Here is a 248,531-nt window from a genome sequence, read left to right as displayed (position 1 = left end):
GCCATAATCCAAGTAAGAGGTGATGGTGGCTGGGATCAGAGTGACTGTGGGGGAGGTGTCGCAGTGGGGCTAAGCCTGGACCTGTTTTGAAGGTAGAATTGATGAGGGTTTGCTGATGGACTGAATGTGAGAAAGAAGAGAGGGGAGTCAAGGATGACTCCAAAAATTTTGGTTTGAGCAAGTGGAAGGTGGAGTAGCCATTTCCTGAGATAGAGAAGGCTGTAGGAGAAGCACATTTAGGCGTGAATGTCAGAAGTGTGGTTTTCAACAGTTTAAAGAAAAAGGATTTCAGGATAAAGTGACCGAATATATATAAAGGAGTTAGAACAGTACCTGACACTTCATGCACATTCATACAAGGTCGATTTTATCCTCATTTTTAAAATGAGAAGGTTGAAGCTCCAACGGTCAAGGGAACTCATCTGTCGTCACACTGCTGGTTTGATAGAAAAGTCAGGATTCAAACCTGGGTCTCTTTGGCTCTAAACTTGGGCTCGCTTCTCTTTTTAAACTTCCTCAGCCTTTTATGATCTCTTGTCCTTATGGTGACACATCGATACTGTCAAAATTTTCTTCCTCATGTTTAACAGCAGTCTGTCCTATTGCAGTTAGAGCCCAATTCTTTGTTTGGGACTCTTGGGTTCTGTCAGGTGAGGAGAGCAAGATCTTGCTTTGGGAGGTGGTCAAGCTGTTGGCAGTCATGAGCTATTTGCCTCTTCAAGTATTATTGGTAGAGCCATGAAATTTAAATTCCCTTTTTCTAGGTCCTAGTCACAAGAAAGGTCACTCAAAACTTCGCTGACATCAGGTAATTCCTAAAACATGCTTTTAAAAATACAGATAGGTAGTAAGTAGGTAGGGACACATAGATATTTAGATATATATTTAAAAAATTCTAAAAATATTTTAATGTTTCATAATCCCACATTTTAAATATATGTAATGAGAACTGAAAATTTTCCACCACGTCACCCATCTAATCTCATCTCCCAAGGATAACCCAATTAACAATTAACCTTACTTAACCTTCCCAAAGGTCACATACTCATACCCATCTCTGTATTTATTATTTTTAAAAAATGGAATTATGCTATCCCAGTGCTGTCCAATAGCATTTTCTGCAATGCTGGCAATGTTCTAGTTTCTGTACCTGCATGTCACCAGCCACACATGTGGCTAGTGTGACTAAGGACTGAATTTTTAAATTAATTAAATAGCTACATGTAGTTAGTAGCTCCCATAATGGATAGTACATTTTGTTTTTTGTTTTTAACTTAATGGAGTATCATGGACTTTTTTGGCATAACTTTATAAATTTTGAAATCATCTCACAGAAGAGTTGCAGTGACATATAGAAAAGTTTTTCCCCTGAGCCATTTGGGAGTAAGTCGGGACCTGAAACATCATCACACCCAAATAATTTCGTGCTTATTTCCTTCAAAGAAGGACATTCTCTTACAAGCCACAATGCACCCATCAAAATCAGGAAATTGACACATTACAACCATCTAATCGTCAGAGCCCATTCACAGTTTGCCAGTTGTTCCAGTGATGCCCTTTGTAGCAAAGGATCCAGTTCCTAATCGTACATTGCACTTAGCTGTCGTGCCTCTTTGGTTTCCTTCTGCCTGATACAGTTCTCAGCCTTTTTTTTCACATTGATGACCTTGACACTTTTGGAGATTGTAGACCAGTTATTTTGTACAATGTCCTTCAGTTCGGGTTTGTTTGATGTTTTCTCATGATGAGATTTAGGTTATGCATCTTTGGCAGGAAATCACAGAAGGGATGCCGTGTTCTTCTCATTGGATGCTATCAGGTTTATAAGATTTCAATTTGTCTCGTTACTGGTGATAACTTTGATTATTGGATTAAAGTGGTGTCTCCATTGTAAGGTTACTCTTGTTACTTTTCCCTTTTTATTTTAAAAATGATGTATGTATGCACATATATATGTATATATGTTGTGAAAAAACACGTAACATAAAATTTACCATCTTAACCATTTTAGGTGTAGAATTCAGTAGTGCTAAGTATATTTACATTGTTGTGAAACAGATCTTCAGAACTTTATCATCCTGCAAAATTTGAATCTCAGTATCAATTAAACAACGCCACCTTTCTCCTTCCTACCAGCCCCTGATAACCACTATTCTACTTTGTCTTTATGAATTGACTATTTTAAATACCTCATAAGTAGAATCATACATTATTTGGTCTTTTTGTGACTGGCTTATTTCACTTAGCACAATATCCTTAAGCTTCCTCCATGTTGTAGCATGTGGCAGGATTTCCTTCGTTTTTAAGGCTGAATAATATCCCATTGCATGTATATACCACATTTTGTTTATCCGTTCATCTGTTGATAGAAAATTGTGTTGTTTCCACCTGTTGGCTTTGTGACTAGTGCTTCTTTGAAATGGATGTGCAAATATCTTTGAGACCCTGCTTTCATTTTTTTTTTTGGTATATACCCAGAAGATGGGGTTGCTGGATCATATGGTTTGGTTTGAGAAACTTGTCATCTTGTTTTTCATGGCAGTTACAATCCCACCAACAGTGCACAAGGGGTCCAATTTCTCCACATCCTGTCAACACTTATTCTGTTTTTTGTTAGTAGCCATTCTAATGAGTATGAGGTGGTATCTCATTGTGGTTTTGATTTGCATTTCCCTAGTTATTAGTGAGGTTGAGCATCTTTTCATATGCTTGCTGGCCTTTTGTATATCATCTTTGGAAAAATGTCTATTCAAGTCCTTTGTCCAGTTTTAAATCAGGGGTTTTGTTAGTTTTTTTAAAATAATATTCTAGATGTCAACCCCTTAACAGATATGATTTGCAAATATTTTCTCCCATTCCATAGGTTGGAGTGCATTGTTTGCATTGTTGGTTGTGTCTTATTCCCTTTTAGTAAGTACTTTGTGTGGAGGTACTTTGAATATCCACTTATCATACTTTACATTTATTATTTATTCATCATTTATATCAGCATTGGACTCATGGCTTCCTATTTTATTCAGTGTGTTATCTGTTTTTATCATTCTATATTTTGACACACAAATTATCAGATTTGGTCAGTGGAAGCTACTTCCAGGTGACTTGTTGTCCTTTTGACAAGTTCCTGTCATTCTCTAAGCACTGCTTTCTGCCACGATATTCCAGGGTCATGTTGTAGTTTCCTGGCCGCGACCCTCGCATTAGCCATTTCTCCAAGGACCCTGGTTCCTTTTAGTAGAGAATGGTATTTAGAAGCTTCTGGCCTCGGCTCTGCTGCTGATGAAATTTGTGGCTTTGAAAGGCCCAGCATCAGATCTGGATAGGCATGCCTCATTCAACCTGCCAGAATGAACCCCATTTACAGATGAGGAGACTGAGGCCCAGATGGACTCATTTGGCGAATGTTCCTCAGTTAGCAAGAGCTTAGACGAGTGCTGAGGCCTCTGATTACCTGCCCAGTGCTCTTTCCCTAGCAATACACATCGCTAGCTATGAGGTGTGATCCCCCCAGTGGGGCCTGGCCCCTTTCTGGACCTCACTTTCCTCTTCTATCCACTGAGGATTAGCTTTCCTTGGGGGTCCAGGACAGTCTTTCTGAGAGCTAACCTCATAGCTCTGAGCCTTACACCTTCTGGACACCTTTGTGGGTGAATCCATCTTAAATTGCAGATCTTCAGCTTTTATCTCCAGCTCTGGAGCATTTGGGGCTTGCAGACAGGTCTCAGCCTGGGTTTTGTCCACGTACACCTGGTCCTCTCCTTCCAGGCCAGGGATCTAAAGCCTGTGTGCCTCCCTGAGTCCATCTCAGTCAGATAACCAGTCTCATAGGGGCATCAGTAGGACAGATGGGGTGCAGGCTTGATCCAGGGTTGGGAAGGGCCTCCTCTACCTTCCCTCACTGGCTCCCAGTCTACCCAGGTTATACCAACAGCACCCGGGGCACCACTAGAAACGCTATCTCCCCACATTTGGAGGAATCTCTTGAGGCTCACCTCATAAGTTTGGGGAAACCCCTCTGGTATTCCATTAGGTTTTCTGTACCTGACGGAGGGCGGAGGGGGCGGGTGCCGCATCTGACCTGTACTCTCTGGCCTGGTCAGCTGTGAAATCCACTTCCAGCCTGGAAAGCCCTGACTATGGTGTCGGTAGCAGCCGTGCCAAACAAGTCAGTCTGAAAAGCTGAGCTTTGGTCTCCTTTGTATTCAAGACATTTCCTAAGCACCGGCTCCGTCGGGCATTCTGCTGCATCCTGTGGTACACAGGTGATTTAAGCCTGAGCTCAGTCCAGCAGACTTTCAAGGAACAATGATGGCTCAAGGGGGTTCCGTATCAAAGGCACAAGTAGGGGCTGCAACAGGAAAAGCGTGACTTCTGACATTTGGTTCTGGCATTTTAATTCTCAGGTGTCACGTTCTCAAAGACAAGACTATATAAATTAGTATTTGAGTTGGGCAATTTGAGTTGCTAAGTGAAGAATGTAGGAAGGACACTATAGGCAGAAGGAACAGCGTGAACAAAGTTGGAATCACGATAGTACGGAGATGTCGTAAGGTACCTCAGGGCCCAGAAATGAAGGGTACGAAAATGGTGCTTATAGTGTGCTAACTTTACAAGCTTTGAAGACTTCATGTAGGTTTTAGAAATAACATTTATTTTTTTGAAAGTTAACATGTGCATATAGTAAGAAAGTGAAAACACAAGACAAAGTCATAATCACAAGCAGTTTGGTTTGATGTGTCCTTCTAGGTCCTGTGTGTATCTACACAACTAAGCTTCCATTTTTATGTAATTAAGATTGTATAGTTATGTATCAAGCTTTTCTACACGTATGAATATTTACTATTTCAAAATCCCAAAACTATATGAGTATTTTGATAACCAAGAACACACTACACCAACTCAATCTGGAAGAAAAAAAATGTAATCTTGCCTTTCTTGGCGACAAAAATTTCATAAAGGATAAAAACGGCAACAGGCCTCTATGATAAAGGTATTGGCAGAGTTACAATTAAAATACTGCATTCCCTTCATGTTCAATTAAAAATGAGACATAAAGCAACAGAGTACACAAAGTATTCTAAGAGAATTCATTATGATCTACACTTTTAAAATATTAACGAGGCAAATTTCCACGGAAATACTTGTGTATTTCGATAGTAAAGCCAACAGACGCTCACACATCGGTGGTTATCATCACAATGTAAATACGAACACACCTGCATACATCCCTCCCTCTATCCTTCCTTCTGCCCCTCTGCCGCCAAACTCAAGAACAAGTCTCATGAACAAGTCGGGACATCCATTTGTCAGAGATGGTTTAACAATTCCATGTCCAAGCTGCCTCTTTTCTAGCAATTGTAACAAAAAGATATTTACAAATTGGTTAATTCACTAGCTCTACTTTTTATCATAGTCACCTCAGGACATCTAAAAAGCTCAGCTATTGCAAAATAAAGAATGAACCTTGTCCACAACACAGGTACTTTACAAAAATGCACATGGATCTATGATTCTAACCTAAAACTGTCTTCTAGATGTGGGGATCCTAGTCAAGAGCCCTTCCCGTCACCCTTCCCCTTCTCCCTCCTCCACCACGTCAATGACTAAGCACAGACCTACATCTAGTAGCTCCAAGAGGGGGATTAATAACAAAGACTCCCAGAAGACAGTCCTTCCTACAAACTAACAAAAGGGCATTTGTAAAGGGATTATTTTACTACCTCTACTTTTGATATACTTTGGGCATTAGGACTTGTTTATCCTTGAATACATAGCACTATTAACTAAAATGCACATTTATAACAATGGTTAGACAATCTGAACTTGTCTGAAAACTCCTGGGCACAGAACCTGTCTCTGTACTTCCTTTCCTCCCCCCACCCTGTGAACAGTCAGCATCCGCTCCAAGACATCAACACTGCATTCACCAAATACAATCACTCCTAGGAGAAAAAAAAAAAACCCAAAACCTTAAAGGGCATTAACTCTTTTAACATGTTCATTTTTAAACATCTAGAGAAGACTAGATGTTTCAAATAAGGATTTAAGTTTGGCCACTATACACCTAGTAGCATTGAATGAACTGCACACAAAGTCTATAATCTGAAAGAGTCTTCTAAATAGCAAGGAACATTCTGGCCTAGAGCCCTTCCCCTTCTCATCTGTCAACCCAGTGGGAAAGTATAAGCATCTGTAATGCTTAGAGGGGATTTTTAAAATGCCCACTTCCTCACATTTTCAGAATAGTCTTTCCTAGGAATTTTAATACAAACTGTATACAATGTGTTTGTTTATTAACTCTACTTCTGTCATACACTGGCAACCTCTTTAACACCTGGAAAGACTAGATGTTCAAATTAGGACGTTCGTCCTTTATATACACTATATACACAGCTAACTAAAACAAAATGAACAGACATACGGGGACAGTGGTTAATCTTGCCAAACTATAAACATACGGGTATAAAGCGCTTTGCACTTTCTCCTCCTTCCTCCCTGAACCTACACAAATATAGTAACATGTACTGCTCAGAGGTGGTTTGATCATTTTGATCATCCCATTTCCAAAACACAGTATTTCAGATGAATTTTAACAAAAGGATATCTACAAAATGTGTTATTTTACTAACTCTACTTTTAACATACTTTGTGCACTTCTAAACATCTAGAAATACTAGATGTTTCAAATAAGGACTTAAGTTTGTCCACTATATACAGAGTAGTGTTGAATAAACTACACACATGTAACAATGGTTACATCTGAAAGTGTCTTCTACACAAGAACATTCTTGTCTAGAACCCTCCACTTCTCCCAATTCCTCCTGTCTACCATCAATCCAGTGGGTTGAGTATAGGCACATGTATCACTTAGATGTGATTTCACAATTTCATTTTTAAAAGTCCTTTTCTGAAGACGGTCTTTCAGTGATTTTTAACACAAAGTGTACAAAATGTGTTAGTTTACTAACTCTACTTTTGTCATACATTGGCAACCTCTTAATATCTAGAGATTAGATATTATAAAATTAGGACCCATTTGTCCAGTATATACACAATATATAAAGTTAAATGAAATGCATGTAACAGGGCAATAGATAAGCTAAAAATTTCTAGTACACACTAGCAAAACGCATTTTGTAATTTCTTCCTTCCCACCTCCATCAACCCAATGAACAAGTACATCAAAGTACACACTGTTCAGAGAGATGGTTTAACAATTCCATTTCCAGAGACAGTATTTCCCGAGACAGTTTTTAAAAGTTATTTACAAGAAGCGTTATTCTACTACTCCTAACTTTTAAATACATCAAGCACTTCTAAATATCTACAAAGATATTTAATATACAAACTTACTTGGCCACTATGTACACAGCACTGTTAAAATTGCACACATGTAACAATGGTTAGTCTGAGGTATCTTCTAAATATGACCGTGTTGGCCAGAACCATTCCCCCTCTCACTCCCTTCTCTCCACCACCAATCCAGTGGACAAGTACAGAGGTGGTCGAACAAATTCACATCCAAAAGTCATTTACACAAGACAAGCTTTCTATGAATTGCAACACAAAGTGTACAAAATGTGCTAATTTAACTAACTACTTTGTCATACACTGGCAACCTCTTTTAACATCTAGAGACTAGATGTTGCAAAATTAGGACTTACTTGTCCATTATATACACTATATATACAGCAAAACAAAATGCACATAATATACAAAAATGGTTTTGTCTGAAAATGTCTGAGTATGAACACACACTGGCATATTACCTTTTGCAATTTCCCTCCCACCTCCTCCAAACCACTGAACAAGTATGTAATATATTGCTCAGAGGTGGTTTTAACAATTCCATTCCCAAGACAGTATTTCCTATGAATTTTAGCAAAAAGATATTTACAAAGTGTTATTTTACTACCTCTACATTTAACATACGTCGGGCACTTCTAAACATCTAGATGGACTAGATGTTTCAAATAAGGACTTACTTTGTCCACTATATACACAGCAGATTTGAATAAACTGCACACATGTAACAGTTTGAATTTGAAAGTGTCTTCGAAATAGGAACATTCTAGTCCAAGATCAACCCTTCCCTTCTCCCCCTCCCCCTCCTCTACTAACCAAGTGGGCTATAATGCTCAAATTTTAAAGACAGTCTTTCTAGGGATTTTTAACACAAAATGTACAAAATCTATTAGTTTACTAACTCTACTTTTGTCATACACTGGCAACCTCTTTAACATCTAGAAAGACTAGATGTTGTAAATTAGGACTTATTTGTCCATTATATACACTATATACACAGCAAAGTAAAACAAAATGCATGAACATAAGGGACAATGGTTTACCTTACCTCACTAGACACACACTGGCTTAGAGCTCTTTGCACTGCTTTCTCCCTCCTCCCTCGAACCAGTGCACAAATTCAGTGTGTACTGTTCAAAAGGGGTGGTTTGGCCGTTCCCGAAAATAACAATATTTCACATGAATTTTAAGTTTACTACATCTACTTTTATCAGGCACTTCAGAACATCTAGAAAGACAGATATTTCAAAACAGTACTTAGCGTTTTCAACTATTATACAGTAGTGAGGAATGAAATACATACACAAACAATAATTATCCTCTGAAAATGTCTTCTAAATAAGACCAGTTGGCCTAGAACCTTCGTGTCTTCTTCCTCAAGGTCTTCTCCATGTCCTCTACCCCACTGAACAAACGTGAACGTGTGTTGCTCCTGATGTCGCTTCTAGGGGTAGTCTAACAATTCCATTTCAAAGTCATTTCCAGAAGACATTTCTTCGATTAAAAAAAAAAAAAAGAAAAGAAACAAATGTGCATTTGCAAGACGTGTGGTTTTCTAACTCTTCTTTATCATACGTCGGCAACCTCTTTACATCTAAAGGCCTAGATGTAGCAGTTTTCTTTTGAAAGGTTGGGGGGTCAAGTTGAGAGCAGCTTTTTCATATTATATACACAGGCCTTCTATATACGGCCAGTAAATCTTGCCGAAGGGTGGTGGGCACTTCCTGTTGGCCAACTGTGGTCTATTGTTGTGCCTCTTCTTTCTTGCGTAATCAGGGTCCAGTAGAACGAAGACCAACCGCCCGATGGCCCACGAACCCCTCCACCGCCGTCGGCTGGGTTCTTTCCGCTCACCTTCCGGGCCCTTAGGGCCTTTGTCCTCCGCTGTCTGTGCGAGGGGAGATCGCGTCCAACTGGGTCAGAGGAGTCCCCCAGGTCCTGCATCTGCGCGGCTCCAGGCCTAAGGGGGGGCCAGCTCGCGACCACGCAGACCCGCCTCTCGGACCCCCGAAGGTCCTAACGGCCCTCTGCGGCATTCGCGTGGCCGCCATGCTTTCCGCCCCTCCACGCCCTGCGCTCCAACGCCCGGCGTCGTCCGCCGCGTGGCGGGGCTTCGCCTAGGCCCCGCAGGGTTGGGCCAGGAGACCGGGCGGTCGCGGGGATGTGCGATCCGAGAAGCCGCCGCCATCCGGTCGCGGAGATGGAGGTGGGGGTAGGGCGAGAGGTTCGCTGCTGCTTCAAGGCCTGGGCCCAGCCAGTGGGCAACCGCGGGGAGGGGTCTGGGTCTCTGCAGGACAGAGCCTGCGGCCTGTCCCTGGGCCCCCCCAGCTCACCTCCCAGCCCGAGGCCGGAGGGCCTGGAGGGGCCCAGAATAGAAAGCCGTGCTCCGCTTCTCACCACGTTCTCTGCCGGAACTGACTTGGCATTTCTCGACGCGGGCGAGAGACGAGGGGCACCGGAAGTGCTCTGCACCGGGACCCGCGAGCCAAGGTTCCGGGACTGAAACGTTCCGGCAGGGGGAGGGGCAAGGGAGGTGTCACGTGGGGTCAGGACGCCTTCCTGTCACGTCGTTCGCGACGGTGAGTGTTACCCAGAGCATGCGTATTTCTCGGTCCCTTCACTCCTACTGTTGGACAAGTAGGCTCTTTTTCATTCACTCATTCACCACCTGTTTATTAAGCACCTACTCTGTGCCACATAAGCACTGGGAAATGCAGTAGTGAAGGAAAAAAACTGCACGAAAATTTCTGCCCTCCTGAAATTAGCATTCTAGTAGTGAAAATATTCAATCCTTAAAATGCGTAAAGGGGCAGATAGCGAAAGTGCTATGGGAAAATAAAAAGGAGAGAAGCGGAATAGGAAGTGTGAGTGTGGAATGTTTTAGATGGGGGTCATGACACTTTTGAGCAGATACCTGAAGGAGGTGAGCAAATGAGCCAGACATGGTGATGTTGGGCCGAGGAGCCCTCCTGGGAGAGGGGAACAGCCAGTACACAAGCCGTAAAGCTGAACCATGTGGGCCTGGTCTGTTCCAGGAACAGCAAAGAGGCTGGAGCAGAGTGAACAGGCAAGATTGTAGCGGTTAGACCAGGCCATGTAGTGTGAAGAATGGAATAAGGAAATTGGCGTTTTTTCTGAGTGAAATGGGAGCCATTAAAGTACTTTGAACTATGGCATGGAGAACAGCTGAAGTGTGGCCAGAAGTGGAAGCAGAGAGACCTAACAGTAGGCTATTGCCTTCAGGTGAAATAGGAGATAGGATTGTACCAGGATGATGGCAGCAAAGGTGGCAAAACGTGGTTGATTTCAAGATAAGTATGAGTCTGCAGGATTTGCTGATAGACCAGACATGAAGTGTGAAAGAGAGGAATTGAGGATGACTCCAAGGCTTTTGGCCTGAGCAAATGAAGGAGGGAATTGCCATTAACTAAGATGGGGGAGGCCATGGGATGAGCAAGTTTGGGGAAAGGTCAGGAATTCCATTTTGGACATGATCAATTTGAGATGCCTGCTTGACATTCAAGTGGAGATGTCAAGTAGACAGTTGGATTGAGGAGTGGCATTCCGGGGAGAGTCTGAGCTGGACATATACATTTGGGAGTCATCAACACATGGATGTCTTTAAAGCTATGAAGCTGCGTGAGAGAACCAAGGAAGTAGATATATACAGAGGGTGCCAAAAAAATGTACACACATTTTAAGAAAGGAAAACTGTATTAAAATTGTAATACTCAATATATACCGATACCAAAAGATGAATACAAGTCACATTTGACATCTGCAATTACAAGAGGTGCTCAAAGTGGTTACCATCAGCATCCAGACACTTCTGATTACGGCGAACTACTGCTTGAGCAACATTGACCAAAGTGTCCACTTGTGTACATCCCTGGTATATATATCTGGGGCACACATAGAGGTCAGGGTGATGAGAAGGAACAAGCAAAGGAGACTGAGGAATGACAGAGTGGTAGGAGAACAACCACAAGAGTGTGGTGTCCTGGAAGTAAATGAAGAAAGAGTTTCAAAGGAGAGTTATCAATAGTGTCAAACATTGCTGATAGGTCACGTAAGATATGGTTGAGAATTGTTATACTTCTAGCTTTTGTAATTAATGCTATGATGAAGTTTCTTGTGACTTTTCAAACTTTGTGGAGGCTTCTGGTTTCCTTTGGATACCATTCTAGAAATGGAAAGAAAGATCAAAGCATTGGTCCTGGTTTAAGACTCTTGATGCGGATTCAGATAGATTCCCAGAAGGAAAATCTTACAATTAGAAAGAACCCTGTACTGAAAGGCAAAAAGGAGGAATGGTGAGAAGGCCAGGGGATCTGGACACTGAGGCTCTAGTCCACGATGAGATGACAAAGTCCTAAGCTGCAGGAGTGGCTCTAGGAGTAGAAAACAGGTGAGGTGGGGATTTCTAGTTTTGCAAAGAAGAAGCCACTGTGCTGAATACCTGGAGAGAAGAGGGAGGAGGTATAGGAGAAGCCACGGATCACACAAAGTTTCAAACACTAGGGCTACCTGGTTGGTGAGTGGTTGATACATTTACCAAGATAAGGAGAAGAAGTCTCAGTGTAGAGTTCCTGGTCCCCTTTCTGCACACCCTACCTCCTAAGCAGCCAAAGGGTTGGTATCCCTGGAACCTAAGATGACAATCAATGATGACAAACATGTCTACATCTTGCTTTCTACTTGTTATCTCAACTTGAATGTTCCAACAGTATCTTAAACTCCTCTTGTGCAAAACAGAACTCTTGATATCTCCCCAGAGCCTGTTTTTCCCCAACTCAGTAAATGGTAGTATCATTCACCCAGTGCCCAAATTAAAATCTAGGCATTCCTTGATTCCACGCTTCCTCTCACTCCCCATCCCTCAATCATCACAATTCTATCTTACTCCTCAGTATGTCTAAAATTCAGCCAGTTTCCTATGCTGTCCAATATAGTAGCTATTGGCTACAAGAAGCCATTTAAATTTTAATTAATTAAAATAACATAAAACTAACAATTTAATTCTTCATCTGCACTAGCTACATTCCAAGTACTCAAGAGCCACAGGTGCAAGCGGCTGCCATATGAACACAGATACAGCACATTTCCATCATCCCAGAAAATCACAGGACAGTGCTGATCTATAACCTAGTACAAACCTGCAACATCTCTAGTCTGGATGATACTAATAGCCTCTTAATTGTTGTTCTGTTTGCTACTATTCTTCCCTTCTATCCATTCTCCTTCCAGAAGCCAGAGTTTTTAATCAGAAATCAGATCTCGTTACTCTCCTGTTTAAGCCCTCAGTGGCTTTTTATCACACTTTGAACAAAATCCAAACTTCTTACCATGGCCTACTGCCGTCTGTCATTACATCCCAGCCACACTGGCCACCCTGCTATTCTTTCCACTCTCCAAGCTCTTTCAACCTCAGGACCTTCACACATGCTTCCTCTGCCTGAAGGCTCTTTACCGGGTTCCTGACAAAGCTAAATTTCTTCTCACCTTAGGTCTCCATTCCAACATTATATCTTTAGAGGGCCTTTCCTGACCTTCCGGTCTCAAGGAGGTTTCTTCCATTTATCATCACATCACCCTACTAATTTCCTTCCTTCATCATAATATTTCATTATGGTATTAACAATGAAAATTTCTGTGTACTTATGTGCAAGGTACTGCTTTATATGCTTTATCTTATTTATGAATAGTTTATTTTCTTCTTGTTTTCCACGATGTCCCTGGCACCAAGTACTGTGCCTGGGACACAGTAGACGTTAATAATTGTTAAACAAATGAACGAATTTATTGAGCACTTAATATGGGCCAGGCACTGCAGTAAGCATTTTATATAGATTGTCTCATTTAACTTGCACAGCGATTCTGTGATGCAGGTACTATTACAATCTTCCTTTTATAGATAAGAGGCTATGTAACTTGTCTAGTTCACAAGAAGAACTAGGAGTGTAATCCAGGTCATCTGACTCCGGAGCTCCCTGGGAAGATACTATAGAGGGTTTAGAGGCTTGAGCACACACCAGCCTGGAGCCACCCACAGCTCAGACTAGAAGCAGGGAACTAAAAGACTGCCTTCTTGAAAAGCTTTCCATTTCAGATCAGACCAGAGATTCCGGGGTGTCACTGCTCAACTGGGAGGCAGCCCTGGCTTAAGTCTCAGAATTGTGCAGAGTGGGACGAGCTAAATGCTCTTGTTCAATTCTGAGCATCTTCAGTGAGGCTGGGGGACTGGCCTGGAGACCCCAGACAAGATGTTGAGTCAAAGGTGCACCCAGTCTGACCACTGATGCCATCGTGACTTTCTGCCTGTCTCATATCAAGGATGAGACAGAAAAAAAAAAAAAAAAGTTAAAAAAAGTAAAAATAACGAGACTTCCTGGCACTTCTCCTTGGGAAACATCACATGTCAGGCCTGTGACACGGAAAGGTGTTTGTTAGGCCAGAGGCTCCAAGCTCATTAGCGGGAATGACGCTGAGCTGCAAGCCACCCACACAGCTTGCTTGGGAAACAAACACAGTGCAGCATCCATCCCTCCTAGGCCTGGGCACAGACCCACCGTTACAGACATCAGCAGGCATCTGCAAGAAGGCAGATCTGGTTGGCAGCAGGGCCCTGAAAGTGGATTGTGTGTGGGTGTGTCCCGGAGAGGCTGCTCGTCATCCTCATCCTTATCATCATTGCTTGAATTTGGGACTCGGTTCGGCCCTAGTACAGAGTTTCTCAAACGTGAATTGTTCCCAATTCAGCTTAACAACTTCCTCCATATCTACTAGCAGGTTTTACTTAATGCGTGTCTGTGAATGGACTCACTTAGCATGACCAGTAACAGTGTCCTCAGCAGTATTGATGAAGTCACCAATTTGACATGCTGGTTATATGTTTTCCTACTGTCTACTAAAGTACGACTCTTAAAAAAAAAAAAAAGTTCCTCTGAGTTCTACTTGAAATCATCTTGGTACAACCAAGATGCAAAACAATTGGTGTCGAAGGGACACAAGAGACGGCCTGAACGAGTCCCAATGGCCAAAGCTGGAACACTTTGAGCAACAGTATAGATAACATGTTATTAGATTATGACCCGAAGTGTAAACTAAATATCCACAAATCCACACTAATATAAATAAAGCATTGAATGAATAAATAAATGGGGGCTAAGAGACTAATCTTCCTTATGGAAGAATTCCAAATAATTTATCCCCTCCAAGACGAAGAGCTTAATTCCCCCTTTGAGTGTGGGCTGCACTTAGTGACTTGCTTCCAAATAGTAGAAAGGGAGGAAAACTACGTAACTTCACAGGGGAGAGACCTGGGAAACACTTCCTTGGCCAGGTACTCAAGGAAATCAAGTCATGTTGATAGCATGTATCTCTGATCTGATGTCATGAGCAGGGCACTTACTTCTGTGGTTTCCTTCACCAAAACCCAGAACCCCAGTCTAACCATGAAAAAACAGTAGAGAAACTCAAATGGAGGGACATTCTCTAAAATACCTGACTAGTGTTCCTCAGAACTGTCAAGGGCCTGAAAAACAAGGAAAGTCTGAGAAGGTGTCCTAGGCCAGAGGAGACTAAAGAGGCAAATGACTAAATATGATGTAACATCTTGGATGGATTGCTGGAACAGAAAAGTGGAAAGACTAGGGAAATCAAAATAAAGTGTAGAGTTTAGTTAATAGGAATGTACCCAGGTTGGTTTCTTAGTTGTAACAAATGCACCATAACCATGTAAGATGTGAACTGTAAGGGAAACTGGGGGCGGGGGTATATGGTAACTCTCTGTGCTCCAGGAAATCGCTGTAGTCTTTAAATCAAAGGTTGATATTTATGAAATAAAGATTGACATTTTAAGTGGTTTCTTTTTTAAAAAAAAAAAAATTTTAATTGGGGAATATTGAGGAACAGTGTGTTTCTCCAGGGCCCATCAGCTCCAAGTCGTTGTCCTTCAGTCTAGTTGTGGAGGGCGCAGCTCAGCTCCAAGTCCAGTCGCCGTTTTCAATGTTAGTTGCAGGGGGCGCAGCCCACCATCCCATGTGGGAATTGAACCGGCAGCCGTGTTGTTGAGAGCTCGTGTGCTAACTAACTGAGCCATCCAGTGACATTTTTTTTTTTTTTAAAGAGAGGGGGTTGTATCCTAGTGGTTTGGAGCATGAATTTTGAAGTTATATAGATCTGTGTATTTGTTTCCTATGGCTGTGAAACAAATGACCACAAACCTGGTAGCTTAAAGCAACAGAAATTTATTTTTTTATTGTCCTGGAGGCCAGAAGTTCAACATTAGTCTTATTGGGCTGAAATTGAGGTGTTGACAGGGCCATGCTCCCTCCAGAGGCTCTAAGGAAGGATCTGTCCTTGTGTCTTCCAACTTGTGGTGACTGCTGCCATTCCTTGGCTTGTGGCAAATCACTCCAATCGCTGCCTCTGTGGTCATATTGCCTCCTCCTATCCTCTGTGTGTCTGTCTAACATCCCTCTGTCTGTCTTATAAGGATATTTGTGATGGCCACTTGGATAATCCTGGATGATCTCTTCATTTCAACACCCTTAAGTTAATCACATCAGCAAAGGCCCTTTTCCCAAATAAGGTAACATCTACAGGTTCCAGGGATTAGGTCTCTGTATCTTTGAGTGGCCATTATACAGCCTACCATAGCCTGGCTGTGTGAAATTTAGGACGTTGGTAGTATCAAGAAGCCTCCTCTAAAATTGAAAATAACAAAAACTATATAACTATTTTAAAAAACGTTCATCTGGGTTTCACCTGAAATAATTTGGGTGTGACCGGTGGGACCCAAGCCACACTTTGAAAAACAATTGGTGCAAGAGACTAGTCTTAGAAGTCAGACAATCCTAAATTCCAAATCAGGCTTCACCTCATACAAGCTTGTGACCTTGGGTAAGTCAACATACTCCCTTGAAGGCCATTCTCTTCCGTACAGGAGAGATGCTAAGCGCTGCCTCAAAGGAATGCTTTCAGAACTCATAGACGATGTAGCAGATGTTCACTTCCTTCCCCCTCTACTTTATGGAGTATGCTACAGCTATTTTCAATGTGCAATAACATGTTTGATCCCCCTAAAATTTCACCATGAGATAAAGCCAATTTTTCCTTCCCATTATACACGTTGAGAAACTGAGAGATGATGTTAATTGACTTAGACAGTGTCTCCCAACTAGAAGACTAGACACAGGGAGTGTCTGGCAACACAATGGGCAGGAGCTGAGAGGCAAAGCCCCCTTTAGATGGGGCAGGTTTGGCAATCTGGCTGCTGGACTCATTTTCATGACTTTCATCACCTTTCTGGCCTCGGTAGGCATTTGAGTTTATTACCCATGATATGTTTCTAATTCTGGGCTCACATTGCTGGAATTGCATCACAGATCTTTGGACTTGAAGCCATGCTCATGAGGTTCCCCAGTGACAGCTTTCAGTGGCCTCTTGGCCCTGGCTTCTCTGATCTCACTGGCTTCCCCTTCTCCAAACCCTGTGCGACAGACTCGTGGTTTGTCCTCTGTAGTTTGCCAGGTTCCTGGTTTGACAGTTCCTGATTCTGAGTCCTTGAAGCAGAGACTCTAACAGGACCCTCACACTGCAGAGTCTACTATAGACTGGGTGTCCTGAAGCAGACCAGAGAGGCCTGCTGAAGGGGGTTCATGGTCTGCCTGCTGAGGTCACAAGGAGCGGGCCAGAGGGTATGTTGAGGGCCCACGTGCCAACGTGGAGTTAGGCTGCTTGGGTTCCCATCCTCGCTCCCCCACCTCACAGCGTCCTGACCCTGGGCAAGTGCACCGAACGCTTTCGTGCTTCTGTTTGCTTGTATGTAAAAGGAAGATAATTATAGAACCTCAAAGGAAAATTGTGAGCTTCAAGTGAATGACTGTACATAAGGCATTTATTACAGCGCGTGGTACAAGGTGAGTGCTAGTTCTAGTCATTAGTACGCCCAGGGACCCCTAACCATAGTATTGCATGGGCTGTTCTTTCTTCTTGATACGCCCCGTCTGCCGAGAGAAATGTGATTCCTCCCGAGGCGAAGAGCACTGGATCCGGAGGTTCCGAGTCTCTCGGTGTCTTGCCGAGTGGCCTGACGCAAGTTATTCCCAGTGTCCCAATCATCCCTGTCTGTACCAGGGGTACCAAAGTGCTGAGCCCGCAGCGGGGACTCTGCTGCCGTGCAGAGCGCAGCCTGCCCAACCCATCCGCTCTTCCACGGCTAGAGGCGCAGGGGGGGGGGGAAGGAAGCGGCGGGGCCAGGCGGCAACTGCCCAGGCGACGCCCAGAGGCTGCGGGGGGGGCGGAGGGGCGGGGCTGGCCCTCCATGAGGCCCCACCCCCCGCCAAGGCTCCGCCCAGAACGAGACCGGGGGCCTCAGTCTGGGGATTGCGGGGCAACAGTGGTGCTCTTACTGATTCCCTAGCGCCTGACAGGCTGCGTCTGCCGGACCGACTGTGTCTGACTGGCCACACACGCCAGCACCACCTGATAATCCGTGTCTCCCTGGCTGTGTCTGACTGGACACAGATTCCATGGGTGCCTGACGGACCAAGACCAGTGACCTGTCAGCCTGATCACAGCTGGCTGGCTGGCTGCCCGTCCCTGGCTGATGACATCTGGGCCTGACAAGGCGCGTCTGACCGGGTGGATCTAACTGCCTCTGACTGACCAGACTCCATCTGGCTCGACAGGATGTGTCTGACCGGCCGACGTTCTCTGACCATTTTAATGACTGATTCCTCTGCACCATGGGTTGGACCTCGTCTCTGCTGAATGGGCGAAGCGGCCTGAGACTGACTGGCCCGCCGTTTCGGGCCAGACTGGGGCCTGAGCGCATCTGTCTGCGTCCCCGGGCTGGCTGGCTGACTCAATCCGGCGGGCGTCCCAACACTTGCCGACCATCCTGGTTGAGGTGGCCGCACTACAGCCTCTACCTGGTGGGGTCCACCGGCCTGGGCGTCTGCAAGGTGGATCAGCCTGCCTGACGTGTGGACCGACCACATCCGCCAGATTGTATGACTGAGTCTGCATGGCTGGCCGATTCTGAGTGACCCTCTGAGTCCTGCTATCTCAGGGACTGGGGTTCTGAATGACTGAGTCAGCCCACTGGCCCTTCCTGACCAGCTCTGTCTGACAGCTTGACCAGCAGCATCTGTGTCTGACTAGGCCTGTCTGACTGCTGTGATGGCCGCCCACCGCTGCATTTAATAACTGGTGATTGAATCAGATTGCCTGCCTGAAGTGCAGCTGGTCAACTGAATCTGAAATTCTCTCTCTGACTTATGGCCTCTGTCCCTCCAGCTACCCAACAAATGGCTTGTCTAGAGGTCTGGAGCCTGGGCATCGTCAGCTACAAGTCTGGACCTTGGGGGGACCAAAGCAAGGACACTTGTGGGTGAGGCAGGCAGCAGCAGCAGGACTCGAGGCCAGCTGGGGAACAGCGGGAAGAAGCCGTGGGGGTCCTCAGGGCTCCTGAGCGCAAGGATCCAAGTCTGTAACAGTTAGCATCTTGACGCGTTGGGCTGGTGTGTGGGTGCCTGAGGACAAGAATGCGTGACACTGAAAACTTCGTTCCTTCGTGCTTGTGAAAAACCTCCATCAGTGCCTTGCTGCTCTGCAGAAGGGGCAACCCCCAGACCTTGCACCTCCTCCTGAATTTAAATCTTTCTCATAGTTTATGTGTGTGCATGTGTGGACCGGCCACATCAACCACATTGAATGACTTACCTTCAGGAAAGAGAGGCTGTGTCTGAGAATAAGGGGAAGGAAATATACGTACTGATTAGGGGGAGTTTAAAAAAAAGAAAGCATGTCAATTGAATGGGTGAGCTATGAACTATAGCTATTACTATTAATAATAATAAATGAGAGCATTGGAGTAACTTATCTTGATCGAGCTCTAGCATTTGCGGATGCCATCTCTCCATCAATAACAGAGGCCTGGCTGCCTCATTGATTTCATTATAAGCCAAGGGAGGAATGGGAGGAAATAAACAGCTTCACTCCCAAGGGCTCTGTCTTAGTCAGCTTGGGCTGCTATAACAAAATACCATAGACTAGGGGACTGAAACAGACATTTATTTCCCAAAGTTCTAGAGGCTAGGAAGTCCAAGACCAAGATACAAGCCAATTTGGTTTCTGGTGAGGCCCTCCTGGCCTATGGAGAGTTGCCTTCTCACTGTATCCTCACATAGTGGAGAGAGAGAGCTCTGGTCTCTTTTTCTTATAAGGAAACTAATCCCATCATGGGGGCCTCATCCTCATAACCTCCCAAAGGCCCCACCTCTAAAAACCATCACATTGAAGGGGGAGCGGTTAGCAATTCAGCATATAAATTTTTTTTAGGGGGGGGGAACATAAGCATTCAGTCTATATAGCAGGCTCTTACAACATGAAGTTGAATCTCAGACAATGAGCAGTGGGGCTTCTCTAGGGCAGGACCTCATTTATTCATTTATCCAGTAAGTATTTATTGAGTACTATGTGCCAGGCACTGTGCTATGATCTCACCCTGCCCTCGTGGAGCTTAGATTTATGAGCTCCAGGGACGCTTTCCTGTGCCCCTTCAACGTGGGTCCTGTCCCAGCCAGGTGCTGAGTCCCTACTGCTTTCTTTTTGGTTGAACTGCACAGCTGAAGGTGGGAGAACTAGTACAGTGCCGTGGTTCTCAAAGAGTGATCGCCTGGGAACTTGTTAGAGATACAAATTCTTGGGCCCCACTATAGATGAAATGAAGCAGAAGCTTTTATGGTGGAGCACAGTCATCTGTGTTTGAACAAGCCCCCCGGGGGCTGTGGATGTGTACTAAAGTTTAAGAACCACTAATCGAATGATTGAGTGTGTTGGCTCTGGTTCTAGACTGTCCATATTAGAATCTCCGCTCTACTATAGAAGAGCTGTGTGACTCTGAGCAAGTCAATGAATCTTTCTGTGCTTCAGTTTTCTCATTCGCGTAGTCAGTATAATTATGATTGCTTTAAACTACTGTCGTGATTATTAAGTCATATAAAGACATTAGCACATAATTTCAATTCTGAGAATGTATTCTGTGGACTTACTTATTCCAGCATGTGCTGAATGCTGTATGCTTAGGATATTCACGGATGCACTGTTTAAAATAGAAAAGAAACACCCTAGATATCTACTCATAAGGAACTTATTTAATACGTCATGGTCCTGCCGTGCAAAGAATGAAAAGATCTCCAGAATTTCCAAGTCTACTATGCTCCCATTTGTGTAAAGAAAAAGAATCTATATAGAATCTTTATATATACATAGGTTGTCTCCAAAAGAATACTCATGAAACTGGTAACAGTGGGAGAAGAAATGGGTGGCTGAACATAGAGGAAGGAGGAAAACTTATTTTTACCATACTTATAGATTTTCACGAGTTGTAGTATATATGTGCATTTCTTATTCACAAAAATGAAGTTTAAAAGAAAGGGAGAGTCCGTAGCTTAGTGCCTACTGGTGGCAGTGTGGTGATGGCCATTCCACAGCTCTAAGCAGGTGATTCATTGTAGAAATGCGGCCCAGAGATATCTGGCATATGGCCACAGCCCCTGGTCTCTCTCTTTATCCTATAGGGTCCCTGTTGCCCTGTGAGAGAATCCTTGCGTTTTAGAGCTTGAAAGTGGCTTTGAGATTCTCTGATGTAACCCTTTAATTTTAAAGATGAAGAAACCAATCCCAGAGATAGGCCATAACCAGCCCAAGGTTATCCAGAGGTTTGGGGCTGAATCTAAGGCCTCTTTTATAACATCCTAAGACTAAGCTTTCTAAACTTCTGCTTTCACTCCATCACTGCTCTGCTCAGAAACTGTAATGACTGCTCCACCTGACTGTTAAGAGCAGTCATAGTTTACCAACCAAACTGTCCAGCCTTGTTTTCCACCTTCTCCTATGTGAATTCTCTACCCTGGCCAGATAGGTCTCTTCATTGACCCCAAATGTTCCCGCTTTCCAGACGCCACAACTTGTCAGTGCTGGGCTCTCTGCCTGAAATGCCTTTCTCCTTCCTGTTCATTTGTGGAGATTCTACCTAAACGTGGAGGGAGATCACACTTAAATTGTACTTCCTCCAGGAAGTCTTCCCTGATTACTCAAGCTCACTGAGCTCTTTTTCCTCTGAACTAATTTAAAAAGTTCTTGTAAAACTTTTGCTCCTGAAGAGGGGGAATAGGATGATTCTATGCTCGTTGAGCAATGGGAAATGGACTAAGATAGAGCCAGTTTCTCATCCGGACTCTCCATTTCTGGAGAAAATTGGGCAAATGACCATGGCCTTCTTTATTGTCTCAGGGAAGCCCTGGGTGAGGATGCCCCTGAGCTTGCATGGAGCCAGGAGCCTGTCTGCAGAAACTGCTGGGCCTGTTCCTCCTCTGATGTTTACTTGGCCTGGAGGCCCAGTGTGATGAAACCTGGCCCTGTTGCCGAGCACCTTGGGAGGCTTCCCTCCAGGGTCCCTCTGTGCTCAGACAGTGGCCCTTTGTGCAGCGGAGGAACAGGACTGAAAGTGGAGCCGCTGGAAACCCTTCCCTCCCCTCTGCCTCCAGCCACCTCCACCAGCAGCCATGGACCATCTTCTGCCTGGGTGGTCTCTGTTCTAAGTCTATGGCTGGAGGCTGGCGGCTGCAGGAATGAGGGAAGGTCTCCAGGCAGCCAGCTGGGCTGGGAGGGTGAGAAGGGGTCCTGCCAAGATGGCCTGCTGAAGCAGAGGCGGCTTCTAATGGAGGCTGCTTCTAATGGAGCTCTCTGAGGAGGTGACTGGTCCCCCTACAGGCCAGATTGACACTGTCACTGTCCCACGACCACCAAATATGCTCCTCGGATGTAGAGCTGTGCCTTCTGATGTGGTTTGTTCCTTCTGCCTCTCTTTCACTGGGGCCTACACTTACTCCGGGTAGGAGAGTATTGGGAATTCTTTTCTTTTTTTTTCTTTTTATTGAGAGCCCACTGGCTCATGTGGGAATCGAACCGGCAGCCTTCGGAGTTAGGAGCACGGAGCTCTAACCGCCTGTGCCACCGGGCGGCCTGGGAATTCTTAGATGTAATCCCAAGCCCAGTGGGGTAGGAATCAGAGGTAGGGACTAGTGACGAATGGAGGGAAGGTAGTGTGGTATAGGTGAAAGGGCATTCACTGATCTGGGGGGCAGGAGACCTAGGCCTCCAGTCCCTGCTGAGCCATGGACTTGCTGGGTGATATTAGCGAGTTGCTTCCATTTTCTGTGCCTCTGTTTTCCTAGCTGCGTCTCTCACTTTCCCAGCTGCAAATTTATGGAGGCAGAATAGATGAATGTGAAGGATTTTTGCATTTCAGATTTTTCTTAATTTTGCGAAAGGGAAGAGCTAGGGGTGGGCTGAAGGTACATAACTGACAGGATTCTCTGTTGATTCACAAGCCTCTAGGTGGTCGCTAGGTGGTCTCTTCTTTGCCTCCAGGATCCCCTTCCACTTCGGTTTCTCCTCCTCTCCTTTCCATCCCACTTTGAAGACTTCTTGCGAGAAGATCTAGATGTTTCATTTGGGTTGTCTTATCCTATATTTTGCCCCCCAGGGGAGGGACTGTGCACAGAGCAGGAAGGGGGTCAGGAAATGAAAGAGGAAAATTAAGAAGTGGGTGGGATGGAGGGAAGTGTTGAAAGCGAACTCAGGGAGAGCTAAGAGGGAAGAAAAGGGAAGGGAGAGATGGTGAAAGAGGGGGAGCAGTGGGAGAGGAGGAAAAAGTGAGGGTAAAATGAGATGAGGAAAGAAGAAGGTATGAATGAGAGAGGAAAACAGGAAGGGAGGCTGTGGGAGGTGACCACAGCCTGGGCAAACACACACAGGTGGGGACATCTCAGGGTGTTCTAGGCCAGTGAACAGTTCAGTTTGGCTGGCGGTAGGAGACAAAATTAGAACTGGATTTTGGAAGGTCTCGAATGCCCGGATGACAAATTCGGATTTTATATCTACTGCTTGCTGCTGCTTAAATCCCCTGTGATAAACTGGGTGAGACCCAGAGGAGCTTTTTCATTCCTCCATTCTTTCAGCAAGGGAAATGTCTTATCCAACTCCGTATCCCCAGAGCAGAACACAACGTCCGCACGTAAGAAGCAGTCAGGAAATGCCTGTTAAAATCGAGCACTAGAAAAAAAAAAAAGCAGAGCACATGGAGAAGGCAGGAGCTGAGACAATGGCACAGAGGAGATAAGAAGAACTGTAGTATAAGCTAGAAAGTGCGAGGCACCCTAAGAGGAGTCCCCATCAGAGTTACCGGAGATCAGAGGAAAACGAGGCAACGCTCCCTGCTCCCTAGTGTATGAAAGTCCCCGAGAAGATTAGTAATGGGGTCATCTTAGGTCACATACCCAACATTGAATTAATAATCCATGTGGCCAGGAAGATAGATCCCATTGGTGGATACAGGGTTCTGTGTATGAGTGAAGAGCAAAGCATTCTCCAAAGAGAAGGGGAAGGGGGAAGATTATTCCCAGAGAAGGGAAATTAGGACCAGGTGTGGCTGTCACAGTCCACCAGAGTGGGAAAAGGTAAGGCATGTACAGGGAGCCGTGAGTGGGTAGCGCTCCATACAAGTTTGGTAGGAGTTGGAAATAGAGATGCACTCCACAGATCTTAAATACCAAACTAAGGACTTTGGATGTGTCTCTTGAGCTGGACAGGGTGCTTGTTGGAGCTGAGCTGTGGGAGAATGAATCAGGCCACTGAGGTATTGAATGGACTGGAGGCCAGATTATTCCAGCATGTTTTCTGATAAAAGCCATGTGCAAGATTCTTCCCCCACATCAGTGTACTTTACATTGTAACTTGGTTTGTTTTTTGTTCTGCCTTTTCTAGGTCACACCTCTACCAAAAGGAGTTCCCATTCCCTCTCTCAGGGCTCCAAGCACTTCCCCTAAGAAGTGGGTGCTCCAGTGATTTACACGGGCAGTTGAACACTTGTAAAGTGTTCGATCTTTAAAACTTGTTGGACAGTTTCTAGCCAAACTTCTGGATAGTGGCAGTATTGGCAGCTCCCCGACATAACAAAGGGAGAAGCAGCTCCAGGGGATTTAGGCTTTTGCTTTTGAGCAGGGGGTGGCCCAAGCCTGTAGCCCAGTGCCAACTCTCTCCTTGTTCCAGATATCTCCACAAAGGAGACCCATCGCATGGCCTAGTCGGGAGCGTAAAACTATGGAGTCAGACATTCCTGGCCTCGGTTCTCAGCTGTGCTACCTCCAAGCTCTGGTGTTTTGAGTAAGTTATGTAAGTTATCCGAGCCCTTATTTCTTTGTCTGGAAATAGGGTCGTAATATCAACCACATAGAGTTGTTGTGAGGGTTGAATAAGCTAAAGCTAAAAAAGCACTTGGCACTGTGCCACATAAGCCGCAGGCACTGGGCAAATGTGAATTCCTATTCATTTTTTAGTAACAGAGCTGTGTACTGTTAGAGCTGGAGGGGTCTTAGAAATTACTGATCCAATCCTCTCATTCTACAGGGATGAGAGGACTCCCAGTATCTAATCTCTAAGTCTTTCCTGTTGCAATATCTGTTGATTCTGTCCTCACGAGAAGCAGAGAGCTAATGTCTCCCCTCTGCTTATACCTACACAAACCCTATATGAGTTCTAAACCCATCCATAAAAGGATATTTTGACTCCTACATTCTCCCCCTGAAAAGCTTTGCCCATCATTTATTCTTTGCTCTGCCAAAGGTGTACCATACTCAAAAGTGATCAGAAATATGTGGGAGGATTATAGGCAAATCCTAAATAAAGTCAGCAATCCTGGAATATCTGAAGGAAGCTGATAGTAATTATTCTTGGATAAGCTAAGGAATAAATAAAATTATGCATATTTCTTTTTACTCCGCTTAATTTTTTTAGTAATACCCATTGTTATTTTTACTGTGGCAAAATATACATAGCATAAAATTTACTATTGTAACCACTTTAAGTGTATAATTCAGTAGCATTAAGTATATTCACAATGTTGTATAACCATCACCAGTTTTTGCAGAACTTTTTCATCACCCCAAACAGAAATTCTGTACCCAATAAAAAATAACTACTTCCTTCCCAGCTCCTGGTAACCTCTTCTACTTTTTGTCTCTATTAATTTGCCTATTCTAGAGACATCATACAAATGGAATTGTATAATATTTGCCCTTTTGTATCTGGCTTCTTTCACTTAGCGTTACGTTTTCAAGATTCATCATGTTTTAGCGTATATCAGAATTTCTTTCCTTCTCATGGCTAAATGGTATTCCATTGTACGTATATACTACATGTTGTTTATCCATTCATCTATTATTGATGAACACTTGGGTTGTTTTTACTTTTTGCTTATTGTGAATAAAACTGCTAAGAACATTAGAGTAGAACAGTATTTTATCCATTCAATGTCTAATGCCCCCACCCAAGACAACAGGTCCTGATCTCTGGAATCTATTAATTTGTATGGCAAAGATTTTCCAGGTGTGATTAACGATTTTGAGACAGAGAGATTATCCTGGATTATAAGGGTGGGCCCTAAATGGAATCACTGTAAGAGCGAGACCAAGGGAGGTTTTACTATCACAGAAGGCAAGGCAGTGTGACTAGTGAGGCAGAGATTAGAGTGATGCAGCCACAAGCCGAGGAATGCCATCAGCCACTGGACTGATTCTCCCCTTCAGCCTGTGGGGGAGCACAGCCCAGTGGTGCTGATTTAGGATTTCAGGCCTGTAGAAATGCGAGAGAATAAACGTGTATTGTTGTAAGGCACCAAGTTTGTGGTAAATTTCTTACAATGGCCACAGTTCTCTCTAAAAGGTACAGCAAGTTACAGTTCCACCATCAGGGTATGAGACAGTCCAGTTTTCTACATTTTCACCAATACTTGGTATTGTAAGACATTTTCTTTGTCAGACGGAATTGACATTTCACTACAGTTTTAATTTGTGTTTCCCTGATGACTGGAGAGGTGGAGCACTTTCATACGTTTATTGGCCATTCACATTTCTTCTGTGGATTTCTTGTTCATATTCTTTGTTTTTCCAATATAGATTGTTATGAATTCTTTATATATTTTGGATTCTCACACTTTGTCAGCTAAAAACATTGCAGAGGTTTCTCCCAGTGAGTGGTTTCTCTTTTCCCTTCTTTTTTTTTTCTTTTCCCTTTCTTCATGGCATCTTTTGACACATGGAAGTTCTGCGTTTAATGTAATTGACTATATCAGTGCTTTTCATTTTTTTATTTCTATGATGATTAATTTTCGTGCATCAATTTGACTGGGCCATGGATTGCTCAGAGAGTTGGTTAAACATTATTTTAGGTGTGTCTGTGTGAATGTTCTTATATGATATTAACATTTGAATGGGTAAACTAAGTAAATCAAACCCTATGTGAGTAGCCTCATCCGATCCTTTGAAGGCCTGAGTGGAACAAAAAGGTGGAGTAAGGGAGAATTTGCTCTCTGCCTGTCTTCCAGCTACACAGTATGTCTTCTGCCTTCTGACTCAAACTAGACCTTACAGCATCGACTCTCTTGAGTCCCCAGCTTGCTGACTGCAGACCTTAGAACTTCTTAGCCTCCATAACCACTTGAGCCAATTCCTTATAATAAACCTTCTTATTTATATAGATGCAGATATCCTATTGGTTCTGTGTTGCTGGAGAACTCAGAATAATACCATTTGTGATTTGTGTGTCTTGTTACGGAATTCTTCCCTACCCTCAGGTCCGAAAGCTGATTTTCAGTTACTTCTAAAGATATTAAAAGTTTCGCTTTTTGAATTTAGGTTTTTAATCCAACTGAAGGTTATTTGTGTGTGTGTGCTATGAGGTAGGAATCTAATTTTATTTTTTTCCAAATGAATAACCAATTGTTCAGTATCATTTTAAAAGTAATCCATCTGTATTAGCCTCCTAGGGCTGTCATAACAAATTACCACAAACCGGGTACTTAAAACAACAGAAATTTATTCTCTCACAGTTCAGGAGTCCAGACGTCCAAAATCAAGGTATTGGCAGAATTGGTTCCTTCTGGAGACACTGAGTGAGAAACGTCCCATGCGTCCCTCCTAGCTTCTGGTGGTTGCCAGTAATCCGTGGAGTTCCTTGGCTTGTACACACATCACTTAGTCTCTGCCTTGATTTTCATATCACTTTCTTCTTTGTGTACGAGGTCTGACAATTAAGTTCGCAAACTCATCCTAGGAAAAGTGCTACACACCTCATTGCTGAATATCACTATGGTCACCTTCCAAGTGCTCCCCTTGGGAAGCTATGCACTGATGCCTGCTCCTAGTTCACCCTTCAAAGCATTTTGGAACTCTTTTTCTGGAATGGCCACCAGAGCTGTCATCGGATTACCCTTGTCATCAAAATGTCTTCCTTTCAATATTTCCTTTAACTTTGGGTAAAAAAAGAAGTCATTGGGGGCCAGATCAGGTCAGTAGGGAAGGTGTTCCAATACAGTTATTAATATTTGTTTACGGGCTAAAAACTCTCTCACAGACAGTGCCATGTGAGCTGGAGTATTGTCATGATGCAAGAGCCATGAATTGGGGGCCGGCCCGGTGGCTCAGACGGTTAGAGCTCCATGCTCCTAACTCCGAAGGCTGCCGGTTCGATTCCCACATGGGCCAGTGGGCTCTCAACCACAAGGTTGCCAGTTCAATTGGTGGGCTCCGCCCTGCAACTAAGATTGAACACGGCACCGTGAGCTGAGCTGTCTCCTGGATGCCTCAGTTGATTGGAGCACAGGCTCTCAACTACAAGGTTGCCGGTTTGACTCCCATTCAAGGGATAGTGGGCGGTGCCTCCCTGCATCTAGTAACAGAAACTGGACCTGGAGCTGAGCTGCGCCCTCCACAACTAAGATTGAAAGGACAAGTTGACTTGGAAAAAAGGCCTGGAAGTGCACACTGTTCCCCAATAAAGTCCTGTTCCCCTTCCCCAATAAAAAATCTTAAAAAAAAAAAGTCAGATATTTAGGAAAGAGTAGCAATAAATGAGTCATTATATTTTTTTTTTAAAAAAAAGAGCCATGAATTGTTGGCGAAAAGTTCAGGTCATCTAACTTTTTCATGCAGCCTTTTCAGCTCTTCCAAATAGTAAACTTGTTTGTTTGTTTGTCCAGTTGGTACAAATTCATAATGACTAATCCCTCTGATATCAAAAAAAGGTTAGCAACATTGTTGCAGCAAGTTCACAAACTTAATTGTCAGACCTCGTAGGTGGACATGAATTTTGGGGTGGACACTATTCAACCCACTACACCATCCTTTACTACCCTTTTGCAAATGTCATTTCTGTCATATATCAAATTTCCCTATATGTGTGGGCAGAGTGATGATTTTATAATGCAAATCACTGAGGTAGGTACTACTAAAAGTTATGCTAAATTGAGCCATGATAATAACCCCCACCTCTCAGTGGCTTACAACAACGAAGGTTTCTCCCTTATATTACACATCAATAGCTGTGGGACAGCTATGGATTGGCTAGAGCTCTGCCCTCTGTATCTTTTCACTCCAAGGTCCAGGCTGAAGGCATAATCCCTATCTAGGACATGCCATTCCAGTGGCACAGATAAAAAGAGGATGATTTTAGATTGAAACATGCAGTGGCACCTCAAGTGTCTGCTTAGAACTGGCATACATCTCCAGCCCAAATTTCATTGGCCAAAGTTCTGTGGTTAAACCCGACACTGGGCTGGGGAAGTACACTCCTTCCTCTGGAGGGTATTCAAGTCAGGTTATTCAAGTCACATGCCAACTGGCTAGACTCTATCAGCTTACTGGGAAGGGGAAGAGCAAAGGATGGGGAATAGTAATATCCATCACAGGAGTTAAATCACTTGCCCAAGGTCAAACAGCTGGGAAAGGACAGAGCCAGGATTCAAATTCCGTCAGTCTTTCTCCAAAGCCATAGTGCACTTCATGGCTTTCTATTGCCTGCTCCCTGGAGTCCAAATATATTTCAGCTTTAGTATTTCTGCATGACCATTCCGGAAGCCTGGAGTGCCCCTCTTCTGCGGCTGTACACTCAGCTCACTCTTTAAGCCTCCACTCTGATTCAATTCCTTGGTGAACTTCTCGGAATGAATCCCCATGGGCCCCCCTCATGGCATAAGTATATATTATTTCGTACTCACTGTTTTATTCCCTCTGAAGGGTGCGGACACACTCTTATGTGTCATGTGTCCCCTCTGCCTCCAAAGCCTTGCACAGTGTTCCCTCCATGTTTGCAGAACTTGGGGATGAGATCAGTAGGGGGGCACGAGGTGCGATTTGGCCTACTTTTCTACCCCTCTAAACCTCAGCGCCCAGTGCTCAGGTGACTGCAGGTCAGCTCCGTGTGACTCACTGTGTACGCCTTCAGCACCTTCACCTCAAGGCCTTGGGCTGGGGAACATGTGCTGGCAGTGATGGTGGCAGGGGGAGGGAATTACCGGTTTTCTTTCAGAAATCCTTTCCTTATCCTCTCCCAGGAAAAGTGAAAGTCCTTCTCTTAAGTGGCCTGGGCATCTGACCAAGGAGGACTGGGGAGGCCCAGGATGGTGCAGGCGAAGGAGGAGAGCCCTGGTGGGTCACAGAAGAGCAGCAAGAAACTGGAAACAGCGCTGAACTGCTCACGGGAAGACTTCACTAACTTGTCCAAGTGATTTGATTTAACCTCTCCGAGCTTCAGTTTCCCTAGCTGTAAATTGGAGACCATACTGATATTGCCCTCTTCCCTAAGTTGTTGCAGAAATACATAGTAAATTGCTGGAAGCCTTTGGGGAAGCAGCCTTGAAAGCATACAGACATGTGTTGGAATCCCCCCCCCCACACCCCCGCCTCACTCACCCATAAGCAACGTGTCTGTGGGAGAATTGTACTCTCCATGAGCCATAGTGTCCTCATCTAGAAAATGGGAATAAAAATTATAGCTACCTCCCAGGGTGAGAAAATTATGTAAGTAATGTGCTTAGCACATAGTGCTCAATAATATTGGCTATTTTCATATGAGATGATGATACTTATTATTTAAAGAAAGGACAACGCCAGGTGTCATTTGTGAATATTAAAAGGAGAAGGAAGGGGTCTCACTTTTCCTAGAACTGGTTGCTTCCTTTAGCCAACGTTGGGTGTGTCTCAAAGGAATGAGGAAGCAGGTCATGAAGGACAGGACACAGAACAGTTTGTCTTCACAGATCTTGGGGGAGGGGTAGAGAGGCTAGCTGACCCTCCCAAAAGAGCAGAGGTCCTTGGTCCCCACTCCCACCACTACAGTGCAATCTATTAACTCCTTCTTGTTCCCTCCTTCCAGTCTAGTCACCAAGTCCAGGGAAGGCTTCCTTTGTAATAATAATAATAGTAATGAGACCAGTGATATTGTTATTTTGAAGCTGATAAAGTCTGTCTAATACATTATCCCAGTTATCCTTCATCTCTCTCCCACAAACAGAATCCAGTGTTCAAAGAGACTTGGAGATTATTCTGTATTTCACAGATGGGGAAACTGAAATCCGGAGAAGAGAAGGGATTTGGGTGAATGACAGAAGGAGGACTAGAACTTGTAGCAGTGCTCTTGTCACCACACTTCTTGGCTTTCATTCTCACTGCCACCTGTCCTATTCTCTTGTCTGCAGGACCACTACGGTGGTTCCTAACTGGTCCACCTCGCCTCTGTCTTCCACATCAGTTTGTTCTATGCACAAAGCCAGATCGTTATCTGCAAGCATGGTCTTGACCTTGTGTTTCCTCTCCTAATAGAACTTGCTCATTCTTTCAACTTGAAAGGTCATGTGGTTCCTGATTCAGGCCCCAAAATGAAAACCAATCTTTCTTTAAATACATTTATTGTCAGGGAGCTCAACTCCCAAGGTGGTCCATTCCATTTTTTCCCCTTGAAACAATGATTTATTAATTCTGACAATTTTTCATGAATTGCCATGGTGATTGTCATAGCATAGGTTGGCTGTGTGGTTTTTCTGCTCCATGAGATATAGGCTGATAAAGGGATGGCCCGGTGGGTCACCTGGGGGTTGGGCTCAGCTGGGGATGTCCGTTGGGGTATCTTGGTTCTTCTCTATGAGATGTTTTCAGGTGGCTAGCTTGATTTCCTCAGAGCTCAGGGGACTCAAGGCAGCATTCTGGTCTGTGGCAGAGGGGGTAGCAGCTTGGGAGGCCCAAAGACGTGCAGGAAAGGAGTTAACTGACTGCCTTTGATGCGGGAACTGGAGGGATGGAAGCCACTGTCCACCCTGCTGGTCCATTCCATTCTTGAATAGCTTTGGCTGTTAGAAAGTTCTTTATTTGTAAGCTGAAATTGTCCTGGACATCCACCCACTGGAACTGAATGGAATTCTTTCATATCCATTTGTCAGCACATTTGTAGTCAATGTTTAATATGGGCCAGGTCCTGGGTGGACTAGTTGATGAGGGAAACAGAAAGAGGAAGTAGACATGGAGCCTTCCCTCAGGGTGCTTGGCTTGGGGCAGGGGGTTCACAGAATTTTTGTCTTGTTTATTAGGCCTAAATAATAAGAAACAAAACAAATCCCCTTTCTGTATGATAGCTCTTGAGAAATTTGGAGACACCTCCTATATCCCCTTTGTCCATTTCCTTTTCCAGGCTGTTTATATCATTCACCACACAACATGGCAGCCAGGTGCTCCGCATTCTGGTCTCCTCCTCTAGATTTGCTCCAGTGTGATGATGGCCCCTCAGAATGTGGGGCCCAGAGCTGACCCCTGTGGTCCAGCTGTGATGGGCCCCGGGCAGCACAGAACTTCTTGCAGAGACTAACTATAGAGCTCTCACCCCTGGTTTCTGTTGATACAGCATATCATGGTTCACTTTTTCCTCTCTTCCTTTTTTTTTTTTCCTCTTTCCCTCCCTCCCGCCCTTCCTTTTTCTTTTTCTCTTTTTTTTTCTTTTTTTTTTTTAGCCACATTGCATGGTTGAGCTCGAGGTGAACTCCAACCTTTAAGTCATTTTCACTGAAACTGCTCTTCATCTACATTCTTTCTATCCTGTATTTGGGGGACTTGATATTTTGGAACTGTGCTGTCCAATATGGCAGCCACTCGCCCCATGTGGCAATTTACATTTACAGTCCTTACAAATGAAATGAAATGAAAATTTTAGTTTCTCACTTGTATTAGCCACATTTCAAGTGCTCAACAGCCAAAGGCGGCCACTGGCTGCTATAATAGACAATGCAGATTCAGGACTTTTCCAGCATCACAGAAAGTTCTGTGAGCCTGCTCTGGTTTGGACTGAAGGGCAGGGTTTACATTTATTCTGTGTGGCACTTCATTTTAGTTCCAGCTCAGCCCCAAAGTTGCTGAGATCTTTTGGAAATGAATTTTGGTTTCCAGAGTGTTTGCTGTCCTTCCCAAATTCATGACAGCTATAGATTTGATTAGCGTTTCATGCCTTCCTCTGTTTTCATCTAAAACCACTGATAAAAATGCCCCGCAGAGCAGAGAGGGCTGCAACGGAACCCTGCACGTGGCCCTCCAGCCTCATGTGGCAGTCATGCTGTCGTTTAACCCATTAAGGCTGCATACCAGGCCCTGTGTGCTGGGCACCGGGTACACACACACAGGGAGACAGAAGATGGCAAGGAAAGAGTCCTGCTGTGGTGGATGCTCTAGTCATTCAAACGTCTGCCTTGAGTTCAGGGCTGCTTCTGTCCTGCCTGCGGTAGTTAAATGTACAGGCGTGGGAATCAGCTTCCTGGCTTTGGATCCTGGCTCTGCCACTCTACCAGCTATGTAACACCTTTGTGTTTCAGTTTCCTAGTGTATAAAGTGGGGACAAGTATAACCTCTTTCCCACAGTGTTATTATGGGAGTAAATGAGTTAGTGCAAGTAAAGCTCTTACAGTAGTGCCTGGTATATAGTAAGTGCTCCACACCGGTTAGTTATCATTAGTTCTTATTCATTATACTATCCCTCCCTGGACAAGCCATGCTCAGTCCTGCTTTGGGGCTTCAGCTCCCTCAGTTCTGCCGTTTCCTAGTTTGTGGAAGCTCTTGGAGGCCAAACTAGGCCTCTCCTCCTAGATTTCTTATGTTCTCAGATGCTTACTTGGCACTTAGTATCCTCACTGGAGGGGGGAGCACGGTGAACTATAAATACTGTCGGACTTTACCTTGGCTCTGCGCTGCCTGGTAGAGAGACCTAAGACAAGCTTCTCATCAGGAAAGTGGGGATGATCCAGCTGCTACATAGGACAGTGTTCAGGGCTAAGTGGGACAAAGTGGGTGAAAGCTCTAGCACTTAGTAGGCCTTTTCTTATTTCCTGACTCCCAGTAAAACCCTTGAAAGTGCATGACACATACTTCTTCCCCTACCTCTCTGAGCTTTGTTCAGTGACTAACAAAGGAGGCTATGCTCATTATTCCCTGCGCTTCTAAAGGGCCCTGCACTGCCCAGGAGCCCTGGGACAGGAATTCCCTCAGTTTCTTCATCTCTGGAATGGGGACACCTAACCGGTACCCCACCTTTCCCTGATGCTATCTCGGGCTTGCTGGACTTGGGTTAGTTCCTCTCTCCCTGAAGAAGCCTCTATAAGGGCCGTGGTGGTTATGACACAAATTTAGTAAAGCTTTTTCTTTACTTTGGGTGTGCCTGCGCCTCTGGAGGGTGAGTGTCAGGACCCAGGAGCCTGGGGCCAGCCCTTGGAGAGTCCCAGAATCCAGAGGCATTACCACCTGAGAGGGGCTAGAATGCGTGGCGCGATCTTCCGTGAGCTCCCGCGGCGGGAACAATGGGAGGGCGGCGGGGAAGCTGGTGGGCGTCGGCCAGGTCCCGGCTGGAGGTGGAGGAGGCCGGCGAGCTGAGCGCCTGCCCGTGGGGTTAGCCCGGGGCACCGGGCCGAGAGCCGAGGCGTCGTAGCCAGGGAAAACCGAGGTCGGAGCTGGCGGGGACCCGGGAGGAGGCGGGGCGGGGCCCTAGCCCACCCGGCTGGGAGCCCGAGGTTGAGGAGGCCCGCGGTGGGGTGTCTTTTCCCTCGCCCCTGGCCTCTGAGCTGCGTGCGGCTCAGGTAGGCGCCAGGCGCGGGGCCCACGTGGGGGAGCGGGCGGCGGGCCTCGAGCGCCAGGCGGGCTCCCGGGGCTCAGCCCCCTCCCCTCCCCTCCCCTCCCCTCCTCCCTCCCCGCGGCGACGCGGCTCCTCCCGACGCGCGGCTCCGGCGGCTCCGGCGCTCCCCCGGCTCTTCGCGGCTCACCGCGGCTGCCTAGGCGGCCGGGATCGCCTCCGCCTCCTCCTCGGGGGAGCCGGCCGGGGCGGGGCGGAGGGGGGAGGCCGAGCGTGGGGGGCGGGCGGGGAGGGGGCTTTGCGCGGTGGGAGGGAGAGTGGGAGCAGGCGAGCGAGCGGGGCATTTCTGCGCAGCTCCAGCGCGCCACGGAACCCGCCGGGGCGGCCGCCGGACACACCGACTGGGGACAGACAGCGCCCGGAAGCCGCGTCCGCCGCCAGGTTAGCTGCCCTCGCTGCCCCCGCCCCCCTCCTCCGGGCCCCGAGGAGCCCGCGGCGTCCAGCCCGTGTGTGTGTGGGGGGGGGTGGGGGGGTATCACCGAGGGCTCCGGGCTCGGTCCCCGGTCCTTGAGCACTGACAGGCCCACGGGCAGGCTCCCGGGGGCCAGACACCATTGGGGCGGGGGAGGGGGGAGGGGGAGGGGGGACCGGGGGTGTTGCGGGGGGCGCCGGAGCCAGGAATCCTGGCCTGGGTTCGTTTGACTTCACACCAGCGTGGCTATGTGTGGTGGAGTCCACGTCGCCGGGTGTGTGCTGGGTGTGAGCGCGCGTGTGCCCGTGAATCTGTGCAAGTGGATGTTCGGTGTGCGCGCGCGTGCGTGTGTGCATCTGTGAGGGTGTGTGCCCTGCATATCTCCGTGCGACAAGGCTGGGCGGTGTGTGTGTCTGCGTGTGTCTATCCGTGAATGTGTCTATGAGAGGGTGTGTCCGAATGTGTAGCTGAGTGTGTGTACATCTGGATGAGGGTGTGTGCCAGTGGCTTAGCTGTGGCTGGAGCCTGTGGCAGTGTGTGTGTGTGTGTGTGTGTGTGTGTGTGTGTCGCTGTGTGAGCGCCAGTGTGACTCTCCGTGAGTGCGCGTGCGAGGGCGGGTGTGCACCCGCGTAGCCCCCGTGTGCGTGTGCGCGGCTTTGTCTCCGCACTGCCAGGAGGATGGGGTGAGGGCAGCGGCCGAGGCGCTGCGGTCGCCGAGAGCCGGGCACCTGGCTGGGGCAGAGTGTGGGGGCGGTGGCGCGAGAGTCCCCGCGCGGCGGAGACGCCCTGCTGGCAGGTGGGCGGCCACACCCCGGGGGCCTGAGGGAGCGGGGCTGACAGCGGAGCCGAGTACCCGGCAGAGCTGGAGCGGAGGGCGTGTCCTGCCTGAAGCCCGGGTGTGAGTGGGGGGTGTGGATGTGGGTGTGGGGTGTTGCTGGCCTCAGCGGCAGCAGTCCCCAGGCTCTTGACCCAATCGGTTCAGGGATCCATTTCCTGTCGCGTCGCTGGGACCGTCCTCCAGAGCCAGACCGGGCCTGGACAGGTTAGCCGCACTCCCACCCTCACCCCTGCACTGAGCGTAGACTCACCTCTTAGGTGTTTTGAAAGGGGGCGGGAGAACCACTCTCTCAAAGGTCCAGCCCCACACCCAAGGAATCCCTCCATCAGGAGACCTCTACTTTGAGAGAGGTGTCTGGGTGTGTCTGTACCCCTTTCCCCATTTGATGATGCAGGGCATGCATTCCCAGATCTGTAGTCTATGTTCATGTGTGTGTTCTGTGTATTTCTTGTGCATTTGGGTGCATAGGTATGTCTTATCAGTGAACAGTGAATAATGTATGTCTTGATGTATACGTGTTTTTATAAGTTCTGGCATGTTTGTTTTTATTTACATACAGCTGATTGTGTATCAGTAAGACTGTATGTAGGTTTGCAAGAGAAGTGGCACTTTGGTGCCAACTGGAATAGGACAGAAAAATTTTGTACATGGGCACTGTATTTTAGAAAAACTGGGTGAAAAGGTAGTTTGGAAATTTGGTGCCTGGCTTTGTGGGTTTCAGATGCTGGTGCTGAAATGTTGGTAGATTATGGTAAGACTGGCTACAACAATAGAGACAAACTGAGACTCTGATAGGAGGAATGAGTTGTTCTGGAAGAAGTATATTCAAGTCAAGAATTCTTCCTCCACTTCCAGTTCTTTTTCTCTATAACCTCCCCTCCCCCTCTGCTGCCGGGCTTGCCAGGATAAAGTACACAGGATTTGGAGTGTAAAGGGAGAGAGCGGGGAGTGTGAAAGGATGGGTGACAGGATTGGAGGCCAACAGCAGATTTCTGCAATTCTTAAAATGTTTCACTGCCCAAGGCAGCAGAGCTGGGAAAAGCTGAGCTTGCGGTCCCCTTTCCTGAATGTCTCTCCCATGACAGAAAAGGCTCTGGCCTGGAGCTCAGGAGTCTCCTTTTGTCTTTGGTGAAACCCTTGATTTGTTTACCTGTTTACTGAATACATTTTTATTGAACTTCCCTTATGTCAGAGTGTAAACCCCCTAAGCCTCAGTTTCCCTAGCTGAGCAGCTAGTAGGCTGGATTCTGGGACTTTGAGGCCCCTTCTCTTTTTCAGAGCGCTCGAGTTTGTCTCATTGTTACCTAGAGTTAGGAATCTACCTTTCCAGCCCCCAAAGATCCTGCGCATCGTCCCCACTCACCATTCCGCCTAGCCCCCTAGTAGTCTAGAGCAGTGGTTCTCAAAGTGTGGTCACTCCACCAGCAGCAGCAGGGTCACCTGGGATCTTGTTAGAAATGCAAATTCTTGAGCCTCACACCAGACCTACTGAATCAATAGCTTTGGGGGTGGAGCCCAGCAGTCTATGTTTTACCAAACACAAGTGATTCTGAGGTACTCTAGAGCTCAAGAAAAGTGTAGCCAGGGAGCCAGAACCTTGCATAGGTTCTGGAACACCTGGAAAGCCTCTCCTGCTCCTTCCCAGACACATGCCTGAAGTAGCAGCCCTAGCCTGGCAGGTAACGATTCTGGTTTCCAGTCCCAGGTCTTCCTTGGACAAATCACTCCTTCACTGCATAGTGCAGTGACTCATTGACAGTGTCAACTCGGGGCGAGGTTCTGAACAAAGGGGCTTCTGCTCTGCTTAGTTTCTCCACTCCTTCCCTTGACCTGTGGGATGGAACCCCTGCCCACGTCTCTGGAAACCAGCCACTCTGGCCTTCTCTTAGTTTGCCCAGGCAACAGAAACTCCTTTGCCTCTGGAAATTTGCACATGCTGTTCCCTCTGTCTGGCATACTCTTCCCCTGCTTCTTATCTTGATTAACTCACACTCTTCAGCTTTCAGCTCAAGAGTTACTTCGTCAGGAGGACCTTCACCAACTCCCTAGGCTAAGTCAGTTTTTTTCTGTGAACCATTCTTAGAGCTCCCTCAGAACTTGCATAGTACTTGTGAGAGTTTGTAATTATACATGAACTTGATAGTTGTTTGTCTGTCTCCCCTTACTGGATTGCAAATGCCATCTGGGCAGGAACTTGCTTATCAGTCTCCCTGGTGCCTCCACTCAGTGCCCGGCTTGTGATTGGTGTTCAATAAATTTCTTGAGTGGATAACTATAAAATGGGAGATGGTACTAAATAATACCCAAAGTTTCCTCTCCTGACACTGTAACGTCTAAGCAAGCCTTAGACATTTTTGGAAGTAGATTTGTCTTTTTACTGCTGTATCTCATGGCCATACATTTGAGCCCCCCACTGTGCCCAGGCCCATGCTGGGCTCTGCTGTAGGGGAGGCAGGAGAAAGCTCTTCAGGAGACACAGCCTAGATTGTCTTCTGTGTCCTCCTGCGTTAGGATCCTGCACGAATGAGAAGAGGAAGAGCGGTGAATAAGGAATCTAAACGTCAGAGTCCACGCCTTGTTTCTGATTGTGGGCACATCACTTTCCCTTTCTTGCTTGTTTCCTCCTTTGTAAAATGAGGGTATTGGGATGGACTGGATAGCACTGGCTCCACAGTCCTTTGGGCTTTACCCCATATGAGTCAGGTGGGCTCGGGCAAGTGACTTTATCTCTTCACTTCCTCGCCTGTAAAACAGGACCAATCTGTTTCCCAGGGCTGTTTTGAGAATGAAATGAGGTACGATACATGGAATGCTTTGCACCGTGCTGAGCACATAGTAAACACTTGATAAATGTTAGCGACTATTACTGTCATGCTTCTCCACAGTTCAATTGAACATTCTTGAATGCCTTTTGCCAATCCTAAGCCTACAGAAATAGAAATGAATACAACAGTGTTCACCCGCTGGGCATGGGGGCAGACATGTAAAGATGTACAATGTATGAGAAGGTGCCAGGGTACGGCTGTTCCCGGAGGAAGATTCTCCACGGAGGAGAGAGACAGTGCTTGGGCTGGATTTTGTCTTCCAGGTAGTTGGAGCAGCAGGTGCAAAGGCACTGTGGGTTGTTAGGGGAACTCCAAAGAGTTCCATGCGGTTGGAGCAGAAGGTCGTGAGTGGTAGGGGTGGGTAGAGGTGAGTGCCTGAGAGGAAGGTTAGGGTCATGTCTGTCACAGGATGAAAATCTTGACTGAGACCTACAGGTTGTGGGGAGCAAGGGAAGGGGAGGAAGGTAGCCTGGAAGGATGAGATTTGCATTTCGAAACCGCAGCTCTCCAGGTGGTGTTAGAGGACGGCCTGGATGGAGGGTGAGGGCCAGGAGACTGGGCTCCTGCTTGTTTGCATTGATGAAGAGGCCCAGTGCGGGCAGATGGAACCGAGAACATGGAAGCACAGTTGATGGATTCAGGCCAGCCTGGGCCAGGGAGATGAAGGAGGGATGAGAATGACTTTTCACAGCCCCCTTACCCCCCATTAACCTCCAGGGCTAATGAGTGGGAATCTGAAAATTGGAATTTGAATCCGAGGTCTGCTACTAATGGACTCATAGTGTATTAATTTCCTAGGGCTGCTTAACGAAGTACCGCAATCTAGGTGGCTTAAAAATGTAGAAATGTATTCTCTCACAATTCTGGAGCTAGAAGTTGGAAATCAAGGTGTCGGCAAGGTTGGCTCCTTCTGGGGGCGGGGGGGGGGCGTCTGTTGCACCCCCCTCTCTCCTTGTCCTGCAGTTGCACCTGCCTGTTATCGCATGGCTTCGTCCCCTTTCTCCCTGTGTGTCTATGTCGTCTCCTCTTCTTATAAGGACACCAGTCATATTGGATTTAGGACCCACCCTAATCCAGTATGACCTCATTTTATTTTAACTAATTATATCTGCAATGACTCTATTTCCAAATAAGGTCACATTTTGAGGTTCTGGGTAGGCGTGAATTTGGGGGGAGGGCACTATTCAACCCGGTACATCCAGGAAGATGAAAAGAGCTCAGGTCTTAGAGCCCCACAAGCCCAGGTTCCTATCCAGGCTTCGCAATGGGACAGCCATGAGGCTTCGAGTAAACCAGTTATTTCTTTCTTAGCCTCAGTTTCCTCTTCTATGAAACGAGGACAGTAGCACCTGTCATTGATGCCATTTTGTGGTGATGACCCTCATTCGGGATAACAGAGAGGGGCAAACTCAGTCAGGTGGCACGTAGTAGGCACACAATACTGATGACTTCCGCTTCGGCTCCCCCTTCTCTGCACTTAGCTGGGACAAGCTACTTCGCTCTTGCTTCACTTTCCTCATCTGCCAACGATGAATTTCCATCATCCAGCTCTACCTCTCTCACCAGATTGAATCCCAGGGGATAATGAGAAAGCTCATTGTACAGTGCTTAAGAGTTTGTTGTTGAAATGTTTAATTATAATCGTCGGCATCACAGTAACCCTTGGCTGTTGCCACATCTCCTGCCTTCTCAGCAGAGCCCAGCCCAGCCCTCTCCTTTACTGAGTGAGTCCCTTTCGCCCCTTTGTGCTGGGAGGGATCCTACGAAATGTCACCGCTGTGAGAGCTGGGAGAACCTTCCACATGGTCCTTGCCCTCATTGGCCAGAGGAGGGAAATGCGCTCTGAGAGGAGTGACACCCCTAAGGTCACACAGTTGGTCAGTGGCAATGGGACAGCTTGTCTGTGGCTCCTGTTTACAGTCCGAACAGTGCTTTTCCCCCAGTTTCAACTTGAGCCCCAGAAGCAGGAGCTTGGGGCCCGCAGAGGCCCAGAGTGAGCTCTGCCCAGGGCTTGGAGCTGGAAGCCAGTGGGGGAGAGTCCTGCTGAGTCCGGATCAGAATCCCAAGCAGGGGGGTCCCTGAGTCCTGCGTGAGCAGGCACTGCCTTTGCAGGCTGCGTGGGCAGGTCGTTTGGTTCTCAGCCGGGCTCTGGCCCTCTCTGTCTGCTGCAGCCGGCGGAGGCCACCACGGGCCGGCAGTGTAGCGTGGAGGTGCCGTAACCCAAGGCTTCAGTGTCCCTATTGCCAGCCAAGGCAGTGCTCTCAGCAGGCTGTTCCCTCTAAGTCTTGCCTTGGTGGGCCTAGGGAAGGTTCTAGAAGGGCAGTTTCCCGTCTTGGCAGTTTCCTTAAAGTCATCTTCTTTTCTCCCAAGCTAGGGGAGCCAGGCCCTTCCTCACGCCTTGATTTTCTTTTACCTTCCCTACTCCTCAGTTTTCTCTCACTTCCTTCTCTTGCCTTCCCCTCCTCTCTCTTCTGTCCAGATTGAAGCTCTAAAGATAAAGCCTCCAGACCCAGTTGAGGTGGGTGGTTTCGGGGTTGCTTCGGGCCACCTAAGAATGAGAAAGCCTAGTCAGAGGCTCACTCCAGTGACCGATAAATAACCGCTTACGTTTATTGGCTTATCATGTGCCAGGCCCTGTGCTAAACTCTTTTCATGCCTCTGTCTTTTAATCCTTGCGCCTACCCAGCGAGGCACAGGGTCCACCCCCATTTTGTTAAAGGAGGCTAAGTAACTCACCCAGGCCTACTCAGTCCTCAGCCAGCAAGCAGCACAGCCGGGACTGACGTCTACATCCATCTGAGGTTGGCAGGCGCTTTTGAGTCTTTCCTGCACTGCCCTGGATAGAGCCTATGAGAATGTTGAGGGGTTTCACAGAAGGATATGCATGTGTTCAGATTCGGAGAACAGATTCTTGGCTCAGAGAGCAGGCTCTGCAATCCAGGTTTCCTGTCTTCCAGGCTGCGCTGTTACCCCCTCGGAGACTGGCCTTCCTTCAGTGTCAGCCCCAGGGCAGGTGAAGGCTCTGAGCCCAGCAGGGTCCAGGCAGCTATCCACTTGTGGGAGGAACGCTGCCTCAGGGGCAGGTGACAGGACAGGTCTGATGGAACTTTGGCTTTTTCCCAAAATATTGTTTTGTCACTGGCCACCTTAGTTTTTCATAGATTATCTCGAGTCTTCCAGGGAAATAAGCTTATCATCTGCAGAGAGTGATAGTTTGGTCTCTTCAGAAGGGTGCTTGGGAGTTTGGGGGCTTGGAGATCCTCTCTGTCAGGCTTCATGATGGGTGGAGGGGAAGGGAGGGAGGCAGAGGCTGGAGCCAGGAGACCCTGGTTCAGGAGTACGCTTATGCTAGAAAGAAAAAAGGAAGGAAGCCGGAGCTGGCCGAGCGCCAGGGTAAGGCTGGAGAGAGGAAAGGAGCCTTGAGGCTGGATTGATTAGAAACCTCCTCTCACCCCATGTTCAGCCTCGGAATCCAGACTCCCTCCCAGGCAGGGCTGCCGATCTCAGAATGTCGCTTCAGAAATTGGGCAGCTGCGGGAGGCTTGCTGGCCCTCCCTCGAGTCCCACCATGGCCATGACCAGGGTCACCTTGAGCATGTGGCCTTGATTAATGAGCAGTGGCTTTAACACTTCTAGCTACAGAGCCCTCTCTTCATACACAAGGAAGCAGAAATTCAGTACATGAAACTGCTCAAAGGAGAGTTCTCAACACTCCCCCCACCTCTGAGGGTTCCCTAAGGCAAGGCTTCTCAAACTTTGCTCTCCCCAGAGCCGAAGAGAGGAGCTTGCTAAGAAAACACTCTACCAGGACTCACCCCAGAGAGTCAAACTCAGCTGCTCCCTGGCAGCAGGTGGGATCCATGGTAGGCGCTGGAATCAGCCCGTTTGAACAAGTTCAGAGTCAAGGTGACTGGGAGACAGAGGGTTCTCAGATTGCCCTTGAAGAATGCTGGTCTCGAATGTTCATGAACTTCTGAAACAGCACACACACCTTTGAGTGTGCACTTTGATCTCGGGAGAGGATCCACAGGTACCCTCTGAGTCTCTGAGTCACTACTAAAAGTTGGGTGGTTTTATAGAGTGGGAGCCTAATGCCTGGAGAAGGGTCACCCAGGAGGCACTGGTAGAGTCGGGGGTGGAAGGCAGATCTTTCCTACCTCGCAGCACATTGCTGGTTTTAAGTGAAGGTGCTGCGGGGCTTCAGGTCCGTCCCTCCCCCCATCTGGTTTTCAGTTTTACCAGCTGTAAAACGGGGTTGGACAGTATAAGCCCGCGATCCCTCGGAGCTTCGATCTGTGGTTCTGGAAGCCAGGCTCCTGTTGCCCAATTCATGTTCTTTGCCCTTTTTCTTGCTGTCTCCCCAGCTTCACGCCCCTCTGGTGAGACCCCCCCCCTTTTAGTGTCTCCCATCTTCAGAGATTTCATACAGAGCCTGGATCCTAGCTCCTTGAGTCCCTCTTGTCAGACCACAGGCCCAGGTGTGCAGCCCTTTCTCTCTTTCTGAGCCCACTCACCGTAAACAACCAGGTGCCTGTGAGTCTGGGGATGCTGAAGGTGGCCTCTTCAGGGCCGCCCCTGGGGCCAGTGCCAAGGGAAGGGCCTCGGAGAATGTGTTTCCTGAGGTTCCTAGGACACGCCCAGTGCTTACCTGTGTCTTTGCCCCAGGTTCCTGGGTTCCTCCCTGCCAGGAATGCTACCCTCCTTCCCCAGTCACTGTTGAAATCCTGTAAGCCTTTTCAAGGCTCAGCTCAGATGCCAACCTCTGTCCCACAAAACCGTGTGAGCCCTCCCATTCCTACCCCTACAATGAGAATTTGTCTCTTCCTCCTCTGCGTTCCCTGAGCACCTTATCTATTCTCTGGGGACAAGTTCTGCTTGGTCTTCGCTTTATCTGGGATGTCGCTTGTCTCTCTTGCTAGATTGTGAGCCCCAGGATGAATGTCTCATGGATCATTCTTTGCTCCCCAGCATGTAACACAGAGCTTGGCACAGAGCAGTTTCTTAATGGAAGATTGTTAAATTCTATTTGCAGAATCTGTCTCTGGCCCTGGGCTGGGCTGGTTTCTTTGGAGCCCCTGTGGCCCCATCACTGGCAGGCCACAACTTCTCACAGATCCCCTTCTTTATTTATGGATCGGAGGAGGCCAAGTTGGGCAGTGGGTAAGAACTTAAATTCCAGTCTTGACTCTGCCGTTTCCTGGCTGTGTGACCTTGGGCAAATCACTGCACCTCTCTAAGCCTCAATTGCCTCAGCTTAAAACCAAGGGGTAGGGATGACACGTCTGTTGTGGGCTTGGAAGAATTCACTGAAATGATATGTGTAAAATGCTGAGATCTGGGCATCATACAGAACAAATGGTCAGTAAACAATTATAATTCATTACTTTTCAGTTAACGGTTATTCTCGTTGGTGTTTCAGCAGACACCTGTTGTGTTTTGAGCATTGTGCTGGGGGGTGAGCGTGAGAGAAAAAAATCATTGTAGGAGTTCCTCGGTTTTCAGGGCCTTAAGGTCAAGTAGGGGCTGTAAGACTCTACTATGAGGAATCGTGTCTGGTAGGGATGTGGCTGAGTGACAGGAGGCAGGGAGACAGGTGTTCGCTGTGGAGGTAAAGGAGGCGACTTCTAGCCTGGAGACGGGAAGTGTTGCAGGGAGGATGCAGGGACAAGCAGGGCGGAGCAGAGATGGCCCCAGAATCTTCACACAGAAGGGGTTTGGGGTCAGCCCCCCAGGTGGAGGGGGAGCTTCAAGCCTTGTTTTGCTAAGAAGAATTTGGGGGGGTTGATGGTTCCTGATGCCACTATTGAAAAGGAGACACAAGACTAGAAAGGTAGGGCAGAAAAGTTAGGACTTTGTGGCGGAGGTGAGCAGGCAGGGCCTTGGTCCCTCTGCCCAGGCCTGAGCTGAGAAAGGTCAGGGGTGGGCTGTAGCCCCAGGCCTCTGCCACCCGCCATGGAGACTGTTTCATAGTAATAGGGCCACTTGTTTACCTGCCCAAGTTTGCGATCTGAACTCTGGTCTGTGTGAAGTAGAAGTGCAAATTGATCCCAGAAATGTCAGAATCTGTAAATATCAGAGGTGGCCGGCAGGAGAAGCCATCTCCTGATCCACCCTCCTCACCCCTTTATTACCCATCTGGGAAGCAGAGGCCCGGAAGTGGGAGACCCTGCCCAGAAACACTGAGTAAACGGGCTGCAGTGAGATCAGCGCCAGCCCCAGGTGAGCTGTGGCCCTAGGCCTGTGTTAGGGGTTAAGGAAGAGGTTGAGGAGGGGGATCCCAAGGAGGGATGTAAATGACAAGCAGATGTCAGATTGGGAGCAATCTGTTGCCAAGGTGTGGATGTGTGATCCCAGGTGTGTGGGATGCGAGGGGGCTGAAGCTGTCATCCTTCCGGGCTTTCCTTCCCAGAAAGGAAGAAGGGCCACATCGGTGGGAGCCAGGGGAATACTGGGAGGTGGGGGAGTTCAGGGGGTGGCCTGAGACGAGGAGGCCGTTGCCAAGCAACCAGAGACACAACCGTATTACAACAGCACAGAGCATCCAGCATCTTGTGAGCCACAGTGGTAGCACCCTCATTTTATGGGGGAAGAAATGAGGGCTCCAAGGGTCACAGCTAGGAAGAGCAGACCCAGGGAGGGGGGCACTTTAAAGCCACGTTCCTGGCATGTCCTGGGTGGCTGCCATCTCAGTCCTCAGTCAGGCCTGGTTTCAGTGAGGACCTGGGTCAGAGGAGTCAGGAAGGTCCCCATCTCAGGGCAAGCCACCTTTTGCCGTCTTGCACTTCTTCTCCATCAGTCTGCACACCTCTCTGGCCTGTTTTATTCTAGTTCACCTGCCCCTTGTTCATTAATAAAAAATATTCATTGAGCACCTACTATGTGCCGGGTCACTGCCTCTGACCTTATGGAACTTACGCCTTAGCATGAGGGCTGTCCCACATTCGGATGATATGCTGGGAAGGAGGAGGGGAAGGGACTCCCCTTCCTAGGATTCCCCTTGCCTATGATCACTAACTCCCCCTTCCTCCCTTCACACGTTCTATCTGTCTCTTTCCTTCTGCTTCTTTCTAACGCCCTGTACCCCCAGATGGGACTTTTTGCTGGAACTGCCTCCTGCAGAAATAGAAATCGAAGTTAATTGTTAAACCTAATGGCTGGTGAGAGTCTCCCCGCCCTGCTGGGCTGAGTGCTAGCTGTGCTCACTAGGAGAGGGGCGGAGCCACCCAGGTTTTTCTGGCCTGTGCCTGCCACCTTTTCCCTGCACTGGAATCTGTCTCCAGAATGTGCTCCTCCCCTCCTTCTAGCGGGAGGGCTGTCTTTTTGGACCCTTTCCCTGGACTCCAGCTGAGGTGACCCTGGGAGGTGAGTAGTGGCTCTGGCCCTAGTCCAGCGGCCTCTGGGTGAGTGCTCTTGGGAGAGGTGCAGGGAGGGCATGGTGCCCAGCCCCAGGACCCACCCAGAAGGCAGGCAGCCAGTGGACCTTGCTGGCTTTGCCTCCTGCAGGGAAGGGCTGGGGGGTGGTAGGGACGGTGCTACAGTGGCCTAAGGCCTGTACACAGGACCGTCACCCAGTGGCAGGGTGGCAGGCCATGCCATACCTTTCTCCTGCTCTCCTTCTGTTTTAGCCTCTTCACTGGGTGTCTTGTTCTAGGCCATTCTCTGCCACTAGCCTGGGGAAAGAGGGGCCCCTGAGAATAGTGGCCAAGGCTTATTTCTTTAGAAGGCAGAGTTTTAGGTGGGGCCCCTATCAAGCTTTAGGGACAGAGCTCAGGCCTCCTAGTCAGCCAGGCCCAGGGTCAGAGCTGGGTGATCTTGGGCAGGTGGCCCACCTCTCTGAGCCACTGTGCCGGCTTCTGAACAATGGGTCCTCTGATCCCTTTGTTACCATCCTATGAATATAATAGGCCCCAGATGTAGATATTAATATTAGGCTCAGTGTTTGAGTTTTCAGGCTGTAGATAGGTATAGAGGTTAATGTTCGGCTCAGCAGAGGTGTGTTGAGTGAGTAGGTAGCATTCTATTCAGATTTGACTTCACTTTGGGAGGCCTAGCTCTGACTTCGGGCTTTGGAGGCCACCGTCCCATCCTCTAGACTTGATGTCTAGAGCTGTGCTGCCCCCTACAGCAGCCACCAGCCACATGTGGCCATTGAGCACTTGAAATGTGGCGAGTGCCACTGAGGAACTGAATTTTTAATCTTACTTGATTTGATTAATTTAAAATTTAAAAAGAATACTCCATTCACTTATCAAAAAACCACGTACGTTTGGGAACTTAGGTTCATGAATATACTTTTTCAATCGTAAAGACCAAGAGAATCTAAATATCCAATGAAAATGTAGTGTCAGAATTGAGATGGGCTCCAAATGTAAGATACACACTGGATTTAGAAGACTGGGCATGAATAAAAGAATGTAAAATACCTCAATAGTATTTTTATATCAGTTTCATATTGAAATGGATATATTGGGTTAAATAAATACACTATTAAAATTAATTTTATCCATTCCTTTGTATTCTTTAAAATGTGGCTATTGGAAAATTTTAAATTACATATGTAGTTTGCATTTTTGTGTTTCCATAGGACAGCACTGTTCTAGCCAGAGTTGAGTTAGACACATTAGAATAATAATACAAGACTATAACGACTAGTCATTTGGGGAGGCGAAGCTCAGATACTTCCCACTCACTGCCCCACTAGATCTGGGCCATGCCCCATGGTGGAATGTTACCCTGGAAACCCCATAGCTTCAAGGATAAGTTGACAACTTCTGAGGTCAGATGAACAGCCTGTGTTTGGGTGGCCACGCTACTCACTTGCTGTGTGTGTGACCTTGGGCAAGTCTCTTCACTCTGCTGAGCCTTCGTCTGTCATCTGTAAACCTAGGCTAACAGTGGAATTCACCTAGTTGACTGAGGAGATGTATGAGATCTAGTCCAAGTGCATGTGTCTGGCCCGGGTGACCAGGGTATTAGGTATGAGCAAACAGGTGTCCGTTACTCAGGTGGTAGCTGTGGTTCCTACTACTGCTAGTTGTGGGGTAGTCGCGACTGCTGTTGCATCCATCACCTTGGATTGTCTGGCTCCATTTGTCCAAAAGTGACCTGGACCAGAGGGAAAGCAGAAGTTAAAGAGCTTGAAGGTGGATTTGGGATGGGGACTCAGGGATGCTTTGTTCGTTACCTCAGGGGATTTCTAGCCCTTGAGGTAGCTCCTTGGATCTTCCCGTTCTGTAGGTGGTCAGGCAAAGATATGTACCCATTTTATGGACGAGGAAGCCAAGGCCTGTTGTGGGGAAGTAACCTGGCTGTGCAGCCAGAACCTGAATGTAGGAGTTCCCAACCCCACTGTAGTAATATTGGAGCCAGAGTTAAGAGGCCACGTTTTGGGGTTGTAGGAGTAGGGCCTGACCAGGAGTTGGGAGCTTGTGAGAAATGGTTATTATTAGTCACCTATAACTGGAAGGGATCTCAACACCATTCAATACAACTGTCTCATTCTTGAGTAGAAGAAACAGAATTCTCTGTGTGTGTGTGTGTGGTGTGTGTGGTGTGTGTGGTGTGTGTGTGTGTGTGTGTGTGTCTTGCCTAGGATCACACAGCAAGTTGGTGGCCAAGCTGGAACTGTTTCTGTTTGTTTAGATCCAACCTTCAGCTCAGCCCTGGCAGGACGGATGGCCTGCTTGTCAGCCCCCTCCTCTCCTGCCTAGTCCCGAGGGAGGGCTTCTGAGAAAGAGGCTTTTGTTTCACCAGCTCCTTCTGGTTTCCTCTCAAGGTAGCTCCCCCCCGCCCCCAAAACTGCCCAGATTTGTATTTGTTCCTGTTCCAGGTTTAAACCTGCAATCTGGTTTCCACATACATCTGCTTTCTGGACGCACATGGCGGAGACCTTGGATTTTTTCATCAAGGAGGTCTGGGTTCAGATCCCTCTTCTACCCTTAATTCTCTGTGGTCTTGGTCAAGTCACTTGTCATTTTTCAGTCTTAACTTTTCATCTGAAAAGCAGGAACCGAAATGCTGTGCATATAACTTAGTGGTTAAGAACCTGGGCTCTGGGTCTCACCCCTGCACTGCTCCACTGTGTTAGTCTTCAGGGCATCATTTCACCTCTCTGGGTGTCAGTTCCCACATCTGTATTGGACTCTGTTACCTCCTGGGTTGTTGTGAGCAGGCGCTGTGCTGAGCTCTCCACATGCATCATCTCATTTAATCCTCCCCTAAGCCCCGGAAGCAGACACTATTACTCTTGTTTTCCAAATGAGACTAGTGCTCAGAGAAGTGAAGTGACTTGCCCCAGGCCACACAGCTAGAGTGGTGGAGCCATAATTCAAACCAGGTCTGTGTGACTAGAGAGCCCAAGCTTAGAACCACTGTTCTGCACTGACTCCGAGGCATGCTCCCTACCTGGCCTCCCAAAGTTCATCCAGCTTCTAGGAAGCACTGGATGGGGAAGCAGGTTGCTGGGTGACTGATGTTATAGCTGGAGTGGCCGTGTCCTGAGGCCCATGGGGCTCGGGCACACACCTTCCGCTTCTTCCGCTGTTCTAACCTCAGACCGAGTTACCTTCCTGTTCGTAGGTGGTAACACCTTGGCCCTCTTGGAGATTTGCTGTTCTGAGTGTGTGAGTCCAGGGGGCCTGAGGTTTCTCCCTGCAACAATCCTGCCCCATTGTGTATCAGGCCGGGCCTGCAGTTGGGGCTTAAAGAGGATTGAAAAGGGGCAGACTCTTAATGCTAAAAAGACCTTAGGGACCAATGCGTCCAACCATATTTATTTTACAGATGGAGAAACTGAGGCAGGGATAAGCCAATGTGAGAGAGCAATGGGTGTGTTTTTCCTGGGTTTGGAGACCATGGGACTGACATGGAAAGAAGCGCCTGAGGGGTAGGCAGGTCTCTGCTCTCCGTTGTCCCCCAGATCCAGTCCACCACCACGGTCTGTGGATACCACTGCTTAAATATCCTTGACTCCAACTACTTTTTCTAGCTCTACTGCGACCACCCAGTCTGAGCCCTTGTTACGTGCCCCCAGACAACTACAACAGCGCCCTAACTCATACACCTAACGCTCTTCTTGCCCGTGTCCAGGCCGTTCTGTACCCTATGAATCAGTGATTGCCCGCTGCTCTTAGAATCAGGACTGAGCTCTTTACCTTGGCCTCCCAGGCCCTTCACGGCCTGGGCCTGGCCCGTGCTGGCTGCTCCAGCTTCAGATTTGTTCCTTTCCCTTTTGCTCTCTGCATAGTCACACGGGCCCGTTCTGTTTAACAGGTTCAGCAACTTCCCTGAGGTTCCTCAGAGAGTCAAATGCCAGCCTCTCAGTTTCCAGCTGCATGCTGGGCCCATGAACTCAGATCAGAGGAGCTAACCCGCTTCCTCCTTCTAGGTGCCTGACTGACGGCCTTACCCCGAGGGAGCTGGTGTGGACGCAGGACGGGTGAGTGTTAACACTGGCACAGCCTAACTTGTCTCCTTCTGCTCAGGTTGGACAAATTGATCTTCCAGGCCCTCAGGCTCCCTGTTTTGATATATTTTACAGCTGGGGACACCTGAGGGTTTGTCTAGGCCACAGATTTCTGGTAGGTTTGAAAAGGGGGCTGGGAGAGGCAGTGCTGCTGGTCCTCTCTGGTTTGGGCTTATTTTGAGGTAGGGACTGAAACACATATTCATTAAACAACTCTGTGTTAGACAACGTGCTTGGCCTATATTGCTTATCCGGGTCAGCATGGCTAGTGACGGCTGGCCTTAGACCTGGAAGCCGGAGTAGCTGACCCCGGAGCCCTTGTTTTCTCTCGCTTAGCCACTCCTAGGTTGTAGACTGCATTCAGGAGAGGCAGTTTCATTCTGGTTCTGCCACTGATGACTAAGTGAGCTTAGTTAGGCAGCACCGTCCTTTCTGGTGGCCTTAGGGTCATATATACACTGTCAGGGCAGGAGTCGGGGAAGGTGGAGTCAGAGTAAATGAGTTGTTTTCAAACTTTCTCGCAGGGAAATTCAAATGAACCCAAAAGAATCTCAACGTATGAAACATCTAAAGGGGTTGCCAACGGCCGTGGCTGCAGTTAGGGTAGGGCTGGGGGAGTCTAACTGGCCCCCATCCAATGACAGGGAACCATCTTGGCTGTGGGCAGGACATTTACAAACCACTGGCCCGGGGCATGTCAAAGCACCCTTCTAACTAGGGACTGGCAGGTGATGACGTAGAGAGGGAACCGAGGCAATGAAGTTCCACTGGTGGGGAAATTTCGAAGTAATATGCAAATGTCATTGTGGTCTTATTAATAAGGCACAGCTGCTATGGCTGTGATGTTGTCATGCTAGAATCCTCTGGTTTTTATTTTCAATTAGATGTGAGGCACCTCTGTACCCCAGGGGAACTCATCAGTGTGTGCGTGTGTGTGTGTGTGTGTGTGTATGTGTGTGTTTGTGTGTGTGTGTGTCTAAGGAGCAGGGGCTGTGGGGGGTGTGGGGGCAGAGCCAGGCTGGGGCAGGTAGAAGAAATGCCAAACAGAGCTGAGAGCATGTTGCTCCTAGGTTTGGTGGGGGTAGGGGGTGGCTTTAGCTCCAGTTAAAAGGAACGATTTGGCTCCTTCCTGCCAGCACCTGGGCCCCATGGAGATCTCTGGGCAGGAAGCACTGGGAACAAGGACTCCTCTGTCCACAGCCACAGCACAGCCAGGACAGAAGAGGTGGATTCGCAGTTCCCAGGAAGGGGCCTGCTGGTCTTTTCCTGACATTTGGGCAAATGGACTGGGAGAAGCGGAACTAAGTGGATGTGTGCATGGAGTGGGGGAGCGTGGGTAGGGGAGGCAGAGCTTGTTCCGACATTTATTATTGCACAAGTTCCTTGAGCTTCCAGAAGCCCTCCAAGGAGCCAGGCAACTCAGTAGGGGTCAGAGTCATGAAAGGTGAGACTCTGGACGTTAACCACCATCGGTTTATTGGAGGAGATAGGAAATGGGAGAGACGATAGATTTTCCCAGGCCGCCTGGTGCAGTGGAAGTCGTTTGGACGGCAAGTCCAGAACTCCGCATTCGTGTCCTTGCTCTGACACTGACTCGCTCTGTGGCTTTGGCCTCATCGCTTCCCCTTTCTGGACCTCAGTTTCCTTTTCTGCAGAATGGGGATGGACACATCAACCCTAGTTACTTCTTAATGCTCTTCTGAGCATCGGTTAGAATAGGGTATTTCAAGTCTTTGGGGGCCACAGAATCCCAACAGGAAGCATTTGTAACAGAATTGCTCTCGTTGAATTGGGAGTAGTTTATTCAGGATCTTGCTGCCTCCTTCCTGCCCTTTGTTCTGTGGATGTTTTTGGAGATGCCTCCGCAGATTCCCAGGGCTCTGGAAGCAGTATCTGAAGACTACTGGGTTGGGTGATTCTTGAGAACATGCTTTGTCCCTTACAAGCCAGGTGACAGGGATTTTGTTGAAATGTACAGGAGCAGGTTTTAGGCTGGTGCAAAAGTAATTGCAGTTTAAAGGTTAAAAAATAATTGCAAAAACCGCAATTACTTTTGCACCAACCTAATGTAATGCTGGCTTCCGCCTGGCCGTGCCCATGGCCAGCACAGACCTTATCTTGGTGAGGGCCTCTATGATGGGCATGGTTTTTTCAGAAACAAGAGACAGAAAGTCATCTCAAAGTGGCTTAAACCAGAAACGGACTTTAATAGCTACTGGGACAGGTCATGAGATTGAAGGATGAGGAACGAAGTTGACTCTCCATCTGTCTCCCATCACTGCTTGTCTCTCCTCTAGGCCCTTATTAGGAACTGGCTGTCCACTGCCCCAGCTTAGCAACCTAAAAAGAAAGAGGGAACTATTTTTCTGCCAGGATCTATATATCAATCTAAGGGAAGGACTCTGATTGGTTCAATCATTGTTGCTGTGGGGGATAGAGACATTCTGAGTGGCCAGGCCTGGGTCACGTGCTTACCCACGTAGCTAAGAGACAGCCTCTTCTGGATCAGGGCTGTCAGCAGAAGAAGGGGGAGTAAAAGGCTGCTCTGCAGAAAGAACCACAAGAATGCACTAGGATATTAGTAGAGTCTTCGGTTATAGGAGAATGAATGAATAGCTCATAGGCCTGCAAGGGACCATAACGCTCCTTTTCAGTAATAGCAATACAAATACCAACTGTGATAATACCGTATTTTGCCATGTATAATGCGCACCTTTTGGCCCAAATTTGTGAGGCAAAAATAAGGATGTGCATTATACATGGGCAGTACTAATTCCGTATCTATATAAATGTTTTTAATTCTTTTATTGTTTTTATATGTATGGTAGTTTAATAAAAATCTTTTATATACATTGTTTCAATTGATCTTCAAACATTTTTGTGATGTAAGTAGAGTAGGTAATACTATCTTCACACACACACACACACAAAAGAGTACAGTCTCTGAGCAAGAAATGCTTGATTGGACCGGTGGTCCTGTCTTTCTTTCTCCGTTGCTAGGTTTGTGTTCTCTCACAATTTACGTAAACTTATAGGCCTCTTCTTACTAACATGAGACTGACATTTGGGCTTCGTACGAATTAAGTTTAGCTGCATTATGTTGTTTTTGCCTTCTAGAAAACAAGGGTTATGATTACAAATCATAGAATAAGTTTACCTCTCCATAGCTTTCAATACACCAAAATATCTTTTTAAAAATAATTTTTCAATTACAGTTGACATACAATATTATATTAGTTTCAGGTGTACAACACAGTGATTAGATATTTATATAACTCATGAAGTTTAATTCTTTTATTTATGCTTATGAGTTAAAAGTGTAACTCTAGAAATCAATAACGATATCCGTATGCAAAATAATACCCTGGAATATGATAATCGGTTTTGTTGAACTTATAACGAACTTGCAACAAAAGTAATTTTGGCCAGTGATTCAATGAAATGAAATGAAAAGTGACGTATTGTTGTCCACAGAGGAAGTGACTCTGACTTGATAAGACAGGCAATGCCGACTTTATTACCACAGCGTGAACAGCGTGCTATTTCTCTTTGTACAGTTTAGGCGGGAGCTAGCAATCTAGCTGATATTTTTACGCAAACTATTGGAAAATTAAAACAAAAGATTTTTACCCCCGGAAAGTTTGGGCCTAAAATGTGGGTGCGCATTATACATGTATACGTGTATTATACGCGGCAAACTAGAATAATAGGTAATGTTTATTGAATTATTCTCCCCGTGCTGAGCATGTTCTATTGCTTTACATGTATTGATAGTTTATTTAATCCTCATGACAATCCTTTGGGTAGGCACTATTACTATCCCCATTTTATAGATGAAGAAACTGAGGCACAGCTACTGAAGGTCACACATTGAATAAGAGGAGGAGCAGGGGTTCAAGTCCCAGTAGTCTGGCTTCAGAGCCCATGCTCTGATCACTGTGTCTGCTGCCTCTGGTCGGTAGTTCAAGTGGCTGTCCTACATCTGTTTGCATGCTTTTCCATGACACAGAGCTCACTACCTGCAGAGGCAGCCCAGGTCCAGATTACACTGCTCTGTCTATTGGAAAGGGCTTCTTTCCGGGTCTGCCTCCATATAAATGCATCCATTCAGTGTGTACCTGTGTCGTAGGCATTTCAGAAAATGTAAAGAAAAATCATCCATGAACCTGCTATGAACCTCTTAAGGTCACCATAATAAATAAGTCACATTACTGAGCTCTCACTTCGTGCCAGGCTCTGTGCTGAACACTTAATGTGCATGATCTCATTTCACTGCAACAACTCTATGGAATAGGTACTGTTTATTATTGCGGTCATTTTCCAGAAGAAGCTGCAACTCAGAGAGGAGAAGTGACTTACCCATGATCAGATATCTAGAGTTGGTATTTGAGTTCAGGTCTGTCCAGCTCCAGAGACTGTGCTAGAAACCACTGCAGTCCCCTGTGTTCCCCAGAGGGGAAGTAAATGTGTCCAGGTGTGGCTGTGACTCAGTCAACAGTGCAAATCGCCATTGGAGAGAGACAGGAAACGTGCAACTGACATCCAGAGGCGAGAGCTCAGGGAAAGGAGGGTGGGGAGCATGGGGCATAGCAGTTAAAATGTGGGGACATTTGATCTGGGCCTTTTGAAGGGGGCTAGGACTTGGCATTCGATTCAGGAGTGCGCTCCAGGAGGAGGTTGCTGCCTGAGGAAAGGCATGGAAGGGAGAAGCAGAAGCAGTCCGGTTGGGCCAGGACTACAGAGCTGCGTGTGCAGGGAGCATGGCTAGTTGTCTTTCAGCTTCACAGGAGTTCCTTCCTTCCATGCTATTCTCTTCAGAGATATGAAGAGGTTGGATAGTTTCCAGCTGCATGTAGGTGCCTAGTTCCTTCACCTTTTCTCCCCCAATGTGAGGAGGGCAGGCCCCAGCTGGATGGAGGATAAGGGCACCTGGGCACCAACAGGTGTCAGGCCTTCATTCACCTCCTGATGGCGAATGGAGGGAAAAGTGTTCCCCTGTGGTCCGTCGCCCAGGGGTCAACCCTTCCTCCAGACAGCACAGAGCTCAAGGAACCAGGATGGTTTCCAGCAGCCTTGGTGAGTGATAGGATACCCCGTCCCCTACCTGGGAAGCAGGCTGAAGCATATGCCTCTCATCTATGAGGGACTCTCTTCCCTTCCCCCTTTCTCCTTCCCCTTCCACACACAGCTGATCTCATCCACTTTGTTAGAAGATGGATAATGCCCTCAGAGCCTGGGTTCTGTCCTGAAAGTACTCTCAGATTTTCCTTCAAACAACTCAAAGGGATCACTGGGGGAAGAGTAGGATGTTAGTGCTGGGTGCCTCCTTGATTTCAAAGGATGGAAGAATGGCATTCATATTTATTGAACTCGACTCACATTGTCAGAGGCTTTATCAACCCATTTCACAGATGAGGAAGCTGAGGGTCAGAGGAGGAAAATGACCCAGGTGCAATTGTCGCATGAAAGGTGGCTGTATCACTGTCTCTTGCAGGAAGGATGTAAGCATGGGAGACTCAACAGGGAGAACTGTCCCCCCGCCTTGCCCACTGACTCCTCCTTAGAAGTGGCTCTGAAATGCTGACTCTGGCTACCCTGCTTCTTCCCATCCTCGTACCTGTGTGGATACAGATCATTCCCACTGGCTTGCTGCCTGCCTGAGAGTGAGAGGGGCTGTCTCTGGGAGGGGGGGCAGGGGGGAACATTCACAAATGTCACCCAGATAAGACCCAGATGTCCAGCATTCCTTCTGTAACCCTTGTTGTCTTGGTGATTTCTCTTATCCTTCTTGGAGAGATTCCAGCATTGTTGTAGGGGGTAAAGAGGTGGAGAAGGTTAGGGGAGTTCTTTCAGTGAGGGGGTTCTTCATCCCTATGGCCTTTCTCACCTAGCTCACACCTGGACTAGAATCTAAGTTCCTTACATTTTTCCTGCAAAGGTCTTTTCTATTCATCATCTCATCAGATTTTCCCTATAATCCTGAGAGATAAGGCAGGGAGGGTATACTAATCCCCATTTGGTGGGTGGGTTAATTGAGACTCAGACAAGGTAAGTGACTTCTCCAAGGTCATACAGCTGATGAGTGGCAGAGCTAGAAGCCAGAAGCCAGTGTCCGGGAGTCCTGATTTTTCTTCCCACTGCCCAGTGCTGACGGCTATTGGGACAGCCTCTGGGACTCTGTTTTTCAGTCCAGCCCAGTTTGTAGGGACCCTGTTCCCAGTTCAAACTTTCCTGAGCTTCCCAAGGTCTGCAGAATAAAACCTCACTCACAAGTTCTGAATCTAAGCGTGCCCCAGTCCAGCCGCATCCAACTGTTCTTGCCAATCTTGGCGACTAACAGGCTGGCCTTTTTCTTCCTCTAAGGTGGATGGGATTAGCCTCTTGTTGGGGGAGGATCTCTCTGGGATGTTGGAGGCACGTGTTCCAGCCTGCTGCCCCGGAAGCAGACGGGGAAACTGAGGCCAGGGTCGGCACAGTTACTGCATTCATGGCCGCTAGAGAGGCAAGGCCTGGAAAAGGCTGGATTTGTTCTGGGCTGGGCTGATTGGATGGGCCTCTTTCCCAGAAAATCCACAACTTGGTTTCACTAAGTGGAACACATTGTCCACTGAGTGTTTACATTTTGTGCAACTTCTGCCCCAGAGAAATTCTTCCAACGGGCACCCTGGACTTTCCCAGAAAAGTGGCGTCTGGGCCAAACCAAGGAATAGCCATGGGTTCCTGAGGCGCATTGGGGGCTGCAGCTCAGCGCTGGCTAATAACGGTTGGGATTCTGGAATGAGTGGTGATGGTTACACAACTCTGTGAATACAGTGTTGGCATGTTCTTTACCTGCCGACATCCCTGGAGTTGGCAGCAGGGAGCAAAGGCGCTGAGACTGGCCTCCTGGGCTTCGTGTTGGCCTGTGACAACAGTGTTGGCTTCTAGCACTTGTTACTGACCAAGGGTAGTTTCCCCATGTGGTACGTGGGGAAACTAAGACGCAGATGCGGAAAGTACTTGACATCAGTTGCCAGCTGTAGCCAGCCCTGGATGCAGAAGGGGAAGCTAGCAGTGGAGTGGGGGCAGCGTTATAAAACCAGAAGAGCAACCATTGCCTTCTTATGTGTTCCTGAGAAGGTCTCGGGAAAGGTCGGAATGAATGACCTGGGCAGATCCTTTCCCTCCCTGGGCCTCTGTTTCCTGCTCTGGATCCATTCTCTAGGTTCTTTGGATTCCTGGTGTTCTGTCATCAATGAGTTGACACACATGGTTGCCAGTTTTTCTAGTGGCTCAGTTGCCTCGTTTGTCAAACAGGGACAACAAAATCAGTCCTGTCCTCGAGGATTACTGCTGAGGGGTTAATGAAGCAATCCCATCACTTTAGGGCCACGTGAGGCATTGGCAAATGAGTCTCTGCGACAGGTGACATGCTCCCACCCTGGCAGTGGGGTGAAGCGGAAAAGAGCTTGAGCTCCAGACTCAGACAGACTTGGGTCTAGACCCTTGCTCTACCACCTACTGTGTGAACTGGAACGAGATATTGCATTTCTGTGCCTTAGTTTTACTACTTGTAAAATGGAGACAGTAACAGTTCTTACTTCAGAGGTTAATGGAGCCCCAATGAGAATGCAGGCAATATGCCTGTCACCGTGCCTGACACACAGTCTAGTGCTTTCTAACTGCTAGGTGTTACCGTGTTGTTGATTATCCTAATGGTGATGATGACATTTAGAGACTGGGATTCTATGGGGGCCAGCCAGGCTAATGATGGTAACGTTAATTCTTATCAATATTCTCTTCTATCTGTTTGGTACTTTACAAAGTAGCATCACTGTAGGTGGCCTTCAGAGCCCTCCTCAAGGGAGGCAGGAAGGTGTCACCATCTCCATTTTACAAATGTGGTTGTGAGTCTTAAAAGAGGAGAAGTAGCCAGTTCCCGATTTTAGCTTGGGTCTTCACGCTTTGGGAGCTCCACTCCTGGCCACAGAGGCTGCGGGATCAGCCTCTGGGTCAGGCAGCACCGAAGGGAAGTGGGGGATGACGGTGACTCACCCTGATTTTCGCTCTGTAAGTTTTGGAGAGCGAGTGAGGGAGTGACGGAATGAAGGACAGAGTGACTGGCTGGCTCGCAGACCTTGCCGAGTCACAGAAACACACAGGCCTGGAAGCCCATACTCTCAGTATGGTGGGGGCAACCTGGCTCTCGCTTTGGGGTCCAGGATTTCTGAAGCCCTGGGCCAACAGTGTCCCTGCTTGTTGAGGATGGTCCGGCTGGATCCTGAGCCCCAGAAAGCCAGATTCATATCTCCTCTCTCCTGTTTCCTGCTCGTCCACCCCATCCCGGTGTTTGCGCCTGAAGTAGATTCTTCCGCCAGTCGTTCCTCCATGGAGCCTTGATTGAGTAGGCCAAGTTTCCTTGAATTCCTGCCGTACAGCAGGCACTGTCCCACGTGCTAGGACACAGAGGTGAGCACAGCAGGGAAACACATGGTTGGTGTTGAGCTGCAGAACTTTTAGCAGTGTCTGGCAGAGCCCAGGGGGCAGTGAGGATGGTGTCTTAGTTCCTCCCCGGGAGGCATGATTTTGAATTTGGAAAAATGTCCCTGCTGTGGTAGGCAGCATGTGCTAGGGGCCGTGAGCTGGCGGCCCAGGCCTAGACGGTGCTCCCACCTCTGCCACGGCCTTGCTGTGTGACCTCGGGCCTGTCTCTGCTTCTCTCTGGTCGTCCTCTCTCCATCTTCCAAAGGTGGGGATTGCTTACAACATGACAATAGTCCCTGATGTTTGTGAGGCACTTGCCTGGCCCACATGTCCCTTACTCACAGGAGCCCAGGCTGATGCCAAGGTCCCTTCCTGCCTTGCGAGTGGCTTCTGAACTGGGGAAGAGTTGGTAGGAGCATCAGCTCCCCCATAGTCTGTCCTGAGAAGCCTCCTGCTGGCCTGTGGGCCCAGCTTCCTCAGCCGGCACTAGTGCTGAGGGAACAGGTCCCAGTAAGGCAGCTCCTGGCATATAAGCCAGCCCTGCCCGGCAGTGGCCCTGCACACTGGTGGGTGTGCCCTCTGATGCTTTCCTTTCCAGGAGGTGTTGAGAGCAAAACGTCAAGGCCCCCTGAAAATATGGAGTTGACTCAGCCCCTCCACAGGAAGGGTGGTGAAATTGAAGACTGAGAAGGGCAGGTTTTCCCACATCTACACTGAGTGTCACAGAGCTGTCAGCGAGCTACCTGGACACAGAACTCCTGACCCCTTCCTCCGACAGCTGCGTCTGTGCTTAGCTTTCCTGGGCGTTGGTCACTGAGGTGGCAGGGCATGCAAGGGTAGAGCTTGTGTGGGTCCCACAGGAAGAGGGTGGTAGGACTTCATCCCATAGGCTGTGGCGGGGAGGGGAGTGTGTCTGTCGTTTCTGTCGTATTTCCCTGTCTTCTGTCATGTTTCCCAGATAAGTTCCTTGGTCTCTTGCCCTAGTGGCATTGACAGCTGACATGTTGAGTGTCCAGAGGAGGGAGGGAATCAGACGGCAGGCCCTTGTGCCCGATGGGGACAGGAGGCCTGGTGAGTCCTGGCTGTGCCTGATTCCGGGTGAAGGAGTGGTTTAGCTGTGAGCACCCATCCTGGCCCTGGGGCAGTGTCCGTGTGGCCTGGCTGGCAGGCCAAGGACGAGTGTGTCCTCCCTGCCCCCCAGCCCTTGGTGTCTGCAGCCTTCCTATGCCCCTGCATCTCTGGGCTCTGCTACTCACATCCCTGCAGCTCTAGGCTCTGCCACTTGGCCCTGGCACGGGGACTGGTCTGACAGGTTTCACCACACCCATGAGCAGCGAGGAGCTGGGACAGGGCAGGCCTGAGGAGGCAGTGCTGTCCTTGCCGCCCCACCCCCACCCCCCTTTCCCACCTGTCTCAAGAGCAGCTGCATGGGGAGCTGGAAAGCACAAATCGCTGGGACTCCTGTTCCCCGTTCTGCTGCTTCCTCAGCCCTTTCTCTTCCTGGACCTCCATGTCTTCATCTGTACAGGGGGGCTTTGGGATCAGTAATTCCGCCCACGGCCGCATTCTGGGATGCTAGTTAGAACTCTGCCATTTTCTCTCCACTCCCGGGCAAGTTGTAGCACACCGAGTGCCTCAGGTTCTGAATGGGTGAAGTGAGGGCTGTGACCCTTGCTTGCTTCCTGGGGATGGTGATAGGATCAACTAACAACTGAGCAAGTATCCAGTCTCCACTGGAAGTGTTTTCTTTCTAGAGTCTGGCCTGCCCTTATCTGGCCCAAGCAGGAGAGAATATACCTAGAGGTGGGGCTCACTCCAATTTCCCCTTCTCCCCCTTTATTCTGAGCCCATAATTGCCTGGGAACCAAGCCTTCTGATCTTCTCCAGGAAGCGTTAGAGGAGAATGAGCCCCCAGGAGGAAGGCCTCAGCACTTGCTCCTGGCTTTCATATCAAGCCAGGGCCCAGTTCAGGGGAAGGAGGGAAGGCCGCGGGTTCCACCACTGCCACAGCCCCACCGTTGGAGGAGGACCTCAGCTTCCTTATGTAACAGTGAACAGTATACACAGCAAATATCCTCAGAAAATCTAAGTTCTGACAATGTATGTAGATCAGAAAGAGGAAGAGGAGTTAGAGAAAGAGGACATTCCCAGTCTGGGATGGAGGTAGAAAGAGAAGGCAAAAGGGAATGGACATTTATTGAGTACCTACTATGTTATTATACATACACACACACACACACACACACACACACACACACGGTGCCAAAAAAATGTATACATATATATTTTTTTATTAGTTTCAGGTGTACAAAACAATGTAATAGTTAGACATTTACACCCCTCACAAAGTGATAACACCTTGTCCCCCAATCTATTACCCCTCTGACATCGTATACAGCTGTTACAATTCCATTGACTCTATTCCCTGTGCTGGACTCCATAACCCATGACCAAATATACATTAAATGATAGTTGACGTTCAGTGTTATTCAGCTTCAGGTGTACACTGCAGAGGTCAGGCATCTATGCTGTCCATGACGTACACACAGTTTAAGAAAGGAAAACTGTATTAAAATTGTAACACTCAATATATACTGATAACAAAAGATGAATACAAGTCACGTTTGACTTCTGCAATGACAAGAGGTGCTCACAGTGGTTACCATCAGCGTCCAGATACTTCTGATTACAGGGAACTACTGCTTGAGCAACATTGACCAAAGTGTCCACTTGTGTACATGTTTTTGGCACCCCCGGTATATATCCTATATTCTCAAGTCTCCTTTCCAGGTGGCAGCCAGTGTAGTCTTTGTAAAACACAAATCAGACCATGTCACTCCGTGTCTGTCCTCTGCCCTTGGGATAAACTCTAAACTCCTGACCACGGCCTACAGAGCCCTGAATTAGCGGGTCCCTGCCTCTCCCTCTCAGTTATATATTTCCCCATTGGTCATTTACGTCAGCTACAGGATTCTTTGGTTTATTTAACAAATTCTTCCCTACCTCAGAACCTTTACATGTGCTGTTGCTGTTCCCTCTGCCTAGAATTCTCTTTCCCTGGCTCTTTGCAGCCCTGGGTCCTTCTTATCCTTTACAACTCAGCTTAATCGGACACTTCCCTCCCCTGCCCCACTGCACTGCTTTCTGCCTCTGCCTCTGATTCCTCACGCTTATCACAATTTGTAACCACTTGTCTTTTAATTTTAATGTCGCATTCACTCTTGACTCCACATTGCATGGCAGAGTCGGTATTCAGTAAGTATTTGTTGGATGAATGACTGAGTTGTAGGGAAATGAGAGTGCTAGTTGAGGGCCTGGCTTAGGGCATAGCTCTCAGTAGGTGCTCAGTAAATGGCAGCTTTTGGCGAGAACCTACATGGATGGTAAATACCCACCAATTTATTGCGGCTGGAACACTCATGCATGGGGGCAGGAGGTGCAGAGGGCAATTCAAGTTGAAAAGATGAGCAGGTTCCAGTCCCTAACGGTCCCTGGTGCTTGGCCAAGGAGTTTAGACTTTAGAAAGATTTTGCCAGGAGTCACTGCCGGGGCATTAATTGTAACTATGGAGCCCTACTTCTCGGGTCTGGGCTCAGGCACTTGGTGCCCTCGGAGAGGCCATGCTATGTGCTTAGAGGAAGTACAAGGTCGGGGGCAAACTCAGAAAGGCTGGGTCTTCTCCTGATGCACTCTCTGAAGCTGGCTATTCCCAAAGGGCCCAAAGGAGGGGGCGCTGTTGGGAGCTTGCTGTGCTTTCTGATTCCACATTGCCACTGCACTGTTGTGGGGGTGGCAGAGGATTGGGGCCACCTAAGACTCAGATGCTGGGATTTCTATTCTGGCTCCTCCCCTTATCAACCATGTGACTTCTGCCAGGTTCATTCACCTCTCTGATTCCCTTTGTTCATCTGTAAACAGGCTACATTTAGTGCCTGCCTCATAGATAAATGAGGTACTGTAGTGCATGCAAAGGGCTTAGCAGAGCGCCTGGCACGTACTGAACACTCAGTAAAGGTGAGCTGTTATCTTCATTCAACAGTGGGGAATCAGAAAGGGCATTCCAGGCAGAGGGAAGCACAAGTGCAAAGATAAAAGTGCAAAGGGATGACACAGGAGGGTGCCTTGACGTGGTGGGAGTTGGCTGTGCACGTTGGGGAGAGCAAGAGAAGAAAGTGGAGCGGCAGGCGGGCCCAGATCCTGCAGCATGTATGTATTGGGCCAGGAGCTGGAACTTTATGGGGGGGGGGTGCGGGTGGGGGGGCGGGGCTGGGGCGATGAGGGCCACTGCAGGGTATCAGGCTGGGAATGAAGTGATCCAGTTCTGGCAGTGGGAGGATGGGTTGCAGGGCCAATGGGTGGAGGCCCAGAGACCAATGGACAAGCTGTCGGTACAGCCTCAGTGAGAATGATGGGCCTGACCTCAGGCACGAGGAAGTAGAGAAGAGGGAACAGATCAGAAAATGGGCGAAGAGGGAGAATGGACAGAGCGTGGGGCCTGACGGGTGTGGGGGAGTGAAGGAGGAGGGAAAGCAGCCACATCCTGGATGGCTGCTGGGTTTCTGTTATATGTAGGGTGGCTGAGGGATTCTAGAGCTGAAAGCATGGCGAGTGTGTGTGGGTTTTGATGTCAATAGTTTGACTTTTCTGGGAATTGAGAAACTTCCTGAGAGACCTCTCTTTTTGTTCCAACTCTCAGTGTGGAATATCTTTCTAAAATCTGTGATTGACTCCTCCCCTAGTGATGAGAGAGCCCCCCCCCCCTTCCCCGCCCGGGACACTGTGCACACCTCCTCCCTGCCATGCTAGGGACTGGGTGAGGAGGGGGTGGGGGCTTGGCTTGTAGGTGGCCAGAACCCGAGATCTTATTTGGAAGCTGTTTTTGAGTCCATCAGTTTTCTTGAGGTTTTCTTCCTTCTTAAAGTGTGTAGAAAGAGGCAATGCCGGCTAGTGGAATGTGTTGTGTATTCCAAAGCTGGGAGCAGGGCTAGGCCACCTTTTGAAAGCGGTATAAGTAAGCTCCTGCTTGTCCCTTCTCTTCATTTTTCTTTTGGTGAGTGTGGACTGGGAGCTGTTATTCTAGAAAACTCCAGGTCTTAGATTTTATACTTTATAGATGGGGGGAAATGAGGCCCCGAGAGAAAGCAGATGAGACTTGCTTAGATCCAGTTGTGAATTGCTGCCAGAGCTGGGCCGGGGCCGGGCGCCTGCCTTCCAGCTCCAGGCTCTCCTGCTTCTGCACTTGGCACTGCCTCTTAGAGGAACATGGGAGAGACGAACATCTATGTACACAGGCCCCCTGTCCCAACTGAGAGGCACACACCTGGTGACAGCGGACCCCCATAGACTGGGTGGGTCTCAGCTATTGTCCCAAGGCCCCACGCAGAAGCCCATCCACATTCCTTCTCCCGACCTGCAGAGGCGTGGTTGGGGGTTGGGGACTGAACCAGAAGGATTGGGTCAGTTCCCTCCTGATGAGAAGAGGAGAGGAGTGCCCCATCTGGATGGGGTGGAGTACAATCCACATCTCTACTCCAGCTGATTGCTGTGCTGAGAGGCCTTTGTCTGCGTTGCCAGGGGAACCAAAGTTTCTGCCTCCTTCCAAGGCTGTGATTGGCTCCTAGTGGAGCCTGAGCTTTGGTGAATGGAAGGGCCTCATTCCTGCCTACATCTTCCCCAGGTGGAGAGACTAGAGCGAAGCTGTGGTCTGTGTGGAAGCATGTAGGTTTCTGTGCTCCACCCCCTCAGCTCTAGAGGTGATGGGTCCTCTTGTTCATTCACTCAATTCTTTTATCCAGGCCCTTCTTTCTTCTAGGGCCAGAATAGCTAACCTAGGAGTCAGAGGAATTGCAATTGAATCCTGGCATAACCACAGACTCACTCTTGGCCTTGGGTGGGTCCCTTCCCCTCCTTGAGCCTCAGTTTCCCTACCTTTAAAAATAAAGGCATGGGGCTAAACTCTCTGGTCCTTTCAGCTCTGATTTCCCTGACTGTGCAGCCCCTGGCCTCTTTCTTTTGACCTCCCATCCTCCTATCTGATCCACTTGCTGGGCTCTGACCATGTTCTCTGTTGTAGGTGCCCCTGTAAGATACAGGACAGAATGGGGAGTTGCACCAGGTCTTAGCACTGGTTTTTTTTTTTTGTTTTTTTTTGTTTTTTTTTTTGTCCCTAGGAACGGTGTGTTCTCTGAAGCCTCCCCTAGAAGCCCCAAATCCTGCAGCCTCTCTTGTCTCAGCCCTTCCACCTGGACCCAGACTCAGGGTAATAAGCCAAGGACAGAGAATGATGGATGCCCCATCTCTGCTCAGGGTGGGGTTGGGCAGCATGCAGAACAAAATTGGTTGGGCAGGGTGGGGTGGGTGAGTCCTGGAGCTCAGCAGGCCTGGGTTCCTGGCCCGACTCGGCCACATGCTGGCGAGGTGACCTTGGTAATGCTGCTCAACTTCAGTTTCTGCATCTATGACCCAGGAATTCAAATGCCACGTCAGTGTTGTTGCAAAGGTCGAACAAGATGACACGTTTGCCATTCAGGAGGCACCAACTCCACTTCCCCTATCGCTCCCCTAAAAAATGCCTGATTAAGAAGGGTTTGACCTGTGGTGCCATGCGGCAGACTAGAGATACTTCTCATTCTTGGCAGTGCCAAAGAACAGAGAGAGCAAAATGTGGGCTTGGGTGGGTAATGCCTAAGTGGGGGAGGCATGTGTTAGAGTTAATGTTTAAATAACACTTTTAAGATCCTCCAGGGACCTCAAATGAAGATTTTTCAGATGAGCTGAAAATGGGGCAAAGTAATGAGGCTGAGCTCACTGGCAGGAAAGGGGGTGGTTTAATTGGTACTGGCCTTGACTTGGCCCTGCCACACCGATTACCACAGGCTGATGGGAGGGATGGCCCTACATTTGGGCTGTAGACTGAAGCAAGCGATGTCATCTGGTAGGCTGACATCTGGGGGACATCTGGTAGTGACTTGGCCCTGCTTCTTGTTGACTCACTAGATGAAGGGTCAGAGGTGGCTTCTTAGGGCACTGGCCTTCAGAACCTGGTAGAGTTTTTAGCTCTGTGACCCAGCCTCCCTCCACCTCTGGGCTGGCCCAGACGTGGCCACTGCCTGCTATGGGTATGGTGGGAGGCAGGCATGGGACAGTGAAGTCAAACGTGAACGGTTGGGGGACCTTCCCTCCTGTGCTCAGGTTTGTCTGGGGTCTGTGATGAGGAGGATGGAGAGCAGGAGGACGGGGGTATTCAGGAGACGAAAGCAGGCTGGCGGGGGGTGTGGGTGGGGGATGTGACTCTGGGCATGCTTGTGGCTCTGCTTACATCAAAGAGGCACACAATCTGAGGGACATGTGTCAGTGGGGCTGAGGAAGGGCCCAAGAGGTGTGTGTGTGTGTGTATGCATGTGCATGCACGCACGTATGTGTGCATGCCCCCATGGAAACACAGGTGGTAGAACTGGTGAGTGGCCATGGACCAGGAGAGCCTTGTCTTGAAGACACGAGAAAATCCTGACCAAACCCTTCTCTGGGAGGCTGCCTCTGTGTTGCTTAGGCTGGGACGGGACTCGATGGCCCTGGGGGTGATGTGTCATTGTTTCTCCTGGGTGCCTGGTTTGCATTGGAAACTCTGGTCCTAGGGACATTGGTCATGGCGGGGAGATTCCGCGGTTCCTCACGGGGTTGTCTGTGGCCGTCGATCATTACAGCCTTCTTGGTGCCTGGCTTGCCTTGTGAATGCAGTTGGCAGCACAGGGCCAAGAGTTGGGTCACCAGCGCCCCCCAGGTCACACTGACCCTAGGGATCCTCAGGTCCGTCTCTTTCCTTGGTCTTCACGACACAATACCCTTCTTTCCAGCTCTCCCACAATCTCTCTGGCCGGCTCTCATTTGCCGGTTCTCCCTTCTCTCCTTGACTGCTCAGTGTGTGGGTTCCTCAGGGCTCCATTGCAGTTATTGTTGTTTTTTTAATAATACTGTGGGTTTTGTAAATTATGAAAGCAATAACATAGTACAGAGGTTTTGGTAAACAGGAGGAGGAAAAATATGACTTCTGAGAATTGTGGGGGGTTGGCGTGCTTCCTTCCACTTTTGTTCCTTTGCTCTTTTCTCACAAGGCCATAGCCCTCTGCAGTGCATTTTCAGGGCTGTCCTGCGTTTTCCCCTTAACAGTGTTTGTGAAGCTGCCTTCTCTGTCATTACAGAGGATTCTATCAAATACACGATCCCCCACCCCTTTTCCTGTCCATGGACATTCAGGCTGTTTGCAGTGTCTGCAAAGCTGAACATTGCATAACGTGCTTTGTCTGTATTTCAGGTGATGTCTCTCAGGGAGGGGTCCAAGAGGGGAATTCTGGGTCAAAGGCTGCAGGTGCCTTTTCAGTGCTTGGGACATCTTGCCAGACTGCTGTGCCGCTTTAAAGCCCCAGCGTCCAGGGCGAAGGGGCAGGAAATGGTTTGGATTCCTCTCAGGTCCCAACAGCCTGTTCCTCAGACCATCCTCTGTCCAGCCCCCCTTTCGCTCTAAGATGAGGGGGAACAGGGTAGGGCTGTGGAGTGAGGCTGCCCCGGTTCACACTAGGCTCCTCTCTCCACCCGCTGTGTCTGTATTCTCTGTGGTCAAATGGGCATGATGTGAGCGACTGTCCCCCAGGGTGGTCATGAGGCTTTATCATCTATAGAAAGTGTGCAAAAGCACACAACCTGGCACTAGATAGATGCTGAGCCATGATGACACTGGCGAGGCCCAGAGAGAGGAAGCTGCCTAATGGCTCAGGCCGAGCTGAGCCCAGAATCCAGGCTTCCTGCCTTCCGGATGGTCTCCTTCCCTGATGCCAGCCTACCCCTGGGGATGGATGGTTTATGGGGCCTGTTGTCCCTATACTGGAGAATTTGGTAGAGGGCCTGAGTCCCTGGGGTGGAGCTGTAAGGTGAGGCCTCTTCCTTTCCTCCCAGAACCACCCCCTTTTCCTGCCGTGCTGTTTCCCCCAAAGGTATCTCTCTGGGTTAGAGTTTGGGTACCCTAGAGATGCATTTAGGATACATTCTGGCCCTTGAGAGAGTTTCATTCAGGGCTTTAATCCTGGTAGGAAAGGTGGGCTCAAAGATCCCTCCTTCGGTGGCTATAGTAGTTTCCTATTGTTGTTGTAACAAATTACCACACACATACTGGCTTAAAACAACCCAAATTTATTACCTTCTGGAGGTCAGAAGTCTGAAAGTGGGCCTTATGGGGCCAAAACCAAGGAGTTGACAGACCTGTGTTCCTTCTAGAGGCTCCAGGGGAGAATGTGTAACTTGCCCTTTCCAGCTTCTAGAGGCTGCCTACATTACTGTTCGTGGTCCCCTTCCAGCGGTGGCATCACTCCAACCTCTACTTTCATCATCACACTTCCTTCTCTGACTCTTAGTTCCCTGTTTTCCTCTTTCACTTATAGGGACCTTGTGACTGATTACATTGGGCCCACTTGGGTAATCCAGGATAAATTCCCCATCGCAAAATTCTTAACCTAATCACATATGGAAAGTCCCTTGTGTCACGCAAGGTAACATTTCACAGGTTTTAGGGATTAGGACATGGACATTATTGGGGAGGGGGTCTCCACAGTAGCCAGCACCAGGGGTCTTTCTGAATCAGTAGACTCCCAGGTACTGCTGGAATTATACCAGCAGTGGAGGAAGGGCCAGGGGAACCCAGGTCTAGTAAGGGCCATGAGACTGTGCCACCAGATTCTCCACGATGAAGGGCCCTGAGGGGAGGCAGTATACCCTGTGACAGACAGCGTGACAGAGGTGTTCCATGAGACAAATGCCTTCAGGGTTAGGACTGGTAGGAGAGGCACTGCCACAGGAAACCAAGCAGCCCAGCTCATCTACTGCCATCACTGCTGCGTGTATATGTGTTTATGTGTGTGTTCACTCATCTGCGTCTCTGCAGCGACACTCTTGGGAGGGGCCAAGGAGCAACTCTTTAAAAAGGCCTTTTCTGTTCTTATTCTAAGCAAAATAATTACACAAGTGACTAATTTTATCCCTAATCCCATAATTACTTTATTATGTAGCTGGTGAGAGAGCCCCAAGCTGTGCCTATGGCCCCACTTTGGCTGCTGGCCCAGTTGGCCTGCTCTGCCAGCATGGAGCTTTGCTTCTGGCCTTGGCCTGCCACGATAGCAAGGTTGCTGCGGTTCCATTCTGGCTGAGGCCAGCGACACCTGGTATTTGGGGTGTGAAAGACCATCTTCCCTCCCCTCCAAATTTAGGTACAAAACACAGCGGCCTAGAGAGTAAGAGATTGTACTTACGGAATTGAGTGACAGTCAAGAGATCTGGCTTCTAGTTCAACTCTCTCATTAACTTGTTCCTTGAGCAAGTCATTCCTCTCTGGGTTCGATGCTGTCATCTGTAAAATGGGGCCCTTGCCAGCCTTAACACTTGCTGATCCCATGACCGGAAGGGAGAGAACTAAAGCTCTGAGACTGAGGTAACTTCTTGCTACCGGCTGGCAGCATACTCTAATCATAGCATTAAAGATAATAGTGTTAACAATAGACGTCATTTATTGCATGCTTTCTCCATAGCAAGCGTTGTACTACCTCCTGTACATTTTTCTCATTCTATACTCAGATGATTCTCTGCGGCGGACTTCACAGAAGAGGAAGTTGAAGCAGTGATTGTTACAGTGACTTGCCCACCAGGAATGACAGAGCTAGAAAGGAGTAAAGCTGGGATTTGAACCCGGGCCTGTCTGTCCCCAGAGTTCTTGCCTTTCCCATTAGGCCAGCCTCCCACAGTTAGGCTTGTAGGGGTGACAAAGCCTCTTGAAATTTGAATATATGAACTTAAACTTGATACAGCAAACAAGGGTAGTAAACTAAATTGGAAACTCTAGCAGACCAGGGAGTTGGGTGGCCAGGGGTGCTTTCTAGCTTTGCTACTGGCTCGTGGTGTGACCTTATCTCCAGGCCTCAGTGTTCCCGTCTGTATTATGGGAGGTAGGATTAGATGGTCTCCTGAGACCTTCCTGGTGTTGATACTCTGTGGTCATGAATCACCTAGTCCCAAAAGGTGCTGTGTGGTAGGGGTCCCAGCCGCGGGGGAGGCCAGTGGGTAGGTGAGTTGGTAGCCCTGGTTGTTTTTATTAGGTTCACCCCCATAAAAACAGATTGCTTAGACTGCATCCCACTGAGCGTCTGCAGAACAACCTTCCCAGGCCATGGAGTCAAGAACAGAGGGTGGAGGAGGTCATTTCCAGGATGTTCCTGCTGCTCCTGCAAGATTATTGCCCAGCCTAGGCTCTTAGCTCTCTCGGGTTGGGCCTGGGTTCTGTCTTGCTCCACAGACTGCACTGGACTCAGCCAAAGACAAGCAATGTCTGCAGGTCTGTCCGTGGGGGCCTGTGAGGCCTGTGGGGGGGTACCTAGAAGCCTAAGCATAGTGAATAATAAAAGCTACTTTTTCTTTCTGGGCATCACTATATGCAATGCACCTTCCTGGCAATATTGCCTTTAGTTCTCTTCAATTCCCTTGAGGTGGGTACTGTGATCATCCCGCTTTACAGCGGAGGAAACTGATACTCAGAAGGTTAGGTAATTTTCTCCAAATCACACAGCTAATGAGGGATAGAGTGGGATTTGGGATTCTGACTCCAGAGCCCACAGCGTGGCCTCAGGTACTGATATCCATGAGCTGAAGAAACAAGCATGAGGTTGGGAGTCAGCTAGTGTTTGAATCCCTGCTCTCTACTTACCATCTATTTCCTCTGGCAAGTTACTTTATCTCTCTGCATTTTCCTTTCTTTTTCCACAAAATGGGTACATTAATACCAGCCGCTTAGGATTACTTTAAATGCCTTCAGGGCTTTGAGCCTTCTCCGTTTCCCTGAGGATTCCAGGAAGGCGGAGAACAGTGAAGCCAGATTCTCCCACAGGCCTGTGATTAGCAGAACAGCCCAGCAGGGGAGGTAGAATTGAGGGTAGAGGACAGGAAATGCAAATCCCTGCTGAAAATTGCCTCCACTTGTACCTGATGGCTTAGAAAAGAAGTACTGTGTGTCTCCCCTTCAGGTCATTTACTCCATTTCCACCTTACTATGGTCTCACTTTTTCAGTTCTTCCTATTTCTCCAGCTTCATCTCTTAGTCTTTTACTCTTTTTCTGGTTTTCTGACACTTTTGTTTAATTAACTATTTTTTTTATTGTGGTGAAAATACACATAGCAGAAAACTTACCATCCTCACCATTTTTAAGTGTACAGCTCAGTACTGTTCAGTATATTCACATTGTCTTACCATCACCACCTCCATCTCCAGAACTTCTTTGTCGTGCTAAACTGAAAATCTACACCCATTAAACAGTAATTCTCCATTGCTCTCTGCCCCCAGCCCCTGCTTTCCGAACCAAGAATTTGACTAATCTAAGTACCTCATATGAGTGGAATCATAGCTTTGTCTTTCTGTGCTTGGCTTATTTCACTTAGTATAATGTCCTCAAGGTTCGTCCATGTTGGAGCACGTGTCAGAATTTCCTTTCTTTTTGAGGTCGAATAATATTCCCTTGTATGTATAGACCACATTTTGTTTGTCCATTCGTCTGTCACCGGACACTGTGTTGCTTCCACTTCTTGGCTATTGTGAACAATTCTATGAACACAGATGTGCAAATATCCTTTCAAGTCCCTGCTTTCAATTCTTTTGGGTGTATTCCCAGAAGTGGAACTGCTGGGTCATATAGTCAGCACTTTTTTAAGCCACCATTTATTGTGTGCTTACTGTGTTCCAGAAACTGGGTTAAACACTTGCCATATACTGACTCATTCAATATCTTCATCCACTCTATATGGGAGGTAGAATTATCCCCAATTTTGTAGCTGAGGAAATAAAGGCTCCAAGAGGTGGAAGTTACTTGCTCCAAGTTTCCCATCTCGGAAGCGTAGGAGCAGCGATTAGAGCTCTGACCTGCTGCCAGAGCCCTTGCCCATCGTGCTGTACTGTCTCCCAGTGGCTTCTCTTTCTACGTCTGTCAGATTTTCTGCCTCTGTTGTATTGTTTCCCTCTCATTCATGTTGGCATTGCCCTCCTTTCTCCTGCCTTGTGTTTGTTCGCTGTCTCGGAAAACCGTGTTTTCCCTCTCTGGGAACTTTGAGAACCGAGTAAAGGCCCTCTGACTGCTAGAAGTTTTTGTGAGTTGGAAACCTACTGACAGAGGTCTAGAATTTGCTTTCTAATCGGAGTTCTCTGGATCTATAGCTGCCTCTCTTCCAGCAGCTGATGGGATGTCATTCTGTTGTTACGTGGCTGGTGGATCCACAGAGAGCCCACTCAATAGATCAGCTCCCCATCAGAGGGGCCATGTGGGAAGGGAGAGAGCCTAGCCAGCCAGACTGGGATTCTCTTGGCTCTCGGGTTTCCCAGCAGCAACACAGAGGCAGAAAATTTGATAGAAAGATGGAGAAAGAGAGGCTGCTAAGTGGTTTCCAGTACACTTGCCTTTTCCTGACCTTCAAAACTATCAGAACAGAATATCCCTAAGTTTGGGTGGTTTTACTGATTTTCTGAATTCGAGCCGGACTTAAAATTTACATATTCATCAGCCATCTTTCTGTTGTCCTTTTTTCTGTAACCTTTTTTATTATGGAAAATTTCAAGCATGCAGAAAAGTAGAGACTAGTATAATGAACTTCCATGAACCCATTGCTCAGTTTTGAAATTATCAATCTGTCGTCATAGCCCACCTATCCAATAGCATGGAAGTGGAAACATTTTATCGTTGACAGAACTAGCTCAGTGCATCACACATAGTAGTTGCTCAGGAAATAAACACATGCTGGCTAATTACAAATCCTTTCTTTTCTCTGGGTATCAGTTTCCCCATCTGTGTGGTCAGGGGGTAGGATCAGATGATTTCTAAGACATGCAGTGTGGTCCAGTGGTCAGAACATACACTTTGGTGTCAGATGCACTTGTTCAAATCCTTGTGCTGCCATTCATTAGCTAGGTGTCTTTAGGCAAGTTACGTTTCAGTTTTCTCATCTGTAAAATGGGGATACTAACTCCTGCTTCTCGGGGTGATTGTGAGCATTGAATAAAGATAAAGTAGCTTTTTTGTTGCTGGTGCTTTTATTATTGCTGTTTTTAATATTAATATTCTGTTGGGAAGATTCCATGTATTTCAAAAATACAAAAGTAAATTGGAATTGACTACCATTCAAGCTCTAGGATTCAGCTTCTTTTTCTGTCCCAGTCAGCAGATAGTCAGCAGCTCAAGAAAAGGACAGTGCAGCCAAAGCCAGCGCCCCAAATGTAGAGCTGTAAGCAGGCCCAGAGTGGGGCCATGCAGGCTGATTCCGTTTCCACTCTTCCCTTCCCCCCTCCATGTGGGTGCTATAACCCCCATGAGAGGAGCCTACTGGCTGCACCCTCCCTCCAGGAGACAGGCCTCAGCTGGAAGAGCCCAGAGGTGGAGAGAGTGGCACTGTAGGATGTCTTGTTGCTAGGAGACCCCAGGAGGCAGCAAGGACCCACGGCCAGAGCTGGGAGGGAATGATGGGCTAGTGTGGAGATGCAGAGCATGTGGACCCAGATGGGCTTTTGTGGGGTTTTGGGCAGGGGATGGTAGTGTAGCAACTGTGAGCTCCTCTGGGAGGAGGGGCTCTGTAGAATATAGCTCCTATGAACCAGAAGAAGTGAGGCTCTGTAGAATATGGCTCCTGTGAACGTGGGCTCAGGATAACCTGTGAGTTTCTTCCCTTTAACTCCTTATATGCCAAAGTAAGACCTGTGTTCGAATCCTAACTCACTGTGTAAACTTTTGCAAGTGTTGTGCTATTACACTTTCTGGGTCTTAGTTTCCTCATCTGTACAATGGGTGTAAGGAATGCCTGCCTCACAGGCCATTGCAAAGGTTAAGTGAAATGCGTATTTAAAGTTCTCTAGAAAAGGGAAAACAAAGTATAAATATGAAGATTTACTACCACTCTTATCTTTATTGTAATAATTATTTCCCTTACTGTAACATGAGAGGATTGGACTCTCTCCGTCAGGATGAGGCTCATGGACACGGAGCCCTGGAGGTGGGACTTCTACTGTGGAGGCCTGTGTCAGAGGGCTGTGGGCATTGACAATGGGGCCCCCAATTAGTGAAACTGCAGGGGGCAACTGAGAAGGGCAGCAAAGTTCAAAGCCAGAGGGAGACTTGGTAAGAGTGGTGGCTGAGGGGACGAGGTCTCTAATGAGATTCCAGGAAGAGCTTTGAATGATTCAGGCCAGAAGCTGTGAGACGAGGGTAATGGGCCTTTCTTGTTGTTTTTCTTATATAAATAATATATGTACACACACACACACACACACACACACACACACACACACACGCCAGAAAATAAGCAGTGAAACAAAACAAAACCCAAAGAAGCACAAAAGAAATAATTCCACTATCACAGAACAACCACTGGGAACATTTTTGGGGGTATACACATATTTCCTTCCAGATTGTTTTTTTTCTGTGTATGTTCACACATATACCATGTTTCCTCGAAAATAAGACCTAGCTGGACCATCAGCTCTACTGTGTGTTTCGGAGCAAAAAAAATAATATAAAATCGGATCTTATGTTATATAATATATTATAAGACCCGGTCTTATTTTAACATAAGACCGGGTCTTATATTAATTTTTGCTCCAAAAGATGCATTAGAGCTGATGGTCTGGCTAGGTCTTATTTTCGGGGAAACACAGCACATATTTTATAGCATTTTGTACCTGCTTTTTTCACTTAGTTTGTTATGAACATTATTACATAGAAGCATATAAAGCCATGACATTATATTTTAACAGCTGCAGAGTATATCAGGATATGTATGCTTGACTATAATGTGGCCACTATTTTTGGACATTTATATTAGTTCCACTACACTCTGATGTACAAGACAAAACTCTTGTATACCACAGGCAAATGTTCGTATAGCTATCTCTCTGTGTATAACTTACAGCTGTATCTCTGTGTATATCTATTATTCCTGCAGGAAAAATTAGTAGAAGAGGGATTTCTGGGTTAAAAGGAGTGCACACTTTTAAGCCTTATCCTGCACTTTTCCAACGTGCCCTCTAGAAAGATGAGACCAGTTGATCACTGCATTGAGTCCGTCCAAGGCTGTTTGATTTACTGTGTTCTCATTGCCTTGATTACCGGGGTGTGTGGGGGCGGGGTGGGCTAGGAGGCTCACTAACGTGGAGTGGGGGTGGGAGAGAGGTAATAGCCACTGTAAAGGGACTTTTGTAGAGAGGGGCCCCTGGGCCGCCTGGTGGAGGGGCTTACCTGGCAGGGGCTGTGCTAGTCTGGCTTGTATTGGTCAGGGGAGGCTGTGCTGGTTGGCGGGGCTGTTGGTCTGGTAGGCTGCGCTGGCTCAGGCAGGGTGGTCTCGCCATCTCGCCCTTGGTGTGATCCTGGGCCCAGCCTGGTGTGATCAGCATAGTCACCAGTCTAAAGCATTCATTCCTGAAGCCGGCGCAGCCTCCCTGGCCAGCCGACAGACGTGTGCATTCACGTAGCGGGTAGTGATTCATCAGAGCTGGTGGTGGCAGCAGTAGCTCTGACAGACTGGAACAGCTCTCACCCGTCCTGTCACTCAGCCTCTGAAAATAACTCTTGCCTCTTCTGAGTGACCGCACCACCAAGTATCTGGAGGTACAGTCCTTTGGCTGTGGCTAAGTGAGGGAGGGCAAGCGCGCATGCGTGTGTGCGTGTGTGTGCATGTGCGTGTGTCGGGGGGGTGTGGGGGGGACGGGTGGCATCCGGGAGTTTCTCTTTGGGTTGGCTTCTGGATCAGGGATATGGAGTGCGGAAATGAGAGGCAGGCCAGGCTCCTCTTCTTCTGCCCTCTGTCAGCTGGAGACAATCTGTCTACTCTTCGGGAAGTGGCAGAGACAGCTGGTGGGGGCAGGAGTATCTTTCAGGACTATTTGCTCAACTCCCTGCTGAGCAGGGGGAGAGCAGGAAGGGGAGGGAGACTGTAGAAGCAATATGACAGGGTGGGGGCAGGCCCTGGGAGGGGGCATAGCATCGAGCTGACGAACAACTGAATCCTAGGGCAGCCCATTTCAAATCTCATCCTTAGGGATCCTCTAAATTAGATGCAGATACAGTTGGCTTCTTATCATGGGTGGTTAGAAACCATCCAGCGAAGGCGTCTTAACCAAGTGTCCGTGGTCCCAGGGGGTGACATCTGCATGGGCTTCGTGACGTCTCTTGGTGCCTGAAATTATAGTGAGGTCTTGTGGATGTGTATGTATGAATGTGTGCCCACGTGCATTTTTCCAGGGAGAAGCTCGGTGGTTTTCATTGTATTTTCAAAGGAAACAATGACCCATAAAAGGTTAAGAACCATACTAGTCCAACCCCCTCACATTATAGGTGAGGAAATCGAATCCAGAGAGGAAAACGTCTGCCTGAGATCTCCCAGCCAAAATCAAACTCCAGGTGTCTTGACACTATCCGCCCTTGGCTGGTTCCCTGAATCAGGATCCAGCTACTTGCGGGAGGCAGAACTCCAGATACTGTTTCCCATGCCCTCTTGGCTGGCATGGATCTGACTGAAGAGACTTCAGGCTTTCAATGGCAGTGAGCAGCTGAGCACTCACCTGCAGACATTCCTGTTCCCAGGTGGTCTTGGGGCATGTTCCCTCGATGCATGGGACATCTCCTGACTCACTCCCTGAGAGGGCATGTTAGCTCAAGACATTAAATCCACCTCTTGTGCCTTGATATTCAACCCTGGCAGAAATGCCCCCTTGACACAGGAAGTGCCCCTGCCCCTTCTGACACTGGGCCTAGAGAAAAGTAAATGGTGCTATGGGGGAGTGGGCCAAGCAAATTATATGATGGACAAGCAGGAGGTCATAGCTAATGATAAGAGACAGATGCTGGTCCACTGTATGTCGGTGGAATTCAACTTGGTACCCTAGGAGTTTAGATAAAGTGACACATAAGGGTTAAAAATGATAACTAACATTCATTGAGCACTTCCTGTGTGCCAGGCATTCTTCTAAGAAATGTGCATGTATTAACTCCTTTAATCTGTGTAACAACCACATAGGGTTTTCTAAGGAAACTGAGGCACGACGAGATTAAGCACAGCTAGTAAATGGCTGAGCCACGACATGAAGTCCTGGTGACCTTAAACTCTGTACTGGCGATCTCACACGTGGGTGTGCGTCCGAGTCATGAGAAGGCTGACGAAAGCACAAGCGGCTACTTTGAAGCCCCAGTTTCCGATTCAGCGGGTCTGGGGTGGGGCCCGAGGACTTGCACACTAGAGTATCCAGGTGGTGCTGCCGTACCAGGGCGCCCACTTGTGGAACCATGACCCTCTGCTTTCCTGCTTATCGATAGGAAGAGTGGAACAGAGGGAAGAGAGGCGGTGATTGATTTTGCCTGTGTCATTGCAGTGTTCCCCCTGGGTCCAGGCCTCACCCACCCTCCTGTCACCTACTCCTCACTGGGGACAAATTAATCTTCCTACAGCCCAGCTCTGATCATGTCACGCCTCGGCTCAGTGTCTTCTGGATTCTCTTGTGTGTACCGGTGCTGTCCAGTAGAAGTGTCTGTAGGGAAGGAAAAGTTCTATACCCGTACTGTCCATTAACCACGTGTGGCTGCGAATTTTACCTTTTCTCAATTTAAATTAAACTTGAAACAGTCCCGTGCAGCCAGTTGCTAGACAGTGCAGGAAACCCCTTGGTATGCCATCCGAAGCTCTCATGGCACCATATGCCTTTCCAGCCCCAGCCTCAGCCTCATCCCAGGCTCCGGGCCATTCGAGGTATTTCCTGAGTCTTTCCTGCACTTCCCAACCCTTGTTTGATGTTATCTCCTCTGTCTAGACTGTCCTTTGCCCTGTCTTTGATGCTCAACTCTAATGCTACCTCTGCCTTGGAACTTTCTGTGACATCTGCTTCCCTCTAATCTTTTTCTTCTCTGCACTCCCAAAGCGCTTTATCCTTTTCTTACAACCTCTAGTACTTTTTGCCTTCTGTGGCAGTTGGCTGGTGTGGGTGTTATATTTCTTTCCCTAAACAGTGAGCTTTCGGAGACTGTGACTCTTTTCCAGTGAGCCCTTGCTTGGTAGCACAGGTCCTTCCAGGCACACAAAGGAGCTCACTAAATCCCACCAACCTTTGCCCTGGTGCATTGGGGAAACAGAGATGGAGAACATGCCCTTCCTGTTCTCAAGCTGCCACAGGCTCTCGTGAGAGTCGTCCGATTCATGCCCAGAGCACCATCGAAGCCAATGGTTATTTTTGGGCAGAAAGATAAAAGCCACAGAGGGCCCAGTTGGCGAGGCGAGTCCAGCAGGAGCTGCCCGAGCAGAAGGCTGTGTTTACACACATAGGCGGCTTCTCGGCCGAGCCTGGCCTAGTACGAGGAGAGGGGACCGTCCAGATGCTGCTGCTTGGCCCGCCTCATGAAGCTGGGATTTACCCGGTGATGCAGGGGCTGGGTTAGCCGTCTGGTCTCCACAGATGGCTGGATGAGGAGAAGGTGGCAGCTTCTGGAAATGGTGTTTTGGCTAGGCAGCACCAGGGCTGGCAATGCAACTATAAGAAAATGTTTGTGATCTGAACAATGGACAGACAGCAGGTGAAATTTTGCTGCGTCTGGCTTGCAGCGGGTGGGGGTGGGGAGTGGGTTATGAGTTCTTTAGAACAGTCTCTGTGGCCATGAAAAGATGATTGAAAAGAGAAAATAAGCAGTTTTCTGGCTTCAGACTCTAATACTAAGAATATGTCACACCCCAGAAACCTCTAGCATGGATTCATCTCTGGGACAAAAGCATTCAAAAAAAATAAAATTTATTGAAGTTATATAAATGCAGAAAAGTACACGATCATAAGTGTACACATAACTTGTGTAACTACCCCCAGACAAGAACTAAAACACAGCCAGCATCTCCGCAGTAAATTTGTGTTAAGAAAGCAAACGATCCCGGAGTCATGGTGGAAAACCCAGGCTCTGGAGGCAGGCGTGTCTGGGACTGAATCCTGGCCCCCTTCCCCACTAGCAGTGTGTAATTGGACTAGTGACTTAACTGTTCTGGGCTTCAGTTTCCTTCCCTGTAAAATCAAGGTGGAATATGTCATCTCTGCCTTACAGAGCAGTGCGAAATTAAAAAAGCAACAATGTATGCAAATTGCTCGGCACAGCGCCAGCACGTAATGTGGTGGCAAGTGCTCTCTGTGACGATATTGATTACTGCTATCACTGCAGCATCTTGTGACACATGGGACCACAGACGTCCCCACAGAGCTTTTGCTCCATTGTCTCTCACTGCTCCCGGCCGCTGTATGATGCTCTCTAAGGTCTCTTCTGACGGCGTGGAGGCTGGGATTCTATGATGACGCAAATCTCAGCTGACTCTCCGGGCACCGGCTGGGTGGCTGCGTGGACATCTGTATTCAGGGGGAAAGTGGCCAGATCTTTCGTGTTCAGGCCCCACGAGTGTGGCTCCCAGAGCTCCTAGGGGAGGGCTGATTTCCCAGGGGCAGCCAGAGCGTGGGGATCCATTGAGCAGAGTAGCAGAGGGGGAGTCAGAGGCAGCAGAACTGAGCCTTAGGGGTGACCTGGCACCCTGGTGAACTCCTGACTCCGGCTTGCCCCCCTGGCCTCTGGAAAGAGGCTCTCCCAGGCAGAGAAAAGAACATGTGCAAAAGCAGAGAGGCAGAGGCTGTGCCCTTGGAGGCCCCGAGGCTTCCAGTCTGATAGAGCTCCCCACACACAGCCTGCGGTCAGGAGGCTGCAGAGCCAGGTCAGACCGGGCTCTGAACGGTCTGGGGAGTTAGGCCGAGGTGTTTGCTTTATCCCTGAAGGTTCTTCCCCTGAGGAAGCAGAGCAGGACTAGCTCCTGGAGATTTGGGAACTGAGGCTCAGAGAGGTTCATGCCTCGTCCAAGGTCATGCAGCTCCTGTACTGATGGATGAACCTCCCCCATCCTTGCCTGTAGCCCCCTCCCCAGAGGTAACTGTTGCCCTCTGGCTCTCCACCACCACAACACTAGGTGTGGAAAAGTGCTTTGTCCCGTGTGACCCACTGGGCAGCTTGGTCATTCCACGCTACAATATGACCTAATGCAGGAACATATGGTTCCCACGGTCTGGACTGGAAGATCCCTGGGGACTGCAGTGCTCTGGGAAGCTTCCTGGAGGAGACGGAAGGAGGCAGCTAGAGGGGAGAGGTCCCTGCCAGGTGGGTGTTACCACCTGTCCACCATGCCCCCTCCCTCCACCTAGTCATAGCTGCCTTGTAGTGCCTTCCAGAGTCAAGGACTGGTGGGGACAGCCTTGCCTGGCAGAACTTCCCAGGCTTGTGGGTCATGCTGCTCTGGAAAGTTTGGCTCTAGTAGCTTCCTCCGGAGGCTGGCCCAGCTTTGAGCTGCCTGGGGCTGCAGCTCAGCCCACCCAGGCCCTGCAGCCCACTGGGAGCAAAACCAGATGCCCCATGGGTCTCTTGCCCTGGAATACCCTCTTCTCCTGATCTTGCCTTTATCCTAGCTCAGTTTATGCGTTCCCCGCTCCAGGAAGCCTTTTCTGAGCCCTAGGGCCTGGTTAGGACTTCAGAGTATCTAAACCTGTGCTGACCAAAAGAAATATAATGTGAGCTACATACGTGAGCCACATACGTAATTAAGAAATGTTCTCGTAGCCACATTAAAAAAAAGCAAAAAGAAACAGATGAAATTATTCTAATGATTTATTTTAACCCAGTACATCCGAAATGTTATCATTTCAATAAAAAAGTTATTAATGAGATATATAACATTTCTTTAATTGAATCTTCAAAATCTGTGAGAATTTCACACATACGGCACATCTCCCTCTGCAGATGCCATATTTCAAGTGTTCAGTAGCCACCTGTGGCTAGTGGTTACCATCAGGGGCGCCACAGTCCCAGAGGCAGGGAGAAGAGCATAAGGATGGAAGCTCAGGGTTTGGCCTCAGACAGACCTGGCCCTGCCATTTATTAGCTGGGTGAACTTTGGGAATTCATGAACACTTTCGAGTCTCCATTACTTATGCTGTGAAAGCAGTTAATAATTTCGATGCTGGAGAATTCTGTAAGGATTAAGCAAAGGAATGTATGTCTGGTGCCAGACATGGGGTAAGTGCTCAGAAAATGATGGCGATTCCTCTTAACAGTGGTCTCCCATATACTGGTTTATGGGCCATGTTTCCCACTGATTGTGAATTCAAGGGCAGAGGCTAACCAAGTCCTCTCCCCTCCTCCAAGGCCAAGTTCAGTGTGAATGTCAACTGCTTTCTGAATGAAAGATTGAATTCTTGGGCTAGGAGTGCTGTTATCCTCTCTGCCCACCCAGGAATCAAGGGACCCCTGGTAGCTGGGAGTCAGAGACCACTGACTACCTGGGATGAACTTGATAGCGACCACTGACTACATGGGGTAACTTTGGCAAGTGTCTGCTTTGTTTAGGACCTTGGTTTTCTCATTCAAAAGATAAAAGGGGGTGGGAGTGGGAGGGGCGTTGCCTGAAGTGTTTGGTTTAGTCTCTTACGCACTGGTGGCCTTGGGGGGCTGTGGCTCACACTATGTCCTTTGCTTTCCCAGCCAATAGAGTGAATCATTTCCATCCTTTTTCTGGCTTTCCTATATCCTGGGCACTTTTGCACCAAGTTCCCTGCAGTTAAAATGTAAGAGGAGAGAATTTCTCCTACCTCCGAGGCAGACCAGAGAGGGGATGAAGGGTACTGTCCCTTCTCTTCTGCCAGCACTTGCTGACATCCCATCACAGCAACCCAGGAACAGAAGTGGGGCAGGAAGAATTCTTCCCATTTTACAGGTGAGGCTCAGAGAGGTCAAGTAACAGAAACAAGTGCTAGAGCTGGGGCTGGAAGCAGAATTCAGCACTAAGGGAACTGAAGAGCCCCTGTTCGTTGGGAGTACTCCTCCTCCTTCTAGCATTTCTCCATGGTGGCTTTCATGAGATAGAGCTGCGTGCTGGCCCCCTGCCTGTTTCCCTGCCTGGGGAATGAAGGAGGCCAAGTAACTGGGGCAGTGATTTCACCTGATGCCTGTAGGGGCCATGTGTTCTTCAGAGAGTGCCCCCAACCCACCCCCCTACCCCCAAACTAGATATCTCTAGAAAAAATTATTGTAGGGCAGAGTGGAGAATGTCTGGTTCAGAGAGCCAGTGTTACTGTGCAAGTGTAACCTTGGACAAGTCACTCACCACTCTGCGACTCAGTTGCCTATTTATAAATTGAAGGGTGATCGTGCCTCTTATGACATGTGAAGATTGCACGTGCAAGTACTTTGCAAACTGGAAAATGCTAATGGGAAATGTTAGTCAACAATAATAATAACAACGACACAAAAATAACAATAGTAGAAGAAGCCCGATTTTTCTGTGTGGTCCCACTGACCTGAAGTGAATTGAGCCCTTTGGGTATAAATCCAGAATGATGTCTGGGAACGTCCTGCCTTGTCTTTGGAATGTAGCCTGGATTTGTCTGGGAAAGTGAGAGGCTCCATCCAGCTGAGGGCGGTGGGAAAGTGGCTCTGCCCCTGGGGAAGAGGGGGAGGGCTCCTGCCTGGGGGAAGGAAGGGAGGGGAGGAGGGTCCAGGAAAGGAGAGTTGAACTAGGAAGGCTTTGGCCCTGCAGCTCTGTCCTGCCACAGGAGCCCAGGGTTGGGAAAGCCAGAGAGCGGAGGAGGTTGAGAGTCAATTTGGAATACAAATACTTAAAGGCAGGCAGTCAAGAATCTCTCAGCAGATGTGCATATAAAACAGTAAGTTCATCTGGTGTAATACCTGAGTTTTCTGATGCTTTCACTCCTTTATTTGACTAAGTGTATTTGACCTGAACTCAGAGCACCCCCCAGTGGCAAAGTGACTTGCTCAAGGCCATATCCCTGAGGGCCTGGGGAGTTCCTGGGAAAAACTGAACTGGGGAAGCAGGGGACTAGAAAGACCAAAGGCGCCAGAGGAAATCTGTAAGGAAGTCTGCCCAGCAGGACTCTGGTCCTTCTGTGAATTGGCCCTGGGCTGATTTGTCCATCTTCGCCTCTTCTGTCTGGAGGGGCAGCGCGTTCTCTGGGATTAGGAGGACCTGGTTTCCTTCTGCTCTCTGTCCACTCCTGAGCCTAGTGGACAGAGGGACAGGAACGGGACCGGAAACTGTGTCTTGGGAACATCTGATGAAGGAGTTTGTCGTGTTTAACTTGGAAAAGAGAAGGCTTGGTTTGGGGGTGGGGAGAAAGGACACAGTTGCTATCTTGGATTCTCTGAGGCGTGCCAGGGAGAGGGCGTAGGCTCTTTCTGTGGGGCCCAAGGGTTGGTGGTAGGACCTAGGCTGCAAGGTCACCAGGATGGAACAGCCCCTTGGGAGGGAGGAATGGGGAGGAGTAACCTGTCCCTGGAAGGTGGGAGTAGAGATGGATACTGGTGAGTTTGACACAGGGACATAACCCATTGGTGAAGTTGACACTGAGGGGACTGCAGCATGGGGGGACGCATGGCTCTGCTCACATCTGGGCTGCTTCCCAGCTTTGGGCCTCTGTGGTTTCGAGTGCACTGGATTCAGTGGTGCCTAGAACTGTGGCTGGCACATAGAAGGCACTGAGGAATCATTTGAAGAATTGCAAGAATAGATGTGGATGCCAGGGGGTGGGGATGGTTAGGGAATAGGGGTCATGTGGGCTGCAAATGCAGACCCATGGGTAGAAATCTTTGGGAATCTTGTTGTGGATTACCCACCATTTTCTCTGAGGCCTTCCCCACAAACTGGGACTCCTAGAGATAAGTACGTACAACCTTTCTTTCATCGTTTACAAACTGAAGCCCAGAGCAGGAGAGCAACTTGCCCAAAGGTGCTGGCAAGAGCTAGTGGCAGAGCTGGACTGGAACCCAGGCCCTCTGTCTCCCAGAGTCCTTTGCTGCTTGAGGTCCTGCCTATTGAGCCACTAAAATGGAAGTGCAGTGGTTGGGACCAGCCTTTTGAATTAGTGCTGTTAGAGGGGAGATACAGGGCTTTGCTTGGTTTTGACCCATGACCTTGGTGCCCTAGGCCCCTTGGCCCCGACCACCACCTTCCTGGAGCCTGGTGCGGGCCCAGCATGTACTCACGCATATCCAGAAGAGAGACATGTTTGTACACGGGCCCAATCCCCACTGTTATGTGTAGTCACTGTCACCGAAGCACATATGGACAAATGTATACATACACGCACTCAGAGACACACAGGATCCCAGGAGACATTAGCACATACCTCCTCCTGGTGGGGGAGAAGCCCTGAGTCCCAGGGTGACAGCCTCTGCCCGGCTGTGCTGCCTGGGAGGTGAGGGTATCCGGCTCGGTGGGCTGGGAGGCCCCCTGACGCTGAGTCACCTCTTCTGAGTCAGGGATCCTCCCCCCTTCTCTTCCCCTTCCCTCTCCCTGCCGAGCCCCCAGGAGGGGTTGGCTCAGCTGGAGGGCCGAGGCTGGCCTGGGCTGGGGTGGAGGCAGCGGCCGCGGAACAGTTGGTTTTTGATGTATGGTCCGGCGCTGTTCCGGGAACTGCCGCTGTGGCAGCCCGGGGAGGAGGTGGCCTGGGAGCCTGAGCGGTAGAGCAGGGGAGAGGGAGAGGGAGACCGGCAGAGAGGAGGCGGCGGCAGGGGCAGGGCGGCCCGAGGGAGCGGGCAGGCGCGCGGAGGCCTCCCCTGGGCTGGGCGCGGGCTGGGCGGGGGCGGGGGCGGGGGCTGGCCGCGCGTCGGGCGCCAGGCCCGGGGCTGCGGGCACAGCGCCCAGACCCCGGCGCACGCCGAGCCGCCGCCGCCGCTGCTGCAGTCGGCATCCATCAGCGGGCGGGGGTGGCGTGGAACAGGCTGCTCCGCAGAGCCCGGGGCTGCCCGGCGCGCCCGCCCCGCCCCGCGGCCTGCCACCCGCAGGAGCTGAGGGGCCGTCCCTCGCCCAGCCTGCCCGAGATGGGGACCCCCAGGCCCAGGTAGGCAATGGGGGAGATTAGGTGGCACGCGGGGGTTGGTGGGGGGGCTGCAGGCTCCAGCCCCGGACTCCAGCCCCAGCGGAATCCTGGGGGCGAGACCGGGAGGAACTGACTTTGCAGGCTGTTGGACCCCCGGCCAGTATGGGGGTGGTCCTTGCTGGTACCTCCCAACCTCCCCGCTCTGCAGCCTCCCTAAGGCCTGCAGAGAGAGGCAGGAAGGCGGTGGACTGATGGGTGCTTGCTGGAGGGATGAAGGTGGCTGGGTGCTGGGCTCTCCCCGGCTGGTGCACTCGGTTCTCCGAGACCACTTTTGCCGCCTCCGTGGAGGTGGAGGGCTCTCTGGGTCTCTCCAGTCCTGCTCCAGATGCCGCAAGGCAGTTTCCTGGCTTGGCTGGAGGCAAGGGTGCTGGGGAGCTTCTGCCCTCTCCCTCACCCCCTGGTTACAGACCTTTCCCTACTCCGGGCTTGCTTCCCATCCAGCCCCCCTTCCAAGTCTACCAAAGCTGGGGGATGGGCCTTAGCCCCAGGACCTCTGTGGTTCTCGCTTGATGGTGTTTTGGCTGCGTTGCCCCCACGACTGATTAGAGAGAGAGGACTTGCACCTCACAGTTGTGTCTGGCACCTTCACACTTGGGGATCTCGGGCCCAAGAGGTGGGGATTTCTGGGGCCCAAGAGGCTGGGGTCTTGGGGATAACAGGGGACAAGTGACTATATCAACCAGGGTACTGACCGGGTGTTGAGGCCACTGCCAGGCAGAGCTATGGCCCAGGATGGCCCCTGTGGACCTTGAGGGGCTGGACCAAGACTAGGAAGGGAGTTCTGAGGATGCTGGTCTCCCTCGGAGGCTGGCTGTGGTCCTTGATTTCCCTCCGGAGCTCTGAGGATGCATTGGTGGGGGGGTGACACGACAACGTGTACCTGTCGTCACTTCTGGAACTGCACCGTGCCTCCTGTGCTGCCAAAGGTGGGAGCATAAGAGGGCTGGATTTAGGGCCTCTCTGGGGCCGCGTGAGGTCCAGCTGCTCCAGTTCCCCACCAGCCCCCAGCATTAGTTGGGCCAGGTTGAGAGCCGGGGACTAGGGTGGTACCCTCAGCAGCTCCTGGAAGACTCGTGCTGCCTGTCCTGGGCAAGGGTATGGAGAATAGAAGTGGCTGTGTGCCCGCCTGCCCACCCATTCTTCCAAATGGAGCCTGCAGCAGAGGCAGCCTGTGCCAGCCTCCTTTCTGAGCTACCGTGGCCCAGGGAGGCTCTGCCAGCTCTACACAGGGATGGAGCTGGCTTCTGCTGGCCAGCCTGAGGTCATGCCTGCCAGGGGACACCACGTACAGTATTTGTGGTGTGCAGGGTACGGTCCCTTGAGGGGCACCTCAAGGCAGTCCTGGAGGAGATCAGTGCAGGGATTCTTATTGAGACCCTTCCTGGGCCACATGGCAGTTCCCTGGGCCCAGCTCTGTGAGCTTCATGTTGGGTTGTTTCCACGGAATTCACATGAGAACAATGTTTGGTCCTGTAATTCTCACTCGGTAAATGTTGAAAGGTTGAATGAAGTCTAGAGAGGAAATTGACTTACCCAAGGTCACATAGCAACCAAGCGGGAAAGCCAGTACTAGTGTACCATGCCTTCTGTCTCTTGGTTTGGGTTCTTGCAGCCCAAATGCCTGCTTATGTGGCTCTGCAGTTGGCTGTCCCGTACCCAGAACTCTGTGGGCGTTATAGCCTGGAGCCCAAGGCTCGGCTTAGGAGGGGCCTTCCATTGGCCCCCTAACCTTTGCTCCCAGAAGGTGAGGAGGAGACGTCAGGACGCCTCACAGATAATGGACCAGGGTGGAGGCAACAGGCAAATGGTAGCACTAGACCCTCTTGGAAATGTACAGAACCAAGAGGATGCGGCCTGCCTGGGGTTGTTCTGGGCCTAAGCCTCCAGGGGCAGTGGAGAGGGTCTCCTGACTAGACTGGCTGAGGTGAGAACTGTCTCTGTTTTAGCTTCAGCATGGACATTTCTGGGCTTGTGTGTCCCCATTTGCTGAAAGGGGATAATGTTCTCTGTTTGGAGGAATACCGATGATTACACAATCAGAGTCACAATGTTAATTGAGCACTTACTGTATGCCATGCGGTGTGATAGAGAAGTGCTTTGCATCATCTCACAGCAACCCCGTCAGGTAGATGCTATTATTATCCACTTTTTACAGGTGGGAAACTGAGGCTCAGAGAGGTTGTGGCACCTGCCTGAGGTTACACAGCTGGAAACGGTGGGGCTGTCTGAGTCCAGAGCACCTCTGTCTACCATGCCATTGTACGTGGGGCAGTGTCTGGGAGCACTGGGTTGGTGTCCAGCAGAGCCAGATGACTGATATGCCAGGATTGGCCCAGGTGGAGAGGTGTGTTTGTCAGGTCTGTGAGGCCAGGGTGCTTCTGTGGCCTGAGTGCTCCTGATGGGTAGGGGCAGAGAGATACTAGCAGGGAAGCCTGAGAGAGGGGTTGGCCTTGACCTTCTGCTTCCTGGCCAGGTTTCCCTAGAAGTGGGGATGCTGTGGTATCTCTGCTCCCATTGGCTACAGGGAAGACTGGCTGGCCCTGACACTCGCTCCATGCCACATTTGGTAGGGCCCTAATGACCAGAAAACCGAAGGGCGAGCATGCAAGGTACCGGCTAGGACTGTGTAGAGGGGGCCATGCGGGGAGGGGACCTGAGCTTAGGCGGATGGCTTGGAGTGGGAGCCGGCTGGCACCACTGCCTTTGTGGGTGGGAGGCTTGTGAATAAGAATAGTAGCAACCAGCATTTATTGAGCACTTATTATATGCCAGGCACTGTTTTAAAGGCTTACCTGTACAACTCATGCAATCCTCACAAAACCCTGTGAGATAGGAATTATTCACATTTTACAGATTGAAGAAACTGAAGCTTAGTGAGGGGAAGGCAGTTGCTCAGGGTCGCACAGCTAGGTCATGGGGGAGCTGGGATTTAAATCCAGGCCCTGTGGATCGGAGCCATGTCCCTGCAGGGGTGATGGGGAAAGGGAAACCCATGCATATGCTAAAAATGTGTTCCTATCTTGGTGATCAGAGAAGGTTTCTGGGCACCAAAGGCCAAGTGGAATTCTGATAGTTTGGGGGGAAGGGCACCCCACTTCCCCAAGTCAGAGGGGAAGGAAATAGGGATGCCTTTGAAAACAAACAAGTGGTCTGGTATGCATGGAGCGGATGGTGCAGAGGGCTGGGGACGCTGGGAGGTGACTCAGAAAATCAGCTTGTGTTTAGGTCTCTGGCGAAGCTCTCAAATCCTCCAGACCCAGGCTCGAGCTCTGCTCTGTACGCGCCACGTGGCCTTGGGCACATCACTTCACTGGCCTGAGCCTGTTTCCTCCTCTGTAAAACGTGAATAAAGACACCTATCTTCTAGAGACCACGTTTGTTGGTTTTGGGTAGCGGACTGGCGCAGTGCTGGCGCTTCGCGGGGACTCAGTAAACATTACTTCTATCCGCCCTCCATCTCTCTAAAATGTCAGGCCTAGATGTTTGCACTTGACAGGAGCCTGGAGGCTTCGGGAACCTTTGCGGGTGTTTGGTCTGCATGGGTCATGCGCTGGAGCCCGTCAGAACTATTTGGGAAGGTCCCTTTGGCTACAGTAAGAACCATAAGGAGGATGTGGACTGCAGCCTTGCAGGAAAGAACGAGCCCTGTGGACGCTGAAGGAGTTGAAACTACAGTAAGATGTCTGTCCCCTCGGGTGGTGGGTGGCTCAGCAGATTGCGGAAGGAGCAGCTTGGGGTGGTGGTGGAGGGCCACCAGAGTCATGCCTTCAGTTGGAGGCCTTGTGAGTTTAAAATGAAGGACTGTCTTCCTTCTGTCATTCAAAGCATATTGTGCAGCTTATTTGTATATCTGCCTTTTTTTTTTCTTGTCTTTTGAATGATTTTCTTTGGATGAATCCCCATCAGAGCTTCCTCTATAATAGCATCAAATTGGGACTAAGTGCCTGACAATAGCAAGATGATTGAGAACATTTTGGACCATCCAGTGGGTAAAGTAATATGCAGCCGTGAACAGCCACAGAAATACTTACCTTGCAGCATATGGAGCTGTGCTTTTGTGAAGTTGCCTTGCATCCTTTATTCATTTCATTCATGTCCCTGTGACAGAGGTGGGTCAGGGGTTAGATCCTTTCTGTCCATGAAGAGATCCAGGCGAGGCTCTAATTTCCATGAGGACAGGGTTCATATTTTATTCATTGTTCTATCCTCACCATGTAGCTCAGTGATTTGCATATGCTTGTCTGGTGAAATAATTGAGTGAACAAAGCAGAGGGGAAGTGACTTGTCCAAGGTCATGCAAATGGTGAGTCCCAGCACCTGAGTCTCCTCATCCCTACTTGCCAGATTCTTCTCCCTCACCACTCAGCATCCATGAGGGGAGCAGGGTAGAGAGGTTCCCAACAAGGGCTTGGGATACACACAGGCCAGGGCCCAAGTCTAGCTTCTGTTATTACTAACGGTGAGGTGTTGGCAAATCATTTCATCTTTTAAAGGCTTGGTTTCCCCATCTTGAATGTGAACAGCCCAAGTACCTTCTTTTAGGATTGTCATCAAGACTAAAGGATTTAAAGCATGTAGAACTCTTAGCATGGTAATTAGCACATAGTATGGCACCCATGAATATTAGCTGTTCTGATAATGATGATATAATAATGTGGAACAATTTCTGATACAGTTAATGTTAAATGGAAAAAAAAAACCCAGAAAATTATGAGCCTGAGATTAAAGAGGTGTAAAATTAGGTATGACCATAGATAGAGATTGGAAGAGAACAGACAGAAATAGAGTTATAACAGGTACTATGGGAAGTAAGACTGACCAAAATAAATCTTAAAAAAATTATATTTATTTTTTCTTTAGTTTTAATTACAAAAGAAATATGTGAAAAATCGTAGTAATTCAGAAGTGTATTCTCTCCTTGGCTCCCCAACCAAAATCCTCTCTCTAGAAGTAGCCAATGATAACAGTGTGGTGTGTTCCCTTCCAGAATATTTTCTATGCTTACATGAGCATATGCTCCAGAATGGGATCAAAAATTGCATTATTGTTTTACAACGTGCATTTTTTCACTTGATGACATATCGACATCTCTCCATGTCAGTATATGTAAAATCTATCTCAAAAATGTTTGCAATAGGTATGTAATACTTTTATAATTAATGCAATGGGTAAATCCTCATTAATTTGGCCAATCCTCTGTTGATGGACATTCAAAGTAGTTTCCAATTTTACTCTATTCTAAAGAAAGCTGACAGTGAACTCTAAGGGTCTTCAAACAATTAAAGAGAATCAGGTGAGAGAGTCAGAAATAGACCGTGACAGGTGCCCATGAAGGTCTGCTGCTTCTCCCGTCTCCTTTCCCCTCCTCTCCTCCCTGAAGGGACAAGGACACGGATGGTTGACCTGCTGGGAGGGGACCTTGTCCCTGTCACTCTCAAATGATTGGGATGTCTGAGGGAAACCCGTCTTTCACTCACCTAGTACGGAACTACCTGTGAAATTTTCCAATTCTCTTTGAACACTGTAAATGGCTGCCTGCGCCCTGCTACTACTGACACGCTGAGTTTCCCTGGGCAAGTTCTTTACCTTCTCCGGACCTCAGTTTACCCATCTGTCTGGTCGTGACAGCCTTACTGATGAGAGCCATCACTACCACTTGAGTGTCTACCATATAGCAAACACAGTGCCCAAGTGACCTTGGCATGCATTTTCTCAATTCATTCTCAAAGTGCCTTTGAGGTGTAGGGGGTGTTACTCTCATTTTGCAGGCTCAAACTAGCTCTCAAAGAGGTTAAGGAACTCACCCAAAGTCCCCAAGCCAGTGGAGCCAGGATTCAAACTCTGGCCCAAAGCCCGTGTTCATTACTACTGTTCTATGCTCCCCCTCACCAACCGCTGATCAGTGAGGTCCATGAGAAATGATGATTATAAAAGGATCCTTTCAATTGTCAAGTGCCTTGCATGTGGGAGGGGTTGATACTGACTGCTGTTATTATTTCTACATCCAGAGCAACGGTAGCGTTGGTTACGTGCTTGACAGCAAGTTGGAGGTCGTGGGATGTAGCAGGATTGAGGGGGGGAAAGCATGGGACCATGAGCCAGCAGACCTGGGTCCTAGTCCTGGCTATCCCCACCTCACTGGACGTGACCTTGGCCAGCCAAGTCGGCCTGGAGAATAAGCCCACCTATCCCATTTGCCCCTTGTGCAGCTCCAATGAGACGAAGCCTGGAAGAGAGCCAGCTCATAGCCGGCTCTCAGAGGCTGCCCCGTTACACGGCGGTCTCTCTGCCTCTGCAGTGATCAGTGTGGTCCAAGTGGGAGGCATGTCTCCTTTCTGATGCTGTTACTCTGCAGTTCTGGGCATGTCACGTGGTCCCCAGCCCACAACTGCACGTCAGTCTGTGGCTCCATGGTGGCACGTGAAACCTTTGGGCAAGAAGCCAGTGCTGACGGGTGGCAGCCTTTTCATGTTGCTTGGTTTTATTTAATGCGGTGCCCATGGGTATCAGAAGTCTCTGACAAATCGCCACCTTCTCATTGCCGCTTCGGACCTGAGCAGCAGTAAGAACCCCTGCAGGCCCAACTCCCATTTCAACTCCTCTGCATCCATCAGGTATCTCCCGGGCCTGGCTGGGAGGGTGGCACAGGGCCCCAGAGGCAACTCTCTCAGCCTGCCTTCCTCCCTCATCGCAGGCAGTCATTTCATTCACATCCACCTGGAGATTGTCACTCGAGGAAGTGAATGTTCCGTGCTAGGGAAATCCCAATGGGAAGTAACATCCGTCTCCAGAGGGAAGACTCAGTTCTTAACAGGCTCCCTCGCTTTCTCTTTCTGGTTTTTCTTTTAATTCTTTTCTTTTTGTTTTCTGACTCCAAAAGTATACGTGTTAATAGTAGAAATATTGCAAAATACAGAGAACCCACTAAAGAAGAAAAAAAGAGTCCATAATTCTTTCTCTAGGGGAATACTGTTATGAACCTTTCAGCCTTTAGATTTAATACGGAAGAAGAAAATATGTAATATTTCTTGAGCACCAAGTGTGGGTTTTGGCACATACTAAGTGCTTTATAGGCAGGATCCCATTCAGTTTCTCAGTAAACCTGTGAGATAGGTAACATTATCATTATGATTTTACAGATGAAGACAAAGGTACAGAGAGGTTAAGGGACTTCTTCAAGGTCTCCTTGTTTCCCATTTTATTCTTAACCACTAGATTATACCGATTCTTCCCAGGTTTCTCCTTCCCTCTCTAATTCATATTCTATTTAGTGTCAGGAGGTGTATCTGTCAGATTTGGGCAGAAAATAGAATTCCACTCCGATGCTTCAGCTGAGTTAATTAGTAATAAAAGTGGGGGTAAGGTTAAAGGAACCTACAAGGGGTACCCACAAACTAACAGTGACAGAAGCTGTTGCCTCCCTCAGCCTGAAGGAGCAGAGGGAGGTGACAGTGTTCCCAGAATTCATGGTGGCTGGTCCTGTACAAGGAGCTGGCACAGAGGAGCTTAGCCACCACCAGAACCACAGACAGGGAAATTGGGTCAATGTATCCTGACCTCTCTCTCTCCTTCCATCCTCTGACCTCGTGCTAGCGCCTCTCATTGGCCAAACCCAACCAGAAGCCAGCAGGCAAGGGAGCTCAAGGGATGGTCCAAGGGGTCAGCTTCCTGCTTCTTTGAACAAGGCATGGATCTGGGGCTGCAAATGGAGACTCACAGTCCAGGAGGCATGGATAGAGGGGGGTAGGGCAGACTGCCCTCTGACTTCCCCAAAAGAAGGAGTGGTTATCTTGGTAACTGTGACTATGGCAACGTCATTCAGAACAGAGGCGTTGCACTTTCTGCCTCGCATTCTCCTGGTGTCTTGGTGTCTCCCACACCCTATCCATGGCTCCCTCTTTCAGCTGCTTCCTATTGTTAGTTTCTACGTGATTCACAATTCCCCAAAATGCCTGGACAAGTGTTGTCAGTGTCCAACATTTAGAAGAGACAGCCTTATTGTCTAGGGAGTAATTGTTCATGGTCATGGACACATGTGGCTGTGTGTGCCCTCATGTTGCTCCACTGCGACGCATGTGCGTGCAAAGACATTCTCTTGGCACACGAAGTGTGACAATTAAGTTCGTGAACTTGTTGCAATGACGTTGCTAACCTTTTTTGCTATCAGAGGGATTATTATGAATTTGTACCAACCGGACAGTTAACCAAGTTTACTATTTGGAAGTGCTGAAAAGGCTGCGTGAAAAAGTTAGACGACCTGAACTTTTCACCAACAATTCATGGCTCTTGCATCACGAGAATGCACCAGCTCACACAGCACTGTCTGTGAGGGAGTTTTTAGCCAGTAAACAAATAACTATTGGAACACCCTCCCTACTCACCTGATCTGGCCCCTAGTGACGTCTTTCTTTACCCGAAGATAAAGGAAATATTGAAAGGAAGACATTTTGATGATATTCAGAACATCAAGGGTAATGTGACAGCTCTGGTGGCCATTCCAGAAAAAGAGTTCCAAAATTGCTTTAAAGGGTGGACTAGGCACTGGCATCAGTGCATAGCTTCCCAAGGGGAGGACTTCAAAGGTGACTGTAGTGATATTCAGCAATGGGGTATGGAGCACTTTTCTAGGATGAGTTCACGAACTTAATTGTCTGACTGCTTACATGTCATAAACATCTATAATATACCCTCCCTGCATTTACTGTGACTTCAACTTTTGTGTTTCAAAGAGCTTTCCTTCTCGGTAATATCCTTATCTATGTGCCCCTTCTCTGCAGTGGGAGGACAGGGCCTCTCATCCCTGTTTGACAAATGAGGAAACTGATGCTGAGAAAGGGGAAATGACTTGCCCCAAACCCACCAGATAGGAAGTAGCAGAACTGAAACCAACAGTGTTCCTGATCAGAGTTCATCTTCACCCAGTGTATTTGCCTTTCGATCTTGGGAAGTTTTTCCATAGCTAGCCTCACCTCTGGCAGAAATCAGTACAGGAACGACCCCCCTGCGGCTGCTGAAATGCCACATAGTGAGATGGACTTGGGAGTCAGAGAGACTTGGCACAGCCTTATGACCTCAGGCAAACTGTACGCCCCTCTGGGCCTGTGTGTCCTCAGTAAAATGAGGATGATAAGATCAGGAGTTTGGATGGAAACGTCAGGTGCTTAAGGGCTGATAAGTCCGCAGGACAGGCTGGCTGGTGGCCAGATGGCTCGTGAAATGAATGCAGCCCAGGTCTCTAGTCTGTAGTTGAGAGGACTTAAAGGCTGTCAAATTGGTATTCCGTCACCCATCACCCCTATATTTGTCCATTTGTCCATCTGCCCATCCATCTGACACCAGACCCCTGGGTTTAAATTCTGGCACTGCCGTTTCCTGGCTGTATGATCTTTGGGCAAGTTTATTTAACTTCTCAGTGCTTCAGTTTCTTCTTTTGTAAAATGGAGATAATAAGAGTATTATAGGTGATTATGAAGATTAAATGAGTTAATTGATGTAAAGAGCTTAGATCAGTGCCTGGCAAATAGCAAACTCTATAAATGTTAGCTTTGTTATTTATCGAAACTGCGCTAAGCCATGGGGGTAATGGCAAATGAGACAGGTAAAGTTTTGTTTTTGTGGAGTTTATATTCTAGAGGAGGAGTAGAAACCAATCAATCAACCAATCAATCAATCAATCAATCAATCAATCAATATAACTTCCACTTGTGGTTGTTACTATGGAAAAAAAAAGACCAGCATGTTCGCTTAATGGGTATAGAGTTTCTGTTTGGCGTGATGAAAAATTTTGGAACTAGGTAGTGGTAATTGTTGTACAACACTGAGAACGGAGTTAATAACCCTGAGTTATTATTCTTAAAAATGGTTAAAATGGCAAAACCCAAAAAGCCAAACAAAAAAATCGGCATGTTGTAACCAAAGGAACTAGGGGGAGGGACCCACTTTAGACAAAGTGTCAAGGGCGCATGGATTGAGATCGCAAGAGTGACAGCTGCTGTGGCCAAGAGACGGGACAAACCCACTGTCCATACGGAGACAGTACTTAAGGACAAAGCCCCATAGCAGGGGCGAGCTCGGTGTGGTTGAGGAGCAGACGGAAAACCAGTGTGTCAGGTTCACCGTGATGGTGGCAGCGTGGTAATGGCAACGGTGGGATCTGATGCAGGTGCCATATGCAGGGACCTGTAGTGTGATAAGGGGTTTGTGTTTTCTTTTGATGGGAAGTCATTGGAGGTGTTAAAGAGGGCATCCGATTGGAGTTTTGAAAAAGGTCCCTGCGGCCCCTCTGTGGAGAATAAACCCTAGGGCGGACCCAGTGGCCACAGGAGTCCATGGAGGAGGCTGGGACAGCCATGCGGACACGAGTGGAGAGGGGCTTGGACCTGAGCAGTGGCTGTGGGAATAGAGAAAAAAAACAAGTACACGTTACCGGACTCAGGGATGCTGACTCATGCTAACCCAGGCTGGAGGGCCTGATATATAAGCCTGTCATCTCATTTTTAACGAGTGGTATAACAGCAGTCCAAATGGATATTGCCTCAGCTGGGCTAGGATACCCTCTCCTGGCAGGCCACCCAGAGGGAACGACAAAAGTGTGTGAAGGCTGCTTAGTGCCCCTGAAGGACGGGCCAGCAGGTGATTGCAATGGTGAAGAGCATCAGATGCTGACAGCCTGCGGGGCTGGCCCCAGATGGGCCAGGTGAGCATGCTGGACCTCAGCAGGCCCCCTTCCTCCAGACAGGCCTGGCGCGGGCACCGTCAGCACTGCTCTGGCTGACCTCGCTCCCTTTGCTAATCCTGTGCATTCTGGTTTTCATGTGTTAGTGTCATTAGGCCTTGCTGGCCTCTGTCTCTGAAAGCATCTCTTGCTCTGGGCGGGCCCTTCTGACTCCTGGTCCTCAGACCCCTCCCCACTGCGGCTTCCCATTACTGCTTATAATTATAGACCTTCTCGGGGTTGTCTTATTGGGTACCAGCCAGGCTAAGTGCTCTCTCGATGTTGTTTTCCCGAATTTCCATCACCACCCTGAGAGGGAGAGAAGCATATCTCTGTTTTCTAGAACAAGGGTACCTAGACTCAGAGAAGTGGAGTCACTTGCCCAAGCTCACAGAGCAAGCTAGAGATGGATGGAGCCCCGCTTCAGGTCTGCCCCTGCCCTGCTGTCCTGCAAGGGACCCACGAGATGACGAGTCCCTGGCAGTGACCTTGCCCTTTCCATCCTTTCCATCAGACTCATACTTCTGACGCCGGCACCACCCTCAGCTCCTTCCCTTCTCCCCGACTCCATCCTGTCCTTCTTGCCAGGCCGCTTGGAACTCACCTGTATAGGCTTCTTGTTCTGGCTGTCAAGGCCTCCTGTCTGTCCTCCGCACAGCACTACCTGTTCCCATCTCTAGACGTTTGCTCACACGGTGACTCAGCCCAAATGCCCTTCCGGCCATCTGCTGTCTAAATTCTCCCTTTTCTCAAAATCTGACTGCACTTCACCCTCTAAGCCCTGCTTTGAGAACTCCCAGCCATTGTCTCTATCACCAGCTATCCAGAATCTTCTAGGGGCTGAGACAGATACTAGCAAATCTAAGTCACATTGTGCCCAGTGTTTACCCGTTTCCTGGGTGAGCCTCGTTCGCCCCCATGGCAGTGAGCTCTACGGAATCAGCACATGTTTCACCCGGGGTCCCCTATGGTGCCCGGCCAGCCTGGCTGCCCAGCGGGCTCCATCAGTCTGTGCTGGCCTGGGCCTGGGCAGAACTATGCCCACGTGACTGGCTGTAGCAGAAGCCACAGCCTGTGTCTTGGCTCGCTTTTTGCGGCCTAGTGAGAGAACCATGCCGTTACCCCTTGACTTGTGAAATAAAGAAGGCTCTTATCCTAGGTTTAAAAATATAATAATGCTATCTTTCTTTTTAGTTAGTAAGAAAAAAAAAACTTTTTAAAAATCTAATCAGACTTTATCTCTTTCTCATCCTGTTATACCAAGATGTTACATTGGGAAAATTTTATTTTTTAACCTCTAATTTTTGAAAATCAAAAAATCTCCTACTAGAAAAACTGAAAACTATAGTTAAACAGAAAGAAGAAGAAAAAAAATCTGTACTCTCACTATCTGGAAACAACCACAGTTAATACTTTGCTGCATTTTCTGTATCTGTGTATATATATATACATATATATATATATACATATATATATACATATATATATATATATATATATATATATATATATAGTAATCAAAATAAGGCCAATCTGTACAAACTATTGTGCATCATGCTTTTTCATTCTGATATTTTCCATGATTGTTTCCATCACCTTTTTTAACTCTCTTGGGTGAATGAGCCATCATTTATCTAAGCAGCCCCTGGCTATGGCCCTCTATGGTGGCTTATGCCACCTCTTTGGACCTCAGCGCGTCCTCCTTCGAGGAGATTCTGCTGAGGTTTTCTTCAGACAAGTGCAGTGGAAAAAAGAATGGACCCAGAGCTAGGAACTGTGGAGTCAGGAGCCTGGGTGGGGAAGGGAGTGGGCCGGAGCAGCCAGGAAATGACTGCCACTCAAGTCTCTTCTGCTCTCTGGGTCTCACCTGTAAAAGAAGAGGAAATTGAGTTATCTTAAAAGATTCCTCCTAGCTCCTCTCGCCTGTGGGTCTGCCCTCACCAGGCATTCACTGTCGGCAGGCTCTGTGGAGACCCAGGCATCGGAAGACGGGTATTTAAGATTGCTCTCCGGGCTATTTGCTAGAAGATGCAGACCCGGGAAAGGTTCAGAGAGTACTGGCTGAAACCAGACTGAAGCTGAGGGGAGGAGTAGACACACCAGAATCTCTGGGCCTGGGCCCATGAGGATCATGTGGATTTTGCTTCTTACAGCAAAAACATACAGATTAGTCTGTGGATTCTTTTTCTTTCCTTAAGCAAAAGTAAGTAGGCATTTATTTTAAGGGTTCTTCCCTATAGGCCTTATCTAGCATCACAGCTGATGTTCTCCAGTACAGGCTAACAAGAGATCCTGAACCAGGCAGACAAGTCTCAGTTGGACCTTACAAGGCTGGGAGCTCCCCTGGAGCAGCTCTTGTTGCTTTGTGTCCTGACACAGAGTTGGCACTTGGTGTCATGTAAGCGACAGAGAGCCTTTATTTAACTATGGCGTTCAGTTATCCCCGTAAAACCCAGGGTAATGACATGAGTGGTGAGCATTTCAGGGTGGAGATGAGGCAGTGTGGATGAAGGTCTTGCCTTCCTCCTCCTCGTACACGTCAGTAACAACGAACTCTCATGGGTGCTGCGAGCTCCAGCTTATCAAGCGTTCCCCTCATTATCTACTTGCGGGGTTGAAGGATGCCTGTGATCTGTCCAGGGGCCTAGAGTTCTTGTGGGGTACTCACTGCCCCTGACTTTCTGTCTGGTATTGTTTGTTTTGGGCTGGGCTGGTGCCCCCTGAAATGCAGGGAGAGAAACTGAAACACAGAAAGGAAGTGTGGGGCAGTGGTGTGTGCCCCTGGAGTTGGTTGCAGTGTTGATGTTTGGACCAGTGGTCTGTCTGTCTGCCTGTCAGAGGCCTCCCATGGTGGATGGGCTCAGGGAGGGCCTACGAGGCTTAGACTTGATCTTTCTCATTTGTGTTCTAGCACAGAGTCAGCGTTTGCTGTCACATAAGTGACAGATGGATTTGGAGGAAGGCTCTGGACTCAGGGGTGAGGGTTCCTGCCTATTTCTCTATGCCCTGGGTTTCAGTTCCAAACTTTTTTTTTTGAGGATCCACTGGTTGGGGTCAGAATGGGTGCTTTCACCTGCTTGAAAAAAACCCAACTTGTGAGTTAAAAAAGATAAATGTATATTTAAAATTATACAAGTAATTTCAAAGTAAGTATGAAGTAAGAAATGAAGTTTCCTCTCTAATCCTACCCCACGGAGCTCTCTCGTTTTCCTTTGTCCACTTCTGAATTATTAACCTCTCTTCACAGTTTGGTGAGTGTCCTTTGAGATCTTTCACTACGTGTGTACAAACACAGAGATGCATTGTTCAGGTTATTGTGTTGTTTTTTAACAAGTGCCATGGGACCATGCCATTCTCCCTCCTTTCTGTTTTTGCACTTTGCTTATTCCACAGACTAGCTGGGCACTGGTACGTGGATTCTCTGAAATCTCATTTCCTCCTCCGAGGGGAAAGTGCTAAGAATAGCCTGTCCCAGAGATAATTTCTCCAGGTCCCTTGCCTTTTGAATGAGTCCTAGAGAGGTGAAGTGACTGCCTGATTTGTGGCCAACCTGGGGCCAGAGCCCAGTTGTCCTGGCATTTACGTTGTCAGGGCTACGCGTCTGTTAAGAGTGTCTTCCTGTCTGACCCTTTGGATCCATCCTCACACCATCCCTGTGAAGTCAGTGGGGCAGGAATGACTGAGGCTTGGGCCATGAAGCGCCTTGCCTAAAGTCAGTGCTGGGAAGGGCCTGGAGCCCAGGGTTCTTTGGGTTGAATTGAGTTCAATTGATCCAGCCTTTATTGAGGGGCTACTGTGTGCTAGTAGCGTGGTGGGGTGCTCAGGGCCTGCTGTGGTTAGAGAGACCGCCTGGCCGAGGCCCTGCCTGGAGGTGGTCACTGACGATCTCTTGTGCTCTTGGCAGAGTGGGGCTTGCTGGAGAGATTCACATCATCCCTAGGAAGGGTCCACATTCCAGACCTGGGACAAGAGATTAGAGTCCCCAGGAACTATATGGACACAAGGTTGGGAGGGAGGAGTCTGTGACCTCAGCTGCCTCCACTCACCAACCCCTCACTTCTCATGACTCTCTCCCCATCCCTACTTCCTGTCTCTCCCTCCCTCCCTCCCTCCCTCCCTCCCTCCCTCCCTCCCTCCTTCCTTCCTTCTCTCTGTGGCTCTTTGTCCATTTGTCTCCATCTGTCTCTCTCTGCATGAGGTTCCTGCCCCTCTCGCTCTGTGCTGTCATACTATCGCTGCCCCTTTCCCCATCACATGTTCTCCTTCATGCCAATGCAGGCGTGCTGGGCGCCATGACAACAGAGACAGGCCCTGATTCTGAGGTGAAGAAGGCTCAGGAGGAGGCCCCGCAGCCGTCTGAGACTGCTGCTGCTGCTGCTGCTGCTGCTGCCACCACCCCTGTGACCCCCGCAGGCCACGGCCACCCAGAGGCCAACTCCAATGAGAAGCCCCCGCCCCAGCAGGACACGCGGCCTGCTGAACAGGTGTGTGCCTGAGAGCGTGGGCATCCCTTCTCCTGCCCAGCCCGTCCCCCTCGGCCAGTCCTTAGGAGGGAGGAGAGGAGGAAACAAAGACTTATTACTGATCCGTTACCTGCCAAGCCCTGTGCCAGGGGCAATGTGTTCATTTGTATGTTTCATTCTCCCAAACCTGAGATAGTAGCTATTAATTTCCCCATTTGACACTTGGGGATAACAGGCTCAACAGAATGAAGTGAGTTACCCGAAGTCACATTGCTATGAAGTGACTGAGGTGGAAGTCGAATATAGATCTGATTTCGAAAACCCATGTTCTTTCAACCTTATTCTCCTGCCCACTGAGCCTATCCATTATAGCTTGGCAAGCCCAGTGTGGCACCGGAGTAAAATTCATAACCCTGAAGCCATAGGGGACTCGAGGAATCACCTAGCCATTGAATTCACACTTCCCTTCCTTCACGACAGGCCCAGAGAGGGCAGGGACTTGGCCAAGGTCATGGAGGTTATCAGTGGTAGAGTTAGGACAACAGGGCAGGGCTCTGACCTCTCTTTCCTCTGTGAGATCAGTCCATAAGTTCCCAGCCTCGCGCTAGACCCAATGACAGACCAAGAAGGAGGAGAGCAGATGGAGGCCCTGATAACTCGTGCACTATTCTAGGGAGACAGGACAGCTCTGGCCACCGGGTTTGGTTTTGTGGGGTGCTCCCGCCTGCAGAGGCTGCCCACAGGAGCAGGGACCTGCGGGGAAGCAGTGGGACCCTCACATGAGCCACCCCATTGCACCTGGAAGCTCTGTCTCTCCTCCTACACACACCCGCCATAGACCCTGGTCACCCCGGGGAACTTGGAGGGCAGTGGCTCTGATGGGGCGGGGAGGTCCTTCTTAGCCCCAGCTGCCTCCTTATCGCATCTCTTTTAGATGAAAGGCTAAGATTTCAAGGCGGCTAACCAAACTCTCCCCCTGGTTGGACCTGTAGAGCCTAGACATGGAAGAGAAGGCTTACGGGGAGGCCGATGGTCTGTCAGAGAGGACCACGCCCAGCAAGGCCCAGAAATCGCCCCAGAAGGTCGCCAAGAAATACAAGAGTGCCATCTGCCGAGTCACTCTGCTCGACGCCTCTGAGTACGAGTGTGAAGTGGAGGTAGGAAGCACCCAATGCCACATGCCCTGTCCCCGGCCAGCCGGCCTGCGAGCCAGGGCAGGCTTCTGGGTGCACTCAGCCTGGGCCAAGCCAGAGGGCATCCTTTTTCCATGGAGTCCTGGACCCCTTGCAGCATTCCCAGAGCAATGATCTGACCAGCTCTCCTTTGTGCAGATGGTGGCACTGAGGCCCGGAGAGGTCTGTTATGATTGCAAATAGAATTAGACGAGGCACCAGGCTGGTGCCAGGAAGAGGTTTTTCAGGGTAACTGTACCTTGGCAAGGAGCCACCATCAAAGGCAGACCTGGTGCCTTGTACGCCGAGGAACCAGGCTCCGCAGTCTCACCAAGCAGATGCTGATGTTTCAGCTAGAACCATTTGTATGTATTTGTTGGGTGGAGAGAGGGGTCGTCCCTTGTGAACCCACCCTGTCCAGGACACCGCCTCTGGTCTTCAGGACAAACTGGCCACTTGAGGTTCCATGGTAAGGGTGTCCCTCAGGCATAGGGAGGCAGCCATTGGAAGGACACACTCACCCAGGCTGTGTAGAAGCCCGGTGGCATGGTCCGGTCCCACAGTAGGTGGCAGGGCACACACCTCCTCTCTGGGGTCAGCCCTTCTGGCCCTGCATATAGCATCTCCCCTGTCCTGTATGCGCTCAGGCTCCCGCCCTAAGTCTGCGCTCTCGCTTGCCGCCTTAGAGGGTTTTCCCCCAGTCTAGGCACCATTCCTAGCCGTCTCCATGTGTATGGAAGCGTCCACAGGTTGGCTTGGCTGCCAGGAGTTACAGGAGCCACCTCCCTTTCTGTCCCTTGCCCTGGTCTGAAGGGACAGGACTTACGTCTGAGCCCTGGGTGGCTGGGTCCCTCTTCTTAGCAGGGTTGGTTTTCTTTTTTTTTCTTTTTTCCCTGTTTTCATGTTGATTTCTTCTGTAGAAGGGTTTCAGAATGAACATCTTGCCTCCTCCTGGGCATAGGAAAGAAAGGGATCTCTTCTGCCTCTCCTGCCCACGCTGGCCCCAAGATGCTCTGTCAGCCCGCGCTGGAAGAGCGCAGAGGGTTTGGCTGAGGCCAGGCCCACTCTTCCTGAAGAACTCCTGGCTCAGGAAGCTTGACTTCCCACAGCTGCTCTCCACAGTCTGGCCTGGTCCCAGTCCCCAGGACCGAGCTAGACCTTGCAGGGACCTCACCCTCCCTCTGGAGGCCCCTGCCTCTTTTGAGTGGTGACTGCTTCATACCTCTCCTGCTCTGGGGTCCCTTTATTGGGCTCATCTTCACCCCTGTGGGTTGGGGTATCCAGCCAGGTTCTGGGCTTCGCCATTCGGATTCCTCAGGTCCAGATGGTGTTCAGAGAGGTACCAAGTGTGGTTGTATGGGAGGGGGAGAAGGTGGCCCTCACAGGGCTGCTTCCACCTGGGGCTGATGTAGACCCCCATGAGCTCCTGTGAAGCCTTACCTGCTGCCCAGGAGGGGCTGGCGCTCTAGGCTGGGCTGCCCTGGATTGCGCTCCTGCTTAGTTAAGGGGAAGGGCTGGGGAGGTGAGTCGCATGGTGACGCTGAGTCCTGGGGCCATGTGGCTTTTCCAGAGGCTCTTCTGTTCTTTTCATACCCAAAGCTTAGACTTTTCGTCCTCTGCTCCTTGTGTCTAAGTTAGCTCCTTCTCCTAATTGCTGTAAAGGAAGGAGAAATCAGTCACCACACACACCCCCTCCAACTGCCCCCAGCCCCCAGCAGGTCTAAGGTCTAGGAGGGACCCCAATAGGGCTGGGAGTTAGGTCAGAGCTAGGTCATCGGAAGGCTGTTGGGGTTTTCAGGTTGTCTTGGTGGAGCCGGGGGTGTCTCCCTCCCCCCCCCCCCCCAAGGTACGCTTGGGCCTCACAGCAGCTTTGTTCTCTTCAGAAACATGGCCGGGGCCAGGTGCTGTTTGACCTGGTCTGTGAGCACCTCAACCTCCTGGAGAAGGACTACTTTGGCCTGACCTTCTGTGACGCTGACAGCCAGAAGGTACCCGGGCTGGGGTGCAGGGCTGGCAGGGGAGGCCACTTCCCTCAGGCTCCCTGGTCCTGTTGGTGTCTCATAGCTTCCCTCAGTCCTCAGGTCTGCATCAGACGCCTTCTGTTTGCACGTCCCCAAGGTCCAGCCAGGCCTATTTCTCCTCGGTTCTCTGTCTCCACCCCATTCCACCACAGTCCTTTTTTTGGGGACCCGCAAGTCTCCCCCAGATGGCTATCTGAAGAGCCATGGTTCAGCTTCCTGGGGGAACTGAGGCACGTCCCCCCACTCTTGGGAGGCTCCGGTGTGAGTTTCCTCCTTCCCAGCAGTCTCATCGCAGCTGCATTACCCGTTCACTGTGCTGTCTCAGGAGAATGCCCGCCTCAGGGCCCTGTGGTGAATCCACACCTCATTCCCTCACTCCCCAGTCCCAAGGAAAAGGACCCAGACAGTTCAGCCAGGGAAGGGTGTTCCCCCCGGGGGCTATCGGGGCCATTTCAGAATGTTACTCCCTCCTAGCCCTGTCCGGGTCCTCTTCTCCTTCTTTACTCTAAAGAACTCTATCTTCTCTTGCAGAACTGGCTGGACCCCTCCAAGGAAATCAAGAAGCAGATCCGGAGTGAGTGGCCTGCAGAGGTTGGAAATGAGGTGGGAGGGTGGGAGGATGGGCAAGGGCTCCAGGCCTGAAGGCCGAAGTTGTGCTGCTCCCTCCTTCTTTGGGAAGTGCATTCAGACCCGTGAGTTCCTTTGCTCCTCGTGGAAGACTTCGGGAAGGCAGGACGTTGTTTTATAGATGAGGAGCCTGAGGCTTGGACAAGAGAAATGACTGTTCAGAGGGACACAGCAGGTTAGCAGTGGGATCACAGATGCCTTCAGGATGTCAACCCTGGAAGGGACCTGCAGAGTCACCTAGGACAAGGCAGCAAGCCGATGGCCTGAAAACAGGCACTCTCCTGTCCAGGGCCGGTGAAGGCTTCAGTCATCAGTGACGGCTGGCTCAGCTCAGAATCCTGGCCCTCACAGCACCAAAGGCCACTTCAGGCTGACAGCAGTGAATGTGTCAGGACAAAGTTAGGCCCATCCTGATTTTTTATTTTTTAATTTTATTTATTTATTTATTGGGGAACAGTGTGTTTTTCCAGGACCCATCAACTCCATGTCAAGTTGTCATTTTCAAACTAGTTGTGGAGCGTGCAGCTCACTGGCCCATGTGGGAATCGAACCGGCGACCTCGGTGTTACGAACACTGCGCTCTAACCATTGAGCCAACCAGCTGTCCTACCCATCCCTGATTTTAGCTATCTCCTGTATTTAACAGAGGGTGACTGAGGCCTAGAGAGGGAGCCAGTTACGTACCCAAGGTCACAGAGCAAGGCTGAGCCAAGTCTTGAGCTCTGGCCTTCCAGCACCATCCTGCCATGTTTTCAAGGCCTGGGGCGAAGACAGATGAACAGGCTGACCACCTGTCCTTTACGTTGGCTGGGAGGGATGAGGCAACCTTCAAATGGCGGAAGGGGGAGGTCGGTGGCCTTAGACAGGGGCCACACAGTAAGTGGAGCTCTGAAGCCTACACAGCCTTCTCCCTTGCTTGGACTCTGGTCCCTGGGCTAAAAAGCTATTGCGAGCCTGTTGCCATGACAGCAGGCAGCTGGGCCCAGGGATGCCAGCTGACTCTGCAGGAGGGGGCTCGAGGAATTCTTCCTGTCATTTGGAGACAAAGGGGCAGGCACACAGATGGAGCACGCTCCTCTGGAGCCGACAGGGCCCAAGGCCTGGGCTTCAGGCCGTCCCCGGGAGCCCCAGCCTGCCTGGGAGGCCTGGCTCTCATGCTTGAAAGAACCAGACCACATACAGTGTGCAGTGTTTGAGAAGGACCGGGAGCTTGGAAAAGAGAAGCAGCTGACAGAATTGCGGAGTCTCAGCTCCCTCCCCAGGGCAGGCAGTCCCCTCAAGTCATCAAAGAACAGTGCTGCCTCCTTCAGCAGAGTGACCATCTCTGTCCCTACCCCTGTGGCTTTCACTCTCTCGTTCCAGTTCTGTTTATTGGGAACCCGATGGAGCAGTTATTTACCCCCTTTCTTTCTTTGAGACATGGTTCCCAGGCTTCTGAAGGTAGCACCACAGTCCTGATGTCTTGTTGGGTATATTTCCTCCCAAATCTCTGCACCCATCACCTAGGGCACTGGGGACAATTCCTCCACCTCTCTGGGCTCCTGCTTCTCCTTGTCAAGTGGATTATTGATGTCTACCTTACAAGGTGGGAGTGACAAATGACGCCTGGGTGAACAGTACCTGGCACATAGCAGGGGCTTCCCGAGGCAGTCTGGTGTGATGGTTAAAAGAAGAGACAGAGAGCCCAGACTGCCAGGATTTGATTCCTGACTCCATCACTACTTCTTGTGTTATTTAACTGTCCTGTGCCTCAGTCTCCTGATGTATAAAGTAGGAGGAATCATAGGACTTACCTTTAGGGTTGTTGTAAGGATGAAATGAGTTATTAGGTGCACAACACCTAAAATGGTGCCTGCACAAGTAGCATTCAGTATGTATTAGTTGTTGTTGTTATTTCCAAGAGAGGGGTTATTTGAAGCGAGGCTGCTTTTCCCAAGGACTCAGTTGTGGTCAGGAGCCTGGGTTCTGGGATCAAATGGCCAGAGGTTAGACCTCTGTTTTCTACCGCTGACTAGCCGAGTGACCCTGGAAGAGTGACTTAACCTCTCACTATCTTCATCTACGTGAAGGAAAGTCGACCTCAGGATGATTGGCATTATGAAGATTAAATTCCTATACATGCATGTAACATTCTTAGCCCAGCGCTTGGTAAGTGCTGGAGACGTGACAGCTCTATGGTGAAGATGGTGATGACCACAGGGATAAGCTTGGTAGTAACAGCATGGCCTCCAGCCCTTCATGACCTCTGCCCAGCCCTTTTTCACATTGTCAGGGGCCTTTTTAGAGCGAGGAGCCCGAAATACCCCACAGGTGGTCTACCCATTGTTCTGGATTATAGCCTTTCATCAGCACCTCTCTCTCTCTCTCCCTCTCTCTCTCTCTCTTCCCTCCTCTCTTCCTTCTCCCCCCACCTCCCCGTCTCCCCACCCCTTACCAACTTTTCTCCCGTTCTTAAGCGGTCATCCCTTCCCTTGGCTTGCAGAGTTTATTGCCAGCTAAAATCTCAGCCTTTAATTCTCTCTGTTTTCTATATATGTACCATTAATTTGTCATATCTACATGTGGAGGTTAATATTTATCCCTGTGACATGTCCTTTGTTACTTTTAATCCACCCTCTTTGCCTTTTCGGTCTTATTTATAATACAAGTCTGCCATCTGAGATGGAGTTAAAATGGTGTAGGGCAGGGTTTTCCAAAGTGTGTTTTGGGGAACATTAATCTGCATTATAAAAAATGGAGACAACAGGTCAAATAAGTTTTGGAAACTCTTGAATGCACGTCCCCTTTAGAGAGAGGTACGATTTACAAAGGCAGAGTGAAGCTCTGAGAAGTCTGACGTTAGGAAACCTGTTGAATGTGGGACTCTCTGGTCTTCCCATTAACATCCTGTGGCATAGACTGTGGTGAAGAGGAGGGAGCAAGGGCCCTGGAGCAAGGGGACCTGGGTCTGAATCCCAGCACCACCACTTCCTAGCTGGGTGCCCTTGGGCAGGCCACTATACTGGGCCTCGCTGTCCTCATTTGCAAAACAGGGCTAATCATAGGATTTACTTCCAGGGTTGTCAGGACGTGTAACGAAGCAGTATTTGTCAAGTAATTAACAGTGTGCCTGGTATGCCTGGTGTGCACCATTGGTTTTCTGTCTCTCTACCTTATTCACAAGTCTTAACCTGAGCCTCAGTCTTCTCAGCTGTCAAGTGAAATAATGTTCCAGGTTCCCTGATTGGATTGTCCCGAGATTATAGCTAGAAGATTTGGAAATTGCTGATGGGATGGTTTGTTTGGGCCGTCCACTGGAGTGGTACTCTCTGAGCTTTCCCCCATCTTCTTCTCTCAGGCAGCCCCTGGAATTTTGCCTTCACCGTCAAGTTCTACCCGCCGGACCCTGCTCAGTTGACAGAAGACATAACGAGGTGAGGGCTGTGGAGGGAGGGGCAGGTGGCTGGCCATGGGAGACGTGGGGTGGCATATGATGCCAGTTGCAAACTCAGGTGCCTGCCAAGGCCAGGCAGACAGCATCTACAAAGGAAGTGACTCAGTGCAAGAGAAAAGGACGCAAACACAGTGGTCAATGGCAGCTGGCCCTTGACTTCTGAGTGGGAGGGGTTACAGGGAGCAGGGGGACCAATGTGAATCGAGAGGCCAGATGCCATCATCTCAGGCAATCACAGCCATGTGGGAATTGGGCCCGATGGTTAAAGTGAAGCTAGAGATTGGAGAGCAAAATTACAATTTTTAAATGTTGGCAACTAATTCAAACTTTTTTTTTTTTTAAAGATTTTTATTGGGGAAGGGGAACAGTGTGTATTTCCAGGGCTTTATTGGGGAACAGTGTGTTTTTTCCAGGACCCATCAGCTCCAAGTCAAGTCGTTGTCCTTCAATCTAGTTGTGGAGGGCGCAGCTCAGCTCCAAGTCCAGTCGCTGGTTTCAATCTTTGGTTGCAGGGGGCACAGCCCACCATCCCATGTGGGAATTGAACCAGCAACCTTGTTGCTCAGAGCTCGTGCTCTAACCAACTGAGCCAGCTGGCCACCCCTAATTCAAATTTTTTGAAAAACGTGGTGTAGGTCATCTCTGGATGGGATCAGCCAAATACATTTGAAGATCTGATGTGCTTGGTGTGCCACCAGTTTTTGACTTTGGGAATAAATGGAGAGTAGTGTGCAGCTGCCTTTGCATGTGGGAGTTTGGTCCTATGTGCTGTTCTGTGCATATATCAGGCATGTGGGGGTCAAACAGGCATGCGACCCCCCCTCCTGGAGGCAAGTCTGGCTGCTGGGGTGCACATGAATTGTATATTCAGTCTCATTGTGCCTCAAGGCCAGTAGATAATGGGGCTTGAAGATTGAAAGGGGGTGTAAAGCATGCTCCAGGAGGAGAGCTTCTATGGGGCTCATCCTGCCTCTGCAAACCAGAACAGGGAGAGGCCTTTCCCTTTATCTAAGCCCCGTCCAAAGAGAGAGCCTCACTTCATGATATCTTGGGTTGTGTCGTCCATGTGCTGGGACGTGCACTCCCATCAACAATAAGTTGTGGGCTTAGAGTTATTCCTAAGCAGGGGAGGGGCCACTGAAGCAGCCCCTCTCTCCTAATGGGTCCCTCCTTAATTCAGCTGCCTATTTGCCAGGCAACCTCCAAGGGCAAGATGCTGACTTTGGCCTTGGGAGATAAGATAGTTGTCCCTGGAATGGAAGGGCCTCATTAGCCCTGAGGGCGGCGTGGGACTCCATTCCCAAAGGGATTGAGAGCTTTAGACCAGCTCAGCCCCCATGCCCCTGGTCTCGCCCACAGGTGTCTCTTTGTGCCAGTCCCTGGGCATGGGGCTTCCAGGGTCCCCAGAAGGGAAGAAGTTAGCCTTGCCCAGCCGGGATGACCCCAGGGGATGGGGATGATTTATATTTAGTAAAAAATATTCAGGCACTAAATAAACTGATCAAAATGACAAATTGATTGACATGAAATGTTGGTTAGAATGTTGGGCAGTAATTTCCGAATTTTTGGACTTGAACAAAATGCCCCTAGGTCCACATTTGTGGGCTTAGAGTTATTGATATTGGGTGTGTGATATTTGAGTTTGCTGCTGATTCTGCCTTAGCCTGGAGCATACACTGGGGCTGCACGTGCTTTTTGCCAGCACTTCAGTTCAGACTGCAAAATAATGTCACAAACAGGAAAAATTATATTAAGTAAAATCCGCTTAAAAGAAAATAAAAAATAGGCAATGGGAAAAAAAATGGTGAAACAGCAAAATGGGCAAGGAGTCATCGCTGGCGGAGAATGGACTGAAACTTTTTTTTTTAATACACTATAACCGAAAAAGCAATAAAAAATGGTTTTAAATGGTTCTAAAAATTGTAAAATCATCCAAGCATGCATAAAAGTTATAAAAAATCATGGCCTGGTGGTTGGAAATGTTTCTTTTAAACCAATTTATTTTTAGACAATTCACTTAGAGCTAGAGGCAAAATAAAAAGTGTTGAGAAAACATTGGCAAATGGGCCCGTCTGGGCTGTGGACGTGCTGTACAGAAGTTAAAACGAATGAGTCAAGTCGCATGCTAACCTGGGAGGGGCGTTAAGGCCCCGAGTCGGGTGTGAAGAGCTAGCTATCGAATCAGAAGTAGCATTTGAGACCATGTCCATGAATCAAAGCCACGTGCATTTCTCTGTGTCCATGGAGGAAAAGGTCTAGCACAGCACAGATGACAGGGATGACCTCTGGGAGAGAGGATTAGGACTGAGAATGGACATCAGGAGGAAGTTTAGAGTCACCTCTAAAGTTTACATTTTTTTCCACAATAAGAAATACATTAATTGTATAAACAAAAATATATGACATTAAAAAAAATGGCCAAAGTAATTCTATTTATCTTGAAACTGAGTTAGAGATTGAAACTAATCCCACAGTAGGAAAAATCCCTCAAATTGAGACATGAACAGAAATGCTTCAAGTCATATGAAACAGTGCAAAACCGTCTCATCGGACACACCTAAGTGACCGGCACGTGACATGCTGGGGTAGAGGATCATTCCTTTTCTCCTGAGCTGAGGGTCGATCAGCTTAGTTCTGACGGATCGATCGTTGGACAGCCGTGCTGCGGGCATCTGGGGGGAAGGGGGCGCCGTGCCCATGGCCACTCTCCCCTATCTCCAGATACTACCTGTGCCTGCAGCTGCGGGCGGACATCATCACAGGCCGGCTTCCCTGCTCCTTTGTCACGCATGCCCTGCTGGGCTCCTACGCCGTGCAGGCTGAGCTGGGGGACTATGACGCCGAGGAACATGTGGGCAACTATGTCAGTGAGCTCCGCTTCGCCCCGAATCAGACCCGTGAGCTGGAAGAGAGGATCATGGAGCTGCACAAAACGTACAGGTGAGAGGGCCTTCCCTGGCTCCCAGAACCTTCCCCGCTAGGCCCCAGATGCTCTGCTGTAAGTACCCCACCTGGCTCTGCTGCTAATCTGAGGTGCAAATCTGAGGTCAAGTCATCTCATCAAATGGGAATGACGGTAACTATCTGTGTGACCTTAAATGACCTCTTGGGACCTCAGGTTCTAAGCTCCTCTGAGGGTGATAATTCCCCATCCTTGGCCTCTGAGAATCAGTCTCTTTATCTCCCAACTGGAGATAATAGTAACTATCGTGTGTCCTTGGGTAAGTAAGCGTCCTGATGTCTCAGTCATGGCATAACAATTAAAAGCTTGTACTCTAAAGCTGGACCTTCTGGCTCTGCCACCTTTTTTTTTTTTAAAGATTTTATTGGGGAAGGGGAACAGGACTTTATTGGGGAACAGTGTGTACTTCCAGGACTTTTTTCCAAGTCAAGTTGTTGTCCTTTCAATCTTAGTTGTGGAGGGTGCTGTTCAGCTTCAAGTTGTTGTCCTTTCAGTCTTAGTTGTGGAGGGCGCAGCTCAGCTCCAGGTCCAGTTGCTGTTACTAGATGCAGGGGGCGAAGCCCACCATCCCTTGAATGGGAGTTGAACCGGCAACCTTGTAGTTGAGAGCCTGCGTTCCAACCAACTGAGCCATCCAGGAGACAGCTCAGTTCAAGGTGCCGTGTTCAATCTTAGTTGCAGGGGGCGGAGCCCACCATCCCTTGCGGGACTTGAGGAGTTGAACCAGCAACCTTGTGGTTGAGAGCCCACTGGCCCATGTGGGAATCAAACCAGCAGCCTTCGGAGTTAGGAGCATGGAACTCTAATTGCCTGAGCCACTGGGCGAGGCCCTGGCTCTGCTACTTTTTAACCAGGGGATCTTAGAAAGGTCATTTCACTTCCCTACACTTTAGTTTCCTCATCTGTTCAATGTGGGGGCTAATAAACCTATCTTGGAGGGTTTGGGGAGGACTGAGTGGCATGTAGTAAACACACCACCTGTCAACTATAATTGTTGCTCTCTGTGATTCCAGCGGTTGAATAGTTGATTGTGCAGAGGAAAGTACCTTGTTCTAGGAGTAGCAGATAATTACCTAGATATGGTGGTGTCATCTCACTGCTAATGAGGAGGGAGGGAATGAGGAAGTTTGTGTCCTGAGGGCCCAGGGCCAGATGTGGAGGGATCATGTATGTGGAGAAGAAAGCCTGCTGGGGTGTGATGGAATGCCAGGTCAGGGTGGCAACTGTGTCTCTCTCAGACTTGCACACCAATTCTGATTGGTTAGCATTGGCTGTCGTTGTATTGAGTAGGATGCTGAAACTGTACAAATGGTTAGCAGTGTCTGCCTGGCTCAGGACTAGAGAGTGAGGGCCTGCCTGCCATCTCTGTGTCTTCCTTGTTGAAGCTCGTAAGATGTGTTAGGGATTTGCAAGAGTTAGAATACAGGCATACCTCGTTTTACTGCACTTCATAGACTGCATTTTTTACAAATTGGAGGTACAACTCTCCCCCAGCAAAGAGATTATGATTTGCTGAAGGCTCAGATGATAGCATTTTTTAACAATACGATATTTTTAATTAAGTTATGTACATTTTTTTTTTTAGATATAATGCTATTTCACATTTAATAGACTACAGTAGGTATAGTGTAAACAGAACTTTTGTATGCACTGGGAAACCAAAAAACATGTGGGGCTCGCTTTAGTGCAATGTCCGTTTCATTGCGGTGGCCTGGAATGGAACCTGCAATACCAGAGCCTGTAATTCAGAGAAAGAAGTTCCGATCTGTATGGGCTAGAGAAATGCTAATGGCCATCTCTTCAGCTTTTTTTTTTTTTTTAATTTTATTGGGGAATATTGGGGGACAGTGTGTTTCTCTAGGGCCCATCAGCTCCAAGTCGTTGTCCTTCAATCTAGCTGTGGAGGGCGCAGCTCAGCTCCAAGTCCAGTCGCTGTTTTCAATCTTAGTTGCAGGGGGTGCAGCCCACCATCCCATGTGGGAATCGAACCGGCAACCTTGTGGTTGAGTGCTCACGCTCTAACCACTAAGCAATCTGGCCGCCCCCCCATCCTTTTAACTTTGACAGCTCTTTTGACTTAGAGCACATTGACAGATAGTGTGCAAATGTGCCACACAGAAGCTCACTGAGGTCGACAGAGCAGAGGAAACGGAGGCCCAGAGGATATGAGATAGATGTAAGTGTAGTGGCTGGGAATAAAAACTCTGGAGCTACATTGTCTGGATTCAAATGCTGACGTTCCTTAGGCAACTTAGTCGACCTCTCTGTGCCACAGCTTCTCATCTGTGAAATGGGAATAATGATAATACCCTTATAGAATTGTTTTGAGGATTCAGTGAGTTCAGGCATGTAAAGTGCTGGGAACAGTAACCACACGTAGTACTCGATAAATGTTAGCTGTGACTAAGTGTAAAATGTATGGTTTCCTGGCAGCCAAAGCAAAGAAGGAACTTGGATTACATAACCCTTCTTTTCAGAGAGAAGAATGCGCACCTGTTCTTCAGGGGATCTTAAGTGGTTTCTGATACAATATTCTGAGACAAATATCTTATGCAGGGAGTTAATTTAGGAGCCCCTGGGTGATTATAATGAACAGAGTCTTCCACAATGGTTTCACAGTCATGGAGAAACAGAATTTATGGCTCACACTTAACTCAGTGGCAGAATGATCCAAAAATCCTGACTCCCCATTCAGCCCATGAATGCTTCCTGGAGGAAACAAGATTCAACTTGAGCTTTGGCGGGAGACGGGGGTTGGGTGAATTGAAGTGGGGCCTGAGGGTGCACCATCCTGCACTGAGAACAGAGGGCAGGGACTGGGTGAGGCCTAGCTATATGCCCACTCCCACTTACGCCATCCCAGAATCACAGGTTCTGACTGTGGCCCCCTTCACGCAGCAGAACTCAGGGCTGGGCCTTTCCCACAACCACCTGTGATCACTTTCTTTCCCTTAGGGGCATGACCCCAGGAGAAGCAGAAATCCACTTCCTAGAGAATGCCAAGAAACTTTCCATGTATGGAGTAGACCTGCACCATGCCAAGGTACCACTGGGTGCCAGGGTCCCCCTCGAATCTGGGAGGTGCTCCTGGTGAACTGCCAGGTCTTTCTGGGGGGCTTGGTGAGCCAGACCCTTCCTGCCAACCTGAAGCCTTTTCTCTTCTCATTTCTATTCCTTGAAGTTCCATCATCCTTCATCATGATCTTTATCATTTTTTCCTTATATTTATTTATGAACGGGTGTATGCCACCACTAGATTGGGAGTGTCATGAGGCAAAGACAAGGCCTTAATTTATTTCCATATCCCTAGCATGTAGCATATGGCCTAGCACTGAATACGTACCATTAAATGTTTGCCTGGTGAATACGTGCTTGAGTGATAGACAGAGAAAATGATAGAACAAGGAAGTGGATGAATGAATGACAAAACGAAAGAGTGAATGACAATGTGTGAGCGATTAGTCAGTGGACTCCAGCCTGGAGGCTGGAAGGCACCCTGCTCCTGAGGGCTCGTTTGTCAGCAGTGCCCAGGGAGAGATTTTGGGGGTGGGTGGCAAGGTGCCCCTGGTGTGCAGTCCAGGCCTTCAGTTCCATGGTCCCTTCTCATACAGGACTCTGAGGGCATCGACATTATGTTAGGAGTCTGTGCCAATGGCCTGCTCATCTACCGGGACCGCCTGAGGATCAACCGCTTCGCCTGGCCCAAGATTCTCAAGATATCTTACAAGAGGAGTAACTTTTACATTAAGATCCGGCCCGGGGAGGTGAGTGCCTTGGGAACCCCTCCCCTCACTGGAATTCACTAGAACAGAAAAGACCCTAGCATCTGGGCCTGAGTTTTTTCCTACCCAGGATACATGGGGTGCTGGGAAGGGAAAGATCCCGCTTCTGCTGGAGCTCTCTCCATAGACTTGACATGTTAGGTATGTGCCTGCACACGCATGTATGTGCGCACACACACACACGAGCACACATCAAGATAACCATATATATTCAGGTTCCATAGATCAATGAATACATGTCCCTGTATTTGCTTACTGTAGTACTCCAGTACGTACACATACTAAGATACACATAGACACACACATGCAAACATATATTCATCCAACCTCCACATCTCACCCACCAAAAGGTCCATTTGGTTCTATCTCTAGAATGAATGCAAACCCCTCTGTTTCTTCCTTTCCACTGCCCCAGCCACCAACAGCCACCATCTCTTCCCTACAGCTCTACAATGCCTTTCTCACTGGTCTCCCTGCTTCCATTGTCACGCCAGGTCATTTCCCTCGTAGCTGCTAAAGAGAGTTTAAAAGTCCCTTCCATCATGCGTGTCAAATCCACCCTCACTCCTTGCTGAAACATTTTAAAAGCTCTTTTTAGCTTTTGTGCTGTCTCTGGCTACCTGCCTTTCCCACACATCTCCTCCTGACTGCCCCCTGCCCCTTTGGCCTTCTCTGAAATCCTTGCAAAAGCAAACTCTTTCCCAACTTGTGCCCTTTGCTTTTGATCTTCGCTCGACTTGGAATTCTCTTCTACACCTTCTCAGATAGCTGGTTCCTTCCCCATCCTTCAGATGTCTGCTCGAAGATCACCTATTTAGAGGGCATTCCCTGATCACTCTTTCTAAAAAAGTACCCAAGCCCTGCGCCTACACAGGTATTCTCTGTCACATCACACATCTCTGTTCATTCCTTTCGTAACCTTGTCAGTATCCAAAATGATCTCTTTTTAAATAATGAATAATAATGAATGAATAAGTGATGACCAGAACAAAGTTGCATATGTCTGCGAAGGAAGGGGTGCAGAAAAGATGAAAGGATGGATTGGTGATGAGAGTGGGCCCAGGTCTTGCTTCTAACCCACCCTCCTTGGTTTTGCAGTATGAGCAGTTTGAGAGCACGATTGGCTTTAAGCTCCCAAACCACCGGTCAGCCAAGAGACTGTGGAAGGTCTGCATCGAGCACCACACGTTCTTCCGGTGAGCCTGACCCCGGGGTGGTGTAACCAGGGTTGAGACAGAGGCCGTGAGTGTATGTGTGGGTGACGTCTGTGTTTCGTGAGGCAGGGAGAACAGGTGGAGGAGCTTGCAGGGACCCTAAGAAAGGGCCCCCCTCCTCTTTCCCCAAGTCTCTCCCCTCCTGGACGACTGAGTTGTCCAAGCTGATGGGACAATGGAATGAAAGGCCAGCTACGGTCCAGCCTTGGGCCTGGCAATGCAGGCCTCATCCCGCCTCCTCACTTCTATTCCTCCACTGCAGGCTGGTGTCCCCCGAGCCCCCACCCAAGGGCTTCCTGGTGATGGGCTCCAAATTCCGGTATAGCGGGAGGACCCAGGCACAGACCCGCCAGGCCAGTGCCCTCATCGACCGGCCTGCACCCTTCTTTGAGCGTTCCTCCAGCAAACGGTACACCATGTCCCGCAGCCTTGATGGAGGTACGCCCCACATTGGAGGTGGGGAAGAGTAGTGTCCAGAGGGAAGTTGGCGGGGGGCATGCCAGGTTCTGCAGAACGAGCAGCGAAGTTGGTGGACACAGCACAGGGTAATTTGCACCAGGCATGGTGGACCGAGAGCACTGCTACACCTGGGCAGCTCTCAGTGGGTTAGCCTCAACCTAGGGCATCACTCCTGCTGTGACACTGTGACACCGTCCCTCTCTGGGCTTCCCAAGATTTCCCTGAATGAGCCTTTTGGGGTCCCAGCTTCAGCCCTGTGGTTTTCTGGCCCCCCTGCCCAAGATGCTTCGTGAGTCACAGGTTATGGGAGCAGGAGAATGGTGTATTGTGCCTGTAATGTGGAGCTGGTGAGCCTCACCACCAGCAGTGGAGGGTTATTCCTGGTCATTCTTTTGGTTCCATAGAACTGATTACCATCCAACCACATGGCCCTCTCCACTGCCTTCATTCCTGTAGGGCTGACAGGTGCCCTTAACATCAGTGAGAACTGGCCCTACCCTGTCCTTTATCAAGCTGACTAGAGCTTCTCAAAATGTGGTCTGTAGACCACTGCATCAGAATCACCTGGGAGTTTGTTAGACATGAAGGTTCCCAGGCCCTGGCCCAGACCTGCTCAGTCGGCACTCCTCAGGGCCCAGGACTGTCCCCAGGATATGCACACTGGAATTTGTAGGAGGGGCTCAAAAGCCCCGTGGGGCCCTAGAGAGATTCAGAGTTCGCCAGATATGAGTTCAGATCTCAGCCTTGCCACTCACCAGCTGCTCAGTTGACACAGGAAGAACTCCGTAAATATCCGAATGAATGAATGGGAGGTCTTGAGCAGCTTAATTCTCCTGTGCCTACGTCCTCTTCTACAGAACAAAGATGACCTACTTAGCTGTGTTATGGGGATAATGAAACGAAATAATGCCTCTCCAACACCCAAAACAATTCCTGGTACATAGTGGGACCTTAATAAATTATACCCAATAATAAATTATTGCTTATGGTAGCAATAATAAATTATTATTGCTTTTAGGTTTGTTGAGGGTGGCTTAAGGTAGGAAGTAGGGACTTGGGTGGGGGAGCAGTGGATACTCCCAGAACACACTGGGGCAGGTCTCTAGGTAAGTTAGTTCTGCTTAACAAATATTTTCTCAGGGTTAGAATGTCTGGCCCTTTCCTTTAAGGAACTCGTAAATTAGTCTTATAAGCAAGCATTCAATGTGATTCAAGCAATGGGAGAAGCACGTACAGAAGACAGAGCAGTCTTGAGGAGAGAGGGGTTAATTCTGTCTAGAAGGGGCACAAAGGGCTTTGCAGAGAGGGTGGCAATGAGTCAGGGTTTTGAAGGATACCTAGGAGTTTTCCAGGGGATCAGGAAGAGCCTGGTCTGATACTTTCCCTGCAGTATAAAGGTGAGACCTGTCCCAGGACTCCCTGGCCATGTTTGAAGGATATGCAGTTTTGCAAGGGTCTATTTGGGGCTGAGAAGGCTCCTTATTGTCCTCGAGTGGACACAGAGCAGAGAGCTCAGATTGGTGCAAAGGGAAGATGGGCCTATACTATTCCTCTATCCTCCCTTGCAGCTTCCGTTACCATGCCAGGGGCTAAAGGAAACCCAGATTGTGCAGGGCAGCAAAGATTAGCCCAGAGCTGGTGAGGCTCATCCTGAGGCATCTGGAAGCCTGGAATCTAGGCCAGTGGGCCTAGGTCCCTGGTCTGATTCACTGAAAGGTCTGAGTCTCAGTTTATCCTCTTTAAAATGAGGATAATAATTCCCATTCTAGCCATCAACACAGAGCATTATGTGGCTCAAATGAAATAACATGCGTGAATGGGCACTTTGCAGAGTTAATATATATGAGTGGAAAGGGTAATTATTCTCTCTTTTTAAATTTAGGCCAATCTCAAGGGTAATCTGTGCTCTGGTCATTTTTATTCAGTGTTGTCCAGCCATTTTTTTCCTCACCAAGACACAGTCCTTGGGCATAGCCTGGGTTATGCCCAGTGCCTGGTGTAATGTCTGTGATTCCAACCCTTTCTTCCTATTCAGAAAAATACTTTGGGATGCCAGCGAGTGAGAAAGATGTTATTGCAGGTGTCCCCTTGAATTTTCCCTAAATTACAAAGCAACTAAGTCATTTGCAAATCTCAGAACTTTAGCTTTCACTCGTAAAAGTTAATCTCACAATATTTGTGTATTGCTACATAATGGTTAAGTGAGTATTCTGCCACGAATGCAACAAGAAAATCAACATTTGTGGGCCAGCATGGATTGAATTGGCTCTCTCTGTGTCAGCCGCTCTTCTGCTTACTCACATTAGCTTATTTGGTCCTTCTCTCAACTGTCTGAAGTAGGTACTGTGCATAAGTGAGAAAACTGAGGCCCAGAGAGGTTGTATAACTTACACAAGGTCACACAGCCAAGAAGAGATGGATTTGAGACCTGACCCTGGGGTCTAGTGCTATAGAAATCAGAAGGAGGTTTGGGGCTGGGAGGCAGTCCACGTGACCTGGGGAAGGCTGCTGCTTCACTCCTCTGGGCTTTGGCATCTTATCCCTAACATGGGGGTGCGGAAACGTCCGCTCTACTCCAAGCATGGCTGAGCAAGTGACAGGGCTGGCTGCCTGTCCATGTACCTGGGAGATGTCTCACACGGCTGCTGGCTGTTTCCACTTTAGCAGAGTTCTCCCGCCCAGCTTCCGTCAGTGAGAATCACGACGCAGGACCTGATGGTGACAAGCGGGAAGATGATGGCGAGTCTGGGGGGCGGCGGTCAGAGGCTGAGGAGGGAGAGGTCAGGACCCCCACCAAGATCAAGGAGCTAAAGGTAGGAGCCTGGCTTTCTCATACCTCTGGCCTGAGGATCAGGAGGCGGACCGTGGGGCTAGCCTCGGTCTTGGCCTTCAGGTGCCCCCAGCTGTGTTCAGGCGCCTTGCTCTGGGGTGTACCAAGCTCAGCTCCTCGCCCTGAGCTGTGCTCAATACCTCTACATGCCCGCGGTGGTGGAGTGCGTGCTGCTCACCCTCCCCCCTCCCCTGCTTTTGCCCTGCTTTCTCAGAGGGGCACTTTGTCCCCTAGGGGCCTCTGGCCTCCTCTTACCTACTCTTAGTTTGCCCCTTTGACAATGATTTGGATGTAGAGGGCCCCTTCCTCCCAGAGCATGATGGGGTGTCCCCTCCTGCTGCCCAGCCCATTTCCCACATACTCACACAGGCACGCATGGCCTCAGACTCACATGTGTTCACTTACAGATGTACCCTCCTCACCCCTCGGGTTATGCACCCAAACATGCAAACAAACGCGTGCATACATGGGCCTGTTTCCATCATACAGTCCCACTTGGGGGCGAAGGTCCCTGAACACACATGTTGACTGTTTAAGAAACGGGGTTACCCAGAACCCTCACATCCATCTGCTGAGTGTGCCTGCTGGCTTTGCCTCCAGTCCGCCTACCCCTTCATGCCTCCGTGGGCCAGCTCCTTGCTTTATGCCCCACACCTTCTGATTGCTCACTGCCCCCTGGGTGGCCCACCCAGCTTCCCTGGCCTCTGCTGCGTGGGTGAGAGTGCTCTGGGCTACCCGCTGGACCGGGCCGGTCGCGGTGTCTCTAACTCATTGGCTCTACTTACCCTGCTGGTTCCTTTCCCTCCTTTCACGTCTGCCAGCCGGAGCAAGAAACCACGCCGAGACACAAGCAGGAGGTACTGCATGGGACACGTTTCTCCCTCCCCGCCATTCAAATCCCAGCTCATGTGTCACCATCCCACAGACGTCCCAGGCTCAGATCCTGGGACCATCTCAGCTCTAACTTCACCTCTGCTCCCTGGCCGTCCTCCTCCCGCCGCCATCCTGCTCCTCGTGTCCATCCCCCCCCTTGTTAAGTTCACCTCTCAGCTCCCTGCTCAGACTCCATGCCCAGCCGCGTTTCCCCCACCCCTCTCCCCGCTCCTCTCTCTCCCTCGCTCACATTCTGCCTCCCCAGACCACGCCAGGCTTGCTCCCCTGTTCCTGCTGACCATCCCACTTGGGTTTCCCGGTAATTCCAGGCCATTCTGTGCTTTCATTGAGCTCATCTCTTCCACCCCCACCCCCAAACCCTTCCTTTGGCTCATCTCCTCCCCACACCGGTGTGGTTATACCTCCAGCTCATCTGTGTCCCCTCAGTCCTCATCCCAAACTTCATTTTGTATCTATTGGCAACCAGATGGGGGGGGGGGTGAGAGGGAGGCGCCTCGGAGCACATCGGCATCTTCTCAGGCTTCTGTGCACCTCCCTCTGGGTGGGGCCTGCTGCTTCTCCAGCTCTGTCAGGAAAGCCTCCTTTCTTTTTCTCCTCCTCCCTTTCCTCTTCCTCTTCCCACTGTTGCTTCTCTCATCTTATTCCTCCTGTGTGAACCACTCTTCCCATTCACAGTCTTCAGTCTTCATTTGAACCTTCACTGTGAGAGAAGTGGATTTATTCTTGGGCCTGAGGGAAAGGGCCAGAGGCTGGGGTGTAAGAAGGCTTGGAGTCCTGTGCTCTGGGTTTCAGCCCCAGTGCTGCCACTGACTCTGAGGGTTTGGGGGCAGTCCCCTAGGCCCCAACCCCCATCTGCACGGCAAGGCCTTGAGACTAGGTTCCCCAACGACCTTCAAGTCTATCAGGGTTGCCCTGCTCCCTCCAGCCTTTGGGAACACAACATGCCCACAGAGGCAGAGTGGCAGGTGCAGGATAGGCCACAAGCCGCATCTTGGATCCATGTCAGCCCAAACCCACCCCCCCATGCAAACTCTCAGATTTGATTTCTCAGACAGACATTGTCCTGAAGCAGCTCAGCTCAGGAAAGGATGCTGGAGGTACAGACAGACATTTGGAGGGAACGCGGAAGCCCCAGTAGCATCAGTTTTCTTCCTGAGGTCACCTAGGAGTCCATCAGAGTGGATCCTTGGATGCCAAAGATGAGCCCAGGGGAAGGCTCTAATTTGACCAAGGGCAAGCATACCTTCCAGGTAGTTCTTCTAGAATTAACTAATCTGACTTTATAATAAGCTGAGATTGTCCATTTCTTCCATGCATTGAGTTGACGCGAATCCTCAAACAGCCTTGCAGATAAGTGTTCTTGGGCTGCCAGCCTACCCACCCTGCCCCCAGAAGGAGGCAGACAAGCGCTTGGGCAGGTCGCTGCTGTTTCCTGTGCAAAGGCTGGACCTCACTTGACCTAGGGGCAGATTACTCTCTTGTACTGCACTGGCCAGAGCGCAGACTTGGCTGTTTAATGGGGAACACACCTCTGACTCCAGCTATACCTGGCTCGGTTCTCATGTCCAGCCTTGGGACTTACCTCTCTTCTGTCTGGTCTCTAAGTCTCCTGATTCTCCTGAACATCCCACAGCATCCTACTTTCTCTACCTGGCTGTATCTCACCCTATCTGCTATTGAGGAGTTGGTACCCACAAGGTATCTGGAAGTTGCTGGGTGGTTGGGAAGGGTAGTAGCTCACAGTAGAGAATTCCAAACACAATCTTTTCCTGGCCCCTGGTGCCTGCTATGGGAGCAGGGCACACTTTTCTGGACATCGCTGGTCTTAGAAGGGCCCCAGAGATCCTGAGCAATTGCACACGTTGGGCTCGGAGGGGCCTAGACTGGGCATCCTGCTAAGCGCAGTGGTCCAGGTCTCAGCCAGAGGTGGGGACCAGGATCCGGAATCCAGGGAGTGGGCCCGAGCTGCCCAGTGAACAGGGTGGGCAAGTTCTCACTGTGCTTCGTTGTGAGCAAAGGGAAGTCACCTCTGTGGCTAAGACTGGGCTCCCGGCACCAAAGGGAACTCACCTAGACCTGTGGGATTTGTGCTGACCCGGGTGTTCCGAGGCCAGGAGCCAGGCAGGGGAGAAGACAAGGTGATGCTTGACCAGAAGTCAGCGCTTTTTAATCTTAAGGGCTTTGTGCACTTCTTGGGGCTAACACCCCTGCCCTGCTTGGCTCGTGGGGAGCCGTGAGGGTGACACAGGGTCATGGGTGGGAGTCACCTTGCTGATGTAGGGCAGCGAAGGCAACTGTTGCCATCTTCATACACTCTGTGTCCTGTCCCTCTAATGCCTGGCTGTCCTCTCCATCCACCCCTAGTTCTTAGACAAGCCCGAGGACGTCTTACTGAAGCACCAAGCCAGCATCAATGAGCTCAAGAGGACGCTGAAAGAACCCAACAGCAAGCTGATCCACCGGGATCGGGGCTGGGAGCGGGAGCGCAGGCTGCCATCCTCGCCCGCCTCCCCCTCCCCCAAGGGCACCCCTGAGAAAGCCAGCGAGGTAGGTCTCACCCCAAACCCCTCCACAGAGGCCTTGGATAAAGAGGGTGGGGAAAGTTGCTATGTACCAACTTACTCTCGTTCTCCACACCTATGTACCCCTCACCTCATTGCTGCATAAGGTGATGATGGGGACAGGGTGGGCGCTTAGGCTGAGACAGTCACTAAATCTTGGAATCTGGGGCCCCAGGGACCACCTTGAAAAATAAGACTCACGGTAGCTTGGTGCATTCCCCTTCCATCAGCCAGAGTATAAGGGGGAAGGGGTGCTTATTAGAAATGCAGGTTCTGGGCCCCATATCAGACCTCCTGAATCAAAATATAAGAGGTAGAACCCTGGAATCAGCATTTGAAACAAGTGCCCCAGGCAATCCTCATGTACACTAAATTTTAAGAATGGGGTAGTTCCATCTAGTAACCAGATCCTTTCGCGCCTATTATGAAAACACGAATGGGGGGCGGGGGGTGTTCCTTCCCAAAAGGATCCCCAGAGCTCACTGGAGGGGAATGGATCCTCCAAGAGAGTGGGAGCTGCTCCTGTTGCTTCAGAAAAGGATCCCACACGACCTGCCTTTCAGAGTGGAAAGCATGGGTGTTTCTCAATTGAAAATGAGAAAGAGAGGATCTTGAGAATTCCTGTATTTATAATCCCAAGCTGTTATTGTTACCACTGCTGAATCTTGGCAATACTTACCCCACTTATACTGAGGTGTTTTCTCTCCAGAGCAGCTGCTTACTTACTGTACTCAAACCCGAGTGGGCTCTAGACTTACGCCACCTGGGTTTGAAGGTTGGCTCTGCTTCCTGCTGGATGGATGACTCTGGGCTTGTTACTTAACCTCTCTGAGCCTCTGTTAGGAGGTAATAAAAGTACCTGCTGGTTAGGAATATTGTGAGGATCAAATGAGATGAAGCATGGAGGGGCCAGCAAAGTACCTAGGTCCTCAGTATGAGTTACTGTTGTTTCATTTTGAGAATCCTGGGACTCCTACACAGAAGGTTAACTTCAAATCAGAATCTCTTTTAAAGTTGAAAGGACCCTTGGAACCTGCTTGGTTCAGGTCACCATTTTATAGATGGGGCCCTGAGGCCCGAAGGGAAAGGACTTGTTTAGTGTCATGGTTGATAGACAAGGAGCCACGACCCGATTTTCTTGTCTCCCAGGCATTATATTTGCTATGAAATCACAGATGCCTTGGAGCAAGACCAAAGCCTGTGAAGACTAGGTATTGAGTCAACTGCATGTGTGCTGCCCTCTAATGCTTTGACAATTGGTGAAGCAACCATGGTGTAATAAGCAGAGCATTTGATGGACTCAGCACGCCCCGTGACCTCGGCTTGCTGGATAACAGATGGCCTCGTCCAGTGTGGCTGCGGTGGTAGCTCACTGGCTGGTGATTCACAAAGTTAGGGATGCTTTGGGGGCCGTTAAGGCTGGTGCCATGGAGGAAGGCAGATCTCTTCACCCACGGTGGGCTTCTAACAAGCCCACAGGTCACCCCGGCACTAACAAGACCCTGAAGACCCTGGACGGGGCCGTGGGGACTGGTGATCCAGTTACACGTCCTGCTGCTCCTGCCCGGGGGAGAGACTTGACCTCTGTGCGGTCCTGAAGTGGGTGAAATGGGGTGCAGAGGTTTCCGAAAGGGTCGGACTCCAGTAGAGAAGGGCACGGTGAGCCCTAGGGAGATGGGCTCCTAGCGCTGCCTCAGAGCAGCCTGGCTTAGGGAGGTGCCCCACCTGCTGGTGACAGCTGGAACTGCTAGAAGATGGGTCATTAAAAGGTGGCGTCTGTTCCACCTCGGGTCTTTCCACTGCCGGAAAGAAGTCTGGTCCAGAAGCTCACCTTGGAGCAATGGACCATTTAACTGGCTTGCAGGTCCCATCAGCATTTAGATACCCTTGAAGATTTTGGAGATGGGGAGGGGCCATAGCCAGAGACTGGACCAGGCCTTGGACAAATGACCTCACCTCTGAGCCTCACTGGCTAGTCAATTCACCTAAAGGGGACCAAAATAGCCTCTTCATAGGGTTGTTGGGAAGGTTGAGCAGAATAATGGATATAAATGTACTTCATTCATTGGAAAGTGTGGAGTGTGGGTAGTCACCAGGCCATGGCTGGTGGTGACTAGAATCACTGACCCACGTATGAGTTTTGTGGGGGTTCATCCAGAGTTCCGAGTAGATTCCTCATAAATTGTTGGGCCTCATCTGGGCCAAGGGGAAAGCGGTAGGAACTTAAACCAAACTCGGGACCCCAAACTATAAAGCAGAGCTCCCATTTGCCAAGCCCAGCTTTTCGTTTCAAAGATACTTTTTTAAACGGGGCTGAGACCCAAATTACAAGATTGAACCATTCTCTAAACCAGAGAAGACTTGGAACCGGAGTGTAAGTGGTATGGCTCCAAAACATCTTGAATGAGAGTGGGCAGGCAATGAGAAAAGGCCCAAAGCCAGAGTGCCGACTGGCCCGGCAGCTGACCTGGGCCTCTGTACCTTGAATGGTTTGAGGGGCAGTTCCTTTCTATTCCTCCCCACGACAGCGTGGCTCCTTCCTACCTAATCCATAAACCCTAAGGATGTGGGATTTACAAAGCTGGGCTATTTACAGGTTCTGTGTGTGTGTCTCTCCTGCTTTCTCTCTCTCCCTCTCTGTCTCTCCTTCCCTTTTTCCCTCTTTCCCTTTCCTCCGGCCTTGGGCCTCCCCTGCAGTCCCAGAGGACCCAGGACACCTCTCAGCAGGACTTGGCGCCTGAGCCTGGGATGGCCACAGGCTTGGAAGTGTTCACTCAGAAAAGCCTCGCAGCGTCTCCTGAGGTTACTGTTATTATCTCCCCGCCCACCCAGAACCACCCAATGGTCTTAAGACAATCCTTTCTCTGGGGCGAGGGGGATCACCAGACTCTCATACAGATGGGTACAGTGGGTAGCCTATGTTGTCCCCACGCTGTGACAAGTGAGCATCCCCGTTCCAGGGGTCCATAAAGGGCCTCCATCATCCATTGTTTCCCAGGAATCAGGACTGAAATGCAGAGAAGACAGAACAGCCTGCGTTACCTCTGGCTTTGAAGGGAGGCAGAGATGATCTCCCTTCAGGCCCTGCTGAGGCAGGTGACGAAAGGCAGGGTCTGCCTTCTAAGCTTGGATGGGGGCCATGAAACCTAAACGCCTTCTGCCCTGAGGTCTCGTCTCTGTTCAGAGGCCTGAGTAAGGTCTAGCCTTGGCTCATCAGGGGATAGCATCCCATCCATCCCCCACCTCCCTCTTCTCTAAACTCCCCTCGGAGCTTGGGTCTTTCAGGGTCTCCTTGCAGGCAAAGTGGGCATCTTGCCCCAGGGAGCAGCCTTGGAGTGGTAGAGATGTTGGTCGGGCAAGCATTCTAAGTGAGGAGGCATTGCTTCTGCTCCCAGGACGGCAGCAGGTTGGGGGCTCCTGGGACTTCCCGCCCCCCCGACCCCCACCTGGAGGCTAGGTGGAATCCAGGCCCAGGGACATCATAGGCTGTCAGGACTGGAAGGTACTGACCAGTCATTTGGGTGAAACTTCCTTTTCCCTGATCTCTGACCCTCCTCTGTTGACACAGTGTATGTGAGCGCATGGACCTTTCTCAATTCCCAGAGAAAAAGTTTGTAGCTGCTGAAAACATGCTTGAACTGTAAAAGAGACATGAGTCAGCTACATAAGTGATAAAACATAAATCATAGTTGTACTCTGATTTTTCCTCAATGTAAAAAGGAAAAAGGAAACTGCCAGCCCTGTCTTGAGAGAAGTTGGACAGCAGTGAACAGAATCCCAGGGTGAGGGGAACAGAGAAGCTCCTAGAGCCAAGGACGGGTCCGTACCGGGGATGGGGAGGACGTGTGCCCTTCCTCAGCATTCCTGGACGTCGTCTGTCCAGACCCTGCCACACATGGCTCTCGCGGTTCTTAGTGGTAGCTCATTTTGTCTTCAGTCATCTCTGGGAAGTTTTCATATTGAATTCTCTGTCCTGAATCACCTGCCTGTGGGCCTCGCCCTGTCGCCAGGCACCCTTAGATCTGCTCTGTATCCTCCTCCAGGAAGGCCCTTGGGAGCTGAGCACCAACCTCCCCTCTTCAACAATTCCTTCCAGGGCATGACTTCTAGAGGGTTCCTCGTCCTGGACACCCCTCTGGGGGTCTCCTGTAAAGAGCATGGCCCAAAATGTGACCGAGAGCTCCAGGTGGGGCCTGAACAGCCCAGAGGCAGCAGAACTGGCTGGCTGGAGATTTTCTCCTTGTTGGTGGCTTCCGTGGGAACAGAATTGGCTCCGTTTCCGCTCCCAGCTTCTGTTTCCTGGCCGGTCTTGCCACAGTGCCTCCATTTGATAGCAGAGGGCGCTCTGAGCAGGCACTGAGGGTCCCTTCCTTCCAGGCTCAGTGGAAAGAATGGCTGTGGGGCTACCTCGACATCATCCCATCCTGTAATCTGGTCAGAACAACTTTCATACCAGTCGCCAGCGCCAGGTGCGGCTCTGCCAGAGTCTTGGTGCCAGCAAAGCTTGTCTCTATTTTTGTTCAGTCTTTTTTTTCCTCTTTAGGATCCTACATACCTACTTTCATTTGTTAGATGCAAAGCTGCTGCTTCTTCCCTCAGTGCTCACTCTGCCATCTGTGTAAGTCGCCTCAGTTTCCCCTTCTGAAATACGGGTAACAGTACCTGCCTCACAGGTTACCATTTGGATTCAACTGAATAACTTAGACAAAGGGCTTGACATTGCCTGGCACAAAGTAACTAAATATAAGTACATGTTTCCGTTTTTCTTCCTACACAACCTTTCTTTCTCTGTTCTGTGCCAGCTCCCAACCCCACTCATCCTAGTTCCTAAGCCTCTAGTTTCTAGAAACGAGTTTCTAGTTAGATTTGGGCAGGAATGTTCTTGAAAGGGTCTCGCTGACTATCTTTGGCCATCATTGCCAGGTGGATGATGCAATACAAACCGAAATGGGAGCAGCTAACGGCACCTGCTTCCCAAGGAGAAGAGAGACCTGGCTTCTGCAGGCTCTCGAGACACTTCTCTCCAGGATGGTTCAAATGCTGCTGTCTGGAAGGCTTACCACGCTGAAGTGAAATCTCCAAAAATTACGCCTCACTTTGTTGGGCCTTCCCCCTTCCTTGTATCTGTCTGTTCTGTTGGCGAGATTCTCTTAATGAGGTTTGCTTCCCTGACAGTCATGGGGGTCTCCCTGAAATGGAGTGGGGGAATGGAGGTGAGAGGGTTTACAGCGCTTCCTTGATCCTTCAGAATTCTTTAGATATTGTGGGATCCGACAGACACCAAGTCATAACCTGAATCGGAGCCCAAGGTCATATAAACCTAACCCCCTCCCGTGGTTGGGAGCAGTTTGGGACACCTCTTACTCACCACGGATGCACTTCACAGAACTTGGGGTCAGAGATCAGGCCTTGCCTTTACCGCTAGCTTACTCTCTGACCTTGGGCATGGTGCTTACCTTTTCTAGGCCTCAGTTTCCACATCTGTACCACCAGGGGCTTGACTCAGAGCAGTGCTTTCAAAGGAGGGAGGTACCTCGGGTCACTAGGACAGCCCAGGCCCCCAACTTTAACAGGGCAGCCCCTTATTTCTTATTGGACTTCCATTCAGATTTTGTGTGAATAACGTATTCTGTAGCTGTAAGAAGATCAAAATCCCAATGGTCTTCTTGCTTTTTGAATGATTCTGGAAGTCTATCATTCCCTCCTAAGCAGTGTTTGGAGGACCCTACATGGGAGCTAGAGGGCTGTTTTGTTGAAGGCTTGCTACCCTCTCATTGGTGCTTTTGACCCATGATGATGCCTGGATATTTAGATTTTCTTCTGTGATGTGTTCTGGTCAGTCCTTTCATTTTTGTGGATTTTGTTAGAATTCCTCAAGAAGATGCCTTAGTATCTGTTTCTTTGGGAGTGAACCCCTACAAAGTTCAGGTCGTGGTGACTGGCGCTAACCTCTAGAAGCTGGCCGTTTGGTACTTTTTGTTCTAATCTCTTTCCTTCCCAGAAGCCCTTGCAGAAAGGTCAGATTTCAGGCTGGGGCCTATGGAACTTAGTGTTTCCCTTCAACTTGACCTTAAACCACAGTTGGGACCCATATTCCATAGGTTGGGATATAAAGTCAGCAAAGATGTCAGGCATCAAAAATCAAGCACTCTTCCTGACTCTACTATCAATTGACAGTGACCTTGGGTAAGTCACTGACTTTCTCTCAGCCTCAGCGTACCCATTTGCACAATGAGGAGATTAGACTGGAAGTGGCTTAGGAGTTCTTTTGGCCCTAACATTCAAAGATTCCATGTGACATCAGCTACTTTCTCTTCTGACAGTGGCAGTTACATTATTAAAAGAGGCAGCGTTAGAGTTCTGGCCCATCCGTTGAATCTCCATTTCCTCATGGTTAACACGGGGAGGGCAGGAGATCTCATCCCATTTGACCAAGTTGGGGCAGTGGTTGAAGGGAATTGGTAAATAATTTGTGGGGTGCTTTGATGGGAAGGGAGCCTGCTAGCATTGTCATGCCTTCCTCTCCCCAGTCCGTTCTGGGGACGTGTTGACCTTTCAGTGGTAGATTGGTCCCTTCTTGCAGAGGGAAAAGCTGACCCGTTCTTCAGGTGCCTGATATTTCATGTTAACTCTTCTTGCTCCGATTGAAACACAGGGTTCAGAGCATTGGGTACTTATTGAAAGAGAGTACACTAGGCCAGAAGAACTCAGACTTGTAAAAGTGGCCACCACGCAGCAGGAAGAAAGTGAGGCAGGCCTTGCAGATATCCTTGCCGATGGCAGACTCTCCAAAGTACATGTGCTGGTGGACAAGTTCCAAGTGGAAGTGGCCACAGAAGAAATGGTGGGAGCCAGAAGAGCAAATACCCAGCAAAAAGGAAGAATGATTGCAAGCCCTGAAGACTTTGAGTCAGTATGGGAGGAAGGCCCCTGGGTCAGGGAAGGCCCAGCAGGGGCTTCTCTGGCTGCAGAATGCACGCTGGCAGAAAAGCTTGAGAGCAGTCAGTTGATGGAGGGCACTGGGGAGGCAACCATCGGAGAGCCCTGGGTCTCAGGTGGTCAGCTGGAGGGCCAGACGGAGCTGACGAAGGAACTGGAGGAGATCCAGGCTTGTGGAAGACCCACTGTCCCGGGGACCAGGCCAACAGAGGTGGATGTCCCCTCTCCAGCCTCTGACAAGGGAGGACTCCAGTCCTTTCTGCTGGATCCAGCCCACGTGGAGGCCAGAGCCGACTCAAGTGATGAAACCGATACTTCCTTTGCAGAGAGAAGTTTCTATTTAAACTACGGAGAGAAAGATTTTGAAGACCATATCCTCCCTCCACCACTGGAGGAGAGAGAAGAGCACCTGGAAGCCCCTCCAGGAGACGAGACCAGGCCGGAGCTCTCAGAGGAGCTGGCAGAGAGCGCTGAGCTGAATTCCTCAGACCCGTGGGGCTCTCCTGCCCCTTCTGACAGGAGCAAGGACCAAGACTGTGAAGCCCACACAGCTTCCTTGGAGGAGGGGGCAGGACCCCCCCAGACCCACAGAAGACTGGATGAGCTGGAGGCCTTTGTTGAGCAGCTCAGTAAGGGATGTCCTCCAGGGCAAACATTTGCTGAGGTCTGGGAAGAAGCTGGGTGGGGGGTGGAAGGAGAGTTTACCCACCCAGCATCCACCTTCGCTGCAGAGGAAGAGGCCCCCAGGAGTGGATTTTTAATGAGAAAGGCTGAGAAAAGTCCCCCAGCAGGATGGAAGCAGCACTCACCTCACAAACGAGAGGCTGTGTGCCGAGACCTCCCAGCCTACGCCGTTCCATGGAAGCCAGCCAGACTGGACAGAGGTAATTTCCTGTCCAAAGACGGGGGACTGGTTCACACCCAAATAAGAGAACCTGTGACAGAGGACAGCAAGGTTCAAATGACATTTCTTCAGATGGAGGTGATCAACCCACCCCCAACCTCCCCTGGTCCCTTTCATGCTCAGGCACCTCCAGAGGAAGCTTCTCCAAGCACAGCCCCTTGGGGGTCACGGGAGCCTTTGCAGCTCAGTGACCCTTTTGGAGAAGAATCCCCGATGTTTCTCAAACTTGTCCATCCTCCTAAAGAATGCCCAGATCCCAAGGACCAAGTCGAGCCGGTCGTGACTCTGGACGGAGGTGAGCGTAGGGTGCCTCCCGTCACCAGCAGAAAGCCCAGAGTTGTCCTCGAAGAAGTCGAGGGGGGTGTACCCCTGGGGTTGGGGTTCCCTTCAGGGAAGCAAAAGGAGATGACCCATTTCCAGGCTGGGGGCCAAGAGGGCTCCCTGGAAGATATTAGCAAGACCTCAGTGGCCAACAAAATTCGGATCTTTGAGACTCAAGGAGCTGAAACTTGCCGACTGAGTCAGGGTGAAACAAGGGTCCTTCCAAATGAGTTGTCTTCAGAGGCCTCCCTGGGGCAGGTAGAGCAACAGCGGAATAAGCTTTTAGACCTGGGCTTCGTCCACCTCCAGCCGCTGGGCGACATTGCCCGCCCTCAGGCCACCGATTTCTCAGTGATGCCGCCTGCTACCAGACACTTCCGGGAGGGCATTTCTACCACATCCCACCATGAAGGACGCATGGAACTCGAACTCGTGTCCCCAGATTCAGGCTGTGAAACTACGCTGGAGGAAGCTACTGGGGGAACTGGCCACGTGAGCCCCCACCCCCACCTCTGCCCCCCGGCCAGGGGAGCTGACAGCATGCTGCATAGCTTATTAGAAGCATGTTTTAGTGGCCCTTCGTAATTAGTGCAGTGAGAGGCTGCTTGTCTGTCCCTGTGAGTTCTTTTCCCTAAATGCGCCCTAAATGCCCATGCAGAATGATGGGTTCATCTGCTCTGCCCATGTGAGCTTAGTCACAAAGACCCTTGGCTTTTGGTGTGACCTGGTACCCAGAGGGTCACATAGCCCCAGTGGAGAAGATGGCACCACCACCAGCAAACTACACACTTGCTTTGCCTTGCTGCCCCCACCTGCTGGGTTCCTACTTGTTTTGCCTGGCTTGTCCAATGACCTTCCTTCTTCCTTTCCCTTCCCTGGTTCTCCTGCCTTGCGGAAGCTGACAGTCCAGAGGTTTCCATCTTTCACTTCCGGTTCCCTGTCGTTCCCCGTACCAAGTTTCTTTCTGCCTCCTTAAGACTAACTATCTTCTCTAATCCAGAACAAATCCGGAGATGCGGTCAGGGAAGAGAAGCACGTCACCAGTTTAGCAGCGAACCCCCGTGGGAAAGGGGGGCGCCTGAGATTCGCCAGCCCCTCAGGCCCTCAGGTCTCTGTAGCCCCCTTGGTGCCCTGATGACCCGGTCCTCTTCGCCTGGCCAGGGTGCATCACTGCCTCAGATTCCCACCTGCTCTGGCAGTGCTTCTTGTGGCAGCTCAAATCTGGCTTGTCTGGAATGTGTCCTCACACCTCTCAGCCTTCCAGAAACTGGCTAAATGGACGCTTATTAAGCAAGTGAATCTCTTAAGTGCACTGAATCTCTCGAACCTGAAGCCAAGTACTTTAAAAATATTTGGTGGGTGTTAGATTGATTTTAAAAAGGAGATGTCATGAACCGGCCCCAAATGTGTGTGCGGTGTTTAATCCCTGACAGGCCAGTTGAGAGGTATGTATGTGTCAGACAAGAGTTGCCCTCCGGCATTTCCTTGGCCTGCTGTTGTCAATTACACTGATGAGAACAGAACCTCCACTCCGTGGCCTGCCCACCAGCCCACTCATGGAGCTCTGGGTTGAACGGATGTAGCACCCAGGAATCACCCCATATTGTTCCTCCCTCAAGATAATGCTGATCCCCTCCCATGGAGACTCAGTGGAATTGACAAACCGTGATGGCTTCCTCTTTGTTCCTCAAAGCTCTTGGCTCCAGCCTCTCTGCCTTTCCCCGCCTGGGTTTCCTTGATCCCTGGGTCTCCCTCTTTGGTTTCTGTGTCTCGATGCCAGCCTGCGCGGATGGGCCTGGGACCCAGGCCCCCATCCCTGCCTTGTGCGCAATGCTGCTTCTGATAGGCTCTCAGATCCAAACGTTGGATGGAGCCCCCTGTCCAGGACCCACTGGCAGGATGTTTGCTTTGTACTTGCTTTGCCATCAGCAGAGGACCCTCAAAAAGGAACATCTCGACTCTTGAGAAGTTTTTGGTTTTTTTACGCTTGTTATGATGCCAAGGAACCTTTCCTGGGGGTGTTTTTTGTTTCCTGACCTGCTCTTCCATTTGGGACATCAACATGGCCCCACGATGCCTTCTGTCATTCACCATCTTGATATCTCTCTCTCTCCCTCCCTCTCTCCCTCTCGCCCTCTTGCCCTCTCTCCCTCTTGCCCCACGTCCCCGTTCCTTTGATTTTTATCTGGCCATAGAGAGCAGGGCTGAGGGAGGGCTTGGAGGAGAAAGTCAAACCGCCACGTCCCAGAGCCCCAGAGAGTGACACAGGCGACGAGGACCTGGACCAGGAGAGGGACGCGGTGTTCCTGAAGGACAACCACCTGGCGATTGAGCGTAAGTGCTCCAGCATCACGGTCAGCTCCACGTCCAGCCTGGAGGCGGAGGTTGACTTCACCGTCATTGGGGACTACCACGGCAGCGCCTTCGAAGACTTTTCCCGCAGTCTGCCTGAGCTGGACAGAGACAAGAGTGACTCAGAAACCGAGGGCCTGGTGTTCTCCCGGGGTCTCAGCAAGAGGGGCCCCAGCCAGGATGACGAGTCCGGGGGCATCGAGGACAGCCCGGATCGAGGGGCCTGCTCCACCCCGGATATGCCCCAGTTTGAGGTACCAGGCCCGCCGGGCACTGCATGTTCAGAGGGCCCTGGGTCATCTTTGAGAAGACTTAAGTCGCCAGCCTGCAGCCCAGAGTCCCTCCGCCTGAATGAAGCTCTGTCTCGTGTTGCATGACTGCCCCTCTGCAGAACAGCATGGTTCTGTGCTCGCATGTTTGCCAACTTGGGTTTACCCCTAACCTTCCCTCCTTGGCGTTTTTAACCCTGTGACCCCATCGCTTGCCTGAGGTCAAGTGAGGGCCGGCCATCTGGTCTTCCTCGAATCCTCCTCTCCCTGCCCGTGTTGCATGGCGCTGCAGAGAGCGTGTGCTGTGGACTCGCGGGGGCTCCTGCGGCCCGGTCTGAAAGTCAGTGGTTTTTCCTGATCCTGGCCTGGCCTCCTCTCCCTGGGGCCTGGGCTTCCTAGGGAAGGGGCAGCAGTCTGAGTCCATCTGGCCCTGGGGTAGTCATGGAAACTTCTAGAGAAGAGGCGACGGCGTGACTGAGGGAGACACAAGGCTAGACTGTGTCTGGGCCTCTCCACCCTGTGTCCTCCCTTCAGAGGTTCTTTGTTCATGTTATTTCTTTGCTCCCTCATCTCTTCCAGCCCCAGCCTACCTCCTTCCACACTCCCCATTCCCCATCTTCCAGGCGTTGAAACATGAGCTCATCCACTCTGGGCTTTCACACCATACTGTACCCTCTGGGTAGAAGGTTTATCCTGCCTTTCTCTGCCTTGCAAACACGTCATATTCCAGGACAGAGTTTAGAGGTCCCTTCCCGAGCAAACCCTTTCCTGACTGCCCTGGGCAGAAATATTATCCCCTCCACAGCCCCCGTGCTCGGTCATGCTTCTGCCCTTGGCAGTAGCCCAAGTAGTCAGGCTCGTGGCTGACAGGTCTGCTCTCCTACCAGATGGCAGTGCCTCTAAGCCTGCACATGCCGGGCACTAACAGATGATTAATTAAATGAATGGCGAGATCTCCAGGTTACAACCATCTATTAGAATGCCCTCTTACCACCCTCCCAACCAGATGACAAGCTAGCATTCATTCATTCATTCATTCATTCAGCTCACATATGTTAATACCTGCTGTGTGCGTTGCTATGAAGTAGGCTCAATGGAGGACTCAGAAAACTGATCGTTTTGCTTAAGCCTTCTAGAGAAGAGGTTGTAAACTGGGGCTCGTGGCCAGGTCTGGCCAGCAGAGGTGTTTCCTTGGACCTTGATTTAAAATCAGGACATCGAATATAAAATCCAGGGTGTGTTTTTTTTTAATATCATTTTAAAAAGATCGGATGATTCTGTCACTGAAGCTATGGCCAGATTTGGCCAAACCTGAGTGAACCCCCATGTTCTCTCCAATTTACCCCAGTCCTCAGCAAGCCCACTTCACTTGTTTGTATCTGCTGCCTGGCCCCTGTGGGCCTCCAGGGTGTGTGACTGCGCTCTAAAGAACAGTTCTCCTGAAGCAGCTGGGAGGTGGTGGCATAACCGTTGGAGTTATTCACGATTCAGTGACATTATGTGTAGATGGAAAGCACTTAGCGTGGGGCCCAACTCAGAGAATACTCACTGAATAGTAGATGTTCTGTTGATGGCAATCTAGAAACAGCATGTAGCACCCACGAGCTTGTGTGTGCAGGGTCATGGGCAGGCCTGGCTGGGTGCTGCTGGCCGTTCTGGCTCTCCTCTGGGGCTGTTCGTCTGTGACCCTTACACCATGCCTCTTCTTTTGCCCTGACCTGCGTACCCTTCTGGAGACTTGGCCAGCTGCAGGTGTGGGAGACAACCTGCTGACCCGACACCACAGCTGCTTGTGAGCAGGAGTCATGCCTGAGCTTGAGTTATGAAGTATTCTCCCTCATCTCCCTACAGCCCGTGAAAACGGAAACCATGACTGTCAGCAGCCTGGCCATCAGGAAGAAGATTGAGCCAGAGGCTGTGCTGCAGACCAGAGTCACCACTGTGGATACCCAGGTAACCTGAGCCTTCCAGTGTACCCTTCCAGAGCACAGGTATTAAGCGTTTGGGGATGGGATTCCCCCATGGACAAGCCCCTTGGTCAACCTTTGGCTTCCCCAGAGCCCCTGTTTTAACCCTGATACTCCTCAGAGCTTCATTGTCCTCTCTGAGCTCTAGAAGTGGGCAGTAGAATGGGTTCTTGTCCTGGGCAGACTACGCCTAGTAAGACCTCAACTTCCCCATCTGTAAAATGGGGATGATTGTGTCTCCCCTGTTCTGCTGGGAGTTTTTATAGGGACTAGTGGCTAGTGGATTAGAGCCGTGGCTTTAGATTGTTTGAAGGACTTGGAGGGGTTTCCTGTACCCCAAGTACCCCAGGGGCTGCTTGGGGAGAGAAGGGATAAAAACCCCATCCAGCTTCAGTCCGATGGCTCCCATTGGTTTATGCATGGGGGTTCCACATCAGATTGGCGAGATGAACAAACTGAAAAAACAAAAACCCCAAATCATTTGTTTTAGCAAGATGGAACATACTTAGTACCTTGGAGAAGGCTATCATGAATTGACATAGGTGTACGACTTATAGTGCATTTCCTAAGTTCCTTTTGTGGTTTTTAAATTTTGAAAATTAAGATTGTGGGTCTTGGTTCTTCCTGGCCAAAAGAGTTGTTGTGCTGGGGGCTTTCTTGCTCTGGAGACCAGTCTTTGTCTCAAAGACTAAAAGAAGATGTGAACCAACGCAACGTGGGCAACTCGCTCGTTTCCAGATTTTTTTCCTCCCACTTTTATAACATGCATAGGGGTTTATGAAGCTGCTAGTGCAGTCGAGACCCTAGAGTTGTGATGAGTTGTGTGAACTCAGGCACATGCTCCCTCTCTGGTTTGTTTTGTTTCAGTAACGTGTGTAACTGAAACAACTGTTTTTACATAGAGAAATATAAAGAAAACTAAAAATGGCCCCAAATTCCACAGTTCAGTAACCCTTACTTGACGTCTAGACAACAGCAAAATGTTCACAGTTAGGAAAGGCAAATGGAACACAATGGAATTTTTCTTGTGATTTCCTCCCAGAAAAATATGTCTACATTTACCAACATATATACTTAATATCTCTAGATATTTGAAAATTTTACAGAAAAGAGATTCTCTTTTACACCTTAAGCTTTTTAAAATAATTTTCTTGGTGATCGCTTCTCACTAGCATAAATGGACTTAACTCCTTAGTCCCACTCAGGAGTGGACCCTAACTTTTCACACGATCTCCCATTGATGGGCTTGTGCTGTTTGTCTTTGGCAGTTAATAATGAGTGCGGCAGTGAACTTCTTTGTTCATACTTCTTGGGAAAGTTTATATCCAAAGGGTGAATTCCTAGCAATGAGGTCACCAGGTTAAAGAATACATGCATTGAAATTTGGATGGAATTGGTCAAATTGTCTGAGATTATTTTTCCTTTGTCAAAGAAGACAATTGAAATGAACTGGAGGACTTGTGAGGCCCCCCTGCAATTCGGTCTCTGTGTGGCCACCACCCCTACCAAGTGCATGTTCATTCACACAGCCTGTCACTTTGTAACTAGGAATACCATGAGCCCAGGTGACAGATACTGCAGGTGTATCTGGTGTGTGCTCTCTCTCTCTCTCTCTCTCTCTCTCTCTCTCATGACTCCTCCTCTGGCCAGCAGGTTGACGGCACTGTCCCAATGGGGAAAGAGTTCATAACAACTGCTCCCTCCATCACCACGGAGACCATATCCACCACCATGGTAAGTAGGACCAGGAGGCTTCCCTCTCTGACCAGCCCCCTTACCCCCGAAATAGCCAGATAACGAGCTAACACTGCCAGTTGCTTCTGGAAGCCCTCATCTGCCTCCCTGCGTCAGGCCTGGGACATACAGTCAAATTGTCTGCCACTGTAGTTGCCACAGGACAATCCAGTCAGACCTCAGTTTTCCAAATTGAATAATGTGGGAGGTAGAATCCCTGGGTCTCAGTTCTCCGGACCGTCTCAGCAACAGCTGGGATAAAGGGAGGATGTACTATTTGATTAATAGCAATGCCTGAGGATTGTGCCCGAAAGTCCTTCCTGAGCACCAGGCCGCCTACCGTAGCAGCTGTGCATTTTCTCACGTATTGGGCCAATTCCTTACCTTGGTCAGTAGATGGCGTGCGGTGAACCTAAGTTGGAAGCTCAGGATTTTGGACCTTCTCCTGCGGGACCCTGTGGTTCTGCTACCTATTTGCTGTCTGACCCATAAAGGGGAGGTCCTTGGCCTCAGGTGTCCTCATCTGTAAAATGGGAATAATCCCCATTCTGTCTGGTTCACGAGTTCTTGAGAGAGTCCAGTAACATCAGATCCTTTAATGATGACACAGAACAGATAGCATTTGGCACACAGGTTTTGGTGCCAGGCAATGATCTCATTAGTCCTCAAAAAAAAACAACTGTGAAGTAAATGCTCTTTTTTGTCCCTACCCTTTACAGATGAGGAAACTAAAGGTCAGAGAGGTAAAGTGACTTACCCAAGGTCACACAACCAATAAGTGGTAGAGCCAGGTCAAACCCAGGCATTCTGACTCCAGGAGCCCTGCTGTCCACCTCAGCCGTTCTTCTCTGTTCCCTCATCCTGACCATTGTGAACACTGGCCGCAAGGGCCTGGGGTTGGGGTAGGCGCTGGGGCTGGAGCTGGGGCTGGGGTAGGGGCAGGTATCGGTGCCTGGGCCAGATCTGTCTTGAATGGTTGGGAATTTGTTTTCCAGTGCTTTCTCTTGCCAAACCCCTGAAATACACATAGGAAAAGAATTACATTAATTTAGACTACCTTCCAGGTAGGTTTTGAGTAAACAAAGATTTTAAGATAAACCCAAACCAGTTACCAGCTTACACACTTTTTTCCCTGGTCACTCAGTTCCTCCTCTCCACTCAACCTTTCACCACGTGGCATTGGGATGCGTATAGGGCTAAATTTAAATTCATGCTATGGTCAGCAGGCAGTTTCATCATTCATTTAGTCATCCATCCGTCCATCCATCCATCCACCCATCCATTCATTTGTTCCAAAAACACTTATTAATCTCTACTATCTGCCCAGTATGGGGATACGGAGTTGAAGAAAAGATACTGCTTGCTAGAATTCATTTGTCCAAATAATAACCATGGGCACATGCCATGTGCTGTGCCCCTGGGTTTAGGTCCTGGGCACACAGTGGTGAACAAGGCCCTGCTCTCCCACTTCCTGGCTTGATGACTTCCTTGGGCAAGTTACCTGAACCTCTCCAGACCTCAGTTTCCACTTCTGTAAAATGGGATAAGGGGCAATAATAGCATGTCCTTCAAAGGGTTGATGCGAGGAGGAAGGTAGTCTGTGCAAAGCTCTCAGAAGAGAGCTTGGCAACCTAGGACGTGGTCGGTAATGTGTGCAGCTGTTATTTTTGTCCTGCCTTCACGGAACAGTGTCATATATGCTTTCGTAGGGAGCACAGGTATGGGTGAAGAGGTATGGGTGCCATCATAGGAGCCGGAGAAGGTTTTAAGCAGGGACATCGGAGCTATGCTTGAAGGATAACTTAAGGTGCAATCATGGGAGAAGGTGTTCCAGGCAGTGGAAACAGCAGGTACAAAGGCAAGGTGTGAAGCATAGCCCTTGGTCAGTAAAGGGAGAGGTCAGGTTTGTGGGGGAGGGGCAGCAGGCGAAGAGGCTGGAAAGGAAGGCTGGGCCAGAGCTTGAAGGGCTCAGCGGTCACGTATGAAGTTCAAACTTCGTCCTGGAGATCATGGAAAATCACTTTTTTGACTAGGGGCTTGATGTCATCAAAATATGTGTGTCTGTGTTTTAGGAAGATGACGCTAGCAACCTGTGTGGAACACGACTAAAGCAAAAATCTCTTCCCTCGGGGACATGGGTCTCTCTTTTTTTTTTTCCTGCCCTCCTTTCCTCCCTCCCGGCTTCCTTCAGCACATATTTACAGAACACCCACGCTGTGTGAATCCAGCACTGAAGGAGACAGACAATGTCCCTGAGCCCACGTGCTATTAGGAGAAACCGAAAGAGAAGGCAGGGAACTAGTTTAGGGGCTGCTGCAGGGCCAGAGCGTGAGGAGTCGGGTGCTGAGGGAGGAACAGGGTTCAGGGGTGCCTGGAGGCAGAAAGCACAGGCTTTGGTCATTGATAGAATCTTCAGGTGACAGGAGAAACGATGGGCTGGTGACACTGCTCCCCAGCCCAGCTCTTCTCAAAATACGGTCCCAGTCCCGGAAGCCTGTTAGAAAAGCAAATTTTCAGGCCCCACCCCAGACCTATTGACTCAGAAACTCCATGGGGGGAGGGCGGAGGCAGCGTGTGTGCTTTCACAGGGGATGCCCCTCAAGTGGGAGAAGCACTGAGAGCATTGGAGGGAGTGCTATTCCGTGGCAGGTCTGGGTCGGGGCAGGAAGAGGCTGCAGATTTCATTTTGGATCTGCTGAGTCTGAGATGCCTGGTGGACGTTTCCAGGGGAAAATGTCTAGGACACAATTGGTTTTAAAGGTCTAGGATTCAAGAAAGATCTGGGCTACAGCTAAAGCGTTAGGGGGACGGTGGCCTTGATGAGGAAGCCTGGAGTGGCTGATTTGGCCCAGGGTGGATGGCGAGGAGAGCCCTGCGTACCTGGGAGGAAGGGCCCAGAGCGGAGACGGTGACATTGCCCTGGGCAGGAGAGTTGCTGCTCCTCCTTGAGGCGGGAGAGAGGACTGTCCGAGATGCAGGAAAGGCCAGGGGAACAGATGGAACACATGCTGCCTTGTTTTGAACGACCTGGGTCCCCATTAGTGGCCTCTGTTTTCATCGCGGAGGCAGAGGTGAAGCTTTGCCTGGGGAAAAGGAAGCAGTGGCAGAAAAGGCTGTAGAGGAGACTGGCCTGGTGTGACAGCGGACTCAGAGTGCCTCATGGCCGTTTCCTGAGCCAGGAGAAAGAAAGCGTTGCACCTGGAAGGAAGGCCGTCCTTTTAAGACCTGCTGCTGCTGCTGCCATATTTTGGGACTCCATCTGAGGAAGTTGCTCGTGGATGGAGGGCCAGGTGGCCAGGTCACTGATGACCTCAGCTAGAGGAAGGATGGGGAGCAGGCAGGGCAAAGGCGTAAGGCTCTGTCCTCACCCATCCCCTGGCAGGCAGAGGTCCAGGTCTAGTACCAGGCACAGACCAGGAGCAGGATCAGCTTACTGGGCACCTGCAGAATGGACACAGATCTGGGCCCTGGACAGACAAGGCTGAGCCCTGAGATGGTCCAGAAAGTGGGAGGTAAGAGTCAGGCAGTCAGGTAGGCCCCTTGCTAGATATGGGCCAGTAAGTCTGGGGCCACTTCCAGGATTATCTAGTAGTCAGAAGCCAATGTAGGACCAGGAGAAGTGGCTCAAGGGTAAGGATTCTGAGGGCAGAGTGGTGTGGCTGAAGGAGTGTGTTAGGCTTTCAGTCTGATGAACGTGGATCTGAATCCAGGTTCTAGCACTAACTTGCTGGAGGACTTACGCAAGCCACTTAACGTTCTCTGGGCCTGTAGTTTCTCTTCAATAAAACAAGAGTATTCAAATGATTCATTCTGAGGATTAAATGAGATAATGCATCCTTAGGATAATACCTAGTACACAGCATTGTGTTATTAATAGCTAACCTATACTCTTATATTTATCCTATAGATTTCTGTTTGCAAAGCCCTTTCTCCTCTATTATCCTCATTATGTCTCTGTGGGAGTGGGGAAGGGGTCCCTTTAAAAAACAAACTTAAGACTTTATTTTTTTAGAGGAGTTTTAGATTCACAGCGAAATTGAGAGGAAGAAAAAAAACTTGAGAGGAAGGTACAGAGATTTCCCACATACCTCCTGCCCCCACTTTTGCACATTTTCCCCCATTATCAGCATTGCCCACCAGAGTGGGACATTGGTTAACACAGATAACCTCTCTATTGCAGGGGTCCCTTTTTATAGGTAAATCCATGAGGCCCATGGAGGGGAAGTGCCTGTGGCCCAGGTCATGTGGCTAGAATGTGGCAAGGCCAGGATGAGAACCTGAATGTCTCAACTCTTTTGTTAGTACTTCCAGAAAACAATACTGTGTCTTGTTCACCACGGTGTCCCTAATGCCAGGCACTCTGTAAATATTTGTGGAATGAATGAGTGTGTGAGTCAGTGTGTAAGCATGTGAGCGAGCGAGTGTGTAAGTGTGTGAATGAATAAGTGAGTGTGTGGCAAATGAGAGGAGACTGAATTGAATGATGCCTTCGGCTCTCTGCTTCTAATGTCACAACTCCACCTGTGGCCATGAGAGCTGCATGGCCATGTGCTCTGGCCATCCTGAGGGCCCGCCCACCTGAGACCTGGCCATCTGAGCACTATTGTTTTCCCAGGAGAACAGTCTCAAGTCCGGGAAGGGGGCAGCTGCCATGATCCCAGGCCCACAGACGGTGGCCACGGAAATCCGTTCTCTTTCTCCGGTAAGTGGGCAGGGCCAGCTCAGGCTAGGGGACTCCACACGGAGAATGTGGACCCAGGTCCACCACCAGCCCGCAGCAAGGGCAGCGTGGAGCCCAGAAGGCTGCCCTTTGAAGTGCATTGTTTTCAGAGGCCCACAGGGTTTCTGGTGTCCACCAGTCTTGCCCACTGCCCTCCAAACACACATACACACACACACACACACTCGGCAGGGCAGTGGTAGTGTGGGGGTGAAGTGGCTCCTCCCCTTGTCAACACCTGTGGTGTGACAGCTCTGCTCTCCTTACTGACCAGGAGACGCAGTGGACTAGGGGTCCAGAGGCTTGGATTCTGGACCTGGCTCTGTTAGTGGTTGCCCCGTGAGCCCGAGTCTGCCCCCTTTGAGGTCTCTTGCAGCTCCTGCGTCCTCCTGATCTGTCATTGTCATTATTTAGCTCCATAGAGAGCGTGTTCTCAGCTCTGACTGGGTGGGGAACCAACAGGTTTCCCTTGGATCCCTCGGTTCATTCTTCTAAGAAGCCAGGTCTTCTTAAGATTCTGGGCCTTAGGAATCTCAGGTTCTAGGAATCTTAGATTCCAGGCTTTGAGAATTTCATGGGTCTAGCATTCTGAAGATTCCAGTATTCCTAAATTCTTAGATTCAATGGCTTGTAGCATCTTGGCTTCCAAACTTCACCTTCATGGGACCCCTACTCGTCCCTTGGTGTACCCCACCCCGCCTCCACCCCGCAGAGCCCAGCATCCTCACCTGACCCCGGGGTGGGGGTGGTTATATTCTGCAGATCATCGGGAAAGATGTCCTCACCAGCACCTACGGCGCCACTGCGGAAACCCTCTCCACCTCCACCACCACCCATGTTACCAAAGTGAGTAGCAGCAGGGTGTCACCTGCCCCCAGCCTGGCTGTGGGGCTCGGGAAGGTCATTGCCATTGCTCTGCCTTATAACATGGACAGAGAAGACCCTTGGTGTTCCCAGTTCCTGGAGTGCTGTGCGCTTTGTGCTGATACGGGTTGTCCTACGCACGGACCTACCCTTCAGCGTTGACAGCCAGGCTTGGGGGATGAGGCCATCTCCTTGGACAGAATTGTGAACCACTGACGTTTGCACCTTATAGACCTTAAGTGCTGGAGGGATTTCGAGGGGGGTAATGTAAGGAAGGCTCAACGTGTGAGGAATAGTCTTCTGGAAAAAGTGGGGTTTGTGCAGGGTCTTGGAAAGCAGGTAGGACTTGAAAGGAAGGAGAAGGCAAAGGCAGACATTCTACACAATGCATAAGATGAGAGCAGAAACAGCATGTGTTTGCTTCTTTGTTCACTGAGCAAATGTTAGTGAGCGTCCACCTTACGCTGACCTCTGTACAGGGGCTGCTTGAGGGGCTGTAAGCGATGCATGTAGTGGGACATGGGAGCAGTGGTCTCCGCCAAGGAGAAGCAGCATGTAGACATGTATCTGTGGGAAATCAGGTTGCACTGGGGCCAGGGGAAGCAGAATAGAGACAAATAAGACACATTCCAAGACAAATGTGGCCTGAGTCTGAGAGCCATTGGAAAGCCATCGAGCCGTCTTAACTGGGGAGTGACCCAGTGAAAAGAGGTTTAAGGAGAGGAGATTGGGTCCCCCAGGAAGTGCAGGTAGATGGGAGAAAGGAGAGAGTAAGTTATAGATAGACAAGGGATAGAGGGCCTGGACCAGGGTGGGGGACAGAGTTGGGGAAGGAAGAGGAAGGGCCGAGGAAGGACAGCATTCCTGATGTATCAGCCGTGACTCAGCCAAGGAAACAGGGCTGAGGACAGGCTGGCACATCCATGCTGCAGTGGCCAGAGGGAGATGGAGGCTTGAAGGAGAGAGGCCAGGGAGCCCCGTTGAGCTGTAGGTTCTGCTGAGCCATCCAAAGAAGTCTGGAAGGTGGCATTCGCCCTTTACAACACAATCTTAGCCCCTGCCCCCTCCTATGTAGGACTCAGCACTTCTGCACAGTCCCCAGAGAGGACCCGCTGTCACCAAAAGCATTAGTGAGCAATGTTGACTTCACTGAAAGCTTTATGGGAAGGTTTTCCGTCACACACCCCACTGCATACAGCTCAGAAAACTTTTCTTCCCCAAGGCCCTCCTGGCCCTGCCAACTGGGAACCTCCTCTTTTTTCTTTCCACTCCTGACTCCAGCTAGGATTTCCCTCATCCACCATCCTCCTTCAATATGCCAAGCAATTAGCCCCATTTCTACTTCTAAACTCACACCCAAATCCGCCTCTTCCCAAAACAGTGGTGGTAATCAGTATCATCCACGAAATTTCTCTTCTAGTGTTGTTGGAAGGTAGAACCTCGTCACCATTCACATTTCATTCATGTGTTCATTCAACAAATCGGCATTTAGCACCTGCCCTGGTCAGGTTGGACAGAGGAGTGGGGGACGAGGGGATAGTGCAATGAACAAAAGATAGCCTCTGCCTTCAAGAGCTCCAGCCTACTGAGCAAGTCCAGGTCCCACACCCAAGGTCAGCACAGGGCAGAGAGTCCCAGAACCGTGAGAGAGAGATGAACGTGGTGCTCAGGAAGTACCGAGGCAGGAAGGCAGAAGGATTACCAACCAGGGAGACAGGCAGCATGTGATCTGGGCTTGGCAGACCTAGAGGGGGCAGTTTGGTAGTTGGAACAGTGGTGGCCCTCAGGCAAGATCTGTAGTCTGAAGTCCCAAAACCAGAAAAGGAAAACCCTGAGGGAGCTAGGAGAGAAGGTGACTGCTGCTTCCAGCTGTGCCCTGGAGGGACTTTGGTTAGCTCCCCTGTGGCAGCTGCTGCCCCAGGAGCACCTACGGCTGACCTTGCCTTCCTCTCCCACTGCAGACTGTGAAAGGAGGGTTTTCTGAGACGAGGATCGAGAAGCGAATCATTATTACTGGGGATGAAGATGTTGATCAAGACCAGGTATGGAGATAAGAAGTAGTATTCACAGCAGCAATGCCCAGTCCCCAGTCCCCACCATATTTAGTTACCCATGGATGGCTGCCCTTGTGGGCTCAGAAGATGTCCACTTCCTGCTGACCTTGTGTAGACAAGGGGCCCTGAAGGAAGGGGCATTGAATGGAAGCTAGGAGGAGCCAGAAGACCCAAGCTCTAGTCTTTCCCTTTAACTCTTGGGCCTCTGTTTCCCCAGCTGTGCACTGAGCTGCTTGTTGGTGTCCATGGTCTATTCCATATTTGATATTCTGTGTTTCCTCACTTTGCTCTTCTTTTCCACCAGGCCCTGGCTTTGGCCATTAAGGAGGCCAAACTGCAGCATCCGGACATGCTGGTAACCAAAGCTGTCGTATACAGAGAAACAGACCCATCCCCAGAGGAGAGGGACAAGAAATCACAGGTGAGGCTCCAGCAGCCATGAGAGGAGGAGGGAAGTGTGGTAAGGTCCTCGAAGGGTCATTTCCATCTAAGAACCCATCACGTGCCTGGCACAACTTTGACCCCTCCATCAGATACAACAAATCACAGTGGAGAAGAAGCCTCGTTCCTTGGCTTCTCTGGGGTTTCAGGCCCCAGATCCAGAAAAGTGAATCTAGAAGTGGTAAGAAAAGGTGAGAAGGATTGACAGTGGGTACTGAAGTGGGACAGATGGAAGCAAGCGGAACCTCTCTGGCCACTGCCTAGCAGTTTGAAATCAGAAAAAGTCCTACCAAGCCCAGTGCCTGGTAGGGGGCATTCCTATCCCAGAGTTTCTGTCTCCATCACAGGTCACTGGATGTTGCTAAGGGGGCAGGGGTTGTGATGACCAGAGCCCTTGGTCCCATCTGTCTTGCTGGATTGCAAACCCTTGACTTCTCTGGCACCTGGGGCCAGAATCCTAGGTGCCCCCATGTTTTTGTCTCCTTCTGGGCCATCAGGACTTTGGTGAATAAGAGAAATGAGAGATGGATAGCAGATAGGGCTGTCATTGGTATAAATTCGAGGAGTTCTTCTGGTCCCTCTGGAAATTTACTGACATTCATCAGACCTATAAAACAAAATCTCACAGACATTGAGTTCACCGAAATAAGTCAGACACAGAAGGTACATACTGTTTGAATCCATTCATAGGAAGTTCAGAAACAGTCGAAACTAACCAACGATGATAAAAATCAGAATAGTGGTTACTTCTAGGATGTTATGTTGATAGTGCAGAGTTACAGGGGAACCTTCTGGGGTGCTGGAAATATCAGCATCTTGAACTGGGTGGGTTACATGGTTTTACACATACACAGCGGTACCTTGGTTTTCGAACGTCTCCGTTGACAAACATTTCAGTTTACGAACGCCGTAAATTTTATGGATCTATGGTATCATTAGATAGTAAAATTCATGCTAAATTTTCAGTTTTAGGCATTTTTGATTTTAAAAGTCTTTTTTGATTTTAAAAGTCTGGAACGGATTAATCCATTTTGCATTACTTTCTGTGGGGAAACCGTGCCTCAGTTTTCGAATGTTTCAGAACTCAAACAGTCTTCCGGAACAGATTACGTTAAAAAACCGAGGTACCACTGTATAAAAATTTGTCGAGCTCTACACTTAGATTTGTGCACTTGACACATTTCACGTTATACCACAATGGAAACAAAAATCTGTCTCAAAGACCCTCACAAACAACAGGTCTCCTTTTGCCCTCTCCCCTAATGAATGAATGCAATACCTTCTAGAAAGATACAAGAGTATGTCTTTCTATTCCTTTGTTTACCACCCATTTTGTGTCAGAAAAAGCACTGCAACATTTTCCTTCCACTTTGAAAGAATGCTAAACCCTGGTCTAGACTGTGCTGTCCAATAGAACCTTCTGGAATGATGGAAATGGTTTTTCTGTGCTTGCAGTGTAGGAGCCACAAACCTAGGCTATTGAGCACTTGAAATTGGCTAATCCAAAACGAGATGTGCTGTAAGGGGAAAATATAATAGATGCAGGATTTTGAAGATTTAATATGAAAAAAATTAAAATATCTCAATTTTCATTTTGATCACATGTTGAAATGATAATGGATATGCTGGGTTAAGTAAAATATATTATTAAAACTAATTTCACCTTTTTATACTGTTTTTAATAGAAGTTACAATATTTTATTTATCTAAAAATTTTAGAAAACTAGAAATATCTGAAAATTTTTAAAAAATTGTCTAAAAATCTGTTATCTAGAAAATTAAAAATTCCATATGTGGCTCTCACTCGATATCTATTGGACAGTGTTGGTCTTCAGGTGGTCATGGGCGGAGCCTGTTTTCCAGTTTCCCTCAGACTTTCATGCAAGTGACTGTCACTTCTGTGTCCTCAGTTGTCCAATTATTCTTGCTTTTTGTCCTCCAGACCTCAGAGTGGTAGAGTGTAGGTCACTTGCCAAGCTGATGCCGAGCTGGCAGTATCACCTGGGGATACAGGTAGTAGAGAACTCGTGCCATAAAGTCTGATTTAGAAGCACTGGGCCGGGACCTGGGGATTTAGTTATACCGGGTCCTTCGTAAGCCCATGCGCAGGCCAGGTAGAGGGGCTACTGATGCAAAGAACTCTGTGCTGGGAATCCAGGGACCTGGCTCCAGTCCCAGCCATTCCGCTGACTGGCTGTGTGACCCTGGGTCAGTTTGGAGCAAGCCCCCATCCAGTTATAGTCCTCTGGCTTTTCATTTACTTTCCTAGAGTGTCTGTTATGTATTTGTCATATCTTCCCCCTTCCCTGTCTCACTCCTCATCTTCCTGGGCCATAACCAGCCACTCCCCCAGGCTCCTGCTTTCCCGTCTTTCCTGGCCATTCAGAGCTCTTGTCGCAGGCTCCACACCAGCCCACCCGGCACCATGCAGTCTTTCCCATCTGCCCACCTCACTGCTCCCTCGGCTGTTTCATTCCTTCTTTCTTGCCCCTCTTTTAGTTCTTTCTTTGATGCCATCGTCCCACGTACCACCATGCTCTCTCTCTCTCTCTCTCTCTCTCTCTCTCTCTCTCTCTCTTTCGGATCCTTCCATTAAGGTCACCTTGTTTGTGTTGCCCTGGAGAGGCAGAAGTTGCTCCCTTACTTTTTCCTCCCACATTCTTTACCTTCGTTATCACCAAGTAGGAACCACCTCTGACTTTTAACATAGTCAGACTCACTAATTCTGGGGGAGACATCTGCTCTGAATTAGAAAACTCCTTTTGAAAGTGCTTGAAAAGCACTGGTTTAATGGATGGATGCATCATGGTACCTCGAGGAAGAGCTGGATTCAAATCTTAGTTGCGCCTATTATTAGCTGCATGACTTCGAGCAAGTTCTTTAACCTTCTCATCCGTGTTTCTTCATCAGCCAAGTGGCAGTGATAGTCCCAATAGTAACAATTGCTGTAATTTATGGAGTGCTTACGCTGTTTCAGGCACCAGGCTATGCAGTCAGCATAAGTACTGTTATCTGCTCATTCGTTTGACAAATGAGGACACTGAGACTCTGAGACATTAGGTCTTAGAGCATGATGGGTTAATTAGAGAGTCAAACCTCCTCTGTTAGACTCCAGATCCGCCCTATGGCCTTAACCTCCTCACCACACTGACTTTTCAGTCTCTGTTTCCTTCATACGTATACAATAGTTAGCACAGTGCCTGGCACTTAGTAAGTGCTCAATAAAAGCTAATTGTGATTATTAACTCACAGTAGCTTACCAAAGTGCTGTACATTCAGGCTGCTGTAATAAACCAAGAAGAATACATTATAATATGATATTCTTGAGATGTCACTTGTCTTTCTGAAATGTTTGTGGGCTTTTGAAGATATCCCTTATACCCAGAATCCTGTTTACTCTGAGCTATGGGACAGGAACTTTGTGAGTCAATGAGCAAACTTAAAGTGCAGCCTACTCCTAGAAGACGGAACTCCCCAAGAAGTAGCAGGATTGAGCAGAAAGAATACACCCAGGCTTTGGAGCCAGAAACACCTTGCTAGCCGTGTGCCCAGAGGAACCTCCCTGGGGCTCAGTTTCCTCATCTGAGTTAATGGAGTTGATCTGTACATTGGAGCTGCTGTCATAATTAAACAACATCTGTGACTGTCTTAGTTCAGGCTGCTACAACACAAGACCATAGGCTGGGGGGCCTAAATAACATACATGTACTTCTCAGAGTTATAGGGGCTCAGAAGCCCAAGACGAAGGTGCTGGCCAGTTCAGCTCCTGGTGAGAGCCCACTTCCTGGTTTGCAGACAGCCGTCTTCTCTGTATGTCCTCACGTGGCCGAGAGCAGAGAAAGAGATCATCTCTCTTACGTCTCTTCTCATCAGGGCACTAATCCCATTTATGAGGGTTCTGCCCTTACGACCTAAGGCCTCACCTCCAAATGCCATCACCTTGAGAATTAGAGCTTCAACCTGTGAATTGGGGTGGGGGGGACATAAACATGAAGTCCATAGCGGTGACAACCAGGGCGGGGTCTCACGTACAGAGGATGGTCTGCCATGTGAACCTGCGTCCGTGTCCCCGGGCTTTTGCCGTGTTTAGGGATGATGAGAGTCCTGAGTAAGTCAGACCACAAACCTCCGCCACCAGCCTGGTGCACAAGACGCGTTTCCATGTGGGTGTCCATCTTACCGGTCTTCCTCTTCTCTTCCCTCCCTGGATCCTCCAGAAACATGTGTCCCTACCCCAGTTGATTCAGCCTTCCTTCTGGAAGTCCTTCCTCCTGGAAGTTCTTGCTGTGAGTGTGGAAGGCACGGTCATCTCACACCGAGTCTTTTCTCTGCAGCTTCACGGGCCAGATGTGTGGTTTCTGTTCCATCATCTCCCACTGGCCCACCTCCTTCAGGCAGGACCTGTCTTCCAAACCCTTCCAGCAGGAGGGTAGCATTCACCCAGCTTCCTAGAGCTTCCTTACCTTCAAAATGTTAATTAAATGGGGGAAAAATCATTGACTTGTTCCAAAGCAGGAGCCTTGGGTTCTAACCAACTTGCTAAGTCATTGAACCTGGGCCTCAGTTTCCCCATCTGTCAAACGATCTTATATGACTTTATTAGCATTTGGCCAGATGTGAGTGATAAAAGGCAGGAAGAATATGCCACCTGTTGAATAGTTTTCGGTAGTTGCTATGTGCTAGGCCTAGTGTTGGGCACTGGAAAGACATGATAAGGAAGAGACAGCTCTTGACCTCAAGAATATGAGAATAGTATGTAGTTAAATTAACAACGACAGGGGGTGGCCAGTTAGCTCAGTTGGTTAGAGCGTGGTGCTAATAACACCAAGGTTTCTGGTTCGATCCCCACATGGGCTACTGTGAGCTGCACCCTCCTTTAAATATATATAAAACCACTAACTGAAGATTTGTAAAAATTTTAAATTAATTAATTAACAACAATTGTAATAACAAGAACAGCCAGTATTTATTTAGCACTTATGTTGATCCTTGTTTTAAATCCCTATAACTGCATAAGGCAGGACCCATCTTACAGAGGGAACAACTGAGGTATAAAGAGGTTAAGAAACTTGCCCATGATTACAGAGCTAGTAGGCCATGGAGTGGGATTTGAATTCAGGATTCAGGATTGCAGAGCCCACACCCCTTAACCACTAAGTTTTGGAGTCGAACCTGAGTTGGGATCCAGGCTCCAGTTTCTTTATTTAAACATTGTTCTCTGGGGATTAATCCCCAGGACACAGCAGGCTCATGGAGAACTGAAAGGAAAAACAAACAAGAAAAGAAAGTCTACAATCACGACTAGACATTTCTTAGAACTGAGAGAAGGTTGGAAGAAAAAAATGCAACGAGTGTGATTTTAGCTTCTCAGTGTTAAAGGAAACTTGAACACATTTTCAGGCCAAAAGAAAAGAAACCACCTCCCTAGAAACACACAAGCAAATACACATGGGCTTTGGCTAGATCAGCTAGATGTGGGTTCAGATCTCAGCTGCCACTTACAAGCTGAGTGGCTTTAGACAAGTCACGCTGTCTTCCTGAGCCGTAGTAAAGGACACGTGATAAAGACTCGTTGAAACAGCCTCTTGCCATGTATTTAAAGATGGCTGACAACGTTACTAACTTTTCTTGTCCTCCTCCTTCCTTTGTGTCCCTTTCCCCCCACGACTCTGGCTTCAGGACTCCTGACCTCTGTGAAGAGATGCTAGCGTTTCTGGTCCAACCCAAGCCAGAGAACCGTTAAGAAGGGGCCTTCATTCTGGATTCTCCGACTCAACACCAACATCCCAGCTGCGACGTACTGTCACTGATGAGAGACTGGGAAAGAAGAAGCATATATATATATAGATATATAGAGATATAGATATATATACAGGAAACACTGCGTCCTTGCACTGCTGCCGGGGCTGGCCGAGCAGTCGACCAAACAGCAACAACCAACATCTGAACACCTACATTTCCTTTGCAGACAAATTGAAGAATTGGTGGGATTTTTCAGGAAAAATCATTATAATGACAATAATCCATTGCTCCCCCCCTTCGAAGCCCAACGAAACGGCAAAAGCAAGCCAGACCACGATGATTGTAGAAGTACAGTATGACCCTGGTTCTGCACATTACATCTGGTGGGTGGACATTCCATTTGTTCTTCTCCAGCATCTGTTGCCCACTCAAGTGCAAAGGAAAAAACTCTTTTGCAGCAAAGCAAGATAAGTTGCAGCAGCAAGACACGCACCGTCAACCGTTTTCCGAGAAAGTGAATTCCCTACTTGGAAAGGAGGAGGAACACTGGACTATTATATTTTGGGTCATGACACTGGGCTGCAAAATCCACTTTCCTTTCTTCCACCTCCCCTATCCCCCATTCAGAAGTCTTGTCATTTCTGTCTCGGCTCTTTCCTCCCTCTCTCCCGACCCTGCACCCCACGCCCTCTGTGTCCTGGTCCCGCTGAGGGCCACTGCAGATGACTCTCATTTGAAACGAGAAAAAGAAAAGAAAGCAAGAACAGAAAACCAAGCCACAGGAAGACAAGTTCTGGGTTCTCATTATGAAAGTGCAGCTTGTAGGAGATTTGTATGGATGTGCTTTTAAGTTATGTATATTACATATAACGGGAAACAAATACTAAAATAAACAGTGCTGGTAAGTATGAAGCTGACATTTTAAAATTATAATTATCTGTGATTGATGTATCCCAAGGTTCCTAGATCTCACTGAGTCGGCCCAGCCAAGGAGACCTAGCTTCTGGCTGTGAGTTGCTCACAGTAGGAGCTGACGGTTCAGTGTAGTAATACAGTGTGTGGTGTTCGTCCTTGGTTGATTGGTGGGGAGGAGTGGGGTCCCCAAATGGAGAGGCAGGGGTTTGGCAAGAAGGAAGCAACATAGATGTAGTCCAAGATGCCTTTTCCACCTGGGCAGTAGCAACCAGGGCCTGGTCTGTGCTCAGGTGTGGGGTCCAGAGTTAGGATTTTGCTGCAGAGGTCCCCTGGCTCAATCCCCCTACCTCCCTAGGGGGCTTGCCTCAGTTTTCAGTTGTCTATTTTGTTTGCCACATGTCTTGCCTTTCCCTGACCGAATTGTGATAGCGAACTCCCCATCCCAAGGGTGGCGATGCCGCGGCCACTGTAGCGGATGGTGGCTGTAACCTGGATGTCTGAAAATCCCCAGCTTTTTTCCTTTAGCACGCCTGTATTCTGTCTGAATCATTCTCTTCTTCCTGGGCCAAAGCAGCCATGGTAGAGACCGTGAACACAGGGTAAACCCTAACAGGTCAAAAGTGGGGCTTCACCTCCCCCAGAACAAGCTGTGGATGAAAGGTGATGCTGCTCACAGTCTCTGTCGGTGTAGAAGACCCTGGCTTTGGAGACCTCCCCTTCAATCAGCACCTGAGCTCCGAGTCTGTGCCCTCGGAGTCCTAGAAATTGCCTCGAGATCACAGAAACCCTTGGAAACACCCTATGAAAGGCTTGGCATTGCTCTCCGGCACAGGGGCTTTCGCAGGCTTTCCTGCCACAGGCTGCTGCCCTGAGCTCAGTGGGTCTCCTGTGAGCAAGTATGTCCCCACTGCGTTTTAATTTCTCAGTCCCATCTCACCTCCCCAGTCCTGCTTCTAAAGCAGTCAATAAAGTCATTCAACAACTATTGAGTACCTACTGATGCCAGGCACTATTCTTGGACTAAAGGAGAGAGTGGGGGTCGGGGGAGGGAGGGCCCTGGGAAGTCCCCTCAGCAAGCCTTACATTTCCAACCATGGCTGCCCCCTCTGAGCGCATTTCCACCTTCTCTCGCAATCCTGGGACATTGCCCAGGGATGTCCTCTAGAGGGCGCAGGCTTGCTTATCAGTAATCCAGAGGCTCTGTATGCTTAGCTGTTTAGCTGGTGCTCACCTGAGGCAGGACAAGAATAGTGTGCGTCTGTGGGCCCCATGGGATGGAGAGGGCGGAGAGCCCTGAACCTGGGCATCAGATGGCAGAGTCTCCGCATACCCCCAACCCCACCGCCACCCGCAGCAGGTCGGTCGTCCTCTCCAACTCCAACTCCCCCCAAATGTGACAGCACACTTTCTATGCAGCAGGTTCTTTTCACAATCCTGGTAAAGAAGCCACAGAACCTCCTTCCTGCCCTTCTCAACCTGAGAGCTTCCACTCTTTCTGAGGGTCAAGAGCCGGAGTGGCTTCACCCTCTCTGGGCTACCCAGAATTTGGCTCAGGCACCCCTGTCTTTGCTGGAACCAGGCATCTGAACACACTGGATATCCTTCAGAGGGAGAATATTTTTTTCTGGGTTCTACACCTGCCTGCAGACCCAGGGTGTGTGGCTTCAGTGCAGGGATGAAGTGACCCGGCGTAGCTCCTGGGCCAGCCAGGGTTGGTGGCGATCTCCGTCCCACAGATGCTCTGACTTTCCCTCCATGGAGAGGCAGGCAGCGCCACCAGGGAGGAGGGGAGCTGCAAAACTGAAATCTAGGACACTGTTTCTCCCCATCCTCCTCTTCATGGAATATAGACATTGGTCTTATCTGTCTTCAACCTACTTTTTTTTTATATTTCTCATCCTTTCTGTGCTGCCTTTCCACCCAGGAGCCCATGTAGCATAGCGGAAAAAGTCCCAGAGGGCAGTCAAGAGTTCTGGGCGGCCATTCTGGCTTAGCCCCTAACTCACCCTGTGACATTGAGCTAGTCCTGTGCCCCATCTGGGGCCTCAGTTTCCCCACTTGTGAAATGAAGAAGATAAACCAGATGCTCTCCAGGGTCTTTTCCCCCCTCTGCCATCCTACAGATTTTCATTTTATTTTGCTTTCTCAGAATCTTTTCAATCTGAGGGTACAGGAAGTGCCAGGACCTGTCTCAGTCTTTGAATCCTGCAAGCACATTCCAAGACTGGCCTGAAACTGCATGAGCAACATCACTCCAATTTTTTTTTTCCAAAAGTTCCTTACCAACCAACTGCGATGCTGTCCTGTTCCTTTTTACTCACACCCCTCTCTCCTCTCTGGTCCCCACGCTCCCCCACCTCAGTGCTCCGTGCTGTATGCGTGTGCTCTCTGTTCTTGTATACTCAATAAAAGTGAAATAAATGTGTTTGATGCTGAACCACAACTGGCTTGGCGCACATCTCTCTCCCCCCACCCTTTCTCTCTCCTTCTCTCTCTCTCTCTCTCTCTCTCTCTCTCTCTCTCTCTCTCTCTCTCTCTCTCTCTCTCCCTTGACTACCAGTACAAGTTCGTATTTCGAGTAGGGCTGAAACTGGAGTGCAGAGATCCCAACCTAGAACACTTTCATTAAACAAATGTTTGTAGCTCCCAGTGTGGTCCAGTCCTTGCATTAGGCTTTGCAAGTGCAACAGCAAATAAGACGAAGTCCCTGTCCTCCAGGAACCCAGAGGCTAGTGGAGGAAACAGACAACACAACAGGCAGACAGAGACAATACCCGAGTGAGGCATGGGCACCAGGAAGGAAATGCACATGGGGGTATGGTCACTGAAGAAGACCATCTTCAATAAGGTGGCCAATTACAGGCTCCCTAGGGAGGTTATATTTGTGAGCTGAATGAAAAGAAATATCCAGGAAGGTGAAGAACTTGGGCAAGAGCCTTCTAGGCGGAAGGAATAGTAAGCACGCGGGGGTGCCCTGGGACACGGGCTCGGTGTGTGGAGGCACAGCAGAGTCTCTCCTCCCTGAAACAAGAGCACCTACCTCGGGCTCTTCCTGCAACCCCGCTCCATGGGAGCCTAGTGGATAATGTATACAGACACCCTCAACTCCAGCCTTTGCCCACTGCCTTCACACGTGTTGCCGTATCTCCTGGCCTGTTACTGACTTACCATTTTTCTTTAAATTGTGAAAAAAAAATGTATTTAAAAAAGAAACTATATTACTTCCACAAATGGAAAACTATTGTTATTTGCCAAAGAAAGGAGGTCTTCATAAAAAGAAATGCAAAAATATTAATATTAAAAGTTATCCATGGAAAACTCAAACTCACCCCTTGGACTACCTGAGGTGCATGCAGCAGCGCTTTCCTTTTTATTCCACTAAGCAACTCACACCAGACTGCCTTTCTTTATTGCTCAAAATTTCACAAGCAAGAACCACGGGTAATCATTTGGTGCATTTCCTTCCAGAGTTCTCCCACGTCCAAGTATTTTTTCCAGAGTTGAAGTTACCTTGTACATCCCATTCTAAATACTTTTTAAAACTTAAATCCCGAGCACTTCCCTGTAATTTCAAATACTAATACTATTTCTTCATTAAATTATACAAAATGTTATGCAGTGAAAAGCAATTCTTCAACCCTCTTCAGACTCCTGTCTTGCCAAAGGCAATTCCTTCCAGGAGCTTTGTTACTCCTTCCCTGAATTTTCCCAGGTTTCCTTAAGCTATCTGTCACACTTGGTGTTTTGCAATAGGATTTGGTTTGCAAACATTGGGTCCCCACACGCCCTGGATCTGTATCTTTCTCTCCCATAAATACAGAGCCAGCCTCTGTGCTGCCTGGGAGTAAACTGTGTTTCATCTGTATCAGTGGTTCTTAACGTGTGTGTGTGTGTGTGTGTGTGTGTGTGTGTGTGTGTGTGTGTGTGTGTTTTGCCCCCCAGGGAACATTTAGCAATATCTGGAGACATTTTTGGGTGACACACTGAGGGGTGCTACTGGCATCTGCTGGGTAGAGGCCAGGGGTGCTGCTAAACAACCTACAATCACAGGACAACCCCCATAACAAAGAATTATCTGGCCCCAAATATCAGTAGTACCAAGGTTGAGTAACCTGATCTGGATGGAAATAGGACCCACAAGGTGGGATTTCCAGACCACCATCCACAGCTTCCATGCCCATAATATAGTACCCTGGAGTCTCTGAGATGATGGCGAGCCTGGCTGACGACCAGACCATAGAGCTCAGCACTTAAGACTGGGAATAGGGAGGGGTGAGGAGAGAGCTGAGCTTCCTCATGCAGGAAGTGGAACTGACACAACAGGCTGAGATTGGCATGCATGACTGTGACGAATGGAAGCCATCTCTGCTTAATCCTGCAGCAGCTCATTGTGATCAACCACGACCACAGGGTCCAGTCACTAAGAGATGAATTTTGACTGAGACAGATTGGCGTGTCCAGCTGTCACTGAGGAAGTATGACAGACAAGCTAAGGAGTAGCAGCACAAGGACGAGAACAGCCAGCTACAGCCAGTAGCTCCACCACTCTGACTGTGTATCCTCTCTGAGCCTCAGTTTTCTCATCTGTAAGTTGGGAATACTAATACCTGCTTATTAGGGTAGTGTAAGGTTTAGAAATCATATGCGAATGGCCTGCCCTACGGATTTTGGACGTACGCAGCCAGCCCTCACAATCACATGAGTCAATTCCTTGCCATAAGTCTCTTAATATATATCTCCTATTGGCTTGGCTTCTTTGGTTGGACCCTGAGTGGTACAACCACCCAGCACAGGGCTAGGCCCCAAAATAGAAGCTATTTGTTAATACCAAATTGCTGTCATTAATTAAATGCATAATATATATATACTGAGCTGAGCCTTTGTGCCTGTTTTGTGCTAGGTTCCGGGGAAACAGTAGAGACAAGACAGGCAGGTTACCACCCTCAGGGCACCGATATAGCCTGACTGAGTTATCAGCTGGGTCTGTCCTGCAGAGGCTACCGGGTGATTACGGATGGAGAGATTCATATGGTGACTACTACGGCTGAGACTGGTTCTCTCTAGTTTGGGAGCTGGGTTTCTAAGGCTCTGTCGTAGTCCTGAGTGTGGTTGGAAGCTGAGACTGGGTGATAATGAGCCAGCTGTGACACTGTCACTCAGGTAGAGATCGGCTGACCAGGAACAAGACTGAGCATCTGACTGTGGCTACCGAGCAGCCATGACCTTGACCCCAGCTGCAGTGACCATGACGGAGATCAAAGGACCATGGCTGGTGGATGTGTTTCTGGAGCGGGATATACACATGCACCGTTTGACGAAAGTTGTCATCCACGGCTCAGGAGCTAAAACGAGTTAACGACAAGCAGAAGGTTTTATGAGGCGGAATCTGCAGGCGCGGACCGTTCCTTCCGTGACCCGCGCGCTCTGCCGGGCCGCGTTTCCCGTTGCTCTGGTCCTACGCCTCAGCGGTACGACTTCCGGGGCGTTTCCGCTGTGTCTGCGCGGGGAGTGAGACGGCGGCTGGTGAGTGCGGCGTGGTTTAACTCCTCCGCTTTCGTTGTCATTTGGCGGGGGCCACCCGTCTGTCCCGCTCCGCATCACAGAGTGCCCTGAACTAGGGCGTCTCGCGGGGACAGCCGCGTCCCGCTCTGTGGGCCAGTGGTGGGACCCCGATGTCCCTGCAGGCCTGTCCCCGAGAAACCGTCGCCAGTACTTCCTAGGGCACGCGGCGTAACTTCGCTTTTTTCTTAACTTTAGAACTTGGGGGCCCGACACCTCGGCTGCGTCCGACGGGGTTCTGTCCGATTCTCTGTAACTTAGGTAAGGTCTTTCCCCGAACGGAGCCTTTGTGTCTCAGCTGCCAAACGGATATCATGCTTTCATTATTACGGCGTCTAATGTGTGCCAGAGGTACGAAAAGGCCCAAGTCTCGTGGAGGTGACAGCCCTCTGGTCCGTGCAGGCAACATTGCAACCTTGATAAGTGAAGTGAAAAGGTGCAAGACGCCATGAGGGTGTCTCCCACAGGAAACCTGATCTAGCCCGGCGTCAAGGAAGCTTTGCCGAGGAGGGAATATTGAGTTGAGATCAGGAAAAAGCGATTTGACAGAGAGGGGAGCGAAGAGTTTATCTATCCAGAGGAGCCTCCCGTTGGAGGGTGTGAAAGAGAGGTGACTGGAACAGAGAGCTGGTGGGGGGAGCATGTTCTGAAACCAGCTGGAGGAGTTGCCAGGAAGCAGACCACGCAGGCCTTGGACGTCATGGTGAGAATTTTGGTTCTCCAAGAGCCGCATGAGAAGCCACTCAGAGGGCATCAGTTGTGGGCGGTGACATGCTTAGGTCGGCATTTTGTAAAGGTCGCTCTGGCTGTTGGATGGACAATGGATTGGAGGGGCAAGCACTGTGGGTGAGGGATGTGGTCGCTTAGATGAAGGAGGTGGTGGAGGGAAGGGGGTGGATGCGACTTTCTGCATTCCAGGGCCGCTTCTCTGTGCCAGGACATGTGTCAGCTGCTGAAGATACAATGACTAGGACAGGCTGGTGGAATTAGAACGAGAGGAATGTCATTATCAAGGAGGAGCATACAGATGCCACAAGGGAAAGTAGCTGATCGATGAGCAATGACTCTAAAAGCAGGAGCTGTTCATCAGCCAATATTTAAGTACCTGTTGAAATCAGGTTTGGGAAGAGGAAGATGATGATATAAATTATTTAGAACAGTGACTTTCAGACTTTTTTGACTGTGACCTGCAGGAACGAATACATGTTACGTTGCAGCCAAGAGGACGTACAAACCCACAAAGCTTCAAAAAACAGTGATGTATACCACACCTGATACACGTTGATTTTTTTAAAATTCCATTCTTTTTGTTTTAAGAAAATTAATGCCGGTTGAGACTCTCTAAATTGATTTCTTAACCCATTCATGAGGTGTGATGTGAAGTCTGAAAAAAAAAAATTGCTGATCTAGAATGAGAGTCATTTGTAGTGTTTAAGACGGTAAAATATGCCCTTAACGTTTTTCGAAAAGGGTTAGTCTTCTGTTCCTCACTGTTTTGTTTGTTTAAAAGAAAAAGTAAAGAGAATTAAACAAGCAGTTGGTTCTTCTGTTTAGGAAATTTGGGGCTCTTGTTCGTATGTCTGGCTAGATTGGAAGTACCTACAGGGCAGTCAGTGACTGTCTTCCACTGGATGTTTTGTTAAGTGCTTGGTAAAGATCCTGGCACAGTGCAGGCATTTAGTGATTATTTGTTAAACCGAATAGGTAGGTGTCTTGGGATTAGAAGGTTAGATAATTGTTTGGTTTAAGTTAGTTCATGTTGGAACCAGTCTTATAAATAAATACCACACAGGCAGTGTTTGTCTGTCTACAGGATTTTTACAGTGTGTCCTCATGGGTTATCCAGAGGTAGGTAAAATAAATGTTCTGATCTCTTTCTCTTCTAAATATTGGTCCTAGGCCAGCCATGCCACCTGAATCCATTCTGGGTTAGTGGTCCAGAGCTTCCACTGACTAGGCCCTTTGAGAAGTTGTTTCACTCCTTGGACTTTAGGGTTTTATGCATAAAAGGAGAAGGGGAGGTTTGTGGTTAACAGGCTCTTCACCTCCCCGATCTAGTGTAGATGTTAGATGCTGAGCATCCACTTTCCACCTCTGTCCATTTCTGGGCCTTCCCTGAGGTTTGTGGGAAACCGGGTGTATGCTTGATTTAATCATCCTTCTCAGTTCCTGGGACTCTCCAGCAATAGGTTAGGCAGAGTTATAGTTTAGAATGGACCATCCAGGCTTTCTCCACCTTCATCCTCTGTTGTGAGAGTGATCTGAGAGCAGATCCTAAGTGGACAATGAAAAGAACACTGGCCTGGAGGGCAGGGTACCCGGGTTCTAATTTGTGTGACCTTGAACATGTCACTTTTCTTTGATGCCTTTGCAGTTGTAAGGTGAGTATTTTTGCTCATTAAACCAAAACAGGAAAATCCTCTTCTCTCTTTCTCATTTTTCTCATTTATAAAGCTGACGTAGGGTTGTGGTGAGGAGATAACTTTTGGGAGATAATTATGTCAGGAGTCTAATTCAGTATGTGACACATAGAGAATGTTCAGCAAATGAAGCCTTCTTCCCCAAGTTCTGATAAACTCTGATTTCTTTCTTTTTTCAGCTATTCTGAAAGACAAGAAGGGTTCTCCTTTTGGTCACCCACCACTGGTCCATGGCTGCTATGCAGATGGATCCTGAACTTGCCAAGCACCTCTTCTTTGAAGGGGCCACTGTGGTCATCCTGAATATGCCCAAGGGGACAGAGTTTGGCATTGACTACAACTCCTGGGAGGTGGGCCCCAAGTTCCGGGGTGTGAAAATGATCCCACCAGGCATCCACTTCCTCCACTACAGCTCTGTGGACAAGGCCAACCCCAGGGAGGTGGGCCCTCGGACGGGCTTCTTCCTTAGTCTGCAGCAGCGGGGGTTGATGGTCCTGCGCTGGAACGCAGTCCTGGAAGAGGTAGACCTTTCCCCTGCCCCAGAGGCTGAGGTGGACGCCATGAGGGCCAACCTCCAGGAGCTGGACCCGTTCCTGGGACCTTACCCATACGCCACGCTCAAGAAGTGGGTCTCACTCACCAGCTTCATCACTGAGGCCACAATGGAGAGGCTGCAGCCTGAGAGCCGGCAGATCTGTGCCTTCTCGGAGATGTTGCCTGTGCTCTCCATGAGGCATACCAAGGACCGCGTGGGGCAGAATCTACCCCGCTGCGGCACCGAGTGCAAAAGCTACCAGGAAGGCCTGGCCCGGCTGCCTGAGATGAAGCCCAAAGCCGGGACAGAGATCCGCTTCTCAGAGCTGCCCACCCAGATGTTCCCGGCAGGTGCCACGCCAGCAGAGATAACCAGGCACAGCATGGACCTGAGCTATGCCCTGGAGACTGTGCTCAGCAAGCAGTTCCCCAGCAGCCCCCAGGATGTGCTCGGTGAGCAGGAGCAAGGCTCTTTGGGAGTGGGCTAGGGGAGGGGTATATAGAAGGGGGGCTTTGGAGTCGGGGGTACATCTTGGCTTATCTAGTCCAGTGGTTCCTAAAGCTGGCTAGGAGGCAGCCATGCCGGTACACTCATTAAAATACAGATGACCAGGCCTCCCTCCTGGAGACTGATTCCAGAGATTTGGAGTGGGGCCCCAGCAATTTATCTATTTATGTAATGAAACAAGAACCCTAGGTGAGCCTGCTGCAAACAGTCCTGTGTGTGGGAACCACTGGTGTGACTCAGCCCCTCATTTTACAGATTGAAGTCCACAGAGGGAAGGGATTTGGCTGACGAAGTGGTGAGAATGAGACCAAAGCCCCAGGCGGCCGGTTTCAGGGATCCCACCTTCCTCCTCAGTTTGCCCCTGAGTCTCTCCAGGTGTTGTTTGGGCTCTTTACTGGTTTAGACCAGCACAGTAACTTTTTAAAAAATTATTATAGTTTCTATGTTGTTTTTCCCCCTTATTACACACATCATATATGTTCAGCATAGGAAAAAAGTGCATTCCAATTTTCATATCCTGGAACTAATTGTTTTTTACATTTTGGTGTATTTACTTTCATCTTTTATATATACTGGGGATGCCCAAAAAATGTATACACATGACTTGTATTCATCTGTTATCGGTATATAGTGAGTATTACAATTTCAATACAGTTTTTTCCTTTCTTAAAATATGTATACATTCTTTTTGCAACCTCTGTATATGTATTTCATTTCATTCCTTATATATTTCTGTGTGTTTCCTTTTAGTCTTTTTAAAATGATATATGTTTGTGTATATATGTATATATATATATATATGTGATTTTTTTATAAAAACAGAATTGCAGTATATTATTTTGTAATCTACTTTCCTATAAACATTTTTCCGTGTCATTGAAACAGTCACTCCACTTTAGTGGCTGCTTAAGTTCCATAGTTAATGAACCAACCCTTTGCTGATGGACCTTTAAGATGGTACCATTTTACCTATTATATGTGTTCTCTAATGAACATCCTTATATGTATTTCTGCATGTGTTTCGGCTTGAAATTGTTGGGTCAGAGCATGCAACCAACCAGGAGAAGGTTATGCGTCCTCACCAGCTGCTGGGTGGCTATTGCCCATCACCTTTGACATGGCAATTTAGCAAAGGCCTCTTCCAGCTGGATGGTTGGAGAATGACGTCTTATTTCAATTTACAGTCGACCTTTGAACTACACAGGTTTGAACTGTGTGGGTCCGCTTACATGGGGATTTTTTTCAATACATACCTGTTCTGTTTTTGATCCCCAGGTGGGAGTCCACAGATGGCAGAGGGCTGACTGTATACATTTGATCTATACCATTTTATATGGGGGACTTGAACATCCACTGAATTTGGTATCTGCAGGGGTGGAGGGTCCTGGAACCAATCCCGTGCAGATACCAAGGAACAGCTAAGTTTTGGGGGAGTCAGAAGTTATACACGGATTTTTGACTGCACTGGGGGTCAGCACCCCAACCCCCGTATTCAAGGGTCAACTGTATATTTCTTTGATTACTAGTGACAGAAAACATTCATGATATCTTTAATAGCTATTTATATTTTTTCTTGTCCAGGTATTTGCATATTTTTCTACTGGAACATCAATGAGAAATTTAAATATAGGGTCTTTTATATCATTGGCTCAGCTAATAAAAAGGGACATTTTAATGAGTGCATCTTAATGCATTACACACTATTTTCATTTAATAAGTAACACTTGAAATTCTGGCTTAAAAATGAACAGAAATCATATTTTCTACCTCTTAAATATTTCAATTTTTCAAAGTAATCTTGTGAAAAGGTCTGTTGCAGGGATAACTTTGTACGTTCATGACAGCTCTTTGAAATTATTTCTGATCTCATAATTTAATTTTAGACTAGGCTAGAAATGCATGAATTTAAATAAATGCCCTAAATTCAGAGAATAAGCTCATATTTTCACAGACTAACCAGGAAAAGCCAACTGAAGAAGCACATCATTAAGATCTGTCATATGAAGAAATTTGACTACATGTGTTTTGAAAATGTTGGTCAAACATCTAACATATGTAGATCCGGTAGCTAGCTAGTCACACAAATCAAACATAGTTACAGGCCTGGGGACAGGGAACTAGTTTTCCCAGGTGTCTGGAGGTGACAGAGATCAAACACCATGCATTGAAAGAGGTATTTGGTATTGAAGGCATCTGTTCTTTTTATGGCCCACATGTAGATCCATAGAAGCTCTCATTAAATTGGAAGCCAGAGAGAGCATCTTTGATCAGCAACAGTAACCAGAGAGCCAGTTGCCTGCCCAAGGACAATGGCTTCAGGATCATCAGTTCTCTTTGTCTGAGTCAGGCTTCCAGTGGAAATGTGGGAATAATAACTAATATTGCTTGGGTGCTACTTTGTACGATACATTATTCTAAATGCTTTACGTATATTATATTAATTCATTCAAACCTTCACTAAAACCTTCCAATAAGGAAATTGAAGCATTCACAGATTAAGTAACCTGCCCCAAGGTCGCACAGCTGCTCAGCAGTGGAGCTGAGATTTGCACACAGGCAGTTTGGCTCCAGAGCCCATGCTCTTAGCCACCACCCTGCTTACAGAGATTAAATCACACAGCCCTGTATTTAATCAAACAAAAATAGTCTGGCTGGCAGGCTAACCCTAGAACAAGTACTTCTAAGTTTTCCTGTTCTGGTAGGCTCTAGGTCTATTCTCACCCAATAGGAAACCTATTTTATCTTTCCATTTTTCACATCGCCGACATTAGGTGTGTGATCTTGGGCAAGTCTCTTGACTTCATCTACAAAACGAGGCAAATACCATCTTCCCTGAGCAGCTTGTGGGGTTGGGCTGAGGATTACGTGGTGTAATACGGCATTTTCCTGACCTGGGGGCAGACCATCTGCATCAGAATTCAAGCTACAAATACTGAGGCCCCATCATCCATCCTTAGCCAGGGAGTGAGGCTTGGGCAGCTATTTTTAGCACGCTCTCCTGCTCTCCTAGTAGTTCTGATAGGCAGCCGGGTTTGGGATCCACTTGGCATAATATCCACAGACATAGTTTGTAAATTCTTTAAATACCAGGCAAATACTAGGGGTACCTCTTCTCTTCCAGTCTGATTTTACAGAAATCCAAAACCACGGTTTGGTTTTTCATGGCATGGATTTATAGCAGTTTAGCAAACTCCTATTGAGCACCCGCTTGGTATAAGACCCCAGGCTAGTCTGTGCAGGAGTGACAAGGAGAAAAGGCCATTGCTGGCTGAGGTCCAGTGGACTTGAGGCCTTAGAGAGTCAGCTGGTACTCCTTTCCCTCAGGATTGTGTCTCCCCTCTGTATCTTTCAGGTGAACTTCAGTTTGCCTTTGTATGCTTTCTGCTGGGGAATGTGTATGAAGCGTTTGAGCACTGGAAGCAGCTCCTGAACCTTCTGTGCCGGTCGGAGGAAGCTATGGGGAAGCACCATGCTCTCTACGTGAACCTCATTTCCATCCTGTACCACCAGCTCGGCGAGATCCCTGCTGATTTCTTTGTGGACATTGTCTCCCAGGACAACTTCCTCACCAGCACCTTACAGGTGAGCAGTCTTCTGCACTCTCAGGAGGGTTACCTTTTGGTTTCTTGCTGTTCTTTCATAACCCAAAGTTTTATTGATTTCAGTTCCCCAACCTTACGATGTGTCCTGGTTCTCTCTCTCCTACTCGACTGTAAGCTCCTTGATGCCAGAGACCCTCTCTCTGAACCACCCTCTCCCTGCGTCACCCCCAGAGTGCCTAGTGCCTAGCTCTGGGGTGCTTGGAATCACAACACTCTGCTTCTTTGAGTTATTCAGCTCAAAACAGTCTTTCTCCCTGTAGCCATCACTGCAACCCGATAGGACAGAGTCAGGAAGCTTGTTACTCCCAGGGAAACATCTGCAGCTCCTTAGATCTCATTTAGGCATTAAAGTAACTTTGATTTCCTGTTCAAACAAAATGTGTCAGTTTCTGCAGAGATTCTCTGACAGAAATAGTGAAATTTGCTTTTAACTTGGCAATTAAATTTTCATTCCGAGTGGTAATTAGGGAAGAAGCTTCAAACAACTTACAGTCTTCATCCTGTGCTATTTCCTCCCTTTGCAAACAGATTGGCTTTCTATATGTTCTTGGGACAGCCGCTGTCAGTTTCCATATTTTCTGTCCACGAGCTGCTTCTCCCTATGTGTGTTCCCCACAGGCCTGCTCCTTAAAGGTGGCTAGTCATGGACCTCCCACTCCCACCCGTGGTAAGGGAAGGAATGAACATTCATTGAGTGCCTGTTGGGTATCAAGTACCTTGTTTACCATACTGTGTGGGTTTCCTCATTGAATCTTACTGGAACGCTATAAATTAGGGAGGATTATTCCCATTTTACAAATGAGAACGCTGAGACTCAGAAGGGTTAAGTCATTTATGTAAGGTCACACAGCAGTAAGCGACAGAGTCAGGCTTTGTGCCCAGGCTTGAGTTTTGGTTTACAGCCTGTGCTTATGCCCCTACATAATGAACACAATGTAGATCCCCCCCAAAAGGATCCTTGATTAACAGTAGAGGAGACCCCATCGTGCCTGCTTCTCAGGAGGTCCAGAACACTTTTCTAAAAGCAATATGCTTTTGGAAGAGTTCCTGTGAGCAGGCAGCTGACTTAAAACTCTGGCAGCTGGAGGACTTGGGTAGACCGTGGGGATGAGTCAGGCTGATGGCTGGAGCGTGGTGTATTCCACTTCAGCAGAGGTATAAAACGTGACTGGGTTGTGGGTGGCAGAGGAGTAGGAGGCGAACTCGCCTCTGGCAGTGGCTGCAGCCCACGGGAATATGTGCAACCCTCACGATGTGCGTCAGTGCCGTTGCACAGACACAGGAGGGCCACACTGGGTTGCTGGCTGTCCCGACCATTGGCAGCGCAACCAACGCTGAGCTCTAATTGCTGAGCCTTTGTTGCCAGCAATGATTTACGAAGCAGAAAGGGCCCAGCTGGATTGCTAGATGCCCAGGAGGGGTAGCAAAGCAACGTTCGGAAGAATTCTGTCTTTGGACTTTTCACCAAAGGGTTCCTGCCCTCGAGAGATTGGTTCATTGAATTAGCAAGTATTTTCTGAGCACCTGCTGTATACAAGGCCCTGTTCTAAGATTGGGAATATAGTGTGAGTAAGACAGAGTCCCTGACTTGGCAGCTTATATTTTGGAGGGAAAGTAAATGAATTTACCAAATAACTCGAGAAAGCGTGCAGTGTTTTAGAAGGCGGTCCTGCCTGCCCTGGTACCATTTCCCTAACCCAGGCCTCATCCAGACTACACCAGAGCTTCCATGCCTACCCGTTGGTCCGTCTGTCTCCCTGCTGCTACCTGAGTGCTGCTCTAAAATGCACATGTGAGCCTATTTCTCTGCAGCTCTTCATTGCCCAGAAATTTCAAAGCCCAAACGTGGGTCACAAGGCTCATTCTGCCCTGGCTCCTAACCTGTTCTCCAGCTTCTTCTTCTCCCTGTTTTCCCCCATCGGCTCCAGCAGCGGTGGTCTCCTCCCAGACATGGGCGCTGTTTCATGCCTTCTTGTTGTTTTTTTTTTTAATTAGGGAATATTGGGGACAGTGTGTTTCTCCAGGGCCCATCAGCTCCAAGTCGTCCTTCAATCTAGTTGTGGAGGGCGCAGCTCAGCTCCAAGTCCAGTCGCGGTTTTCAATCTTTAGTTGCAGGGGGCACAGCCCACCATCCCATGTGGGAACTGAACCGGCAACCTTGTTGAGAGCTCACGTTCTAACCAACTGAGCCATCCACCTGCTCCTCTGGAAGCTCAGCGGCAGCTCGTTGTCTTCAATCTGGTTGTGGAGGGCACAGCTCACTGGCCCTTGTGGGAATCGAACCAGCGACCTTGGTGTTATAAGTACTGCACTCTAACCACTTAACCATCCAGCCGCCCCTGTTGTTTTTAATTGTGGTAAAAAACACATCACATGAAGTCTACCCTCATAACATTTTCTAAGTGTACAGTACAATATTGGTAGCTGTAAGCACAGCAGCTCTCTAGACCTTTTTCGTCTGGCGTGGCTGATGAAAATGGGGGTATAAAGTTTCGTGCCTTAACTGTTTCGTGTCTTAACTGAACCTGGTATTCCCTCTGCCTGTTTTCTACTTACTCATCCTACAAGATGCTCTCAAGGCATGTCTTTCCATGAAGCCATTCCTGATCTCTCCTTTCGATACTGTGAGCCTGCTTTATACTTGTCACTTTATACTGCACAGACTGTCCTTGCTGAAATTCATGCATTGTCTGGCTAACTTCACCCACTGAGCCCTGAAGTTTTACCTGAAGCCTAATTTTATTCATCTGGTTATTTTCAGCACCTAGTCAAGGCCTAGCTTTATGTTACTGGGTGTTTTTTGATGACTAACGCGCATAATTCCCGTGGCAGTGTAAACGGATGACCCTAATATGATTGGTGGAAACAGTGAAGTCTGATCAAAGGACATTAGGAGAGCCAAAGAGGGGTTGGGTCCTTCACACTGGGGTTGAGATTTGAGGGCAAGAGGATCGGGAATGACTTCTTTGTAAAGGGGGGCGTTTGACCAGGAGCTTAAAGGATGACTGAGATTTCAGCAGGCACAATGTAGAAAAGGATATTACAAATTGTTTTTTGTAATGGAGTTAAACGTTAATGCCATCTTGGCGGGGAGAATCCAGTCCCTCCACATGGAGGCACTCACTCGGGGTGTTTATGAGTGAACGAATCAGCCCATAAAAGCCTTCCCCAGCCAGCCACCTGTTTTCCCCCCAGGTAGTTGAGTAAGTGGAACTGGCTTTCTTACTGAGGAGCTTAAATGGCTACTACCCATGGAGAGGGACTGGTGTTTGTATGTATAAGCACTCAAAAGCAACTCCATTAGCTTCTATAAAATCAGCCACGTAATGGCCTCTGCCATTGGAAGCCCTTTTGAATAGATGCCACTGGTTTTTACAAATCCCCTAGATTGAGTTTGAATAAAAATTATTTGTTTTACAGTTTTTTCTTTATTTAAAGCAACTTGAGTCATCACAGTTTGCTTAAGACCCATAAAAGTAATCTGAATTTAATACTATGTTAGAAAGTGAGTTATGTACAAAATAAGGATTCTTACTGCTGATTACATAGCATTTAAGCATATAGTCACGTAACATGTTTTTTTAATACTTTTAGTCAAAATGAGCCACATATGCTTTTCCAGCTTCATTTCTTGCAAGTATTTTTTTTTTTTAAGGAGGGTACAGCTCACCCTGGCCCAAGTCGGGATTGAACCGGCAACCTTGGTGTTATCAGCACCACACTCTTAACCAACTGAGCTAACCAGCCACCTCTCATGCTAGTATTCTAAATGCCAGCGTCCATCTTTAAGTCTTGAGGGAAATTATTGCCTCTGACAAGATGTCTATAGTATTTTATCATAATACCAGCTACTTCACCTACGTGCTCCTGCCATCCTCTATCACCTTTGCACACATACTGTGCCCTGTCTCCTTTAGCCTTCAAAACAATGCTCAAAATTAAGGATATAATCCCATTTTACAGATGAGAAAACAGGGTCAGAGAGGGCACATAATTTTGCCGAAGATCACCAGAGCCAGTGCACGGCAGAGCTGAGCTTTGATTCTAAAGCCTGTGGTGGCCTGTCACATCTTAGAGCCCCAGATGAAACATCGCAAATTCTTTAAACTGACCTCAGACATGATTCCTACTGCTTTTCACTTTCCTGCTAATCATGCTAAGTGATAGTCTTGCTTTTAACACCACTTTCTTCTTCTGCAAGTGGAAATAAAATGTTCTACCTCTGGCTAGTTTCATTTTAAGTTGATAATCATTTGGGGATTGAAAAAAATTAGGAAGTTTCATCTTTTATGTCTAGCCAAAAAGTAGGATAAGACAGTGACTCAGCGATCTACCTTGATATTTTAAGTTTCTCAAGGTGACCTGACTGAACTCTATTTAACTTGGGTTTAAAAGAAAGCTTTTACATTTCTGACTAAAGTAATTTAAAATTTAAGAATACGCAGACTTAATGATGAAAGTAGTATTTTCTATATTAAAAAAAAAAAAATACCCAATGGGTGTGCTTTTAGTTTTAAATAAATGCAGTTGTTTGTGAAATGTTATCCTATGTCAAAGTGCTTTTGAAATATCCAGGATTAATCTTCCTATATTAAGATGATTCATTTCTCAGTGATGTTAAAAAGTGTTTAGTTGATTTTATTTCAGTAAATGAAATAACCAGGTCAATTCTCAGTTTCCTGAAAAATGCATAAAATTAATCAAAAAATAACAGAATCAAAGTAAATTATTGCTTAAAAACTATGTGTTATCTAAACATCCCCTTTTCTAAACTGTGAGGTTTTAAAATATTAAGTGTGTAAACTATAGGGACAAAAATAAAAATAGATTAGTGAATGTCAAGGGTGAAGAATAGGGGAGGGTTTGACCACTAAGGGGCAGCACGAGGGAGTTTTGTAAAGTGATGGAAGTGTTCAGTATCCTGATTGGGATGGTACATGGTCCTTCACACTCATAGAATTGGATACCAAAAGAAAAAAACTATAAGCATAGGTCTATCTTGATTATATCACATAGTGGTTGCATGACTGTATACATTTGTCGGAATGAATCGAACACTTAAATGGGTGAATTTAATTGTAAGTAAATTACAGCTCAGTGAAGTTGATTTTTTTAAAAAGTTAACCTGGGCTATACCCTGGATCCTGGAGGCCTGCAGAGAAGACAGTTCCAAAAGCACCTGGTCTCCAAGCCCCTTGGCTCCCCACCGGGCAATGCTGAAAATATGATGGATGTATTACGTCTGTGTCAATGCAAGAAGAAGGTTGTGGTGGGGGAAACGGATTGTGATTTCCCTTCTTGGACACTCTCTTGCTAGACCTTTATCACTTGCTCAGCATTTATCGTTGTTCTCATCTGTACAATGGGAATAGTAATTTCCTGTCCTCCTACTTCTCAGGTTTGTAGTAAAGATTAGATTGACAAGTTCTTTTAAAAGGACAAAGCACTTTTCAAATTAGAAGCCTTATTTTCCAGACTGAATGCTTCTGGTATACCTGCTTCTGGCTGATTTTACTACCAGGCAGTGTTTGAGAGATGGGTGGGAAGGATGAGTGATGAGTCTGAGCCCAGCCTGTTCTAACCTCTCGCTGCTGGCCATTGCCAAAGGCAGGGCAATCCCTACACCTCATTTTTATCCTTTCAGTGACTGTCCTATGGGCCCCAACTCTATGCCTGGCCCTGGGTGATATGCTGTGTTGGACACATTGATAATTCGCACTCATTCCCTTCCCTTAAGGAGCACAGATGACTGTGATGAAGGACAGTGTGAGTGAGAAATGCCAGAAGGGAAGCTCAGGCGCAGTGCTGGGGGAACAGGTTAGAGCCTTCATTTCAGCTCTGGCTTTCTATAGGAGTCACAAGGAGGTAGGTGGCTGTGAGCTGCTGGCGTGCAGCGGCCTGGGGAATAAGCCACCTCTTCCCCTATTCTGTCCAGCACCATCACATAATTATCGAGCAATTGTTTGGTGCTAAGCGCTGTACAAAAGTGAACCCAAAATGAATGGGTCCTTTTTACTCTTTTTTTTTTTTTCCAAGGAGGGCACAGCTCACAGTGACCCATGTGGGGATCGAACCAGCAACCTTAGTATTATTAGCACCACACTCTAACCAACTGAGCTAACCGGTCACCCCTAATGGGTCCTTTTTATATGTCAGACTGTGCCAGGAGTGTGGAATGCAGGTGTGAGAAAGACTTACTTCTTTGGAGTTGCTCCTCGTCTCTTGGGAGAACTTAACTATAAATGGCCTGTTACCTAATTGAGATTGAGGTTCTGATCGAGATAACCCTGGGCGCTGGGGGAGCATAGAGGAGCACCTGTTCATTCGTTGGTCTGGGAAGGCATCTTAAAGGAGGTGATGTCTGAGTTGAATCTGAATTATTAGTAGAAATTAGCTATGCTGAAGAGGAGCAAACGGGTGGGAGGGTATTATAAGCAGAGGGAGAAGCCTGTGTGTGTAGTCACGGAAGAGGCTGTAGAGCATTGGGCAGCTGTTCAATGTGGCTGGAGACGAGGGACTGTGTAGAGAGTAGTTCAATTTACCAAATAAGGAAGGGGGACAGGAAAAAGCTTTTGCTAATTTAGTTAGCAGGTTTCCCAGGACCTCAGGGACAGACTCATGGGTGTGCAGGGCCTCTGGAACTAATGCCGTATGAAACATGATTTCTCTGCCTCCCAGACCAGGCTTCTCCCCAGAGTTCAGCTGGACTTTTTTCAGCTCTCCAGGGTAAGCTCCATCAGATAGGCCACCAGCTTCCCCACTGCCATTTCACCACCAAGCTCACGCAGCCCCTCTAAGTAGTTATTGATCTGGTACTTTATTGTGGCTATGCTTGCCACGTCCGTATTTAGTCAATTCCCAAGTGAATGAAACCGAATTCTGTAAATCCCCTTCTGTTTCCACACCCCTCCCATCACTTCGGTCCCTGCTGTCATTGTAACAAAATGGCTCCAAGCAAAGACCACTGAGAACGAGCCTCATTCCTCCTGCTCACAGAGAGATGATGGAGAAGCAGGTGGGACGGATGTTGTCCAAGGAACCAACCACAGAGAACACCTGTCAGGTCAAGACCCTGGAGCACAAATTCCTTCCAGGGTGGTCTTCATGCCAGCTAAGGCATGAGGGTGATGGAGATCAAAGAGCTCCTCCCACCCTCCTGCTCCTGAGTCTGTGGGGTGGTACCGCGGGGAGCCGTCGAGTAGTCTGGGAAAAACCTCCTTCCTTTCTGGATCGCTTTGGTTCCGTCACTGAATTCCTCTCAGCCTCAGTTTCTAAAAAATAGGCATCTGGTATGTCTTCCCAGGGCATTTGAAGCATCCACTGGGATGCCGTGTGAAACTTCTTTGAAAACAGTAAAACAGTATGAGGAGGAGTAATGGGTTTGCTGTTATTCTTAGAAAGGGTTGGGATCTGGGACATCCGGGAATGGAATTTCAGATGTAGAGAAAAATTACTCTTCTGCCCCTGCCCACGTTTGTTTTAGAGGAAACTGAATTAAAAAGAACATCAAAACGGGATCAATTTCCAGAATATATAAAGAACTCCAGTAACTCAACAACAAAAAACCTGATTAAAAATGGGTGAAGGGCTTGAACAGACATTTCTCTAAAGAAGATACACAAATGGCCAAATAAATACATGAAAAGATGTTCAACATCACTAATCATTAGGGAAATGCAAATCAAAACCACAATGAGACACCACTTCACACGCATCATGATAGCTATTATCCAAAACCCACAAAATAACAGACGTTGACAGGGATGTGGAGAAATGTGAAGCCTCATTCGCAGCTGATAGGAATGTAAAATGGCACAGACAACAGTTTGGTGTTTCCTCTAAACATGAAACAATTACTTATGATCCAGGAGATCCACTTTTGGGTATATACCCCAAAAAATTAAAAGCAGGGACTTGAAGAGATATTTTTACACCCATGATCATAGTAGTAATAATAGCCAAAAGGTAGAAACAGCCCAAATAACCATTGACGGATGAACGGAAAACAAAATGTGGTATAGACCTACAATAGAATGTCATTCAGCCTTAAGAAGAAGGAAATTCTGGCACAGGCTACACCATGAATGAACCTTGAGGACAATATGCTAAGTGGAATGATGCCACTTCCACGAGGTACCGAGAGCAGTCAGATGCATAGAGAGGGAAAGTAGAGAGTGGTGGCTGCCCGGGGCCGGGGAAAGGACGAACTGAGTTACTGTTTAATGGTGCAGAGTTTCAGATTGGGAAAATGGAAAAAGTTCTAGAGATGGGTGGTGGTGGTGGTTGCCTAACTGTGAATATACTGAATGCCATTGAACTGTACATTTAAAAATGGTTAAAATTATAAATATTGTGTTACGCATATTTAACAGTTTATTAAATGATAATGTAAAAAAATGGTTAAAGTGGTAGATTTTGAGTTAGTATATGTTACCACAATTTTTTTAAAAGAGCACCAAAGACAGCTTTTAAGGGGAATGGAGGCCTCAGCCTGGCAGCCTGTGGCCGTTGGGTTGAGAGCAGCCATTCAGCCTCATTGGCTTAGCGCCTGGGACTGTATGGGATCCAGGGGCTTACACGCCACCCACGTCTGTTTAGTAGCAGCTGGTGTAGCTACGACCCCTTCCTCTGAGTCACTGCCCAGGTGCCCAGTAGATCTCCTCGGAGGGCAGGGCCACAGTGACGATGGCCCCACTGGCCGTACTCTCAGTGGGGCGTCTCTGCCCGAGATAGTAATTTTCCATTCTAGTCCTGCCCCAGCTTCTCAGCTGTGTTTGGACCTTCCTTCTTGGTTTGGGGGGAGCACAGCAGGTGTCCTGGGCCTGTGCCACCAGCAGCTGATCTACCCACCCCAGAGAGCTGAACACCATGAGGAAATTTCCACAGCTTTCTCGGCTCCCTCTGTGTTCTCAGGAGTGACTTATCCTCTGTTCTCTGCAGGTTTTCTTTTCCTCCGCCCGCAGCATCGCCGTGGATGTCACCCTGAGGCGGAAAGCTGAGAAGTTCCAGGCGCACTTGACCAAGAAATTTCGGTGGGACTTTGAGGCAGAGCCTGAGGACTGCGCCCCGGTGGTGGTGGAGCTCCCCGAGGGTGTGGAGACCGGCTAACGGGGACCGCCCTCGGCCGGGGAGACCCCTCCCACCCGGCTGCAGGCCTGGCCTCTGCACGCTCCCCTCCCTACGGCCCTGCAAAGATCCCTCCTTCACCAGCAAATGCGCTCCTTCCGTGCCAAAGAGGCTGTACCATCCTGAAGGCACATTCCTGGCTTCCCTGTCAGCCTGGCCTTGGTGCTAACCTGACTGAATTCCAGTTGGACTCTCATGGAAACTCTTGGGAGAGACCTGCCTCAACAGCAGCCCACTTCCTTCTGAAAAGAAACTGAGCTGAAAGCCCAAGGGAACTGACGGCTGATTCTACAGGATAGTTGTACAACAAGAAACCCGGGACTGCTGAGGGGTCGGAAATATCAGTGCCTTTTTAGAAGTGAAACAGGGCAGTAGGGAGGTGAGCCAGAGTTTCTGCCTGCCCCTTGTGGAATGGGACTACGTCACAGAACACGTGGGCATGTGCCTGCTCAGGAGCCCCGGATTGGGAGGGGCGTGACACAGAAGACAGTTGGGCGTGACAAGTCATCAGCTTTTGCTTTGTCCATCTAAGTCCCTTTCTCCTCCTGTCCAGAGGTCCCAGTGGGTAATCTTCCAAGACTGTTGTGACCCCTGACCCCAGGGGCCTTGCTGGTGCCACGCCTGTCCCATCTGTTCCATTCTGAGGCCTCATACCCAGAAGTGGGACTAGGCACCCCTCCTGTATGGCCCCTTTCCTCGCCAGAGCCGCCATGACTGTTTCTGATGTCCTGGACATTCAACCACAAAGAGAAAGGTTCTTGCTCCGGACAGGCTTCTTTGGCCCTGTTGGAGTTCAGAGCTCTAGAGATGCCTGGTAAGCTTAGTTCTTTCCAGTCCTGCGGTGGTGCTGTCGGCCACAGGGGTATTGATTCCCCGGGTTCCTGGGGGTCCTAAGGGGTGCCCATCCTGCACACAGGCCCTGCGGTTGTGCTATGATCCCAGCCCCCGTGCTGTTCTTTCCCAAGGCTATGGCTCACACCAGGTTTCTGAATGAGGATTCCTGCTGGTTAAGACTTTTGGTCACTTGTTTCCTTGGAGATGGTTTTTCAAGAGCGTAATGTGCATTAAAGTCTTTGAGTTGCGACCAAATCCCCTTGTGTGAGTCTCTTGCAGTTAATCTGCCCAGTTCCCAGAGCAGCCAGGCTACGGTCCATAGACACATCTGCCCCCAGAGCACCAGGAGACCCTGCCCAGCCTCTGCAGTCTCTAGAGGAGGCAGGCAGCCCACATTGCCCGTTACCAGTGGGGCTTCTGGGGCAGGCACACCTGGCACTGAGGCCCTGGACCTGTATAATAACCAGAAGTTTCTCCCTGTGTGCATTTGCTATTCTTTTCCTCCCCGAAACCCACTCATCAGAACTACCTGGGCAGCTTGTTAAAAGTGCAGATTGCGAAAGAACGAAGCCCTGATTCGTGCTACACCATCGTGAGCCTTGAAGACACTGGGCTGAGTGAAAGAAGCCAGACATAAAAGGACACGTTATATGATTCCATTCATATGAATTGTCCAGAATAGGCAAGTCAGACAGATTAATGGTTGCCAGGGAACGGGAGAGTGGGGAATGGGGAGTGACTGCTCCTGGGTACAGGGTTTCTTTTTGGGGTGTTGCAAGGTTCTGGAATTAGTGGTAATGGTCGCACAGCTTTATGAATCTACTAAAAACCAGTAAAAGTGTACACTTTAAAATGGTGAATTTTACGGTGTACAAATGACATTAATAAGAATTTTTAAAAGTGCAGATTCCCAAGTCCCACCCTGCAGGGAGTGAGAGGTAGTAAATCTGGATACAGCCTGGGTTCTGAGGCACCGTCAGTTTGGAGTGACTACCTAGAAGTGACAGCGTTGCAATTCAGTGCTCAGAGCTCCACTGGGACAGGATTTGTCTCCCACTGGCATTGTTAGGGCAACACCTGGAAATTGGGTCATGTGACCTTTTCTCCAAGCTTGTTTATCTTAGCTTTACACAGACCTCTCCCCATCAGTACCACCATACACACAAAAGGGTTAAGGAAAAGCAGTAGTTCTGTTAAGTAATCCTCACAACAATATGTGGTAAGTACTATTACCCCATCCAACCAAGGTGAGAATGGGCTCGAGCTTCTGTCATTTTTGCCAGGGTCCCACAGCTGGTTAGGCCTGAGGATAAGAGCCAAGCCCAACTGCGGTGGCGTCCATAGTCCATGCCCAGCTACTGCATGCCCTGCCATGCCTTACTCTTGCCTTGCCCTTGCGTGGCCAAGACAGCCTTTCCCCATCCCTACTTCCCCAGATCTAACTTTCGCCCCGTTGACAGCCAGCTGTGTGACCTGGGGCAAGCCACTCACCTTCTCTGGGCCTCAGTCTGCTTCTGTATAAAATGGGGTTTCTGATACAGATTCTCCAGCCTCTCTCAGGTATTTCAAAATGGACCCTTGTGTTATGTGAAAAGTTTTCAAAGGGAAACTCCATTTACACAGGATAGTATGTCTGGGCTGACAGAAAAACAATAGGGCTCTTCATTGGGGCTGAAGTGACATCAACCCCATGTCTTCTGTTGTCCCAGCTGGCAGTCCTCTATGTGTCTTTGATGAATAAAAAACGTGAAAACAAATTAATTATTACTTAATGCTTGCAGTAGTTTGAGAAGGCAGAAACCTTCCAAACAGAACCAGGGGCGCTGCTGGTCTCTAAGCTCCCTTCCGGTTCTAACACATCTACAAATGAAGCTCTTGGCAGGACCTGGCCTGATTTTTAAATCCCCTCAAATGCAGGCCTCCTGGGGTCTGGATCTTATTTGCGAGGCTGCTTTATCCTATTAACAGAATCAGCAGAGGTAGTGACTTTCCAACCCCTTCGTTGTCCCCGTGACAAACCCTCGCTGCTCTGAGCCCCATCCTAATTTCTCACCACTTGAGCAGTGGAGGAGTTCCCCGCTGCTGATTGCCTCTTACCATCAGTAATTATTTTCCCAACGTCATCCCCTTGTAAATATTGAACATTCCCCGAGTGCTGTGACATGGCCTCTCCGACTAATCAGACTTTGGCTTGACCAAGATGTTGCCCCCCTGAGATGGGGGCTGGGAATGCAGTGTGTGCCATGGGCAGGGCCATCACTGAGTCACGTCCTCAGGATGTAAAGCAGAGCTGAGCGAGGAAGCTCACCTGAACCACCTGCTAATCCTGGGGCCGAGTGGTCCTGTAATTCCAAACAATCCTCTTCTCTTCAGTCCTCTGCTAACCACGGACGGCATGCCCTCACCTTGGAGTTCACCAAGCAGGCTTTGTTTTCACTAAAACTCTTCTAGACTCTTCTAGCTCTGGGGTATCTGAGGATTGATTCTCCCCCCTAATCCTGGACTCCTGCTGAGTGGGGGGGAGTGTCCCGCGCCTCCCCGACCCACCAGGCCTTCTGTCCTGTGTCCTGGAGCTGGTGCTCACCTGGGTGGACTCACTAGATTTCTCTGGAAAACGGGGATCCTGAGGGTTGTCAGGCTGTCAGTTAAAATGCTTGGAGGGAGGAATGTAGGAGAAATAGAGGCTCCTCAGTGGAGTAGTCCAATGGCAGATGGCCTGTGCGAAAGCAACTCCGCAGGTCTCTCTCCCTTGGATCTCTGTGTGCTTCTTCCCTCCCCACATTGCTCCATTTTCCCTCTGTCCACCTCCAAACACTTCTACCTGCCTCAAGTCTGGGCACTTTCAGGGAGCTGCTGACAGATGGAGTTACATCTTGAGGGAAGGGAGCTGCCACGTGAGAAGCAGTTGGAGAAAAATCCAGGAATTTCACCAAAGAGCTGAGAGGCTGAGAGAGCTGGAAAAGATGGAGGGGGTCTCTGCACCCTTCAGTGTAGAGTTAGGACTCACGGGTAAGTTATAGGGAGGCAGAGGTCGGCTCCGTTCCTTCTTCACCCAACCTGCCCAGTGAGCTTACATTCTAGTGGGGGCAGGCAGACAATAAGCATAATAAGTAGCTTATAGAGTGTGTTAGTTATGAGAAACGTTCTGGAAAAAAATAGAGCAGGATAAGGGAAATTGAGAGTCTGGCAGGGTGAGAGGAGCAAAAATTTGAAGGAGTTTGAGCAAGTGAGCTATGTGGATGTCTGGGGGAAGAATGTTCCAGGCAGAATGAACAGTGGGCGCAAAGGCCCTGGGACAGGAGCATGTCTGGTGTGATGCAGGAACACCAGGGGTCAGTATGCTGAGAGTGGAGTGATTAAAGGAGAGAATGACAGGAGGGGAAATATGGAAGTGACCGAGGAGGCATCAGATTGTCCAGGGAGGGCTACTGTAAGAACGTTGCATTTTACTCAGTGAAATGGGGACCCATTAGAGGGTTTTCAGTAGAAGAGTGATGTGCTCTGACTTTTGTTTCAACAGGATCACAAGCTGCTGTGTTGGACGTAGACTGCACGAGCCAGGTGGAAGCAGGGAGGCCACTAAGAAGGCTGATGCAATGATCCAGGTGAGAGAAGGCAGTGATTTCAGATCAGAGCGGTATCAGTGTGCACACTGTATTCATGATTCAGATAAGGATGGACTGGATATCTTTCAAAGGCCCTTCTAGCCTGATAACCCCTACTTCTCTTACGTCTCAGAATAGTGACTTGTGATCCTCCCCACTCAGGAGTCCCCTCTCTACTGTCCCATCCTGGGATCTGTTAGCCCTTCCTGTCCCCAAATGTCCATGGTACATTTGGGTAAGGGGGGGCAATGATGAAGGATTGGGGAGGGCTGTCACAGGAACCTGGGCGGGGTGGGGGGGGGACTTGAGAGGGCCTATAAGATGTGGTGGGTGAGTCAGAGGCCCCTGATAGGCTGTGGTCACACCGCCAGCACCCATGTGGGTTTTCTTGCTGCCCATGGGGACGAGGAGGGTTCCACTTGATGTCCAGTTCTCATGATTAACAGAGTTGAGGCATGTGAAGCGTCTGTTGGTATTATACTAATTTGTCCCGACCAAGAATCATTCATGCACCCGCTTCCACCGTGGAATTTTCTTGGACTCTGAGGTGATTAATCTGAGCTAGCACGTAGTAGGGCCTCTCTCCTCGCTGCTGGGCACTGTGTGGTCCTTCCCTTCCCTTATTCGGGTGGAGTACCAGGTCTTCAGGGAAGGTATCGTTCCTCATCGTATAGACGAGGAAATCAAAGCTCGGAACGGCGAGGCACAGGCTAGCGTGCCTCAGAATTCCACCTGTCTGCGTCCAGCACTGCCCCGCCCCCACGCGGCACACCCTAACCAGGACAGTTACATAATCTGTGATAATTACCAGTGGCTCCAAGGCTGCCAGCTGACAACTGGCAATGTCAGCCACTTACAGGAGTGGAGGTGGGCAGGCCGCACTTGGCCTTTTGGTTTGTGACAATTTGCTCATGTTTCTGCCCAGACCCTTTGTGTCCAGATCTGCCCTGTGAGCACACTGGACCGGCCTGGCTCGGGTGAGGTGGCACCTGGTGTGGGAGGAGGGGGAGCAGCACCTGGTCCAGACGAGGCTGCTTCTGCTGTCCTGTGGACCACCTCGGCCACTGAGGGGCTGCCCCATCTGGGGTGTAACTGAACGGAGGCCTCTCCCACTCTGTCCTACCAGAATTACTGTTGAGTTTGCAAAGGCATCTGCTTTAGAGAAAGATTCTGCCAGATGTGGGGCCCCTGAGGAGCTGGTTTAGAGAACGTGAGAGAACAGGATGTGGGGGTTCGGGGGGATCTCCGTGGTACATTTTAAACGAAGGAAGCTACACCATTGTTCATGTATATCCTTTGCTCATTTTTCTGTTGGATCTTTGTGTTTTTTAAAAATACGCATTTATCTTATAATATATCTTAATATTAGAAATATTTTCTCCAATCTGCCTTTTAATTTTATGATGTTTTGAAATGTATGCTTTACTTTTTGTTTCAAATATGTTGAGTTTGTTCTTTTTTTTAAATTTCTTTTTTATGTATTTTAAGTGTGTTTTTCTGGGACCCATCCGCTCCAAGTCAAATAGTTGTTTCAATCTAGTTTTGGAGGGCACAGCTCACAGTGGCCCATGTGGGGATCGAACCCTCAACCTTGTTGTTAAGAGCATTGCGCTCTAACTGAGCTAACCTGCTGCCCCCAAGTTTGTTCTTCTTGATTTGACTTATTCTCATTGCCTTTAATGCTTCAAAGTCCATTCCCGTATCAAGATGAAATATATACAAACCTATATTTTGATCTGGTTTTTCCCAGCGTGTTATGCTTTTTTATTTTCTATTTCACCACAGTCAAAACCGTGTATCCTTTGCCCCATTTGATCCATTCCCACTCCTACCTTTCACGTCTGTTCTCTATCTTTCCTCTCCAGGTTTTCAGTCCTGACACACTGTCTCATGCCTCCATCTTTGTCCTTAGCTCAGCCACCAAGGGCTTCTTTCTCACAAGCCTCCTGGTCCCCTGGCTTTTACAGCCAGAACCATACACGTAGCTGGCCCTTGCTGCCACAGTCTGGTGGCGTACGGTGCTTTTCTTGTTGCTTCTCAGGGGTTAGGATCATTTGCTCATGATTCTGCACTGCCCTGCTCCAAGCACGGGGCCAAGTGCATAAATGCTTTCTTTTTTTAATTGGGGAATACTGGGGAACAGTGTGTTTTTCCAGGGCCCATCAGCTCCAAGTCGTTGTCCTTCAATCTAGTTGTGGAGGGCGCAGCTCAACTCCAAGTCCAGTCGCCGTTTTCACTCTTTAGTGGCAGGGGGCACAGCCCACCATCCAATGTGGGAATTGAACCGGCAACCTTGTTGTTAAGAACTCGTGGTCTAACCAACTGAGCCATCCGACCATCCCCCATAAATGCTTTCTTGATTGGAAGAGTCCACCTCCCTCTCTGAGAAGGCTCTGTCTCTGCACTAAAGCTCCTTGGAATGGCACTGGTTGCTGTTATTGTCGACTGCACGACTCATTTCTGTTCACTTCTCTCCTGCTGTCAGGCCCCCTTTGCTGAGGAAGACTTCTTCTACTCCATGCCATCCTTAGTAGAAGTGCCAACGACAGTCCCTCACCCCATCCTTCCAACCACATGGACAGACACACAACTCCTGCTAGGCCCCTGAGCATCTTCCCTGGAATGCTGCTTCTAGAAGACGCAGAAGGATACCACCTGCTTTTGGAGTTACTGAGCTAGAGGACTCTCATTTGGACCTAATAGGGCTCATCATCCCCATCAAAAAAAAAAAAATCCCTGTGCCAGAAATGACGATGAGACCAACACAGAAGGAAGCGCAGCTAAGATGAGAGTGAGAGAGAGCCACCCTTGTGGGAGCACTTGGATCCAGCCCTACCTACAGCCCATAATCCCAGGCTTCCTCCTACACGAGCCAATATAGTACTTTTTTAGATTTTACTTTATTGTGTTAAGAACATTTAACATGAAATCTATCCTCTCAGCAGATTTTTAAGTACAATACAGTAGTGTTGACTCTTGGTACAGTGTTATATGTCAGTTCTCTAGAACTTACTCTTCTTGCTTAACTGAAATTCGTCCGTTGATTAGTAACTCCTCATTTTCCCTTCTCCCAGCCCCTGGCAACTACCATTCCATTCTTTGATTCCATGACTCTGATTAGTTTAGCCATCTCATACTATTCACAATAGTCAAGATGTGGAAACCACCAAACTGTCCATCAACAAATGACTGGATAAAGAAAACGTGGTCTATCCTACAATGGAACATTATTCATCTTTAAAAAGGAAGGAAATTCTGCAATATGTGACAACATGGATGAACCTTGAGGACATTATGCTGAGTGAAATAAGCCAGACACAGAAAGACAAATACAGTGCCTTTTCCTTTAAGCGCTTTTGCCACAGGTTTCTGCCCTTGCGGCAAAAAGATGCCTGATTAATTCACTCCCCCCAATATGAGACTTTGGCCTTCATCACTTGCCCACCTGCAAAACTCCTAAGATGTCAGAGTTCAAAGGAGACCTAGAGACCCCAGGCTCATCTAGCAGTTAGTGCAACCGAGATCCCCGGAGGGTAAAAGAACCCATCTAAGGGGGGAGGGCATCGAGCGCCGCTGCTACAGCTGCTCCTGACTTCTTTGCCTCTGTCAGGAGAGGGTGATGGGGGTCACGACCATGGCTGCCATTTACTGACGTCCCTCTCTATGCCAGGCAGCAGGGTAAGCCATAGAGGTAGCTTTACAAACATTCGCTCTTTGAAATCTTGCAGCAACTCTATGAAGGCGGTACTGTGGGAATTCCCGTTTTACCAGTGAGGAAGCAGGCCCAGAGAAATCAGGAACTTTCCAGTGATCACAGTATAGTTCAGCCAATTGCTTTGACTAACTTTGGTGGCCTAACTCCAGAGCCTAAGGTTTTACCCCTTGCTTCAGGGGAGGCAAACTCGGATGCCAGCAGGGGTCAGGCGGCCACGTGGCTGAGTGGACAGAGAGTATGTCTCTGTTTCCCAGTGCCCATCCAGCGCGGCCAATTCAAGGCAGACTCGTCAGAGCTTCCAGTTTTCTAAGAGAAGCTGGAAATCTGGATTTCTATGTGAAACTTCTCTATTTTTAAATGTTGGCAACAAATTCAGACTTTAAAAAAAAAAAAAACATAAAAAAACAACACTGCAAGCCAACCAAACGCATATTTACGAGTCAGTGGATTGCAACTTTTCTGCTTCACTATATTCTCGTATGGCTGGAGGACGATGTTCTAATCCTCGGGGGTCTCTGCCCACTCCTGCCAGAAGAATTGACCCACCTGGATGAGTGACCGGATGTTGTTAGACTCAGCCCTGCCCCCGCACTCATTCATTCTCAAGTGTGTCTCAAAGGCAAGACCCCAGAAGCGGGGGCAGTGTCGGGCGTTGTGTGGAAGCCCCAAGAGAGCAGACGAGACTTATCCAATTTTGCAGGTGAGGAAACTGAGGCCATGTGATGGTCCATGTCCCACAGTTACTCAGTGAAGGAGCTGCTAGGCCTAGATCAGGGGTCTTTCCTGAGCCACAGGTGTGGTGCTCTGCTCGCTGTATTACCCAGCTGATGGCCATTGGCTTGGAAGAGGAAACACCTGAGACATGCCAGAAAACCAGCCTTGCCTGATGATGATGATATTAGAGAAGTCATTGAAGCTCTCTGAGACTCAGTTTCCTCGCCTGTTAAGTGGGGGCCGTAGCCACCTCTCAGATAAGAGTGGAGAGCAAACGAAATGAGAATGTGAAAGTGCCGGGAACATAGCTGGTCAGTGAAGCCTTTTTCTTCCCCTTCTATCCAGGACATGGGGCCGGGGAGGTGGAGAGAAGCCCTCTTCCATGCACATCACTTATAGTGCAGTCCTTCATGCTTTGACTCAGATTCTTTGCTCTTGTTCCCTCCGCACTGAACACAAGCTCGGTCATCTGTCGGACTCCATTAGAGGAGAAGGTGATGGGGAGCTGGGGAGGGGGGTAGCCGGGCCGTGTAATGGTGGTGATGGGTGAATTGATAGTGACACACTTTCCTTCTCAATGCTGTGCCCCAGGCAGCCTCTGCACACTGGGCAGAGCTAGCATGTGAGAGAAAACCTGTTTGTCTTTCTCGATCCACTTCAAGTGCCCTCATCTTAGAGTAGGGAGAGAGAGGCCCAGGAAGGGCAAAGGCTTTCTCTAAGGTCACCTAGCATGTTCGTGTCAGGGTTGGCCTTCATGCTGTCCTGTGTCCAGCCTGGAGTGCGTGCAGGCTCTGTGGGGCTGAGGCCGCTCGGTAGGGCAAGTGTCCCTTTGGCCTCATCTGCTCCTCGCTCAAGAGCTGCGTGCAGGAGCCTGCTTCCCCACCAAGAAGCTGCAGCTCTGCAAGTGTGTCGGGAGTCTTGACTCCTTGGGAGACTGTCCCTTGGACAAGTCCTTGAGCTTCTCTGGGGCTCAGTTTTCTCTTCTGTAAAATAGTGGTATTGGCTCTGCCCCAGACTCCTGTGAAACCCCAGTGCCCAGTCCCTGACGAGTAGGGGGCTGCGTGCTCCCCACCTCCAGGAGCAGGGGACTGAGCTGAAGATACTTGCGGCCCCTCCTGTGTGCTGCATCTGGAGCCAGGGCCTGTGTGCCGGGTATGCACTGCGTTACAATGACACGCCAGAGCTGAGTGTGTCCCCACTCCTGTCTGCTCCTCCCAGGGCAGGGGGTGGAGGTGGGGCTGGGAGTCAAGGGGCTGCACCTGTTGCATCTTTGGGTCACCAGCCCTCAGCTCTGGGCCTGCACAGGGAGGAGAGTGAGCGAATGGATGAGTTGATGGATGAATAATATCCCCTCCGTGTGCCAAGCTTCTGGTACATTTCATCATTCATCCTGGTGGGGGGACCAGCCTCCATCATCTCACTATGTGCGCACACCCTTCTCTCCAGGCTGTGCTTCCCAAATCTCCCCAGAGCCCAGCGCTGTCCCCAAGACCCTGACCCCAGCCCAGCCAGGGCAGCCACCCCCAAGCTTCCCTGAGGCATTAGCAGCCTCGCCCCACATCCTTGGCTTAGCAGGACGGGGGTTCTCATCTCCCCAGCCCTGAGATCGGCTGCCGGCAGAATGATCATACCTTGGCCCCCCTGTGTCTGTTTAGCTTGGGTTCTTGACCCGTTACCTGGCCTCAGAAACAGCTTCTTGGCTGAGGGTTCCTACATGGCTTTGTACTGACGACTCCACCCACCCGGTCCCTGCCCCTTCGGCAGGAATAATCGAAGTTGCACCTCATGGACCCCAGAAGGCAGGTCTGACACTAGTTAGTGAATCTATGAGGGGCAGCTCCAAAACCTCAGCATGAGATACAACATGTAGTCAAAGCAGCTCAGAAAGGAATGGGCTCTTTGGAAGTGGTGAGTTCACTATTCCCAGAGGTATGCAAGTAAAACCTAGGCAGTTTAATGGGGCTAACACATCTACCAGGAAAGTAGCTTTACTAGGTGACTGTGAAGTTCCATTGCAGTTCTTAGACCACAGATTTCCTTGTTTCTAGGATTTTCTTCCAAAGCCACCCTCAAGACAGACACAGGATTAGCAGAGCTGAGTCAGGGCAGAGAAAAGGGGAGTCCAGAGGCTAAAGGCGAGTTGTTCCTGAACACACCGCTGGGCTCAGGACCAGGGACCCTGGAGTCCAGCTGCCTTTTTGCAGAGGCTTCATTGGTCCTCTGTGGATGCAGGCCAAGGCTGGTGCGAGCCCCTACTCTGGCCTAAAAGTTTCCCACAGTGGTGCTCAGGTGGTGCCTCCAGCCACCAGGTGGGGGCTTCGGATTCAAATTGGCAACATACAGGGATAGCTGGGGGACAGTGTTTTAGGGGCCCAAAGCCGTGGAACTCTGAAAGCCTGTATGCCCCACCCTCCGAGAAGGGCAGGCATGGAACTCTGCCACACCCTACTTCCCTCTCACACTCCTCTGTCTCTGTCACATGCTCCAGGACACACACAGCAGTGCACACATCCAAACCGCTCATCCACATCAGATGCGCACAGACGTCATGTGCAGGGGACACCCACACAGAGACACAGAGGCATACCCTCCCTAGTCACACAGACACCCACGTGCATGCAGGCGTGAACATGGTCCCACCCGCTTATAAAGCCCCTGCTCAGCCCCTCTGGCTGAGGACAGTGGGCAGAGTGGGATGTGTATGCTGGGTCCTAATTCAGGAAGTCTGGTTATATGGAAGCCATTTCCTGCCTGTCCCTACGTCTGACTCTGCCCCCTGGAGGTCAGCAGGGCTGGGTTCTGTAGGGAAGTGCTCTGTAGAGCAGTTCCGCAGGGCTCAGCGTCAGCTAATCCGGGTTCAGAGTTTAGCTCTACCACCTTCTAGCCCTGTGACCTTAGCAAGTCATTGGACCTCTCTGGAGCCTCAGTTTCCTTATCTGGAAAGTGAGCGTAAACAGTAGCACCTCTTAGATCCCATCATCTCTGAATTCCCCAGGCCTGGCCCATGGTGGGTGTTGAGTAAAGGGAAACTGTTGCTGTTGCCTTGGGTCAGAGGCTCAGCTCACAAATGGTCTCACTCAGCTCACCGATTGCAGCCTGGCACACAGTGAGGCCACCACATTCGTGAGCTGTCATTTCCATGCCTGCTTCAGAAGGCTGCCTGGGGTTTGAAGCCACATATCTCGCTTGCAAGGACCCAAGACGGCAAGTGTCTGTGGCCAGGCTGGTGAAGACAGCCCCTACCCCTCTGTTGAAGGCTGGGCTCAGCCTGGCGTTGGGGGTCTTTGATATTGAACAGTGAGCAGCCCCTCAGATAGAACCTGGACTAGAATCTTAGCAATTTAATACCATTACATTTTAGAACCATGGACTGCAAAATTCAGAGGCTCTTGCTAGCGTATTTTAGACTCTCTAAGATCTCAAAGCACAAAGCTCAGAATCTCTGAGTTATAAAGAGGCCTTGGAGACATCTGGTCCAACTTCCTCACTCCTGAGATGGAATCCCAGAAGTATGGAGCCTCAGAGTGGGAAGAAGACATTGAATCCATTCCAGCCCAATTTGACAAGAGAGAAAACAGGCCCAGAGAAGGTGAGCAAATGGTGCAAAGTTGCACAGCAGGTTTGTGGCAGTGTTAAAATTAGAACCCTGGTTCTAGCCTCATAAGCTTAGACTTGGCCCCTCTCTGGAGGCCTGGAAGAGATGAGGGAAGGCAGAGGGGGAAACATTTGGACCAAAGCGAGGATTTTCCAGAGAACATTTTAAAAAATCAAACCAAAAAGAATATTGGGAAAGGGTACTGGTTTCCCTTTATTTTCTGCCTTGTCTTCCTCTGGGCACTCATTCTCGGCAGCTCTCAGCCGGCCTCCAGCTCTGCTCACAAGCTGCTTCCAACCGCCCACAGGCTTCCTAAAATGGTCTCTGCAAGCTAATTCCAGAGGGTGAATGGCAGAGAGCAGGCCTAGGGTGGGGGATGGGGGTAGGTGTGTGTGTGGGGGTGCTTCCTTAGCTGGCGCAGGCGCAGGGTGTCTCCGGCTCAGAGCTGGCTGCCCCCAATGCCAGCCTTGGTGCTTTGGCGCTCCCTGCCCTGAGGGGAGTGTGGGGTCCAGCTCCTACCACTCACTGCCTGACTTTTCAGAATAGATCATTTATCTGTCCTTATTAAACATGACTTTTTAAAAATGATGTAATAATACATATTTATCGTAAAATAATCAGGAAAGTGTAAAGAAGAAAATTAAGATCACCTGTAATCAACTCCTCTAAATGAAACAACCATTCACATCTAAACGTAGATCCTTCTAGACTTTGGACCAAGCACAAAGGGCGGCTGACTTGGTACATGATATTCCAAAACCTTTTTCTTTTAATCATATGTTCACAAACGTCTCTCCTGGTCAACAATTGTGCTTCTCTAACGTGATTTTTAGTGGCTGCATAGCATCCTACAGGTGACTCCACCATACTTTATTCAGCCAATCCCTCCTGCGGAAAACTCTACTGTCTGTTTCCCCCTATGAAAAACAATGCATCATCTATTCCTCTAAATCTTCGTGCGTATCCTAATTATTTCCTTAGGACAACTTCCTGGAATTGGAATTATTGGGCAAAGTGTTTACACTTTAAAAAAATAATAATAAATGCAAAATTATAGCTCTACTCCCTCTACAATGAACATGTAATAACAGAAAAATTAGAAAATACAGATCAGGAACAAAATTCCGTAAGTTTCCTTAATTCTTAGCACCGAGACACAGTGAAGAATTTCGCTATAAAACACCTAGGCTTTCTCATGTAAAAGTGTGTGTGTGTGAATGTGAATGAATATGCACACACATACAATGGGCTGCTACTGTACGTGCCATTTTGTAAAATTCTGACCCTTTGTTCATGTCAGTAAATTTCCACAAACAGCATCACCTGTAGCAGCCGCACAGTATTTCCCTGTGTGTATGTACCTGGGCATAACCACCCTCCTGTTGTTGGGGAACCGATTTCTGGTTTTGCTCAAGTAGGAACAGTTCTGTCACGAACATGCTCGGAGAAACATCTTTAATGCTTGTCCACATGCATCCTTAGGCTCTATAGTAGGGGAATTGCCTGGAGAAGGGGCTTTCTGGCGTTGGTATCGCGGAATTTCTGCCTGTAAGTCTAAACACCAGGCTGGCGGAGAGGCTCGGCCACACTCCACTGGGGTCTATTGGGAAGAACCCGCCGTCCGCAGACCCGGCAGGGAACTTGTGCTGCGTTTCCTGCTCTCCAGACTGCTTGCTTGGGGAAAGACCTTGGCCTTGCATGGGGCCTTTGTCTAGGAAGGCTCGTCTGTGCTTCCAGCTCCTCCAGGAAGCCAGGCTCAACACCAGGCTCACAGAGGCCCTGAGCTCACAAGGCAGTTGCGGGGCCTCTCCCAGCCTTCTTCCTGCATATCCTGGACAGGCCATTGTGCCCTCTCTGTGCTTCCAAATCCCTGCTCTCCTGAGACCATGGACAGCTGGGGAGCAAAAGAGATAGGTTGCCCGAATCTTCATTATTCTGAGGAGAGGAAAGATGCAGCCAAGATAGTGCCAGGACACTTGGTGCTTAGAAATTGGAGAGCGGATGTGAGCTGCAGGCCTGAAGGTGCACGAAGGCCAAAGGTCAGCCTGGACAGAGGAGAGAATGGGGGTGGCCCATACAGAAGGGAGGTGTCACCGCGTAACTGAGGTGCTCGGAGGAAGGGTGGGAGACCACACTGGAAAATGGGGAAGAACAAGCCCACGGGGGCAAGGGGAGGGTCTGCCCAGAGCTGCCTGGGGCGGGCGGCCAGGCCGCTTGAGACTGTCTATCTTCATGGTGGGCCTCTCCATCCTTCATGGCCCTGCTCTGTGCTCTGGCGTCTCTCTCAGTTCAGACTTGGGGGAAGAAAGAGCCACCTGAGGAGCAAGCAAGCATAGAGCCAACCAGAAACAAAGGAAGAAGGGGGGTGGAGGGAGAAGGGAGGAGGAGAAGGGAAGGGACAGGAGGCAGCCACTCAAGAGAGGAGGCCATGCCACCAGGGCTCTTGATGGGCCAGCACAAGGGTCTAAATGAAGACCCTCCCAGTGGTCAGTGCAGAGGGGCTGAGTCAGACCTTCCAGCTGGGAGAGCAAGTTTTCAGGCAGCTGCAAACCATCCCTCAGGATGATACAGCCCTTTGCAGCTTTCCAAGTACCCGTGCATTGCTGATCTCCAAGCTGGGAGCCCTGAACAGGCAGAGTTCAGCGGCAATCGGACTCTAAAAGGCGTGGCAGGTGCTCTGGACAAAGGGGAGGCCAAGATCTGACAGCATCTGGAGATGAGGGTCTGCGTCAAGCTCAGGAGTTTCTCGTTCTTTTAACTCTTGTTGCTCCCTGAAGTCCTGTTTATTAATCCGCTCTAGAGTATCATGGAGCCAATCCATGCTGGGTGACGAGTTAGAACGTCAGAGATGCCCAGTGAGGACAGTGAAATGGGGCCGCCCACGCTGTGGCACTGGCCAGGGAGACATTTCTTTGATCTGGGCTCTGCCCAGTGCTCCTGCCCCAACTAGGTTCCTTTCTGTGACTTGATTCAGGGAGAGTTCACCCCTCAGTGGCCTCTTTCCTCTATTTCTTTCTCCCACTCTGTGCTGGGGCTGTTGGGAGCAGTGGGTGGGCAGTGGTGTGCTTCCCTCAAAAACACCCACGTGTGCCCAGCCTGATAGTGGGAGGCAGGGTGGGCAGTGACCTATGAGCTTGTCGGCCACCCCTCTGTACCCGGGGGGGGGGCAGCTTCTGGGACATTGAAGTTGGAGAGACTTGGACAAAGGACAGAGCACACCTGTGGCCCCTTCAGCTGGCGGGGGTGGGGGGGGCGTGGGGAGAGCAGTGCTCTCGCCTAAATGCTCTAATAATAAAAATATCAATAGCTAACATTTAAGAGCACTTTATACATACCTGGCACTCTCCTAAGTATTTAAATGTAGTACCTCACTAGTCACAAGAGGGGGGTGCTGTTATCATTCCCATTCTATAGGTGCAAAAAGTGAGATACAGAGGTTCAGTAACTCTCTTAACCCAAGATCTCATAGCCAGCAGGTGGCAGAGCTGGATTCAGGCTCCTGCTTGTCATGCAGCCAAACTCTAATCATGCTAGGCTCTATATCATGTGAGCTCTCTGAAGCCCTCAAGTCTGTCCTTGCTTTCCCAAAACCTTTCTTTGGCCTGGACCCTGGAACACACCCCCTGTCTGAGATGGACGAGGTCTGTAAGCCGCCCATCTCCACCCTGGATAGGAATACGCTCCCTGAATCCTCTCACTTGGTCCTGCTCCTGGCGGCATCCCCACTTCCTAGGATAAGTACTTGCAACACTGTAGCTGCTCAGTAAATCTTTGTGGGATGAAGGAACAGGATGTGCCCTGTGCAGAAAGCGTTATTATGATGGAATTGTGCCATTAAGAGAGAGACCTGGAGCCAGGCTGCCTGGTCCAATCCCACCTGTGTGATGCTGGAGGACTCACTTCACACCTCTGAGCTTCACTTTCCCCACCTGTAAGAAAGAGATATAGTGCCTTCCTCCCCTTGTGGGGCACTGAACAAATGCTCATGGGTATTTAACTGCTGTTAATATTATGTCATCACCCAACGACTCCACCAGCATCTGACCCTGGGTCTGGCTACACCTGGTTCTCTCCCACACCCACGTTCAGGCTGCTGCGGGGGGCCTGAGGGGGTGCTGGGCTGGACCGAGCCCTTCCCTTCACCCCATGTCAGGAAAGAGACCCTGTGGACACCTGTTCCCAGCCCCAGCTGCTATTCTTAGTCCCTCCCCACATGGTTCATCCCCAGGCATTTTCCCTCCTAAACTCACTGTTTCCATAGGAACCAGGGGAGGGTGGAGGTGGGGGAGGGTCCTCCCCCACGGAAGGGAACTTCATTTGGGGCGGTTTGGGAGCGGCTGGCAGTGCCTGGCGAGCTTCTCCCACTGCTCCTCCCCCTCCCCCCTCTCCAGACCCCTCCCTGAACAGCATGTTCCTCCGACTGTGTTTCTACTACATTTATGCTGCGCTTAATTTATCCAGCATTGTGATCAGATTTAGCCGAGAGCGCTCAGCGCACCGCCGGCCCAGCCTGCATATTCATGAGCCAATTCATTCATGCCACCCAGGAGGACGCCAGGTGCCAGGCCCCATGGGCAGCAGCCTGGATCCACGGATCGGATCGTGCCAGCTGCAAGGGCGACCCAGGGCCCGGGGTGGAGGACCCCAGCTAGCGCCAGGCAGGTGGCGTAGAGTACAGCCTGTGTAAGGCATGGCTGGTTGCAGGCTGTGGGTTTAAACTGGGTTTAGGTCCTTCTTTGCCATCGCTAATGAAGTTCACTTCACCTCTCAGTTTACTCATCTGCAAAAGGGAACAGTAACGCGGCTGCCCGGGTCACGGGAATATTGACTGGGATAAGTAAAAGGTCACAGGGAGGCTGTCAGCGATCAGCCCATTTCACTGGCATCATTGTAGTTGCTGCCAAGCAGTGGTTTATCTCGTCTGGTTTGTGGGGGAGAAATGAGGCAGCAGGATGATGCATAGTTCTGTTCCCATGTGGGGGAGCATGCGTGTGGAGGGTGTTTCTCTCTGGCCTGTGCTGCCTTCTGATTCGAGCTCCCTTTGAGGGAGCATCTGAAGGCCACTCCCCAGGAAGGCAGGAGAAGCCCAGGGAAGCATCCAGCCTCTGAGGAAGGGCCACAGGGATCACCTGGCTGTGAGGCTCTTGGCTCCAGGTTCTTCTGGCCCGTGGAATTTCCATGTAGATTCACTCCATTCACTTATTCATTCTGTCAGTTTCCTGATACCAGTCCCATGCTGAGCACTGAGGACACACTTGTCCTCAAGAAGATCTCACTCCATGAGGGAGGTGAGCTCAAGGTAGGAGGTGGTCAGGTCCTTCCGATGAAGCCAGATCAACTTCTGTGGAAGTTCAGAAGAGGAAGCCATCCCAGCTGGGGCATCAGGGAAGGCTTTCTGCAGGAGGTGGCATTTAGGTGGACTATTGAAAACGTGGCTGTAAAAAGATGAGATGAATAAGAAGGACATTTGGGATAGCAAGGGTGAAGGCCTGGCAATGAGAACTCTGCTGGGAGGTGTTGGCCAGAGGAAGACTGGGAGAACCATGAGCCCCAGGCAGAGGGGTCCTGCCTTACGACAGCCAGCCACTGAAGCAAGGAGCTGGAAGGGGCTCACCTCTGTCCTTCACATGCATGTGTGCATGCAGGGCTCACGTTCCAACTTTCTGATTAATCTATAATTAAATCAGCACATATGTCATGGAGCCGCATTAGAGAGCTGGGAAGGGCAAACAGTGATATCTCTGTAAACCAAGAGCCCTGCCAGGTGGCTGTGGCCCACACTATGCATGGGCAGCCATTAGGGGCGAGGGGCAGGCATAGGAGGCCAGAACTTCAGCCAGGAATAAAAAACCCGAACATTACACTTGGCCATTTACAGAGTGTTCCCATCACTATCTTTGTTAATCATGACAATGAGGTACTACTATTTGCTCCCATTTTAGAGATGGAGAAACTGAGGTGCAGAGAGCAAAAGGGTGAAATAGCCTGGTTAATAAATACACAGGTCTTAAAATCAGAAAATCTTAGGTTCAGAATACCTAGATGTGCCTCTTGCCAGCTTTGTGGCCTCAGGCAGATTGCCTACCCTCTCTGTTTCTCAGTTTCTTTGTCTGTATATTGGGAACAAAACCCTTTCCCTTCAAAGTATTATTGTAAGGATTCAATGAGATAATCCAATTAACTAAACTTATTGTAGTAATCATTTTGTAATATATGTAAGTCAAGTCATTAGGCTGTACACCTTATATAGTGCTGTATTTCAATTATACTCATATTCTGATCCAGAAAAAAAATAATGAGGCAATCCAGTCAAAGACTTTAGCACAGTGTTTGGCACTCAGCAAGTGCTCATCAAGTGCTACAATTTATGATCACGTTTTGTTTTAACTGCTTGTTTCTTGTCCATCTTTCTCACTGGAATGTGGACTCCCTGAGGACAGAGATTATGTCCATCTTGTTCATTGCTGTGACCCCAGCACCTGTCACGTGTTCGTGTTCAGTAAACATTAGTACCTGAGACAGTGTTTGGGAAGCTGCAAGCTGCTAAAGAAATATTAGATACGATTTTCTCTCTGTTCTACTTTGTTCTCAAAAAGATTCAAGGAGACAAGTATTGTCGTCGTCGTCAGTAGCTTTGTCCCAAGTCTGCTGCCATGTCCCAAGTCTGCTATTCTGTGCTGGTTCTTCCTGAAATGGGTTCAGGAAACGTCTAGACTGTTTTCTAGAAATATGCAGGGAGCCTCAATTCACAGGTAAGGCGCTGCTAAGAGGTAAAGGAGCAGATTGGAGGAGACTGGCTTCTGGAGGGGATCACTGGGGACAACTGTAGAAACCTCTGGTCTACCCAGCAAGCCCAAGCCCACTTAAAGCAGTTTGGATCTGGGCAATCTGCCTGTGGTGGCTCCGAGGGCATTAGGGGTCATTATTAGGTTTGTCCTGTGGGACAGTGGTTTCCAACCTCTCCCGTGGGATCTGAGGTTTATTACACAAATATAAAATCCTAGATTCTCCAAATGATTTACTTGAAATGTGGCCTGTTTGAGTGGATTCAAAGTGATCCCTGTAATGGAGTTGCCCCCACTCACTTACATTCTCGAGTGGAAGATAAAGGAACAGAGTTATGTGGAGCTCCCAGAACCCCTCTCTGTCTCACCTGTGTCTCAAGCCACAGGTAACTGATGTCTGCTAAGCGTCATTCACCTATGACATACATGCTGTCTGAATATTGTGCTGTGTCAGAGGCTGGTGTGCCCGGCCCACATGCTGGAGGTGCCTGCTGGTGGCTGCTCTGATGCTGCCTAAAGGTGTCCTCTGCTGTGGGAGCACACGCAGTCACCCTTTCATGCCCTAGGAGCTGGGGGTGTGTGGAGAAGGACTCCCTTGCCCCTCAGTGGGCCATCACCCCCAGCGGTAACAAGTATGGGCACTGTTCTTGGCTTCCCTCCCTTTCCTGGCTCATTCTGCTCATCCCCCATCTTATTGGGGGAATTCAACCTAAAGCACCCTCCAATGTTGTGTGTGTTTTCTTAACCTACAACATTTTTAAGAGGTGTCAAAGCCTGTGGGTAGGCTCAAGAGAGCTCTGTAAGCTGGGCTGTGATGACCAAAATGTGGGGGCCTGAGGCTCTAGGTGGGGAAATGCTGGTCAGCAGATGGTTCTGGTAAACAGAAGCTGAGGGTAAATGAAAAAGCCGGGTAGCAGAGAACGTTATGGGGGCGGCCTCAAGTCAGTCTCATGAGGAGCCCGACACAGATCTTAAACTGAGAACTCTGAGCTAAACTAGGGAAGCACTTGATTTGTTTTAGTTGTCATCGATGAAGCACCTACTATGTGCTGAGGATTAAAAAGGTGAATAAGAGTGAGTGTCCTTGCCCCTGGGGAGGTCAGTATCTATTGGTTAGTTTTTACATCACTAAGATTTAGAGTGCTTTTTTTTTCTTTTAAGAGAAACAACTTCACTATAACATTCTATTCTAACATTTACAACCAATAACTACTGGGGGTGCCAAAACAATGTATGCACATGACATATTCATCTTTTGTTATCGGTATATAATGAGTATTACAATTTGAATACAGTTTTTCCTTTCTTAAAATGTGTATACATTTTTTGGGCACTCTCTGTATTGCCCCTCCCCAACAGGAAAATTGGCATTAAGGTAGGGAGGTCTCAGAGTTGGGGTGGGGTGGTCCTCTCCCCTTGTGGCCTTCAGGGTACCCCAGAAAAGCTAGTGTTCCACTGGGTGGGAGCTATCCCTGTGAACCCCAGGGGTTTCCACCATGTCCCTGCACAGGATAGTTTTGCAATAATAGTAACTGGAACACCCTCCCCCACCAGCAAGGCCCTGTTGGGGATATGAGGGGAGGGTCTGAGCCCGTGGCTGCACTGAATCCTGTATCAGTCCACACGTGAGGCCCAGTGGGCATGGGGAGCAAGCCTCTACCAAGCCCTCCTTCCCTGACTCTTCAGGGTGGAATGAGGCCACTTCCAGGTGCCCTGGATTCCCTACAGACAGGGGTCAAGACCAGGCTGGGGTTCCTGTTGGTGAAGCGGGCCTCGGAGCAGGAGCGCGACCCCAGCCAAAGCTTGTTCTGGCTCCATCTGAGACTGGCCTGGTTTGCTTCCAGGTTTTGTTCTTTTTAAAACTGGTTCACTCAGTGGGTATTTAAGACGAAAACCACAGACCTCGGTCTGATTCGAGGGGAAAAAATAGTGTTGGGGGCTGGGAATCTAACAGATCTAGGTTGAATCCCAGCTCTGCCACTTACCAGTCCTGTGGTCTTGTAAGTTACATCACCCTTCTGGGCCTCTCCTGTGTAGCGAGGAGAAGAATAGCTGCCACCTCATGGGTTTGTTGTGAGAAGAAATGAAATGAACCATGGAGAGCACCCACCTGGGTGCCTGGCACACAGTAGGAGCTCAATAAATGTCAATTGCATTTCCTTATTTCTGAGTGGAGTATGGCTGTAGAGGGTATCTCTTCCATCCACAGGGCCTAACACTGTACCGTGTATACCCTAAGTGCTCAATCAGTGTGTCTTGAATGGTAAATTTCTCAAAGCCCTTTCAAGTCTTCTCAGCTTATTTCTAACCTCGATCCACATGTTGACTCATCTTTCATTGGGTCTGGAAAATTCTTCAAGTAATACCTCTCCCCCCTTCTATTTTCTCTTCTTAGAACTCTAAGTAGACTTTTGTGATACCTTCGCAGTCTGTCCTTTGTGTCTTGTATTTTCCTTTTTCTCTCTATCGCTCTCCTTCTCTCTCTACTATGTTCTGATTAATTTCTTCAGATTTCAGGTTACATCTTTTTCTTTTTATCTGAGGTTAACCTGCTATTTAGGCTTTCTAAGAGTCTTAAAATTCCAGTTATTATATTTTTCATTTCTGGAAGGTTGACTTGGTTCTCTTTCAAATGTGCTTATTCTCTTTGGAGAGTCTCTTTCAACTTCCCCTATTATTTCTCTAAACACACTTTTTTTTATGTGTGTGTATTTATTTTATATTTCCAATTCTATAATACAAACAGTGGAAGACTTTGGAGGATCTGATTCTGTTGTTTGTTATTTCTTCTGTCTTGCTCGGGTGGCGTGTTTCTTGAATGCTTTGAATTTTTTTAGATTGTCAGTGAGACTTACATCTGTGGGAATTCCCTGAGAACTGGGTTGAGGATGTTTTCTTCTGGGAGAATTTGATTTTGCTTTTGTTGAGTGCCTGGGAACACCACCGACTTAATTGTGTTTTTTATACTTTTAAAAATTGAGCTGTTTCCTTAAAAAAGTAAAGTCTACAAGACATTAGAGGGAAACATGAGCCTGTATTCTGCTATCACTGATTAGTACTGAAACTTTATACGAATTGAATAATGCAGGATTCTTTATCTTGATGTAATATTTGTGAGATTCATCCATGTTATTGTATATAATAATTAGCTGAGGAGTATTTCTTGGAGTGAATGTACCGCACGCAGTTCATGTATCCATTCTCTTGTTAGGGACATTTGGGTTGTTTCCAGTTCGGTGATGTTATGAATGAAGCTGCTATGAACGTTCTTGTCTATTAACTTTTGATGAAGATAAACACTTATTTTTATTGGATAGATTCCCAGGAGTGAAATTATTGGGCGATACAATATATGGATGTTTGGCTTTCGTAGATTCTGCCAAACAGTTTTCTGAAACGAATGTGCCAATTTACTCTCCCACAAGCCACCTATGAGAGTCCCACGGGCTCTGCATTCTCTTCAGCACGTGGCATGGAGTGTTTTTAATTTTTGCCAATGTGGTGGGGATGCAGTGGTATTTCACTGTGGCTTTAATTTGTATTTTCCTGATGATTAATGATGCAGAACACCTTTTATGTTTATTGGCTATTTAGATATCCTATTGAACAGCATGTTCAAAGCTGTTCCCTCTTTTTTTTTTTTTTTTTTAACTTAGAATGAATTGGAGTTCACTGGGAAAGTAAAGTGGTACATATTCCTCATACTGTGTTTCCCTGAAAATAAGACTGGTTCTTATATTAAGTTGTGCTCCAAAAGATGCATTAGAGCTTATGCAGAGGATGTCATCCTGAAAAATCATGCTAGGGCATATTTTCCGGTTAGGGCTTATTTTCAGGGAAACCCGGTACGTGATACCTCCAGCAAAGAGTAGAGCAGTGGTGCTCTGGTAAACTGGCTCTTAGATATTAAAACAAGCCTGGTTTGTAGTATTTTCTGCCTTCCGTGTAAATACTCCAACCATGGCCAATTTCAAGCTACCACCTGAATGAATGGCTCACAAAGTTCCTGAATATTTAGCAAACGGCTCCCATGAACCAATACACAGTCTGGAGTAGTACCTCTGCTGAAAGTAACTGATATTTCTGTAGCAAAATATGTAAATATTCCCACTAATTGGTATGAAACAGACTCACATCCATTCAGATTTTTGCCTGCAATGAGACAACCACCAATTAACAATAAAAGAAGAACTTTCCATTTTACAGAGCTCTTTGGATTTTCACAGCGCATGTAAAAGATTGTGGGTCTGTAGCGGCTTCTAGTCCACTGATTGCAGATTTGCTGAAGTTGTTGGGGTACTACAGGAAATCCTCCTGAACGTGTGTGTGTACAGGAGTGATCCATGATTTTGAGCTAACTGACCTTTCAGGTCCCTTCTAGTTCTGGAAGTCTACAGCTAAAAATTAAAGAAATATTCCATTAATTATCCACTTTGCTTTATTAGATTTCAGCATTGCTGTGGAATAGATTCTTTGAAAATGTGACTTCTGGAGCTAGTGAACCCAGAGTTAACTATATAGCTCTTCCCACAAAAGGTTCTGGAGTCAGGCTGCCTAGGTTCCAACCTTGGCTCCACCCCTTACTTTCTCTTTGATTTTGGGTGAAGTTAAGCCCCTCGGTACCTCTGTTTCCTCATCTGATCATGAAACCCGAGATTACAAAAAATAGAATTATTGGGGACCATCTCTGAGCTGCCTGCTGGGGGCTTCCTCACACCTGAGACCTCAAATCTTGTCAAGTATCTGGAGCAGTCAGAGTTGGTGTATGTAGGATGGACAGTTTGTAGTGGTAACAATAGGACCTAACATTGCCCATGCTTGGTGTAGGGGTGTTCTCCCTATCTTTCTCCTTTGGTAGTCCGTGCCCACAGTGGCTGGTTAGGGCAACTGCTTGGTCAGTGGTGCTCAGGCCCAAGGCCAATCCCCTCCCTCAGGAAATCCTGTGCCTACAGAGAAACATCCTGTCCCAAGCCTTCCCCAACCCTGACAAATGTTTGAAATCTACAACTGTGAGATCTGTCAGACACGGTTTCTTACGTCTTTTTCTTCCTCTAGAGCCCATCTGGAGTACCGTGATTTAGATCTGTCTCCTCTCTCTGAAGGGCATTGGAAGCTATGATGGATCGTGTCCTGTACTGCCAGGTCCAAGGGGAGCCTACTCGGCAGGGGTGGGGGTGGGGGTGTGTGTGGCTGAGCCTTGGAGGTGGGAGTATAGCCAGTGGCCCCTCCACTCAGACCTTCATCATTCAACTCATTGATGTGTAGTCTTCAGATTGGGTTGTCTTGTCTTTTTCTTACGGATTCGTAGGAGCGCTTTGTATGTTCTGCATATGAGCTCTTTGGTGGGTACACGTATTGAAAACATACTTTGTCCCAGTCTGAGGCTTGCCTTTGATCTCTCCTAAATGAAGATTTCAATTTTAATGAAGTCTAGTTTATCATTTTTTTTATCCTTAGTCTTTCTTTTATGTTTTAAGAAATCTTGAAGAAATGAAGATATTTACTCATGTTTTCTTCTAGAACTTTTGTTTTAGTTTCCACATATGATCCATCTTGTATTAATTTTTGTGTATGATGTGAGGTAAGAGTTAAAATTTTTTTTTCCAGATAGATATCTAGTTTTGACAGCACTATTTATTGGAAAGACCATCTTTCCACCCATAGAATTGCAGAGGCACCTCCCTACCAAGGTGGTCATATATGTGTGAGTCTGTGTTGGGACTATTCTGTACTCTGGACCTATTTGTTTACCTTTGCACTAAGGCCACACTTTTAATTACTATAGCTTATTTTTTAAAATAAACTTTTTATTTTAAAATAATTGTAGATTCACATACAGTTGTAAGAAATAATGCTGTACCCAGATTATACCCACGTACTGTACCCAGATTCTCCCAGTGGTACATCTTGCAAAACTATAGCACAATAAGACAACCAGGATATCGACATTGATGCGATCTACCAACCTCATTCAGATTTCCCCAGTTTTACTTGTACCCGTGTGTGTGTGTACATGTGTGTTTGTATACAATTTTATCGCACATGTAGGTTCCTGTATCCACTACCACAGTCAAGATACACAACATTTCCATCACAATAACCCCTCACGGCTCCCTTTGGTAGCCACACCCATCTCCCCCCCACATTCTCTCCCCGCCACACATCTGTCATCCCTAACCCCTGGCAATCACTAATCTGTTCTCCATGGCTATCATTTCGTCATTTCAAAACTGTTGTGTTAATGGACTCACACAGTATGTGACCTTTTACAATTGACTTCTTTCGCTCTCCGTCAATTCACCTGAAAGCCACCCATGTTGTTATGTGTCTCAATAGTTTCTTCATTTTTATGGCCAAGTAGTATTCCATGATGTGGATGTACCAGTTTAACCGTTCACCCAGTGAGGGATATATGGGTAGTTTCCAGTTTTCAGCTATTATTAATAAAGTTGCTATGAACACTCATGTGCAGGTGTTTGTGTAAATGTCAGTTTCTAGTCTCTCGAGTGCCCAAGAGTGCAATTTCTGGGTTGTATGGGAATTGTGTTTTTAGTTTATATATATATATACACACATACATATATACATATATATATACACACATATATAAATATATATACACATATATATGTAAATATATATAGAGAGACATACTTTATTTTTTACAGCAATGTTAGGTTCACAGCAAAATTGAGTGAAAGGTACAGAGATTTCCCACATACCCCCTGTCCCCACATTTGCACAGTCTCCCCCATTATGAACATCCCTCACGAGAGTGGGACATTTGTTACAGTCTATGAATCTACAGTGACACGTCATTGTCACCCAAAGTCCATAGTTTACATTAGGCTTCACTCTTGGTGTTGCACATTGTATGGGTTTGAGCAAATGTATAATACGAGAATGTATCCACCATTGTAGCATCATAAACAGTGCTCTCACTGTCCTAAAACTTCTTTCTGCTCTGCCTATTCATTCATCCTCCCCACTCCCCTAATGTCTGGCGACCACTGATCCTTTTACTTTACCCGTAGTTTTGCCTTTTCTGGAATGTCACACAATTGGAATTGTATGTAGGAGGCCTTTTCACATTGGTTTCTTTCACTTAGTAATATTCATTTAAGATTCGTTCATGTCTTTTCATGGCTTGATAGCTCATTTCTTTTTTGCATTGAATAATATCCCATTGCCTGGATGTACCTGCCGGTTTATCCATTCACGTACTGAAGGACAGATTGGTTGCTTCCAAGTTTTGGCAATTATGAATAAAGCTGCTATAAACATTTCTGTGCAGGTTTCTGTATGGACAGAACTTTTCAACTCATTTGGGTAAATACCAAGGAGGATAATTGCTGGGTCATATGGTAAGAAGCTGTCTTCCAAAGTGGCTATATCATTTTACAGTCCCATTAGCAATGAAATAAGAATTCCTGTTGCTCCACATCTTGGCCATCATTTGGTGTTTTCAATATTTTTACTTTGGCTGTTCTAATAGATGTGTAGTCTGTTAGACTCATTGTTTTTGTTATTGTTTCAGGTGTACATAACAATGTAATAGTTAGAGATTTACTCCCCTTACAAGTGATAACCCCCCCTTCCCAATCATTGTTGTTTTAATTAGCAACTGCCCAATGACATAAGATGTTCAACATCTTTTCATATGCTTTCTTGCCATCAGTGTATCTTCTTTGATGAGGTGTCTGTTCAGATCTTTTGCACATTTTTATAATTGGGTTGTTTGTTTTCTTATTGTTAAGTTTTTAGGGTTCTTTGCATATTTTGGGTAACAGTGCTTTATCAGATGTGTCTTTTTGCAAATATTTTCTCTCAATCTATGGCTTGTCTTCTCATTCTCTTGACATTGTCTTTCGCAGAGCAAAAGCTTTTACTTTTAATGAGGTCCGTCTTATCAATTATTTCTTTCATTGATCATGACTTTGGTATCATATTTAAAAAGTCATCACTATACCCAACGTCATCTCGGTTTCCTCCTATGTTGTCTTCTGGAGTTGTATAGTTTTGCATTTTACATTTAGGTCAATGATCCATTTCAAGTTAATGTTTTCGTGAAGGGTATAAGGTTTGTGTCTATGTTAATTTATTGTATATTTTATGTCCAGTTCCAGCACTATTTGTTGAAGAGACTACTTTTAACTCCATTGTATTACCTTGCCTATATTAATGTGGATCTATTGCTGGGCTTTCAGTTCTGTTCCACGAATCGATTCTTTCCCCAATACTACACTGCATTGATTACTGTAGCTTTAGAGGAAGTCTCGAAGTTGGGTAGCAGTTTTCTGACTTCGTTCTTCTTCAATATTGTGTTAGCTAGTCTGAGTCTTTTCCCTGTCCATATACACTTTAGAATCAGTTTGGTAATATCCACAAAATAACTCGCTGGGGTTTTGTTTGGGATTGCACCGAACCTATGGATCAAGTTGGGAAGAATTGACATCTTGTCCATCTTGAGTCTTCCTATCCATGACTATGGAATATAGCTCCGTTTTATATTTAGTTCTTCTTTGATTTCTCTTCATCAGAGTTGCATAGTTTTCCTCATACAGATCTTGTACATATTTTATTTATATCTAAGTATAAAGTATTTTGTACCTTAGGTTAAGTATTTATAAAGTACTTACACTTTAGGTTAGATTTAAACCTAAGTGTTCCATTTTGGAGGATGCTAATGTAAATGATATGATATTGTGTTTTTAATTTCAAATTTCGCTTGTTCATTGCTGGTATGTAGGAAATCAATTGATTATTATTAACCTTGTATGCTGCAGCCTTGCTACAGTCGCTTACTAGTTCCAGGAGTTCATGCTTAGTTTTATAAAAAACTGTCAAACTGTTTTCCACAGGGGCTGTACCATTTTACATTTCCACCAGCAATGTGTGAGTGATCCCGTTTCTCTGCATCCTTGCCAGCATTTAATGTTGTCACTACTTTTTACTTTAGCCATTTCAATAGGCATGGAGTCATATTTCTTATAGTTTTAATTTGCATTTCCCTAATGGCTAATGATGTTGAACATCTTTTTTTTTTTTTTTTTAAAAAAAGAATTTATTGGGAAAGGAGAACAGGACTTTATTGAGGAACAGTGTGTACTTCCAGGCCTTTTTTCCAAGTCAAGTTGTTGTCCTTTCAGTCTTAGTTGTGGAGGGCACAGCTCAGCTCCAGGTCCAGTTGGCGTTGCTAGTTGCAGGGGGCACAGCCCACCATCCCTTGTGGGAGTGAATCAGCAACCCTGTGGTTGAGAGGACATGCTCCAACCAACTGAGCCATCCGGGAGGCAGCTCAGCTCAAGGTGCCGTGTTCAATCTTTATTGCAGGGGGTGCAGCCCAGCATCCCTTGCAAGAGTCAAACCGGCAACCTTGTGGTTGAGAGGACGCGCTCCAACCAACTGAGCCATCCGAGCTCAGTGGCAGCTCAGCTCAAGGTGCCGCGTTCAATCTTAGTTGCCGGGGGCGGAGCCCACCATCCCTTGCGGGACTCGTTGAGGAGTTGAACTGGCAACCTTGTGGTTGAGAGCCCACTGGCCCATGTGGGAATCGAACCAGCAGCCTTCGGAGTTAGGAGCGTGGAGCTCTAACCGCCTGAGCCACCGGGCCACCGGGCCACCCTGAACATCTTTTCATGTGATTATTTGTCATCTGCATATCTGCTTTGGTAAAATGTCTTTTGTCCATTTTCTAGTTTGCTTTTTCTTTCTGTCGAGTTTTGAGAGTTCTTTTATATATTCTAGTTACTAGTCCTTTGTTACACATATTTTCTCCAAACTATAGTTTTCAATATACCCTGAAATCTAGTAATGTTAGTCCTACAGGTTTTCTTCTTTAATATACAGTGGACCCTTGAACAATGCGGAGGTTAGAAGTGCCAATCTCCCACACAGTCAGAAATCTGCGTGTGACTACGGTTGGCCCTCCGCATATACAGATGTCCAACTGTGGAGTTGACCCTTGAAAAACTCAGGTTTGAACTGCCTGGGTCAATTGAAAAAAAATTGCATATAAGTGAACCTGTGCAGTGCAAACTCATGTTGGTCAAAGGCCAGTTATAGTCTCTACAATTGAAATCCCTTTGAATTTTCATAAAAATTTTAGAATAAGCTTATCTAAACCTTGCGGGGATTTTTTTTTTGTTAAAGATTTTATTGGGGAAGGGGAATAGGACTTTATTGGGGAACAGTGTGTACTTCCAGGACTTTTTTCCAAGTCAAGTTGTTGTCCTTTCACTCTTAGTTGTGGAGAGTGGCATTCAGCTTCAAGTTGTTGTCCTTTCAGTCTTAGTTGTGGAGGGCGCAGCTCAGCTCCAGGTCCAGTTGCCATTGCTAGTTGCAGGGGGCGCAGCCCACCATCCCTTGCAGGAGTCAAACTGGCAACCTTGTGGTTGAGAGGACGCCCTCCAACCAACTGAGCCATCCGAGAGGCAGCTCAGCTCAAGGCGCCGTGTTCAATCTTAGTTGCAGGGGGCAGAGCCCACCATCCCTTGCAGGACTGGAGGAGTTGAATTGGCAGCCTTGTGGTTGAGAGCCCACTGACCCATGTGGGAATCGAACCGGCAGCCTTCGTCAGGAGCATGGAGCTCCAACCGCCTGAGCCACCAGGCCGGCCCCCTTGCGAGGATTTTGACTGGGATAAGGATCTATAGATCCATGTTGGAAAAAGTGACATCTTCCAATCCATGAATATGGCATGTCTCTCCATTTGTTCATAAGTCGTCCTTAATTTCTCTCTTCAGAGTTTTGTAATTTTCAATGTAAGAAGTCTTGTATATTTTTTGTGAGAGTTATTCCTTGATCTTTGTTGGGTTCTGATGCTATTGTAAATGGTATTGTTTATTTCCATTTTATTTTTAATTGCTTGTTGCTTGTATATGTAAATGCAATTAATTTTCGAATATTGACTTTGTATACAGAGACCTCACTAAATTCACTTATTAATTCTAATGCTAATTGCTTGTAGTTTATTTTAGATTTTCCAAAGGCACAATACGTGACACCTGTGAATAATGACATTTTTAACTCTCCTGTTCCAATTGTGTACACTTTTTTCCCTGCCTTATTATACTGGCTAGTCTGTGGACAGTTAATCTAAAGGGAAAAGCATTCAAATTTTCACCAATAAGTATGATGTTAGCTGTAGAGTTTTGTGGATACCATCTATAAGAGTAATGAACATGCCTTCTATTCCTAGTTTGCCAAGAGTTTTTATTATGAATGGGTATTGAATTTTATCAACTCTATTTTCCACATTTTTTTGAGGTGATCATTAAAAAATATCTGTTAAAGTGGTGAATTATGTTGATAGGTTTTTGAATGCCAAACCAATTTTGCATTCATAAAATAAATCACATTTGGTCATGATGTATTATGCTTTTTATATATCACTAGGTTATGTCAATATTTTGTTTAGTATTTTTGCGTCTACATTCATGGAGCTACTGGATTACAGTTTTTCTTTCTTGTAATGTCCTTCTCAGAGTTTGGTAACAAATTCAGGCTGAAATCATAAAGTCAGGAAATCCTTTTCTATTCTCTAGAAGAATTTGTAGGATTAATGTTTTTTATCCTTTAAATTTTTGGAATAATTCACCAGTGAGATCATCTGAGCTTAGAGTTTTCTTTATGGGTATGTTTTAAATTACAGATTCAATTTCTTTAATTAGGACTATTCAGAACTTTTATTTCTCCTTGTGTCTGTTTTGGTAAGTAATGGTCTGTTTTGGTCCGTTTTCAAGGAATTTGTCCATTTCAATAAAATTGTCCAATTTTGGACATAAAATCATTTATAGCATTCTCTTATTACCTCTTAAATGTCTGTAGCATATGTATTGATGTCCTTTTTTCATTACTGATGTTGATAACTTGTGTTATCTAATTCTTGTTTTTTCTCTTTCTCTTCTTCATCTTTTTTTTAAGGAACCAACTTTTAGCTTTGTTAACTTTTGAGTTCACTTTAAATTGAAATTTCCAGCTTGAATTTTATTTTTGGTATCACATCAATACTTAAAATTCAGGCCTAACACCCATGTGGGGGCCAGTCAATGTCCAGACATTCTCCGGGGAGGTTTGTCTATAATCCCACTCACCTCCCCGGAGGAGATCTGGACATTGACTGGCCCCCACATGGGTGTTAGGCCTGAATTTTAAGTATTGATGTGATACCAAAAAACTTCAAGCTGAAAATTTCAATTTAAAGTGAACTCGAAAGTTAACAAAGCTAAAAGTTGGTTCCCAGGCTGAGGGACCTGGGTGGGATTATAGAAAAACCTCCCCGAAGAATTGTCTCTGCTGTCTGCCTCAGTGAAGCAGGCTTAAAATAAAATAAAATAAAATAAAAAAGAATCCCTTTTTCATTGCTTAGCTGGTAGCCCTTCCTTAGTCCATAATTTATGCAGGATGATTCCTGACTCATCTGGCTCTGTGCCATACGTGGTTCTTAGACATTGTGTTACCTGAACTGCAGATCTCTGCATGACATCCCACAGCTTCAGTGTAGGTTGAGCTCCTTGGTCTTGTGTTCCTGCTTGGTTGCTGGCATGAGAAGATTTCTCTACTTTGCTTTCAGACTTACCCATTTCCATATAATTTTTTGAAATCTAGCATTTTAAAATATTTCATAGGGGGGGGGATTTTAGTATCACTCATCTTACGTCTTTGCATTGGCTGTTCCCTCCATCTGGAATGCTTTCTCCCAGGTAGCTGCAGAGATGTTGCCTTCACTCTTTTCCTCAAAAATTACCTTTTCAGTGAGTGCTACCTGACGACACTGTTGAAAATGAATAGTCTGCTCCAACTCTAGCCCTCCCTAGTCCTACCTTTTTCTTTCAGAGAACTTATAACCATCTAATATACTGTATGACTTACTTGTTAGTTATGCTTTTTGTGTATTGACAGTTCCATTTTCTAGATATAAGCTCTAGGAGGGCTGGATCTTTTTCTGTTTTGTTTACGGAAGTCTCCCCAATTCCTGGAACAGTGTCTGGCACATAGCAGGTTCTCAGTAAATATTCCCTGAATTAACTGAGTGTATAAAGGAATGCTTCCGGGAACTCAAACCCTCTTCTTGGACAGAAGGAGGAACCGGGGTCTAGAGAGGGAAAGGGATTTGTCCAGGTCACCTGGAGAGGGGATGGCAGACCCAGGACCACAGCAATTACCTGTGGCCTGTAGCGAGCACATTACAGTTTTGAAGTACATTCATTGTCTCCTTGCAGCCTTGCCCCAGGCCCCCAGTGTGGGCAGGGAGGAAAAACAGTCTTCATTTCATAATACTGTGGGCCCCTTTCTCCTTCTGGAAGCATAGTCATCCTCGGCTCTGTCCCAAAGCATTCTCTTATTTTCCTTCTGCTTCTCTGCTCACAGCCTCGTCTGCTCACCTCTTGAAGACTGCTGTTTCTTGAGGTTCTTCCCAGGTCATTTTCTTGTTTCCCTTGATGTCCTCTCTTTGAATGACCTTGTCCATTCTGTGCTTTCAATCAGTCTCTCTCCGATCCCAGTGTCTCCCGGGATTGAACATTTTCCTGGACATCTTCTTACAAACCTTGGGATGACCTGGAAGCTCCTTGGGTGCAGGAGAAAAGCCTTGACCTTGAAGACAGAATTGCTAGCTGCATTACCCACACAGTGAACCCTTGAGTCAGTCATCACCACTCTCTGAGCCTGGAATTTTCTCTCTGAGAAAAAATAGTGTTGACCTCCTAGGGTTGTTGGACAATTCCAGGATTGGAACCTTCTTGGCTGCAATCCAACCAAAGCGTTGGGTTGACAACTCTTTGTAGACTGTAAAACATGGGGCCCCTAGGATCAGCAGCACTGCGTGTCCCAGGGACATCTGACATGACAAGTCCACAGGAGGGGCTGCCTCCTCCTGCCTCCCCTTTTCCCTTTGCCCAGACCTCCAATCTCAAGGGCAGCCATACCAGCCACCCACACCAGAAAGGTGAGCGTCATTTTTGCCTCTTCTCCTTCCCTCGCCCCACATTAGGATCCATCAGTAACAACTGTTCATTCTGCCTCTTTGACTTCTCTCCTACCTGCCTCCTTCCTCTCTCTTTTCACAGCTCCCACCCAGCCCAGGCTCCGTCATCTTTCCTCTGGGCAGTTGGGGTGGCCTCCTCACTGGCCTCCCTGCCTCCCCTTTCACTCCCTCTTGACGGCCGACTTCCACACTAACCTCCAGGGGGTTCTTCACTAAACGACGTCTGATCACATCTTCCCTGGGCTCTGAACCCCGCGAGCTCACCTTGGCCTCTACGATGAAGGCCAGGCTGTTCCTCTGTTTCTCAAGGTCTTTCCTCTCAAGGCCCCTGCTCTGGCCTCAGCTCTGCTGTTTGCTTCTCCTTGAATCCCCTGTGCCTCCTTCCTATTGTTCATGCCAGTCCCTCCACCTACAATTCCCTGCCCTCTTTCCCTGCCTGTGATGGGGTTGCCACCGCCCCTGTAGTAAGACCCACGCTTCAGAGTGGGAGAATGAAAGGCAGAGTGTAACCTGTGCACACACAGCTCAGAGGTGTGCTGATGTGATGGTGAGCCCACTTCTGCCAGACACCTTTGGAAATAACCTCGGCTAGGCTTAGCCATCAGATATGAGAGCCGCCTCTAAACCCAAGATTTGGACTGGTGGGTTTAATAGACGGGCTGCGTGGGTAGGGCCAAGCCGAGGACGCAAGGGCTTCAGGTTGACCAGATGTCTGCAGGGTCAGGTACGTCTATGAGATGCTCTGAGTGGCTTTGGCTATCCCTCTGCTTGGGCTGGGGGTGTCAGTATCCTGGTGATATCAGCCTCGGAGCTGGCCTGAGAGCGCTGAGGTCAGAAAGGGGCTGAGACCCATCGGTCACATCCTTTCATCTCTCCCCCTCCACTCAGGGTCCTTGGGGTCCCAGCCACACTCCTGGCCACACCCCGTAGCAGCACTCTGCTCAGGTCTCTGGAGCAATTCCAGCAAGTTGTCTTCTGTGATTTTAGCATAATCTGGGACTTTAGTCTGGTTCCACCGATTGCTCCTTTTATAGTCTTGGATACGTGAATTTACTCCTTGGGCCTCAGTTTCATCTCTGAAAAATGGGGTTGGGATATTGAGAGGATCCGTCGAAATGGCCACTCTGAAGCCTTTGGTACTGAAATATATGGGCCAGTCGTGACTTTTTATCCGTCCTTTCACCCTTCTCACTTCCCCCACACTCTGTGACTATTTCAAGGGAGAAGACTTTGTCTTATTCATATCTGAGACAGTCCTCCTGCCCCATGCCTGGCCCAGGGCCTAACACACACAACAGGACCTTTAGTGTTCCCTGAATTGAATCAAGTGAAGGAGAGCAATCTGGGGGGATGGGCAGTGCCTGGCCAGGGTTATTTGGACGTGGGGTAAGGGTAGCCCCAAGTACACCTCCCCGTCATGTCACACGGGCTTGCACTTTTGAGTCCTACAGACCCGGGTTAGAATTCTGACTCTGCTCTTACCTGCTGTGAGGTCCAGGGCATGTGATCACGGGTCTCCGAGCCTCAGATCCTCATCTGAAAAGGGGCGTGGAGGGATTCCCAGCTCAAGCGTGGAGAGCCAGGCCTGACACACAGTAGGTGCTCAGGAAATGGGATCCAACCTGTCCTCCTTTCCTCCCTCCCTTCCATTCTTCCATGTGAGAGATGTCTCCAAGGAAACGGGAGAAATTATTTTAAGAAAAGAGCTGGGCTCTGGTGGGAGCAGATGGTGGCTTGGGCATCTGGAGCCAGAGGCAGGTGGCTCTGGTCCATCAAGGAAACAATGGAACCCAAGTGCCTCCCCATCCCAGAAAGCACCAGCCAGGGCCTGGAAGTAAATCTATATTGAGGGGCAGAGAAAAAGCATTTCTGGCATCACAGAGCAGGGACTGAGCACTGGACCTGGCGGTGTGTTTGACTCACTTGACGACCCTAGAAAAGTCCCAGCCCTCCAGGCTGTTGTCCTGTGGGCAAGTAGGAAGCACTGCTACAAGGGGCTGGGCAAGGAGAAGGTACGGTTAGGGGAGGGAACTGAATCCTAGGCTTAGGATAGTGTGAGTGAAGGCACCAGGTGCTGCTGGCCTGGCAGGATTTCATCCCTCCCTCCCTCCCTCCCTCCCTCCCTCCCTCCCTCCCTCCCTCCGTCCCTCCCTCCCTCCCTCATTTCATAGCCACTGAGCATCTTCCTGTGCCAGGCAACGAACTCACCTGATTTCAAGTCCTCCTTCCAACATCCTCTTGTGACATTTCCCCCCATTGTACAGATGAGGAAACTGAGGCTCTGAGAGTCTAAATGAGTTGCCCTGGTTCACAAAGAAAATCAAAGATTCTTTCCAGGCTCGTCCTCATTTTCCATAGATGCCCATCACCTTGAAACATTGAAACTCCTGACTCCTCGGAGGACCTCAAGGTTGTGATGATCTAGCCCTTGCTGACCTTTCTGGCTTCACCTGTGCACTCTTGAGGCTTCAGCCCCAATGAGCTGCCCGTAGTGGCTTCATGGGCCCAGTCTGGCCTTTGTGCACACGGTTCCCTCATGCTGGTATGTCCTCTCTGTTCTCCCTTTGCTCATCAGACTAAATCCTGTGCAGCTCGGGCATCACCTCTTCCTAGAGGCCTTCCTATATTTCCCCTATACTCCGTCAGGGCCTCTCTGGGAATGGTGGGTTTTCTTGGGTCTCCCCTGAAGAGGACAAGCCTCCTGAGGCCAGAGATGTTCCTCCTGCAACTTTGCGTCCCCAGTGCCCAGCACAGGGCTTGGCCCAAGTGGATGGCAGTGAACACTGAATGAATGGAGGAGATAAGGAGCACTCTGGGGTTTCCACTAGTAGCTTAGCTCATGTTATTCTCCAAACATTTCCCAGGCATTTCCTCAATGCCAGGCCTGATGCCAGCCCAGGGATAACAGCAACTCAGGCTTCCAATTCACTTTGTGGTTTACGAAGTGTTTCCATAGTGGAAGTCACAACCAAAGTAGATGTTCGTGCTTGTGTCCATTTTCCCAGTGTGGAAACTGAGGCCCAGAGAGTGTGATTTGCCCAGTCACAGCCAGTATGCAACAAAGCCAAGATTTGAACCTAGGCCTACTCACTCCCTTCCCACACTCCTTCCACACTGTGAAAACAAAGCAAAAGAATACACGAACACTCAGAATTACTGGAAAATGCAGGGAAGAAGGAAGGGAGGAAGTCCTACCTACCCCCCACAGGATATATTTCATTAACAGGTTGGGAACCTCCTACTTATTTTGGCTGAGCCTATGGGTGTAAGGAAGTGACCTGGCCAAGGTCACACAAGTGCAAGCAGCATAGTCGGGACGCCAGACAATTGGACGCCACAATTCGAGGCGAATTCAATGTGGCCTGGGTCTCAAGGAGCTATTTCTAGTCTTATAGGAGAGACAGAACCAAACAGGTGTTAGTTTGGGTTTCCCCAAAAGCAGTTCCTGAGATAGGGACTTGAATGCAGGTTGTTTTCTAGGGAGGTAATCCTAGGAAGCAGGAAGGAAGAGTGTGGAGAGTAAGATGGAAGGAGAGAAAATCAATAAAACATGCATTAGCGAGCGGCCACTGGAACTCCATCATGTTGGGGAACTTTGGAGAAACAGTGGCGAAGACGCCTCAGGACTGTTTCCCTGAAGTAAGCGAGGCTGGGCATTTACCGGCTGACTCCCATCCCCCATGACTGAAGTTTGCCCCCGAGGGTGTCAACTCCCCTAAGTTCCCAAGTTGTCCTGTACTGGGGCTGAGAAAGCTCTTACGACTTCAGAAAATCCAGAAAAGTGGGGAGACCTGGTGAGTGTTTGTGGGGCACCAGTGTGTGAGAGCTGTCCACTGCAGCTGCAGCTGGACTCCAGGGTGTGTGCCAAGAACGTTTGCTCTGAGGTGTTTGAGACGTAGTGTGTCTTTGTCACCAGAAGCGTTTGGGGAATGTGTAGTTTACAACACTGTATTGTATACTTGAAATGTACTAAGCGGGTAGATCTTATGTATTCTTACCACATGGGAAAAACCCAAAACTCTGTGAAGTGATGGGTGTGTGAAGAAGCTTGACTGTGGTGATCATTCCACAAGGTGTACATATATCAAAACATCAAGTAGTACAACTTAAATATATACAATTTATATTTGTCGATTATGCCCCAGTAAAGCTAAAGGAAAAAGAAAGAAATGCTTGATGATACCAACGGGGAGAATGAAGAATTTGGGGGGATGACAAACTAGGAATGGAGGGTGGGGTGTAGAAGTCAGGGAAGATTTCCCTAGAATAGGTGACATTTGAGTTGAATTTTGAAAATTGAGTCTTCAGTGGGGAAGAGGCATGCCAGGAAAAAGGGCTGCCCAGGCTGGGATGGGAAACCACTTATCTTCAGGAGAGACCACAGAGCCTGTCCCTAAGGGATGGGATTTGACCAGAACTGAATTAGGAGAAGGTACAAGGGCCAAATGTTGAAGGGCTTCAAATACCAGGCCACGCAGTTCAAACTCTCTCCCCAGTTTCTAGGGAGACAATGCAGGATTCTCAGCAGAGGCGGGACACAGTCAGATCTGTGTAATAGAAAGATGTCACTAGGATGGGTGTGGAAGGGGGGACACTGGAACAGGAGCCCTGGAAGGAGGCTGCAAAAATGGTCCAGTCAGGAGATGCAGAGGCTGAGCCAGGGCAGGGGGAGTGATGGCAAGGAGGGGTCAGACCCAATGGCTCTTTAGGGGAGAGAAAATTCTGAAAGAGGGGTGGGGCCTGGAGAGGGAGGCCAACCCATCCTGGCTGCGGGGGCCCTGGATACTCCTTCCTCTCCATTTCCCCAGGGGCTGGCCCAGCCCGACCTGATTTGGGGCCAGGCATCCCCTGTTCCAGTCTTGACGGATCTGGACATTGTCTGGTTTGGTTATAAGCCAAGTCTCATCATTAGCTCGATGTGGTCACTCCCTGGGTCTGGTCATTCTCAGAGCTGGTCATTTATTACCCAGGGCTGCTGGAGACCTGCTGCCAAGTGGACTCTCTCCACTTGGTTTGAGTCATCCTGTCCTCTTCCAGGGTCCTTCCTGACGCCCACATCTCTGGTCCCTGCTCAGTCTGAGCTAGTGGGCTGATGGCAGGAGGTGGCTGAGAATCTGCCACCCAGGATACCACAGCCTCTTCCGGCCGCATCAGCTCCCTCCTTGCCTCTGGGCCGGGTGGGGCAATCATCCCCTCCTCCCACAACTTCTCCCATCAGCGCCCTGAGCCCTCCATGCTGTGTTTGAACACCCTGTATTCAACTCTGTCACCTCTCTCCGTCTCACCAGCTCTCTTTGAGTCTCTCTCCCCATTAAAATATGGACCTCAGATACACACAACTGAATTTCGAGTCTCCTTGGTTCGTGACATGATCTCAGCATTAGTCCATGCATGGTCTTATGTATGTGGTATAATACAATATAGTATAAACGTAACATAGCATAACATGTACACCTGTAACCACTGCCCACCCCGAGAACTAGAACAGAACCAAAATCTGACGTCCACCTCTGCGCTCCACCCCAGAGGTCACTAAGATTCTGCATTCTGAGTTTATCCTTCCCTAATTTCTTTGTTTTTTGTTCTCGTACATGTATGAGTGCCTAAACAATTTCTTGTTTGTTTCTACTCATTTATTAATTGTATTTTAAAAGGTATACTGTGTATAGTCTTGTCTTTTTTTTAACTCCATGCTATGTTGGTGAGAGTCTGTCCATGTTGTGTGTGTCGTTGCAATTCCTTTGTTTGAGGGCCGTGTGACTATTCCACAATTTATTTGTTCATTCTCCTGTCAATAGATAATTGGATTGTGTTCAGGTTTTCTGCCTTGACAAACACTGCTGCTCTGGCGGTTCTTCTGCATTGCTCCTAACGTTCTGCAAAATGTGGTCCAGCGACCCACAGCCTCGGCCTCATCTGGAAACTTGTTAGAAATGCAGAATCTTGGGCCCTGCCCTAGATCCGCTGAATCCGAATCTGCCTTTTCACAAGATCCTTGGGGGATTCCTACCCACGCTAAAGTTTAAGAAGCACTGGCTGAGGGTACGCGTGCACAGGTGTCTCCTGAGCACACAGATCTGGGAGAGGATTTGCTGGGTCACTGTGTACACTGCTGCACCCTCCCCTCAGCAGTAGGGAAGAGCTGCAGGGACCTCCGTCTTCCCTGACACTGGGTATTGTCAGACTTTCTTGTTTTTTCCAATTGAAAGGGTGTGAATTAGCATGGCATCATAGTCTTGATTTGCATTTCCCTGATGACCGATGAGGTCAGGCATCCCCTCATGCATTTCCTGGACATCAGTTTCCCTTCTGTGAAAAGCCCTACTGGTTTTTGCATCTCTCTCTTGGGCTCACTCAACTCAACCCCTGCCTTTGCATTTGCTGTTTTCTCAGCCTAAAATAGCTTCCCCCTTCACTGGCCAGTGGCAGTTCTTCCAGGAAGCCCTCCCTCACTGCTGCTCTGGTTGTGAGACTCTTCAGCCTCACAGGCAGCAAAATCTGGTGTTACTGTCCCTTCATTGCATCTCTTAGAGCCTCGTCCTCACTGAAGAGATTGCAAATCTGTACAACTTGGCCCCGACAGAATAAAAAAAGTTTTTTTTCTATTTAGTTGCCATCATTTAAAATTCAGAAGATTTTGCGTTTTAAAAATTTTGAATTGCTTATTTCTCTTGAAAAAATATGAGAAGATGTGTTCCCATTGGGCCTCCTTTCCTACATGGCAACAATCACCTGGCGCTGAGTAGGGGCTGCCCCTGCCAGACCATGTGTCACAGTCCCCATGACTCCATGCTCACGCCCTGCTTACAATGACCTACCCAGGCCCTGTCAGCATTTAAATTGTGTTCCTTGCCTAAGCATGCTGGTTGTTTACTCCTCTAAACCTCTCCCATGTTTCCCCTCGCTCTCATAACTCTGTCTCGGTCCCCACTTGCTTAGGCCTTCGAACTTCTTATCTGGACTGTCACACCAGCCTCCCTGACCTTTCTTGTCTAGTCTTGCCCCTTCAATCTCTGACCATATCACAACCCTGCTCAAGAACCAGCAATGGCTCCCCACTGCCTTTCCAGGCACCCCTTGACTTAAAAAAAAGTATTATAACATTATTGAATATTTCATGTTCACAAAAATGTCTAAGTCGAGAGATCAACATAATAAACACCCATGTACCCACCATCCAGCTTAAGAAATAAACCATTTCAAGTATATTTGTAGCCCCTTTTATATTCCCTTTCCTCTCTTCCTAAGGGTCACTTCTTTCTTGAATTTGCTGTTTATCACTCTCATGCATGTTTTTACACTTGTATTACATATGTATCTGTCCCTAAACAATATGTAGTATTGTGCTCCATATTTTCAAACTTCATATATCTGGCGTCAAACTGTGTTTTCCATGTGCAACTTAGTTTTTTATCCATCAATGTATAATTTTTATTTTAAAAAATTGTATTGAAGTATAAAATTCATACAAAGAGTACACAGATCATAAGTGTACAAATCTGAATTTTCACAAACTGAATCAACAGTGTGTTTTTGAGGTTTATCCTCATGGATGTGCGTGGCTTGAATTCAGCTATTTTGAGGATTGCTGCGTGGAGAGTTTTCCATTGTCTGAATTCATCACTATTTATCTAGTCTCTGGATGATGGACAGTTAGGCTGTGTTCAGTTTTTCACTATTACCAATGATGCTGCTATAAACATCTTTGTCTAAGTCTCCTGGGACCCTTGTGCGAGGTGTTCTCAAGGGCAAAGCCTGCTCATTTCGACCTGACCTCATATCACCAGGTTGCTGTCCAGCCCCTGGCTCTCGCTGCCTCCCAGCTGGGATGATAAGGTCTTCTCAACTGCTCCAGGCAGTCTGTTCTCCTCCCTCCTGACACCCTGCCCAAACATACAACCCCTTCTTTGCCTGCCATATACTCTCCTTCCTGCCCCCAGAGCTCCAAACCCACCTCTCCTTCCAGGTCTGGCTGAAGCCCCACCTCCTCCAGGGAACTCTCTTAGGCAGTGTTGGTCCTGCTACATCATCTCCTTTGAGTGACATCCTCTCACCACGGGTGTCAAGGCCCCCAAAGACAGAGACAAACCTAGACCACACACTGGGAATGGAGAAGGGAAGCATGGGAATGTGAGCCGCTGGGGTATGCAACAGATTGCTCTGGGCCTCAATGAATGAATAGGAGTTGTTTGGTAGAGAAGGTGGGAGGGCAACGCAGGCACAGGGAAAGGCAGAGAAGCACTGGAACAGACGTTTCTGGGATGGGGAAGGTGGGCAGGGTTAACGGATGGTAGGGGAGGTCTGGAAAAAGGTCTGTGAGAAGCCATAAATGCTACCCTTTTACACTGTTCTGACTGTTTGCATTCAACTGGCATTCTTAGGGGACGGCTGTATGTGGGAGCCAGGAGGGTGAGCAAATTCATTTGATACCTATAACGCCAGGCACCAACAAGGAGCTGACATTCCTTATCTCTGTGGGTCCTCAACCCAAGTTGGGGATAGTATTATACTGCTGTTGTCCCATTTTACAGGTGGGCAAACTAGGGCTCAGAAGGAGTAGTATCTAGTCTGTGATCACCGAGCCCCAGGAAAGATAGGATGGGTACTCAGCCCAGGTCTATCCCAGTCCAGGGGTTATTTTTAACCCCTGTGCTGCCATAGGCGAGAAAGCACCTGGAAAAGGGTTCTGCAGAAAACTGGTCACCAGGAGGGGGCATACATTTCCAGAGGCAGGAACCCCCAAGTTCAAATCCCAGGGGCCTCCTGACTTGCTGGTGTGACCTGGGCCTGTTTTGTCTGGTGTGGGCCTCAGTTTTCTTCCTCCACTGGCCGGCCATCATCAACAAAGGTTTCTGCTGACCAGCGCTGTAGTCTGGAGTTCCAGGTTTCTACGCTACCGCAGCCTGTGCTGTGTGACCTTGTGCCAGTAGCCCACACTCTCTGGGCGTCCAACCGCGGATCTCTAAGCGCCCTTCCGGCTCGCGACCAAGCGTAGCTGGCTACGGAGACACTCCCCTCCCCCAGGTTGCGGGGGTGTGGATGTGGGTGGGCGCTGGGTACGGCGCCCCCCACCCCAGGCCAGTGGCCGGATCCGCGCCTGGTTTTGAGCGCAGCCGCGCGGCCCCCTCCCCCGCGCGCATCTCCCCGCCCCCCGCCCCCTCCCCGCCGCTCTCGCTCTTGGGGAGCCGGGCCGCGCGGCTCCTCCTCCCGCAGCCGCATCTGGGGCGCCGTGCCGGGCAGAAGAGAGGCATGGGGCACCCGCGGGCCGAGGCTGGGGCCAGGGCCTAAGCGGGCGGAACTGCGAACGGACCCGCTAAGGGACCCGAGCGGCAGCGGTGCGGCACCGTGGACCAGTGGGCCGGAGGCGCCGGGCGCAGGTGAGGGCGCGGGGGTGGCGCGCGCGCCGTGGCCCGGGTCCCCTGCTGGGGCGGGTACGCCCCGTCCCTCCGCAGCATCCCCAAATCTGGGTCTCCTCTGGGACAGACCTCCCTAAACCGAGGGGCGGTGCTGGCGCAGAAAAGCCCCCTCCCCCTGCCAGTTCTGTCTTCTGAGCCCCTAATCCGAGGGGGCGGCTCTGCGGCTGGGAAGCCCCCTTCTCTTGGTTGGATCCCCAATCTGAGGTCTCATTGGAACCTCAAACCTGGGGGCAGTAGCGCTGGGGCCCGGAACCCCTATCCAGGGCCAGACCCCCATTTCAGCTCTTATGCCCGCAGACTCCCCCATGTCAAGGGGCTGCCAAAGCTGGGAAGCCCCTCTTCATGTCCGACCCTCAATCTACAGGGCAGCCATGGGGTCAGGCAGACCCCTCTACTGCCCACCAGCCTTGCAGCTAAGAAGAGGGAGGGCTCTGCCAGCCAGCCGGGGCATTCCTCCATCCCGCCTCAGTAGCCCGGGGAGCATGTCCAGCCGGCTCCCCCCTTCCGGAGCTCTTTCCCCTGGTCCTGGTATCTTGGGAGGGAGCGAGGGTAACCCCACCCTCCAATGCTGCATAGTTCCCCCTCTCTGTTTGCGTGCCCAGGAGGGGCCGGGCTGACCCGGCACCTGGGCTGGGGGGGCTCTCACATGGCTACGGGAGGCCCCCACGTGCGGCGCCCCACGGTGAAAGGGGTGTTCAGAGCGGGTGGCAGGTGGACCAGGTGGCCAGCGAAGCCAGCTGGGTCCAGATGTACCGGGCCTTCTGGGAGGGACATGTGCTATCTGGACATGTGATGGCCCCTGGCCTCTTTCTACGGAACCTACCTCCTCCGATTCCCCTCCATCCTTCCATTCCTCTCTGCCTTCATCCCTCACCCTTCTCCCCTTCTTCCTCCCCATTGCCAGTGTTGCAGAAGGGCTGCCCGAGACTGTTGATATTGTGGGGAAAAAATGAAATGGGGAAGGGGTTATGGGTTGGCCAAGGCCAGTTGTAGGGGTGAGGGTGAGGGGTGAAGGAGGTGCTCTGAGGATGGAAGCCTCAGTCTTGGAGGGCAGCATTCATGGGGGAAGGGTTCCTGCACCCCCACCTGCCTGGAAGTGGAAATGACAGAGGGAGAGGGGGCTGCAGTCCCCCGGACCCAAGGGCGGGCCGGGGACTGAGGCTAGACTGCTCCCCCCAGCCCAGTTCCGGAGGTCCTGGCTCCCTCTGCCTCTGCGCCTTCACCATGGGAGGGGGCTGTGTCTGCCAGACTTGAGGTGGTGGTGGAGTGAGGTTGTACAAGACCATCTCAGAGAGTGGCTGTTGGAGGAGCATAGTTTCTGTCCCACAGAGAGGACCATGGGCTGCCTGGTCCCAGGGTGCCCTGAGGGGCCTAAGCCAGACTCCTGTGAGCAGCAGAGCTGGGTGGGGCTGCAGAGCTGGGTGGCTTATTGGTGGCTGGAGCAACCCAGAGCCGGCTGCTGACAGCCAGTTATCAACAGACATTGAGTGTGTTCTCAGCAGCTCCTGGAGACACTGGCTGTGCACATGGGGCAGGCCCGTGTGTGCGCGCGTGCCTGCGTTGTGGCAGGGGTATGCCAGGGCTTCTGGGTTGTCCTAGAGCGAGACACCATAACTTTGAGAGTGCCTGTGTGTGGTGTCCGTGGTACCCTCCCCTCGTTCATCCGTCAGAGGCCATGCTAGGCCTTTGCTGGGTGCTGGGGACATGTGATAACCCGATGGGGTCCCCACCCTCAAGGAGCCTGTTTGTGCTGGGAGGCAGTCTGTGCTTTGCAATGGGGACAGTATAGGGCCTGACTGGAGAGAGACTGTCGGGTAGAGCGAGCCTGGTGGCTGAATTATGTGCGATCCAGGGTAGCATTCAGCTGCTGCCAGCCTTGAGATGGAGCTGCAGGTTTAAGTGCTGTGCCCTAGGCAACTGAGTTGGTGTTTTTGAAGAGAGCCCGTGCAGCACTTAGGAACTAAGGTAGATTGTGTACTTTGGAGCTTTCGGAAGACTCAGTGACGTCTTGGATGTACCCGGAGTACCCACTGGCATCTCATTAGGTTCTCGTGTGGTTTATGGGCCACTGGCTTTACAAATGCCAGCATCTCTACACGATGGGAACACTCTGAAGAATTGTGCTGGGCACTCTACGTGACAGGAAGCAGGTGGTCCCTACCCTTTCCTACATCTATGATTGATTGATAGATTCATTCATTCATTCAAAAAAGCATTAAAAATAGCATTATGACTACAGTGCATTGAAACACTTCCACTTAAACATTCTAAATGTGAATTAATGAAATTCTGAATGCAGATTATTTTTTTTTTGAAGCACACAGTCAGTACTCAATAAATGCCCACGGTTCCCAGGAGGAGGCCCAGCCTTCTTGCCCTGCCTAGCTAGCTGTCTAGCCACATCTTGTACCCCCTTCCTCGTCTCTGACTCCAGTCCTCTGATCTGCATTCAGTTGCTGGAACAGCCCGTGTTCCATCCACACTCAGGGTCTTTGCACGTGCTGGTGCCTCTGCCCGACCTTCCCACCTTTGCCTACTTAACTCCTGCTTATTGTCCAGGTCTCACCTTAGGCAGCACTTCTAGAAGAAAGCCTTTCTTGATGCCCAGGCCAGGTTGTGCCGCAGTCCCCACCCTCACAGCCCTGTGGGCCTCTGCCCTCACTACTCAGTGACTGCTCCTATCATTGGAGGCTTCTTAGTGTGGTTGGTGTGGGAAGGGGGCCAGGTCACATCTGCCTCTTCATTTCGTTACCATGCTGTTGAGGACAGGTGTTGGCTCATTCTGGGTCCTCCGTCCATGTTTTTTTTTTTTTTCTTGGCCAGATGAATGGGTGGGCATGGTCTGGGCCGTTCTGAGTTGAGGGCTGGGTGGTAGGGCATGGAGGTTGCCAACGCAACCATCCCTGTGAGTTCCTGGCCTCCAACTGGGTCTGTACACCCAGAGGCATTTGTCTGGGCTCTGTTGGAATTATAGGCCCATGGCCTCTAAAATCCCAGTGTGTCTATGGGACGCCAGAGGCTTTAGAAGAAACAGGGTGAAGGGCTACGTGTGGGCAGGACCCTGCGTCTTTGGGGTGTGTTTACTGTGCCTTTCTGGTTAGGAATTTATTCCCGCATCAGTTCATCTACTCACATCATCTCCTGCTTATTTTTTCATCCCTTCTTTCATTCACTAGGTTACCAGCTGTTCGCTCCTCCGTTTCTTAGTCTTCTATTCCTTCTTTGGAATAGAAGAGTGCCACTCTTCTGAGTGCCACTAAGTGACCAGCCGTGTGGCAGGCCTGGGGACAGAGTCAAAACCATGGGGCCCTGCTCTCTAAATGGTGGTCATCCTTTCAGGCCCCTCCCAGTGATGGAGGCTGGTGCTGTCCTAGCCCTGGGAAGGGGCCACTAGTTTGGATCTGTAGGAAGTTCCTGGAAGACGGGCATGAGATCTGGAGTGGATTTTGGAGGATTAGAGGGATTTGAGTGGATGGCGAATGGTGGGGAAGGGCACTGCTGGCTGAGAGGATGGCATGGATAGAGGCAGGGAGGCAGCCAAGTGCTGGGCAGGCTTAGGGATGGTGGGTCATGTGTCCATACGGGAGGAAGTGGTCCTCCCGAGTGGGCCACTGGGAGGCTGGTCAGGGAGGTGGGCAGTGTGCTCTCAGGGTGGGTATCCAGTCTGTGCTAGGAGCCCTTTGCGGTGTGGCCTGGATGAGATGTGTCCCCTCTCTGGGTTCCCTTGATAAAATTAAGGCTTGGATCTCAGAGGGACCCTCTGCATTCGCACAGTCTGAGTCAGTGAACCTGGCAGTCCAGGAAGGGAGGCCTCCAGGCCCCGCCTCTTCTTTGGGCACGTGAGGGGCTGTCACAGGGCTTGGTTTGCCTTAGTGGCTTTGGAGGGCAGGGTGTGTTGGCTCCCAGGGTGGGGTCAACAGGGTTCTGAGGAGGCTCCGACATTCTGACAGATGACCCTGGAAATTAAGGGAGTTCAGGGGCTGGCTTCATTGGGAGGGAGTGCCCTGTTACGCAAACTCTCACTGCACCCTTTTTGGGAAAGGCTATCACTGAGGAAAGTCTTCCGGTGTCAGACTGAAGACAAGCCCACCCCCTGCTTCATCAGATTCTGTGGAAGGCCCTTTAGAACTCACGTGACGTGACGAGACTTTCTTTTGTTATGTCTTATGGTGGTGGTGGGGGGTGTGTGCCTGTTTTGCTACACCCCCCTCCACAGTGTCTCCTGACCCTAGGCCAGGATTGAAGCCTTTAGAGTGTGTGCAGAACTCTACAGTTTGCTTAACACATTTAATCCCCTCATTTTCCATCCATCCCCAGGGGTAGGAATGAAAAGAGGTATTTTCTCCATTTGACAGATGAGAAAACTGAGGCTCAAAGCAGTTGGATATCTGTCCAAGATCACTCAGAAAGGGGGAGTGTGTGAACCCATAGCCCAGAGCCCTCTGCCACTGGGCCCTGGGGGTGCCACTGTGTGGGGCCCTCTGTTCACAGATCGCACATCACTTCCTGAGCTGAGGAGTGGGGTCCTGGATCCCTCTCTGCTGGGTTTTGTAACGCCGCCTCCTCGAGCTGTCTGACGTGGCCTTTTCAAAAACCCAAAATGAATGGAAGCAAATTTTGTTTGGAGAATTTCGCTACACGCTTCACCAGGGCTGGTTGCAAAACCAGGCTTGGGGATCCCTGCTGATGTCGATGATAGTAACAATAACAGTATACTTGGCTACCACCCATTCATTCGACAAAGCATCACTGGCCATCCCAGGAGCCAGCAGAGCGCTGGGCCCTCTGTTCAGTGAGCACCAGATCTAAGCACCTTAAATCCGGCCTGTCCTCTCACACCCTATTATTATTATCATCCCCATTTTACAGATGAGGAAACGGGGGGCACAGAGAGCTATAGTAAGTTGTCCAATGACCCCACAGATGGTGAAGTGGTCGCGCCAGGGTATGAATCCAAGTCGGTTAGCGTTTAGAGTCTGGTCTTAGCCCCGTGTTCTGGAGATTCTGAAGTTCCCATTTATTCAACAGAAGTGATGGGTGGGGATGGAGGTTGGGCGTCAGGCCCGTGAGAATTAAATGTAGCAGAGCCAGATCGTGGCTTGGGGAGCCTGGACACACACTAGAGGCAGAGGTCAGCCTGATGTGAGAGAATGACTTCAAAAGCGCCCCGGATGTCAGTGCCCACTTATTGGTGCCTCATGTCCAAGGTCCCCCCAGAAGCTCTGGTGCAATACATGGGTTTTACTAAGAGGGGAGCCCTGGCCTCTCCCAGCTCCTTTACTCTTCACTCACACACAGTTCAGGTAGGCAGCCCATCTCTCAGGCTTCCTGGGGGTCAGGGGGGCGCCTGGGAGGTGATATGGGTGCTGAGAAGTGACCGCGCCTGCAGAACAGAGGGAGAACAAAATGCTTCATTCCTGGGACCATTCAATGAAGGCGCAGACCTCCCCTCCACACACACACACACAGCAGCCCCCAGGGCTCAATCACAGGGGTGCAGACGCTCGTGAGAAGGCGCTTGTCTTCCTTCCCTCAGTGTAAGAAGGCCTGTGCAGGTAATCCACCTCTGAGAGTTTGCTTCAAAAATGGCTAAAATGACATTTGGTGTGTGAGGGGTCCTTGTTAGAAAACACATGATGTGGGTGGGTTCTGTCTTTGATAATAGAAATGGGGCGGGCATCCTGGAGTATAAACGGAGCACAAGACTATTTATGGAGCACTTGCTGTGCACCTAGCACTGTGCCACAGCAGGAGCTTGACCAGGTGCTTGTGAGTGTGTGGGGGTGGGTGAGAGGGGTGTTTCTGTGCCCCCTGGTGCCAGGGCTGGGGAATAAGAACTTGGCCTCTGGGTCCAGGTATTTTTCTTTCTGCCGGACAGATGAGCCTGTGGTGACAGAGGTGGGTCCAGGAGGCTTTTGCTTTGTAGCTGCCAGGAGATGAGGATTGGAGTAAGCGTGGGGAGCTGGTTTGCTGCTGTGCCCCGATTGAGTCCCAGCGCCTCTCTGGGCCTCAGGGCCTCTATTCGATGGGGTGCTGGGGTATAGTCTCCAGAGCTCTCCCAGCTCAGCCTTCTCTGACCCCAGGGGTGAACGGAGCTGGACTTCCTTCTGGGAGGCGTCAGGGAGCCCTTACTGTCCTCACCTCTTTCCCTGTCCCCCCAGTCCCTGCCAAAAGGAGGGAGCTTTTCCTTCCACCCACTGCGGGCTGACTGCGTGCGGTGACGCAGCAAGCGAGGGCTCTGGAGCGCAGCTTGGAAACAGGGATGGGGTTTGCTAAAGACGGGGGAAAGAACGGTTCTTCCCACCACCCCCAGCTGCCTGCCTGCCTCCCTCCCTCCCCCGGCTGCTGCTAAGCCCTGGCATCTCCTCAGCTCTGCCAGATCCACTTGTGGGGTGGGAGACTCTGGGCTGGAGGCTCAAGCTAAAGTCTTCATATGCTGGGGCCTTGCTGTGTGACCCTGGCATGGTTGCCTTCCTTTTCTGGGCAGTGTGTGCTGTGAGGGGTGGGCTTTGGGATTCTGAGGCTGAATGGGCAGCTTTGCAGTAATGGCTCTGCAGGAGCCCACCACCTGTGACGTGGGAGGAGCTCTCGAGTGGACTCGACCTGGGATTTGGAGGGATGGGACTGTACTCCAGAGTCACAGGGCCCTCATCCACCGATGTTCTCTGTGTGTGCATCCCACAGTGGAGGGAGCGAGGTGCTGTGTTCCCCATCTTACATCTGAGGAAACTGAGGCAGGGTGCTAGAGGGAGGATTTGAACCCAGGTCAGTGTGACTCAGGCATCTGGGTGGGAAAGCAGGCCCCAGGCCAGATGCCAGCTGGGGGACTGGGAGCCTTCCTTGCCCTCTCTGGGTCTCAGTTTTCCCATCTGTGTGGGAAGTGTGGGGGGAGGGGTTGGAGCTGCCCCTGCCCATCTCTGGGCTCTCACTAGGCACTGCTGAGAATTTTCTGAGTCTCCTCACCAACCTCCAGCTCCCATGCTTGAGGCTGAGGTGTGAAGGCAGGCTGAAGGTGTCAGCATCTCTGTGTCTCTCCGCCAGGGGACCTGCCACCTTTGGGTGTGAGAGATTCCTGGAGGGCAGGGTGTGTGCGAAGCCTTCCAGGGACAATGTGGGCGGGACAGAGGCTGGTTGGCGCTGGGCAGCCTGTGGGCCTTGGCTAGCCACGAAGGCAGGCCCTCTGCCTGTGTGTGCGTCTCACCCTCTTGTATCTGGTTCACCAGGGAGAGTATAGCATGGACAGGGAAGTGGGGCCGCCCTTGGGCCTTTCCCAGATCCATCTGTGCACGTGTGGGGTGGGGTGTGTGTGTGTGTGTGTGTGTGTGTGTGTGTGTGTGCTTGCCCCCGCTGAGGCCAGGCCTTTTGTATTAATATATTGTCAGATCCTCTCAACACTAGGAGGTAGATATCATCATCACCCTCTGGACTTACCTTCCCTCCCTCTCTTACTTTTTCTAAGTAGTATTCATTCGACAAGCACACATTACGTGCCTGCTGTGTGCCCAGAGAAAGTGCTGGGCGTGTACCCCCAAAATGAGACCTCTTATATTAAGGTTTGCTCCAAAAGACGGATTAGTGCTTATGTTCAGGGGACATCCTCCTGAAAAATCATGCTAGGGCTTATTTTCCAGTTAGGTCTTATTTTTGGGGAAACACAATATCAGTGAACCCAGCTCCCAGCCTTTGCCCTGTGGAGCACGCGATCCTCTTGGGAGATCAGCAGTCATGAGGTACCGTGTTTCCCCGAAAATAAGACCTAGTTGGACAATCTGCTCTAATGCGTCTTTTGGAGCAAAAATTAATATAAGACCCGGTCTTGTATTGTATTATATTATATTTATATTATATTATATTATATTATATTATATTATATTATATTATATTATATTATATTATATTACATTACATTATATTACATTATAGACTCGGTCTTATATTATAATAAAATAAGACTGGGTGTTATATTAATTTTTGCTCCAAAAGATGCTTTAGAGCAGATGGTCCAGCTAGGTCTTGTTTTCGGGGAAACACGGTAACCTTGCAGGTGAATGAATGTAAACTTACATCAGTGACAGGTGCTGCTATCACTGAGAAATACGGGACACCTGATCAGCCTGGGGGGGTAGGGAGGGCTGCCCCAAGCAGGGGAGCCTTGAGCTGACTGAAAGTGAGAAGGAGTTGCCTGGGTGGAAGAGCTGGTGCAGAGGCCCTGTGGTGGGAGGCTTGGGGGGCTTGGAGAGTGTGAGGGTCTGAACCGAGCGAGGAGGAGCTGGGTGTGAGGAGGAACCTGGGCCCGTTGGGCTATAGGGTGAACTGCTGATGTATGTGGCTCACAGAGGTGAAGCAGCCTGCCTGGGTGGGGCTGGGAACTTGACCTGGTGTGTATGATCCCTGAAGGGTTCCTGGAGGGGCTGCCCTGGCTGTAGCTGCGGCGCCCTTGGCCACCATGGGTCCACCTCAGGACATTTGAGCAACTTGCCTCCGGTCCTGCAGCAAGACCTCCCCAGCCTCTCGGCCTCCCCCTGCCTGGGTGCTTCCTGTGGAAAGAAACTCAGGAGCCTCCGAGGTCCTGGAGCAGAGCTGACCCACAGGCCTTCCCGGCACTGGCATGGAGGGTTGGCTGTCTGCCTGCTGAGCCAACTGACCTCTGCTGATCCCGTGTGTCACCACCTTCTGCTGATGCTGGACAGGGGAGGGGCAAAGGCAGTGGGCAGCCTGGAGAGGGGTGGTGGTGGGCAGGGGGGTCCCACAGCCAGTAGCCCTGAAACTTCCAGGGACCAGTTGCCAGGCTGGGTTTGATAAATGACAAGGCCATTCTTGTAAGCTGGTGGCAAGGTAGCCTTGTGCCTGAAGCCCTTGGGGTGGGTCTGGGGCTTTGGCTACAAAGCAGAATTTGGGCTTCTTCACCCCACCTCCCCTTCTCAGGGGTCTTTTGGCTCCACTTTTCATGGCCTCTGAATGACTGTCCCAGCCGCCAGCCCCTGCTCATACACCTTCCACACGCAGGCAAAATGATGGATCCAGAAACCACACTGGCCCCTTTCACCCTGTCCTGGCCCAGAGCCCGGAGCAGTTGAGACCTCTGTCACCTGCCTCTGTGCATTCCTACAGCCTCTTCCTGCCCCTGTCATGCCCTCCCAGGCAGCTCAGCTAAAGGACTCAGGACTCCCAGAGCACACCATGCCCTCGGTCTCCAGCCTCTGCGTTTACGGTTCCCTCTGCCTGGAAAACCCTTCCTCAAAGTCTTTGCTGGGTAACTCCTATTTGTTATTTACTGCGGAGCTCTGTCCCCTCCCTTCTGGGAGACCTGCCCTCTCGTCCCACGTAGTCACCTCACCCAGTCTCCACAGGCCTATGGACGGTGTGGGCCACTCAGTGTCTGCCTCCCCCCAGGCGGAGGCCTCTCCAGGCATGGGCCAGGCTGGTGCCTCTTGGCACCCCCGGCAGTGCCCACCCTGGGGCCTGGCACACAGTGGGTACACAGCTCATGAGTGTCGGCTGAGTCCAGTAGCCAGAGTTCAGCCTGTACCCCTCCTGCCCCTTTCCCACAGAAGGCCCAGGTCAGATGGCAGGTGTCTCAGACAAGAGCCAGGTATGTGTCCCATTGTGACTCCTCACTTTTTTCCTCCCCCAGCCCCAAGAAGGGTGCTGTGACTGTGTGAGCACAACTGGGGTGCCATTGGGGTGCCCAGAGACTGAGCAAGTGGGAAGTTGCCTGGTTGGTGGTCCTCTTAGAGCTTGCAGACCCACCAGGGCTGGTTTGTTGTGGGTTGTTGTTTTTTTTTTTCCAACTTAAGGAGAGGCCCAACTGTTCTAAAGTAATACATTTCTCTTTTTTTTTCAATTATAGTTGACATTCAATATTATTTTATATTTGTTTCAGGTGTAACATTTCTCATTCTTTAAGCTCCTAAAATTTGGGGGTCTATTTATTACCACAGTCTAGTCCGCACTAATACAAATACCTACTATGTGCCAGACATTATCCTAGGCACTGGGGATAATGATATTCACCTCTGAAGGGCTATTGTGAGAATTTAATGAAGTGATATGTGAAAGCCTTTAGCTTTGTGCTGACACACAGTAGGCTCTGGGGGCTAGATGAGTTGTTTCAGGTCTGTTCTTATGTCTAGAAATGGTCATAACGGGTAGCAGTCCAGGGAAGGCTGAGGATGGGAGGGATGACCTTGGGACAGATCGGGGGCCACTGGAGGAAGCAGCCCCTGTATGCCCAGCCGGGTACATGGTGAATTGCATCATCTGGAATCAGCTCCTGGTCGCTCCTTCACATCTCTGCTATCCCATCTCAAGGCTCACCTTTTGTGTTAGCTATCTATTGCTGCGTAACAAATTATCCCTAAACTTTGTAGGTTAAAACAGTAGTAGACATTCGTTATCTCTTACACACACACACACACACACACTGTCTATCTCCAGAAGCCACTTTAAAGGAATCTGGTTCAGACTCATCAGTAGGTTAATCAGGAGTGATGCCAGCTGTGTCCAGTGAGGCCTGAGCCAGAACCTGACCTCAGCTGTCTCTCCGGCATGTCCATTGACTCTGGGTAGGAGAGAATCACTATCCCCTCACAGGTGCGGAAACAAGGCATGGAGAGGGAGAGTGACACTCCTAAGGTCACCCAGCCTGGTGGAGCTGGTGGAGCTGGGGTTTGAGACCAGACTGGCCATCCTCTAGGCCCAGGCTCTTTAATTACTGCACCGTCCTGCCTTGGGTGAGAGTGGGTGAGGGCAGGGAGGGAGGCTCTGGGTGTGTGGGGCCTTAGTGCTTGTTTTAAAATGAGGTGTTAATAGCAGTGAGTATGTTTGTCCAGCTGTTTTAATGAACAGGTTGTATTTTTTTCTGGTTTCATTTTCAATTGAAAGAGCAAAACTGCATGGGAGGGTGGTGACTGCCTCCATCCCAAGGACCCAAGGAAGGGCCCTCCCTGGGGTGGCCACCAGCAAGCTTGTCCACCTACGGGATGGGGGGAGTCAACGCTGAGGGTTGGTCCAAGTTTGATTCCTGGCTCTGCTCAACAGCTGTGTGGCCTTGAGTAGGTCACAGAAACCTCTTTGAACCTCAGTTTCTCCATTTGTCCCCCATGGGATAACAGTGTCACTGTCTGCCTTGGGCGTTTGCTGTGAGAGTGCAGTGAGGTTCTGTATGTTAAAGTACCTAGGATAGGGCCCGGCACATAATAGATGCTCAAGAAAATGCACTCACTGTTGTTGTGCTCTCTTGTGAGCCCCCCCGCACACACGGGAGCCCTCTGGCGCTCCTTCCCTATGTCCTAGTCCAGATCAGCTCACAGAAGGTCGGCCTGGATCTCCCGGCGAGACCAGCCTGGGAGAGAGGGCCAAGAAATGAGCACTCCTATATGCAGAGCACTTACACACAGAGGGAGACACGCTTATCCCCACTTTACAGATGGGCAAACCGAGGCCCAGAGATGACTGGCCTGAGGGCCTCAGTGGTGAAGATGGGACTGAATCACAAGTCTCTTAACTCTGAATCTAATGCTCTTCCTGCTGTCCCACTTTGAAGGATCCTTGGGAGAATCTCAAGTAGCTGAAGAGAATTCTAGGAACCCTTAGGGTGCCTGGGAGCCAGAACACTCCAGTCTTTCACCCCTCTCTGCCCTCAGGTCCCTGTGTGACCCTGTTGGAGTTGCTTCCCTTTGTTACAATGAGGTGGTGGGGAGAGTTTGGACTCTGGACTACCTCTGTGTCCCCCAGGCATGCTTCTATGTCACCCTCCCCTAGGCCCACCTCTGTGTCCCCTCCCCCAGGCCTACTTCTGTGCCCCCTCCCCCACACATCCCCCAGACGCTTCTGTGTCTCCCCTCCCTCCTCTGTTGGCCTGGTTTGTGCATGGCCCACATTCAAGGCAGCAGCTTTTGGGTGGGAGATCAGGCAGTGATAACCCTGCTTGGAGAGGCCCACCCAAGCCCACCCCTGGTGCTAGGCCCCAAGGTGGGCTCCCTCTGCCAGGACAGGCAGCTGTGGGCCTGTTGGCAGGTGCTCCGGTAAAGGTTCTCCAGGCACTGCGGGCCCACCATGCCCCCACTCCCTCCCTGCATGTCCTGCATTGGGGAGCAGATATATTTAGACAAAGTGTTTTGTTCTGTACAGATTCCACATCCAGTGCTCTTGTCAGGGCTGGGGGAGGCAGGGCCTGCGAGCAGCCCCACCGATACTTGGAGTCTGTGCCACCTTGGAGCGCTGAGGGCTGCTGGCCAGACGAGGGCACAGCGATCAGACGGGCCTTGGCCCTCTGCTGACTGATGATGGGTCTTCCTCTCCACCTCCCTGTCCTCTCTGACCTGTGGCCTCTAAGTCACAGCCAAACTCGACCATTTGCTCTCCTTCTGCTCCCGTGCCTCCACTTCCTCTGAGTAGATCCGTGCTTTCCTGCCGTGCGTGGTCCGTCATCAAACGTGGATTTGTGTCTGCTGTGGGCCACACCCTTGCTGGACGCAGGGGACATGGAGATGACTAATGAGGGACCTCACGGTGGCCACATCACAGTCTGGGAGAGGGATCATAGGCCACTAAGACAAAATCGAAATCCCTGTGGGGATAGCAGGGAACCCTAGGACGAGGGACACCGAGCTGGGGCCATGATCAGGGAAGGCTTTTTGGAGGATGGAGTGGTCCATGCTGAAACCTATAGGTTAAGTGGGAACGAGCCAACACTGGGAACAGCAGACACTCCTGGCAGAGGGAACAGCGTATGCAAAGGCCAGGAGTTGAGTAAGGACCTGGCTACGCTTGAGACAGTAGAAAGCAGGGAGGTGGGCAGGACCAGATCTCATGAGCCCTGAGTGCCAGGCTGAGGGTCTCGCCGTCCCATCCCCCCGCCCTGGGCACTGGAGAACCATGGGAGAGTTTTCAGCAGGACAGCCTCTGGGTCTGGTGTAAGCATTTGGTGGGGCTGGTCAGTGGTTTCACCCACTGCTCGCCAGCCTTGTTTCGGCTCCCACGGCAGATGCGCTCTGCCCAGCTTGGCCGGGTGGGAATCAGAAATAGCTCACACGTGCTCAGCGCTTGGTGAAGCGGCTCCTCCCCCCCACCCAGCACATTTTATCTGCATCCAAGTCAAGGACAGCTCGATGCTGGTGAGCTGGGTGACCTTCTCCCTTCGTTTATTAATACATGGCCCACTGGGGCTGCAGGCAGAGCTGGGAGAGTGTGTGCAGGGGGGGAGGGTGGCAGACAAGGGTCCCCTGGGCAGGGGACATGCTGAGGAGCTGGAAAAATGACACCTGCCCACCAGAACACTATCCAGCCAAATAAACCCCAAAAGTACAAAAATACATGTAACTTTCCTGGAATCCACCTCCCTGTGGTGACCACCATTACAGATTTAATGTCAGCCTTCCAGATGTCTAAGTTGATCTGCCCTGGCAGATGGATTCATTCGTTCATTCATTCATTCACTCACCACATATTTGTTGAGTGTTTACTCCATGCCAGCCCCTGTGGTGGTCAGAGGGGACATGGCTCTGAATGAAACAGACACTTCCTTACTCTTAGAGAACTAAGTAACAAGTAAAACAGCAATGAGGCCCACGGGGAAGGGTCATGGGAACTATGGGCACAAACGAGAGGTCCCAGCATAGGCTGGGGGTCAGGAAGACTTCCTGGAGGAGGCGACACTTGGGCTGAAGGATGAGGGGAAGTTGCCAGAGCAAAGAGGAGCTGGGGAAAATTCTCCCTAGTGGAGGGAACGGCAAATGTATAAACCCCGTGGTGTGAGGGCAGTAGTGTTTCCAGGGAAGAGAAAGATGGGGAGGCTGGACTGCTGGGTTGAGGAAGGAGGATGAGTGACGTGTGAGGGGCTGGCAGGAACCAGGCATGTGGGGTCTCATGCCTGTGGTCAGGGTTCAGGGACTTACATGAGCGCATGGGCTCTGGGTACCACAAGGCCTGGGTTCAAAGACTCCCCTGACGATGAAAATGTGTAATGAAGTACTTAGGAAAGCACTTGGCATACAGCAAGTGCTCACAAATGGCAGCTCGTAGAGTTCTGAATTCATCTGTAGATGAAGTGCGTATATGTAGAAGATTTTGCATAAATCGGGTCATATTAGTCCTGTTTGTCTGTACTTTTCCCCTTGATGCTGGCCATCCTTCTGAGTCAATAACTATGGCACGTGAGACTTAAATGTTAGACTTAAAATGTTTGTGTAGGGGTGTAACGTATGTGTTGTAGAGTGCACTAATCTTAAGTGTATAGTATAGCTTGGCTTACACACACACACACACACACACACACACACACACACACACAGAGACACACGCATATGTATATATCTTCCCTATAACACCCACTTAGATCAAGATAGAGGATATTTCCAGCTCCCCCAGGAGGCTCTGTCATGTCTTTCCCCAGTTACCTTCCCACCCCTAGAGATGACCAGGATTCTGACTTCTAACACCATAGCTTAGTCTTGCCTGTTCTGGACTTTTACATAAATGGGATCACGCACGATGTCTCTTTTGTATCCAGCTTCCTTTGCTCGTCATGGAGAGATCCATCCATGTCATCGTGTGATTGGTAGTTCGTTCTTTTATATGGCTGCCTACTGTTCCACTGAGTGAATAGTCCTTGATCCGTCCTATTGTTGATAGACATTTGGATTATTTCCAGTTTTTGACTATAAAATGGATAGTGCTACTTGGGACTTTCTTATACATACCTTTTGGGGGAACGTATGAAGTTCTTTCTGTTGGGTCTATGCCCAGGAGTGGGATTTCTGGGGCATAGAGAGTGAATGTGTTCAGGTTTAGGAGATAACGTCTTCTAAAGAAGTCGTCTAAAGTGAGTGTACCGACTTCCAGTCCCACCAGCTGGTCTGAGAGGTACTGCAGACCTCACCGACACACAGACCGCAGATCATTTCTAAGAGCTACAGTGAGCTCTGCTTTGCAGTCAGACCACCTCGAACCAGCTCCCGAATGATGGACGTTTAGGTCGTTGCCAACATTGACATGACTTTTAAAAAATTAAAAAACAAAAATAAAGCGCCAGAATAAAAATTAGAAAATAAAGATAATGGAAGCAGTCTAGATGTCCTTCAGTAGATGGATGAATAAACAAATTGTGGTACATTCATTTAATGGAATGTTATTATTCGACAATTAAAAGAAATGAACTCTCAAGCTGCTAGAAGTCATGGAGGAGCTTTCAGCACAATCACTAAGTGAAAGAAGCCAGTCTGAAAAGAGTACATACTGTCTGATTCCAACTACATGACATTCTGGAAAAGGTAAAACTGGAGAGACAGGAACAAGCTCAGCGGGTGCCAGGGATTTGGGGGAAGGAAAGGAGGGAAGGATGAAGAAATAGGTAGAGCACAGAGGATTTTAGGGCAGTGACACTCTTCTGTATGATACTGAAATCCGTGACATTATACATTTGCCAAAACCCATAGAACTTTGCCCTATGAAGAGCAAACCCTAATGTAAACTATGGACGTTAGTTAATAATGTTTCAATAATTGTAACAAATATACCACACTCAGAAGGGATACATGGGAACTCTTGTACTTTGCTCAATTTTTCCCTGAACTTAAAATTGCTCCAAAAAAATAATAAAGCTTATTAATTTAAAAATAAATAAATAATACAATTAAAATGTAAAAATATTCAAAAGGAAAACGATGAAAACAGAAATCAGTAGAGGTATGCCCTGTAGTCTGGAGCTCTGTGCCATTGGTTGTCCTCTCTGGGGAGCCTCCAAAAAGCCATCATGGTGGGGATGACACCCAGAACATTTTTGTGTTTCACTCCTGTTCCCTCCATCCCTGTTCATTCTTATGGTGGAAGTACATCCCCATAAACTCAAAACTCTTCTTAGACATTGTGTTTAATGGCTCCCTAGAACAGGAGGAGATTTAAATTCTGATGACGGTATAGAGCCATTGTGTTTGGAGGGAAAAAAGTGGAGATTGATAAAGTGATGGAATCATGGCATCTCAGATTCTGGACATTACATTTTAGAAGTGATTTAGAATTACCGCATCTTACTTGGTGCCAGTACATCTCAGAATCTCAGTACAGTTATCTTCAAATGACAGAACGAGGTGTGTTTACATTCTGGAAATAAATGATGATGGATCTCTGAACAGATGAGCCTTAGCACTCCAAGACTCAAAAGAATTTTAGAACCTCTTAGTTGAAGGTATTCTAGCTTAATCTTTTTTTTCCTAGTGTAACTTGATTTTCCTTTTTTAAAAAATGGCTTTTATTGAGGTATAATTGATCTACAATAAATCACACATATTTAAAGTGTTCAAATTGATAGGTTTTGACAAATGTATACACCTGTGAAATCATCACCACAATCAAGATAATGAACATATCCATCATTCCCAAAGATTTCTCCATGGCCCTTGCTAATCCTCTCTCATGCTCCCTTTTCACCCTTTCCCACTCTCCCACTCTCCTCTTGCCCCAGGCAAGTATTCATTTGTGTTCCTAGAATTCTATATAAATGGAATCTTACCTACTCTTTTTGTTTGCCTACTTTCGTTCAGCGTAATTATTTGGAGTTTCATCCATGTTGTAGCATGTACCAGTAGTTCCCTCTTTTTTTATTGCTGGGTAGTACTCCATAGAATGGATATGCCACCGTTTGTTTATTCATTTACTTGTTGATGGACCTTTGGGTTTGTTTCCAGTTAGAGCTGTTACAATAAAGCTTCTGTGAATGTATGTGTACGAGTCTTTGAACATATGTTTCTATTTCTCTTGGGTGAATACCTAGGAGATGAATGACTGAACTATATGGTAGGTGTATTCTATGTTTACTTTTTAAGAAGCTGGTTTTGTCAACGTGTTTTCCAAAGTAGGTGGGTATACCCTTTTAAATTCCGACAGTGTATGAAAGTTTCAGTTCCTCCACTCCTCACCAACACTCGGCATAGTCAGTCTTTCTAATGTTAAGATAATAGGTGTGATATCACGTTTTGGTGTTAATTTGCCATTCCTTAATGACCAATGATGTTGAGCATCTTTTCATGTGCTTATTTGCCACCTATACATGAGTATTTTCTTTGATGAAGTGTTTCTTTCAATCTTTTACCAATTTTTAAATTGGATCGTTTGTTTTCTTATTATTGAGTTTTCAGGGCTCTTTTTGTATTCTCGATACAAGTCCTATAAAGGATCTATGTTTTGCAAATATTTCCCCCCAGTCTGTGGCTTGTCTTTTCATTTCCTTAAGAGTGTCTTTCGAAGCACAGTCATTTTTAATTTTGATGAAGTCCAATGTATCAAATTTGTTCTTTTGTGGATTGCGTTTGGTGTTATTACATCTAAGACCTCTTTACCTAACTCAAGATCACAAAGGTTTAGTCTTTGTTTTCTTCTTGAAAGAAAATTTTAGGTTTCATATTAGAACTGTGTTCCATTTTGAGTTAATTTTGTACGTAATGTGAGGTATGGATTAAATTTCACTTTTTGCTTATAAATATGCATTCATTCCAGCACCTTTTATTGAAAACAATGGCTGTACTGCATTGTCTGTGCTTCTTTGTCAAAAATCAGCCGTCTATATGTATGTGGGGGGCCTATTTCTGGACTCTCTCATCCATTCTATTAATCTATTTGTCTAGCTTTTCATCAGTATCACACTGTTTTGAAATCATGCCCTCCAACTTTGCTCTTCTTTTTCAAAGTTGTTTTGGCTATTGTATGTTATTTGCATTTCCACGTACATTTTAGAATTAGCATATCAATTTCTACAAAAATGTCTGTTGGGATTCTGGTTGAGATCGGTTTGAATATATAGATCAATTTGGGGAGAATGAACATCTTAACAATATTGTTAACAAAATTCTTAACCCATGAGCAAGGTATCTCTATTTAGGTGTCTTTTCTAAACTTATCTTGACAATAATTTAATTTTCCACATCTGGGTCTTGCCCATCTTTTGTCATATTTATTCCTAAGTATTACATATTTTTATGCTATTATAAATGGTATTTTAAATTTCCGATTATTTTTAACTAGTATATTGAAATAAAATTGATCTTTATATGTTAACTACGTATCCTGCACCTTGGTAAGCTTGCTTATTAGTTATAATATCTTTCTTCTGTGTGGATCCTATTGGATTTTCTATATAGGTGATCATGGCATCTGCAAATAAAAATAGTTGTATTTATTTCCAGACTGGGTGCCTTATGTCTCATTTTCTTGCCTAATTGCCCTGGCTGGAACCTTCAACCTCAATTGGAACCTCCAATTGAACTAGTGGCAGTGGACATTCTTATCTTGGAAAGCTTTCAGCCTTTCACCATTGAGTGTGATGTTAACAGGTGTGGGGTTTTTGTAGATGCCCATACCAAATTGAGGAAGTTCCCTTCTTAGTTTGCAGAGAATTTTTAAAATCAGGAATGGATGTTGGATTTTTGTCAAGTGCCTTTTCTGTGTCTTTTGGGATGATCACATAGTTTTCTCTTTAGTCTGTTAATATAGTTAATTACATTGATTGTTTTTCAAATCTTAACTAACCCTGCAATCCCAGGGTGACTCCTATTTGGCCTTTTAATGTACAGTATTGTTGTATTAGATTTGCTAAAATTTGGTTTAGGATTTTAGTTCCTGAGGGATATTGTTGTGTTGTTTTCATTGATTATATTAAATTTGTCTGGTTTTGGTATCAAGGCCCCATAAAGTGAGGTGGGAAGTATTTCCTTCTCTTCAATCTTTTACAAGAATTTGTATAGAATTAGCATTATTTCTTCCAAATGTTTGGTAGAATCACCAGTGAAGCCATCTGTGCTGTGAGTTTTCCTTGTGGGAAAGTTTTATCTATAAATTCAATTTCTTTAATGAATATAAGACTATTCGAGTTGTCTATATCTTCTTGCATGAGCTTTGGTAATTTGTATCTTCAAGGAATTTGTCCATTTCATTTAAGTTGTCAAATTTATTGGCGTAAAGTTGTTCATAATATTCCTGTTATCCCTTCTTAAAAAAAACCACAGCTTTATTGAGATATAATTTACATACCATACAATTGACCAATTAAAGTGTACAGTTGATGGTTTTTAATACCTTTATACAGAGTGGTACAACTACTACCACATCCATTTTAGAACCTTTTCACCACTCCCCTCAAAACTCCCTTCAAAAACTCCATACTTATTAGCAGCCGCTCCCTTTTCCCTTACCCACTCCCCTGCCGGTAACCTTAGGCAACCACTAATCAACTTTCTATTTCCATAGATTCGCTTATTCTGGACTTTTCATATACATGGAATCATACCATATGTGGCCTTTTGTGACTGGCTTTTCTCACTTAGCATAATGTTTCCGAGGTTCATACAAGTTGTAGCATGTAAGAGTACTTCATTCTTTTTTACTGTTGAATGGTATTCTATTTATCCATATTTTGTCTATCCACTCATCAATTTATAGACACTTGGGTTGTATCCTCTTTTTGGCTATTATGAATAAAGCTGCTATGATCATTGTGTACAAGTTTTTGTGTGGATATGTGCTTTCATTTTTCTTGGGTATATACCTAGGAGTGGAATCACTGGTTCATAAGGTCTATGTTTAGTCTTTTGAAAAACGGCCAGGCTGTTTCAAAGTGGCTGCACCATTTTACATTTCCACAGCAGTGTATGAGGGTTCCGATTTTCCCAGGTCCTCACCAACATTTGTTATGGTCTTTTTAAGTGTAGCCATCCTAGTGGATGTGAAGTAGTATCTCAAGATTTTGATTTGCGTTTACCTGATGGCTCATGTCCCTGATGTTGAGCATCTTTTCATGTGTTTATGGACCATTTGTATTTCTTCTTTCAAAAAATGTCCATTCAAATCCTTGGCCAATTTTTAAATTGGACTACTTGTCTTCTTATTATTGAGTTGTAAGAGTTCTTTATATATTTTGAATGAAGATCTATTGTCAGATGTATGATTTGCAAATATTTTATTTCATTCTCTGGGTTGTCTTTTCACATTCTTGATAGTGTCCCTTTTAGCACAAAATAGTGTCCTTTTATAGTTTTTTAAATTTTGATGGAAGTCCAGTTTGTTTGTTTTTCTTTTGTGCATGTTTTTGGTGTCATATCTAAGGAAATCATTGCCTAATTCAAGGTCATGAAGATTTACACCTGGGTTTTCTTGTAAGAGCTTATAGTTTACATTTAGGCCTTTGCTCTACCTTGAGTTAACTTTTTGTACATGGTGTGAAGCAGTGATCTAACCTCACTCTTCTGCATGTGGATATTCAGTTGAGCCATCACCACTTGTTGAAAAGACAGTTCTTTCCCCATTGAATGGTCTTGGTACCTTTGTTGAAAATGAACTGACCATAAATGTGATGGTTATTTTTTTCTGGACTCCCAATTCTGTTCCATTTATCTATTCTTATGACAATACCACACTAACTTTATTACTGTAGCTTTGTAGTAAACCTTATTATCGTTTTATTATCTGTAAATCTGTAGTGATGTCACCTCTTTCATTCCTGATGTTAATTTGTGTCTCCTCCCCTCCCCCATATATATTTTTATATATCAAATTTTTAATAAAACCTTTTATTAATGCAATCAGTCTGGCTAGAGATTGATCGATTTTTGTTGATCTTTTTGAAGAACCGGTCTTTGGTATCACTGATTTTTCTCTATTGCTTTTTTTAAAATAATTTTTTTTCAGTTACAGTTGACAATCAGTATTCATTTATATTAGTTTCAGGTGTACAACATACTGGTTAGACGTTTATATCTATTGCTTTTTGTTTTCTCTTATTGATTTTTATTCTGATCTTTATTATTTCCTTTCTCCTACTAAGTTTGGTTTAATTTGTTCTTTAGTTTTTTAAGGTGAAAGCTGAGGTCATTGATTTGAAACCTGTCTTCTTTATTGATACAGGCCTTTAATGTTATAAAGTTTCTCCTAAATACTTCTTTAGCAGCAGTCCACACATTGCATGTTGTCATGTTTTTATTTTCATTCAGTTCAAAATATTTTCTGACTTCCCTTTTGATTTCCCTTTGACCTGTGGGTCATTTAGAAGTGTGTAATTTTGTTTCCAAATAGTTGGGGATTTTTGGGGAACTTTGCTGTTAATTAATTTTTACTTTAATTCCATTGTGATCATAAAACATATTTATACGACTTGAATCTTTTTAAAGGTATTGAGACTTTAATGGCCCAGAATATGGTCTATTTTGGTAAATGTTCCATGAAAAGAATACGTATTCTGCTATTATTGGGTGGAGTGTTCTGTAAATGTCAGTCAAGTTAGTTGGTACTGGTAGTGTTGTTCAAATCTTCCACATCCTTATTTATTTTCTGTTTACTTGTTCTAGCAATTATTAAGAAAAGGGTATAAAAACCTGTGACTATAACTGGGGATTTGTCTGTTTCTCCTTGTATTATCTATCACTTTTTGCTTCATATATTTCAAAGCCTTGTTATTACACGCATAAATATTTGGGATCATTGTCCCTCATGATGGATTGACCTCTTTATCATAGGAAATAACTTTCTTTGCTCCCTGAAACATACTTTTTCTGATGTTAATATAGTCTTCCAGTTTTCTTTTGATTAGTGTTAAAATAGTTTATATTTTTCCATCCTTTTACTTTTAACCCATTTGTGTTTTTATATTTCACGTGCATTTCTTTTAGGCAGCATACAGTTGTGTCTGTTTTTATTTATTTATTTATTTATTTATTTATTATTTTTTAAATTAGTTTCAGGTGCACAAGACAAAGTAATACTTAGACGTTTATCATTTATATCCCTCACACTATGTGGACCCCCGCCCCCCATCCACTATCTCTCTGACATCGCACAGAGCCATTACATTTCCACTGTCTCTATTCCTAATGCTGTACTCCGCTTCTTCTAAGTATATACGTACATATATATATATATATATAAAATTATAGTTGGCATTCATTATTGTTCAGCTTCAGGTGTACAGTGCAGTGATCAGGCATCTACACCATCCCTGAGGTGGTCTCCCAAATGGGACACGTGTCTATCGGATACCCTACACGTTGTGTCTGTTTTTCATCCAATCTGAAAACTTCTGTCTTTTAGTTGGGGTATTTAGACTATTTACATTTAATGTGATTATTAATATGGTTAGGTTTAAATCTTTTATCTTGCTTTTTGTTTTCTATTTGTCCTGTCTGTTCTTTGTTTCCCCTTTTCTCTTTTTCTGCCTTCTTTAAGATTGAATGTTTTTATGATTTTATTTCTCCCTTGTTAATTATTAACTATAACTCTTTGTTTTGTTATTTTAGTGATTACTGTATAGTTTATATTATACATCTTTAACTTATCACAGTGTACTTTCAAGTGCGATTGTGTCATTTCATGTATAAGAATATTACATTCTCATACTATTATTATGCATTTTATTTAATTTCACATATATTACAAACACAATACTACATTATTATTTCTGTCAAAACAGTTATCTTTTAAAGAGATTCAAATGATGACAAAAATAATTGTATATATTTACCCAGGTAGTTACCATTTTTAGTGTTCTTCATTCCTTTTGTAAATCGTATTTCTTTCTGATATCAATTTCCTTAAGTCTGAAGGACTTTAACATTTCTTGTAATATGGGTCTGCTGGTGATGAATTCTTTCAATTTTCTTAAGTCTGAAAAAGTCTTTATTTTAACCTTCATTTTTGAAAGTTATTTTTCCTGAACATAGAATTCTAAATTGACAGATTTTTTTTTGTCTTTTAGTAGTTTAAAGATACTGTCTTCTCACTTGCATTGTTTTTGACCAAAAAATCTGCTGTCATTCTTATCTTTGTTCCTCAGTGTGTAACGTCTTTTTATTTATTTTTTTACCTGACTGCTTTTAAGGTTTTTCTCTTTATCACTGGTTTTGAACAATTTGATTATGATTTACTTTGGTGCAGTTTTCTTCATATTTCTTGCCCCCCCCAAATTTTTATCATTTTTTACACAGCACAGTGAGATTCATGGACAGAGAGGAGGTATCAGGGCCAAAAGCTTGGTGGAGGCCACTCCTGACTCAGTTTCCTTATCTGTCAGGTAGGCCGAGGGATACCTGCATTTGAGGACATTCTGTTTTCCAGGCAAGAAAGGTAAATTGCTTCTAAGGTCAAAATATGCAATGGCAGAGTAGCCAAGATGTCAGGTGCCTGAGTATAATTTGATGACTGAGCTACTCCTGGTACCTCCTGTGCTGAGACATTGGGCATCAGGCTCTGGGCAGTTGGGCCCCAGATCCATACTAAGAGTCTAAAAACATACAGTCAAATTAAATCAGAAATAATGATGGCATATATATGTGTGTGTGTGTGTGTGTGTGTGTGTGTGTGTGTGTGTGTGTGTATATATATATATCTCAAACTGGGAGCTTTTAAAAAAAATAAAGTTCAGCATGTACAAGGGAATGGGGAAATAGGCCTTCCTAGACTCTGTTGGCAAGGGTATAGATCAGGACCCCCTTTTTAAGGGCACATTGGTACAGAATTATCACAAAACTTAGAATTTTGCATATGCTTGAGCTGGCAATTCCAGCTCCAGGAAGTTACCATAATTAAACAATTTAGATTATTGGAATCAAAAGATGTAAGCTTGAATCCGGCTGTACCAATGATCAGCTGTGTGACCTTGGAAAAGTTACTTTGCCTCTCTGAACCTGTATTAGCTGATCAATAAAATAGGGATTTTATCTATGTGTTATTATCTGATTGTAGTGAGGGTGAAATGAGCTCCTGTGAGGGTTAAATGAAATAATGTGTGCACGATACTCAGCACAGAGCCAAGCACAGAGCAAATCTCGTGCTGCTAGGGGAGGTCTTGGTGATTAGTACATATGGAAAATAGGAAGACTAGAAGGACATGCACCAAATATCAGAAGTGGTCATTTCTGTCTGGGAAAGGAATTTTATTTTCCAAAAGCCTTTTTGTTTTCTTCCCGTTTTCTACAGCGAACATGTATTTCTTTTGTAATAAGAAAAACAGTGATGACAGCACACAATATGTGTCATTCTTCCACAGCCTACCTTTGAAGGCAGTGAGAAGTGCCATGGGCCAGGCCAGAGAAGGGGGCGGCAGGGCTGGAGAAGGTCGAGGAGACCAGTCTCCCACCCCTGAGACCAGAGCCTGGGGTGGAATTGGAATGGAAGCCATGGAGGGAGGTGGTGGAGAATGTAGATTTTAGGACCAGAGCCAATCACTCACTGTGTGACCTCAGCCAAGCACCTTCAACTCTATATGCCTTGATTTCCTCATCTGTAAAATGGGCATATAATAAGAGCTACCTGATAAGGTTGTTGAGGTTTCAGTGACTTTTAGTTTTTAGCACAGTGCCCAGTAGATAATAAATGTTAGCTATTATTGTTGTTTGCTTCCAATGTAGGTGGTGAACAAAGGGGACTGGCCATGTGAGAGAGATAGCTCAGCACAGCTGGGGGCCCTTGAGCAGGCCACCCCATCTCCTTGGGCTTTAGATACCCCCTCTCACCAATGTGGACAGTAATTTTCACCTTGTGAAGAATAAATGGTCCCTGTGTCCAGTGTCCACACACCAAAGTACCTAATATTTGTTCCTTTCCCTTTGTGGATGACCCATGGTGTCAGAGAGCAAAGAGAAGAGTGGGAGAGGCCAGATGGCCAGGCTGGGCTGGGGTCAGGTGCCTCAGCCACCCAAAGGCCTGTCCCCTGAAGCCCAGCTGCCCCTCCTCCAGCTCTCTGGCGGCTGCAGTGGGAACAGGAGCAACATGGGAACATTAGCCTGCCTCATTAACTCACTTTGCTCCAGAGTTGTAGCAATTACACCCTGCAGTCTGGGCAGCATTAGGAGCCGGGCAGGGGTCACCCAGGCTGTTGGCACCCTGCCTGCCCAACTTCTGCCGGCCACTCTCTCTGTCCCTGGGGAGAGGAGCCAGAGAAGGGTTTTTTTGGCAGCAGAGCTCGTTGGCGTTTGTTCACGTACTCACTCCCAGTCATTCATGGATGTTGACTGAGCACCTACTATGTGCCAAGGAGATTGTGCCTGCTGTGTTTAGGTGTGGCTGGAAAAGAATGGGGAGCGAGGAGCAGATGAGGTCATAGAAATAGGGGGGCATATTGCTGTGGGAAGGACTTGGGCTTTTCCCTGAGTCAAGCCAGAGTCATTGGAGAACTTGGAGGAGGTGATGTGATCACATTTGCATTTCATGAGACTTTTCTGGAGAAGGGGTGCTATGAGCAGACTGGGCCAGCCATCCTGGCGAAGGTAGAGGCTGGCCTGAGAGGAGCTGAGGAGTACAGTTGGCTTGGGGCTGAGGCATGAATCGGGCTGGGCAGGGCAAAGGGTTCATATCCTCCCAGAGAATCCTTCCCAGCCTTTTAGCGTCATCTTCTTTACCAAGAGAGGGGCTCATCTCCAAGGCCCTTCTCCTGACAACCTGCAGCCTTTCCCCTGCTCTGCCCATGCCTCCCTCTCCACCTTCTGTCTACTCACCTCAGGCCTTGGCTACCGGGAGGGGCCAAAGCTGACAGCTGATATGATCGGGAGGCTGACAGGAACCTCAAGGATATGCTTTGTATCTTAGTGTCAGTGAGAGATTTTCTTACATCTTAGCTCATTTCCTCCTCACAGCACCCATGAGAGATAAACAGAATTCTTTCCATTTTACTGATGAGGAAACTGAGGCTCAGATGTGTTTTTGCCCAAGGGCATAGAACTAGTGGCAGACAGAGCAAGGATTCGAAACCTAGGACGGATGGAATTCCAGACTCCTCTTTCTCCACTTTTAACTGCTGCATTGGTCCCTCCCAGCCCTGGAGTTCTGAGAAATAAGCACCAGGAAGTACTGAGTGCCTACTCTGGACCAGGTGCCATGTTGGGTCCATCACTTTGCATCCTTTTCTGTCCCTGGCAGCCCCAGGAGGGAGTGTCCCCATTTCACAGGCAAGAAAATGAAGGCTCAGAGGGGAATGGAGTAGCCCAAAGTCAGAGCCAGACCACCCAGATCTCCAGTCTCTCCAGCACCTCCTGTCCCACTCCAGCCCCCCACCTGTCAAGGCCCCCTCAAAGCCAATGACCTCAATTTCCCAAGGCAAGGCAGCTTGTTAGCATCTCACAGAACCTCTCTGCCTGCTGCCATGCATATTCATGGAGCTTCAAAGAGGAAGCTCCAGACAGGAGACTCTTTCCTTCCAAGAGCAAATTCTCACCCTCTCTGATGCGGAGAAATGCAGTCTGGCCAGAAAAAAACGTAATTTCTTTTTCTTTTTTTACTAGTTAGTAAAAGAAGGCTGCTTCCTCCAGCTCTGACAACTGAATGTGGTTGGTTCAGACTCTGCCTGCTTGGAGAGGGTGTAAGAGCTTCAGAGTTGCTGGCCTTTCACCATCCTCCTCGGCTGTCTGATCTCACTTTGGAGTCACAGAGAGTTGGGGACAGAGTTCCCAAAGGGTATGGGGATCAGAGCAGCCCACCCACCCTGCTTAGAATGCACCATGTAAATGCAGCTCTTGTCCCTGCACTTGTGTATGTTACAAATTTTCATAATAAAGAGTTAACAAAGGAGTTTAAAAAAACACACACCAGAAACAAAAACACATTCTGCAGGCTGGTGTCCTAGGGGTGAGGGCTGCCCTCTCCTTCATAGTCAGGCTTCTCTAAATGCTGCGGCTACAGGAAAGTCTGCTCTCTGCTCCCCATGCTCCTGGCTCCACCCTCTGCTCGTGCTTTGCCCTCATGCCTCCTGGACTTCAGTTCATTATTTAAAACTTAGTTCCAAAGTCACCTCCTCTCGGAAACCTTCCCTGATTCCTTCTGGCAGTCACGCCTGCCTCTCTCAGAGTCCCTTGTCCATCTTCCTTCACCAAAAGAGTCTGAACCAACCATGTTTAGTCATCAGAGCTGGAGGAAGCAGCTTTCTTTTACTAACTAGTGAAAAAAAAAAAAGGAAATTAAGCCTTCTGGCCATTGCAGAAATAATGCTATGTTCTGTTCTTTACCCAGGGTATGGCTTTGATTCCTTGTGGTCCCGTGAGGCAGGATTATCCCACATGTTCATGAGGAAATAGGCTCAGAGAGGTGAGGTCACTTGCCCAACGTGAGCAGTGAAGTGAGAATTCGAATGAGTGTGTGGCCGTGTGGTTCTCCCCCCCTGCCCTGCACATCACACAGAACTTTGTAGCACAGGTCTTTCTGGCTGGGTCTCCCTGCTGTCCTGGAAGCCCCCCAAGGATAGGTCCCTGGCTCTGGATCCTGTGTACCCAGTTCAGGGTTGGCACCAAGAAGGCACCAACAGGTGTTTGGCAAATGGGCAAAAACCTAGATCCAAAATCTTGGAGACCATCTTCCCTAGTCCCTGCCATTATGGAGCGAAGGCAAGGACTTGGAAGTCTCATGGGGCCTGCCTGGAGAGGCTGTGGGCACAGAGAACCCAGGGAGGTTGGAAAGCCACCACCTCCACCTACCCACAGGGATTACCCGAAAGACTGGGGAGCAGCGGCAGCATGGACTATAGGAAGGGAGGGCAAGGCTCCGTGGGGAGCAGGAAGTCATGTTTGCTGGACTGCTCAGCAAGCATTGATTGCACACTTACTGTGTGCCAGGCCCAATGCTGGGCACTGGGGCACAGCCGTGAACAAGCCAGACCCAGTCCTTGCTCTCACAGGGCTCTCATATGAAGGTCAGAGGGTAGGCAGATAAAAAATTGGTAAAAATGCTAAAATTTCGAAAAGGGTTATGGTACGGGCCTGGGGGGTGAGTATTGGAGGCTTTTGGGGAGGTGTTATTGAGGCTGAGCTCTACTGGATAAAGAGGGAGCCCGTCAGGGAGGTGTGGACTGCAGTGTCTTCCAGGCAGACTGTGCAAAGGCCCTGAGGTGGAGAAAGGCTGGGTTCACTCTGGGAACAAATGAGACTGGCTGTGACTCAAGGGCCAGGGGGAGGGGAGCATGCCAGAGGAGGTAGGGAGCCATGGGGGGCATCTGAGGGGAGTGGTAATGGAGGCAGGGTTTGGTTTGAGTGCAGTTTGCAGGGGCTCAAATAAACATGGAGGGCCTATATAAGAAGCTAGTGAGGTTTTCAGAGGAGATGCAAGTGGACTGAGGTAAGACAGGGGCTGGAAACAAGGAGGCAAGAGACCAGGTAGATTTTAGTGGCACGTCCCAGTGGCTTTTGTGCTGAGTTGGGGTGAGGGGAGGGGAGGAAGGTCTGGCTGAGCCCTGGAGATGGGGGACGCCGGCTCTGAGAGGGGGCTGGGACACACAAAGCCCTCCTTGTGATGGGCCCCAAAGTGGCCCAGGGGCGGCTGGGTCCCTGGCACAGCATGGTCCCTTTTCCCGAAGCCTTCCCCTCCCAGCCAGTGTCTGGGACTGGTGTGTCTACTGGAGGTGAAAATCATGCCTCCTGCCTGCGCCCCAAATTGCCCCCTGGGAGTGGCAGAACTCCAGGTGCCCATTTTAATTCTCCGACAGTCATACTGTTTTATTGTTTCTATTTGGGGTTTTATTATTATTGCTGCTAATGGTTTGAAAAGGCCTTTTAATTAAAGCTACAGGTTGGAGCTGTCGCCTGAGCCCCTGGGGTGGGTGGGAGGAGGCCTTGCGTGGTGCTCACTCCACCCTTTTCAGAGCTGGGAGCTTCTTCTTTGGGTTCTGTAGCCCCTTCCTTGGGGAACAAAGGCAGGGGACCCTGCCACTGAGACCATGGCAGCGCCTCCTGTGATGCACACAAAAGATTTTCCCAGAACAGGTCACATGACGTTAGTTTCCTGTTCAAAACTTCCCATGCCTCCTCTCCTGCAGGAGGCTGTGGGCCTAGTGGTGGAGAGCTTGTGGGACTCATCTGGGTGTCTGCCACATACTGGCTGCAGAACTTTGGGCAAGTTTCTTAAGGCCCACAGCCTCAGTTTGCTCATCTGTGAAATGGGAATGTTGAGTTCCTACCTTGTAGGGTTGCTAAGAGGAATCCAGAGGAGATCGAAACATCTGGCCCCATACTGAGCACTCTGTAAATGGAAGTTATGGTGTCATGGTTACAAGATTGTGAGGATCACATCGCAGGTGCTCTGGAAACATTAGCTGCTCTTGTCACAGATGTTGTCCCTGCCTTATCCTTCCGTCCCCTCTCCTCCTCCTGTACCGGAACATACAGGAGACGTGACCCATTCTTTACCTTTGCACATGCTGTTTCTCCATCTGTGGTGCCTCCCTCCCCCCTTGCCCACCTGGACATCCTTCCAGACCCAGATGTGGGGAGGTGCCACCCGTAGGAAACCTTCCACCTTCTCCCTGGGACCTGGGTTCTCAGAGCTGCCTAAGCATTCCTTCTTAGAGGCCTTTAGTTGCTGATTTACTCCTAGGGGTTGCTAACGCAGGTGCCTGCAGGACCCAGCAGATCAGGTCAAAGAGGAATGTTGTGAAGAGAAGGACTGCAGCCATTTTGTAAGAATTCTGTTTCTAAGAGCTGCTCCCATCCTCTGGCCAGGCTCTGCGCCCACCCCTACTCCCTCTCTCCGCCTGTTCTCTTCAGAGAGTTTGCCAGTCAGTCCACATTTATTGAGCATCCACTTGTGTCACCCGGCACTGCAGGGAACTTTCTCTAATGACTTCCTCCATTTTCATCTTAATAACCACCTATGACATTTTTCCATGGCCATTTGATAAGAAGACAAAGGCTACACAGATGAAGTTTCTCACCTCTGAGGTCAACCAGTTGACAACTGTTGACGCCCCATACTGTGCCCACTCCCTTGACCTGTGCTGGCAGCTCCATCAATATCACATTTCTGCCCCAGGGCCTTTGCACTTGCTGTTCCTTCTGCCTGGAACTTTCTGCCCCTCAGATACCTGCAGAGCTTCCTCTCTCACTTCACTCAGGCCTGAGCCCAAATGTTGCCTCCTCAAAGAGCCCTCTGTCCCACCTCTTATCCTGCTTTCTTTTGCCTCGTGACAGTGGCCATAACCTGACATGGTACACATTTGTTTGTTTAATTTCCATCTCTCCCACTGGACTTCAAGGTCAGCAACCACATTTGTTTTGCTTGCTTCTTGTCCCCAGCCCCTGGAGTGGTGGCTGGCATACAGTACCAATAGGTTTTGTGGCTGAGTGATTCTCCTGGGTTGCAGACTCTCCTGACATTGACATGTGGGTGGGACAGAGGGGCAGTATTTGAGTCCAGCAATCCCCAGGGCAGGATAACTGTAGGGCCCTTCTCTGCCCCAAGGGAAACCCCGCCATCAGCCTGTCTCCTTCCTCTGATTTCTTTTACTCCGTCAGTGTGCCCTGACTGTGGCCCTGAGTCCAACCAGAACGTGGTCCAACTTTGCTCCTGCCTGCTACAGACACACCCCTTTCTCCTTCCTCGGGCTGCTGGAGCCCAGCAGACCCCACGTGGGCTTCCCCACCAGCACCCTGTTTCTGCCCTCTCTATGCTGTGACTACACCCCTTGCCTCCTTGTAACTGAATCCATTGGAAGCTTTTGGACTAGGGGAATAAAAGGAAGCTGCAGCCAGGGGAGCTAGGAGAATGGGGGAATAAATGTGGACTAAGCCCAGCAGGAGCAGCATTTCCCTCATTCTGGATAGGGACAACTGAACCCATTTTGCAGATTAGAAACTGAGGCTCAGAAAGGTTAAGTCACTTGCCCAAGGGACAGAGCCTGATTCAATCCCCAAATTATTCACATACCCATGGGAGATCAGACCTTTTTCAGCCCTGTGGGCAAAGCTAGAACCCACAAGAGTGTCTTAGGGGTTAGTCATCCAAGAATTCATTCAAAGGATGTTGTGTCCTGCACCATGCTGTGTGTTGGGATGGGACGGCAGTTGTCCCAGTGGTGCAGGGGGGCCTGAGACCATTGGGGGTGGGCTCTGAGAAGCCCGGCCACATTTGGGGCTTAAAGATGAGCTGATGGTCTCCAGCAGTTGAGGGACTGGGCAAGTCCAGGTAAAAGGGACGCTTCAGCCATTCAGCACCATTCAGCACGAAATGGAGATGTCCATGGGGAAGGTGGGTCAGCAGCCCCTTCTCTGGCTGCTACAGGGGACTGAGGGTAGGGTTCAGGCCTAGACAGGAGCGGAGGACATGGGCTCTTCCGGCTCTCCTGGCTCTGGGATCCTAAGGGTTGATTGCCGTGGCAGTGGAAGGAGTTGTAATATAATACCTCCCCTCTGAAGTGGAAGTGTCCACACCCAGGATGTTTTAAGCCGGGACTTACCTTTCCCCATGTCCCGTGAGGGCCCACAAGTAGGGCCCACTCATCTACCTCTGTGCCCTTTTGGCTTCTTGAAGTGGAACAAGGCCTGCCACCTGGGATTGAGGGGGAGCCAGTGACCCAGTCAGGCCCCCGGAGGCCCTTAACCCACCCGATCTCTCTTCATCCACATCACTAGACCAAGAGGGAGTAAGCACTGGCTGTTCCAAGATGAGGAAGTTGAGTCCCCGAGACAGAGGGCCACGGGGTCTGGCAGGCCTGAGTTCTTACCCTGGCTCCATGGCCCACACGGTGTAGGCCCCCAGCTTATGCCCCTGAGCCTCATGGTCCCAGGCTGTCCAGGAAGCCGGATGGTCAGAGGAGTGAGGGAGAAGCTTCTGAAACTGTGTGTGATATGCTGGGCGCAGTGGAAAGCCAGTCTGCTCAGAGCTGGGTGCTGGCGGAGAATCAGCCACGAGTACAGGAGGGAGGCAGGGAGGCCCATCGGGAGTCTGCTGGGAACATTAGTAAAAACCACCAGTCATTCATTTAGTAAACATTTATTGAGAGCCACTTGCATGCTCTGCCCTCAGGGAGCCAGTCTAGTGGGGGAGCCAGTCATCAAATGACCACAGAAATAAATAAATGCAACCGTGCAGTAAAGTGGAGGGTCCCAAACGAGTCAGAGCAGGTGTGTGTGTGTATATGTGTGTGAGAGATTTGAGCTAAGCTCTAAAGAATGAGTGACAGCTACCCAGGTAAGGACAGGGGAAGAGCATTCTGGGCAGGGGGAACAGTAAGGCCAGAACTGGGATAGTTGGGAGCAAGTTTGAAGGCCTGGGAAAAGGCTGGGAGGCTGGCCCAAGGTGAGCCAGAGGGATGAGACTGAGTGGGAGGTGGGGGAGGCTATGGCAACAGCAGAGCTGGAAGCTGGAGTAGGGAAGGCAAAAGAACCTGGAGTAGCCAGTGGTGTCTGATTAGCATATTCATTATCAAGACAACCCTCATGAATATGCAAATAAGTCTGTTGAGTGGTAGATCGGGCGTGTCTTCCTTCTGCGGTAGAGGGAGGCCTAAGTTTCCAATACTGTCTCCTGGGAATGGAGCCCCAAGTAGGGGTGGGGTGGGGGACACCCACATCCCCAGTGTATCTACCCACTTGTCCTGCCTGCCAGTCCCTGAACATCCTCTCTCTCTCAGGAAATTCTAGCTGTTCTGGAAGTGGGGGGATGATATGGAAGAGCGGTGCCTGTGGGCCACCCCACATACACTGAAGACTAGGCGCCCTCTTGTGATTCTCCTGACCATGGCTGGCTTCACAAGAGCAGAGGCAGCATGAGCAGGGCTTCAGTGACACCCCTCCAGGGGCACATGAGGGGCGGGGTTGCTCAGGGAGGTCCCTCTCAGGGCCTCCCTACAACCACCAGCCCCATGCCCAGTGCTCCTGGACATGGGCCCCAAGCTTAGGTCAGAGGTCTCCACTGGTCTCAGGGCACTTTGATCCCTGTGGTGAAAAAAGGGGGAGAAGCTGCTTCCCAGACTGGGCCTGAGACTCCAAGTGGTCGGTCCAGCTAGGCCTGCCCCCTCAGGGCACTGTCAGGAGCCTGGGGGCGGGTCAGGAGCCTGGGGGCGGGGTCAGGAGCCAGAATGCTCCAAAGCGGGTGCTGCGACCCAGCAGGCGGAAGGGGTGACATAATTAGTTGTCACCGAAGTAGTGAGTCAGGCACCACTCTTAGCTTTGAGTCAGCCCCAGGGATTGAAGGGGAACGGGACAAGGCCAAGGTCACATGGGAAGAGTTTGGGTCAGGCCTCCCGAGAGCCTCTCACTGCCCCCCCAGGCTCCTCCTGGGGCACACAGGGCCTGCTCCAGGGGAGCTCTGAGGAGAGCCTGGAGGCACGTCCATCACCTTCCTCACATAGAGAGGGAAACTGAGGCCCAGAGAGGAACACACTCCCCCTTACTCAGTCCTCTGTCTCTCACGCAGGTCTCTCTGCAGGTCCTTGAACACTCACCAGGCTGCTCGTATCTCAGGGCTTTTGCTTGGCTTTCCCATCCGCCTGGAACACTGACCCAGTTCTTACCCACCAAGCTTCTCCACCAGCTCTCCTTTGAAGGGGGTCCCCTGTAGCCCTGCTTGGCCCCCTGGTTTTCTCTGTCCCAGGCCTTTGGGACACTTACCACGATTTATAATTGTTTTACCGGTTTTGTCTGTCACCCTTGCTCCGCG

At 48.7% G+C, this 248,531-nt stretch overlaps 3 protein-coding genes across 42 annotated transcripts in view; all 3 read left to right on the top strand.

Annotated features, from left to right (window-relative positions):
- Positions 1 to 34,144: 34,144 nt before the first annotated feature.
- On the top strand, positions 34,145 to 153,181 carry EPB41L1 (erythrocyte membrane protein band 4.1 like 1). Of its 28 annotated transcripts, none has more exons than XM_081034622.1 (27): positions 34,192 to 34,315; positions 34,663 to 34,749; positions 49,830 to 49,880; positions 99,377 to 99,582; positions 100,554 to 100,718; positions 102,617 to 102,721; positions 103,286 to 103,328; positions 106,719 to 106,794; positions 109,536 to 109,754; positions 112,732 to 112,819; positions 113,388 to 113,540; positions 114,657 to 114,754; positions 115,035 to 115,210; positions 117,896 to 118,044; positions 118,883 to 118,918; positions 121,320 to 121,502; positions 124,214 to 124,318; positions 128,172 to 130,172; positions 130,681 to 130,788; positions 131,876 to 132,286; positions 134,153 to 134,254; positions 135,919 to 136,002; positions 140,618 to 140,704; positions 141,485 to 141,568; positions 143,548 to 143,628; positions 143,945 to 144,061; positions 149,761 to 153,181. In XM_081034622.1, exons 4-27 carry the CDS (start codon positions 99,391 to 99,393, stop codon positions 149,767 to 149,769), a joined length of 4,872 nt encoding a protein of 1,623 aa, XP_080890748.1. In that variant the 5' UTR covers positions 34,192 to 34,315; positions 34,663 to 34,749; positions 49,830 to 49,880; positions 99,377 to 99,390; the 3' UTR covers positions 149,770 to 153,181. The 28 variants fall into 28 exon arrangements, 26 of the variants coding, with proteins under 26 accessions (XP_080890751.1, XP_080890748.1, XP_080890754.1 ...); XR_013992324.1 differs by lacking the exon at positions 34,192 to 34,315 and having other exon boundaries at positions 34,611 to 34,749; positions 135,922 to 136,002; positions 149,761 to 150,724; positions 152,888 to 153,181; XR_013992325.1 differs by lacking the exon at positions 34,192 to 34,315 and having other exon boundaries at positions 34,611 to 34,749; positions 149,761 to 150,724; positions 152,888 to 153,181.
- Positions 153,182 to 156,193: 3,012 nt separating this feature from the next.
- On the top strand, positions 156,194 to 181,022 carry AAR2 (AAR2 splicing factor). 10 transcript variants are annotated; one of them, XR_013992319.1, is made up of 7 exons: positions 156,219 to 156,261; positions 158,897 to 159,157; positions 159,299 to 159,704; positions 163,112 to 163,341; positions 172,302 to 173,301; positions 176,842 to 176,926; positions 179,412 to 181,022. XR_013992319.1 is itself a non-coding variant. In XM_081034536.1 (6 exons), the coding sequence occupies exons 3-6, from the start codon at positions 158,948 to 158,950 to the stop codon at positions 172,467 to 172,469; spliced, it is 1,014 nt and encodes a 337-aa protein (XP_080890662.1). In that variant the 5' UTR covers positions 156,229 to 156,261; positions 156,496 to 156,558; positions 158,897 to 158,947; the 3' UTR covers positions 172,470 to 173,574. The 10 variants fall into 10 exon arrangements, 6 of the variants coding, with proteins under 6 accessions (XP_080890660.1, XP_080890663.1, XP_080890659.1 ...); XR_013992321.1 differs by adding an exon at positions 174,456 to 174,540 and having other exon boundaries at positions 156,220 to 156,558; positions 158,897 to 159,704; positions 179,412 to 179,646; XR_013992318.1 differs by having other exon boundaries at positions 156,196 to 156,261; positions 158,897 to 159,704.
- A 33,868-nt stretch (positions 181,023 to 214,890) lies between these two features.
- Positions 214,891 to 248,531, top strand: part of DLGAP4 (DLG associated protein 4) — a 190,548-nt gene continuing 156,907 nt past the window's right edge. For 3 of the 4 annotated variants that reach the window (XM_081033717.1, XM_081033718.1, XM_081033719.1), the window contains exon 1: positions 214,892 to 215,099. The gene's annotated coding sequence lies outside the window, so the exon portion shown is untranslated. Of the gene's footprint in view, positions 215,100 to 248,531 lie in introns of all 4 variants that reach the window. The other variant, XM_081033720.1, reaches the window with a different exon arrangement.

The sequence above is a fragment of the Rhinolophus hipposideros genome, assembly GCF_964194185.1.
Source record: "Rhinolophus hipposideros genome assembly, chromosome: 22".
In the NCBI taxonomy this organism is placed as follows: domain Eukaryota; kingdom Metazoa; phylum Chordata; class Mammalia; order Chiroptera; family Rhinolophidae; genus Rhinolophus; species Rhinolophus hipposideros.
Note: the sequence above shows the minus strand (reverse complement) of the source record. Positions and strands in the feature narration are given on the sequence as shown.

Coding starts and splice junctions, on each gene's coding strand:
- EPB41L1 (XM_081034622.1), top strand. CDS start 99,391: ATGACAACAGAGACAGGCCCTGATTCTGAGGTGAAGAAGGCTCAGGAG. Junction 115,211..117,895: donor GTCCCGCAGCCTTGATGGAG/GTACGCCCCACA, acceptor TTTCCACTTTAG/CAGAGTTCTCCCGCCCAGCT. Junction 141,569..143,547: donor CCACCACCCATGTTACCAAA/GTGAGTAGCAGC, acceptor CTCCCACTGCAG/ACTGTGAAAGGAGGGTTTTC.
- AAR2 (XM_081034534.1), top strand. CDS start 158,948: ATGGCTGCTATGCAGATGGATCCTGAACTTGCCAAGCACCTCTTCTTT. Junction 159,705..163,111: donor CAGCCCCCAGGATGTGCTCG/GTGAGCAGGAGC, acceptor TGTATCTTTCAG/GTGAACTTCAGTTTGCCTTT. Junction 163,342..172,301: donor TCCTCACCAGCACCTTACAG/GTGAGCAGTCTT, acceptor TGTTCTCTGCAG/GTTTTCTTTTCCTCCGCCCG.